The 243,793-nt window shown below is 36.6% G+C and overlaps 1 protein-coding gene across 1 annotated transcript; it reads right to left on the bottom strand.

Annotated features, from left to right (window-relative positions):
- Positions 1-22,313: 22,313 nt before the first annotated feature.
- On the bottom strand, positions 22,314-176,495 carry LOC150096455 (uncharacterized). Its single transcript, XM_090408615.1, has 6 exons — positions 176,369-176,495; positions 147,171-147,365; positions 124,412-124,500; positions 74,164-74,300; positions 53,803-53,909; positions 22,314-22,478 (listed from the first exon to the last, which is right to left on the bottom strand). Exons 1-6 carry the CDS (start codon positions 176,435-176,437, stop codon positions 22,314-22,316), a joined length of 762 nt encoding a protein of 253 aa, XP_090264741.1. The 5' UTR covers positions 176,438-176,495.
- Between the last annotated feature and the right edge of the window lie 67,298 nt (positions 176,496-243,793).

Below are 243,793 nucleotides of genomic sequence, written 5' to 3'. Positions count from 1 at the left end.
ATCAGTAGCGTACAACGTTTACAGCCGCGCATATATACTTAATTATTCCTAGTAAAACTTATCTGAATCAGGAGCTCTTCAAATCGCATCCGTACCGCTTGGCCCACTAGCACCCTCCCTTGCATTATACTTGCATTATACTGACGATTAATAGTTGTAAAGGAATCACACACACAAAAAAACAGTCAATGCTTGTTTTATTACATCTAACTTTTAAATTTTACATAATTTAAAAAAATGATGAGTGTAACTGAGATCTTTAATCTACTGAGTATGACATTATTATAGTATTCCCTGATGTAAGACAGTTCAGACCTTGTTTCAATTCATTTGCAAATTACAATATCACTCTATACTTTAGATATCATAACAGCTGCAAAAGAATAATTAAGTTACTGTAGTTTAATGTCAGTTAACAAGTAATTCATGATGAAATATTTTTGGTTACAGATATCACTTCTTCATTTCAGAATACATTAGAATCACCTATAAAAATTAAAATCCTCTAATATCTCATACGGTGGTAGCAGGGTTTTTCCTCCCAGAAACTCGGGTTTTTCATCCCGCATACAGAAAAATTGGCCCTTCAGAACACATGCAATTTACAGACAAAAAGATACTTGTGGTGGTGATAAGCGGTAGATGGCGCTGATGTAGTTGATTGGTAGTAGAGGCTCGGTAGACGGAGAGTTGTACACTAGGTGTCCTCTTGCGATGAGTCTTCGGACTCCTTGGAGGTGTCATGAATAATAATAATCTTTAAATTCTTCAAATAGTATGTAAACTATTTTTGGCAGAGAATTGCTGCCATGCTTGTGTCCTTAAACATAGCTCATTTTCCGAAAGGTACAAGTTGTATGGCTGGCTATTTTGATTTGTAGGGTTAAAAATCACATTTTCTAGTACAAAGAGGTCAATTATACCAAAATGACTGACCGAGGAACTGGCAGGAAAAAACGGGACTAAAAAGTTCTAGTTGGAAGCCTGAATTAAAAAGGTTCTTCTCTACCTATAATGGTCTTTCTTCAGACAGCCTTGCATTATGGAAATGTTACCAACACAAACAAAACTAGAATAACCAAATGTTTTAAAAATACAAGCTTTATAAACTCAAAGCTGTATATAAGTTGTCCAGAGCAAACAACCATGCCTTACATTAAATCAAACTCATGTAAGGCATACAGTAAATAAGTGGCATTTATTAATGTTATAAAATAGTTAATTTTTTATCGAACTTTGTTTTTATATTTTTCTAATCAAACATGAGAGAAATGTTGAAATGCAAGAATTTCTCGAAATATTTCCACTGTTTTCATCTAAAGGTGAACTGAGATGGCCAGATGACTTGCGAATCAAGAATTACAAAATCAGTATTGCTGGTCACTGATTAGCTAGCAGACCTCCAAATGGTGAAGAAGTTGAATGTTGATGACCATCTCCATGATTCTAAGGAAAGTTTGTTGGCTGACTATCACCGCTTTTGGAAAATGGGTAGAAACTTGGATAGTTTCCATTTTATAGGGTAGATCCCAGTCAAGTAGAAAGGTTGAAAAGTCATTATAGGACAAGTTAATTCTGAAGTACAAGTTTTTAGCAGAACCACAGAGATACTATCAGGAGAAGATACTTATTGGTGTCTTAGATATACTCTGATTTCTTTCTGATGAAAGACTAGGTGAGACATACTATGAGTAGTTTTTTCCTTTTATTTTTTAAGTTGGAGTACTTATCCTTGGTCATTGGTGTAGGAGTTGAAGAAAGATTCCAAAGTGGTACGGTAGTCTTGTCTTTGGGTGATGCTGCAAAAGTAACATCTAGATACAAGACATAGAGAGAGAAATAGATGGAAACAGATGGGCAAAAGCTCTGCTGCACCCAATGCTTTAGTAAGGCACTATAAGTATAGTGCTATAGGAATGGGCCAACTTTATGCATTACACACACACACACACACACACACACTAGGGGGGTCCACCCCGACACCTATGCCCCCCCCCCCCCCCCGATTTCCGGACTGATAGGCCAGTTCTCCTTGAATTCTGATGACTCGAAAGGGAGGGTTCCAACCGCCTGGTGCCCAACCCCCTCAAGTTCTGGACTGGTAGGCCAGTTCTCCTTGAATTCTGATAACTCGAAAGGGGGTTCTCCACCAGGCGCCCAACTCCCTGAGTTCCGGACTGGTAGTAGGCCGGTTCTCCTTGAATTCTGATGACTCGAAATTTGAAAACTCGAAAGGGAGTTTCCGCACCCCAGGCATCTATGCCCCCATATGCTACCACTCAGGGTAGCCCCTGAGTTTCAAAACGTTTCAAATAACTTGACAAGAAACATGACACAAAAACGTTACAAAAAAGGCTTATCATTTTATATTATAGGGTAGATATATATATATATATATATATATATATACATATATATATATATATATACATACATACATACACATACACACACACACACACACCTAGTCTAGCAATAAATACTGTTCCAACTTGAACAACACATACCTTTAATCTATTAGTAAATCATTTACAGCTTTCAGCACATAAACCACATGTATAACACGTATATAGTAGCACTCAATGGTTGACATGCCCCTCTTTTGCCTTCAGGCATGCCTCCTTTGCATGCCTGAAGTCTGTGACGCAACACATTGAGCAGCACGCACAACATCCTATGGAAATACTGCCAATGTTGCTCCAAATCCATCATCAGACTGGCAATGCTAGGGTGTCATTCCTTGCAGGCTACTCTCTCAAACTCCAATCACAAGTTAAAATCCAATGGAATTCAGATTGGGACTTCCAGGTGGCCAATCAGAGGTAATGTGTGGTCAGGCACATTCACCTCCAACTACTGTTGTGTGGTCCTCATCTTATGTGTAAGGGCTGAGTCCTGTTGGAAGGTCCACTGCTTACCATGAAATTAGGTGTTGTTCAGGGGCTATACCACCAGTTCCAGAAAGTGTATCAAGGCACTGATAAGTGCCTTGGCAGTTATAAGTTGTTATCAGTTGGATACCCCCCTGATATTTCATCCCCTCCCCACAAAATCATCAACGATGTGGGGTGATGATCTCTCTGAATCCTGGGTGATATGGCACATGCTGTATGACCATCTGGGACATATACCCGATTGTTTTGGTGGTTAAATGACTGCAATAGTGAAAATCTTATCTATGAAGATATCTCTGTGTCTGTTGTTCGCATATTGTGATAAAATCGAAGACACTGGAAAAGTGCCTTCGATTTTATCACTCTCTGTCGCATAAGTTGTGGTGTTAGGAAGTGTCCAGTAGAACAACAATAGGCTCTCACCCCTAGGTAATCAGTTAATACACATGACATCACTTTCTGCATTCTCACAGAATTACAGTGGAGGCATGCCTTCACAAGCTATTGCTGCAAGATGGTTGACTTGTTATTTGGTGGTCAGATACGTCTTCTGTATAGTTATAATGATTAATAGTCTGACACACAAACATCTTACTGATCCTGAGCGTTTTTAACGTGTTGAAAATAATACATGGCTGCGTTCCAACCTTGTGAAGTGCTATTATAGATCACACAATTCCTAGTTCTCACAATCTTTACCCATTGCATGTTTACCCATATTCTCTCTCTCTACTGATGAACATGCAAATGTGTGGCTCTGCATAGTGTTAATAATGGAACTGGGCTTGTGCAATTCTGTGGGCAGCATGTTGGGGAGGGCACAGAAGTTGTAACAATATTTATGGCAAGACTGTATGGGGAGACTAATATCTTGTTGATGAGGAAACCAATCAACAAGATATTAGTCAACCTACAGTACACTAGTACTATGGATAGTCAAGAAGGAACTGGTTCACATTTAGCTTGAAGAGCTGTAGATTGTATTCCTTTGCAAACTTAAGATGGCAGCAGTGGAGGAATGAACAAAGAGTAGGAGAAATTTGTTCTGTAAGTTTGGATATTCACAGTGAGGGAGTGTTGATTAGCTGCTGCATGCATTCAAACTGATTCGACAAAGTGTGCGTGTGTGAGTAAGTGTGGTGGTGGTGGGGGGGTATTATTGATGCTAATTCTAATGAACATTCAAGTAGAAGTATATGAAGAAATGGAAGCAACATAAACTGAGCACTTATGTGAAAGTAAGTGAAGTGTATCAGTGAAAACAGGTGGAGGTGTCTAGGGAGCTCTTAGTAGTGCCACCCCAGATGTAAGAGCAATCAGAAATTAGACAGAATTGAAACTTGTAGAAATTTAGAAACTCTTTGGAGTTAAAGTAATGCCTTGAGTGAAAAAGAAAACCTAGTTTTTTGGATGAAGAAGGGAAAATATTTGTAATATGTTTGTGCCAAGAGATATTTTAGGTTAGTCTAATCTTAAGAAGATAAATCTCATTATTTCTCATAAATCTCATAGCATCAGTACATTGGGTATGCGAGCTGAGCAGAAAAGATATTCACAATGCATGGAAACTCACAAGGCAGTATCTGGCAAAAGCAATGTAGGATTGCATACCAAGGGTTAAGCGAGTAAATAGAGTGGTAGTGAAATGGATGAACAGCGAAATCAAGCAAGCTATGCTGGAAAAGAAAATGTTCTGGAGGAAGTACAAGACAGTTGGTGGTGATCAGATCCATGAAGAGTATAAAGTGCAGGCTTAGAAAGGTGACGAGCATGGTAAAGAAAGAAAAGGTGTAGTATGAGAGGAGATTGGCTGGTCAGGCCAAGTTTAACTCAAGGGAATTTTTCCACTACATGGCAAGCAAGAGGAAAAATAATTATGGCAAACTAACACTGGTGGATATAGTGTTGCCAAATGAAAATGAATAAAAACAGCTAAATCTTAAAAAAAAAAAAAAAAAAAAGGAGTTAAAAATAAAAATGTGAAGCTAAAATTTTAAAAGTAGTAGCTGATACGTTTAAGTTGGTTACTGTATTCAAATCGAGGATACTTGCATATAAGTGACTAAATGCATCTTCCATGTGGTCTTCTGCGCCTAATTCACTCACATTTTCACTTAGATTTTCAGCTTTATTATATATATGTAGCCATCTTTCCAGTATTACTCAGTGTAGATGCTGGTAAATGATAGTCTGTACAGCACTTGTTGTTACACCTGAGGCCGTACTTGATTGACAAAATAGCTGTCAGCATTGGCAATTCCATCTTGTTTCTTAATTTAGTTTTAATTACATTCACGGAACTAAAAATTCGTTCAATTTCTGCATTAGAATTTGGCAGTATTAATAAATGTATAGCACACTGAGCAATTTCTTTAAATGGATTCATTCCAGATGCATCTTTATATTCTTGTACTTCAGTCCAGAATAGCTCGCTGTTTTCTATATTTGTCCATTTATTTAAGTGGATAGTATTGTACTGGTATTCAGCAGCAGCAACATCTTTTTCTGTTTTCAGCATTATTTCTAAGATGGGATTAGCAGGTTCTTTTATATGACTGAAATGGTTTAGGGTATTGTCAACAGAAAAAGAAGACATCATTCTTAAAATATTCAAGTTTTCAGACAACCTTTGCTTAAGCTGTTTAAAGAGACCAAGAAGAAACTGTTTTGCTCTACTTCTAAGATTTTGCTCATCATTTTGCGTTATTTTTTTTTGTATCATCAAATCTGAAATTTTTCTTTCAAATCTGTAACCAAGATTTGGATTGGGATCCACAGAGTCATCTATCTGACTCTAGAGGGTTGACTGTGGATGATGGTAGCACTAACATATTAGCAATAGAGCGAATCAAACGAGAAAAGTCTTCAAATAATCTCATCTTATCTGCACTGTTAGATTAGAAACTTTTGTTAACTTGCTAAACTTGAACTTGAACAGGATGCAAAAATAAGAGGTACAACAGATTCCTTTCATCTTTGTAAATCTCCCACAAACTTCGATCTTTGTAACATTTCTCAGTCACATTCACGACTTCGAAGCGAGTTTTAATTCCAATCAGTAGCTGAGAATTCTGTCTACTGCAGGTTCAATGGAGAGTAACCTTGTTGCACAATTGGTAACAATTTTCAGAGGTGCATCATTTTCATTGATAGTTTGATAGAGCTCTTTGTATGCTGCTTGTCTTGAAGAAGAATGTGAAAACCACTTTTACATTTCAATAACTTGTGCAGAATCTCTCCCAATAAAATTAGAATTTTCTTGGGAGAGATTCTGCACGTGTGAGACACTGCCAGTTGCAATGAATGGCATACACATCTAATTAAAATTAAGGAGGGAATATATGCCTTCAGTTGTTCATAAATGCCATTATTGACACCAACCATAACACTGCTGTTGTCTGAATGTTTAAACTAAATTTATTATACTCTAACCAAGTGAAAAATAAACTTTCAACATCTTTCTCTAAATCCAGAGTAATTTAATAAAAAAAAGGGTGGCACACCAATTGGCAACTCCCATAGGTAGAGATGACCTGCTAATGCTTCTGCCTGGTATCTCCACTTGGGCCTGGCTCCCACTGAAGAGACCTCAATAAAGGTCGAAACTAGTCTGGGTAGTGGCCCTTCCCTTAATGCATAACAATAGACATATCCGCAAGGAGATGTGTTTTGCATTATAGGAGATACCGAGATAGGAGTGTTGGTAACTTGCTCCACCTTTGCAACGAGTTGCCCTGGTGTTGTACCACCTTACCCCAGTCCTGAAGATACTTTCAGGCGCAAACTTTGTTTGCTCACACTTGGATAAAGGATTAAACTAAATTTATTATACTGCTGTTGTCTGTACCGATTGCAATGAGTTTTTAATGTCCAGTTTCTTGGTCAAGAGCTCTTTTTTCAGTGCAACCACTAGCGTTGCACTTTTCTAGAACCACCATGCTCAGAAATGTATGCATAATTTTGTTGTATTTCCTGCTATAATAAATGATGGCCATTCCTAAAATCTTATTCACTGTGATATCATTCGATTCGTCTATTAGCAAGCTGAAAGATCTTCAAAACGCTCAATTCGAATATTTGTTAGAATTGCAGAGTACTTAGTTCAGTGCATTTTTACCTTAGGCATAATTTGACTGTATGCGATAATATTTTTGCAAAGATCTACTAGATGATCGCGACTGTTGAATGATGAGTGACAACAAAGAAATAATGCTAACCTACTTTGAAATTTTGCGTTCTCAGATTTTTTCACAAGCATATTTGTAATAGGAACAGCCTTATATGGAACTGCAGCAAGATGTTTCTTAGTTTCGCTATGCTTTACAAGCTGACAATATTTAGCAGCTATATCACATCTGCAAAACTTATAGTGGCCTTTTGTAGTATCACCAGGAACTTCATACAACCATTTACTAAACATTCCAATTTGCAACCACTCCCTCCTAAATTTTTGCTTGTAAGCTTTATTTTTCTCTTTGCTCATTTTTGAGGGTATACAACTCTTTACTGCAACGAATTATGATCAGTCTTTGAAAACTTCCCACTCGCTATCATAGCTACCAACCAGAACACTGTGCAAAGACTAACTTGTAGCGGTGCTATCAACTTTAAAACGAAAAAAATCGCAGACTGTTGGGCCACGTGACTGACTGACTGTCATGATGCATTTGAAACGTGTTTGATGCTCGTACCAAACGTACAATACAATTCCTTATCAAATGTGAACACCTGGAAAACTTTTAAAACAATTTCTTTAACAATAAGTTATAAAAACAACTAAAAAGAGCTGAAACTAGTTTTGAAGGAACTAGATTTTGAGCTAGGTGCTAGATTAAACTTTTTGGAGCTAGGGAAGAAAAAAAAGAGCTAGATCTAACTCCAAAAGAGCTAAATTGGCAACACTAGGTGGATAGTCATGGCAGCTGACTAACAGCTGCAAAAGATATAGTGGAATTATTGAACAAGCACTTTATCAGTATATATCATACTGGTATAAATGATCCAGTACAATATATAGAAGAAAAGCAAGTATCAGGAGAATTGGAAGTGAAAGAAACAGATGCATATCAGATGTTGGTTGGTTAGATGTGAATAAGTCTGTGGGAATGAATGACATATCACCATGTATTTGTAAGGAATATGCACCACGGTTGGTTATGCCCTTGACCTGGTTATTTAATGACAGTCTTGCAGTGGGTAGGGTTCCTAAAGAGTGGAAAGAAGGCAAAATAGTACCACTCCACAAGCATGGTTCTAAGACAGAAGACTCCAACTACAGGCCAGTTTGTATAACTTCAGTTGTGGTTAAGGTGTTGGAGAGATTTGTAACGAATAGAATACAGAATTGGGTTGATGGACATAGCATACTTCATGATGGTCAGCATGGAATTGTAAAAGGTAGGTCTTGTTTCAGTAATTTACTTGCATTTTATGGTAAGGTGACGAGTGTGTTAGATAAGGGAGAATCATACACAGTGATATTCTTAGACTTTGCAAAAGCATTTGATAGTTTACCACTGCATCAGAGATTGGCTCTCTAAACGATATCTGCAGATTGTGTATGATGGAGCAGTGTCTCAAAAAAGAAGGGTAACCAGTGGCGTGCCCCAGGGTTCTGTTCTTGGGGGCCCTGTGTTTAACTTGTTTGTGAATGATATATCATGTGGATCTTCAATTATTTGCTGATGATGCAAAGTTGGGAAGAACTGTACATAGTACTGCTGATGCTGAATCCCTTCAGAAAGATTTGAATAAACTTTTAACTTGGACAAAAGAGTGGGGTTGTAGTTTTGATATCAATAAGTGTTGCATTTTGGAGTGCAGAAATATAAGGCTGTGTACTATAATGATGGTGCTGTACTGCAGGAAGTCGATGAGATTAGAGATTTGGGAGTGATGGTTGATAGTAGACCAGTGGCAGCCCGTACATATGCACTGCAACACTGCAGCACTCCAAGGGAAAAAATGAAAAAATTAAATTTTGTTTGCGTTTATAAATAATAACAATGCTTACAACATTATATAAATGCAATACATGTTAAAGGTTACAGCTTATATTTCGACATTGATTGAATAGTTAATAATTGGAATTGTTCTATTAACGCTTCAGATTACAAAACAAATGCACTGTGATCTAACACCAATATTCGTTTGCGCTTGTCATTGCACGTTCATCATTCCCAACTATAACTGTCAAACGGCAGTGTATCTCTAGTATGCTTCCGCGCGTTATTTCTGTGAGATATGAAACATTTATTATTAATGCGTGTGAGTGGTGAGCTATTTTTTGTAAATCTTATTTTATTTGGTTAAAATAACATATAATTATTTATTTATTATAGATACAAGGCTGAATTATGACGAGTGTCACTGTTGAAAATATGAAAAGAATTATATTTTTTCAATTATCGTTATACGAAACAAATGCACTGCGATCTAACACCAATATTTGTTTGCGCTTGTCATTGCACATTATGTCATTCCCAGCTTTAACTGCTCAAACGGCAGTGTATCTTTAGTATGCTTCTGCACGTTATTTCTGTGAGATACGAAATGTTTATTATTGGTGCATGTGAGTAGTGAACTATTTTTTGTAAATCTTATTTTATTTTGTTAAAATAACATATAATTATTTATTACAGATACAAGGCTGAATTATGATGAGTGTCACTGTCGAAAATATGAAAAGAATTATATTTTTTCATTTGTTTCGTGTAACAATAATTGCGATCTAACCCTGATATTCGTTTGCAAATCATTTATATACAGAAGGAATAGGGTGGGTTAGAGAACAAAGTCTTGTGCGATCCCTGCACTGATTGTCCAGTTAGAGGATAGGGAGTATACACCATCACACAAAGTGAGCATTCAGTCAAAAAGCTGGCAGTTCAAGTGCCAAGAAGTCAGGGGGGGGGGACAAATGATAGGCATTTACTTAACAGGCCTTTTTGCCAGATCCAGTAAAAAGCCTTAGAGAAATCAAGGGTAAACACTAGAGATTCCAAATTTTTTAACGGTATCTGTACAGATATGGATGATATAAGTGAGCAGATCACCTGTTGATCAATAGCGACAGAATCCATACTGGTGGTCATTTATTAGACAGTCTTCAGGGTATCTAGCAGGGGGAATGTTGACAATTCTTTCCATTACTTTCGAAAGAAGTGAGGTGAGAGAAATTGGATGGTAGTTGAATGTGAGCTAATTTTCAGACTGCAGAATAGATACCATGCAAAAAAGAGTGTAATAACATTGTAAAGAATGGGAGTTAACTCTTGAGCAGAAACCTTTAGGACAATCAGAGGAATGCCATCAGTGCCAACAGACTATTGGTATCCTTGAGCAGAATTTTTCTATATGATAAATGGTGAAAAAAATTTCCTGTTCTCTCTCTCTGGCAAAATGTCAAATTGGGCATGGAGTGTTCGGAATAGTTGGGAGACATTTACCAAAACAAGAAGTACAAGAATTGGAAAAGTAGAAAGCTCAGAAGATTGGCATTTTCCAGAAGTGATGATGCAACAGACCCATCAGGATGTAATAGTAGTGGGAGCAGTGTTGGGCAGAAGTTACAACCGATAGCTTTGGTCATAACTTCTACCAGAATGAATGCGTATCATTTGGATAGGAAGCAAATTTCCTGCTTTTAGCTCTCTCAAAGTCAGTTTTTGATGTGTTAACAGTTTCCTTGCTACTATTATGTGTTTTGCCATAAACAGTATAGGGTAGATGGAGTTTTGGAAGCAAGCCAGTTATGGTATGCTCGATTCTTTTTCTCTTGTATAGCCCCTAGCACACCTATAATAGAACAAAGATTCAGAAAGAAAGGGACTAGTGCTGCAATCCAAGGAGAATCACAAAGAGTTTTTCTGCTGTGTGGCTAGTAGGAAGAAAAATAATAATAGATGGATTACCTTGCTGAAGGTAACTAGGATGATCAATGCAGATGACACAGTTAAGCTATTAATGATCATTTTATTTGAGTGTTCCATCCTGGTACAGCAGATGAATTTATTTCTAGAAGAATAATGAGTGGTCAAGTCTTAGAAGTGATGAAGAGGATTTATTCCAAATACTGATTACACTAAATGTCAGTAAAGCAGGAGGACTAAGACGGAATTTTACCGTGTGTTTTAAGGAATGTGCATGGAACTGACCACGCCATTGACTTGGCTGTTTAATGAAAGTCTTGCAAGGCCAAGATGCTGGAGAGGGGAAAGATAGTGCCAATGCACAATCTTGGTAAAATTGGTGGTAAAAGAATGAAGATATTAAACTATAGGCCCGTTTGTATTTTTTCTGTAGTTGTTAAGATTTTGGAGAAATTGGTAAGAAGTGATATACAGAACTGAGCAGATGAGGTCAGTATTATTTATGCAGGCCAGCATGGATTGGTTAAAGGGTGTGCTCTGGTTTTAGTAATCAGGTTACATTTTACAATAAAGTAAAAAGAGTAGTGGATAAGGGCAAGGCATATGTTGTCATTTTATTTTTTTTTATTTTTCAAAGGCATTGAACATGACAAGTTGGTATTTAAGTTGCAATGAGTTTGGATAACAGGTTACTGAAACGGATTAGTAACTGGCTTATTGGTAGATATCAGAGTTGTATATGGGGGAGCAGTAACAGGGTGTAAGAAGGTTATAAATGGAGTTCCACAGTATTCAGTACTGGGACCATTACAATTAAAGTGCCTGTTATGGCTCTTCAAGAGGATGAATAAGCTGGAAAGGTGGGAAAATGAACAGGGATAACAGATTAATGCAAATAAATAAGGTTTTGAAATTTGAGATCCATAAATCTCATGTTTTAAACTTCTTGGTGAAGTTATACTGGAAGTAGAGGAAGAAAGGGATCTTGGGATAATTGTGGATAGTGTCTTGAAGTTCTGAGGATATATTGTAGAGGTTGTGAAGACACCTCAGAGAATTGCTGCAATGTTAAGGAGGACACTGACCATGAGATAAAAGTGTGGTCCCATTGTATAAAGCTTTGATCAGATCAAATCTGAGTTTCTGTGCTCAGATATGGTCATCAGGATTTGAAGAGGATGAAGTAACCTTGGAGAGGGTGCAGAAGAATAACAAAAATGATATCAGAACTGTATAGTGTTGATTACAAGGATAAACCAAGGTCATTTAGACTAAAGAATTTGTTGGATAGAAGACAAAAGGTGGGAGGGGATATGATTGAGACATTTAAGCTGTTGAAGGGTTATTATCACATTAACATTGAGGAGATTTTTCATATGGTAGAACGAGGGAGAAGGAACAAGGGGCCCATCTATGGAAGTTAAAAAGGAAAAGCAAGTGAAGGATAATAAGTAATTTTTTTGCATGGAATGCATTTCCTGAGAGGCTGGTGAACATGCAGACTGTGAATGATTTTAAGGAATGGCATGATAGAATTTACGTTCACTAGTGTTGATCTCCCATGTGATGAGTCTTGTGACTCCATGGGGGATCAGGAAAATAATAATAATAAAATGTCAAAGGTGTTATCAAGATGGTGATAGTTACCTAGTATTCTGGTAAACTGTGTATTCTAATGAGCTATTTTTGCTATCTGTGTTAGGTCACTGCTAATGTCAAATATCTTTGCATTGCTACTGACTTAATCAGTAGAACAGATTAAGTGAAATCTCCCAAGGAAAATGACCATGGTCAACACAGCTATCAGAATCTGAAGAGCAAATAGTAAGATAATATAAACTTTTGAGGAGAGACCCATGGATATCAGATTCAACATTATTATCGTTCTACCACATACAAAAGAAGATGGCTGGAAAATCAAAGAGACACAGGGACTGAAGAATATAAGAGCTTACATAGAGAAGTCAGAAGAACCATCAAGAAGGATAAGGAAAAACTCTATACTATATAAACAGAAGAGAGAGAGAGAGAGTTCCAGATGAGGAGGCACAATTATAAAAGGATATTTTATTTAGTTCATAACTTAGAGCATAAGTTTAAGACCAAATTGAATGTCATCAAAGACAGAAATGGAGCATTACTAACAGAAGAGTTGAAAATCAAAAACAGATGGAAAGAATACTGTGAAGAACTGCAGTACAGTGGGTAAAGAAAATGTGGAGCCCTCTCACCAAGAAAATTTTGATTTGGAACCTCCTCCACTTAGGCATGAAGTTGAAAGAGCAGTTAAGCAGCTTAACAACAATAAGGCCCCAGGTGCAATGAAATCTCAGCAGAGGTAATTAAGGGCACAGGGGGATAAGAATGTTTCATAGATTGATTACAAGGATATGGGAGACAGGATCATGGCCTAGAGACTGGAAGAAGTCGGTTTTCATATCACTACATAAGAAAGGTGATATGAAGGTGTGCAAGAACTATAAGAACTATTAGTTTAATATCACATGCAAGCAAAATTTTATTGAAGATCATGCTAAATAGGATTGAGCTGAGTTGAGGCAGAGATGCCCGAGGAACAAGCAGGTTTTAGGAAAGGTAAGGGCATAAGAGATCAGATCCTTTGCCCGAGACAGATCATAGAAAAATATAAAGAATTCAGACTCCCTCTGGTAATGTGTTTCTTAGATTACTCTAAAACCTTTGACGGTGTTGAGCATGTGAAACTGAGGGAAGTAATGAAAAGAATGGGTTTTCCTCAACACACTACCAGGTTGACAGCCAACTTGTACAGAGAGCAAGAAGTCAGTAAAAACAGGTGTTGGATTGATTGATTGGCTTCAAGTTGGAAAAAGATTTAGGCAAGAAAGTTTACTTTTTCTTTACTTGTTTAGTATATATGCAAAGGCCATCATGCATGAAGCATTGGTTAAGCTCAAGACCAGAATTAGATAGGAGGTAGATTGATCAGTAATCTGAGGTATGCTTATGACATAGTACTCCTTTGTAATGACATGGAAGAACTAAGACTAATTCTTGACAAAGTTAAAAAGATCAGTAATAACAGAGGACTTCAATGAAATTCTAGCAAGCCAAAGATTATGGTTCTCAAAGGACATACCAACAGGGAAGCTGTTGAGAAACAAGTTCACCTTAATGGAGAAAGAATTGAGGAAGTCAGCATGTTTGAGTACCTGGTATCCATTATTAATTTGAAGAATTGCTTCAGAAGATGTCAGAAGAAGGTTAGGAATGGCTAAAACAACAATCAGAGACTTGTCTAAAATCTGAAAGGATGGATCTATCTCCATGGGAACAAAGTTGAGGATTTTGAATGCAGCTGTTTTTCCAACAGCGACTTATGGATGTGAGACTTGGAATCTAAAGAAGTCAGATAAGAAATGGATATCTGCTTTTGAGATGTGATGTTACAGAAGGCTGTTGAGGATAACATATACTGAAAGGTGTACAAATTAATGAGTGTTAGAAAAGATCAGTAGAACTTTAAGGCTCCTTAAGGATAGTGACAGAAGAAAGTTAAATTATTTCGGACACATTGAAAGGATGGAAGAGGGACTTCTCAGAACAGTAATAGAAGGTAAAGTTCCTGGAAAAAGAGGAAGGGGTAGACCATCAGTTAGATGGATGGATAGTGTGTGTGTGTGTGGAGTGGCTAATCTTCAGAGAGTTGAGATCTCCAGAAAAGCAAACAACAGGACCACATGGAGAGGCCTTGTGTGACACATCACCGAGCATTGGAGTGACCATATGGCATCTGTGGATGCCCAGTGAACATATAGATAGGCAGTCTCTTTTTTCAACATTATGCATACCAATCCATGCATGAGAGTTTGCAGAACCTACAGAAGATTAATACCAGTTGAGAGAAGTGGTTAACTTTTAAAAAAAAATAAAAGAACTAAATAAAAAAATAATATATATATATATATATAAAAACTCTTATAATGTGCCATTATGCCCAGTTGTAGATGTCATTGATTCACCTAAACATTTAGCTATAGTGCTCTCACAATATATTGGCAACACTCCTTCACACTTAAAAAACTCAGTCCATTTTAAATCAAGTATAAAAACCTCATACTAACACACTGAAATTAGAGTCATTTTTGATGTCTCCTTTCTATTTACCAATGCCCCACTTAAAGACAATTGACACCTTATTCGAACTGAATTTCCTCCCGATATTTCAGCCTATTTACTATGAAGGCTGACTATTTTGTTTGACAAGGAAAAGGAAAATTCTACAAACAAATAGAGGGTGTAAAATCTTTCATGATAAGTAACTTATTTTCGTTTTTCTAGAGAGATTGCACTAAAAGAAATGTCAAATTTTGTCTGTAATAAATTTTGTACTTGTAATAACTTAATCATGAGCCTTTGTTAAAATAATGTGGTGCATGAAGTCATTATGTAATGCTGTTAACTCATGTCCATATATGGCAATTTCAAAAGATGTGCAAAGTATAACGTAATCATGTTCAGATGTCCATACATGACCATATATGGAAGTTTTGAGAGACAGGCACATGGGCACAATGGAAGAAACGACGTTTCGCCTCATGGGCCTTTATGAGGCGAAACATCGAGAAGGACTTTGTCTGAGGTTTCGGAGTCTTCTCTTGATTGGGTTCGCAGCCACATGAGGTTTGTTATTGATAATTGAAAGAGGAGCAGTGCAGGTCTTAGGATTCTCAATTTTCACTTACCTGGGTGTGCCGCCATGTTAATGGTCCTAAAGGGCATAGAATAATCAATGACTCAGACAAAGAAGAAACTTCGCAGGGGATTAAGAATGAGCCAGCAGAAACAAAGAGAACAAAAGGGGGGGGGCACTTATGTGTGGACAAAAGATTCATGTAAAAGACAGTGCTGAACAAGAACTGTAAGTACTTATATGTGATATTTTCGAGCAAGAAAGTACATCAAGTATATTTGTGTATAGGTAGAATAAGATTGTGTAAATAATATCGAAATAACCTCACTCTACATGTGTCTTAATCTCAATTGTGTACAGTAATTATTGTGAGTAAGAAGTGTACTGTACTAGATAATCTAAATTAATATTTATTTAAGCTTACTCTAGGTATGCATTATTTTCAGTTTGTGTATGTATGACTAGCAGGATATTCTAGATTGTGATTTAAATTTAAGGGAAGAAACATAGAACCAAGAAGCCTGAATCAAGAAGAATTGAAATTGACAAAGACTTGTAATGCAACTGTGTATATATATGTTAATATGGATTAGACTGTATAAATATTCCTTTTCGATTTAATTAAATGGTTTGTGAACAACACATTGTTCACAAACAATGTGCTCTCACTACTCTATCAGGCAATGCATTCCACAGTTCACCCAACCTCCATGCAAAGAAACCATTCCTCACCCTCTTGCTCACAGCTTCCTTTCGTAACTTCCAGGGATGACCCCTTGTCATCGCTCCTTCCCGCTATTCCACCAAGCGAAAGAACTCCCCAGTGTCAACCCTGTAGCTACCTCTCAACAGTTTAAAAGTCTCAATCATATCATGAGAGGTGGTTACAGGGGTGACACTGGGGAGTTCTTTCACTTGGTTGAAAGGGAAGGAGTGATGACAAGAGGCCATCCCTGGAAGTTACGAAAGGAAACTGTGAGCAAGAGGGTGAGGAGTGGTTTCTTTGCATGGAGGGTGGATGAGCCGTGGAATGCATTGCCTGATAGAGTGGTGAGGGCAAGAACGGTCAATGAGTTTAAGGAGTGGTATGATAGACTTTGTGTTTCTTAGGGGGAACCTCCCCTCGACGAGTCTTGACAGACTTTATGTTCTTAGGAAGGACCTCACACGATGAGTCTTTTGACTCCATGGAGGTCTGAATAATAATAATAATAATATCACCTCTCCTTCTATCTTCCAAACTCTGCAGTCCACATTCCCTCGGCCGATCCTGATAACTAACATTGTATAGTCCTGAAACCAGCTTTGTTATCTGCTTCTGTATACCCTTTGCACAGTTAATTTATCACCTTCAAATCGTGTGGAGCAAATTTGAGAACAGTAGTTCAAGTATGGTCTGATTGGGGCTTTTATCTCTGCAGGTCAGCATCCGTCTCGGTATTGCAGCACCACCATTGTAATATGTTCCCTGAATTTCGGGTTTCTATCAATCACCACCCCCAGATCTCTTGTCTCTTCTACTTTCTCAAGTACTAACATCGATGTATTCCAAACTTCAAGACTTTACATTTTGTTGCATTAAACTGAAATCCGAATCCACTTGTCCATCTGCCCAGTTTATTCAAATCCTCTTGCAGGCTGCCACATCTGCACCATTTCTAATAACCCTTCCTAGCTTCACATCATCTGCAAACAACTGAATATCCTCCTGCAATCCACTGACAATGTCATGGATATAAAGGTTAAAGAATACAGGTCCCATTACTGAGCCCTGTGGGACCCCCACTTGTAACCTTCTGCCTCCTTGATACTGCCCCCACCATACACAACTCTCTGATACCTATCAGACCGCCAATCTTAAATCCGGTTGACTGACCTGACATATAAACCAATGTGCCGCAACCCAAATATCAGCTTATCATGTGGCACCCTGTCAAATGTCCCTGGAAAAAAAAAAAAATGGTAGTATATGCCTTTCCCTCATCAACTGCTCATCGCTTTATTATAAAAGGCGATCATATTATTAAAGCAAGAGCACCCCTTAACAAATCTGTGTTGACTCTCACAGATAACATTATCCCTATCTGCCCAACGGCGTGTATAGTCCCTCACTAATTTCTCCAAGATCTTAACAACTACTGATGAAACACAAACTGGTCTATAATTTGACACTTCCAGTCTGCTGCTGCCCTTATGCAGTAGCACCATCTTATCTTCCTTCCATTCCTTTGATACCTTTTCCATAGCAAGACTTTCAATGAAAAGCTAGGTCACCGGAGCTGTCAGTTCTTTAGTACATGCTCTCAAAACCCGTGGTGAAATTCTATATTTCATCCAGTCTTGCAGCTTTATTGTCATCCAGAGTACTCGGTATTTGAAAAACATTCTCCTCTTGCACTTCTAAGCCTCAAATCTGCCCTATTCCTCAACTATTAAATCCTACTTCTCCCGGATGAAATATTCGAATAAATTGTTCATTGAACAACTCCACTATGTCCTCTGCATCAGTCATTCTATTCCCATTGTCAGTATTTACTAAAGCTCATTTGACCTCATTGACCGTTCATGGTCTCACCACTCTATCAGGCAGTGCATTCCATGATTCAACTCCCCTCCATGCAAAGAAACCACTCTTCACCCTCTTGCTTTTGCAACTTCCAGGGATAGCCCCTTGTCCTCACCTTTGTCCTCTAAAAATATGTCATCCATACCTCCTAAAAATATATACCGAGATATATCAAACTCTCTGATATAATAAATTTTTAAACTAGTAAAACTTGATATTTAGTCTATAGGCTAGAATATAATTGAAGTTTTATTACCATAATAAGCCTTGCTATTTTCTCCATCTGATAAGAGAACCTAGATAAGATCTGCAGAATATTCTAAATCTTACATACATTTTCCTTTATAACATTTTGAAAATGACAAAAATATTGCCATTCACTACGTAAAGAAATTTTTTTTCCCTTAAAATTCCTACACTATATCCAATTGGAAAAAAAAAAAAAAAGTAAACCAAAGTTTAAAAAATTGTACCTCTGCAAAAAAAAATGTTATCATGCTTCATTACTTTTTTGGGACGGTATGGTGTACGGATATTTGTAACATTCAGTCAATTTTTTTTTTACACGTTTACCTCTTATTCAAATAAGCTTAGTTATTTAATGAAATTTGCATTTTTACTATGCCTATTATTAATGTATTTGCTATAACAATTTTTAGAATTTTAAATTACTTTCACATTTATATACTAACATGTTCATCCCAGGCTGTCTCTCACACAAACTGCACCTCAAGCAGGACTATACTGTATTTTAGTTCTACAATAAAATGTTTACTTTGTTAGGCTTGAGACTATGCAGTATGATGTTCATTCCAGTTGTTTCTAAATATTCCAGTTTTCACTAAATACACCTTACACTGACTGTTTCTGTGCTACCATCAAAAATTTACTTTATATGGTGCTTATAGTTCATGTATTTCTCTATATAGGGTCATTTGCATTCCAGTATTAAACCACCAATACATAGCGGTTATACATATGTTCTGTGGTCCTGAGTGAAGGTCGAGTGCCACATGAGTTGATTTGTTTCTTTCTTTCTCACACATGGTAATTAAATCATTTTACTAGGTTTTATCTGAGTTTTGCAGATATTATGTTCATCTAAGAAGTAATACAAACAAAGAAGAACAACAAAAAAAAGTTTTGAATTGTAAAGTAAAAATGAAAAGGATTACTTACTTTTTACCCTTCAACAGTAAGAAATCAAAAGTAAGTGAGAAAATGAGTGAAGAGTTAACTATAGAAGCTATATCATAGACTGTTTTTGTTCATGACGGTATCAATTTTCAGCAAGGAATGACTGACTAATGACTGGTCAAGTTGCTAGACTGTTGATGAAAAAACTGACTTTTGTGCAAATTATAAATTGATTATAATCAACATAAGAGGCTTGGATGGAGGACTGTTGTTAGGGTTGATTGGATGATGTGTTCGTTATTTGGCCACATGGCTCGGACACACTCCACTCCCTTCCTAACACACTTAAACAACCAACACCCCAGAGTCCAGTTCACCTTAGAAAAAGAGGAAAACAACACTCTCCCCTTCCTAGACACTTTAATCACTCGCCAGCTTAATGGATCTTTGGTTTTCTCTGTTTACAGTAAACCCACTCATACTGGCAGATACATTCACCAGCAATCCCATCACCCCCCCCCACAGCAATATGGGGTTATAAAAACACTATATAACAGGGCAAAATTAATCTGCTCAGATGACAAGGCCCTAACTACTGAACTAACCATCCTCAACACTTTCTTAGTCAATGGCTATAACCCCCAAAAAATACTAAAACCAGTAAATCACAACCCCCCCTCCACAATAAAGATTACACCAAATCTATCACCATCCCCTACATCCAGGGCACCTCTGAGAAAGTAACCAATATCCTCAAAAAATATGACCTTACTTCTTGTTACAGACCATATAAAAAGTTAGCATCCCTTATCCGCTCTACCAAAGACCAACCACTTCCCCTAGACCTACCTGGTGTATACCAGGTCCCTTGCAGCTGCAAATTGTCCTACTTTGACCAAACAGGTAGGACAGCAAATATCAGGATTTCAGAACACAAAGACTACATCCGGTTTCACCAGTACAGCCGCTCTGGGCTGGCAGACCATGCCTTAGATACCCACCATAGAATTCGTTGGAAGAAAACAAAAATAATACACCGCAGCAAGCTTAAATACGAAAGATTATTCAAGGAATCATCAGCAGCTATAAAAAACGTTCCTAACCTCAACAAATTTGGGTGCATGAAACTGCCCCAAATTTGGGAGACTTTCATTATGAGAACTTCAGCCCAACTGCCAAGACAACCAAATGAGCCCGCCAGAGGGCACCATTAGGACTTTAGGAACAATATTAGTTTCTTGCTTTCTTCCTCATTTGCTTTTGTTAGTGCCTGCGTGCACATACCATATCTTTATGTTCCTGAAGATGGCAACGTGACGTTGTCGAAATATAGAAGTTATTCATTAAAGTTGCCTTTAATTAATATACTTCATATGCGTTGTTAATTTCGTAAACTAATTACCAGTTGTTATATATCACAAGAAGAACAAACCATTATAGGATTTAAGGTATCAAAGGACAAGTTGATGCTGGAAACAGCAAAATAAAACTGTTATTAGTTTAGCATAATGAAAACCCAAGGCCCTTCAAAAATATTTCAAAAGTATTAGCACCTGTTAATGGAAATCCAATAAAAAAGCACAGGCGACTCCAGAAAATTTTTCAAGACTGGTTTCTCAATTTTATTATTATGCACAAGTGTACAGGAATAATGAATTATCTATGTAATATCTTAAATATCAATTAAGATACTGCTGTTCATGGATGATATACCTGGTGACTCAAAAATTATCACAAAAACATAAAAACAATACTCTTGCCTACAAATACAACTTCCTTCATAGAATCCATAGATCGTGACATTATACAGACCTTCAATAAATATACCTAAATGGCATTCGGAGAGGCAGTAAGAGTCACTGAAGGAAAGACTGCCAAATCATTGAACCAGTTCTGGGAAGAGCAGGACATTTATCAAGTTGTTAAAATATGGTAGATGGGAAATTACATCAACCATGAGTGCCACCTAGAAGAAAGTCACTCCCCACCCCTATTATTCAAGCACTTTGGAATCTGAAGATCACTGAAGACATAATTAGACCTCTGGAAATAATCATAACATTACAATTAAATTAGGAAAAAAATGACTTTATTGAATTGTTGCAAAATCATACAAAGGAATTAAGCAAACAAAGCATTAATGGAGCTTGAAGACCAAAGAAACAAATACAAGGTTTGAAAAAACAAGAAGTTAAACCACCAGTACAATTTGAGACTAAGATAGCAGAATGCTTTAAAACGATATAAAAAGGACTGGATGGCTTAAAGGGCCAGGATTCAGATATTGAATAGTTTGCAAAAGTGTTTAGAGCATGATGCTATCAGAATGACATAAACTGATTTACAATGAGAAAAAGAGCTATAGTAGTACAGATATTATTGCACAAGCACCTCTAGATACCATCAACATCTGCACAGTCTAAGAACATACTAAATTATTAGTGTGTGTGTGTATATGTGCATAAGGAATATGTAGTACTGTATGCATTAGCTTTCTTATAATTATGTTTTTATATTTATGTACTTGATAAAAAAAAAATTTATTCAGTATCCTATTATTTTGCAACACACATGTCAAAAATGCATCTTATTTAAGGATCATTTTAGTTACATTGGTTTTCAACTTGTATAGAAAAGAATTTGGAATAATTAACCACATAAGTTGAAGATTTACTGTGTATACACACACACCAACACACAAAAGGGTACAAGAACTACAGCACATTAATCACAGGTGAGGATGATTGTTAAGAAGGAACCTGTTAGTATGTTTTTTTGAAAAACTGGAAATCAGTCCTTGAGAGAAATGGTATAAAGAAAATTGCACCAACGAATGGAGATAGATGGAATTAAGGAAGAGGATGAAAAGTTGGATGAACAAATGCCACACAGATGTTGACAGGATTAAGGAAAAGTGGAGTAATTCTAACAATACATAAGATGAATGCTGTGTACTCTTTCTTGCCTTATAAGTACTGGTTAACAGAAAACTTGTCCTATAATGAGAGGAAAATTTTGCATCTGAATACATCCTACTATCCTTCCCTAGCAAACAGGAAAGCCATGGATATTTCATTCATAAGTCTAATAATTCAACTTGTAGAACAGACCTCCATACATTTTATATATCTATATAGATAACCATCATAGCCTATCATATTTTAATAATGAAATTAATTACTCACACTTTTAAATGCAAAACAGGTTGATCTTTTACTGTATGCAGGTTTAGTTTTCTCCTGAACTATTAGGTTTGTGGTGAAGGGAGTATCAGTATATATTTCTTCAGTAGAGGGCGTGATTATTCCATCTCCCTTCTTTGATTTCTGGTTCTGCAACTAAACATCATATGTATTGAATATATAAAAAACAATGTCAACATTAAACTGATTAGTTTATTTCTAAACAAACTATACATTCTAGATAAGAATGTAATCCATTAAACCAGCTAATTCAACATTGGAATCAATGCAAGCTCATTCTAAGACCTGATGCACTGAAATGCACATTAAGTGAGATGATCATGAGAATACATCTTCATTTTCTTTTTATATTAGTCTAGACTTAGTCTGGGCTGATCTGATTTTATTACTAAAAGGTATCTGCCACAAAAATCAGAAGGCAAAGTCAGGTAATATGGTGCTTGTTTGTACCATGAGACTAATGTCAGTAAAATGCAGGTTCTTTTGGCCAGTTTGCCTGTTTTGCAGGATGAAAAAAACCCAAGTTACTAGGAGGAAATACTCTATCACCTCTGCATGAGACCAGCCAATGGTAATATGGTGCTTAAAGTATCTTGGCAAGACTTTCTTAGCTCAGAATGGAATAGCCATTTATGTATTAAGAAAGATTGTTTTAGCCAAATTAATCAGTGCTGTAAAGATAATTTTGAATGTACAGAGAAGATCCGTGTTTCACAGTGTGCTACATCTATCAACTGCATGTTAATTATTATTATATTTTTTTGCTTGATTAGAGAGTAAAATTATATTAGATCAGATTTCACTTTTATTGAAGAGGTATGATGTCTCCAGGGCCTAACTCCCAATGATAAGATTTCAAGGCCAAAACCAGTCTGGGCAGTGACTCATCCCATAATGCATAGAAATATACATGTCCAAAAGGAAGTATGCTGCACATTATGCAATACTGAGATGATCAAAAGTCAATAGTCTGAATATACAAACAGCTTAGTCATTAAGATACCTTCCATGCAAATTTTTGTTTGCTGATGCTTAGGTAAAGGGTTAAAATAACAATATAATTAGTCTAGTACAATTTGCTCTCTAACTCAGAAAAGACTTTCCATAACTATCTCTGTTCTGAAGTAAAAGTATGGTACTACACCATTTTCCTCCTTATATATGAAAAATATGACTTCAGCAATTGATTTATGCAAGAAATCAAAACCAGCCTGAGTAGTACTCCCTCCCATAACTTCTATACATGAAAAAAAAAATCTACACCTTTGGATTTTTCATGGATCAAAACATTATCTGCATACTGCCTTTCATCATGCAATTACCCTCATTACCTGTCGAACAAAGGAAGGATAATTATTATGAATGAATTTAATTCTGGCAGCATAGATTGGAATGAAGAGATAGCATTTAGGAATAAGGAAAACAAATGTCTGGAGTTCTTGGAAGATAACTATCAGAGGCAGCATGTAAAGGAGGGCATGCAAGGATTCAGATAGTCCTTGGATGATCATCAGAGGATGTAATTGTAATTGTGAGTGAGGTTTCACACTTTTTTTCACACTCCAGTTGGTGAGAGTGATTCTGACAAGCTTAGCAGACAGTTTGGAACTATAACATGAAAGGAGGAATTGAGTGGTAAGGAAATAAATGCTGCTTGGGAACAGACAAAGAAATACATAATAATAATCAGCATCAATGTGTGAATGTATTCCGAAGGCCAAAAGGATGAATAAGGTATGTGTCAAATGGATGAATAAGGGAGCTTAAGCATGAAATATGGAAGAAGGTACTTTGGAAACAGTAAGGAAACAGTAACTGATAATTGTAATAATCAGTTACATGAAGAGTATAAAGAACAAGCTAGGAGAATGACTCAGTAAGGAAAACAAAAATGCAGTATGAGTAAAAATTGGCAAATCAGGTGAAGAAAATACCATAGAGAGGGTTTTTTTATTTTTTAGATATGTGGAAAGTAGAAGGAAGAATGATCATGGTAAGATTATGTTAACGGATGAAAATGGTAGAATGGTACATGCTGCAGAAAAAAATTTAAGGTATTCAGTGAACAATTTATAAGGGTGTTTCATCCTCATCAGGGTGGAATCATGAGGAACTTAAGTGTAAAGGACATAGGAGAGGATAGCTTAATTGTGAGTGAGCAGGAGGTATTTGAGGAAATAAATAACCTTGATGTTAATAACGTGAGAGGATTTGATAACATATCACCATGCATCTTAAGGGAATGTTTCAGGGAACTGGCAGTAGCATTAGCATGCCTGTTTAATAAGTCTTACAAAACACAGGTTCCAAGAGAATGGAATGAAGGTAAAATTGTTTCACTGCATAAATGTGGTGATAAGGCTTTGGCTTCAAATTATAGGATGATCTGTATATCTGGTGTTGTGGTAAAGGTATTAGAGAGATTGGTGAGAAGTAAGATACAGAAATGAGTTGATAACAGTAGTATTCTCTGTGGTTATCAGCATGGGTCTGTTAAAGAGAGATTATGATTTACTAACTTATGTACTATTTTGTCCAAGGTGACAAATACCTTGGACAAGAGAGATGCACATACAGTGGTGTACCTGGATTTTGCAAAAGCTTTTGATAGACTACCACATGACAAGCTGTTAAATAAACTAAAACAGATGGGATTGGATAACAGACTTCTGAGTTGGATCAGCGACTGGCTGTCAGATAGGTATCAGAAAGTTGTATATGGGGGTGCAGTATCCTGAAAGAGGAAGTCACTAGTAGCTTACCAGGGGTCAGTTTTGGGACCATTGTTGTTCAATTTCTATATTAATGATATTGGGATGGATTTAACTAGTGATATGCAGGTGTTTGTAGATGATGCAAAATTGGAGAGAACAATGCAGCGTCAAGTGGCTGTTATGGCTTTACTGGAGGACTTGAATAGATTGTATGAATGGGCAGGTAAGTGGAACTATCAGCTGAATGTCGCAAAGCATGGCGTTTTCAGATTTGGTAAGCAACTATGGGATACAAAGTATACACTTAGTGGAGAAACTTGAAAGGAAGTAGAAGAGATGAGAGATCTGGAAGTAATGGTGGACAAAGAACTGAAATTCAGGGACCACATTGCACAAATTGTGAAGACATCATTAATGGCAATGATGCAGAGGACTCTGACACGGAATAAAGAGGTTATGATGACATTGTATAAAGCCTTGATCAAGCTTCATATGGATTATTGCTCACAGATTTGGCTGCTGGGTTTTCATAGTGACAAATATATGTTGGGAAGGGTCCAGAGAAGATTCACAAAGGTGGTCAGTGGTCTTTGGAATGTGGAGTACGAGGACAGATTGTGAGCATATAAATTGCAGAGCCTTGTGAATAGGCAGAAGAGTGGGGATATGATTGAGACATAAGCTAGTCAAGGGTTGTTATCAGGTTGATATGGAAAAGATTTTTCATAGAATAGGAGGGGGGGGGGAGTAGAACAAGAGGCCATCACTGGAAACTGTATAAGCAGGATGTGAGGAGTTGGTTCTTTGCATGTAGTGAATGTATATACATTGAATCAGTTTAAGGTGTGCCTGGATGATCATTGTGTGCAATAGTGTGTACCTCCACGATGACTCCATGGAGGTCAGATGTTAATAATAAATATAATAATAATGTCTTCATCATATAAAAACTATATGTAGTGTAGCATTAGTAGTGTTTCTGTTGCTAGTTGTCATTTCTAAAATAAGTATAGTATTTCTAACCTAATCCTCTCAGCTGTTGAGAAAAAGAAGAAAGAACATTTCCCTAAAATGTCACACTAAAGAGCCTCAACAGCAATACAGAATGAATCAGTAATATCTTGTTTCATTTTCAATTAACTGATTCATTAACAGACACCCTAAACAGAAATAGATATTCCTTTTACAGGCTGATAGAGTATTTATGTAAAATAATTATTTCTTAATTTATAATAATCAGTTTTGCTTTTATTATAAAAAAATATGAACTATTTGATACAGTTTTCTTGGAAACAAAAAAGGGTTTGATTTTTTTTTAATAAAAAAGGTGCATATGTTTTACATAAGTGCTCAACTATTTTTCCTCTGGGGGTGGGGAGATTACCCACTTATCAGGACAGTGGTATTGAAGAGAGAATTGTTTAGCAGTAGAAACAGTAGTAGTAGTGTGAGAGATGAAGAGAGAAAACGGGAAAACAAGAGGAATGGGGAAAACATGGGGAGGCAGGGTGGACAGGAAGACATTGCATAGGGAGAGTGGATGTTGAAAATGGCAGTGAACGTGTGTATGAAGATGGAATATATTGCGATGTGGGTGGGGAAGTTGAGACTAAGTAGATATTATGTGGTAAGTAGTGATAAAGGTGATTGAGCAAGTGTGTACTCATAACTAACAAGTGGCTTAGATAAGACTGGTTATAGACAAAAAATAATTACTGTGTTTGTTTAGAAATGCCAAAAGTATCAAAAATAAGGGAGATGAAATGATTTCACTGCTTGAGTTTATTTGCCTCAAAATTTATATTCAGTAGTATTTCAAATGAACTTGCAGTTGAAAAATGAAACAGATTATTAAAAAAATGGCAACAGACTTAGTTGGTGAAACTAGTTGGTATAACTTAGTTGTTTATTATATACACTTGATCAATATAATCCCAATAAAAGTTTTTCCAGAAACAGATTATTATTATTACTGCTGTTATTTGTAGAGTGCTCATTTCACTAATAAATAATTCAGTTTCTTAACTGTTCTAAATTACATGGTAAAAGTATCTGAGACATGTCCTATGTGGAAATGATTTAAATTTTTTGTTTATTTCGAAGTATTCCAATCACAACCGATCCTCCCTCAATACACACACAATCACCAAGACCACTCACATTAAATGAATTATAAATATCCACTTTCTTATCATTTCATACTTCTCACAGAGTATTTCACATTTCAGTAAACGAAATGTATAATTTCACTATTTAAATTAAGGGGATATTAAATCCCACATTGTTTTAAAACCGAATAAGAAACTCAAAGATTGGAATCAGAGAGTTTCATGTCAAATATAGTAAACTATAAAAATATCGGCGATTACTAGCGTGAGATAATGCAAGTAGTCCTAGTACGTAGTACAATACCGGGCAACTCGCAGCAAAGGTGGTAAAGTTCTGATTGCTACTCTTGGTATTCATAATGTAAAAACACATTTCCTAGGAAATGTGTTTTTACATTATGGAAAATACCAAGAATAGCGATCAGAACTTTACCACCTTTGCTGCGAGTTGCCCGGTATTGTACTATGTACTAGGACTACCTGCATTAGCTCATGCTAGTAATTGCCGATATTTTTATAGTTTACTATATTCGGCATGAAACTCTCTGATTCCAATCTTTGAGTTTCTTATTCGGTTTTAAAACAATGTCGGATTTAATATCCCCTTAATTTAAATAATGTTTATATCGCTGAAATGAAGCCTATTGGCTCTTTATATTTAAGTATAATTTCACTTTATCTGCTGAGACATGAAATAATTATTCTCTTATTTATATCCATACTAATTCATTGTTATTTGATTATTCCAACCACCACTTTCTTTTATTTCTGGGTCCCACTATTCCGTTGTTTAAGGAACAGTGATCAGCTAAAATTATTGTATTTTTAATATATAGATTACCTGTTATTGACCATACTTAAAAATTCTTATCTCTATGTCATGAAAGTTAGATAAGAAGGTTAATGTTATTTTCTGCCCTTAGGAAGGAAGGAAAAAGAAAAGAAAACTAGGACATCCTCTAAGAGATTCAACGATTACTTCTAAGGCCGGAACAGGCAACTCTAAGCCTAAATCCTTGACAAGCCAAGCACGATGATGAAGGAAGGAAGCTGAACAGCATGGAATAATTTTTTTTGCACTTCTGTTTATTGAAATAAATATGGTTTGAGCATTACTTAGTTTTTTCTTGCACTTTTCCAATATATAGAAATATGCATGCCATGTCATTATGTTTACAGTTTTGAATATTCCATAAGAGCATTATTTTTGTACTTCCAAAACCAGTGTTCTAATGGTAAATGGTTTTCTTTCATTTCCATTAAAAAAGAATTATGAAAATAACAGTGAATAACTAATCTTACTTTCAATCACTCTTCCTAAGAAACTGAGAATAATAGAATATTACTATTATTATTATTATTTCGTGACACCTCCAAGGGGTCCAAAGACTCATTGAGGGAGGGCACCTATTCAACAACTCTTTGTCACCACCGCACTTAATCCACCAACATGACTGTCAGGGGGCATGTTTGGGTTAAGACTGCGTTCGAAGAGCTCCGAAAGATAAGTTATTTAGTTTTAAAAAATAGCGTTATTAGTTTAAAAATTCTGTTAGAATTAGAGTATATTGCAGAGTTAATTAGTTTAGCTTAAAAAATTTGTATTAAAGAGTATTAATTTAGTATTTGATAAGATACGGTAGATACGTAGTGTAGCACATGGCACCAATGTAAAGGAGGGCAATGGCATCCAAATTCGTCACTGTTTAAAGAATTTAATCCAAGGGAGTTCGTCCAGTGTAAGGTCTGCGGAATGTATGCTTTGCCAAGAGCGGCTGGAGTTTGGTTTGAGAGCGATAGTGGTGATAAAGTGTGCCGAAAATGTCATGAAAGTGAGGATCTAAGGTGTCTCAGGGGTCGCAGGATTGACGTAGTGGATGAAAGTCAGAATTTGATAGACAATTGGCACCAGATAGCATTGAGAGCGAGTTTAAAAGCGATACAGTTGAAAGTGAGAATAAAGGTATAGAGTGAGAGAATGGTTTGATCGATATAAAAAATGAGGAGTTAGCAGCCATGAGGGAGATAGCTCGGTTGTGCGGAGTGAAAATGTCTAGTGAGTGAATCGGCTAACAATAAGAAGCAAGTGCGAGATAAGAAAAATGAGAACATGATCGGGAAAGAAAAATTAAGGAGCAGGTGTTATACGGTGATTCAGTAGTAAAAGGTATAATAGATGACAGTTTGACAAAATCATGCTTTCCTGGTGCAAAAGTTAATGATGTAAGTGAGGCTATTAGAGCACAAAAGCATAGGGTGAAAGAAATTATTGTAGTGGCCAGAACGAATGATTTAAAAGGTGAAAATTTTGAAATGAGAGAGGACTTGAAAGAATAACTAGGGGTACAAAAGAAAAGAGTGAGAGAGTTAAGATAGTTGCCGTGGCATGACAGACTAGAGTTGAGAAGGAAGTCCATGATTGCGAATGACTGTGCGTAGGTTATGCAGCAGGAGTGGTGTGAAGTTTGATGTGGCAAAAGGACTTATACAGGAGGGATGGTTTGCATCTGAATGGATTTGGTGTTTGGAGATTGGAAAAATTGTTGCTGAATGAAGTGAAAGTGGATGTGTAGAATCAAAAAAACGAGCTTTTTTTTGGTGTGTGTGTGTGTGTGTGTGTGTGAGGGGGGGGGGGAGGAGAAGCTGTTGAGTGGATATACAGACATCCATGAGGCAGTTGAGTGTAAGAATGTGTATAATATGCCTGAGTTAGTACGAAGGATAACAAACCAGAATGGGATAGTTAGTATAAGACGTGAAAATAGCGGTGGAACTAGGGCCTTTTGCACTTTATGTACACTAATGCCAGGAGTATTAGGAACAAGGAGGAGGAATTCTTGGCCTCGGTTGGCTCTTCCTGGCCACAGGTTAAGGTTATTGGCATTAGTGAGACATGGCTAACAAGGGATGATATAATTAGTGGGATAGAATGTGAAGGGTATATATATAGTGTGTTCAGGAAAGACAGAGAGAAAAGAATGGGAGGGGAGTGTTATTGATGATAGCCAATGAACTGCAACCAAAGAGAATAGAAGTTCAACTGCAGGATAGTGAAAATAGCACATTTGAGGCTATCTGGTGTGAGATTGAGACCAGAACAAAATATACAGTTGGGTGCTACTATAGATCATGAGATGGTATGCATAGGAAAATAGACTCAGTGAGTGGAGGAGAGGTAATTATTATGGAGGATTTCAACTATGGGGGATTTCCCATTGATTGGAAGGAGGAGAGGACACATGGGAGGAGGGAAATGGATTTTGTGCAGTTACTAAGGGATAACTATCTGAGACAGCATGTAATAGAATATACTAGGGATTTGAGAGTGCTTGATCTAGTGATTGCATCTGAGAATTTGACTACAACCAATATAACCACGTTGCCAACAAATGGTGAGAGTGATCATAAGGTGACCTGGGAGGTGGAAGTGGCTAAATGTGTGGAATTTTCAATTAACCTCCCAACCGGTGTGGTGTGATATAGTCAGCTCTTCCTAGCTTTTTTCATGGATCAAAACTTCGTCGGCATTCTACCTTTAATTATGCCATTACCTTCCTCCGCCGTTAATCTTGTTACGCTATTCTATAGCCATTAGTGGATTAACTGTTGCTGAGTGACATTTGTGTCCCCCTGTCTCTACGTCTATTGTGTTGCTTAGAATTTCATTTACTGTCCTAAGTTATTTGACCTTTCTTGCCTCTAAAATGATTTATTGTGTCTCTTCCCAAAAATTGAAACGAATTTCACATATGCAAAAAAAATCAATCCTGAAATGATCACTGATCAGCTTTTGCAATGAATCTATTTAGTGATAGTAAATTTTGTGTATTTTATTCTACAAATCAGTGCACCGGAAGAGTTGCACTGATTGTTCTTTCACTTTACATATAATAATTGAATAATTTTTTTTCGAATTTCAGAATTTTCAAATGTTTGCTTTAAAAATATTATATCAAATATTTATATTTTTAAATAATATTTATTGAAATAAATATGTCCTTTTGCTTTTGTTTCTAAAGCAAAAGGACATTTCCAAAGCATTATATGGATCATCACATTTCAGTTTTAGAAACGATTTTTTGTTATTCATAAAGACAAAATAAAAAAAAAATGTTAAAATGCTAAATTGCATTATTCGGTTTCCGATTGTGTCTTTTTTTTGGTATCAAAAATTTATATCCAATGATATTTTAGCAGTGATTCTTCGCCTTGGTCTTTTTATTTATTTATTTGTATTATGCGTATTACGATAATATCTAATGCATATCCTCATAGATATGTTGAAAATATGTGAAAAATATCATATACGGAGTGATTCAAAATTTTTGCTCATTTTGAAGATTTTCTAATGCTTCCGCCCCTCCCCCCCTCCTTATTCTCTCCTGGAACTCAATTGCATAACTACTCTAAATTTCTATAGAGGTTTGAAAGCTTTTCTAGACAGTATTCAAAATCAATTACTTCATTTTACCATTTTGACAAAAGACATCTGGCAATCATATTGTACCATGAAGCTTCTAATTCTGTTCTATTTATTTACAATATAAAACCAGCTGTTCTACTGTCTGCTGAAATCATGTGAAATTTTAGAAATAATATGCTATATTTTCACCATGCAAAATTGTTTATATGCATACCACACAAAAGAAAGTTCAGTAGTATTATTTTTGTTTGTTTTTCTTTAAAAAAATCTAAATATTACTTCTGCTGCTTGAAGCTATTTCTGAAATAATCTACGTTTTATAAATACTTGGTAATATCCTCTTAGCTGGAGGAAAAGTTGAAGGCTTATTACTCTCAGTGCTATTGAGAAGAAAGGGGAGAACACTAAAGTCGCACTAAAGTGCCTCAGGCTGTAGTGCAGAATATGTCAAGAATGTCTTGTTTCCTTTTCGATTACCTATATCCTAACAGAAATACTGACATTTCGTTTACATGCTTATACATTATCTATGCCAAAATAACTGTTTAATTTATAATGACCAGTTTCACTTTTATTATCGAAAAATTAGAAATTAAATCATACAATTATCTTGAAAAAGAGGATTTGAATTATTTTCAAAGAAAAGGTGCATATGCGTTTCATAATCTTCTTTTTTTGGGGGGGGGGGGTATAGACCTAATCAATCTGCGGATATTTCAGATAATTTATTTCATAAATCGTTCACAAGACAGCTGTTACAAATGTAAATCACTTGGGGAACATACCCATTCATTTTAGTGTAATATAGTAGCAAAGGTTCAGTTACTTTAGATATGTAATCTAGAAGAAAATGTTATGTCTGCTGAGATTAGAATCTTACGTGAATAATTTTTCTGACATGATTTCTCGATTCGTTATAATGTAACCAATTTCCAGATTTTTTTCCTCATGCAGACTCCATGTTATATGCAGTGATTTCTTCTTTGTACTACAAGAAAAAAAAATCAGATAACAGAAAAAAATATGTAGTATTTTTTCCACTGGCTGAATTTACAATGCTCTTTCTTCGTGTTTTGAAGAGAGAGTGCAAATGACTTTTTTCTTACTATTTTTGCCATTATAACATCTCATATAATTATAAGAGTGACATTTTCCATTTTTCTCCCACACAAGAAACAAAAATAAGGTAGTAATAATATTGTTGATTATGTCAAACTTCATTGTAGCAGAACTTTTTATTACAAAACTTTGTAATATATATCTCCGAAACAAGAAATTTGGAACCCATATCACATCAATGTTGAGTGCTGGCAAGGTGAAAATGTTCCCGTTATTATTTATATATTTCATTTATTAACTAGGGGGGCTATGCCCCCCTAGTTAATAAATTAATATTTATTAACTAGTTGTATAATTGGTCATTACCAATTCATAATTAATAATGAATTGGTAATGACCAATTATACAAGGAAACCAAGAAAGTGAAAAGTACAAAGAAAGTACAAAGAACAGTAGATCACTATACAACATTAAGAAAAAATTTAGTAATATGATTAAAGAATTTCATGTTATTCTATATAAAGCAAGGTTGCTCAAGCGTGTCCTAATGGAAATCTGTGAAGTATTATTTGATTTCGAAGGTTTTGTACAAAAATAAAAATAATATAAACTAGAACGTCAGCAGCCGGTTTTCTTTTCTTGTTTTAAAAGAATATTTCAAATAATTATCGTGAATTAATTTCTTCGAGAACAAAGAAAAATCTTTTGTCTAGTAAGCGATTAGAAAAAAATTAGAGCAAAAAAATAAAAAATAAATTGGTTCTCCAAGCTTTGTTCACTTAAATATTTTTAAGTGAACAAATTATACAAGATCTTTATTTTGTCCAGACATTAAAATTGTATTGTACAATAAAAAGAGAAAACAAAAATATAAATAATTTCTCTATTTTTAGTCTATCCTATATAACTAAAATCCAGTTGACCAGCATGGTACAAGGAAGTGCGTTTCTTGTTATAGGCAACTGAAAGGCAGCTACGAATGCGAGATAATCCGATTAACCGTTCTCTTCAGCATGAGGGCTTATCACACTTTCTAATGACTATACATAAAAATATAACGGAAAAACTCACGTAGAAAAATTATTTAATGGTATAATTTTCGCCCGTGTGTCACAGGCATCTTCAGTACAATTAGGCACAAAAATTAAACATTAACTGACAATTCCAAAAAGCGCCACCTAAGTAGCTGGTGTAAGATAACTAAAAAGGTCAATAACTTTCCTAAAAAAAAAAAAAAAAAAAAAAAAAAAAAAAAATTAATACAATAAAAAGTTAGGAAAGATTAGCTGATTTGTAAAGTACTATCTCCCATAAAGGGGACAGACGTAAGCCGTCGGATCTGTTTAAGTTAGGAGAATGAAGTAGAGTTTCACATGCTTCTTTATAAAGGCGTTCCATGAGAAACTGACTTTTGTGAAGAACTCTTGTCTTTTTCCAATGAACTCTGTGTCTAGTGAAGATGGCATGTTCTGCAAGTCCAGACTTTTCAGGTTTAAAGTATTCAATATAAGATTGGTGTTCTTCTAGCCGAATGGAGGCAGATCTTCCCGTTTGTCCGAAATAACATAATCCACAAGAGCACGGAATCTGGTAGACACCTGGATGATTGAGATGTGGAAGCTTGTCCTTTGGAGAAGCGAGAAAGGTGGAGATTTTTCTAAAAGGTCGAAAGGCAACAAAAATATTCAGTGGTTTTAAAATTTTTGCTATACGTTCACTGATGCCTTGTATATAAGGGATGGTAATGCGCGTTATTTCCTCTGTGTTTGAAGAGGGAGACATATTAAATCTACTCAAAGTTCTTTTAATGAAGCAATTCTTATAGCCATTAGATAGAAAGGAAGAAGTTATATATCGTATTTCTTTCTGTAAAAGATCGTCTGTAGAACAAAAGGAGTGGGCCCGATGAACCAGTGTTTTAATAGTTCCTGCCTTTTGACTAGGATGGTGATGAGATTCCGCATGGATATAATGGCCTGTATGAGTCTTCTTTCTATAAACTGAGAAATGTAGGTTACCATCTGGTTGGCGAAGAATTAGAAGATCTAAAAAGGCTAACTGCTTATTTGATTCTACTTCTAGGGTAAACTTGATCCTAGGATGAAATGCGTTTAACTTATTGAGAAATTGTTGGAGTTCATCAGAAGAGCCATTCCATACAGCAAAAATGTCATCGACATATCTGAACCAATGAGTAGGTCTGGGAGAAATATTGTCAAAGATACGTTGTTCAAAATGTTCCATAAAGAAATTGGAGATAGCAGGAGAGAGAGGATTACCCATTGCGCATTACCATCCCTTATATACAAGGCATCAGTGAACGTATAGCAAAAATTTTAAAACCACTAAATATTTTTGTTGCCTTTCGACCTTTTAGAAAAATCTCCACCTTTCTCGCTTCTCCAAAGGACAAGCTTCCACATCTCAATCATCCAGGTGTCTACCAGATTCCGTGCTCTTGTGGATTATGTTATTTCGGACAAACGGGAAGATCTGCCTCCATTCGGCTAGAAGAACACCCATCTTATATTGAATACTTTAAACCTGAAAAGTCTGGACTTGCAGAACATGCCATCTTCACTAGACACAGAGTTCATTGGAAAAAGACAAGAGTTCTTCACAAAAGTCAGTTTCTCATGGAACGCCTTTATAAAGAAGCATGTGAAACTCTACTTCATTCTCCTAACTTAAACAGATCCGACGGCTTACGTCTGTCCCCTTTATGGGAGATAGTACTTTACAAATCAGCTAATCTTTCCTAACTTTTTATTGTATTAATTTTTTTTTTTTTTTTTTTTTTTTTTTTTTTTTTTTTTTTAGGAAAGTTATTGACCTTTTTAGTTATCTTACACCAGCTACTTAGGTGGCGCTTTTTGGAATTGTCAGTTAATGTTTAATTTTTGTGCCTAATTGTACTGAAGATGCCTGTGACACACGGGCGAAAATTATACCATTAAATAATTTTTCTACGTGAGTTTTTCCGTTATATTTTTATGTATAGTTATGTCTACTCACGGTTTACCTCTTTTAAAACTTACACTTTCTAATGGGCATGACAGTCAAATTGCACTTCTTATCCAGGTTCTTTAAACAGGTGGGCTGAAACATATCCAGATTTAGTTGGACATCTATAGACGTCCAAGCCGTTTGGAAGGTTAAGTCAGGGTATATGTGGAATTACCAGGTTGGTAAGTATGACAAGCTTAGGAGATTGCTAGGATCAGTGCCATGGCATGTAAAACTTCAAGGGCTGGATGTTGATAGTGCATGGGAAGTGATAAAGGAGTGTTTGAGGGAGGTAATGGCTGACTGCATCCATTACCATACATTACATGAGTCCAGAAAGTATATCAAATGGGAGTTAAATGGATGAATAACACTATTAAGCTTGAGATGCAAAAAAGAAACAATTGTGGAGGGAATTTAAGGAGAAAGGTGACCCAGCAGGCACACAAACAGTACAAAGCACAAGCCAGAAGGGTAACTAGTGTGGTAAAGAAAGCAAAAGCAGATTATGAAAGGAAATTAGCAATGCAAGCTAAAGAGAATCCCAAACAATTCTTTCGATATGCTGCTAGTAAAAGAAAAAAATGTATATGGCAGAATGATTTTAAAGAATGTTGATGGTAGGAAGGTAACTGAATCAGGTGAAATAGAAGAATTACTAAGCAAACACTTTGCAAGAGTATATCATCCAGGCGGTGATAGTGCAGGAATGAGTGAACCAATGGCTTATACGGGAATCGAGGTGAATGAAATGGAGGTGAATAGTATATTACAGAACCTTAATGTGAATACATCTGTGGGATTGGATGGTATACCAGCTCGAGTCTTACATGAAGCAGCAAAGGAATTGTCAGTGCCTTTGACGATATTGTTTAATTTAAGTCTCGGCTCTGGATTAGTCCCAAGGGGGTGGGAAGAGGAAAAAATAGTTCCTTTGCATAAAGGAGGCTCTAAGACTGCTGTTGCAAATTACCGAACAATTAGCATATCAGGAATTGTCATCAAGGTATTGGAGAAATTAGTCAAGAGCAAAATACAGAAATGGATAGATGAAAATGGGATACTGAATGGGGGGGGGGAAGCATGGTTTTGTGAAGGATAGATCATGTCTCAGTAACTTGCTCACGCTTTATAATACAGTGACGGCTGAACTGGATAAAAGTAATGGGCTTATAGTGATATTGCTGGACTTTGCCAAGGCCTTTTATAGGATACCACATGGAATTCTAATCGGTAAACTGCAGCACATGGGAATGGATATAGGGTTGGTGGGATGGATAACAGGGTAGCTGATGGAGAGATATCAGAGAGTAGCTTATTCAGGAGTAGAGTACGAAAGAAGTCCTGTGACTAGTGGAGTGCTGCAGGATTCTGTTCTTGGGCCATTACTTTTTAATTTGTTCATTAATGATATAGGTAAGGATCTGAGAGGAACTGTTCGTTTATTTGCCGATGATGCAAACTTGGGTAGAGCAATGGTTAATACATATAATATCAAAATTTTGCAGGAAGATTTGGATAGATTGACAGACTAGGCTAAGGACAATGAATGTCAGTTTAATGTGACAAAGTGTAAGGTTATGCATTTTGGGGTGAAAAGATTAGCAGCAGTATACCACATTGGTGGAACTGCACTTCAGGAAATTGATGAGGCCAGAGATTTGGGGGTGTTGGTGGACAGGGACCTTCAATATGACATTTTCTAACTCACCAGGGAGTTAAAGTTTAGGGGGGGGCACATAGCAAAAGTAGTTAAATCAGCTCATCAGATCACTTGGTTACTGAAGAATACTTTGATGAGTAGAGACAAGAGAACTATTGTTCCTCTTTATCGAGCCTTGATAAGACCCCATCTTGACTACTGTGCCCATATCTGGGTGTCAGGGTTTCTTTTTGATGGGGAGGAGATAGAGAGGATCCAGAGGCAAGTGACTAAGATGGTAGTTGGTCTATGGGATGAACCTCACGAGAACAGGTTGAAGATCTGTGGGTTACAGAAATTGGTTGATAGGCGGAAAAGGGATGATATGATTGAGATATTCAAATTACTGAGGGGCTTTTACAAGATTAATTCAGCGGAAATCTTTCAGAACAGGTGTGATGGTGGGAGAACGAGGAGCCATTGATCGAAACTGAGCAAGAGTGTAGTTAGCAAGGGTGTTAGAACTAAGCTTTTTACTTGGAGAGGTGAATGAGTGGAATAAGCTGCCAGAGTCTGTTGTGGGTGCTATGCCTGTGAATGAGTTCAAAGCAAAGTATGATAGATACTGTGCGAATGCTGAATGGTTCTTGACATGATGTTTAAGGCCTCCCTCGATGAGTCTAAGACTCCTTGGAGTTGCCCATAACAACAATAATAACAGCTACACTGAACCACCATCATCATCATCTACTGACTACCACTACAAATATTTTTTATCTGTAAATTGCGTCTATTCTGAATGCCGCTTTGTCTGTATGCAGGATGAAAAACCCCGAGTTTCTGGGAGAAAAAGTCCTTCTACCTCCATATGACATTTTCTAACTCACCTTCAACTGAAAAATTCCCCATATAAAGATCCTATCATCATGACGAGAATCAAACTTAGGCCTTTTCCAATTGAAGGCTGCGATGTACCATCATTCTTCCAATTGCACTATGGAGGTGCTTATTATGTAACTATTGTTACTATCACTCTACTGTTATTATAGAATACATTTGACATTATGATTATACAATGTTTTCTGATATAAATTGATATGTGCATAAAAAGAGAGTCCCTTTATCCTACTTTTAGAATTTTTAATTTATAAGAATTATATCCCACAATACAATCATAATAATAATTATAATTCTATTGTGCAGAAATTTGGAATTCACTTTTAATGTATGCACCTATACATAATTTGAATGATAAACTATAGCAAAAGTATCACCACTTTAAAACTGCCGCATAATATCTAAACTAGCAAAAAATATACAGTGACAATTTATTTCATAATTGTTTATTTCTTTGTAGTGAGTAATTCTGGAAAACCAAGAAAATTAAAGTGCAATGAACTGCAGATTACATTATACAGGTTATTCATATTGTGATATGATTAAATACTTTTGTATCCCTAGAAGCAAAATCATCAAAATGCAGACCTTCAAGCAACCTGGAAAGTACTCTTCAAACTATGATTATGAATAAAAATAAATAAATAAACAATCCTCAATTTTGGAACATATGGGACTTTTTTTTATTTTATTTTTTTTTAAATAATTTGTAGGTATTTAGTCTAATATAACTAAGACTCCAGTTACCCAGCATAGAGTAAGAACTGCATTTCTTGCGATAGGCATAGAGACGTAGCAATAAATGCGAGTTAATCTGGTTAAGTGTTCCAGCGTGAAAGAATTATTGCACCTTGTAATGGATATGGGGGTGCTTAAGGGTCAAAGCTGTATAACTGAGAGGAGACCTCCACATAGCCTTTAAAGGAATGCGGAGAACCGACCAGGGCTTCTGACCTAATGTCCAATCCTCACCTTCTCGTGGTGCACCCTGTTGGGTATCTACTTTGATACTGAACGAACGAGGATGGGCTGGCAATTTGGGATTTAGCCGACCAAATTGTATTCTTATTGGTTAAATCAAAATAAAAAATGATGGTACAACATGACAAAATTTCATGCCGGCTGGGGCGTCGCCCGGTTAAACAAGGCCCCCGTTGTTTTTGCCAGGGAACCAGGGCGAACAGCGAAAAGTCAGCTACTGGAACAAATATGAAAACAAACCCCAACTCAACATCACCAGAGTTAAAGATCGGTACTATCAACGTAAGAAGCCTGAATGGCAAAGAAATGGAGCTAGCTGAGGAATTAGATAAGTACCAGATCGACATAATAGGGGTGACTGAAACAAAAAAGACCAAAACTGGTGAGATCTTTCTGAGCAATAAATACAAAATGTTATATTCAGGCAATGAAAATCAAGGAAAAGAAGGAGTAGCCATAGTATTCAACACAAAATACGAGGCTAATCTTCTTGAATGGCAGTCAGTCTCAAGTAGAGTAATGTGGGCAAATATGAGAATGGGGAACTGGACAATGAGACTTATTTGTGCCTATGGTCCCACAGAAGGTTCTACTAAGGTAGAAGTAGAGGAATTTTTTGAGGCTTTAGAAAAAGCAACTGACACAATGAAAAAGGAAAACTTGGTCCTTGTTGGGGATCTAAATAGTAGAGTAGGAAATGATTGTGAGACATACAAAAATATTTTGGGAAAATTTGGAGAAAAGAGCAAAGCTAATAATAATGGCAAATATCTGTTGGATTTCTGCTCAGGACATGGACTGGTTATTACTAACACCATGTTCCAACATAAAAATGTGCACAAATTCACATGGAGAGAAGAGGCTAGGAATAAGAAAAGTCTCATTGACTATGTTATTGTTGATAGTGATGTTTTCTCCCTGGTGCAGGACACCAGAGTGTACAGAGGATTTGAAATTGGAAGTGATCACTATTTAGTCTTGAGCAGGATAAAATTGAATTTCATATTGAAAAGAATAACATGTAAGAAAGTTTTAAAGCGAATAAAAGTTGAGCAGCTCTCAGATGTGAACTGTAGACTAAAATACAGAAATATTATTGAAAAGAAAATGAAAGAGTTTGAGAACAGGAATCAAACCTTGGAGATTCAGTGGCAAACTCTGAAGGAAACATTGATTGATTCTGCCAGAGAGGCATGTGGTGAGGTTGTGTGCAAGGATAAAAAAATCAGAACTCCCTGGTGGACACAGGAAGTTAAAGAGGCAGTGAAGGAAAAGAAGAAAGCATATCAAAAGTTCCTGGCAAATAAGTCAGCTTTTACTCTTACAGAATACAGAGACAAATGTAAGAAAGCTAAACAGTGTGTAAAACTAGCTAAACAAAAGTCATGGGAGGACTTTGGCAAGAATATAGAAAATAAATATCAAGAAGGTGGCAAAATATTCTGGAGGTTGTTGAAGAAGCTTAGGAATGGAGGAAAGTGTGCTGTAAAAGGAATTAGAGATGATAAAGGTGAAATGAAAACAGGAGAAAAAGATATCCTTGAAGTATGGAGTAATTACTTTGAAAAACTGCTAAATGAAACAAGCAGTGATGACAGCACAGTGGTAAAAAAACACTGACCAGGCATGCAGTCAGGAATACATATCCATACTTGAAGTAGAAAAAGCCATCAAAGGCTTGAAATGTGGAAAGGCAGCAGGAGTAGAGATGATATTCGACCAGAAATGCTGAAGTATGGTGGTATAAGAGTCTTACAGTGGCTGCACTGCATAGTTCAGAAAGCCTGGACAGAGGGACGAATTCCCGATGATTGGAGTAAAGCTCTCATAGTACCCATATATAAAAAGGGAAATAAGACTGAATGTGAGAATTACAGAGGTATTTCCCTACTGAGTGTTCCTGGCAAGATCTATGCAAGTATACTTGAGAAACGGTTGAGAAGAATTGTGGAAGAAAAGCTTGGTGAAGAACAACCTGGATTCAGGCCAATAGAGACTGTCAAGATCAGATCTTCACTTTACGACAAATAGTCGAGAAAGCATGGGAATATAACAAAGATCTGTATTTAAGTTTTGTCGATTTGGAAAAGGCATATGACAAGGTGCCAAGAGAGAAGCTATTCAATACGCTGCAGTTATATGGTGTCGATGGGGCATTATATCAAGCAATACTTAGTCTTTATTTCAGTTGTGAGTCAGCAGTTAGAATTGAAGGAAGTTCAGGAAGATGGTTTAATGTTAAATCTGGTGTGAGACAAGGATGTACATTATCCCCTCTGTTATTCATTATCTATATGGATCACATTATGAAGGAATGTGGTATTAAACCTGATATCAAAATTGGAGATGTTAATGTCAGCTCTTTGCTTTATGCGGATGATGTTATACTTCTAAATAAATCCGCTACAAGTCTGCAAGATTCTCTGACTAAATTGAATAGCTGTTGTAATAGATATGATATGAAGGTCAGCAATAAAAAGACAAAGACAATGAAAATAGGCAGAATCATTGAAAATGTCAACTGTGTTGTGAATGGAGAACCTGTGGAACAAGTAAAACATTTCAGCTACTTAGGCACAATTTTTACTGAAGATGGTAAACTAAATATAGAAATAGACAACAGAATCAGCAAAGCTGGTATCGTGGGAAGTCAATTGAATAAATTCATATGGAATAAGAGAGAAATTAGTCGGAACACTAAATTAGCTGTATACAAGACTGTGTTCAAACCAATTTTAACTTATGGATCTGAGAGCTGGGTCAGAAGTAAAACACTTGACCAAAGACTAGAGACCGCAGATATGAGAGTCCTGAGAAAGATTAGAGGCGTGAACAGATGGCATCAATGGCAATATCATATTAAAAATGAGGATATTAGGAAAGAACTTGACATTGTCAGCATCCAGGAATGCATTAGCAGAGCTAATCTCAGATGGTATGGTCACTTAAATAGAATGGGAGAGGGAAGATTAGCAAAACAAGTGTTCTCTGCCAGGTTGGCAGGAAAACGACCCAGAGGAAGACCAAGATATAGGTGGATTGATACGGTACAAAGTGCCTTAGATGATAGAAATATAAGATCTGATAATGTTGGAGTCTTGACAAGTAACAGACTGATTTGGAGGAAAATTGTAGATAGGAAGTTAATAATGATGTAATTTTTTCATGTAGTACTGTCGTATCCTGTACACCCCTTGAGGGTACATGACAGGAATTTGATGATGATGATGATGATGTAATGGATATGAGGGTTGACTTGCACTTCTTATCCATATTCTTTCAACACAGATTGTGCATTATATTCAGGTTTTGCTGGAGGTATATATATATGTACTGGCTGGTGTGTGTGTGTGGGAGGGGGGATACATAGCAATATATACATCCAAAAGGAAGTGTGCTGTGCATTATGGGATAATGAGGCAATTGATGTGAAGTCAACAGCCTCTGTTTGGCTATGCTTGGGTAAAGGATTAAAACAAAAATATGACAAAAATTCTTATCTAGTGTAATCTGTTGTTAATTGCATGAGTTCTCTGTTCATAGAGATAAATCCTGCTACCTCCACATGTGCAACTCATGTTTAGATGAAAAAGACCATATAAACATTTATAACAGAATTTGAACACTCCTTCAAATCAAAGAAAAAATGTCAATCTGACAATTTTCCAGAAAGTTACTTTAAAAAAATGTTATTTTTAATGCAAAATGGAGATTTTTGAATCAGAACCTTTTAACTCTATGTTAAAGTTATTTGATTTATAAAATATGTCAGAACGATAAGTTAGTTTGCTGATACACAATTCAGCCTGAAAAAATAGCACTAATATCATTTCCCATGGGTGAAATAAAATGATAAACTCTATGAAGAGTGAATATAATCACCACATAAAGACATTCACAGACAACTGTGCTGCAGTGAGATTCTAACCCCGTGGCTTATTTATAGTTTGCAAAACACAGACATCTATTTGGCTAACAACTATGGATAGATGACAAAGGACTGGTGTGGAATGGGTGTACAGAAACTGTGACACTGTGCACTGGACAAAGGAAGGTGGAAGAAGATAGTGAAGGAGGCATCGGATACCAATGGGCAGTGAGTCCATGGTTGATGATGATGATAGCGTGATTGAGTATGCAAAAAAGAATGGCAATAGGGCAGCAGAGCAGCACTTTGGTCCTCCACCTACAAAAAAAGTGGTACAAACTTGGAGGAAACAAGAGCAGCAATTAATAGAAGCAAATTCTGAAAAACACAATCTCCACAGATACTGGCAAAATGGCCAGAAACTGAAAAGGAATTAAAAACATAGATAACGGGTCGAAGAAGATTAGGTTGCTGTGTATCTATAAAAATTATTATTGCCAACAGAAAGAAATATCGATTTTACTAGAACTAGAGCGACTTGGCAATCCAGACTGTCTTCTCGATCTACTGGTTACAGCACACATGAACTCAATCACACACATTAGCTCTCTTAAGCGCAAGATGACTAGAAATATTAGACCTGTTGTCCGAATTTGCCAAATTAACATTAAGGGTATATGTAGAGCAAAATGTGAATACCTCTCAAAGATTTCATATGATTACAATGTCGACGTTGTTCTTGTTCAAGAGACTCACTGTAAGGATGAGGATCAGCTCCAACGCAGGGGCCGAATTTCTGGTTACATTATCATTAGAGCCACTTACCATCATGCACATGGCCTTGCCACCTATGTATGTAGTACCCTAGAAGATTCCCACCTCATTAAAAGCAGCACTGTCTGTGGCATGCATCTGATAACTATGATAGGGAACATAACCATTCCAACGCATATAAACTCCCTGCCCTCTTGTGATCTCCACAAGTTCTACCAATGTACAACCACCCTGAAACGAATATAGGTGACTTTAGTAGCCACCACACGCTATGGAAATATGCTTTCAACAATGAATGCAGAGAGACTTCACACATGCACCTAATTTTTGATGTAAAAGATAGAACTTCCTTCAGGTCAGCAGCTTGGAACAGGGAGTACAACCCCAACCTCTGCTTCATCACTCAAGACAACAATAGATGACCGTTACCTACATCGAAAAGAGTTCTCTCCAACTTTCTGCAAAGCCAACACAGACCAATTATGTTAGAGGTAGCTCTACAGGTACCCTTGTCAGATCCATCCAACGTCCCTGCTGGAACTTCCAGAAAGCCGACTGGGATACATTTGCTGCCTGTCTTGACAAATATGTCAGTTGGATCCCTCCAACATGCAATAATTACAAGAGATTCGTGGGAGATGTTTTAGCTGTAGGGAAGACCATACCAAGAGGCTTATGGAAGGAGTATATCCCCAGATGAGACGATGACAGTAATAACCTGTACCAAGAATATGGTGATCCTGACATTGCAGATGAACTCATTCACAGCCTTAAAACCAACTGACAGAAGAAATGGACTGAGACAGTAGAAAGACTCAAATTTTGGCACTCCAGTAGAAAAGCACTGAGCCTTCTAAGAAAACTAAGTAGTGGCACCCTGATTGTCTGGGAACAATCAGCTATTTCTTCTAACTAATATGCATCACATATTGTTAACACATCATATTTGAAAAATAACAGACCATCAGACCCTTTATTATTATTACCCCAAGACCTCATGGAGTCAAAGACTCATCTGGGAGGTCCTTTTATCACACACACACATCTCATCATACAGTGTCTTAAACACACTCAAACTCCTTGCAGACACCACACTCTCAGGTAACGCATTCTAATCATTCACAACTCTGCACGAAAACACCTGCCTCTCACTCCCCCTACTCACACCCTCTTTATATAGTTTCCAGGGATGACCTCTGGTTCTCCCCTAATCTCCCACTATTCTCTGTAGAACTTCTCCACCATTGATCCTATAACAACCCTTACTAATTTGTAGGTCTCTATCATATCTCCCCTCTTCCTCCTGTTCACCAGACTCTGCAAATTACATCTTCTCAATCTTTCCTCATACTCGACATTCCAGAGGTCAGAAACTACCTTAGTCAGTAGCCTTTGAACCCTTTCCAACATCTCTTTCATCGTTCTGAAAACCCAGTGACCAAATCGGGCACAATAGTCCATGTGTGGCCTAATCAAAGCCTTGTACAACGGAACAAGAATCTCGCTACTTCTACACGTCAGTGTCCTCTGCATCATTCCCAGAAGCCTTTGTGTTGTCTTCACAATTTTGGCGATGTGTCCCCTAAATTTTAGATCCTTATCTACTATGACCCCCAGATCTCTTATTTCCTCTACCTCCAACAATATATTCTCACCAAGCATAAATCTGCATCCCATCTTTGTTTTCCAAATTTTAAAACCTTACATTTTGCAACATTGAATTCACATCCCCATTTCCGTACCCAATCACTCAATTTATTCAAGTCTTCTTGTAAGGCCACAACATCTTCACTACTCTTTATGGTTCGTCCCAACTTTGCATCACCTGCAAACAACTGAATATCTCCGTCCAAATCTTCGCCAATATCATTAATATACAAGTTAAACAGTAATGGCCCTAAAACAAACCCCCAGTCACTCGACTAGTGACTTTCCCTTTTCCTGGATATCGCTCCCTCATACACAACTTGCTGATACCTATCAGAGAACCAGTCTCCAATCCAATGCACTAATCTAATATCCAACCCCATCTGCTCTAGTTTGACTGTCAACTTATCATGAGGTACTCTATCAAAAGCCTTTGCGAAATCCAAGTATATTACTGTGTATCCTTCTCATCTGTCCAAGGAAGCAGTCACTTTATTGTAATAAGTAGATTACTAAAACATGAACTCCCTTTAGCAAATTCATGCTGTCCATCAAAGATAATACCTTTGTTGTCAATCCAACACTGGATCCTAGTTCTCACAAGCTTCTCCAACAACTTAACCACAACACCTGACACACAGATAGGCCTATCGTTTGATGCTTGAGTTCGATCACCTCCTTTACGAAGTGGCACAATCTTGCCCTCCTTAGGAACTTGACCAAGTGCAAGACTCATATTAAAAAAAATGTCAAGGCAGGTGTCAACTCCATGGCACATTCCTTCAGAATATGCGGTGATATATAAAGTCCCACAGCCTTATTTACATCTAGTTTACTCCACTCCCCAAACACCTCTTGCTCACTTACAGTCAGTCTCTCCTCCCCATCATCAATTTCTCTCAATCTCTTCATGAAGTCACATTCACAAGATTGAAAGATCTTTATGAATTGCTCATTAAGTATCTCCACCACACATTCTGCAACAGCTGCCTTTATACCATTTTCTCCAATCAATGTCATCCTTCCATGATCATTCTTTCTTTTGATGGATATATAGAAAAAACTCCCTAGGATTCTTTTTGGCTTCAATAGCTAACTGTTGTTCATACTCTCTCTTTAGCTACTCTCACTAACCAAGTCATCACCCTCCTTGCCTGTCTTTGTAAACCTCATGAAATTGGTTATTTCCACTTCTCTTATGCTGCCTCCACAATGCCCTTTTTCTCTATATCACATGCTTAATCTCTTTATTCATCCATCTCCCACTTACCTTATTTAACCTTCTCACCCTTGGAATACATTTAGACATTGCATCTACTAGATAGTAGATGCAATGTCTAAATACCAAGACCTGCAATCCTCATGTACCCTCTGTTACATAATGTCTGAGGTAGTTATCCCTCAAAAACTCAAGCAACTCATTTTCTTTACTTCCAGTTGCTATCTCATTATTCCAGTCTATATTGCCATAATTAAAATCACCCATTAGGATCACCCTTTTCTTATTTGCTTGGCTAATTTGATTATACATTTCATTATCACCACTATCCACATTACCTGGTCTATATCAACATCCAACCAAGTATTTAATTTAATTCACCTCTATCTCACACCATATTGCTCAAAACCACTGGCACTATTACCCTCTTGCATCTCTATTTTGTATGGACATAACTCTTTCTCTATCATCAATAGCACTCCCCTCCCTTTTTACCCCTTCTATCCTCACGAAACACATCATACCTTTCCATCTCTATTCCTGTCAGGATGTCATCCTCTTTCCAACCATGTTTCACTTATTCCGACAATCTTTGGGTGAACAGACGCAATTCGTGCAACCATTTCATTTGCCTTGTTTCTTATACTTCTATTTGCGACCTTTCACTCTTGAAGATATTAACACTGTTTTAATGGATATGAAACCAGGCAAGGCTCCAGGTTTCGATGGAGTTCACCCTGATTTCCTATTGAAGACAAGCCAAAAAGCTAGACAGTGGTCAGCTTGCTTTTTCGGAAGTCTACCAGGACTCGTAGACTTCCGAAAAAGTTTAAGAGTACAAAAATTATCCCCATCTTAAAACCAGGAAAAACCAACAACAAACCAGAAAATTACCAACCAGTTGCCCTGCCTGATATTAGTGCCTGATATAGGCTCCTAGAAAGGCTTATCTTCAATATAATTGCCCCTAAGATAATAGAACAAGTCCCAGTGGAACAGGCTGGATTCAGACATAAACGAAACTGCTTGATCAGGTTCTCTCACTCACCACACATATAGAGACAGGCTACGAGCAATGCCTGAAAACAGCTGTAGCTTTTGTAGATCTTACTGCAGTTTATGATACAGTCTGGAGGCGTGGCACAATCTGCAAGTTGCACTGTGCAGTCCCATGCAGAACAATAGCAAAACTAATTGATAACATGCTAAGCAACCGCCTGTTCCAAGTGTGTACAGACAAGAACAAAAGCAAACAAAGAACACTGAATAATGAATTACCACAAGGGTCAGTTCTGGCTCCCCTCCTTTTTAACTTATACATTGCAGATTTGCCTAATACAGCCTCCAAGAAGTTTTGCTACACTGATGACACTGCTCTAGCCACACCAATTTTACTACAATGGAAGATACACTAACAAATGACCTTCCAGTCCTTGATGAATACTTCAGCAAATGGAGATTATGCCGAAATCCTAGCAAAACAGAAGTTTCATGCTTCCACCTGAACAATAACCAGGATAACAAAGAACTCATGGTCCACTTCAACCACAAACTGCTATGCTAGAACAGATTCCTGAAATATCTGGATGTCACTTGGATAGAACTCTATCTTTTAAACCACATCTCATTAACATAGCATCCAAGCTAAAAACATGAAAGAATATACTGCAAAAACTATGTGGAACAACTTGGGGTGTCTCAGCAACAACGCTTCGCTGCACTGCTCTTGGTCTTGTTTACTCTGCATCTGAATACTGCTCATCCGTATGGCTGAACAGCGCCCATGTGTATTTGATTGATGCTCAGCTTAACACCACCATGCACCTTATTTCTGGAACTGTGAAATCAATTCCAACCTACTTGTTCCCAGTGCTAAGCAACATCCTGCCTCCACACATCCGCAGATCCAACTTTCTTCTACATGGATACCACACAATCATGGAAATCCAAAATCTTCCAATCTACGAAGGCATCCCACCCCTAGAAATAAACAGGCTAAAGTCAAGGCACCCTCCAATCTTAACAGCAGAAAATCTTGCAGAGACAAGTTTCAACATGAAGGAGAAATGGAAAGAGTCCTGGAGTAACACTTCAACACGGGACTTCCATGAATTAGTGGACCCAATTCATCGGGTTTTGACCTACCTCAGAAAACTTGATCTACCCTTAACCGAATCCACACCAATTATGGCAGATGTGCAGACCACCTTTACAAATGGGGCATGATTGCCTCACCGAGGTGCGACTGTGGGTCACCCCGCCAGACAATTAATCATATCACAGTAGCATGTACCCAATGTGCCTGTTGGACTTCATCCATGCTACACCAAGTGCAGTTGATAATCTGCATAATACTAGATAATCAACCTAGACATAGAGTTGTAGCCTATTCTTGAGTGTCACTTTTATGATTGTATTGTGTCTTATTATTGTGCATGTTCATATATATTAAGGATTAATGTGATGTAACTTTTCATGTGTGAGCCATACACTAAATAAATAAATAAATCTATTTTACAGGATCACCATCAAGGTGCTTTAGATTTATGAAGAAAAATTATTTATGTATGCATGCAAAAATGAAAATATCACAAAAAATGCCAGATGAATTCGAAAACAAAAGTATTGAGTTTCACAAATTCATCATAAATGATGAATTTGTGAAAACAAGACAATTTTGAAATTTCACAGCTAGTTAATATGGATGAAGTGCCACTAACTTTTGAGGTTCCCTCAAACAAGACTGTTTGCTCAAAAAGGTAAAAAAAAAAAAAAAAAATTATTGTTAAAACTGTTGGTCATAAAAAAACTCACTATACTATTGTTTTGTTGTGCTCGAACAATATTGTCGGATGGAACAAAATTGCCACCTTTTTTTAATTTAGAACATTACAAGAATTTATGGTATGACTCAAATTTAATAACAGAAAATAATAATGAAAAAATAGCAATGATACAGGAACAGTTTGTGTGATCAAGCTTACTATTGACAGACAGGAAGAACTGCAGACATCTGCCTCAGTGAACATTAATACATCTGGCACTATTACTTTGGCAAATCAGGTCTAGCAGACCATGCTTTAGATACCCCTGCACACAGGATCAATTGGAAAAAAAACCAAAAGTGCTGCACAGAAGCTTTTATAAGTAAGAGAGATTGTTCCTGGAATCAACAGAAGCCTCGAAACATACTCCAAACCTCAACAGTATGGCTGTATAAATTTGCCAAAGATTTGGGAGACAGTCATCTTAAGACCAAATTAATATCTTCTTTCTCTTTCTATTTTTTCATTGTTATTATTATTATTATATAAATATATATGTTTTTTTTATCTCCCTCAATGTAGATGGTGCCTAATTAGGACTTTAGTCTTCGTGTTGTATGTTACAATTGTTCAAATTAGTCCCATTGTTATACTGGATTGTTGTTGTCTTGCATACTGTGACAAATTGGTTTTGTGCTCTGAAGATGCTGGATAGAATACCAGCGAAATATCAGCAATAAGTTAATAAATAGTCATTTTCTTATAAGTCTGTGTTCTCATCTATACTGTTAAAATTAATCAACATGTACAACGAACACATAAGCCTTCCTACACATTTGAAGATCCATATTCTCCAATTTATGCAACAGTCTTCCATGCTGTATTCTGCCAAAAGCCTTAGCAAAATCCAAAATTATCATGGTGTATCCATTCCCCTTGTTTAACTCAGTGATAACATTATTATAGAATGAGAGCAAGTTACTAAATCATGACCTTCCCTTAGTAAACCAATGATGTCTGTTGCATTGGTTTGCTAAGGGAAGGTCATGATTCTGAATGAAGCTCTAACCAACTTTCCAAAATCTTCACCACTACTCTTGAGATAATGATTGATCGATAGTTGGATACATCAGTCTTTGCACAACCCTTGTGAAATGAGATTACCAAGACATTCTTTACACTCCTGTGGAATCTTTCCTGTTCTGAGACTTAAATTAAATAGCCTGTTAAAGGAATAGCCAGTTCAGCTGAACACACTTTTAGCACATGTGCTGATATCCCAACAGCTTCTATTCAGTTTGTGCAAGAGCTCTAGTACTTCCTTCTCATACATGAGTTTCCTCATACGGTGAAGAGGTAGTGGTGAGTTCCATGTTGCATATATCAGGTTGACAGCCTTTAGCAAAAATGGCTGCTCGTTAGTTGAACAATAAAGCCTCCGTAGCTGTCGGCATAGACGAAGCCCTTTGGTCAGAAAGACCTGGGTTCGATTCCCATCCATGATAGAGCGTTTTTTCACCCAGAAACTCTGGTTTTTCATCCCTCAGAATAGGCAAACTGGCCTGTGGACACACACACACAGATTTACAGTCATAAAATACACCCTCACTAGGATGCTCAACCAGTCCTATTGGACGGCCGAGGAACGTGGGGAACCCCCACACGAATAAATAAATAAAAGTTGAACAATCATTTCTGTATCAGTCACCCACATACCATCTGCGATCAGTAGATTTATTCTTTCAAATTTATTCTTTCTTTTACTTGCAGAGCCAATTTCTTTTCATACTCAGACTTAGCTTTCCGTAGAACTTGCGACTCTTCTGGCCTGCTGTTTATAATCATCATAACTGGCATATTCCTTATGCATATACAATATTTCTTACACATCTTTCTCTTATGAATCTCTTGCTTAATTAGATTATACATCCATTTCACTCCTATTCTATTTTTTCTTAGAACACTAGAGACGCACTTTGATATTTCATCATTTAAGTATTTTTCAGACAATTCCCATGCAAAGTCGATACTCTTCCCATTCAACAACTGTTACCATGACACAGAACCCAGGATACTCCTCAGGTGGTCATATCCTGCTTTGTAGTTCAGCATGAAATTTTTTTGAATGGAACATTCATAAATTTAGTCACCCCCATGTGACTACCGAATATAATATATTTTTATTAACAAAAGAAACCAGTAATTATAAAGACAAAAATTGGCCTAGTTTAATTAAATACTGTACATCTGTGTAGAAGTCCAGAACCAGTTTATGTGACTGAGTACATTTTGAAAAGTGAGTCTAGCTCCGTAGAAAGTGGTATCTATGTTCTTGTTTTAGTGAGTTTTTTAATTTGTATTTCTACTTCTGTATAGATGTAGTACAGTATTTAATTAAATTGTGACATTTTTAATTTATCTTTATAATTACTGGTTTCTTTTGTTAATAAAATTATATTGTAAGCAAAGCACAATCAATTTTTTTTTTCATTTTTCCGATACATAGAATATAAGCATAGGACACTTGCTCACCCTAAAAGTGAGCAAATATTCTATGCTTATTTTCACAGCTTACCTTAGATGTATCTTCTATATAATGAAAAGGATTTTAAATAATGTTATTTAAAATATACAACTATTTGGCAAAGACAAGTCCAGAACCAGTTCACATGATTGAGTATATGTGAACTGGTTATGTGAAAAGTGAGTCTGGCTCCATAGCAAGTGGTATCTATGTTCTTGTTGTATTTTATTATTTCATGACATCTCCAAGGAGTCTTAAAGACTCATCGAGGGAGGGCACCTACTCTACAACTCTTTGTCTCCACCACTTAATCCACCAACTTCAACAAAACTGCCACTACCATCATCATCCACACCAACACCATCTACTGCCCACCACCACACCAGTAGTATTTTTTGTCTGCAAATTGCATGTGTTCTGAAAGCTGATTTGTCTTTATGCAGGATGAAAAACCCACTTTTAGAGGAGGAGAAAAAACAAAACCTATGCTATCTCTGTATGAGATCAGCTAACTCATCTTCAACACTTTTTCAACTGAAAAAAAAAAACATATAAAAATTCCTCTTGTCATGACGAGAATCCAAGTTGTCTTGCAACAGCCCAATAAATTCTACTTCATTCTTAAGAGTTTTCACTGCTACCCAATCAATGTTAAGAAACTTTAAGTCACCCATAATGATTGCTCGTTTAGTACCAGAGTAATTTTCAATGCCTTTCATCATCCTCCACTTCATACCAGACTGCCTGAAATTCATTGCTAGATAGGACATTATTACTATTATGATTTTCATGAATTTCTACTGTAACTGAACTGAAATCTGATATTATTAGTAGCACCCCTCGCTCCTCTCCTAACTCTTTTGTCCTTCCTAAAAATACTATACCCTTTACACTGGGTAGTGGCCCTTCCCTTAGTGCATAACAATAGACATATCCGCAAGGAGATGTGTTTTGCATTATAGGAGATACTGAGATAGGAGTGTTGGTAGCTTGCTCCACCTTTGCAATGAGTTGCCCTGATGTTGTACCACCTTAACCCAGTCCTGAAGATACTGTCAGGCACAAATTTTGTTTGCTCACACTTGGATAAAGGATTAAACTAAATTTATTATACCCTAACCAAGTGAAAAATAAACTTTCAACATCTTTCTCTAAATCCAGAGTAAATTATTAAAAAAGTGTGGCATACCAATTGGCAATTCCTATAGATGGAGATGACCTACTAATGCTTCTGCCTGATATCTGCACTTGGGCCTGGCTCCCACTGAAGAGACCTCAATAAAGGTCGAAACTAGTCTGGGTAGTGGCCTTTCCCTTAATGCATAACAATAGACATATCCGCAAGGAGATGTGTTTTGCATTATAGGAGATACTGAGATAGGATTGTTGGTAGCTTGCTCCACCTTTGCAACGAGTTGCCCTGGTGTTGTACCACCTTAACCCAGTCCTGAAGATACTTTCAGGCGCAAACTTTGTTTGCTCACACTTGGATAAAGGATTAAACTAAATTTATTAAACTTTCAACCCTTTACACTCAATTCCAGTTACTACTACATCTGATCAAGAGAGGCAGGTTTAATGATGCCAATAAGCTTGGGATAAAATGTATTCACCAAGAGCAATAAACTAATTCCCTTTGTTCCTGATGCTTGGAGCATCAGGAACAAAGGGAATAGACATGAAAAGTTACCTTCTGCCTCTTTTGTATATGTACAACTATATGTAACAAGACAGCTTTTTTCCATCAGTAGTTATCAGCTTGTTATAATTAGTGGTTTGTAATTCTAATAGCTCTCTCATACAACCAAAAAACAATTAATCTGATGACTTACTGCTGATCCTTTCTTTCGATCATCTTTCACAGATGCACTCATCACTGCTGGCTGTCTTAAATTGTACAAAACATCTCCACAATTTAATGATTCCAAATTAGATACAGCTAAAAGGGAAATAGAATTTTATTAGTTTTGTTAAAATAATTAGTAATTATATGTAAAGTAAATTCTGAATAATTTTATCTTCTACCTTAAAAACAGGAATTCCTAATTTTTTTTTTTTATTTTATTTGCAGAAAACTTCATAACACCCAGAGATGTGGATGATAGGAAAAGAAAGACTAAAAGAAAAAAAAAAAGTTCCTTTTTTCTATGGAAAAAATTGACTTAGCTAAGAATTGAAGCACATTACAAGTACTTAAGTAAGAAAGGCTATTAGAACTTCCATGAAGACTGACTTAGAGATGAACGTTATGGACATGATAATCTAGAAATTCTGGTGATTTGTATAATGCAAATCAAATGAGAGAGAGAGAGAGAGATGCATGGATTGCCAGGACCTGATTTGCTATAATGATGAGAGCTAATGTATTTTATGTATTCTATGAGGCAGATGTTAACAATCTTTCTATCTTCCAAGCAGTTCTTGTTACAATTGTAGGGAGCTTCATACATTCAGATTGTGATAGAGGATGGGATGTCAGATGCTAATTTGATGTGTGGTTTGAAGTTCTTCATAGTTCCAAAAAAGAAGTGGCTAATTATAGATATCAGTATCTCAAGAGTCTAATCATTAAAGGTATCAGTGACATAACAATCAAACAATGAAAAAAAAAAAAAAAAACATAACTACAGTAATAAACTTTAATGAAAAGCTCAGACATTTAATTAAAGTTTATTACTGTTATCCCCCCCCCATCATTTGATCAGTATCTCAGGAGTAACATTAAGGTATTGGAGATGTTAGTCAAACATAGAATTCAGGCATAGGTCGATGGGAATACAATATTCTATGGGGAACAGCACTATTTTGTAAAAGGTAGATCAAAGACAGAAAGCCTTTGCAGAGGCAACCTGTTACCACATGGAACTCTGTTACATAAATTGAATAAAAATGGGAACAGTTATAAAGCCGATGACATGTATAAGAGGATGACTAATTCTGTGGCATACCGCTGCTCACTTAGCTTTTTGGTAGGAGCAGTCATATGCCACATTCACTCTGCACCTGTGTTGGTACAGTTTGCACATTAATGATACTGAGAATGATATGTGAAGGAGGAATATACTGTTTGTTGATGATTAACTGGTACGGGCAACAGTTAATAATGGTGATGTAGAGATCCTGAAGAACAGTTTAAACAGACTCTCAGTTAGGGAAAAGGATAATGGTTGTCACTTCAGGTTAAACGCATTAGAATGAAATTACAACAGGCTACCTATTACATGTGCAGAAGTGGACTGCAAGAAATTCTGGACGCTAGGGATTTTGGGATGATGGACAGGGTTGAAGTTTGGAGGACATTTTACAAAAGTAGGCAAAAGAGGTCAATCATGTAGATATTGAAAACCACATTGATAAGCAGAAATAATAACAATAAAAAAAGCATTATCTTTCATTATAAGGCTTTGTACATCTGGTCTATCGTGCACACATTGAGTCACCTAAGTTTCTTGAGAATGTAGAAATGTTGGAGAAGATTCTGAGGTAAGTGACCAAACTGGTGACTGAGCTATGCAGTGCTCCCTATGAAGATCAGATTGAATATCTGTAGGTTAGAAAGTTTACCTGACAGATAGAAAAAGTGGGATATAATAGAAACATACATTACAAAAAGGTTTCATAAAGCAGATGTTTTCAACACATGACTGGACAGGAAAGATCAGTGTATCACCCAGGGAGACTATTTAAGAATGTGATTAGCAAGAGCATGAGGCCTAGATTTTTTACTTAGAGAGTGGTAAATAAATGGAATAGAATGGATTACCAGAGGTGGTCATGACCTGCTTCTTAGTGAATCAGCTTAAGGAGAGGCACAATAAGTATTGTGTCAATAACACAATCAGGCTTAGGTGCTGGTTTATACTCATAACAAAATTTAATGGAATAAATAAAACTCAGAAATAATTAAACAGGGTTAATCATTCTGGGTTGAACTTCCAAAGATTTGGCAAAGTTTAATTATGTGCATGCAAAAAAACACACGACAATATGTGGAAGAAATTAGACTATTTTAAGCCTAAAGTCTCCTAAGAGGGAACACCCTCTATAGATGCTTTTGGCTGTCCTTAGCTGTTGAATGGGAGAACCTAACAATTAAACTTTGCCAAATCTTTGGAAGTTCAACCCAACCGCATTTATTTAGATTCACATCAGACTGAATTTTTAAATCTGACTCTAAAAAGAATCAAGTTTGAATTCGTTGTGATGAAGTATAGTAGCAGTTTTATTTTATTTTTTTCCCAGCTCATCCTGTGAAAGGTATCCAAGGAACGGTCAGCTAGACCTGACTGTCCATAGTTTTGAGGGTGAATGTATTTCTTCTATTCACCAAGGCACATATTGGCAGATCTCCAGTCTGATCATAATATGGTAAGCCATAAGAACAAGGAACCTTGTAAACACCAGGAAGAGAGAGGGGAAGCAGTATGTCCTTAGGAGAGTGGGAGAAGGGAAGCCAGCTTCAAATGAGGTTTGAAAGCAGTGCAGAGATATTATTTTATTAAAGTTCTCCCTGCCCCATTTATTTATTTATATATATATATATATTGTGATTTAGGTCGGCATCATGGTCGTTTTTCCTCTCATGGAATCCAATTCATTACTTCTTTTGTCCATTGTTGATTTGGTCTTAGAGCAATATGTCCAGCCCATTGCCACTTCCGATGTTTCACTCTTCCTATGACGTCAAAGACTTTGGTTTGGTTTCTCATCCACATATTCCTTTTGTGATTCAGTCTTGTGACCCCAAGGATACTTGTTTCCACATTAAATTGTGTTGTTTTTAATTTTTGAATTTCCTTTGCCTTTAGCATCCATGTTTCACAGCCATATGTCAACATAGGAAGAATTAATTAGTTAAAAACTTTTCTCTTGAGGAATAATGGTAGTTGGATTTTGAATACTGAATGTAGTTTTTCAAATGCTTTCCACCCAAGCATCGTGAGTCTTTTAATTTCGTCCATGATATTTCATTCCATTGATATCTGTTGTTCCTAATTATATGTAATGATCTACTTGTTTAATTTCACTGTTATTGATTTTTATAATTTCTGGCTGGACATAGCTATTGAACATAACTTGAGTCTTCTTTATGTTTATCCTCAGGCCAGCTGCTTTTGCTAGCAATTTGAAGTTCACGGATATAGGTCTGTAGCTCATGTGCAGTTGAAATAAAGATAACTATGTCATCTGCAACACGTAAATGGCTTCTATTTATCTTCAAACCTTTCCCTTCCCAATCAAGAAGTCTGAATATTTCTTCTAGGCATGCTGTGAATAATTTTGGAGATATATATATTAAAAAATAAATATTTAATGACTTAAACCAAGATAAAATATAAAGTTTTAATATAAATGATACAACTAGTTTCAGCCTTTTACAGCCTTCTTCAAGTATCCACTAAAGGTAGAACACAGTAATAAAAATTAAAGTTACAAAAAACTGAGAATTACAGGCAAAAAATGCAATAGATAATTGACACAAAAACGTTGCATTTTTCAAGTTGTTCTATCTAATGCGCTGTTGTTTGTTGCATGCGAGCTTGCAAGTTCTCGTGAACGCCAGTATTGAACAACTGCAGCATGGCTATCAGGCATGTTGTAACTCAAATTGTTGTTCAAATGTTCAGGATTAAGGAGGATTTCCCTGGACTCCACGATTTTCCTTTCAAACTCATCACTGCAGCAAAAAATGTTTTCGGATTTATCCCAGCAAACTGAGTGACTCTGTAGATCATCATGAGGATTGTTTGAGAAAAGAACATGACTGGATAGGGCAGATGCATGTGATCTTTTATAGATGTCTCTCTTATGCTCCTCTATACGAAGTTCAACAGATTTGTTAGTATGTCCAAAATAAGGAATATTACAATTGCACCACAACTTGTAAACACCTTGATATTTCAGGATGTGATGAATAGGCTTCAGATGGCTTATAAGAGAACGGACTTTAGGGAGCGAAAAATGTCCTGATGTTGTTTTTTTAGCCAATTTATTGGAGACTGAACGAATGTAAGGTATTGAGGTAAGGTAAGGTACAATTGCACCACAACTTGTAAACACCTTGATATTTCAGGATGTGATGAATAGGCTTCGGATGGCTTATAAGAGAACGGACTTTAGGGAGTTAAAAATGTCCTGATGTTGTTTTTTTAGCCAATTTATTGGAGACTGAACTAATGTAAGGTATTGAGATGCTACCTTTAAAATCAGTAGTTTCTGTAGTACACTGCCTAGGAGGATCCAGAAGAAATTTCTTCATCGTTTTTTCAGAATATCCATTTTGTTTAAAGATAAGAGAAAGGTGATTAATTTCTTTTTTGAGCTCATCTGGTTCATTTAAAAGAGAGCGTGCTCTGTGTCCTAAGGTAGAAATAGTTCCGAGCTTTTGTGGTCGAAAGTGATGAGATTGACAGTGCAGATATCTGTTGGTATGAGTGGGTTTTCTGTATATAGAGATTTTAAATCTATCAGAGCATCGTGTAAGAAATACATCCAGGAATGGAAGGCAGTTATTTCGTTCTAGTTCGGCAGTGCAAACATTTTCCTAGAAGATTTTGAAATGAAAGCCATATTGTCCTTCTCACTTAAGCCGAAACTTTGGAGATGTTATGTTGACAAAATTTTCATATTATGGAGTCACGGACACACATCTCTCATGGATTTTCTTTATCATATTAACAACCAGCATTCTAATATAAAATTTACTGCCGAACTAGAACGAAATAACTGCCTTCCATTCCTGGATGTATTTCTTACACGATGCTCTGATAGATTTAAAATCTCTATATACAGAAAACCCACTCATACCAACAGATATCTGCACTGTCAATCTCATCACTTTCCACCACAAAAGCTTGGAACCATTTCTACCTTTACATTACACAGAGCATGCTCTCTTTTAAATGAACCAGATGAGCTCAAAAAAGAAATTAATCACCTTTCTCTTATCTTTAAACAAAATGGATGTTCTGAAAAAACGATGAAGAAATTTCTTCTGGATCCTCCTAGGCAGTGTACTACGGAAACTACTGATTTTAAAGGTAGCATCTCAATACCTTACATTAGTTCAGTCTCCAATAAATTGGCTAAAGTCCTTAAAAAATACAACATCAGGACATTTTTCACTACACTCCCTAAAGTCCGTTCTCTTATAAGCCATCTGAAGCCTATTCCATCACATCCTGAAATATCAAGGTGTTTACAAGTTGTGGTGCAATTGTAATATTCCTTATTTTTGACAGACTAACAAATCTGTTGAACTTCATATAGAGGAGCATAAGAGAGACATCTATAAAATATCCCATGCATCTGCCCTATCCAGTCATGTTCTTTTCTCAAACAATCCTCATGATGATCTACAGAGTCACTCAGTTTGCTGGGATAAATCCGAAAACATTTTTCGCTGCAGTGATGAGTTTGAAAGGAAAATCGTGAGTCCAGGGAAATCCTCCTTAATCCTGAACATTTGAACAACAATTTGAGTTACAACATCCCTGATAGCCATGCTGCAGTTGTTCAATACTGGCGTTCACGAGAACTTGCAAGCTCGCATGCAACAAACAGCGCATTAGATAGAACAACTTGAAAAATACAATTTTTTTATGTCAATTATCTATTGCATTTTTTGTCTGTAATTCTCAGTTTTTTTGTAACTTCGATTTTTATTACTGTGTTCTACCTTTAGTGGATACTTGAAGGCTGTAAAAGGCTGAAACTAGTTGTATCATTTTCATTAAAACTTCATATTTTGCCTCGTTTAAGTCATTAAATATTTATTCTATATATATATTTATTCTATATATATATATATATATGTGTGTGTGTGTGTGTGTGTGTGTGTGTGTTAAAGATACCAAGCAATTTTATGAACTTGGTTTTAATCCTTTTTCCCAAGTAAGCAAACAGACAGGTAAGTCAAGTTTGTGCTTGAAGTATTTTCAGGTCTGAGGAAACTCGTGGCAAAGGTGGAGTAAGTCTGATCACTTTCCCTTAGTAGCTCACCTAATGCAAAGCACATCTCCTTGCGGACATTACCTAAAATTCATAAACCCAACCTTTAAATTAGTGAAAAAGCTAGCTAAATCTTTAATTCCACTTACTGGCCAACACTATCTTATACAGTATAAAAAATTCCTTATTTTAAATCTTTAATCCAAAATTTGGCTTTAAACAATAAAGATATCATGGCAAACTTAGATGTCACCTCCTTATTGACAAATATCTTTTTCTGACATCTAAATGTCAGAAAAAGATATTTTTCATCTTTCGGACATCTAAATGAGATATCCAAATATTATGGTATGATAATATAAATGGAAAAATCAAAAACTATGGCCTTTAAAGGACAAGATCCAGCAAGAACTAAAATAGTAATAGATAACAAGATCTTAGAACAGGTGAATTCATTTAACTACCTGGGATGTATGATCACATATGAAAATGAAAAAGATATAAACGTAAAAATTGCTAAATATTTAAAAATAACAGGTGTAATCAACTCTATATTTAAACCAAACCTAGTTCAAAAACAAACCAGGCTAAAAGTATACAATACATTAGCCCTACCGGTCTTAATGTATGGAAGCGAAATCTGGACAATAAAACAAAAAGACGAACAAAGATTAACAACAGCAGAAATGAAGTTTATGAGAAAAACTGCAAAGTATACCCTATTTGATCACAAAAGAAATGAAGATATTATAAATGGATGGAACACGTCCAAAGAATGAAAACAGGAAGACTACAACAAGCCTTAAAGTACAAGCCACTAGGAAAAAGAAAACCAGGACGTCCTCTTAAACGATTCAACGATGACTTCTAAGGCCGGAATAGGCCATGCTAGGCTTAAATCCTTGATACGTATGATGATGATCTTTTTCTGACACTTTAAATTTAATGAAAAATGCACCCCCCCCCAACATTAGTGATCATTTTAATTTTGCTATTCATACTCGTTACTTCTTTTGGAAGAAGGATATCTTATATAAACACATCCATGGACCCGCCTCCCATCTTCTGGCCAATTTCTATATGGAGCATTTTGAAAATCATGCTCTTGATATTGCCATTCTCAAACTTTCTATATGGCTAAGATATGATTATGATGTATTCTCTATTTAGCCAAGTGGCTCAGACACATTACTCTTTCCTCCACCTTAACAGACAACCCAGAATCCAATTCAGTACAGAAAAAACAAAATAATAGCCTGCTTTTTCTAAATACATCTGCCCAGTGGCACCCTTTCTTTCTTACTGTACAGAAAATCCATCTAACAACACATGTAGATAGATAAATTTTCCCATCATTCCCCTCTGAACAATATGGTGTCATAAAATCCCTTGTCACAGAGCCTCCAACCTTTGTTCTAACCCAGGTTTCCTTTACACCTGAACTCTTCTCCATTATTTTCCAGACATCCTGTCCAATGGTTACAATGCCAAAAAGATCAAAAAGTTAGCTGTTCCTCCCATCTCCTCGACATATAGACTGCAGTAACGCTATTACTAAACCCTGTTATCCAGGCCACCTAAGAAAAACTCTGCACTGCTTTCATTTGAAGCTGGCTTCCCTCCTCTGCCCTCCTAAGGATCAACTTCCTTCCCTCTCTCTTCCAGGTTGTTAAGAGGTTCCTTGTTCTTGCAACTTACCATACTATGGTCAGACTGGGAGATTTGACAACATGTCTTGGTGAAATGTATTTCTTGGTGCAACACAAGAAATACATTAACCCTGATTGACCATCATAATATGGTTAGTCAGGTCTAGTTGACCATTCCTTGGATACCTTGCATAGGATCAGTTGGGGGGAAAAAAAAAAAAAAAAAAAAAAACTACTATGCTTCATCACAGCAAATACAAACGTTTTACAGTCAGCAGCCATGTTTTAAACTCATTCAATGTATCTGCATTCACCACAATGACAAGCAAAGCATTCCACTCACCAACCACTCTCCATGCAAAGAACCTGCTCCTCATATTGCTTCCTCTTGTTCTAGCCCCTTCTCCCATTGTACAAAAAATTTCTTCCTCATTAACCTGGTAACAACCCTTTATCAACTTAAATGTTTCAATCATATCACCTCTCTTACTCCTATTTACATTTATATTAAAGGCTTTGCAAGGTGCATTCCCCTGAATCTGCCTTCATATCCCCCATCCCAAAGACAAGTTATGATCCTAGTCTTCTCTGGACCCTTTCCAATATATATCCTCATATCATCATGAAAACCAGGGGACCAAATCTGTGCACAGTACTCCATACGAGGCCCGATCGAGACCTTATACAATGGAACCAGAGCCTCTTTATTTCTACAAGTTAAGGTCCTCTGTATCATTGCCATAATCTGATGTGATGTCTTCACATGTACAATGCGACCTAAACTTCAGATCCTTGTCCACCACCACACCAAGGTCTCAACTTTCTCTAAAGTTTCCCCACCAAATGTATACTTTGCATCCCATTTTTGCCTACCAAATTTCAGACCTTGCAATACTGAAATGACAGCTCAATGCTGTTGCCCACTCATACAATCTATTCAAGTCCTCCTGTAAGGTCACATCTGCTTGATTCCTCATAACTCTCCCTAGATTTGTATTATCTGCAAACAGTTGTATATCACCAATTAAACCTATCCCAATATCATTAATATCCAAATTAAATAACAACTGTCCTAAAACAGACCTTTGCAATTATTCCAATGTTCCGATAGAAGTGAGACACGAGTAATTAGAAATAACAGAATTAGAGATGTGACTGAAATATACAATATTGTAAAGTACTGCAAAGCATGTAAATGGAGATAGGCTAATCATATTAGCAGATTAACAGATGAAAGATACACAAATTAATCCTGAATGGAGACCAAGAAAGTCCACCAAAAAACAAGAGAGAGGGATGATCTATAAATTTAATATGAGATGGTGGACATTAGCTATGGACATAAATGATCAGAAAGCTATGAGGGAGATCTATATCCAGCAGTAAATGGTAAGAGGTTGAAGATTTATATTAATATTTAATATATAACCTTGGTACTATAATATATTTTAAAAGCTATGCTTTTATTATTATTATTTGTGACACCGCCAAGGAGTCCGAAGACTCATCGTGAGAGGACACCAAGCAACTCTCCGTCTCCACCACTACATCGAACCTCTACATCACCGCCATCTACTGCCCACCACCAACACCATACATAACAGCTAGTATTTTTGTCTGTAAATTGTGTGTTCTGAAGAGCCAATTTGTCTGTATAAGGGATGAAAACCAGAGTTTCCGGGGAGGGAAAAATCCTGCAACCTCTGTATGAGATCGGCTAACTCACCTTAAATTGAAAAAAGTCTATATAAAGATTCCTCCCGTCATGACAAGAATCGAACATAGGACTTTTCTAATTGAAGGGCGCAACGTACCATCATTCTTTCAATTGCGCTACAGTACGTTGCACCCTTCGATTAGAAAAGCTTTTCTATCCTCACTTTGTACTACCAATTTAATAGGACTCCATTAGCTAAGCAGAACTATTCTAACCTTAGAGTCCTCAGAATAAATACAGTAAAAGCTATAAACTACTAAGATTATTGCTATTACATAAGGCATAATGTAATACCCTGATGATTCAATGCTGATGATCAAAAATACCAATATCATAATCTTTAACCTTTACTTTTTCTTCAAACTTTTTGGGTTCGAAGCTATACACATATATTCTTAAAAAAATAAATAAATTAAAAAAAATACGCACATATATATATATATATATATATATATATATTTACACAAAAAAAAACCTTAGCCCACCAACAGTACAAATGTACTATAGGTTTGCAAATAATCTTTCATGGGTGGGAGCAACATTAAAAAAATTCACAGATCACAGAAGCTCATATTGCTAAAACATTTAAACAATAGGTAAAATATGTTATTTCCCTCCACTAGCTGAAAAATCAACAAAACCAAATGGCACACATGTCGAGAGGGAGGGAGAGGAACCACCACAAATGATACACAACACATAAAATTAATACAATAACAACCCAAACAAAAACATGACAGAGCAAATAATATCACAGCTACACAAAAAAAGTAACAAAAATTAGCACAGAACATTAGTAAAACTCAGTTATTTAAATTAAGTGGATATTGAATCCAACATTATTTCAAAGCCGAATATAGAAACTATAAAAATTTCAGCTGATCCAAGCACAAGCAAACCTTTCATGACAGAGGCAACACATGGTAAAGGTGGAGTAAGCTTCTGATCACTTTCATTAGTATTTCCCCATAATGTAAAGCACATCTCCTTGCGGCATGTATGATGCTATACATTATTGGGGGGGGGGGGGGGGGGGTAACTACCCAGACCGGTTTCGAACTTTGTTGAGGTCTCATCAGTGGATAGGTAGACCTAGATGTCTATCTATCCATGTCATGAAGGGTTTGCTTGCGCTTGGATTCACCGAAACTTTTATAGTTTCTATAATCAGCACGAAACTCTTGTAGTTTCTCTATTCGGCTTTGAAATAATGTATCCACTTAATTTAAATAATTTTGCACCACTGAAGTGAAGTCTTTTGGCTCTTTATTTCAGTAAACTCAGTTATTTAACTACTTATAGAAAGAAACCGTCACAAAAACCGAACTAAAAAAAAAAAAAAAAAAAATGCAGAACACAAAAATACCCATGCTAATATCACAAATACTGTCTGCAAGAATCACCAATAAACTACCAAACACCTCTGGCCTATACGAGGGTGGGGGGTCTGGAAAGTTCTGATAAACACCTAGAACAAAAATGTTGTTTGCCTATAAAAATCGTTTTTTCAGAAAATATCTCTTTTTTTTTAGGATATATAAGAAGACATAAAATTAATTCATTTTTGTTCTAAGTGTTTATCAGAACTTTCCAGAACCCCTATGTATCTCTCAAAAAATTAACCTGATCTTTTAAAGTTAGTAAAATCAGCATATTACTACTCTGTACATGACAATCCCCATGCCAGTACCAGGAACCACCAACAGACTACCAAACAAATTTCTTTCAGCTCTCTCAAAAGATACGTGACCTTTTAAAGGACAACCACTAACACCACTTTCATGCTGATAATTAACATTTATGTAAATGTTATACATAATGATTCCTAACATAAAAAATGCCTTGGTAAACAAGTAGACATGTACCAGCCTGGTTGGCTGAGTGGTTAGTGTATCCACTCTCCAAGAGGCTGCAGATTCAAATCCCACCATGGGCATGAATGTTTATGATTGTCCTACTACTTTCCCTTGTGTGGAAAGGGCATCTGTGATCCTCACCACTTCGTCCAGGACAGTTTAACTCTCACAATCGATGAGATATCGGAGTGACCATATGGTATCTGCAGATGTCAAATGTGGTAGACAATGACAAACTAATAGCTATATACTAATGCCAGGAGTATCCGGAATAAAGGACAGGAATTGGTGGCGCAGATAGCATCAGCGTGGCCAAAAATTATTGGGATCACCGAGACGTAGTTGACAGAAGAGGATATAATAACAGGAACAGAAGTCGCTGGGTACAGCATTTTCTGGCCAGATAGGAAGGGAAAGCTTGGTGGTGGAGTACTGCTTATGATAAGTGACAACCTATGACCTCTAAGAGTGGAGACTTTGATAGGCAGTGACACTAACGATTTTGAAAGCATACGGTGTGAGGTAGAGGTGGGCAAGACAGGATATTTAATGAGTGTTGCTACAGATCCAGGAGTACAGAGGGTGGGGACTAGGAAATGTTTAGACAGTTGAGTTTGGCAGGTGCAAGAAGAATGATTGTTATGGGAGATTTTAACTACAGTAGTATAAACTGAGGAGAGGAAGATGCATGTAGTAATAAGGGAATGGAATTTCTAGAATTCTTGAGGGACAAATATCTTAGGCAACAAGTAACAGAGGGAACAAGAGGTTCGAGAATTTTGGATTTGGTTATAGCATCAGAAGAGTTGATAATAACTAAGATGACATCTCTCCCACCACTTGAAGAGAGTGACCATATGGTTTTGACTTGGAAAATGAATAGACATGCAGGAGTATCAGAGAGACAGGAATGTATGTGGAATTATAAGGCAGGTGATTATAATAGTCTAAGATGTCAACTTGGGGAAGTTTCATGGAGGGAGGAATTGGAAGGCCAGGATATCATTAGTGCGTGGGAAATTATGAAAGAATATTTTATTAGCAGCAATGGTAAGTTGTATACCACGAGTGAACAAGAGGACACAATTTGGAGTAAAGTGGATGACAAACAATATTAAACAGGAATTGCATGCGAAAAAGAGGCTGTGGAAGAGATATAAGGAGACAGGAGAAGAGAAGATGCACGAAGAGTATAAGACACAAGCCAGAAGAGTGACTAGTATGGTAAGGAAGACGAAACTGGAATATGAGAGGAGATTGGGGGGGAGGGGGGAGTGGATATGCAAACTTCAGTGAGACAGTTGAGTGTAAAAATGTATATAATGTACCCGAGTCAGCACTAAGGACAAAAAATGGGAATGGGACATTTAGAATAACGCATCAAGATAGGGGTGGGACAAAGGGATCACTGCATTTCATGTATACTAATGGCAGGAGTATTAGGAACAAGAAGGAAGAATTTTTGGCCTTTATTGGCTCTTCCTGGCCACAGGTTATTGGCATTAGTGAAACATGGCTGACAGAAGATGATATAGTTAGTGGGATAGAATGTGTAGGTTATAGTGTGTTTAGGAGGGACAGAGAGAATAAAATGGGGGAGGGGTGTTATTGATGATAGCTGATGAACTGCAGCCAAAGAGAATTGAAGATGTATTGCAGGATAGTGAAAGGAGCTCATTTGAGGCTATTTGGTGTGAGATTGAGACTGGCAGAATAAAATATACAGTTGGGTGCTGCTATAGACCAGGTGATGGAATAGATGGTGGAGATAGTATACATAAACAAATTGATGAAATGAGTGGAAGAAGGGTAATTATTATGGGGGATTTCAACTATGGTAACATTGATTGGAAGGAGGAGAGGACACATGTGAGGAAGGAAATGGATTTTATTCAATTATTAAGGGATAACTATCTGAGACAGCATGTAATTGAAAATGCTAAGGGTGTGAGAGTGCTTGACCTGGTAATAGCATCTTACAATTTGACTATAATGAATATGACCATGTTGCCACCTATTGGTGAGAGTGATCATAAGGTCTTGACCTGGGAGGTGGCTAAAGGTGTGGAATTTGTGATTAAGACAGGGTCTATGTGGAATTACCGTGCTGGCAAGTTTGACAAGCTTAGGAAATTGCTTTGATCAGTGCCATGGCATGTACAACTGCAAGGGCTTTACAGGAGGTTATGGCTGATTGTATACCCAGGGTCCGAATAGTAAAAGAAGTAGGGGTTAAATGGATGAATAACACCATTAAGCTTGCGCTGTAAAAAAAGAAACAACTGTGGAGGGAATTTAAAGAAAGGGGTGACCTGCAGGCACACGAACAGTATAAAGCGCAGGCTAGAAGGGTAACGAGTGTGGTAAAAACAGCAAAAGCCGATTATGAAAGGAAACTAGCTATGCAAGCAAAAGAGAATCCCAAACAGTTCTTTCAATATGCTGCAAGCAAGAAAAAAAACTGTACATGGCAAAATGATTTTAAGGAATGACGATTGTAAGGAGGTCAGTGAACCAGTCGATATAGTGGAGTTACTGAGCGTGCACTTTGCAAAACTATATCACCCAGGTGGTGACATTGAAAAAATGAAGGAACCATTAGTTGATACGGGAATTGTGATGAATGAAGTGGAGCTTCATGTGAATACATCTGTGGGATTGGATGGTATACCAGCACGGGTCTTGCGTGAAGCAGCTAAGGAATTATCAGTACCCTTGACCATGTTGTTTAATCTGAGTCTCGGGTCTGGTTTAGTTCCGAAGGCATGGAAAGATGGGAAAATAGTTTCACTGCATAAAGGAGGATCCAAGACTATGGTGGCAAATTACCAACCGATCAGCATATCAGAAGTCATTGTCAAGGTCTTGGAGAAAGTAGTCAAGGGAAAAATACAGGAATGGATTGATGAAAATGGGATACCATACAGGGGACAGCATGGCTATGTGAAGGGTAGATCATGCCTCAGTAACTTGCTCAAGGTTTATAACAAGGTGACGGCAGAACTGGATAAGGGAAATAGGTTTACAGTGATACTGCTGGACCTGGCAAAAGCATTTGATAGGATACCACATGGAATTCTAATCTGTAAACTACAACATATGGGAATGGATGTAGGGTTGGTGAGATGGATAGGTGGGTGGTTGATGGAGAGATATCAAAGAGTAGTTTATTCAGGAGTAGCGTCCAAAAGACGGCCTGTGACTAGCAGTGTGCCACAGGGTTCTGTTCTTGGACCACTGCTGTTTAATCTGTTCATTAACGATATAGGGAAGGATCTAAGTGGAACAGTTCATTTGTTCGCTGATGATGCAAAGTTGGGTAGGGCGATAGTGAATGCAGAAGATGTCAAAATCTTGCAGGACAACTTGGATAGATTGGAGTTCTGGGCTAAGGAGAATGAATGTCAATTTAATGTGACAAAATGTAAGGTTATGCATTTTGGGATGAAAAGATTAGCATCAGTATACCACATTGGTGGAACTGTACTCCAGAAGATTCATGAGGCCAGGGACTTGGTGGATAGGGAGATGAAGTTTACGGGACACATTGCAAAAGTAGCTAAATCAGCTCATCAACTAACTTGGTTGTTGAAAAATACCTTGACGAGCAGAGACAAGCAAGTTATTGTACTCTGTACTGAGCCTTAATAAGACTTCATCTCGACTACTGTGCCCAGATTTGGTCACCTCGGTTCCTTCTTGATGGGGAGGAGGTGGAGAGGATCCAGAGCCGAGTGACTAAGATGATAGCAGGTCTATGGAATAAACCATATAAGAACAGGTTGAAGATTTGTGGGTTGCAGAAACTAGTTGATAGGCGGAAAAGGGGAGATATAATTGAGACATTCAAATTGCTAAAAGGATTCTATAGGATTAATTCAGAGGATATTTTTGAGATAAGGACTGCTGGTGGGAGAACTAGGGGACACCTATGGAAGTGGGGCAAGAGTGTGGTTAGCAGGAGTGTTTGAGCTGGGTTCTTTACTTTTAGAGTAGTAAACGAGTGGAATAAGCTACCAGAGTCTGTTGTGGGTGCTATGACAGTGAGTGAGTTCAAGGCAAGGTATGATAGATACTGTGAGAATGTAGAATAGTTGTGTGGACATGATGTTTAGGGCCTCCCTCGATAAGTCTAAGGACTCCCTGGAGTAGCCCGAAATAATAATAATAATAATTAGCCTTACGATCCAAAGAAAATCCTAGGGAATTTTTTAGATATGTGAATAGTAGGAGGAGAAATGACTGTGGAAGAACGATATTGTGGGATAAAAATGAAAATAGAGTGACTAATGCAGCGGACATAGTAGAATTGTTCAATGAACACTTTATTGGAGTATTTCATCCTGGAGGAGTCAGTTTTAATGCTAGAGGGATAGGGCAGGTTCAAGGTTTAGAGGTACAGCAGGAGAGTGTGTTTCAAATACTGAGTACTCTAGATGTCAGTAAAGCTGTGGGACTGGATGGTATTACACCACGAGTTTTGATAGAATGTGCTAGGGAACTGACAGTGCCTTTGATCTGGCTTTTCAATGAAACTCTGGATGCTGCTGAAAGGTGCCCATGGAATGGAAGGAAGGTAAGATAGTGCCATTGCATAAGGGCGGTAGCAGACAAGAAGTGTCTAATTATAGACCAGTTTTGTGTCATCAGTAGTTATTAAGATCTTGGAGAAAATAGTGAAGGACCATATACAGCATTGAGCAGATGAGGGTAATGTTATCTGTGAGAGTCAGCATGGATTTGTGAAGGGGCGCTCTTATTTTAGCAATATGCTAGCCTTTTATAATAAAGTTACAAGAGCATTAGATGAGGGAAAGGAATATACTGCCATTTTCTTAGACTTAGCGAAAGCATTTTAAAGGGTGCCACATAATAAGCTGATATTTAAGTTGCAGCACATGGGTCTGGATGTCAGATTGGTCAACCGGATTCAGGATTGGTTGTCCGATAGGTATTAGAGAGTTGTGTATGGTGGGGCAGTTTCAACGAAGCAGAGGGTTACAAGTGGGGTCCCACAGGGCTCAGTACTGGGACCTATATTGTTTAAACTTTATATCAATGACATTGTCAGTGGATTGCAAGAGGATATTCAGTTGTTTGCAGATGATGCGAAGCTGGGAAGGATTATTAGTAATAGTGCAGATGCGGCAGCCCTGCGAGTGGATTTGAATAAGCTAGAGAAATGGGCAAATGAATGGGGGTTTCGGTTTAATGCAGCAAAATGTAAGGTCTTGAGGTTTGGGAAACATCGATGGGACACTGCATACTCTATGGAAGGAGTTATACTGGAGGAAGTAGGGGAGACATGAGATCTGGGGTTGATGATTGATAGAAACCTGAAATTTAGGGGACATATTGCAAAGGTGGCGAAGGTAACAGAGGATTGCTGCAATAATGAGAAGGACACTGACCTGCAGGAATAAAACACTTATCATTCCGTTATATAAGACCCTGATCAGACCACATTTGGACTATTGTTCTCAGATTTGGTCCCCAGGATTTGAAGGAGATAAATCAACTGTGGAAAGCGTACAAAGGCAGATAACAAAGATGGTTTCATGACTGTACAATGAGAGTTATGAGGATCGGCTGAGGGAATGTGGACTGCAGAGTTTGGTGGATAGAAGAAGGAGTGGTGATGTGACTGAGACTTTTAAACTGTTGAGAGGTGGTTACAGGGTTGACACTGGGGAGTTCTTTCACTTGGAACACGGGAAGGAGTGATGACAAGAGGCCATCCCTGGAAGTTACGAAAGGAAACTGTGAGCAAGAGGGTGAAGAGTGGTTTCTTTGCATGGAGGGTGGTTGAACTATGGAATGCATTGCCTGATGGAGTGGTGAGAGCGAGAACGGTCAATGAGTTCAAGGAGTGGTATGATAGACTTTGTGTTTCTTGGGGAGGGGGGGACCTCCCCTCGATGAGTCTTGATAGACTGTGTTTCTTAGGAAGGGCCTCCCACGATGAGTCTTTTGACTCCATGGAGGCCTGAATAATAATAATAATAAAAATAACATTTCTTCTGGCAATGCAATAAGTCACATGATGTGTGATGCATGTCATGTACTTTTGTTAGCACTCTTGGTTAATGGAAATAGGTAGCTATCTTATAGTAATACCAATATTTTTTATATGATTCATCTATACTTCTGTAATTAAATTTTAATTAAATTTAAATTAAACGTATTTAATTTTTAATTGTATCTAAATTAAAAAATTTTGCTAAACATCTATAGATTATAATTAAGAGATAGCATTTAGGAATAAGGAAAATGAATTTCTCAAGTTCTTGAGAGATAACTATCACAGCATGGAATGAGGAGTTTAGCAATAAGGAAATAAATGCTGCTTGGCAACTGACAACGAAATATATAACAGCATTAATGTATGAATGCATGTCGAAGACAAAAAGGCTGAATAAGGTAGGTGTGAAATGTATGAATGAGGGCTTAAGCATGCAATTTGGAGGAAGAAGGTACTTTGGAGATGCATAAGATGAATAATGATAATAATCAGTTACATGAAGAGTATAAAGAACAAGCCAGGAGAGTGACTCAGTAAGGAATACAAAAGTGCAGCATGAGCAGAAATTGCCAAATCAAGCAAAGAAAAAAATGCTAGTTTTTTTTTTTTTAGATATGTGAAAAGTAGAAGGGAAAATGATCATGGTAAGATGGTGTTAATGGATAAAAATCGTAGAATAGTAAGTGTTGCAGAAGACACTGTTGAGGTATTCAGTAATCAATTTATCAGGGCATTTTATCTTCATCAGAGTGTAATCATGATGAACCTAAATGTAGAGGACAAAGGAGAGGATGGCTTAACGGTGAGTGAGCAGGAGGTATTTGAGGAAATAAATAAACTTGATGTCAATAAGGCAATAAAATTTGATGAAATATCACTACCCATCTTAAGGGAATGTTCCAGGGAATTGGCAGTAGCATTGGCATGCCTGTTTAATAAGGCTTACAACAGCACAGGTTCCAAGGGAGTAGTAAGAAGATAAAATTGTTCCAGTGCATAAAGGTGATGAGGCTGTGGCTTCAAATTATAGGCCAATCTGTATATCTGGAGTTGTGGTGAAGATACTAGTTCTTTGCATGAAGAGATTGGTGAGAAATAGGATACAGAAATGGGTTGATAACAATAGTATTCTATGTAGTTATTAGTAAACTAATAACTACATAGAATAACATTAATATACATTAATGTTATTAATGTTGTTCTTGTTTTCATTAATGTTTAGGGAACATTAATGTTCCCTAAACTAATCCCTGCATCACACCACTAGTTATTAGCACCTTTAACAATCCCTTTAGCAATGGGATTGTTAAAGGGAGATCGTGTTTTACTAACTTACTTATGTAATATAACAAGGTAACAAATACCTTGGACAGGGAGATGCATACACAGTGGTATACTTGGATTTTGCAAAAGCTTTTCATAGACTGCCACAAGAAAACTGAAACACCCACTGTAAACTGAAACAGATAGGATTGAATAACAGACTTCAGAGTTGTATCAGTGACTGGCTGTCATATAGATATCAGAAAGTGGTTTATGGGGTTGCAGTATCCTGAAAGAGGAAGTTCACTAGTGGTGTGATGCAGGGATTAGTTTAGGGACCATTGTTCTTCAATTTGTATATTAATGATATTGAGATGGGTTCGACTAGTGATATGCAACCGTTTGCAGATTATGCAAAATTAGGGAGAGCAATGCAGAGTCAGCAGATGCTATGGCCATACAGGAGGACTTGAATTGATTGTATGAATAAGCAAGCAAGTGGAACTGTCAGCTGAATGTTACAAAGTGTAGCATTTTGAAATTCGGTAAGCAATGATGGGATGCAAAGTATACATTTTGTAGGGAAAGTAAAGGAGGTCAAGGAGATGAAAGATCTGGGAGTGATTGTGGACAATGACCTGAAATTCGGTGTCCATATTGCACAAGTTATGAAGACATCACATTGGATAATGGAAACGATGTGGAGGACTCCGACATGTAGAAATAAAGAGGTTATGATGCCATTGAATAAGGCCTTGATCACACCTCATATGAATTATTGTGAACAGATTTGGTCACCATGTTTTCATGGTGATGAGGTTATTTAGAAAGGGTCCAAAGAAGATTCACAAAGGCAGTCAGTAGTCTTTGGAAAGTGGAGTATGAGGACAGATTGAGAGAATGTAAACCGCAAAGCCTCATGAATAGGAGTAGGAGAGAGAGAGGAGTATGATTGAGACATATAAGTTAGTCTGGGGTTGTTATTAGGTTGACATGGAAGAGATTTTTCACAGAATGCAAGAGGGGGATAGAACAGGAGACCATCACTGGAAACTGTATAAGCAGGATGTGAGGAAAAGGTTCTTTGCATGGAGATTGGTTGGTAAGTGGAATGCATTGCCTGAGTGTTTTGTGAATGTAGACACACTGAATCAGTTTAAGGCACAATTGGTTGAGCATTGTGTGCAATAGTGTATACTTCCCATGATGAGTCTGACTCCATGGAGGTCAGATGTTCATATTAATAATAATAATGCTGTAACAATTCTCTAAAGAACACATTATCTATTTCTTGGAATGGGTCATCAAGATGGATGTAGCTTAACTTGAGTTGTGTAACAAAATGTTTCAATTCATATTTTAAACTATGTTTAGTTTTTAAATCTTATTACGCATAAAATTTGCATAAAGATTTAGAATCAGTTTCACTCTGAAACACCCTTTAGAGTGAAACATACTACACACAGTACTTTACTGAAAATTAGCAAACAAATATTTTGAAACTAACAAAAAAAAAAAAAAAATTAACAGTACATTATCAGTGTAGAACAAACTGATGTTCCACAATGATTATGTGCTGTTAATTTTCAGTACAAAATCTTTTCTAATTTTCAATCAATTATTGTGTCTAATGTGTTTCACTCTACTATTATGAGTTCCATTAAAACTTTGAAACAATTATTCTAGATAGCGGTAAATTCTGCTATATAACAAACAATAAATTTAGCTCTACTTACCACTCACATGAAGATGACTTCCACCTAGTCTAAAAACTTCAATATGTGGGGAAAGTGGAGTGAATGAAGAATTCAAGAATATGGTGACATTATTAATATCAAGCCCTTGCTTATCCAACAGACTTTGAAGAGCATCTCTACAAAGAATTTAAATTTTGAACTGTAGGTAGTGACATTTAATAACGATAAACAATACATAGCATCGAAGGTGAGAGAGAGAGAGAGAAAGAGGGAGGGAGCTGATTGTTATTAACAGATCTCCATGAAATCAGAATAATCATCATAGGAAAGGAAAAGTGAGCTTACTCAAACAGTAACATCTTTCACATTAAACTTTAATTTCAAGCCATCTCCAGACCAACAACTTCTACCAACTTATTCTACTCACCTATTGCTTTCCATATTAAAAAAAATTGACTCTTCACTCCCATGCTCATTACATTCTTATGCAACTTCAAGGAATATTTACCCTCTTTGTTTGCTTTGTTAATGCTGCACAGGATGTCTGGTCACACATTTTTTTTTTTTTTTTCATGCAACTAAGCTGTAGACTCAAATCTGGCTGAATCATGGATATCTGTGCAAGCCCTCAGGTATAGATGCCTAAAATGACATGGAAAAAAGATTCTTCCCCTGCACCATCCCATATCAATTTCTTCCTTATCATAGCAGTGTCTAAACTTTTTTGAAGTAGTCTGCCAATGTGTTGGTTGAGCTTCAGATCCCATCAATTACCACCATTCACTAACATATCAAAAGCTCCACAAATACAGAACAAATACATTTATTATTATAATTATTTAGGCCTCCAAGGGGTCAAAAGACTTATCGAGGGAGGTTCTTCCCAGGAAACACAAAGTCTACCAAGACTAATCATGGGAGGTCCCTCCTAGGAAACACAAAGTCTATCATACCACTCCTTAAACTCACTGACCGTTCTCACTCTCACCATTCTATAAGCAATGCATTCCACGGTCAAATTGCTTGTTAAATATTTTGACTATATATTCAGTACTTGTTTACCATTATCATCATCTAATATCTTTCCATGATCATTCATTCATATCACACACATATCTGAAACTTCTCAGGATTTTTCTCAACTTGATTTGGCTAATTATGGGGTTTAATGGAATAAATACAACACATAAATAATTAAACAAAACGTTTAATCACTCCTATATTTCATCTCAGTCACTGACATCATCAGGGAAACAATATTAAACTTGCAAAAACACATGCAAATTTATATAAACACTAAGTGGAAAAGATTAGACTGAAAGCCTAAAGTCCTATGAGGATGTCCTCTATGGGCACTGTTGGCTAGCTTTAACTGTGTTGGGTGGGAGACCTATGAATCAGAGTTCCCCAAATCTTGAGAAGTTTAATACAACCATATTTATTACGATCAGGTCGATTTTTTTAATTCTGCTGTTTATTCTAAAAAAAGTCTTTCAAATTTTCATTTTTTTTGTAGTGAAGCATAGTAGTTTCTCCATTTGATTCTGTGAAGAGTATCCAAGGCATGGTCAGCAAGCTCTGACCGACCATACTTATGATAGAGACAAATGTATTTTTTAATGTTCTTCTAGGATGATTAATCAATCTCCCAGTTTGACGACCATAATACGATAAGTTGCAGGAAAAAGGAAACACCAGGAGCTGATAGAGGATTCTTGGGAGAGCAGATGAGGGTAGGCAGCTTTAGATAAGGTTTGAAAACCGTGCAAATTTTTTTTTTTTAGAGTTCTAGCTATTTTTTTCTGAGGTGCCCTGGATATAAGAAACAATTGATAGCATTACTATTATCAAAATGTTGAGAGGAGATAGGAGGAACAATTAATTTGTTGACCTTTTTGGCATTGTAGCCATTGGACAGGAAAGGTTGGCAAATGAAGAAGTGTTCAGCACTTGCAACTTTGACCTTATCTCCCAGTTTGACTTTATTATGGTCAAACTGGGTGATCTGCTAACATCTGCTTGGAAGAACATAAAAAAATACATATGTTGCCATAAGTATGGCCAGTCAGGGCTTGCTGACCATGCCTTCGATACCTTTGCACTAATCTTAATAAATATGGTTTATTTAAACTTCCCAAGATTTGGGAAACTAATTCTTAGGCTTCCCACCCAACACAACTAAGGCTAGCCAACAGTGTCCATAGGGGACCCCCCCTCATAGGACTTTAGGCATTCAGTCTAATCTTCCCAACTTTGTGTTTATGCAAATTTGTGTGTTTTTGCAATTTTAATATTGCTTCCCTGATGATGTCTTAAAAAAGATGAAATATAGAAGTAATTAAATGTGTTGTTTAATTATTTATATGTATTGTATATATTCCAATAAACCCTGTAATAAGTTCAAATGAGCACAGAAGTCGAATTAGTTGATTGATTTGACTAAGTGCTGTACTCTTTCTGTTACTTTACTAACTGTATCATCTTATTAGTTCCTGTTTATACCCATGTCATTGAATATTGTCTCCCATATACAATTGACTGTCATTGTAGCAAACACTACTATAACAAACTGCTGGAAAGTGTTGCGACTTCTAGGATTTAGAGCACTAATCTGATGATTTTCTGTTTCAAATTAATTATTTAATATACTGCTGATTTAATGTACTGGATAAAGGAGAGATTGTACAAAGGCATTGGGACTTTAGATAACAGCTTTGTGGTCTGATAAATATTACCAAATTGCATATAAGGAGAGAGGTATCCCAACAAGGAAATATATCAGCGGTAAGCCATAGGAGACCCCCGTTAAGGGCCACTGTCATTTAAATTATATGTTAATGATATTGGAAGCTTAAAGATTTGCAACTGTTTTGCAGATCATGTAAAGTTTGGGACAGCAATAAAGAACTGATCTGATGTTATGGTTCTCCAGGAGATTTGAAGAGACAGGGGAATACCAATTCATCTTTACAAAGTGTAAGGTCTTGAAATCTGGAAGGCAAGGATAGAACAGTATAGGGTGATTCAGAACTCTTGGGCCAAACTTTAAGGGGCGATAGAACATACCTAAACAAGCACATTTCATCATACAATGCATGGTCCGAACTCAAGCAGTGAAGAGCTAGTAGTTAGCAACTACTGTGTCAGGAAATGAAGAAACATAAGAATGACAGAGGAGATTTGAAACAATTGCAAAAATTACAGAACATAAATTGAAGAATTTTATTGAACAAATTACAGAAACTGCTCAAAAGAGCAACGGCCAACATTAATGCAGGTTTCACACCTTCAACGTAATGATTGGTGTACATTGGCAGCGGCAATAGAAATCCTGGCAATAAGGTCTCATTGGAATCGATGGGGCTATTGTAGATCAGGCTTTTCATATGGCCCCATAGGAAAAAGTTCAGACATGAGAGATTGGGCAATCGTGGCAGCCAAGCGGTGGGTCCACCCCGACCAATTCATCGTCCTGGAAATGTTGCATCCAAGGCGTTCCACACATCCATGCTGAAATGGGGTGGCGCTCGTCATGTTGGAACCACACACATTTGAATGTTTGCTAGAGCAGGGTTCAGTAATTCTGGCAAGACCTCTTGTAAAAATACGAGGTACGTTCTCCCATTCAGTCGTGCTGGCAGAAGGTATGGGCCAATTAAATGGTCACGTAGGAGTCCAGTCCAAACATTTATGGAGAAACACCACTGGTATGAATGTGGACGTGTGGTGTGTGGATTTCTGCTCGCCCACACTTGATAATTGTGGGTATTAAAAATGCCCTCACATGTAAAGGTGCATTCGTCAGTGAATAAGACATGTGTATCAAAGTCCGGCTGCACTGCAGTCTGCTGCAGGAACCACTGTGCAAAATCCATATGAGGTCGGTAATCTGCAGGTGTCAAGGCGTGCACCCTCTGTGCATGGTAGGGGTGTAATCGTTCATCTCGTAGAACTTGCCACACCGTCAATTGGGGCATATGCATGGCATGGGAAATTGTTCGTGTGCTACATTCTGGACCATCTGCAATCCTACGTAGAATTTCCTCTACAACACGTGGAGTTCTCACCCTTCTTGCACGCCCTGTATCCTACATGCCACTGACAAAGGAGCCTATTTCGCACAGATACCAGTGCAATTGCTGAAAGGTATTACGATATCAGACATGCGTCTTGTCGGAAAGAGCTCTCAGTACAGTCTTTGGGCTTCCTTCGCATTCCCATTCGCAGCTCCGTAAATGAAATGCATGTCAGCCTTCTCCTGATTTGTGAAAGAATCCATCCTTTTTGCACTCAACGGTAGAAATAATGACTGCAAAAACCAACGCTTATGTGTTCATTGGAAAGCGCCCTCTAGCGCTTCACAGCTTGAGTTCGGACCATGCATTGTATGAAGAAAAGTACTTGTTTAGGTGTGTTCTATCACCCCTTAAAGTTTGGCCCAAGAGTTCTGAATCACCCTGTATACAGTTGGTAGGAATGTACTGTAGGATATCAAGGAGATAAGGGACAGAAATAGGAAGGTTAGTTTCACTATACAAGATCAGACCACACTTGAACTGTTCTATAAATCTGGTCACCTAGTTTTTTAGATGGCATTGATATTTTGGAAAGAAGCAATGTTGGATATTAGAACATAGTGAGAATGCCATCTACAGAGCCTAGTAGATGGCTAGTAATATAATTGAGACATAAGCAGGTGAAGGATTTGTGCCAGAATAATGAAGATAAGAATTTTTATACAGTAAAAATGGAGTAAGACAGTGACAGACAGATGCCACCCTAGGAAGTTGTGCACAAGGTAGTGTAGAACAGTTTTTATTTTTTTTTTATTTTTGAAAGTGGTTGGCAAGTGGAATTATTACATAAATATAATAAGTGCAGAATCAGTAAACAGCTTTTTAATTACATGGTGAGGAGCACTGTTTGATAGCAAGGACCTTTCATCACGAATCCTGATTCTATGGAGATCTAATAACAGAACTAAAGGCTAATAAAAAATACAAAATTTAAATAACCATTATAGTGTATAAAGACATTTTTAATATCCTCATAACAGGATAATGTCGAGTTATTATATATAAAGTTAGACACCAAATTATTAAGGGATAAAAAATATGATTAACAGAATGTTTACTGTGGAACTGCAGTAAAGATATTTATGAATTTATTTGATTGAGTGGAAATATTGTGGATATTGGAATAGCCAGCATAAAGTATACAATGTTATGCAAATTTGTTTTTAAAATTTTGCTTCTTGCTGCATTTTGTTGTTTGTGCACACAAGACAAAGTGTGTGTGTGTGTGTGTGTGGAGGGGGGGTTGCTTTGGGTTGCTCATAGGTAAAGTATTTTGAGCCAAAAACAATAAATTACACAATAACCACAGTAATTAATTTTAATGAAATGAAAGTATGGATATTTCATACTGAAAATAACAGTACATCATCAGTGCATAGAAACAAGCAAATCAAAGAAATGGGAAATACAAGGTACATACAGCAGTTGATGGTTTACCAATTCAAGACTGTTGCTGCATGCTAGAAATTAATATTAATAAATAATATTAAAATATTGTACATACTGTATTATGAAAAATATATTTATTAATATTAATTTCTAACATGCAGCAATTTTTTAATTGGTAAACCACCGACTGCTGTAAGTACCTTGATTTTCCCGTTTCTTTGATTTGTTTGTTTCAATGCACTGATTATGTACTGTTATTTTCAGTACAAAATATCTGTACTTTCATTTCATTAAAGTTAATAACTGTGGTTATCGGGTAATTTATTGTTTACATCATGCCACAGGTATCTTTCAAGATTATTTTGAACCATGTGAATTTCCCAAAAACAATCCACAGTTGGGAATCTGATAGATATGCCTGTAGAATGCTGAAAAGATTGTTGTTGATAGTATGAATAATGAGAAAGTATAAACTTGGAAGTGACATGCTTGTGAATCGTAACATTTCTCTGAAAAAGTAGATATTGAGGATGAGTGAAATCAGACAAAAGACAGTAAAAGAGTTAGGTTTTTGGTGGCACTAGGCAGAATGGCAAGAAAGAGAATATGCATACCAGAAAACAAGTATGGATATTCTTGGACTTTCTAAACCAAGAATAGAATAAAAAAATTAGTGAAACAAGCAATTGTATTTTACATATTGCTGGAGGAGATCATGGTCAAGGAGGAGTTGGATTTATGGTCCATAATAGATGGAAAAATAACATTCTTGAATTTAAACCAATCTCCTAGAAAATTACAACTCTTAGATTGAAAATCAGTAAGCAGTGTGATTTAAGTATAATACAAATATATGCAACCACCTCCAGTCATTCAGATGAAGAAATTAACAGTTTCCATGAAGATCTCTCCAACATTCTCAGAGATAGTACATGTCTCTGTCAAATTGTAATGGGAAACTTTAATTGTAAAGTAGGCATGAAACTACAGGAAGAAAGTGCTTTAGGTGTGCAAGGAATGAGCCAAAGGAATTAGAGAGGATGAAGGCTTAATGAATTTGCAGAAATTGAAGGACTGTATGCAGAAAATTATTATTTTCTGACCTATATGGAATGACATGACTTACTGTGGGAGGTCAACACAAAGTCCATCACACCACTCCTCAAACTCATTCGCTGCCCCCTCTCAGGCAATGCACTCCATGCTCCCACCACTCTCCATGCAAAAAAACCACCTCTCATCCCCCTAATCACCACCACCCTCCACAACTTCCAGGGATGATCCTTGTAATTGTTCCTTCCCCTCATTCTGCCATATGAAAAATCTTAGTGTCAGCACAATAACAACCCTCAAATAGCTCCAATGTCTTGATCATATCCCCCTTTTGTCTTCAATAAACTAAACTTTGCAGTCTGCATGCCCTCAATCAACACTGTACAGTGCTAATATCATTATTGTTATCCATCTCTGCACCCTCTCCAGAGTTACTTCATCCCCTTCAAATTCTGGTGACCAGTTCTGAGCACAAAAATTCGGATGTGGTCTGATTTTATACAATGGGACCCCCACACTGTTCCAGGATATTGCTCCCCATACACAACTTGCTGATACCTATCAGATAGCCAATCTCCAATCCAATGGACTAATCTAATATCCAATCCTATCAATTTTAGTTTAACTATCAACTTTTCATGTGGCAATCTATCAAAAAGCCTTTGCACAATCTAAGTATACTACTGAGTGTGCATCCATCTCCCTTGTCCAATGCACCTCTCATATAACTGTAATAAGCAAGCAGATTACTAAAACATGACCTTCCTTTATCAAACCCATTGCTGTCCATAAAAAAATACTACTCTTGTCAACCCAATTCCGAATCCTGGTTCTGACTAACCTCTCCAATGCTTTAACCACAACAACAGACACAAAATTAGCCTATAATTTGAAAGTTGAGTTCAGTTGCCTCACTTATGAAGGTATGATCTTGCCTTCCTTACTTCTTTGGAACTTTACCCAGTGTGAGACTCATATTAAACAAGCATGTCAAGGCAGATGTTAATTAACTCCCTGGCACCTTCCCTCAAAACAGATGGCAATGTCATCAAACCCTATAGCATTATTAAGACTGTTTACAATTCTCAATGTACCTCTTATTCATTCACAGGAAGTACCTCCTCCTCCCTTTCCAAAGGATGAATCAATGTCATTCTTCAAGAATGTTTCTTTCTTCTGCTAGCTACATATCGAAAGAACTTCCTAGGAGTTTGCTTCGTTAAGTAACTGCTGCTCATATTGCAATTTTGCTACCTTTACCAACTAAGTTGCCCTCCTTCTCTGTTCTTTGTACCCCTCATGGAACTGATTATTACTACTCATTTTAAGTTACCTCCATAATGCCTTCTTCCTCTATACTGCATGCATAATCTCTTTATTCATCCATTTCATACCTACCTTATTTAATCTTCACCCTTGGAATACATTTAGACATTGTTTCTGCTAAATAGTTCCTGAATAGTGTCTGAGCAGTACTGATCTCCTTTCCACCCAACTACTCATTCCATGCTACAGATGGAAAATATCTCTTGATCTTTTCATAATCACTAGCCTTCTAGTTATACATACGTCTTTTCCTCAAGTAGCTAGCAACGACTCAGGTAATCACTTTATGGTCACTCACCAACCAGAGGGAGATTTGCCACCTCATTTATAATGAAATCCTCTGATGAGATGATCAAATCCGTGATCCTCAATCCTCACATGCCCTTTTACATGCTGCTTGAGATAAGTGTCTTCAAAACCTAGAGAAATTTGTTTTCTTTACTTCTAGATGCTATTTTGTCATCCAATTATATATGGCCATAATTAAAATCATACATAATGATCACCCTTTTCCTATTTGCTTACACATTTCAGGGTAACTACCCTCCACATTATGAGCAACATCCAGTCTATAGCAACATTCAAGTATTTCACATTCTATCTATCTCATATCGCCTCAAAACCACTGCTACTATATTTCCCCCTTGCATGAGCACAACTTTTCTAAGTCTTATTCAGAATTTTACTGTAAATTTTGTAACCCGTATTTAATGACCATATCATCATGTAAAAAGTAAAAAATCATGACAAAGTAGAAGGATATATACTGTTTGATATATTACAAAGAATAAATATACCTAATGTTTTACTACATGCAATATTGAATATATACAAAGATAATGAAATAAAAATAAATGAAAAAATGTCTGAAAAACAATCTATAAACCAAGAAAATTTCCCAAAATAACAAAATAAATATGCTATTATTTGCAAAGGATCAAGTAATAATATCAGATAAGGAAGACAATTTACAAAGAAAATAAATTGACAAGAAATTATATTCTTGTTATCCAAGTGTAAGCGAACAAAGTTTGCACCTGAAGTATTTTCAGGACAGGGCAACTCGTATATAGAAGCAAATGACTTCACATCACTTGCCTTAGTATCCCATAATGCCAAGCACATATCCCTGCAGACATGGATAATGCTATACATTATGGGAAGGGTCACTACCCAGACCAGTTTCAACCTTTATTGAGGTCTTATCAGTGGGAGCAAGACCCAGAGGTGATACTAAGTTTGAAGTAATGCAGAAGTCATATTTTCATATATGAGGCCAAAAAGTGTCACACATTATTATTAAAATTCTCTGGAACACACATATCTTTACAGACATGTATGTCTGTAAGGATATGTGCTTTGCATTATGAGATACTAAGGCAAGTGATGTGAAGTCATTAGCTTCTATACAAGAGTTGCCCTGTCCTGAAAATACTTCAGGCACAAACTTTGTTTGCTTACACTTGGATAAAGGATTAAACGAAGAATATAATTACTTGGCATCTTTAATTTATAGTATAATCAAGTGGAAAAACTTCCAACAATTTATAAAGAGCAATATATAATTTAAACATTATAGTAGAACAGTTTGGAATGAAAATATCCACAGATAAAACTAAAACAATGGCATTTTGTGGAGAAAGTCCAGTTAGAAGTAAAATAGTCAATAAATAAATAATAGAACAAATAAATACTTTCAGTTATCTTGGATGTGAAATATCATATGAAGGAGAAAAAGACAAAATTAAAAACTTCAACATTTTTACAGATTACAGGCCTGATAAATAGAACACTCAATCCAAATATTGTACAAAAAGAAACATGCTTGAAAATATATAATACTTTAGCAGTGTCCACATTATTATATGACAGAGAAATTTGGACAATAAACAAACAAGATTAACAAAGAATAAAAACAAGTGAAATGAGATTCATGAGCAGAACTGCAAAATACACATTATTAGACCAAAAAAAGGAATGAAGATATTTTAAAAGAACTAAAAATAAAATCGGTAGGAAAAAAACTAAACAATTACAAACAAAATTGAATGGAACATGTAAACCGAATGGGTAATATCCGATATACTAAACAAATAATAAAATATAGACCAACTGGAAAGAGAAGGCTGGGTAGACCTCAAAAGAGGATATTAGATGGATAATGAGACTGGAACAGACTAATATGGTCTATATCCATAATTAGTTTATGATGATGAAAGAACTAATTATGAATATCCACATCCAGTGAAAAGGTAGCAGTGTACTCAATGTTGCATACACCAGGTCATTAGCTTTTAGCAAATTATGCACTGATTAGTTGAACAACCTCTTCTGCATCTGTCACTCTAACACCATCTGCATTCAGTACAGTCACCCTTTCATATTCATTCTTTTACTTGCAGCATATCGATAGAATTCTTTGGGGTTATCTTTAACTTGCAGAGTCAGTTTCTTTTCTCAGACTTAGCTTTCTGTACAATAGTTGTAACTCTTCTGGCCTGCTGTTACTTATAATTTTTGTAAAAGACATCCTTCTTATGCACACAGTATTCCTTCCACATAATCCTTTTCTTATGAATCTGTTTGATAAGATTACACTTGACATCTACGTTATTTATTCTTCGAACTCTCAGGACACATTCTGATATTGTATCATTTAAGTAATTTTTAAATGCTTTCATCTAGCAACCAAACTCAGTATACTTCTCGGTTGGTCATAAATTTCTGCTTTGTAGTTCAGCATGTGACCTTTGTTAAATGGAACATTCATAAACTTAGCCACTTCCCAAGAGAGTACCACATGATCACTGGCACCAACCACAGGCAGAATAGTTGTCTTTAACTTAAACACCTTCTGACACTATAATTAAATCTAACACTCTTTGACCTCAAATTCCTTCTGTCACATGCTACTTGAGAAAGTTGTCTTGCAATCTGCTGCCCAATCAATGTTTGGATAAAAGTCTACCATTATGATTACTCTTTTTGCACTCATTGTTTTTATTTGGTGATGCATTTCTTCATCACTAGTAACCAATCTACCCAGTCTGTAACAACACCCCACTAAGTACTTGATCATATTAGATTCCACCTCACACTAGATGGCTTCAAACTCATTGCCACATGAAAAACTGTAATATTACAATCATAGGTCTCAACACTAATTGGATTCAAGTCATCCAATATTATTAGCAACATGTCACCTCCTCTCCTATCCTGTCTATCCTTCCTAAAAATACTGTACCCTTTACACTCGATACCAGTTAGTATGTTTGATTCTGATAGCCAGGTCTCACTAATGCCTATAATCTGAGGCCTCAACATATTGACCAAGGCAATAAACTCTACCCCTTTGTTTCTGATACGTCTAGCATTCATGTACAGCCACAATAAGCTACCAGCATGTTCTTTTGCATACTCTTGTCTGTAGTCTGCGTGACACAGTTGAATAACTTGCAGATCTCTGTTCTTCTCTAGTGCGTTATATATTGCCGGCAAAGGTTGGTCGATTGGTAGAGCCTCTGCTACTATAATGGCTCAGTTAAGTAAGTTTGAGCACGGTTAGTAGTTGGAAGGGACCAATCGTTCGATGCAGTTGGCATACTCTCCCTTAATGAGTCTTTGGACTCCCTGGAGGTGTCAAATAATAATAATAATATGTAGGCATTTTTTGCACACATTTGATGGATCAGATGAACACAAAGTCAAAATCAATCTCTTCTTGTAGTCATTTTCATGATAATGCCCATTCCCCATCATTAACAGAGTTAAATAGCACTGTCACTCTTACACACATATTCTCACCACTCCTCCCATTATAATTTAGTTTCCCAGACTCTCTATGTTAGGTCTCATACCAGTTATTAGTTTTTCAAGACTCCTGATACCAAATGAATTCAAGTGTAAGCTGTCCCTCTTATACAACTCCATCTTTCCTCAAACTCAAACTTTTTTTATATGAATTTTCCCTCCAGATTTATAATTTCCAATTGTGCATTGCTCTATTCAGCACGTTGTGCATGTTTACACATCTGCATATACACATTTGATTAATGATGGCTAGGATATATTCCAAAAAATGACACTTGGGTTTATATTTAGATATTTTATATCTAATGCCATTTCCAAGGATTCCCAAAATTCTTCAAAATGGCTATAATCAACACATTACCTATAGACTACCTGATTGACATGATATTAGAGATAATTATTATTATTATCATCATTATCATCAACAGACCTCCATGGAGTCAAGTGACTCATCGTGGTTGGCCCCACAACCATGTATAGCTAATCATACCTCAACTTAAATGAATTCACTTTCCCTGCACACACACATTCTCAGGCAATGTATTCCAATCACCTTCCACTCTCCATGCAAAATATCTACCCCCCCCCCTTGCTCACACCAACCTTATAAAGCTTCCAGGGATGGTCTCTCATTCTTCCTGTCTCCAGATATTCTATGAAAAATCTAATCCACGCTAATCTGATAGTTACTCCTTACCAACTTATGTTTTGATCATCTCTCCCTCTTCCTTCTATCCACTAGACCAGTGTTTCCCAAACTTCTGGATGTCAGGGCCCCCTATGGAAAAATTAAAATATTTCACGCCCCCTCCCCTCGAAAAAAAATCATAATATAGACATATATTATTATAATAGTTATTGTATTTATATTCAATACAAAACATACACAGCGAATATTGCAAAAATCAAATGCAAATATTACATTTTAGCATTTTGCATTTTACATACATTTGACATGGCACATTATCTCATTTTTATATAGATAGATATATTGTTATTGTACATTTGCAGTACAAGCATATGAAACGTAAAATGATTAGTAATAAACAAAGTAAGAATTAAAAACATAAAAGACGTTTAATAACAATTTAATGTGATGGATGTGTTTCAATACTGCTACACCAATATCAGGCAAAATATTTGTAACTGCAATTCTTAGATTTCTGCTTTGAAATGAAACTTATATGAATAAGCATATATTTACTTACTGACATCCCCCACACAAAGCTATATCTGCTATTCATCAAGTGGCAAAATAAGCAGGAAGCAAAATTTGTGAACCAGCACCAATATGCGATTTTTTTCCATTAAAATATAAAAAATAACAAAACAGAAATAATAAATATTAAAAAAAATTAAATACGTTTCTTTTAAGATAAAAAAGACTACTTAGTCTTAAAAGATTTTAAATTTGTTTTCATTATTTCATGGCCCCCAAAGGGGCCGCAGCCCACAGTTTGGGAAGCGCTGCACTAGACTATGTAATTTACATTCTCTCAATCTGTCCTCATATTCCACATTCCAGAGATCAGAAATCAACTTAGTCAACTGTCTCTGAATCCCCTCTAATGTCTCATCATCCTTTTGAAAACTTTACAACCAAATCTGTGCACAGTAATCCGCATGCAGCTTCATCAAAGTCTTGTACAATGGAATCAAAGCATCCTTACTTCTACATGGCAGTGTTCCCTGCATCATTCCCATAATTTGCTGTGTTATCCTCACAATTTTGACAAAACACCCATTAAATTTCAAGTCCCCATCAACTATAACCTCCAAATCTTTCATCTCCTGCACCTCTTCTAAAATATCTCCACCAATCCTATATTCTGCATCCCATCTTTGGTTACCAAATTTTAAAACCTTACACTTTGTAACATTAAACTGACATCCCCCACACGTTCACCCATTTAGGCAGTCTATTTAGGTTCTCTTGCAAAGCTACATCTGCTCTACTTCTCATAACTCTCTCCAACTTTGCATCATCTGCAAACAATTGTATATCACCGTTTAAGACCTTTCCAATGTCATTTAATATAAAATAAACAAAAATGGCCCTAAAACAGACCACTTTGACTCCTCTGCTGGGATATCACTCCTTGATACACAACCTGCTGTTACCTATCAGACAATACATGTCAGCAAGGAGATGTGCTTTGCATTATGGGAGATACTAAGACAAGGAGGGATGAGAGCTTGGTCCACCTTTACGAGTTGCTTCAGTCCAGTAGATACTTCAGGTGCAATAATAACATTGGATAAAGGATTAAACTAAATTTATTATAGTCTAACCGAGTGGGAAAAAACTTCTAACATTTCAAGTTCCTTAGTACTGAACATGTTTTTGTAATCTTAAGGTTTCTGCCTGTTCTCTGAAGAGAACAAACCACTTCAAAACAGCTGTCAGGCCAGTGAAATCTTATCCAGATGGACTAATAGAAGGTAAATATATAGACACTTGGGCAGCACCAATGTCTTTTAAGTAGTCCACACTAAGACAACTGTTGAATGACAAGGAATGTATTCTCACAAGCTCTCCCTGTCAACTTACGAAACTTTCATAGTTCTACATTTGACTTTGAAATAATGTTGGATTTAATATCCACTTTGCCTATGTAACCAAATAATCCTATGGACTACTTTGGTCACCTTAGTGATATGCACAGCACTTCCAAATCCATAACTTCATTTCCTGGAATGCAGTTCCATCTGTGTGCTTCACAGCTTGTAATCTTTTCATCCCCAAAATGCATAACACGGTGGTTAGCATTCATTGTGAGGAATTTGAGGAGACAAACGCACGTGTTGAAGCGATTACTTATAATTATAAAAATAACACTCATTGTTTTGACCTCTGTATCGAGGGATAGGCTACATGACAGTACATAAAAGTAAGATAAATCTAAATGTTTTGTTAATCTTTACCATTGCCTGACCTTTGGTAAAAAAATAGATAAAATAAATAAAATAATAATAATAAATAATTATACAGAAATATAAATGAACAAAATACAGTTACATGCCGAGTTATGTAAGTAATGTGTTCTGTAAACATTTACGTAACTCGAATTTTACATAAGTCGAATTTGTAAATTACATATATACAATAAAATGTTCGATGACTACTCATACCGCTGTGTCACATTAATTTTTTTGCCATTAATCAGATATTTTCGATTTTTAATATTTTTCATTTTTTGGGGTGATTAAAAAAATTTATCAATTGTATTTGAATAATATACATACTGTAAATATGAACGTATGAAAAATACATATTATAAAAGAATATAAAAACAAACTGAAATATTCACTTTTCAAATAAAAAAAATGTCTTGTGATGGCTAAGTTGGCTGTTCTAATGAATGCTGTATTGCGGGAAGTTTTACCCCTTTCGAAGTTGAACGCTGGGGGTAGTCGAGGTTGTCTGAGTTGTCATCTTGACTTTGTTGTGATTGGCATCTCACAAACATGTCTAAAGTAGATTGTGTGGTCACAAGTTTCTTGTCCTTGTAGATGGCCTCATAGCTAGAAATATCAGAATAGATACAGCGGCTAACATTTTTGAATCGCTCAGTGTTCGGATCCATCAATTTTAATTTTGCTAACACCATGTCTATCAAGTTAAAAACCTCAGCTAGTCCCTTTGTTGTAAATTTCTTTTTGTCTGGCAGTTCAATTGGCTTAGTATTTTCTTCGGAATGCCTCCAACTGAATAAGGTCATCATTAATTAGCTCTTCATTATGACTCAAAAGAAGCTCATTAATGCCACCATTATCCACTTCCAGCTCTAATTGCTGTGCCAGTTGCATACACATCTCCATCGCCTGCTGTAATTGTGTCAACTCAGCACCCGTATCAGTTATTGTTTGCTCTCCTTCCATTAAGTTTACTGATTATCCAGGAGAAGGACATAGCCTTCTCCTGGATAATCAGTAAACTTAATGGTATCTGCTTCTGTGTCAGATCATCGATCCAGTGAGACAACAATTTCTTCATCTCTGGTATCGCGCCCAGCCTCTTCTTGGTCATAATTGTACCCTTCAACGCTGCCGGACCTTTCGTGCTTTCAACAATGCGAACTTTATCCTTCAACATTGTATTAACTGTCGAAACAGATCGATTTATTTCCCGAGCTATTGTTCATAGATTTTTCCCGCCTTCATGCATACGAATTATTTTCAACTTTTCTTCTAAAGTAATTGCAGACCTTTGTGTTTTAGGTTTATTATCAGCACATTCGGTTTTGCATTTGCATTCCATTTAAAGGGTAAAAAACAACGAAACTAGCAGTGATAACAAGTGACTGAGCTAACCGCACGAGGCATCTACTACTGTACTGCAATAAGGCTGTCAAAGACACACCTGCGCAAAGTCGCAAACATGTTCATACGTGCTAGTAGATTTATTACTTAACTGTGAATTTATGTAAGTCTAGTGTTATGTAACTCAGGGTGTAACTGTATAATACATTTTTACACATAAGTATAATAATATACAGATGATAAAAAAATCTAAATAAATGAAAATAGTTTTATAACAGGAATGCATTAAACACATCTCTACAGTCCTCTTATATTAAGATTTTCTTGTGCTGGGGTTCTGCCATCATGCTCTGGCTGTTATATAGGTTGGAGATGGGTCCTCCAGATTCTTGGAATTACTAATCCATCATTCTTGTTTAGATTCTTTGGATGATATTTCAGCATCTCGGAAGCTTCCCTTGAACTTTCTTTCAAACCAGGTTTTGGTGAGGTGTAGGGACATGGTACCTTTCCAGTTGATTCTGTGACATGTTTGATGTGCCTAGTGAAGGAATTTAATGGGGCATTTATGTTCCTCTTTTCTCATTGGGATGGTGCACCTTATTTCCCTTGTGGGGTAGGTTACAGGTGCACAGACAATCTGGATGCCATGTCCAGAGGAACGGCCAATCACAAACCAGAATATAAGGAGTAGACGACCATCAACAGACCACGGCCAAGTTATTAATGCAATCAGCTACAACCTTAACGATGGAAAACTCTTGCTTCTGCAAAAAGGCAGAAACTATGCTATCTCACAAAGTTCGTAAACAAACTAGACTTCATATACCACATTGAGGTCTAAAATCCCTCCCTTCCAATATAGCTGATAAAAGATGGATAGAAAATTTGAAAATACTAAAATTAGCCCTTAAACCTCTAAGAAATAACTAAGATATTGTTATTACCAAGGCGGGCAAAGGTAATGCTACTCTCGTTCTTGATTGAACAACATATCTTGTACCATTTGGTATCCGACCACAACACATACCAATTGTTGTGGTCTACACTACAATCCTACAAACCACATCAAAAAGAAAACAACAGAATTAATGAAGTCAGTGATCATTTGACAGAGGAAACAATTCATAAGCTGTTACTACATTATGCCCGTGCTTCAGGAATTTATGGCCCACTTAAAATACATGAAACACACCACTACAACCAATAATTGAAGAAATCGAAAGCCCCAATTATCACTTAGCCAAGAAACTAGCAGCTACACTCAAGAAGTTGGTAGGTCATTCCTCCCCCTCCTACATAAAAAAAATACGCACTTCCTCAACAAAATTAAAAACATCACACTCAACAATGAAGATTTATTAGTTAGCTTTGATATAACTACCCTTTTCACTAATGTCCCAATCAATGATACTTCTCATATGGAACATATTTCTGCTCAACATCACGGTCCTCTTTGTCCAAGATTTTGTCTTGGTATGTCATGTGGCAAAATAATTTCTACCTGAAAATAGAAGGTACGGCATGAGCTCAACCCCCCCCCCCATAGCTAATTTTTACATGGAAGACTCCAAGCAATGAGCTCTAGATTGAGCAAACCTAAAGTCCAAAGTATGGCTCAGATATGTTGTTGATATTTTTGCCACTTGACCTCACAGCTGCAAAACATTATATACATTCCTAAGTCACCTGAACAACAACAACAAATGCATTCAATTTAGCACTGACATGGAAAACAATAACTCTCCTCCTTTTCTAGACACTTGTCACACGTCTTTCCTCAGGCTCCCTTTCATTCATTTCATTCAATGTCTTATCACAAAGCTACACACACAGACCAATACATACACAAAAATTCATACCACCATCCAACACAAAACTAGGGATCATCACACCCACAAACAGAGCCCTAACAATTTGCTCTGATGACCAGGCACTAATGTGATGAAAAGGCACTAATATGAAATTATTAGCCACATATTTATAAACAAAATGGCTACAACAAAGTTCACAAGATCCTCCACAGTAATACCACTAAAAGCAAAAAAAAAAAAAAAAAAACTTACAAGAATGCCATAGCCATACCATACAAGGGAAATATCAGAAAAAAATAGAACACTACATAAATGCAAGATTAAAGAAACCTTCCGACCTCCTGAAAAATTAAAAAGTATAATCAGCTCATCCGAAGATCCCCTTCCCTATCTTGCCCACACAAGGGTTTACAAAATTCAGTACATCTACAACCTACCCTACGTAGGGGAAAAGGGTGCACCATCCCGATAAGAAAAGAAGAATATAAATGCCACATTAAATTCCTACACTATGGTAAAACAGGCCTGTCAGACCATGCACTTCAAGCATGTCACAGAATCAAATGGAAAGATACCAAGTCCCCACACTGCACCAAAACCTGGTGTGAAAAAAAGGCTCAATGAAGCTGGTGAGATGCTGAAATATCATTTGAATCTAAAAACGAGAATGATGGATTAGTAATGCCAAGAATCTCGAGGACCCTTCTGCAACCTATATAGCATTCAGAACATGATGGCAGAACCCAAACACAAGAAAATCTGAATATAAGAGGACTGTAGACATGTGTTTAGTGTAGTTCTGCTATAAAACTATTTTTATTTATTTAGATTCTTGTAGATTCCATCAAAGACCAGCCACTTCCCTTAGACCTACCTAGAATATACCAGGTCCCTTGCAGTTGCAAACTGTCCTACTAGGCCAAACAGACGGACAGCCAATATCAGGATATCCAAACAAGGACAACACCCAGTTCCAGCAATACAGCCACTCAGGACTTGCTGACTATGCACTGGACACCCACCACAGAATATGCTGGAAGAAGGCCACTTTATTACACTGCAGCAAGGAGAAGTACAAAAGATTATTCACTGAATCAGCCTCAGAACTGAAAAATTTCCCAACCCTCAACAAATTTGGGTGCAAATGAAACTGTCACAAATTTGGGAAGCATGCATTCTAAGAATGTCAGAATGTCAGCCCAGCTGTCTTTCTTCAGCCTCATTTGCTTAGTGTGAGTGTCTGCATGCACATATCACTGTTTTGTGATCCTGAAGATGGCAATGTAACATTGCCAAAATTGAGCAAACATTCCTAAAAAATTAGAAATACAGTTGACCCTTGAACGTAGGTTTGAACTGCATGGTTTCACTTTTTATATGCAGTTTTTTTGAATAAATATATTGGAAATTTTCTTGGAGATTTGCAACAATTTGAAAAAACTCACAGATGAATCGCAGAGCTTAGAAATATCAAAAAAAAAAAAGAAAAGAAGAATAAAAAATTAGGTATGTCATGAATGCATAAAATATATGTAGATACTAGTCTATTTTTATCATTTACTACCATAAAGTATAACACAAATCTATTATAAAAAGTTAAAATTTATGAAAACTTATATGGTCTATATCAAAACTTGTATGGTACATAGTGCCATTTGCAGTCGAGAGAAATGTAAACAAACGTAAAGATGCAGTATTAAATCATAACTGCATAAAATGAACTGTTATTAATTGGTTAAATTAATTAGCATGAAATAAAAATTTTATAACAATTCATTCATTAGTGTATAGGCTAGGCTACCATGAAGCAATCATATTGATTGCACTAGGCTAGCATAAAGCAATCATATTGCTGCTGCTTTGTTAGCAATGCATGAATTGTTATATCCCTGTAAATAAATATGAATTTCTTTTTTAGGTTATCTTTTCATTTTTGCCATCTAGTATTAGCAATAGTATAACATCTACAGTGTTTTGTATCTATTAAGACGATATTAATGTAGGTACTGACAGACATATGATTCATCTTGTAAACAGACGATGCAAACTTATTGTATGGATAGATACAATACTGTAAATGTATGAAGTCCAACACAAGAAAAAAAAAAAAACGAGACTGTGCCTGTATCCCTTTTTATTTAACAAATTGAGAAAATCAACTATGATCTCCTTCAAAATAGTTCCCTTCTGAGTAGACACACAGCTGCCAATGTTCAAAGCAATTCTTCAGATGATTTTCTGAAAGACTGTTGAAGATCTCTGTTGTTTTTGCTGTCACATCTTCCATTGACAAAAAAATGGTTCCTTAGGGTGGGTGCTTGAGCACCCACCCTAAGGAACTAAAAACTGCTTCACAGATAAAGCGTTGTGGGCTGGCACGTTGTCTTGGTGCAAAATCCAACCATTTCTCCATAATTCTGGTTGTTTCCCGTGGAAAGGCTTAGACGTTGGTTATGCATTTTCACTATATTATTTCAGGAAATTACAACGTACTAGGATATACATTAAAATAAATTTTAATATATTTCAAAAATATATTGAAATATATTAAAATTTATTTTAATGTATATCCTAGTATGTTGTAATTTCCTGAAATAATATAGTGAAAATTCTGGTTGTTTCCTTCTCACGTGTTTTTGTCAAGCTGCTGATTTACCATCTGGCTGCTGCGAACCCATTCTACCATTCTAATACCCTGGATATCGAAGAAAATTGAACATGGCCTTGAACTTCGAACTCCTGCATGCTTTCCTTGGTCTTGGAGATGTTGCTGACTTCCACTGCATTGATTGTCGCTTGGTTTTCGGATCATACATCCAAGTTTCATCACAATTACCAAATTCAACAAATCTTGTTCATCCTTAACATGGTGCAAAAGGTCCAAACAGTTCCCTGTGATGTTTGTTTTATTCATCTGACATTTTTGGAACCCTTTTTGCACAAACCTTTTTCATGTTCAATTCTTCCGTTAAAACGCATCGAACACTTTCCTGGTCCAAACGAACTTTCTCAGATACATCTTGAATACCCAAACTTCTGTTTTTTTTCAAAACACATCTCACACTTTTTTAATGTTGTCATCGGTAACTGTTGTGTGTGGGCGGCCTGGGTTATCATCATCTTTCATGCTTTCTCTGCCTTCCGAAAATCGTTTGTGCTATTCAAAAATGCATGCATAAGACATGTACTCTTCACCTTAAGCCTCAGTCAATAACTGAAAAGTTTCCGTCGCAGATTTCTTCAGTTTTACAAGAAACTTGATGTTAACTTGCTGTTCACTCTTGCACTCCATTTTCCGACCAAGGATAAGAAAACATCTATATTTGAACAAGCGTTCAAGCGATGGAGTTCAGCCTTGTCTCATGATGACAGGTTAGAACATGCTCTATAACCATCTCTTTGTCTCTTACCTCCCACTCTGTTTCCAAGCTATAGGGTTAGTCTCATTTTTTTTGTGTTGGACCACGTATTTTCACTTCTTTATGATTTTCTTTAACAACATTTTCTTTTCTCTAAGAGCTTATTTTATTGTAAGAATATAGTATATAATATACACACACACACACACACCATACAAAAGTATGTGTTAATCAACTTGTTAATGTTATCGGTAAGGCTTCTAGTCAACAGCAGGCTATTAGTAGTTAAATTTTTGGGGAATTAAAAGTTATACATGAATTTTCAAACAAAGCGGGGAGTCGGCACCCCCACTTGTTCAAGGGTCAACAGTATATTTATTTAGATGTTTTTCTATCATCTGTATATTATTATACTTATATGTATAAAAATTTATTTTATTTTGTTAATTTATATTTGTGTATAATTTTTTATTTATTATTTTTTTTTTTCACCAGAAGGTAAAAGATCAGCAAAACATTTAGATTTATCTTACTTTTGTATAGTGGCATGTAGTTTGTGCCCTGTGCACATATATGTTTTCCTAATGATGAACTTGATACAAAGGTTGAAATGTCTAGTTTTTTTTCATAATTATAAGTAAAGTAATTACTCCAACACGTGTTTTTGTCTCCATAAATTCCTCTTAATGAATTACATCCATTACCATTTTTGTCCACACTGGTTGGTTGGCTGGACTTGTATATACATTTACATAATTATACATAAAAAATTATACCTGACAGACCATATTTGAATAGTTTTGGAGTTAGATGTTTGTAGAGAGTGTTGTTTAGTGAGAGATTGAAAGTGCAAAATCAGGGAAATTAGAGTTACTGGGGGGGGGGGGGGGGTTGCAGTCAAGTATGAGTCAAGCCACTCCTGTTAAATGGGTGTAAATGCAGAAATGATCATGACCAGGTATGGTTTATGGTTTCCAAGGTTTCAAATCTGAATGAGTTGATAATGACATTACACTATTGTAATTGTGGGACTCCTTGACACTTCCAAGGAGTCCAAAAACTCATCGAAGGAGGGCATCTACTCTACAACTCTCCATCTCCACCACTCACTCAATCCACTAACTATAATGAACTGCAACTACACCAATGCTATCTACCTCCCCCCACCACCACCACCACTTTCACAGAAAATCACAAACATCTATGCCCATGGTGGGATTCGAACCTGCAGCCTTTTGGCTGGAGAGCGAATATGCTAACCACTCTAATCTTTAATATCTTTAATCAATGTGGATGGTAGAAAAGTGACAGAAACAGAACAAATAATTGAGCTACCCAGTGACACTTTGTAAGAGTATCATCATAGTAGACTCTTTCACTTATACTGATATGAAAACTGAGGTAGACAAATTGGATGTGCTTAGCATACTGAAAAATATCAAGAGGATGCTGAACTGAATATATACAAACTCCTCTAATTTCTAATTATGAGCATCAAAAATAAGAGAAACTTTTGGTACAATTCTCAGCTCAAAACATAATATAGTTACAGAGAGAATGTAAAGCATATTTTATTTTCATAGAGGATAGAAGGAATAGGATAGGAGGACAGGTATTACCAATTTAGAATTTGATTTTAAAATCAGAAAGAGATGGTTCATTTGAGGCTATCTTGCAAAATATAGATGCCAACAGGACAAAATTTCTTGTTGGGTGCCGCTATAGACCAGCAGTTTCAGTTAACTATGCAAACATCATACATCAACAGATTAGCAATGAGTGCAAGAAGAGCAATTATTATGAGGACCTAATTGAAAGGCGGAAACATGCATGGTAAGATGGAAATGGAATTTATAAAGTTAATAAGGGATAATTACCTGACACAGCATATGATAGAGGGGGACCAGGAGTTTGAGTGTTGGATCTGGTAACAGCATTAGATGTATCCATAACAAAAGTAGCTGCTCTGCCATTGATATATGACAATAATATGGTGATTATGACAAACTAAGGCAGGCAGGCATCTGGGAAGAGTGCCAGAGTTAAAAGCTACAAAGAAAGACTGTTAGTAAGTGCACTGAGAGTGGTCAGGGATTATTTGAGAGTAGTAATAGTATCAGGTTGCATACTCAGCATTAGCATGATAAACCAAGTGGGTGTTAAATGGGTCAGTAGAAATATAAAGCAGGAGATGTAAAAGAAGAAAATATGGTGGAGAGAATATAAAGGTGATCAGCATGGTGCATGCAAAAAGGATGACAAGTATAGTAGGGAGGGATAAATCAGATTATGAGAGAAAATTAGCTAAAGCAGGCCAAAGTCAATCCAGATGCATTTATTTGCTGTGTAGCAATTAAGAAAAAGAATGATTATGGAAGGATATTTTATTATCATTTTTATTACATGACACCTCCAAGGAGTCCAAAAACTCATTGAGGGAGGGCATCTACTCTATAACTCTCCGTCTCCACCACTCACTCAATCCACCAACTACAATGTACTGCAACTACACGAACGCTATCTACCCTCACCACCACCACCACCTTCACAGAAAATCACAAACATCCATGCCCATGGCAGGATTCGAACCTGCAGCTTTTGGCTAGAGAGCGGATATGCTAACCACTCCAATCTTTAATCAATGTGGATGGTAGGAAAGTGACAGAAACAGAACAAATAGTTGAGCTACCAACTGACACTTAGTAAGAGGTTCATCATAGTGACTATTTCACTTATACTGATATAAGAACTGAGGTAGACAAACTTGATGTGCTCAGCATATTGAAAAATGTATGGGCCTTCCAGACATGATGACTGGATGGCCCATGTATTATGGGAATGTGCAAAAGAGCTAGCAGTGCCTCTGACAAAGTTATTTAATCTAAGTCTGACCTCAGTTGAGATTCCAAGAATATATGACTTCTCTAAGAATTCTTGATATTCAGAGGAGGGCAATCCACTTAATAGATGACCATTCTCTCACTGACTCCCTTCAGTCACTTTATCATAGGTGCTCTGTTTCAACACTACTTTCTTTTATAGATACTTTCATAGACATTGCTCCTGTGAATTGGCTGCTACCATTCCTCCTTTCTTCTAACCATTGAACTACTGCAGCAGCCACAGGTCAACACACATACACTGTCCAACTTCAAAGATGCTGAACTAACTTTTCATCAGCTTTCTTCATTCCATCTACTTTTATTCTTTAGAACAATCTTCCCAATACTGTTTCTGCCACTGAGTATAACCTCCCACTCTTTAAGAAACATATCAACAGGCTACATTTTTCCTTAATCACTTGCCCACCCATGGCATTATAATGTTATAGGTCTTGTGGCTTTTGAGGTAAACATAAAAAGGTTTTATTACAGGTAGCTCCAAGACAGATGTAGAAAATTACAGATTACTTAATATCTCACAAGTGGTGGTGGTTAAATGTAAAATTCAGGAAAAGGTGGATAGGAATATGACACTATAGTGAGCAGCATGGTTTAAAAAAGGTAGATCAATCCAGCCTTAGTAATTTAATCACATTTTATAATAATGTGACAGAGTAGCTGGATAACGGAAATGATGTAATATAATAATGTGACAGAGTAGCTAGATAAAGGAAATGACAACACCACGATATTTTTACACTTTTCAAAGAATTCCACATGGAAAACTATTTAAGATGGAGTAAATGGGAACAGATATGAAGCTGGTGGTATAGATGGGGGGGGGGGCTGACAAACACCAGAGAACAGCATATGGAGAAGTGAAATCTAGGCAAATGAGGGTAACTAGAGTGGCTCAAGGCTCTGTACTAGAACCACTACTCTTATTTGTATATTAATGACCTAGGGAATGATTTAACGGGGACATTCAGTTTTCTCATAAACTGGGAAGTCAATAGTTGAGTTTGGTATAGATATCCCATACAATAATTTAAATAAATTAGTAATATTGTCAAAGGATAATTGTTTTCAGTTTAATGTGGCACAATGTCAGGTAATTCACTTTGGAATGGACAAAAATATTATTTACTGTATTCACAATGATTGTAACAGGTTGCAGGAAATTTGATGAAGCATGGATTTGGGGGTGAAGGTGAACAAATCTTTGCTGAGCATTGCGTTTTTAATTGTGATTCTAAAGCACAAATCACAATGCTATGCTGTAGCCAAACAGCCTTAATTATCACCTAGCCAAGAAACTCAAATCCTATTTGGGATGAACAGATATTAAAGAAGCAATCCTGGAAAAAAAGAAAGCATACCAAAAGTTCTAGCAAATAAGTCAGCAGATGTCCTAAAAGAATACAGAGAAAAATGTAAGAGAGCTAAGCTATGTGTAAGAGTAGTTAAGCAAAGATCATGGGAAGACTTTGGTATGAATATGGAAAATAAACATCAGGAAAGAGGCAAAATGTTCTGGAGGCTAGTGAAAAAGCTAAGAAATGGAGGAAAGAGTACTGTAAAAGGAATCAAAGATGATAAAGATGACATGAAAACTGACAATAACAATATCCTAGATGTCTGGAGTAATTACTTTGAAAGACTGTCAAACAAACCAAGAAGTGACAGAACCATACTAGAAAATTTTCGAGAGAGAGAGATGCAAAGAGGAGTACACATCAATACTTGAAGTAAGTAGAAAAAGCTGTCAAAAACTTGAAATATGGAAATAGCTGGAGTAGATATTTGACCAAAAATGCTTAGGTATGTAGGTATAAAAGTTTTGCAGAGGGCTTGGTCAGAAGTCAAATTTGCGATGATTGGAGCAGAGCTCTCATAGCACCCATCTATAAATAATGTAATAAAGATGAATGTGAGAATTAGAGGAATTTCTGTACTAAGTGTTCCAGGTAAGATTTATGCAAGCATACTTGAAAAGAGGTTGAGAAAGATTGTGGAAGAGAAACTTGGAAAAGAACAAGCTGAGTTCAAGGCAAATAGAGGTTGTCAAGATCAGATTTTCACTTTAAGACAAATAGTTGAGAAATCGTGATAACATGACAAGGAGCTGTACTTAAGTTTTGTAGATCTGGAAAAGGCATACAACAAGGTGGTGACAGGAAAGCATTTCAAAACACTTTGATTATATGGGGTGAATGTAACATTATACAGAGCAATACATAGTCTATATTTAAGTTATCAGTCAGCAGTTAGAAGTGAAGGAAATACAGGAAGTTGGTTTAATGTAAAATCAGGGATAAGACAATGCATCATATTGTCTCCACTCTTATTCATCATTTAAATGGATTACATGAAAGAAAATGGCAGGATTCTCCATGATTCTCTAACTAAATTGAATTTCAACTGTAACAAATTTGGCATGAAAAGCAGCAATAAAAAGACCAAAACTATTAAAATAGGCAAGAGCATAAAAAACTTCAACTGCATTCTGAATGGAGATCCTATAGAACAAGTAAAATATTTCAGCTATTTAGGCAGTTTTTAGTGAAGTTGACAAGTTAAATAGAATGGGTGAGGAAAGATTAGCAAACCAGATGTTTGATGACAAGATGGCAGGAAAGAGACCGAGAGGAAAACCAAGGTCTAAGTGGATTGATTCAGTTAGATGTACTTTAGAAGCACATGAAATGTTAGATATGGCAATATTGGATATTATCAATTAGTGCTATCATAATAATAAGAAGATATTGATGATGATCCTGTATGATAATTTAAATAAATTAGCAGTGTGAAGGATAATGGTTCTCAGTTTAATGTGCCAAAATGTAAGGTAATTCAGTTCGGGATGGATGAAAAGATTACATACTTTATTCACAATGATGGTAATGGATTGCAGGAATTGATGAAGCAATTCCTTTGACGAGGATTGTGTTTTAACACGTTCATTGCCAGTCACGCGATATCACGTGGTGCGAGTTCTCACCTGGCGGCCAATTACGCGTTATCGTGTGGGCGTCACTATCAAGTAAAAAAAAATTTGGCCACCACACGAAATTCCAATTTTCAGCTTGGCAACGAACGTGTTAATGGTGTTTCTAAAGTATAAACACTGGAAATTTCTGGTGTTCCTAAAGTACAAAACACAATATTCTGCTTTAGCTAACAGATGAAAGTATGGACAGCATTAGTTATCACCTAGCCAAGAAACTCAAGGTAGGTCAGTCACCCTGCTATATAAAAAACACAACACTTCATAAACAAAATTAAAAATCATGATCAGCAAAGACGAGTTGTTAATCAGTTTTGATGTTTCTGCACTTTACATGAATGTCTCAATGACAATTCTTCTCTTAGAGAAGAAATTTCTGCCAATATTATGGCTCTCTATCTCTTTACATACTATGTTCTGGTTATGTTGCATGACAAAATAATTTTTATCTGCAAAAAGGTGGCTCACCACTATTTCCACCCCAGTGCTAACTTATATGGAACCTTTTGAGCATCATGCTCTGGATTCCTTTACTCTAAAACCTACAGCTTGGCTCAGATATGTTAACAGGATGTTTTCATTATATGCCCACCAAACTATAAACACCAGGGGCGTATATTCTGGGTGTATGGCACATACCCAGGATATCAATATCACCGGTATTATAATTTTGCATTTATTCTTGTTAAAGACTCCCTTTCCTGGTTTTGCATGATTCCTAAAATTAAACACAATATACTAATGCTTCAGGAAGAGGACACTTTGATGTGTAACCAATGCATCAAATTTGTGTTAATAGTCCGGGTGTGTGGTCAAAAATATGGACATCATCTCTAAGCCCTTTGTAGCATTCCAGTGGCCTTAAACTACTGTTTTTGTTTTCTCAGTTTCATTGGTTTTGTGTGCGAGAAGCGTGAATTGACATGTTTAAGACGCCAATATAGATAAGATTTTAATATATAATTTTCTAAAAATAATTTATAACTTTTTTTTGCCCATATTTACAATGATCTACTGAATGTGCCATTTTCTGCCACAGCTTTGGTAGATGGTATGATTATATTCGAAGGAAGTTGTGTATAAACAAGCAAGTAAAACAAGTTATTTCAGCCTTTCTTTGGTTCAATCTGGAAAAATAATATCCCAAGACATTATTTTTTCTGCTTTCTGTGCAAATTATATGGCTGTATTTAAAAATCATATCAAAATTCAAATTATCCATGTCTCACTCTATATTTGCCAATGATAATCTTCCCACCACTAAGCATAAACCTTTTGTGCTTCTCACATAAATGGTGCACAAGAAGCATAGCTATTGTTCATTTGACCTTAATGCTTTCCATATTTAAAATTATATTAATTGATAAATTAAAGAATTCAAAGTTATCTTCCGATTAATTGCACTGGACCAATTAAGATGAGCGCTGATGCACTATGCACTCTTAAAACTTTTATACATCAATAAATATGCAATCATATGTTCAAACTTACGAATTTTGTTCGTGGCTTATGCAACCCAAATAGGCACACGATGCCACTGATTATCACTTCCTCAGTCACCTGAATAAACAACATGAATGCATACGATTTACCAATGAAATTGAAAACCAAAACTCACTTCCTTTTCTGGATACACTTGGCACAAGTCTTCCCTCAGGCAGTCTACTGCAAGCCTAAAGACTAAATATACTGACCAGTACATACATGCCAACTCTTACCACAGACCCTTCACATAAATTTGCAAATCATTAACATCCTCAAATAACAGAGCTATAACAATTTGCTTTAATGAGCAAGCTCTTAAGAGCTAAAATTATCAGCAGTCAGGGCCGTCCCTAGGAATTTTGCCGCCCCATGCAGAAGCACATTTTGCCACCCCTTCCTCCTTATTTTTTGTATATTTATGCGAATTTTGCCGCCCCATGCAAATGCACATCTTGCACCATCGATAGAGCCGGCCCTGTTAGCAGTACGTTTATAAACAACAGCCATAGCAAAAAAATTAATAAAATTCTTCAGAAAACTACACTTAAACATGAAAATAATATAGGTCACAGTAAAACCATATCTATTCCACATATTAAAGCAATATCAGATAAAATAAATAGAATGCTACACCATTACAACCTTAACCCTCCTAAAGACTGGCATTCTACCTTTTATCAAGTATTTACCCTCCTCTGCTGTTAATCCCTTAATGGCAATTTTAGAGCCATTAGCAGATTAATGTGGTGGAGCAACTTTTGTGTCACTTGAACTTTTGTGTCTTTACATGTACTAGGTAACTTGGAATTTTCTTTACTGTACTTTATTGTGACTCTTTCCAAAAATAAAAATGAGTTTCACATCTGCCAAAATAAATAATCAATCCTGAATTCTGATATGATATTACTACACAGATCAGCCTTTGAAATGAATATATTTTAGTAATAGCAAATTTCCTTCACTTTACTGACAATATAGATTTTTTTTGTGAATTTTCAAATGTTTATTTGCATTTAAAATATTTTGTGAAATATTTACATTTTTAAATAACATTTAATGAAACAAATATGACATTTTGCTTTCTTTCTTTGCAAAATATCTTTATATTTATCATCACATTTCAATTTTAGGAACGAATTTTTTATTTTTATTTTTTTTTTCTTTTTATGAACAACAAATGATTATAAACTGCATTACTCAGTTTCCAATTATCTTTTTTAGCATCAAAAATTTATATCCAATGGTATTTTATCAGTGACTCTTCACCTTTTGCTTAAAACTGCAACAGATGTTTTTTTGTAGGATGCACATTACTATAATATCCAGTGCTTAACCACTGCAGACATGTTGAAAATATAATAGGAAGGATATCCTGTATGGAATTATTCAAAATTTATGCTCATTTTTAAGATTTTTTACTGCAACTCCCCCCCCTCTCCTGGAACTCAGTTACAACTATTTTAAATTACTGGTTTGAAAGCTTTCAGACAGTATTCAAAATCTCTTATTACTGTTTTGACAAAAGAAATAAAGCAATAATATTGTTGTATATTCAAAGCTTCTAATTCTGCACTCTTTCTTTGCATCAGAAATCAGCTGTTCAGCAGTCTGCTGAAATTATTCTAAGATTTAGAAATACTATGCTACATTTTCAATATAAAAAACTGTTTATGCATACCACACAAAAGAAAGTTCAGTTGTGTTATTTTTGTTTCTTTTTTTGTTTAAAAAAAAATAAAAAAATTCTAAATATTACTACTTCTACTGCTGCTGGTTACTATTTCTGAAACATGTCTTAGAAATGCTTGACAATAATCCTCTTAGCTGGAGGAAAAGCTAAAGTCTTAGATTACTCTTACTGCTTTTGAGAAACACAGGAGAGAAAGTTTCCCTGAAGTCACACTAAATTTCCTCAAACAAGAATGTCCTGTTTCATTTTCAGTTGTTCAGACATCCTAACACAGAAAAACTGACATTTCTTTTACAGGCTGATGCAGTATTTATGCCAAAAATGATTTCTTTATTTACAGTGATCAGTTTCACTTTTATTATTGAAAAATTCTAAATTATTGGATACAATTATCTTGAAAAAGGATTTGAATTTTTTAACAGAAAAGACGCATATCTGTTACATATTTATTTTTTTGTTTGGGGAGAGGGGAGGGACCTATTCAATCTACAGGCAGTTGTTACAAACGTAAATCACTTCGGGAACATGCTCATGCAGTTTAGTGTACAATAGTAGCAAAAGTTTAACTACTTCAATAATGTCATGTATCTAAACTAGAAGAAAATGTTGTTATATCTGCTGATGTTAGAACTTTCATATAAATATTTTTACTGGCATAATTTTCTATCAGATATAATGTAATCAATTTACATATTTTTGCACTCTTGTATTGACAAAAGAAATATGTACAGTAATTTCTTCTTTCTACTATAAGAAAAAACCAGATAATAACAGAAGAAAAATATGTAGTAATTTCTTTTTCATTTGGTGAATTTACAATGCTCTTTCATTGCATTTTGAGATGAAAGTGCAAATGATTATTTTCTTACCATTTTTGCCAATAGAAAATCTGCTATAATTATACGAGTGACAATTTACCATTTTTCTCCCACAGGAGAAAAGAAATAAGGCAATAATATTGCTTAATCTGTCAAACTTTATTGTAGAGGATATTTTTATTATCAAACTTTGCTATTTTGTAATAAAAAAAATATCATTTGAGCTACTTTGAAAATTTCTAATCTGTGGCACACACTCCTACGAAAATTTAATAGACAAAGTTTCAGCAAATTGTATTCTTATTTACAAAAAAAACACAATCTTATAATAGGCATATTTGAAAAACAATTGCATTAGGCGAGATTGTGGTACACAGAATGTTTCAAAAATTAAGAAAAAAACATCTCAGAGAATGATTTACCCTACTATTCAAAATTTTTGGAATATAATTAAAGGTATCATATATATATATATATATATTCTAATATTCCTTTCTGCCCAGTAATAAGCTGTAAGCTAATGGAGATTACTGACTCCTCCCCCCCCTCCCCCACTGGGAACCAGTTCAAAAGAACATGCCCAGCAGGCAGCACACTAAAGTGCCTTGTGCAATAACTGAATATTTTACAGGCAGAAATTCCTTGTTTGGTTTCTCCATCTTTCTGACAGATTAGCAGACATTCGAAACATATTATTCTGATATTGCATTTGTAGAATGACAGTGTTTTTAAATATTAATTTCCCCTATTACCCAATATCACATTTGTAATAATCAGGAAATAATATGTATATTTTAATATATATATATATATTATAAGCGCCTCCGTAGTGCAATTGGAAGAACGACGGTACATTGCCCCCTTCGACTGGAATAAGCCTAAGTTCGATTCTCGTCGCGACGGGGGGAATCTTTATCTGCACGATTTCAATCAAAGGTGAGTTAGCTGATCTCATACGGAGGTAGCAGGGATTTTTCTTCAGGAAACTCAGGTTTTTCATCCCCGCATACAGACAAATTGGCCCTTCAGAAGACACGCAATTTACAGACAAAAAATACTAGTTGTGGTGGCCGGTAGATGGCGTTGATGGAGATGATTCGTAGTGGAGGTTTGGTGTAGTGGTTGAGACAGCTGTAGGTGTTCTCCCACGATGAGTCTTTGTACTCCTTGGAGGTGTCAGGAATAATAATAATTTTCTGATTTATAATTTGCTAATTTATCATAATCAAAACCTAGTTTCTGTGTTGAAAAATTAAATATTATGTGGGACAATTACTATAGAAAAATAATGAATTAAATCAGGAATAATAATAATTTTCTGATTTATAATTTGCTAATTTATCATAATCAAAACCTAGTTTCTGTGTTGAAAAATTAAATATTATGTGGGACAATTACTATAGAAAAATAATGAATTAAATCAAAACTGTACCTATGCTTCATAACAGTTTTCGGGTGTGCGTTAGTTGCAGCAGGGGGGGGTAAAACTATCAAAGTTGAAATAAAGTTCAATTCTATTGTGAAAATATTAAATTTCACATTTGATGCATGCACATATACATATTTTGTATCAGAAAATATACACAAAAGTATCGTTTACTTTAAAATTGGACAAAATATATAAACTAGCAGAAAATATATACATATCAACTTAACAACAATAACTGTTTATTTAATTTTATAAAGACCAATTATACAGGGAAAACAACAAGGTGAAAGTGTAAACAACAGTAGATTATATTTTTTTTTGTAAAAAAATTAATGATATGATTAAAGAATTGCATATTATTCTCTATAAAGCAAAGTCAACAAATAATTCACAGATTTCCTGAAGGAAATCTGAATTATTCTTCGAAATACGATTTTGAACAAAGGTAACAATCTAGAACATCGGGAGCTGGTTTATTTTTTAAATAACATTTCAAATAATTATCGTGAATTAATTTCTTAGAAAACAAAGAAAATGTTCTGTCAAGTAAGCAATTAGACAAAAGGTAACAAACCTCTAATATAACTAAGAGTCCAGTTGCCCAGCATAAAACAAGGAACTGCGTTCCTTGTTATAGAGAACTGAGACTCAGCTTCGCAAGATAATCTGGTTGAGCGTTCTCTACAGCGTGAAGGATAATCGCACCTTCTAAAGGACAGAACCGCCAAATTGCACTTCTTATCCATGTTCCTTCAACAGGTGTATTGAATCATATCCAGATTTAGCTGGATGTATATATCCTAGCTGGTTGGAGGGTTAATGCTACTTTTAAACCACTTACAAAATTAAAAACATATTCAACTTCTTTAAGGATATCCCCCACCCCTGTAGCCCACCCCAGGGCATACCAAATCCAGTTCATATCAAATTCAACAATTTTGGAACATTCGTATATCTCTGATCATGCTCAACTCCCTACATTAAATTGGAAAGGAACCTGTTTCTTGCATCATACAAAATCTGGGTATGAACACAAATTTAGGGAGGACTGTGAAATTTTGATCAACCATCCTAATTTAAACAATAATGATAGCGTGAAAATCCAAAGAACATGGATGGTACACATTCCATCCGCAAAAACTTCTGTATGAAGTTTTCAAGCAAACCTCACTTTCGGACTAAGCAATAATTTCAGATCTGGTTTCATGTATTGGCCACCATCAATACTGTTCTTGTTTCAATTTTATTCATTCAATAATATTGAATGACATAATAGCTAGAATGTGTGACAACAGAGGACTGGAATATGTGGATGCTTGGAGTGCATTTGAGGACAGAGAGGAATTGTATGCAAGAGACCACTTACTTTTGAATGAAGAAAAAGTCAGTGCGTCCCAGGGAGGATGGTAGCAGGGGGTGGCTTCTTGTGGGAATGGGTACTTGGAAGATGACATGATGTAACACTGAGCACAGTGGAGTCAAGAGGGGATAATGCTGGGTATAGAAACAACGGCATTTATATGCTATATACTAATGCCAGGAGTATCCGGAATAAGGGAGAGGAATTGGTGGCGCAGATAGCATCAGCCTGGCTAAAAATTATTGGGATCACTGAGACGTGGTTGACAGAAGAGGATATAATAACAGGAATAGAAGTCGCTGGGTACAGCATTTTTCGGCAGGATAGGAAGGGAAAGCGTGGTGGTGGAGTACTGCTTGTGATAAGTGACGACCTATGTCCTCTAAGAGTGGAGACTTTGGAAGGCAGTGACACTAATGATTTTGAAAGCATATGGTGTGAGGTAGAGGTGGGCAAGACAGGATATTTAGTGGGGTGTTGCTACAGATCCTGGAGTACAGAGGGTGGGGACCAGGAAATGTTTAGACAGTTGAGTTTGGCAAGTGAAAGAAGAATGATTGTTTTGGGAGATTTTAACTACAGTAGTATAAACTGGGGAGAGGAAGATGCATGTAGCAATAAGGGAATGGAATTTCTAAAATTCTTGAGGGACAAATATCTTAGGCAACATGTAATAGAGGGAACAAGAGGTTCAAGAATTTTGGATTTGGTTATAGCATCAGAAGAGTTGATAATAACTGAGATGACATCTCTCCTACTAGTTGGAGAGAGAGAGAGAGAGTGACCATATGGTTTTGACTTGGAAACTGAATAGACATGCAGAAGTATCAAAGAGACGGGAACGCATGTGGAATTATAAAGCAGGTGATTATAATAGTCTAAGATGTCAACTTGGGGAAGTTTCATGGAGGGAGGAATTGGAAGGCCGGGATATCATTAGCACGTGGGAAATTATAAAAAAGAATATTTGTTAGCAGCAATGGTAAGTTGTATACCACAAGTGACCAAGAGGACACAATTTGGAGTAAAGTGGATGGCAAACAATATTAAACAGGAATTGCATGCGAAAAAGGGGCTGTGGGAGAGATATAAGGGGACAGGAGAAGAGAAGATGCATGAAGAGTATAAGACACCAAGAAAGTGACTAGTATGGTAAGGAAGACGAAACTGGAATATGAGGGGAGATTAGCCCTAAGATCCAAAGAAAATTCAAGGGAATTTTTTAGATATGTGGCCAGTAGGAGGAGAAATGACTGTGGAAGAATGATATTATGGGATAAAAATGGGAATAGAGTGACTGATGCAGCGGACATAGTAGAAATGTTCAATGAACACTTTATTGGAGTATTTCATCCTGGAGGAGTCAGTTTTAATGCTAGAGAGATAGGGCAGGTTCAAGGTTTAGAGGTACAGGAGGAGAGTGCGTTTCAAATATTGAGTATTCTGGATGTCAGTAAAGCTGTGGGAATGGATGGTATTTCACTACGAGCTTTGAGAGAATGTGCTAGGGAACTGACAGTGCCTTTGACCTGGCTTTTCAATGAAAGTCTGGCTGCTGGACAGGTGCCCATGGAATGGAAGAACGGTAAGATAGTGCAATTGCATAATTGCATAAGTAGCAGACTGGAAGTGTCTAATTATAGACCAGTTTGTGTATCATCAGTAGTTAGTAAGATCTTGGAGAAAGTAGTGAAGGACCGTATACAGCATTGGGCAGATGAGGGTAATGTTATCTGTGAGAGTCAGCATGGATTTGTGAAGGGGCGCTCTTGTTTTAGCAATATGCTAGCCTTTTATGATAAAGTTACAAGAGCATTAGATGAGGGAAAGGCATATACTGCAATTTTCTTAAACTAAGCAAAGGCATTTGACGGGGTGCCACATGATAAGCTGATATTTAAGTTCCAGCACATGGGTCTGGATGTCATATTGGTCAACTGGATTCAGGATTGGCTGTCCGATAGGTATCAGAGAGTTGTGTATGGTGGGGCAGTTTCAAGGAAGCAGAGGGTTACAAGTGGGGGTCCCACAGGGCTCAGTACTGGGACCTATATTGTATAACCTGTATATCAATGACATTGCGAGTGGATTGCAAGGGGATATTCAGTTGTTTGCAGATGATGCGAAGCTGGGAAGGATTATTAGTAATAGTGCAGATGCGGCAGCCATGCAAGATTTGAATAAGCTACATAGATGGGCAAATGAATGGGGGTGTCGGTTTAATGCAGCAAAATGTAAGGTCTTGAGGTTTGGGAAACATCGATGGGATACTGCATACTCTATGGAGGAGTTATACTGAAGGAAGTAGTGGAGACAAGAGATCTGGGGTTGATGATTGATAGAAACCTGAAATTTAGGGGACATATTGTAAAGGTGGTAAAGGTAACACAGTGGATTGCTGCAATAATGAGAAGGACACTGACCTGCAGAGATAAAATAGTTATCATTCCGTTGTATAAGACCCTGATCAGACCACACTATTGTACTCAAATTTGGTCCCCAGGATTTGAAGGGGATAAATTAACTGTGGAAAGGGTACAAAGGCAGATAACAAAGATGGTTTCATGACTGTACAATGATAGTTATGAGGATCGGCTGAGGGAATGTGGACTGCAGAGTTTGGTGGATAGAAGAAGGAGTGGTGATGTGATTGAGACTTGCAAACTATTGAGAGGTGGTTACAGGGTTGACACTGTGGAGTTCTTTCGCTTGGTTGAACAGCGGGAAGGAGTGATGACAAGAGGCCATCCCTGGAAGTTACGAAAGGAAACTGTGAGCAAGAGGGTGAGGAGTGGTTTCTTTGCATGGAGGGTGGTTGAACCATGGAATGCATTGCGTGATGGAGTGGTGAGAGCGAGAACGGTCAATGAGTGGTATGATAGACGCTGTGTTTCTTAGGAGGGGATCTCCCTTCGATGAGTTTTGATTGATTTTGTGTTTCGTAGGAAGGACCTCCCACGATGAGTCTTTTGACTCCATGGAGGTGTGAATAATAATAATAATAATTTATTTGTTAGTAATCTCTAGCCAAACTTACCTCATGGTGCCTGCATATATATACACACACACACACACACACCTGCATCCACCCTAACTGCATTAGTTTTCTTGACTTTACAATTCCATACTCTGGGTGAATTAAGTTTTTTTGAGCACTTTCAAAAGTGATGGAGAAGGTTATCAATAACAGCTCCTTCACTACTTGGAGACTCATCAATTAATTACTGATGACTAATATGAATTCTGCCATTCTCATTCTGCAGCTGATCAGCTTCCCAATCCCACCCACCTTTAGACACAGGCCATTGAAAGATTTGGAGAAACCCATGTTGTTGCCCTCGATATTTCAAAACCATATGATTGTGCCTGGCATAAAGGTCTCATGAACAAGCTATCGTCTTGTGGCCTCCTTCCTGCACACTGTGATTGGATTGCCAGCTTGCCTTGCTGGTCGTTCATCGAGTGTCATGGTGGATGGCTTCCTCTCATCAGACTTCTCTATTAATGCTGGAGTACCCCAGGGTTCTGTACTCACACCCATGCTTTTCCTCTTTTACATCAATGACCTTCTCTGACTTCAAATTCTATTCACAGTTTTGCCAATGACAATGCTCTTCATTTCTCATTCAAGAAACTCTGTAATGCTCAAATGATAGAAGTCTCAAGATCTTCCATAACTAGTGACTTAAACATTGATCTCCTCAACATTCTCAAATGGGCAACTTAGTAAATTTCAATGCCATAAAAACTCAGGCCTGTGTAATTACCTGCAAGAAAGATCCTACTTCATTTCCTCTCACTTTTGATAATATTCCAATTTCCTTTTTAAGTCAACTTTCTCTTCTTGGGCTGACTGTTACAAGCATATAAATACAATAAATAAATAAATACTGTGAGGAGTACTCCTCACAGTCTCTAGAAAGTTTGGTGCTCTTTTCTGTTCAAAACATTACTACTTTTCCTCTCAACTCCTAACACTTTGTCTCTCAGATTCCACCAACCTTGGAACATTTTTACCACATCAGGAGTGGTGGACCCAAAACCTGCCTAAAAATTCTTGATAATTATACAGAAGAGGACAATCTGCTTAATAGGTAACCCTTCAATCGCTTTCCCACAGGCACTCTGTTTTTGCACTGTGCCTTTTCTATAGGTATTTTCATGGGTATTGTTCCTCTGAATTGGCTGCTACCATTACTTCAATTTATTTTAACTATGTAAGAACTAGTGCAGCCACTGGTCAACATCCACACACTATTCAACTCCAAACATAACAAAGAAACTTACTTACTACATTCCATCCACTTCACTTTTTCGGAACATTCTCTACTATAATGTTTTTTTTTTTCCCATATTGAGTGCAGTCTTTAAGAAACATTTCAATAGGCTCCCCCTTTCTCATTAATCACTTATCCACAAATGGTACTGTAGTATTATAGGTCCTGTTACCTTTCATGTGTGGGATCATCATAGTCACACACCTAATTGGCACTCACACTCAAAACACTTCCTATAAATTTGCTCAACAGTTTCACTTTCCCTCCACAAATCATTCACTGAATTCTATGAACACCTCTCACACATAGTGTACCAAATAAGGTCTTGCATATTCAACTCCCCAAACAAATACATCTTAGTCACTGTTGTTGTACTATGCATTGGCACCATATCGACAATATCTACTTTAATAAAATATATATATACAAGTTTTGTTAGAATCTAAACAAACTCAATCTATCACATATTCATAAAAATCAAACTATAACAAATTAAATTAATATTCATTAAAATTTGAAAAACCTTAATTATCTTTCAGTACCACTGCTAAACTAATTTGGTTACATAAGTCCAAAATCGTCAGGTATCCTCATTTGTTATCCAGATGGATATCTAGATATAATAGCATTGAAGAAGCATCTAGCAAGTAGTAGGGCCAAGAAGAGTAAATTAAAAAAAAAAGATAAAAAAATTATTAAGGAGAACGTATAGTGATTCTATGACTGGAAGTGTGCATAGTCAGTCCATGACAATCATGCTTTTCTAGTGAAAATTTTAAAGATATTAAAGAATGAGACAGTAAAGTTTGCAACCCTCTTGCCAAGTTATGATAAGAGAAAACTGAAGAAGGAACATGTTTACAAATGAATCAATCTGCAGGTTATATGGAGTGGCGATGGTTGACAGTAGACTGAAGTTTAGAGGGCATACATATTGCTAGTGTTACAAAGGCTGCACATTGTAGTGCTCCTATGATAAGAAGTACTCTAATGTGTACGAGTAAGGAAGTGGTTGTGCCACTGTATAAGGCACTGGTCAGACCACACTTGGACTATTATGCTCAGATCTGGTCACCTGGTTTTCAGTGTAATGTGGAGACATTGGAGAGGGTCCAGAGACGAGTGACTAAGACAATATGATGACATTAAACTGATGACTATAGAGAAAGAGGTTGAAAATGTGTGAACTGCAGAGTTTGGTGGATAGGAGTAAAGAGGTGATATGATAGAGATATTTAAGTGAGTGAGAGGATTTTATCGGATTAATTATTATTATTATTATTATTATTATTCAGCCATCCATGGAGTCAAAAGGCTCATCGTGGGAGGTACTTCATAGGAAACACAAAGTCTATCATACCACTCCTTGAACTCATTGACCGTTCTTGCTCTCACCACTATATCTTTATAATAGATTATAAAAAAAAGAAGGTGAGAGGGAAAAAAACCAGAAGTCACCCCCCCCTGGAAGTTATGTAAGAGTGTAGTGAAGAGGAGTAGATTTTTTAAATGGAGAAATGTCAGTGAATGGAATGCATTACTAGAATGTGCTGTTAACACTTCCGGCATTAACAACACATTCTGGCAATGCATTCCATTCACTGACAATTCTCCATTTAAAAAATCTTATGATTTTTTATGAGTCTAATGATTTTAAGATTCCAAATGATAACTATGTTGCCAGTTGAATGAACCTCCCACACAGAGAGTCTGCTGACTCCATGGAGGGTGCAATGATAATAATATAGTAGAAACTAGCTGAACCCTTCCACTTTGATGAGGTGAACTTATACTGCCAGCAGTTTATTTCCAGGTATTTAGTCTAGTATTTTGTGCTGGTGCTTTTGTCACAGTGTAGAATTGTGATCATTATAACACTTCTTTATAAACAACATTAGAAGTTTCATCATCCTCGATAAAAATAATTAAATTTTCAGCACTGCTAACATGAGAACCTGTTATATATAACTGCCCATGTCCAAAACATTCACATTCACATAAAAGCAATCAGCATTATTAGGATGTACACACTATAAGCAGGACCTAGAGCATTGCTCTTTTTCATACCAGGATAACCGTCCATGTTGGCACCCTGTCTTCTTCGTTGAAATTTATTTTGATGCCAGGTGTAGTATGTAGGTATTTTGTTATAGGTCAGTGTTTGGACAAAATTACCTTCGATGCATAGCTTATAAATTGATGTTAATGTTGTATCGCTTTGTGACTCAACTATGCTGTGTGCATTACTTTCTGTAAATTATACTCTTTGACCATTTTCGAGATGAACTATGGTTGGATAGCGCTCATGAATTTCACAAGATAAAATATGCCAAACGGCTTCAGAGGTACCGATGTATTGTGCAGTTTGGCACAGATCTATTTCACTACATTTCTTTTGCAAACAAACGTAGCTAGGTCTGAGCCCTTGTTGATATACTTACATCCATATTTGATAGATTTCACAGAACTGCAAATTTTAACATTTATGTGTGCATTAAAGGTTCACGAAAAAACCGGATTACAAGGAATTATATGGCAATTATCATTTTCAAAAGTTCCTTAGATGTTTTTGAGTTTCATTGATAAATGATCTTGGATATCTCTTCATGCATGGTGAGTTCGAATGAACAGTCTGCATGGACCGTGCACCATATGTTTTGTTATGTTATCAAAGAGTTCTTTCTCATATTGAAAAGAAGATATCTCGGGGCCTATAATGGAATCGATTTCATGACTCCTGATTTTATCTTCAACCCACCACCACACTAAAAAAAAACTTTTTGCTTTGTGATGGGATTCATCAATATCATCAGCTTGCTGTGAAAAACTCTTGCAATGATGTTGTGCTTGTCATAAGTCTTATTACCAGGTAGAAAATTTCCCAAAATCTCTGACCAATTACTATTGCACATGAACGTAATGGCAAAGGTCAACACTACCATATGCTCTAACATAGACCATTGCACCCCAAGTCTTTTCATGGAAATAACAGGGGCTTTTATTATTATTATTCAGGCCTCCATGGAGTCAAAAGACTCTTCATGGGAGGACCTTCCTAAGAACATAAAGTCTGTCAAGACTCATCGAGGAGAGGTCCCCCCCCCCTCTAAGAAACACAAAGTCTATCATACCACTCCTTAAATTCATTGACCGTTCTCGCTCTCACCATTTCATCAGGCAATGCATTCCACGGTTCAACCACCCTCCATGCAAAGAAACCATTCCTCACCCTCTTGCTCACAGTTTCCTTTCGTAACTTCCAGGGATGGCCTCTTGTCAACACTCCTTCCTGCTGTTGAACCAAGTGAAAGAACTCCCAAGTGTCAACCCTATAACCACCTGTCAACAGTTTAAAAGTCTCAATCATATCACCTCTCCTTCTTCTATCCATAACCATAACCAAAATTTTACAGTCATGAAACCATCTTTGTCATCCGTCTTTGTATCCTTTCCACAGTTAATTTATTCCCTTCAAATCCTGGGGACCAAATCTGAGAACAATAGTCTAAATGTTGTCTGATCAGAGACTTATACAACGGAATGATAACCCTTTTATCTCTGTGGGTCAGTGTCCTTCTCATAATTGCAGCAATCCTCTGTGTTACCTTCACCACCTTTGCAATAGGTCCCCTAAATTTCAGGTTTCTATCAATCATCAACCCCAGATCTATTGTCTCCCCTACTTCCTCCAGTATAACTCCTCCCATAGAGTATGCAGCATCCCATCGATGTTTCCCAAACCTCAAGACCTTACATTTTGCTGCATTAAACCGACACCCCCCATTCATTTGCCCATCTATCCAGCTTATTCAAATCCTCTTGCAGTGCTACCACATCTGCACTATTATTAATAATCCTTCCCAGCTTCGCATCATCTGCAAACAACTGGATATCCCCTTGCAATCCACTGGCAATGTCATTGATATAAAGGTTAAACGATATAGGTCCTAGTACTGAGGCCTGTGGGACCCCACTTGTAACCCTCTGCCTCCTTGAAACTGCTCCACCATACACAACTCTCTGATACCTATCAGACAGCCAATCCTCAATCCAGTTGACCAATCTGACATCCAGACCCATGTCTCCAACTTAAATATCAGCTTATCATGTGGCACCCTGTCAAATGCCTTCGCTAAGTCTAAGAAAATTGCAGTATATGCCTTTCCCTCATGTAATGTTCTTGTAACTTTATTATAAAAGGCTAGCATATTGCTAAAACAAAAGCGCCCTTTCACAAATCCATGTTGACTCTCACAGATAACATTACCCTCATCTGCTAAGGGGAAGAAAGGGGGGGGGAATCCAATAGCTGTCCCATCTAATTGTTTGTATATTTTTCCTTTCTATGGAAAATAACCTGCCTGTACTGTGAATTTAAATAGCTGAAATATATAAGGAGGAAATTGTGAATTTAGTAAATTAAGGGCTTCAGTTAATGGTACATTCGTGAATAGTGAGGTGATATCAAAAATATCAGATTTAATGGCGAGTTTTGATATCACCTCACTATTCACGAATGTACCATTAACTGAAGCCCTTAATTTACTAATTTCACAATTTCCCCCTTATATATTTCAGTTATTTAAATTCACAGTACAGGCAGGTTATTTTACATAGAAAGGAAATAACAGGGGAAATAAGTAAACCCTTAATTTACAAAATTCACAATTTCCCCCTGATACCTAGTAATAATAAATAAACATAATAACAAAAGAACTTAACATCACAATATATAACAGTAGAATTTAACAATATCCAATCACAAAATAGTGGCCAGATATTGTTAAACTGCAATATGGGCCATGGAGAGAGATTAAAAAAATATGAATCACTGCTAATACTGTAAACGGCTCATAATATGCAGATGTTTTACGGACGATGGTACAGCATGTCAAAAGGAAGCATCCACTGCTGAAGAATGGCTTCTTATTGCACCACGATAATGCAAGACCACATATTGCTGGTGGTGTAGTGGATGTTTTGCAGAAGAACAACAAGATATCCTACCACACCCTCTATAGTCCTGATCTCTCACCGTGAGATTTCTGGCTGTTTCCTCAGCTCAAGAAACCACTAAGAGGCCGCCATTTCGAAAGCAACAAAGCATGTGTAAAAGCTGCGGAGGCAGTTTTGAAAGAACTCTTAAAAAACGAACTTTCACGTGTTTAAGAAGTGGAAGCAACGTTGGGACAAATGCATCGCGTCTCACGGTAGTTACTTCCAAAAATACAATGTAAATGATGATGATTAAAGGTAATCTGTTTTCTGTATAAATATAGTCTTATAACTTATTGAACAGCCTCCGTATATATATATATCAGAGGCGAATATTCTGAGTGTGCTAGGTGTGCAGTGCACACCCACAGAATAGCAATATCAATATTATATTTTTGCATTTATTCCTGTTAAAGATTCCTCTAATTGTTTCCTGGCTTTGCGTGATTCATAAAATTAAATACAATTTATTAATACTTCATGAAGAGGACACTTTTCGATGCATAAACATTGCATCACAATTACATTAATAGCTCCGGTGTGAGATTACATATACTGATTGAGCCCTTTAAACAGACATGTGGATGGAGCACGTCTGTTTTTGATATTAATTAATGATAAAGTGGGCAATAATGACATTGGAAAACAGAGTGCTTTCTTTTAGTGTTACACAGTGATCAGCATTCGTTTTATAAATTATGGATTTTACAACCATGTTATAAATAAGTTATTTATAACACGGTTGTAAAATCCATAATTTATAAAATGAAAACAGAGAGCAATTAATGGTGGTAAAGTGGCAAGCTGGATTTACGGTGAATAAGAATGTGTGACTGATGATAAAATAGCAAAAGTGAATGATTAAAAAAAAAAAAAAAAAAAAAAAAAAAAAAAATGCAAGATTTGAAAGTTGAGTTGGTGAAGATGAGCTGGGTGTAGAATGAAATGAAGACAACTGTAGATATGTAGAAGAGTGAAGAAGATGAAAACGATCTGCATTTGAATGGTTTTGATGCAAGTCATTTGGAGAGAGACTGCTGCTAGAAGGAAGAATAATGAGTACAGAGAATGAATCGGAGCAAGTAAGAAGCAATGCGAAACAGTGAGAGAGTAAGCAGGGAGAAATTGAAGTGGATAGCATGAGTGTAGAGAATGAGAGAACAAGTGCAAAACAAAAGAAACTGGGAACACAGCGTGCAAAACATTGATGCTCCAAGAGGATGTGAATGCTGTGTGCATGTGAAGAATGTTCTGGGATGAGTAAGGAGAAAAAGAAATGGCTTGAGGAAAGTATGGAGAAGTCATATCTAATAAGTGGTATCAGTGAAACTTGTTATAGATCAAGGTAAGCTGTTATGTTGGTATACAATGCCAGAAGTATCAGAAACAAGGGGAATGAAAAGACTGAGTTCGTTCACCCAAAAATTGTCGGACTAAGTGAGACATGGTTGGATGAGGAGGACGTCCTAAGAGGAATAGATATGGAAGGGTATGATGTATTTCGTGAAGATAAAAATGGTAAAAAAGGAGGTGGAGTGCTATTGATGATAGAAAAAGAGTTATGTCCATACAAGGTAGAAATGCAAGGGGAAAATAGATTATTATTATTATGTGACACCTCCAGGGAGTCCAAAGACTCATTCAGGGAGGGCACCTACTCTACAGTTCTCTGTTTCCACCACTAAATCCACCAACTACAATGAACCACAACTACCATCATCATCTACACTGCCACTAGTATTTATCACAGACAATCATAAACATCCATGCCCATGGCAGGATTTGAACCTGCAGCCTTTTGGCTGGAGAGCAGATACGCTAACCACTTGGCCAACCAGGTTGGCGAATAGTGGTAGTCGTTTTGAGGCAATATGGTCTTAGATAGAGGTGAATAGAATGAATACTTTGTTGGATGCTGCCATAGAACTTAGTAATGTGGAGGGCAGTGCCAGAAAATGTATAAGTCAAGCAAATAAGAAAAGGGTGATCATTATGGGGCAATTTTAATTATGACAATATTGACTGGGATGATGAGGTAGCAACTGGAAGTAAAGAAAATTAGTTTTTCAAGTTTTAAGGGACAACTACCTAAGGCAGCATGTCACACAGGGCACACAAGGATTGAGTTTCTTGGATTTCCTCTCATCACAGGATGCCATTATAAATGAGGTGTCAAATTTCCCTTCAGTTGGTCAGCGTGACCACGAAGTGATTACCTTGGGTGGTTGCCAGCCATGTGAGGATTTCTGTGAGGAAAGAATATGTGGAACTACAACACTGGTGATAATGAGAAGCTCGGGATACAGCTTGCAGCTGTAGGTAGCATGAGGTAGCATGAAATGAGTTAGGTGGAAAGATCGGTGCTGCTTGGGTGAGACTGAAGAACCATCTGGTATAAGCAATGACTAAATGTATTATTTCATTTAGACAATTCAGCATGTTAAGTTAGGTGTAAAATGGATGAACGAAGAGATTATACGTTGTTTATTATTTTAACGGTATAATAGAACACAGAAACTAAGTAAATAATTAATTTATTAACTTGATGCTGATATTTCGCTGGTATTATAACCAGCATCTTCAGAGCACAAAAACACTGTTTGTCACAATACGCGAGACTAAAACAACATGGTGTATTTCAACAAAATTGTAGCAGCAACACAAAGACTAGAGTCCTGATTTTGGCGCCCTTTTTTTTATACCGTTAAAATAATAAACAACATGTTCGACGAACACATAAGTCTGTCCATACGTTGAAGAGATTATACATGTAAATACAGAGGAAAAAGGCATTATGGAAGAAACTTAAGATGTGGTAATAATCAATTCCATGAGGAATACGAAGATCAGGCAAGAAGGGTGACTTGGTTGGTAAGAGAGTAGCAAAAGAGTACTATGTGCAGCAGCTACCTAATAAAGCCAAAAAACATCCTAGGCAGTTCTTTTGATATGTAGCCAGCAAAAATAAGAATAATAATGGTAGGATGGCACTGATTAGAGAAAATGTTATAAGGACAACTGCAACAGAGGATATAGTTGAGATATTTAATGAGTAGTTCATAAAGGTCTTTCAACCTTATGAATGTGACATTATTGGGAGTTTGAGAGCTGTGGATGAGGAGGAAGAAAGACTGACTGTGAGTGAGGAAGAGTATATGAGGCATTAAGCAAAGTTAATATTAATAAGGCTGTAAGACTTGATATATCACTGCATATTTTGAACAATGTGCCAGGGAGTTGCCATCTACCTTGACATATATGTTTAATGATTCTCGTAGATAGGCTTATACGTTGGTTATGCATTTCTAAATCACTTAGGGAATTGAACAACGTTTATGATTCCATAAATTCAATATTTATGTAATCAGCCACAGCCCTAAGAAACTCTCCAAACCTCAATAAATTTGGTTGTATGCGACTGCCCCAAATTTGGGAGGTATACATCAGCAGATCTTCAGCCCAACAGCCAAGAACACCTACTTAGCCCGCTAGAGGGCACCATCAGGACTTCAAGGAGAACAATAGCTTCATATCTTCATTCTCAGTTACTGTGTTGTAGTGCCTGCGTGCACATGCCTTTTTGTAAGTTCCTTTTGAAAATGGGAACGTGACGTTGCCGAAATATCAGAAATATTTATTAAAGTATAATTTAATTTATATTCGAATCTATGTTGTTCAATTACCTAAGTGATTTAGAAATGTTTAATATGAGTCTTACATTGGGGCAAGCTCCACAGGAGTGGAAGGAATGCAAAATTGTACTGCTTCATAAAAGAGGTGACAGAATTCAAGAATTAAATTATAGGACAATCTGTGTGTCAGGTGTTGATTAAAGTGTTTGAAAGACTGGTGAGAATCAGGATCCAGAATTGGTTTGAAAACAATAGTATTATCTTTGAATGCACAGATTTTTTAGAGGGAAGTCATGTTTTAGTAATCTGTTTACTTACTGCAATACAGGTGACAGTAGCATTGGACTTAGGAGATGGACACAGAGTAGTATACTTAGACTTAAAGCTTTTGATAAATTATTGCATGATACGTTGATAGTCAAACTAGAATGGTAGGGTTGGATATTAGACTAAAGCATTGGATTGGAGATTAGCTGTCTGATGGGTATCTGCAAGTTGTGTATGGGGGAGCAATATCCCAGAAGGGGGAAGTCACTAGTGGTGTGCCTCAGGGTCTGTTTTATGGTCATTACTGTTTAACCTGTATGTTAATGATACTGGGGAAGATGTGAACAGGGATATATACAGCTGTTTGCAGATGATGCAAAGTTGGAACAAACTATGATGAGTAAAACATATGTTCTAGCCTTACAAAAAGACCTGAATAGACTCAGCAAATGGGCATAGGAGTGGAGATACCAGTTCAATGTTGCAAAATGCAAGGTTTTAAAATTTGGAAAACAAAGATGGGATGATTAATTCACTCTTGGTAGGGATATATTGTTGGAGGTGGAGGAAATAAGAGATCTTGGGGTGATGGTGGATAAAGATCTGAAATTAAGAGGACATATTGTCAAAACTGTGAGGACAACTCAACAAATTCTGGCAATGATGCAGAGGACACTTACTTGTAGAAGTAAGGAGATTCTGATTAGGCCACATATGGACTACTGTGCACAGATTTGGTCACCTGGTTTTCAAAAGTATGAAGAGATGTTGGAGAGGGTCCAGAGGTAACTGATCAAAATAGTTTCTGATCTCTGGAATGTTTAATATGAAGAAAGGTTGAAACAATGCAATTTGCAGATTCTAGTAGATATATGGAAGAGAGGTAATATGATAGTTATGTACAAGTTAGTAAGCAGTTGTTAGATGATTAATATTGACGAGGTTTTACATAAAATGGTGGGAGATTAGGGGAGAACAAGAAGTCATCCATAGAAACTGTATAAGGACGATGTGAGCAAGAAGCAGGTGTTTTTGCATTGAGAGTTGTGAATGATTATTATTACCACCCCAAGACCTCATGGAGTCAAAGACTCATCTGGGAGAATGCATTGCCTGAGAGTGTAACATCTGCAGAGAATCTGAATGTGTTTAAGGCACGGTATGATTAGCTGTGTGTATGACAAAAGGGACCTCATAGATGAGTCTGACCCCATGGGATTTTAGAATAATAATAACAATTACTAAAGTTGAAGCAAATGGGAATGAATATGAGGCTAGTAGCATGGATGAGGGAAGGATGACAGACATACACCAGAGAGTAGTATAAGGTGGAATAGAATCTTGGAGAATGAAAGTGACTAGTGGAGTAGATCAGGATTCTGTACTACAGCCACTACTCTTTAATTTGTATATTAATGATATAGGGAATGATTTAAGGGAGGATATTCAGTTGTTTGTTGATGATGCAAACCTGTGGATAGCAATCGTTAATGAAGGTGATGTAGATATCTTGCAGGATGATTTAAATAAATTAACATTGTGTGCAAAGGATAATGATTGTGAATTTAATATTGCAAAATGTAAGGGGTTATGCATTTCAGGTTGAAAAGGTTAAATGGTGTAACATATTGATGGTACACCATATACAACAATTTCCTACAATCCAGTAATATCAGATTGCAGGAAATTGATGAGGCTAGGGACTTGGGGATAATGGTGGACAGAGAGTTGGAGTTCAGAGGTCATATTGCAAAGGTTGGTAAAACAGCTTAAAGGATTAAGCTGTTTTACAGCTAATGTTGAAGAACAAGCTAACAAGCAAAAATATTGGAAATTATTATTTCCTTTAAGCTATGATTTGGCTGCATCTTGGCTACTGTGCACTGCTTTCATCACCTGGGTTTCCTGGGGACTAGGAGGTGGTAGAGAAGATTCAGAGATGAGTGACTAAGCTGGTGACAGATCTGCAGAATGCATCCTGCGAGGATAGGCCTGAAGATATGCATGTTACAAAGTTTAGTTGATAGAAAGAAAAGAGAGGGCATGATAGAAACTTTTAAGATAGTAAAGAGGTTTTATAAAATCGATGCAAAGGAAAATTTTCAATATATGAGAAATAGAGAACTAGAGGTTATCTATGGAAGCTGTGTAAGAGTGTGATTAGCAAGGGGGGGGGGGGTGTAGACTTGATTTTTTGCATGGAGAGTAGTGCATGAGTGAAATGGATTACCAGAATTAGTTGCGAGGTCCCCGACAGTGAATGAGTTTAAGGAAAGGTATGATAGGTTTGGTGTGTGTGTGTATAATACTTTGAGTCTCCCACGATGAGTCTCCAGACCCCTTGGAGGTACCATATAATATGTTCACTGTTCCAACTTATCATTTCACAATTTGCCCATATCACTACCTGAAAGTTAGCTACCATTCTAAAAGTTTATCTTCATTTGTAGTGTTTAATATCATAGCTTTTCCTTAATAATTATTATTCACCTGTTTTTAGTCATCTTTGTCTTGATAACAATTAAGTCAACATAGTATTTTTGTAATAATTCTGCTTGTTCTACTCTTTTTTTTCATTCATACTGTTGACAGTGCTACTCTTCAATTCTTCTGAATTTGAGGTTGCTCAATAGCTAAGGTTCCACTATTTATCCTAGCTGTGTGATGATAACAGCAGTGTGCCTTTGATGGTACAATATAAGGTAATAACATGCCAGCTGGCATGACATTTCCTTATGTTGTACAATCATGTTTGCTATGGTTACACAATACAGAATACATTTGACAAAGTTCCAAACTCTCAAACAGTCCCCATTTGTTCTTAATGACAGTTAAATCCAAGTTTTCCCATTTCATTTGTTTGATTTTATTCCACTATAATTACTCTCTCCTTGTAAGCAATTTGTTTCATCAATTAAAATTTTGTCTTCTTACCAAAGAATATTTCCAAATTTTTTCCAGTAGTTTCAAAAAATTAACAATAATCCAATTATAATAAAGACCAATTATGTGTATAACATTGTTTTAAGTGATTTTAGTAATATGCAATATTCAACTTTCTCATTACCCTTTTCCCCTTATACCTAGGTTCTCTCCTAAACATCCCTGTAATTAAAATGATACAACATTAATAAACTAGTTATCTTAATAAAATGTACATTCTATTATTTTCATGCATCACCATCTGTTCTCAAACACGCACGCATACACACACTTTGGTTACAGCATGGATGAAAAGAAGAATAATTTATTTATAATACAAAACTAAGTAAAAAGAAAATTTCTTAAAATTAAACGAGTTAAAAGAAATTATCTATACTAGCAGAGAGCTACAAGAATACTAAAGGAATCTTACTTTAACTGAACTCCGTGTGATGCAGGTAAGATTTCATAAACAGGTTTATCTAACATGTCAAATGTGATACTGAAAAACTCCCGACTTATCTATAATAAGCAAAATGTTTTACAGTGAAAAAATATGAAACAAAAATAAAAATTACAGAATGAAAAATAAAATTAAATCAAATCAAATGTTGTAATTCGATGATGATAATTCAAAACAGTTAAACCATGTATAATCCTGATTTTCATTTTCTTCTCCATGTCCTTGAAATGTTGACACACATATCTCTCCCAACCTGCTTGTCTCTCCTATGCAACGTAACCCACAGGCAAATACGATCTTCTAAATACCAGGTTTTGGAAGACCAAGGAGATCAGAAATTTCATAGAGAGAGTAAAAGACAACTTTGGTACCCTGTTGATGCAACAACTCTGAAATTTTGTCTGTGACTAACTGAACATATGGCTATTCTGAAAACATGTCATGTTCATTTGGTTGTCTGGAGGCCTGAAGTGGAATTTTTGTTGACCAATATTCTGCTATAGCCATTCTTTGGTAGAATGGAATCACAGTAATCAAGCACTCATTAGGACTCCAAAACTTTGCACTTTACCACTTAGGAAACTTGGCATTTACAAGATCACCTGTGTCTGTAGGTTGTGTTATGTAGGAGAGATATGTATGCCTGAACATTTTAAGGACATGAAAAAAAAAATAATAATCAGGATTGGCACAACATACTACAGAAACCAGACATGAAGTACTGTGGTAGCAAAATGAAATTATCTATATAGATTAATTTCTACTCAACAGAATTTGAAGAGCCAGCAGAATGATAAAACATCCACAACAGCACTACAAAAATAAGGCATGATATTACAAAGAGCATGATCTTCAGTCATATATAACATCTAGCAATGTGGAAGCTAGTGGCATGTATAATGCCACCAACCATCAGGTGTCTACATAGCATATGCCACTGACAGTCTCTTTTTCAAATATTTACATTGTGATTATTACCTGTTATAGTTTAATTGTTTTTCATTATTATCAAGAGACACCTCCTGGGAGTCAGAGACTCATCGATGGAGGCCACATACTACACACACCAGCTATCATACTTATTCTTAAATTCATTCACACTGCTTGCACTCACAACATCCAATAGCAATCCATTCCAATCACGCACCACCCTCTGAGAGAAAAATCTAGCCCTCACCATATTCTTGGCGGCATTCATTCTCAGCTTCCAACGATGCCCTCTTGTGATTTCCCCACCGTCCATAAATTGAAATCCTGTATGACCCTTTCAGAAGTTTGCAAGTCTCAATCATATCACCCCTCTTTCTCCTGTTTGCCAGTGTTTGCAGTCTACAAATTCTCAAACTATCTTCATAATCAGTATTCCATATTCCTGATATCATTTTTAATATCAGGATTATGGAATATATCAGTATATATCAGAATATACCCTCCAATATATCAGAATCACAATGGAAACCAGGAGACCAGACCTGTACACAATAGTCCAAGTGAGATCTTATCAAGGCCTTATTATTATTATTCAGGCCTCCATGGAGTCAAAAGACTCATCGTGGGAGGTCCTTCCTAAGAACAAAGTCTGTCAAGACTCATCGAGGGAAGGTCCCCCCTAAGAAACACAAAGTCTATCATCATCATTTAATCGTTTAAGAGGACGTCCTGGTTTTCTTTTTCCTAATGGCTTGTACTTTAAGGCTTGTTTTGGTAATCTTTCTGTTTTCATTCTTTGAACGTGTTCCATCCATTTATGTTTATTTTTTTAAATTTTTTCTATTACTGGTTCTTGGTTTAATTCTTTCATAATATCTTCGTTTCTTTTGTGATCAAATAGGGTAAACTTCGCAGTTTTTCTCATAAACTTCATTTCTGCTGTTGTTAATCTTTGTTTGTCTTTTTGTTTTATTGTCTAGATTTCGCTTCCATACATTAAGACCGGTAAGGCTAACGTATTGTATACTTTTAGCCTGGTTTGTTTTTGAACTAGGTTTGGTTTAAATATAGAGTTAATTACACCTGTTATTTTTAAATATTTTGCAATTTTTACGTTTATATCTTTTTCATTTTCATATGTGATCATACATCCCAGGTAGTTAAATGAATTCACCTGTTCTAAGATCTTGTTATCTATTACTATTTTAGTTCTTGCTGGATCTTGTCCTTTAAAGGCCATAGTTTTTGATTTTTCTGTTGATATTATCATACTATAATCTTTGGATATCTCATTTAGATTTAAAATAGCTTTCTGTAAGTTATCTTCAGAATTTGTAATTATTATTTGGTCGTCTGCAAAGAGAAGAGTGTTTAAGTTAACTGTAGGTGAAAGTTTAATTCCTTGGTGTAAATTTTTACTCCATTTTATTATTATTTCATTTAAGTAGATGTTAAAAAGAGTTGCTGAGATGGGACATCCCAGTCGGACCCCTTGGTTCATCTCTATTTTGGTTTATCAAAGTCTATCATACCACTCATTAAACTCATTGACCATTCTCGCTCCCACCACTCCATCAGGCAATGCATTCCACAGTTCAACCACCCTCCATACAAAGAAACCACTCCTTACCCTCTTGCTCAGAGTTTCCTTTCGTAACTTCCAGGGATGGCCACTTGTCATCACTCCTTCCTGCTGTTCAACCAAGCGAAAGAACTCCCCAGTGTCAGCCCTGTAACCACCTCTCAACAGTTTAAAAGTCTCAATCATATCACCTCTCCTTCTATCCACCAAACTCTGCAGTCCGCATTCCTTCAGCCGATCCTCATAACTATGCTTGTACAGTGCTGAAACCATCTTTGTCATCTGTCTTTGTATCCTTTCCACAGTTAATTTATCACCTTCTAATCCTGGGGACCAAATCTGAGAACAATATTCCAAGTGTGGTCTGATCAGAGACTTATACAACGGAATGATAACCCTCTTATCTCTGCAGGTCAGTGTCCTTCTCATAATTGCAGCAATTCTCTGTGTTACTTTCACCAGCTTTGCAATATATCCCCTAAACTTCAGGTTTCTATCAATCATCAACCCCAGATCTCTTGTCCCCCCCCCCCCCCTACTTCCTCTAGTATAACTCCTCCCATAGAGTATGCAGCATCCCATCAATGTTTCCCAAACCTCAAGACCTTACATTTTGCTGCATTAAACTAATGCCCCATTCATTTGCCCATCTATCTAGCTTATTTAAATCCTCTTGCAGGGCTACCACATCTGCACTATTACTAATAATCCTTCCCAGCTTCGCATCATCCGCGAACAACTGAATATCCACTTGCAATCCACTGGCAATGTCATTGATATAAAGGTTAAACAATATAGGTCCTAGTACTGAGCCCTGTGGGCCCCTACTTGTAACCCTCTGCCTCCTTGAAAATGCTACACCATACACAACTCTCTGATACCTATCAGACAGCCAATCCCGAATCCAGTTGACCAATCTGACATCCAGACCCATGTGCTGCAACTTAAATATCAGCTTATCATGTGGCACCCTGTCAAATGCCTTCGCTAAGTCTAAGAAAATTGCGGTATGTGCCTTTCCCTCATCTAATGTTCTTGTAACTTTATTATAAAAGGCTAGCATATTGCTAAAACAAGAGCACCCTTTCACAAAATCCATGTTGATTCTCACAGATAACATTACCCTCATCTGCCCAATGCTGTATACGGTCCCTCACTGCTTTCTCCAAGATCTTAACTACTGATGACACACAGACTGGCCTATAATTAGACACTTCCAGTCTGTTACCACCCTTATGCAATGGCACTATCTTACCTTCCTTCCATTCCATGGGCACCTTTGCCGAATCCAGACTTTCATTGAAAAGCAAGGTTAAAGGCACTGTCAGTTCCCTAGCACATTCTCTCAAAACTCGTGGTGAAATACCATCCAGTCCCACAGCTTTACTGACATCCAGAGTACTCAGTATCTGAAACACACACTCCTCCTGTACCTCTAAACCTCGAACCAGCCCTATCCCTCTAGCATTAAAACTGACTCCTCTATAAAGAGGCATAATAACATCCGTATCGTTACATGTGAACATTTGTTTCAGCATTGCAATTATCTTTTGAGTTGTATTTGCAAACTTTGTCACATGACTCCTGAAATTAAACTTCCTATCTATTAACACCTCAAGATCCCTAGCCTCATCAGTTTCTTATAGCCTAATCCCAGCATATAATATGATACTGGATATCTAATCACACCAAAGTGAATGACTACATTTATTAACACTGAACTGACATCCATTTTCCGATGCCCATAATTTCAGCCTATTGAAGTCATTCTGCAAGTGTCCACGCGGGTAGCGTAGTGGCTTTGCGTCTCGCAACCATATGCCTGGGGAAGGAGTGTCCCAGGTTCGATTCCCATCGAAGACGTGAGGAACTTGGGGATCTTCCTCAGGCATAGCCAAGTTAGCCGGTCTTGGGTGCAGGCAGTAGGGTTTTTTCCGCCAGTTTATCTGGTGTTTTTCATCCCGCAAACAGGCAAACCGGCCCCATGAACATACCTCTCTACAGTCCAGAATATATCCTCCCAGCGGAAGACTAGGCGACAGGTCGGTTGGGAGTGGTACTAACAAGTAGTCACATCTAAGTAACACGCAGACCCTGCATAGGAAGCGGGAATAATGCGCAGTGAAAGAAAAGAAGAAAGAAGTCATTCTGCAAGTACTTCACATCAGCAGCATTCCTGATTATACTACCTATCTTGCATCATCAGCAAATAACTATGTCCCTTGTCAAATCCTTCCCAGTATCATTAATGTACAGATTGAATAACAGTGGACCAAGCACTGATCTTTGTGGTACACCACTTATTACCTTAAATCATGCAAACATAAGTTTGCATGATTTAAGTATACCACTTTTTGATATCTGTTATCAAACAGATATCAAAAAGTTAACAGTTATCAAAAGTTATTAAAAGTTAACAGATATCAAAAGTTATTAAAAGTTAACAGATATCAAAACTTCGTATAAACACGTATACCACTTTTTGATATCTGTTAGTCAGCCATCCTCTTATCCATGCTAATATTGTATAACCCAAACCCACTTTCTCCAATTTATGCAACAGTCTAACATGCTGTATTCAGTCAAAAGCCTTAGTAAAATCCAAAAGTATCATGGTGTATCCATTCCCCTTGTCTAGTTCAATGGTAACATTGTTATAGAATGTGAGCAAGATGCTAAAACATGACCTTCTCTTAGTAAACCCATGTTGTTCATTGCAAAGTAGAGATTCACTATCAACCCATTCCTGAATGTGAGCCCTAACTAATTTTTCCAAAATCTTCACCACCACTCCTGAGATACTAATTGGTCAACAGTTGGATATCGGTCTTTGCACCACCCTTGTGCAAAGGAATTACCATACATTCCTTCCATTCCTGCAGAATCTTCCCTGTCCTAAGACTCATAATAAACAGGCTGGTCAAAGGAATGGGTAGTTCAGCTGAACACTCTTTTAGCACACTTGAGATACTCCATAAGTCCCCATTGCTGAATTCTTATTCAATTTTTGCAACAGCTCTAATACCTCGGCCTCACACACCTGCGTTTGTTCATCTAGTGAAGAGGTAACAGTGAGCTCAATGTTGCGTACACCAGGTTGATAGCTTTTAACAAAATGGACACTCATTAACTGAACAACCTCTTCTGTATCTATAATCCTCACACCATCTGGATTTAGAAGAGTTATCCTTTCATATTCATTCTCTCTTTTGGGTTGTTTTTAGCATGCAGAGCCAGTTTCTTTTCATAATCAGACTTTGCTTTCCATACAACAGTTGCGACTATTCTAGCCTGCTGCTTGTAACGTTCATCCTTATGCAAATGGTATTTCTTCCACTTCGTCCTTTTCTTACAAATCTCTTGCTTCATAAGATTACACATCCATTTGACTCCTACTCTATTTATGAAGCAAGAGATTTGTTCTTGTGGGACACATTCTGATATTGCATCATTTAAGTATCGTTTAAATGCTTCCAATGTACTGTCGGTATTCTTTCCATCCAGCAACCGATTCCATTCCAGTGAACTCAGTATACTCCTGAGTTGGTCATAATTTCCTGCTTTGTAGTTCAGCATGTAACCTTTCCTGAATGGAACATTCATAAATTTAGTCACTTCCCAAGTGAAACACCACATGATCACTGTCATCAACCAGAGGCAAAATAGTTACGTCTTTAACTGAATCGCCCTCTGACACTATAATGAAATCTAACACTCTTTGCCCTCAAGTTCCTTCTGTCACATGCTGCTTGAGGAAGTTGTCCTGCAACAGCTCAATAAATGCATTTTCATTCTTTTCATGAGATTCTACTGCTACCAATCAATATTTGGATAATTAAAGTCTCCCATTATGATTACTCTTTTCGTGCTCATCTTTTGTATTTGGTGATGCCTTTCTTCATCACTATCAACCGATCCACCAGGTCTGTAACAACACCCCACTATGTAATTGATCTTGTTAGATTCCACCTCATACCAGATGGCTTCAAACTCAGTGCCACATGAAATATTGTTAGTTATATTACTACAATCATAGGTCTTAACTAACTGGATTCAAGTCATCCGATATCATTAGCAGCACACCCCTTCCTCTCCTGTCTTCTCTATCCTTCCTACAAATACTGTACCCATGACACTCTATACCAGTCAGTAGATCTAATTCAACAGCCAGGTCTCAATAATACCTACAATCTGAGGTCGCAACATATTGACTAAGGCAACAAACTATTCCTTTGTTTCTGATACTCCTAGCATTCGTGTACAGGCATAATAATCTACCTGTTTGTTCTTTTGTATTGTCTTTTCTGTAGTCTGCCTGACACAGTTGGACAACTTCTAGATCTCTATTCTCTAATGCCTTACACATGTAGACATCTTTGCACACATTTGATGTGTCCAAACTGGACGAACACAAACCAGAAATCGTTCTCTCCTCGTCAACATTACCGTGACAAAGCCCATTCGTGTCATTAACACAGTTATATAACATTGTCCCCCTTAAACTCACATTCACACCATTCCTCCCTTTATTTTCCCTGACTTTCTGTTTTAGGTCTCATGCCAGTTATTAGTTTTTCCAGAAGACTCCTGATACCAAACGCATTTCAGGTTATACAAATCCAATCTTCCCTCATTATCTTCTGATGATGTGAAACAATTATTTCACAAAACTAGATGAGTGCCTGAATGAACATTTTTTATTATCAAGTTGTTGTATGTGGTTTAATACTGGCATTACGGTTTCACTATTATTATTACAAGAGATATCCAGGAAGTCAAGAACGTATATTACTCAGACCACAATTAATAGCTTCTATTGAATTAATTCACTGTCTGGACTCTCCCTCCAGAGGCAAGCCATTACAATCATGCACTTCACTGAGAGAAAAATCTAGTTCTCACCCCCCTTCTTGACTACATTCATGTTAGACTTCCATGGATGTCCTCCCATCCTCCATAAAATGAAAAGTTTCATCTACTGGTATCTTGTGTGTGTGACTCCTTTAGAACTTTATAGGTCTCTATCATATCATCCCTCTTTCTCTTATTTGCTAGCATTTGCAGTTCACAAATTTGCCATCTCTCTGTCTCCCCTCATAACCTACATTCCACACTCCCAATATCATTTTTAACATTCTCCTTTGCATCTGCTCCACTGTATGTGCATCACCTCAGGCACTAGATCTGCACATGATAGTCCAGCTGAGGTCATATCAAAGCACTGTGAAAAGGCAAAATGATTTCATTTTTCTTACATGGCAGTATTTGTTTCAGCATTACATTATTATTATATGGTATCTCCATGGAGTCCGAAGATTGACCGTGGGAGACCCAAACTAATGTTACATGGCCCTGGTCACTATAACTATTATACACACAAAACCTATCATACCTCTCCCAACTCATTTACTGTCATGGAACTCACACCTAATTCTGACCATCCACTCTACTCATTCATTACTTTCCACACAAAAAAATCTAGTCTGCACACTCTTATACAACTTCCACGGATGACCATTCTCCATTTCTCATATACTGAAAAATTTTCTTTGCATCAATTTTATAAAACCCTTTTAATATCTTAAAAGTTTCTATCATGTCCCATCTTTTCTACCTATTAACTAAACTCTGTAACTCACACACCTTCAAGACTATACTATTCTGGTAGGAAGCATTCCACAGACCTCTCACCAGCTTGGTCACTTAAACGTGTGGACAGACTTATGTGTTCGTCGAACATGTTATTTATTATTTTAACGGTATAATAGAACACAGAAACTAAGTAAATAATTAATTTATTAACTAGATGCTGATATTTCGCTGGTATTATAACCAGCATCTTCAGAGCACAAAAACACTATTTGTCACAATACGCGAGACTAAAACAACATGGTGTACTTCAACAAAACTGTAGCAGCAACAAAAAGACTAGAGTCCTGATTTTGGCGCCCTCTATCTGAAAAAAAAAAAAAAAAAAAAAAAAAAAAAAAAAAAAAAAAAAAAAAAACGCTATCATATATTACTAGAGTCCTAGAAAAGTGCTAGTTTTTTCTTAATATGACTGTCTCCCAGATCTTCGGCAAGTTAATACAGCCATATTTGTTGAGATTTGGAGTGTGTTTTAGGGCTTCTGTCGCCTCTAAGAACAATCTCTCTGATTTATAATATCCCACATAAGGAATTCATTGCTATAAAAGAGCTACACAACAACAGCCAGATTACCATAACAAAAGCAGACAAAGGAAATGCAACCGTGGTGATGGACACAACTGAATATGAAAACAAAATGCACACACTATTACAAGATCAGTCAACATACAAAATTATAGATCGCAATCCCACCAACACACAAAAGAATAAGGCACGAAAATTATTAAAAAAAGTCACTTCCTGGCCCAAAGACACAGTTAACAAACTCAAACCCTTCCATGTTAAAACACCTAGGATCTATGGATCACCAAAAATTCACAAACCTGGCACACCCCTACGCCCAATTGTGGACAGTATAAATAGTCCCACATACAAACTAGCTAGACATTTAGCGAAGCTACTAGCCACTCTCACTAACAATTCTCCCTCCTTTATCAAAAATTCAGCACACCTAAAAAGCATCTTACAACACCTCACCCTAAAAAGCTCAGACTTAATAGTAAGCTTTGACATCACTTCACTATTCACAAATGTACCACTAATAGAAACCCTCAATCTACTGAAGTCACACTTCCCCCCTGATATATTTGAACTATTCAAATTCACAATACATGCAGGATATTTCACATGGAAAGGGAAAATATACAAACAAATTGATGGGACAGCCGTGGGCTCCCCCCTTTCTCCCCCCCTAGCCAACTTTTACATAGAACACCTGGAAAAACAAGCAATCAATACAGCCACTCTCAAACCAACACTTTGGCTACGCTATGTTGATGATGTGCTTGCTATTTGGTCACATGGCCCTGAGACATTGACAACATTCTTAGCACATTTAAATAGCCAACATCCAAAAATCCACTTTACTATGGAACTGGAAGCCAACAACTGTCTGCCCTTCCTGGATACACTCATCACACGTCTCCCAGATGGTTCCTTATCATTTTCAGTTTTCAGAAAACCCACACATACAGGCAGATACTTACACAAACAATCACACCATCATCCTTCTCAACAATATGGCATATTAAAAACGTTAACCCATAGAGCGAGAGCAATCTGTTCAAATGACAAGGCTCTTACTGCTGAACTGACTCACTTATGCCACACCTTCTTGGCCAACGGCTACAATCCACAAAAAATAAACAAAATACTAAACACTCCTAAGAAACCCCTCCCACCATCCACCACAGAGAACTACAACAAAACAGTCATCATCCCTTACATTAAAGGCACATCCGAAAAGATCTCAAGAATTCTCAATAAACATAAACTACGCACTACATTCAGACCATGTAGCAAATTAGCCACCCTCATCCGCTCACCCAAGGACAGCATTCCTCCTTTATCACATCCAGGAGTCTACCAAGTACCCTGCTCATGCAATCAAGCCTACTACGGTCAAACAGGAAGAACTGTGAATATCCGCATCAGCGAACATAAACGATACGTCCAGAAATATCATTATGGGAAGTCGGGCCTAGCAGACCATGCTCTGGATACCCCTGCACACAGGATCAACTGGAAGGACACAAAAATACTACACAGAAACCCATATAAATCAGAGAGATTGTTCTTAGAGGCGACAGAAGCCCTAAAACACACTCCAAATCTCAACAAATATGGCTGTATTAACTTGCCGAAGATCTGGGAGACAGTCATATTAAGAAAAAACTAGCACTTTTCTAGGACTCTAGTAATATATGATAGCATTTTTTTTTTTTTTTTTTTTTTCCCAGATAGAGGGCGCCAAAATCAGGACTCTAGTCTTTTTGTTGCTGCTACAGTTTTGTTGAAGTACACCATGTTGTTTTAGTCTCGCGTATTGTGACAAACAGTGTTTTTGTGCTCTGAAGATGCTGGTTATAATACCAGCGAAATATCAGCATCTAGTTAATAAATTAATTATTTACTTAGTTTCTGTGTTCTATTATACCGTTAAAATAATAAACAACAAGCTTGGTCACTTGTCTCTGAATCTTCTTTATCCACCTCCTCGTTCCCAAGAAACCCAGGTGATCAAATCTGTGCGCTACCAACTGAGTTGCATTTATTTTGTTGTTACATGGTCCTGAACTTCACCTACCTATCTACTAAATCTCCATCATTCCTGGCCTGGTCACTTTCCAAAAACAGATCAATTTTTTGGTCACTGCCAACATTGAATATCTCATTACACCAAAGTGCATTTAACATCTCCTAACATTGAACTAACAGCCATTTTCACATGTCCACAGTTCCAGCTTATTCAAAGCATTCTCCAAGTGACACATGTCAGTTCATTACCCTGCCTACCTTTGCATCATCGGCAAATAGATGTATGTCTCCTGTTAAACCCTTTCTCAATGAAGCTGAATAACAATGGACCAAAGACTGATCTATGGAGTATACCACTAGTCACCTTCAATTGTGCAGACTGACATCCCCCTTCATATACCACTTTTTGATAAGTCAGTCAGCTATCCTCCTATCCAAGCTTATAGTTTATAATCCAATCTCATATCATTCAACTCATGCAACAGCCTTGCATGTTGAAGCCTGTCAAAAAGCTTTAGAAACCTCCAAAAGTGTCATATATCCATTTCATTTGTGTAACTCAACAGCTACATTAAAAATGGCAGGAAGTTATTCAAACATGACCATCCCTTACTAAACCCCATTTCAGTATGCGATCTATTACTAACTTTTCTAAAATCTTCACTACTACCAAAGAGACAGATAGGTGTATAGTCAGACATCAGTCATTACACCACTCTTCTGCAATGGGATTAACATACGTGTTAAAGATACCAAGCTATTTTAAACCTGGTTTTACTCCATTTCCCAAGCAAGCAAACAGACAAAAAAGTCAAGTTTGCACAAGTGAGTGCAAACTTGACTTGTTTGTTTGCTTACTTGGGAAATGGAGTAAAACCAGGTTTAAAATAGCTTGGTATATTTAACATTTATTATATCCAAGGTAAAATACTTTCTACATTTATATCTCCTCCTGAGATTTTTATTTAATAAGGTTACCTTATGGTAACTTGTTCTGGTAAAATACTTAAGCTCTGTATTACTAAAATCTTGGTATTTCTAGCCTGTCTCCCACTGATGAGACCTCAATAAAGGTCGAAACTGTTCTGGGTAGCGGCCCCTTGCCTTTAGTACAAAGCATCATACATCTCCTCCAGGAGATGTGCTTTGCATTAAGGGTAAATATTAAGATTAGTGATCAGAGCTTATACTACTTTTACCATGAGTTTTCATGGTCTTGCACTATGTGCAGAGTCAGCTAAACTTGCAACACTTGCAGGTGCAAACTTGACTTGTTTGTCTGTTTGCCTACACAAGTTTGCGCCTGCAAGTGTTGCAAGTCTAGCTGACTCTGCACATAGTGCAAGACCATGGAAACTCATGGTAAAAGTAGTATAAGCTCTGATCACTAATCTTAATATTTACCCTTAATGCAAAGCACATCTCCTGGAGGAGATGTATGATGCTTTATACTAAAGGCAAGGGGCCGCTACCCAGACCAGTTTCGACCTTTATTGAGGTCTCATCAGTGGGAGACAGGCTAGAAATACCAAGATTTTAGTAATACAGAGCTTAAGTATTTTACCAGAACAAGTTACCATAAGGTGTTTTAACTTTATTAAATAAAAATCTCAGGAGGAGATATAAATGTAGAAAGTATTTTACCTTGGGTATAATAAATGTCAAATATACCAAGCTATTTTAAACCTGGTTTTACTCTATTTCCCAAGTAAGCAAACAAACAAGTCAAGTTTGCACTCACTTGCGCAAACTTGACTTTTTTGTCTGTTTGCTTACTTGGGAAATGGAGTAAAACCAGGTTTAAAATAGCTTGGTATCTTTAACATTTATTATACCCAAGGTAAAATACTTTCTACACGGGATTAACATACATTTGTTTCCCTCTAGGGGAATCTCCCCTGTGCTGAGACTCAAATTATACTGCCTGGAAAGGAACAGCTATTTCAGTTGAACATTCTTTTATCATCTGCACTGATATCTTATTAATCCTTATTGCTGAATTCATATTCAGTATATACAACAGCTCTAGCATTTCCTCTGGTTGTTATATAGAAAGCTAAGTGGAAGTATGAAAAGAAACTAGTTCTGAAATCTAAAGACTTCCCAAAAGAATTCTATCATTAACTTTCAAGTAAAATTTAGGAGTGGTTTCTTTGCATGGAGGGTGGTGTTGAACCATGGAATGCATTGCCTGATGGAGTGGCGAGAGCGAGAATGGTCAATGAGTTCAAGGAATGGTATGATAGACTCTGTTTCTTGGGGGGGGGACCTCTCCTTGACGAGTCTTGATAGACTTTGTGTTTTTCAGGAAGGATCTCCCACGATGAGTCTTTTGACTCCATGGAGGCCTGAATAATAATAATAAAAGAAATAATGAATATGAAAGAATAATTCTTGTCTATACGAGTGACTGATGCAAAAGAGATTGTTTAACTAATAGGTGCCCATTTTGCTAAAATCTATCAACTTAATGACAGAATTCTTTTGGGAAGTCTTTATATTTCAGAACCAGTTTCTTTTCATACTTCCACTTAGCTTTCTATATAACAGTTGTAACTCTTCTGGCCAGCTCCTTATGATTTTCATAAGTGATATCCTTGTATGCATGGCATTCCTTCCATATCTAGGGACACGATATTGCATCACTAATGTATTTTCTTCAATACCTCCCATGCACTGTCAATACGCATTCCAACTAGTAACTGATATCATGGAATCAAACCTAATATTCTAATCAATTGAAAATTATCATCTTTGAAGTTCAGCATGTAATCTTATCTAAATGGAATATCCATATACTTGGTGGAAGTATATAAAATCAGAAGCAAAGAGGAAACTTATGTATATTTCTATACATAAGAAAAAATGTTTCACAATTGAAGAACATGCGGTAATAACAAGGATATTTATTTAGTTGTGAAATTTAGCATCGTCTTAATAAACATCAAAAAATAAATAGATAACAAAGTTGTCCAAACACTAAAAAACCATTACAAGAAAAATAAATAATTCACACTAGCAAATGCAAGCTCAAGTGTGCATTAGCAGTGAAGATTTTAGAGAAGTTGGTAAGAATTAGCATACAGAAATGAGTAGACAAACAAGCTATACTCTGCAAGGAGCAGCATGGATTTAGTAAAATCACATGTTATAACAATGTTATGGCCAAACTGGATAAAAGGAATGGATATGTTATGATAATGTTCAATTTTACTAAGGCATTTGATAGGATATCACACAAAAGGCTGTTGCATAAACTAGAGAATTTGGGATTGGAATATAAACTCTTGACTTGGATCAGTGGATGGTTGACAGACAGATATCAAAAACTGGTATACAGTGGGTGAGAATCTGCCAGATATAAGGTGACCAGTTGTGTACCTCAGGGTTCAGTCCTTGGACCATTGCTGTTCAATCTATACATTAACCCTCCTACTGGCCGAGGTAGATGAAATAGACAGACCACCACAGTATTTTTCATGGATCAAAACTTCATCGGCTTTCTATCTTTTATCAAGTATTCACCTTCTTCAGCCGTTAATTATTCCCTTAGCGGCGATTTTAGAGCCATTAGCAGATTAACTGTGGTGGAGGACTTTTGTGTCACTTGCCTTTCCATGTGCTGTGTTACTTGGAATTTCTTTTACTGTACTAGGATATTTGATCATTTTTTTTTGTTTTTTTTTTGTGCATAATTTATATATTGTATTGTTTACTGTTTTTTTTTTTTTTGTGCATAATTTATTTATTGTATTATTTATTGTCTCTCTTTCCAAAAATAAAAACGAGTTTCAGATCTGCTAAAATAAATAATCAATCCTGAAATTACCACAGAATGAGCCTTAGCAATGAATATATTTTAGTAATAGCAAATTTCTTTCCCTTTACTAATATAGATTTTTTTTGCGAATTTTCAAATGTTTGTTTGCATTTGAAATATTTTGTCAAATATTTAGTGGAATAAATATGAGATTTTTCTTTCTTTCTTTGCAAAATACCTTTATATGGATCGTCACATTTCAATTTTTGGAACAATTTTTTTTTTTTTTTTTTTTTTTTTATGAACAACAAATGATTATAAACTGCATTACTCTGTTTCCGATTCTGTCTTTTTTAGTATTAAAAATTTATATCAAATGGTATTTTATCAGACTCTTCGCCATCTTCTTTTGCTTAAAACTGTAACAGATTTTTTTTTTTTTTTTTTGTAGGATGCACATTACTATAATATCCAGTGCTTAACCACTGTAGATATGTTGAAAATATAATAGGAAAGATATCCTGTATGAAATGATTCAAAATTTATGCTCATTTTAAGATTTTTTTTACTGCAACTCCCCCCCCTCCTCTCCTGGAACTCAGTTACATAGCTACTTTAAATTTCTACTGATCTGAAAGCTTTCAGACATTATTCAAAATATCTTATTTCAGTTTACCATTTGGGCAAAAGAAATAAAGCAATAATACTGTTGTATATTCGAAGCTTCTAATTCTACGCTCTTTCTTTGCATCTGAAATCAGCTGTTAAGCAGTCTGCTGAATTATTCTAAGATTTAGAAATACTATGCTATATGCTATATTTTCAATATGTAAAACTGTTTATGCATACTACAAGAAAGAAGTTCAACTGTGCTATTTTTGTTTCTATTTCTTTCTTTTTTTTTTTTAAATCTAAATATTACTATTTCTTCTGCTGCTGGTTGCTATTTCTGAAATACATCTTAGAAATGCTCGACAATAATCCTGTTAGCTGAAGGAAAAGCTAGTCTTAGAATTCTTACTGCTTTGAGGAACACAAAAGAGAAAGTTTCCAAGAAGTAACACTAAATTGCCTTAAGCAAGAATGTCTTGTTTCATTTTCAGTTTCATCCTAACACAGAAAAACTGACATTTCTTTTACAGGGTGATGCAGTATTTATGTCAAAATTGATTTCTTTATTTATAGTGATCAGTTTCACTTTTATTATCGAAAAATTCTAAATTATTTGATACAATTATCTTGAAAAAAACATTTGAATTTTTTAACAGAAAAGCGCATATCTGTTAATAATCATTTATTTTTTGGTTTGTGGGGAGGGACCTATTCAATCTGCAGGCAGTTGTTACAAACATACTCATGCGGTTTAGTGTAAGATAGTAGCAAAAGTTTAACTACTTCAATAAGGTCACGTATCTAAACTAGAAGAAAATGTCGTTATATCTGATGATGTTAGAACTCTTAGATAAATATTTTTCCTGGCATGAATTCTCTATCAGCTATAATGTAATCAATTTACATATTTTTGCACTCTTGTATTGACAAAAGAAATATATGCAGTAATTTCTTCTTTCTACAACAAGAAAGAAACAGATAATATCAAGAAAAATATGTAGCATTTTCTTTTTCACTGGGTGAATTTAATGTTCTTTCTTTTTGTTTTGAAATGAAAGTGCAAATGATTATTTTCTTACCAGTTTTGCCTATAGAGAATCTGCAATAATTATACGAGTGAGATTTTACCGTTTTTCTCCCACAGGAGAGAAGAAATATGGCAATAATATTGTTCAATCTGTCGAACTTTATTGTAGCGGAAATTTTTATGATCAAACTTTGCTGTTTTGTAGTAGCTAAGTTTGATATTATTTGTGCTACTTTGAAAATTTCTAATCTGTGACAAACACACACTGCTATGAAAATTTAATAGACAAAGTTTTGTCAAACTGTATTCTTATTTACAATCAAAAAAATCTCATAATAGGCATATTTGAAAAACAGTTGCATTAGGAGAGATTGTAGAATACAGAATGTTTCAAAAATTAAGAAATGAAACATCTCAGAGAATGATTTACCCTAGTATTCAGAATTGTTTGGAATATAATTAAGATATTATATATATACTAGGGGGCTCCGCCCCATGATGCCTGCTGTCCGACATCATAGAATCCTAGCTCATCCTTTCTCCGACCACCGGTCAAGAATCCTCGAGATGAAATCCTGAACAAAAAGCCTCACAATATGCTGTGCATTGCCTTGCATTCTATGTTCTAGCGCCCTCTTTTTGTTGTATCTTTTTTTTTTTTTTTTTTTTTTTTTTTTTTTTTTTTTTTTTACACACGACACTTAGTTTTAATGCCCTTAAAACGATCCCTACTCTCCCTATTGCTGTTAGGTGCTGTCTTCGAGGAAAGCACGCTTATGTTATTTTCCGCATATGCTGTAGCCTCCGGCGTTACGACCAATACGTGCGTTTCAGACATGACCTTTGCACTGTTACTCGTGACCTTACGTTATTTGAGATAGCTTAATAGGACACAATTTTTAACCTAATATTTCTTTTACATAGAATCATTAATTTGTACACAAAATTCTTTACATAGTATTACAACTCTACTAAAAGGGGGTAATTCTAATTCTATTTACAGTTAGTACTTTATTTCTTCTGCTCGAATACAAGTTTTTTTTTTTTTTCTCTCAGCTGATTTTTCTGACTTGTTAAATCCTGAATGAATTGTTTCCTTTTAAAGGTTCTTCATTCAGGATGTAACAGTTGAAGGAATTGAATTTTTTTTTTCTCTCCAGAGGTCAGGCTAGGATAAATGATTAACAAACATTTAGATTCATTTTACTTTTGTATAGTGCAGCAGCATGTAGCTTGTACAGATGTATGTTTTCCTGATGATGACCTCAATACAGAGGTCGAAACGTTCATTGTTACTTGCTTAATGTTAAGTTATTATTCTAACAGGTGTGTTGTGTCTCCATAAATTCTTCACTATGAGTGCTGTAAAATAAGAATTATAAAATAAGCAGTTCATAATTCATGCACTACTTAAGAAACTAACGTTTTCTCGAGTAGCACAAGCTAAGGTAACTCTGATACCAAGGACAGCTTCTTACAAGCTCTCTATCTCCTGAATTCGAACCTTTCCTAGTTTCTATATTCATACAAGGCATGTTCAAAAATGAAACGAACTCATTAAATAGTATGCCAACTGGCACAGAGGGTGAGCTCCAGCTACTGAGTGCATCTAGCTGCAGGTTTTGACAACAAACTGCCATTTGCCCTGTTCTGCTATGATCATTAGTCGTCGAGTTACATCTGCTGAAGTGAGCACATGCGCAAGTTGTTTGTAGGATTAGTGACAATGAAAGAGATTGAAGAACGTGTGTGGGTGTGTGAAATTTGGCTGCAAACTTGGTAAAAATTTTACAGAGACATTTCAAATGCTTAACCAAGCATATGGGAAGGACTATATGAGCCGAACACAGTGCTATGAGTAGTTTCAGAGTTTTAAAAAGGGCAGAATGCCAGTCAGTGAAGATCCCAGGCATGGACAACCTTCACATAAAACAGACAGCAACCATGTTGAGAGAGTTGATGCTATAATTCGTGGAAATCGTCGTTTAACTGTCCGAGAAGTTACTAATGAAGTGGGCATCAGCATAGGATCTTGCCATCAAATTTTGACTGAACAACTTGAGATGCATTGCAAAATTCGTGGCGCATTTGTTGACTGAAGATCAGAAAGAGACCATGTTGAAATCAGTATAAAAATAGTAATGAAAACTTTCTTAAGAACATCATAACAGGATGAGACGTGGGTTTATGGCAATGATGTTGAAGCCAAGATGCAATCATCTCAGTAGTTGGGGAAAGGGTCTCCTTGACCAAAAAAAGCACGGATAAGTCGGTCAAAGTGATGCTGGTTGTGTTTTTTGATTGGAAAAGGAATTGTTCATTACAATTTGTACCACATGGTCAGATGGTAAACAAAGAGTTGTACCAGGAAGTTTTAGCACGTTTCAGGGATGCTGTGCACAAGAAAAGGCCTGAATTGTGGGAAAACCAGACTTGGATATTGCATCACAACAATGTGAGGCCTCAGGAGTCACATCTCATCCACAGTAATGTGGCAAAACATTAGACATCCATTGAGTCCTATCCACCCTATTCTCGGGATTTAGCCCCAGCAGACCTTCCTGTTTGCCAAACTTAAAATCACTTTGAAAGAAAGTCGTTTCCAAACCAAAGAAGAGATTCAGGAAAATGCAATAAGAGAACTGCATGCCATCACAGAAAGTGCATTCCAACAATGGAAGAAACATTGGGAATGGTGTATTGTCAGTTGAGGGGACTACTTTGAAGGGGACAGTGCTTAAAATGTAAAATGAGCAATAAAGTCTTCATAACAAAAGTTTGGTCTTTTTTTGAACACGCCTTGTATGTGTATTCTACTACTAAATATGAATGTTCTTTATTACCACGTTTTGTTTATTTTGTTTTGTCAAAATGAAGACATCTGAGTTCTTGTTTGATAAAAATGGAAAATAAAATTTTGCTTTTTCTAAATATAATAACTGTCAAATTTTAAGTAGAGAGCTGAGATGCTTCAATTTGAGATGTGACATATTGTATTAGAAGATATTACAGATCCATCCATATTTTATAGCCTAATGCAGACTTAAAACTTTTGAAAATTTACCAGAGTTTGTACTAACGTAACCTTCTTATAGCCATTTAGTAAATTTTCGAAAGTAAGAAAATTTTTCTACATTTATTACTTTTGCTTGTTTCTAAATTCTGCTATAAAATGCAGATGAATATGTAATATTGTCTATTATATCTGAATTAAATAAATACAAGCTAATCAGCTCTGTAGTTTAAAATTTTATTATACACCCACCAAAGATCACTTATGAATTTAACTTTCTGATACAGTTTAAGTTACAGCATTGTTTGAGCTTTTGGTTTCACTTCTGCTTGTAATTTTTTTTTTAAGACAGTCAATTTGAAGCCTGGTGTTTCACCCTAGTGAAACTTACTCAATGCATTAATAAAAGGTGAATATAAGTATTGTGGGTAGAGTTTGTGTTGTCTAAGTAGTGCAGTCAAAGCAACTCTAATTCTTATCTTGTTCTCAAACTCACTGGTAAATTTTTGAAACTTCATTTCTTTTCTACATTTGGCTATAAAATATAGATGGATCAATAATATCATCCACAGAAATATCATCTGTATTGCGAGGATAGTTCCATAAGTTACATGCATGACTAACTTTTAGAGGTGATAGAAAGAAAAACAACTGTCACACTTTTCAACATACTCTCCCTTACTTCAACACACTTTTCACATCTTTGAATTAACATTTCTATGCCCGTGAAAAAATAGTCTGTACTTTGGTGAAAAACTTTATCACAGCACGGTATTCAATTTTTAACATTACAGCCACTTAGCATTCCATGTGTTAGTCAAATGAGTGCCTCCAACTGAATGATGCAGGTAGAGAGTTGAAACTGAAACACTAACCTCCCCGTAGATGGTGCTATCTGTCACACATGGCGTTTTAAAATTGGTGCAAATGTTGCGAGTCAGGTTGGAAACCTTTGAAATTTACTATTGCTCTACTTTGCATTATCAGCAAATAACTGAACAGTTCTTCTTAGATCCTTTCCTGTATCGTTAATGCACAAATTAAACAGTAGCAGTCCTAGAACTGAACCCAGCAGCACAGCACTAGTCACAGTCCTTCTTTTGGGCTCTATTCCTGAATAAACTACTCGCTGATATTTCTCCATCAACCATTCTCCTATCCATTCCCATGTGCTGCAGTTTACTGATTAGAATTCCATGTGGTATCCTGTCAAAGGCCTTTGAAAACTCCAGCAGTATAGTATCATTGTGAATCCATTATCTTTATCCAACTCAGCTGTTATTGTATTATAAAACATGAGCAAGTTACTAAGGCATGACCTACCTTTCACAAAACCATTCTGTCCTGAATTACAGTATCCCATTTCCATCTACCCATTCCTGTATTTTGCTCATGACCAACTTCTCCAATAATTTCACAACTCTTGATATGCTGATAAGTCAGTAATTTGCAGCCTCCTTTATGCAATAAAACTATTTTCTCCTCAGGACTAACCCAGAACTGAGACTTAGATTAAACAATATGGTCAAGGGCACTGACAATTCCCTCACTGCTTCACATAAAGATCGAGCTGCTATACCATCCAATTCCACAGCTGTATTCACATTAAGATTCTGTAATATGCTATGCACCTCCATTTCATTTACCTCTGTTCCCCTATAAGCCTTTGGCTCTCGTGTTCCTGCAATATCACCACTTAGATGATATACTCTTGCAAAGCGTTCATTTAGTAATTCTATTTCGACTGATTCAGTTACCTTCCTATCTTTTATACTTTTTAATATCCAATTTTTTCTGCAGTATCTGACAAATAGCATTATCTATTTTATTCCACAATTTACCTTTCTGAGCCTCCATAGCAGTATAGATGAAGCCCTTTGGTCGGAAAGACCTGGAGTCGATTCCCATCCATGATGGGAGTAACCTTTATCTGGTCTCTTTCGACTAAAGGTGAGTTAGCCAGTCTCATATGGAGGTAGAGGGTTTTTCTGCCCCAGAAAAACCTCAGAACAGGCTGAGGAATGAAAAACCCAACTGGCCCTGTGAACACATAGATCTATAGACATAGGACACTCCTGGAATAAGGACTGATCGACCAATTCCGTGCGGATTTTCAGTTTCAAATGCCTGCATGGTGAAGTGTAGATCCATGCATGAGTGTAAATCAGGAAGGACGGATTTACCTTTCTAGAAGAACTTTGAATAAATTCCTCACTACTAATGCCAAACATTTTATGACCAGCCACTAAGCATTACTAATTTCTTTTCTTCCAAGCATGGCATTTTAAAAAATTGACTTCTAAAAACTGTCATACTTTCTACCTTATAATTTCATGTATATATATATATCCCTTTCTACCCAATACCTCCATATGCCTGCTCATCTTTCAACTAAGGACTACACAATCAGTCTCCTGTGATGGAGACAAAATTGACATTTCCTTTACAATCACATTGTCCAATGTTATTATTATTATGCAATAACTCCAGGGAGTCTAAAGACTTATCGAGGGAGGTCTCCTCCTCTGCAACTCCGTCTCCACCACTCAATCCACCTACTACAACGAACCAAAACTACACCAATGCCATCTACCATCCACCACCACCATCACTAGTATTTTCAAAGACAATCACAAACATCCATACCAACAGCGGGATTCGAACCAGCAGCCTCTTGACTGGAAAGTGGATACACCAACCACTAGGCCAACTAGGCCAGGTGGTTTTAGCATATCCAGTTATCAAATTCAGAGTTCTTGAACCCCTTGTTTCCTCAACTACCCACAGCCTGAGATATTTCTCTCTCTTAAATTCCAGAAATCCAGTCTTTACAACAATTAGCTGTTTCTTCCTTACCATTTATACTGCCAGAATTAAAGTCTTTCATAAAGGTTATCCTTCTTTAAGCAAATTTACTTACATGTTATTCTACACCAGGTCTATAGCACAGTCCATACCATAATATACCTTAATAATGACATAACAGACCTTCAACATCATTTCACTTCTAGGTCTCTACCCATATGGGACTTGCATTGCATATTTCCTCCCTGTTTATCTTTCACATCTTTCTTGAACATCATGCTCCAATTTCTTTTCCTGTTATTATTCCAATCTTAGTCAGCCATGTTTAACTAATAATTTTTTGATTAACTAAGATCATATATTCATTTTCCATATATCTTAATACTTCTAATATTTATATATCAAAATATTCTGTCATTCCGAAGTGCTTGCTTTGTGTAGCCAGAATCACTGCTGCCCTCAGTTCAAACCAAACCCTACATACTTTCCAAAATTCCCCAACACACATATAATTGAAACCATCCCTGAAATCTACCCCACCAACAACTTTTCTTTCCCTGGTTTATATCTATCCTACTGAATAATAGTAGCCTCCCAAAAACACATTTCTACACTCATTAAAATGCAACCCATCCTCTGTATACAAGTCACTTCTCCCATCAAATGCATCTCAAACACTCAAAAAAGTGTCCCACTCCAGTGCCCCTTTTCTCTTCTACTAAACTATTCCTACCGTTTCTCTCAATTTCATGCCACACAATTTGTGTTGTCTTTAATTTCTCTAATAACTAAGAAATCTTAATGCCTTAATACCTTTCCAAGAGTTTCAGTACGATGAGATATATCCTTTTGGCAAGATGGTGACAGGCATGGCAACCTCTGTTCATTACAAGTTTCAACTTTTAACATACCATCTATCCCATGCTGATGTTGATTTAACTGTTCTTCCACACTGCATACTTTGTTTTCTATGCAGTCTATCTGAGTCAAACTTTTGCTACGATGGGACTAAAAAAGAAAAAAGCATGTTATTCAATAATAAAAACATGTTAAAACTTACTAGTTGCAACTGCATAATAATATAAAGCATTCTGTTTTTTTTTTAATGAAACACTTAAAAATAAGGATATACATAAATTATACAAAACCCTTGCTCTTTTCATGGGGGGGTTTGAATTGGTTTTGAACCAAAATGAAATGTCCCTCATGGAATGATTCAAAAGACCCCCCCCAACCACAATCACTGGAATTAATAATCTCAGACAGAAGTTCTTTCATTATTGTGATTTTTTTTTTCTTTCATCTATTCAGATTGAAACAATTTACTTGTTCCTTTTAAGATATATTTCCAAATAGGATCAAAACTTTTCTCTCTATAAAATAATGCACATTTTGAAAAAACAAAAAAAAACAAACGTGTTTTTCAGAATGAGCATTATTTCAATCTGGATAAATCAAAAAATAATTCACAACATAGAAAGAATTTCTATCTGGTGGGATTATTAATTCATGTGATTAGAAAAAAAAAAAGACTCTCTGAATCATTCCAGGAGGGACATTTTATTTTGGTTCAAGAACAAATTAACCCCCCCCCCATAATAAGGGTAAGGGGTTCACTTTTTTTTTTTTTTTACTATTATATTTGATAAATTAATCTTTAATAGTCAATGAATTATTATTATTACGGGAAGCTCAAGGATTCCTTAGACTTATCGAGGGAGGCCCAACATCATGTCAAGAACAACTATTCAACATTCACACAGTATCTATCATACTTCTCCTCTAACTCATTTACAGTCATGGCACCCCCCACAACAGATTCTGGCAGCTTATTCCACTCTCCAAGTGGTAAATGAGTGGAATAAGTCCCTAGTCCACTCTCCAAGGACTAGGGGCCATCCAAGTTTCCATGGATGGCCCCTAGTCCTCCCACTACCAGTCCTATTCTCAAAAATATCTTCTGAATTAATCTTATAGAAACCGTTCAGTAATTTGAATGTCTCAATGATATCACAATTTTTCCACCTATCAACCAATTTCTGCAGCCTACAAATCTTCAACCTGTTCTCATACGGTTCATTCCATAGTCCTGCTATTATCTTGGTCACTCGTCTCTGGATCCTCTCCACCTCCTCCCCCATCGAGAAGAAACCCTAGTGCCCATATCTAGGCACAGTAGTCTAGATGAGGTCTTATCAAGGCATCTATACAGAGGAACAATAACCTGTTTGTCTCTGCTCGTTAAAGTGTTTTTCAGCAACCCAGTGATTTGATGAGCAGATTTTGCCACTTTTGCAATGTGTCCCCTAAACTTCAACTCCCTATCCACCAACACTCCCAAATCCCTGGCCTCATCAATCTCCTGGAGTACAGTTCCACCAATGTGATATACTGCTGCTAATCTTTTCACCCCAAAATGCAAAACCTAACATTTTTCCACATTAAATTGACATCCAATCTCCTTAGCCCAGTTCTCCAAACTATCCAAATCATCCAGCAAAATTTTGACATACTGAGCATTCACTATTGCTCTACCTAACTTTGCATCATCAGCAAACAAGTGAACACTTCCTCTCAGATCCTTACCTATATCATTGATGAACAAATTGAAAAGCAGTGGTCCAAGAACAGAGCCCTGTGGCACACCACTAGTCACAAGCCATCTTTTAGACTCCACTCCTGAATAAACCACTCTCTGGTATCTCTCTATCAACCACCCTCCTATTCATGTCACCAACCCTATATCCATCCCCTGCTCCAGTTTACTGATTAGGGTTCCATGTGGTATCCTGTCAAAGGCCTTGGCAAGGTCCAGTAGAATCACTGTAAACCCATTACCCTTATCCAGTTCAGCTGTCACTCTGTTATAAAACGTGAGCAAGTTACTGAGGCATGATCTACCCTTCACAAAACCATGTTGTCCCCCATACAATATCCCATTTTCATCTATCCAATCCTGTATTCTTTTGTTGACTAATTTCTCTAGGACCTTGAAAATGATTCCTGATATGCTAATCGGTCGGTAATTTACAACAGCAGTCTTGGAACCACCTTTATGCAGTGGAACTATTTTCCCCTCTTTCCACCCCCTCGGGACTAACCCAGACCTGAGACTCAAATTAAACAAAATGGTCAAGGGTACTGACAATTCTTTAGCCGCTTCTCATACGACACGAGCTGGTATACCATCCAATTCCATAGATGTATTGACATTGAGGTTTTGCAATAGACTACTCACCTCCACTTCATTCACCACAATTCCCGTATAATCTACTGGTTCATTCGTTTCTGCAATGTCACTACCTGGATGATATATTCTTGAGTTACTGAGTGCTCACTCAGTAACTCAACTATATCAACTGATTCAGTTCCCTCCCTACCATCGGCATTCTTTAAAATCATTTTGCCATATACATTTTTCCTTTTACTTGCAATATATCGAAAAAACTGTTTAGGATTCTCTTTAGCCTGCATGGCCAATGTTCTTTCGTAATCCTTTTTTGCTTTTCTTACCACACTCGTTACCCTTGTGGCCTGTGCTTTATACCTTTCATGTGCCTGCCGGTCACCTTTCTCCTTAAATTCCCTCCATAGTTGTTTATTTTTTGCAGCTCAAGCTTAATGGTGTTATTCATCCATTTAACCTCTACTTGATTTATTATTCGGACTCTAGGTATACAGTTAGCCACTGCTTCATGCAAACACTTCTTAACTGCCTCCCATGCACTATCAACTTCTAGTTATTGCAGTTGTACATGCCATGGCACTGAACCAATCAAACTCCTGTGATATTAGTGGGGTTATGCTACAAGAAACTGATGAGGCTACGGATCTTGGCATAATGGTGGATAGGAATTTAAATTTCAAAGGTCACATAGCAAAAGTTGCATATACATCTCAGTGGATATAATATAATAAATTTAGTTTAATCCTTTATCCAAGTGTAGGCAACACAAAGTTTGCACCTGAAAATATCTTCAGGACTGAGGTAAGGTGGTGCAACACCAGGAAACTCCAAGCAAAGGTGGACCAAGCGCTCATCACTCCTTGTCTCAGTATATTCCATAATGCAAAACACATCTCCTTGCAGACATGTATACTGCTATGCATTAAGGGTAGAGCCACTACCCAGACCGGTTTCGACCTTTATTAAGGTCTCGTCAGTGGGAGGTAGACCCAAACGTGGAGATACTAAGGCAGAAGCAATAGGAGAGGTGATATTTACCTATACAAGTTGCCAACAGGTGTACCACCTTATTACTGAATTACTCTGGATTTAGAGAAAGGTGTTGGAAGTTTATTTTGCACTTGGTTAGACTATAATATAATAAATTTAGTTTAATCCTTTATCCAAGTGTAGGCAACACAAGCGCAAACTTTGTGTTGCCTACACTTGGATAAAGGATTAAACTAAATTTATTATATTATAGTTTAACCAAGTGCAAAATAAACTTCCAACATCTCAGTGGATAATTGTGATGTTAAAGCGAACCTTGACATTTATGGATAGGAGGGCTTGATAGGATCACAACTGGGTTATTGTGCACAGATTTGGTCTCCTGGATTCCACGTGAATAAAGAAGCTGTGGAATGGTTGCAAAGAAGAGTTACACAGATTATATCTGGATTATGGGATTTAGATTATGAGGATTACAGACTGGTTAACAGGAGAAAGAGGGGGGTGATATGATAGAGGCCTATAAACTTTTGAATGGGTATTATAGGATAGTGTCTCATGAAATTTTTCGTTATATTGAAGGTGGAGAGAGAGCAGCGAGGACATCCATGGAAGTTAAGTTTGTTCATAGTCAATAAAGGGGTAAGAGCTAATTTTTCTTTCACAGAGCGGTGAGTAAGTGGAATAGTTTGCCTTTAGGGGTAGTGAGTGCATCTAGTATGAATGAATTTAAGGGAAGGTATAATAGCTGGTTTTGGTGATTTATAGCCTCCCTTGATGAGTCCTTGACTCCTTAGTGGTCTTAGGTAATAATAATAATAAAAATAATAATTAGTGAGATTTGGCTAAAAGCAGATGATGTAGTTACAGGGATTGAATGTTGAAGGGTTTAATATTTTCAGGAAAGATAGAGAAGATAAGATGGGTGAGGAGCACTGCTAATGACAGCAGATGAATTGCAGTCAAAAAGAATAGGAGACAGGTGGGACAGTGGCCGTTCATTTGAAATAGTCTGGTGTGAGATTAAGACCATTAAAACAAAATATACAGTCGGTTATTGCGATAGGCCAGGAAGTTCCACAGATGATCTGGAAGCCATGCATTGCTAAATTAGTACAATGAGTACAGGTGGAGTGATTATTATGGGAGACTTGAACTATGGAGATATAGACTGGAAGGAACAAATATTACATGGCAGGAAAGAAATAGAATTTATACACCTGCTAAGAGATTATTACTTAAGGCAGCATGTGATGGAGGGGAGTAGGAGATTTTTGGACGTGGTCATAGGATCAGAAGAGCTATCCATAACCAAGGTGACCTCATTGCCTCCAGTTGGTGAAAGTGACCATGCCATCTCGATTTGGCAGATTATAAAACATGAGGAATATTTTATCAAGAAAAGGTATGTTGAATTACAAGCAGGCGATTATGACATGCTTAGGAAGAAGCTTAAATCTCTTCCACGGCAAAAAAACACTGCAAAGTAAGGATGTTAGTAGTGCATGGGATATAGTTAAGGGTCATCTAGATGAATCAGTATTAAATTATATACCTTGGGTAAGGAGGGTTAATCAGGTAGGAATCAGATGGATGAGTAATATCATTAAGCATGAGCTGCAGAAGAAGAAAATTCAGTGGAGGGTATATAAAGAGAAAGGTGACCAGCAAACTCATGAACAGTACAAGGTCCAGGCAAGAAAGTCAACAATCATTGCAAAGAAGGTAAAATCAGATTATGAGGAGAATCTAGCCAAGCAAGCCAAAGGAAATCCCAAAGAGTTCTTTCATTATGCAGCAAGTAAGAGGAAGAATAACTATCGAATATTAACCTTAATGTGTAATGATGGTCGCAAAGAGACAGAAGGAATTTGCCTCTCTGAGTTGCCACTTTGCAAGGGTATATCATCCTAGTGAGGTTACTGCTTTAACTTATGTGACAGACACTAATGTGGGAACCAGTGACTTACATTCAGGGTGTGCGGTGCTCATCCACAGAATAGCACTATCACCAACATTATTCCCACTAAAGACTTTCCTAATTGTTTCTAGACTTTGCTGAATTCCTAAAAGTAAACACATTAATAGCACAAGTGTGCATTCAAAATACATACACCTTTGAGCCCTTAGAAAAGATGTATAGATGACAAATTCTGAGCATTCTAGTAGTTTTAAACCGCTCAGACGGTGAGGCAGGGCGAACTCTGAGACATTAGCACCTAGTGGCTGTGATTGGTTATTGCATCAACCAATCTAACTGAACATTGCCATTTGTCGTGAGTTGCTGTTTTTGTTTTCTGAGTTTCATCTGTTTTGTGTGCATGAAGTGCGAACAGACGTGGTAGGCAAGTTTTTATATATAATATACACAAGTTTTTAATATATAATTTTTTGATAAATTTATAAATTTTTTTGTCCATATTTAAAATGGGAAACAGAATTGTAGTCGAAGGAGGTAAGCCTCATTCTCCTCTTTCAAATTTTACACCTTTGATTAATTCAATTATACCAACCAAATCTAGCATTCTTCTTCATTGCTGTATTCTAATATACAGTACCTTAAAACAAACACTGTTATTATTATTATTCAGGCCTCCATGGAGTCAAAAGACTCATCATGGGAGGTCCTTCCTAAGAAACACAAAGTCTATCAAGACTCGTCGAGGGGAGGTACCCCCCCCCAAGAAACACAAAGTCTATCATACCACTCCTTGACCGTTCTCGCTCTCACCACTCCATCAGGCAATGCATTCCATGGTTCAGCCACCCTCCATGCAAAGAAACCACTCCTCACCCTCTAGCTCACAGTTTCCTTTCATAACTTCCAGAGACAGCCTCTTGTCATCACTCCTTCCCGCTGTTCAACCAAGCGAAAAAACTCCCCAGTGTCAACCCTGTAACCACCTCTCAACAGTTTAAAAGTCTCAATCATATCACCTCTCCTCCTTCTATCCACCAAACTCTGCAGTCCACATTCCCTCAGCCGATCCTCATAACTATCACTGTATAGTCCTGAAACCATCTTTGTTATCAGATTTTGTACCCTTTCCGGTTAATTTATCCCCTTCAAATCCTGGGAACCAAATCTGAGAATAATAGTCCAAGTGTGGTCTGATCAGGGTCTTATATAATGGAATAATAACTGTTTTTATCTCTGCAGGTCAGTGTCCTTCTCATTATTGCAGAAATCCTCTGTGTTACCTTCACCACCTTTGCAATATGTCCCCTAAATTTCAGGTTTCTATCAATCATCAATCCCAGATCTCTTGTATCCCCTACTGTTCTCTCACACTCTGCTCAAGATTTGGTTACAATTACAGGTAACCCTCGTATAACGCAGATGTTACGTTTCACAGAAATGCCGCATTATATAAATCACGTTATGCGAGATTCAGATCAAACAGAAAAAGTAGGGTATGTTCCAAAATCATTTTTTTTAATTATATAAACAAGAATGACATATGCAACAAAAAATATTTTTATTTAGTTCAGCTAATTCATATGAGTTAAGAAAACATAAACTATGAAACAAAATACATAGTACAAACTTATAAAAATACAAATTGTACGTAAACTACATTGCCCATGATGCATAAATGTTTTAGGCAAAATAAAAGTGCATATTTTAATCGTCATCACTGCCTTCAAAACGAACATTTTGTAGATGTTCTTTATTTACGAGTGGCCGGACATCGTCATCACTTGAAATCTCTTGGAGATCATTTATATAATTCTCCTTGCATACTTCGGCTGGTTTAGTTATCAAGAAGTCAATAATAAGACCTTGCTTACTACCATGCTGCAATTTTTTTTATTAAGTTCATAATATGGAGCAAAACAAATATCCAATTGTCTCGTGAATTTTCCGGAGTGTTCCATTGAGGGATTATTATCCGTAAAATAACTTCCTAACTTTCTTGCCAAGTCCAATCCTTCTGCTGATGTCTTTAAACTGAATTCTTTAACAGATTCATCACAATCAGAATCTTCAGCAGAACTTTCCCTGGCCGTTTGGTTTGATGTCATCTATGAATTGTACTAGTTCCTCCTCATTTAAATCTGTTTCCCCATCAATTAATTCACTAATTTCATTTTCAACCATATCGCAAAAGTCCTCTATGTGGCCATTACTATTAAAATAAAATTTTTACATAAAAAAGCATTACATATTGTATGTAACTCACCAGAAAAGAAAATGCTCAGCTTGAGATTAACACACTTATGTTGTTTAATGCACTTTCCTGGCAGAAAACGAAGACAATTATCAACAATAAACACTTTATACGATAAACAATTTACGTACATGCGTGCTAAAGGGTATTTTCACTAATATAAATTGGCTACTTATAACTACATGTGCGATATGGACAGACACAAATTTAACGAAGATAAAATTTGATTTTTAATTTGCGGGGTGAAAAATAAATGAAAGGATACAGAGCTACTACAATTTGTAGACCGCGTTATATAAGTACCGCACTGTACGAGGGTTACCTGTAATTGATAAATTAAAGTATTCAAAACTTATTTTTCACGGTATTAACAACACCACAAACACTTTTATCAACAAAGATGTTTTATTAACGCTTATATTTCGCTGATTTTCAACTCAGCATCATCAGAGCACAACACACTTGTAAACGCGACAGTGAGTGAGTGAAACAATATAATTGCAAAAGATAAAAGATCTAAAGTCCTATTTTTGGCGCCCTCTAACAGGGGAAAAAAAAAAAAAAGCAGCAGTTATCCAGGAGTTTTTCTTAGGATAACCGTCTCCCAAATTTTTGGCAAATTAATGCAACCATATTTGTTAAGGTTGGGAGAATTCTTCAGAGGCATTGTGACTCAAAAAATAATCTTTCAGATCTATAACGACTCCTAAATAGCACATTCGTTTTCCTCCATCTAATCCTGTATAAAGGAGTGTCCAAAGCATGGTCTGCCAGTCCCGACTTGCCATAGTAATAGTAGCGAATGTATCTTTCATGTTCTTCCAGGCAGATGTTCACTGATCTTCCTGTTTGTCCATAATAGGCCAAGTCACAGTCACAAGGAACTTCATACACTCCTGAGTGTGCTAAAGGGTGAAGTTTATCCTTAGGCGAGCGGATCAGAGTTGCCAGCTTGACATGTGGTTTGAAAGTGGTGCGAAGGCCATGTTTCAACAATACTTTGGCTATCTTTTCCGATGTACCTCTGATATAGGGAATAGAAATAGTCATGTTGTATTCTTGTGTATTAGGGGAGGGCAGAGTAATGGGCCTATGTAGTATTTTATCTATTTTGTAGGGATTGTAGCCGTTGGCTAAGAACGTATGGCGCAGGTATCGGAGTTCAGTGGTCAGAGCTGTATCGTTAGAACAAATGGCTCTGTGTGTAAGTGTTTTTAAAATGCCGTACTGTTGGACTGGATGATGATGTGATTGTTTATGTAGGTATCTTCCTGTGTGTGTAGGCTTTCTGTAAATAGAAAAAGATAATGATCCATCTGAAAGGTGGGTGACTAACGTGTCAAGAAAAGGTAAACAGTTATTTGATTCTTTTTCTACTGTAAAATGGATTTTGGGGTGTTGGCTGTTTAGGTAGGTGACAAAAGCATCCAAAGTGTCTTGTCCATGGGGCCAGATGGCAAACACATCATCTACATAATGTAACCACACTTGTGGCTTGTATGTAGCTGTGGTAAGTACTTTGTTTTCAAAGTGTTCCATGTAAAAATTTGCTAATGGGGGAGAGGGGGGGACCCATAGCAGTACCATTAATCTGTTTGTAGAATTCCCCCCCCCCATGTAAAGTAACCTGCATTCATGGTAAATTGAAATAATTAAAAAATATCTGGGGGAAATTTAGACTTGATTAAATCAAGAGTGTCTATAAGTGGTACATTGGTAAATAAGGAGGTGGCATCGAAAATAACCATTATGTCTGAATCTTTTAGGATTAGATTTTTAACCAGTGTTTTGAAATGGATTGAATTTTTTACAAAAGTAGAGGAGTTGCCAGTAAAGGGGGGGGGGACAAGCGACTTGGTTAAATGCTGGGCCAGTTTATATGTGGGACTATCTATGCTATCAACTATGGGGCGTAGGGGAATATTAGTTTTGTGGAATTTTGGTAATCCACAAAACTAATTTTATTTTCCTGATGATTTCTTTGGGCCATGATGTCGCTTTTTTCAGTAATTTTCAGACTTTTTTCTTTTGAGACATCGTAGGGTCTCGATGTATAATTTGATATGTGGAAATGTCACATATGAGATATTGCATTTTTCTGTTATACTTTTCTTTATTTATGATAACTGTTGCATTTCCTTTATCGGCTTTTGTAATAATAATATTTTTATTATTATATAACTTTTTTTAGAGCAGTTATTTGCTTACGTGGCATATTGCTTTTCGGAGGCTTAGCCTTGTTTATAATACTTGCTATATCTAGTCGCACGTTATTGGCCATTGCTGGTGGAAGATCGTGGATACCCCGTTCTACTTTCATCATAATTTCTAGTTTAGGACTTTAGATCTTTTGTCTTTTGCAATTATATTGTTTCACTCACTCACTGTCGCGTTTACAAGTGTGTTGTGCTCTGATGATGCTGAGTTGAAAATCAGCGAAATATAAGCGTTAATAAAACATCTTTGTTGATAAAAGTGTTTGTGGTGTTGTTAATACCGTGAAAAATAAGTCATGAATAACCATCAACACATAAGCTTATCTGTTAGATTAAAGTATTCAAAGTTATCCTACAGTTAATTGCATTAGACCAATTAAGATGAGCACTGATGTGCTATACACTCTTAAAACTTTCATACATTGATAAAAATGCAATCATATGGTCAAACTGATGTGAATTTTGTAGTAAGGATTGCATAAGCCACGACAGCACACCCAACCAAAATGGGCATGCAATGCCACTTGTGGGAACAGAGATGGATGAATTGGAGGTTCTTAGGATATTGCAGAATCTCAATGTAAATACAGCTGTGTGATTAAATGGGATATTAGCTGGGGTTTTACGAGAATGTGTAAGGGAACTGGAAATGCCTTTGACTAGGCTCTTTAATTTAAGTCTCAGTTCTTATAGATTTCCAAGGGATATACATAAATACAATACATAAAAAAAAAATAAGGGAAGTTCTAAGACTTCAGTAGCAAATTATAAGACAATCAATATCTCAGACATGGAGGTAAAAGTACTATAAAAATTGATAAAAAAGAGAATTTAAGAATGGATAGATAAAAATATGATACTGTATGAGAGTCAACATGTCTTTGTGAAGGCTCAGTCATGCCTTAGTAATTTACTAACTTTTTTATATTAGAGTAACAGCTGAGTTCGATAAAGGAAATGGGTACACAATCATTTTGCTGGATGTTGCAAAGACATTTGACAGAATATCACATGGAACTCTTATGGAAATTAGAACAACTGGGGATGGATAATGCACTGGTTAAGTGGATAGAAGGGTGGCTACTACACAGATATCAAAGTATAGTATATGGAGGGGCAGGATTGAGGCAAAAAGAGGTGATTAGTGGTGTGCTGCAAGGTTCAGTGCTGGGGCCATTGCTGTTTCATTTGTACATAAATGATATAGGAAATAACCTGAAAGGAAATATTCAGTTGTTTGCTGATGATGCAAAATTAGGTAGAGTTATAGTTAATCAAGGCAATGTTTAGAGCTTGCAGGATGATTTAAATAGGCTGCCAGCATGGACAAAATATAATGGATGTCAATTTAATGTGGAGAAATGTAAAGTTATGCATTTTGGGATAAATAGATTACAGGCTGTGTATCACATTGATGGCACTGTACTCCAGGAAATAGATGAAGCTAGAGATTTAGGGGTGGTAGTAGTGAGAGAGTTAATGTTTAGAGGACATATTGCTAAGGTTGCTAAAGTAGTCCATAAGATTACTTGGCTATTGATGAACATATTAACAAGTAGAGATAAGGTAGTTGTTATTCCTCTTTATAAGGCCTTGATATGCCCACATTTGGATTACTGTGCTCAAGTCTGGTCTCCTGGGTTTCTTGGGGATGTTGAAGCATTGGAGAAGATTCAGAGCCAAGTGACCAAATGGTGAGTCTGTGGAATGTTTCCTATGAAGATAGGTTGAGGATGTGTGGATTGCAGAAGCTGGTTGACAGGAGAAAAAGTGGGGACATGATATAAGCATTTAAGTTACTTACAGGGTTTTATAGGACTGATGTAGGAGAAATGTTTCAGCACTTGGCTAGAGGGAAGAAGACAAAGGGTAAGTTGAATAAAGGTGTGGTTATTAGGAGTGTGAGGAGTAGGTTTTTTGCTTGGAGAGTTGTGAATGATTGGAATGGGTTGCCAGTCAGTTGTGAGTGCTTTGTCTGTTAATGGGTTCAAGGAGAAGTATGATAGATTGTGTGGATAATTCGGGCTCAATGGATGTGTTTTTACAATAATAAGAATGTGTTTTGTGAAGAGAGAAACAGTAAAAAGGGAAGGGCAGTGCTATTGATGATGGAGAAAGAGTAATGTCCATACAAGGTAGAAATGCAAGAGGGAAATAGGGGCAATGGTTTTGAGGGAGCAGAGTATGAAATAGAGATGAACAGAATGAAATACTTAGTTGGATGTTGCTATAGACCTGGTAATGTGGATGGTAGTTACCATGAAATGTATAGGGGGGGGGGGTGGTAGACATGAAATGTATAATCAAATTAGCAAGCAAATAAGAAAAGGGTGATCATTATGGGAGATTTTAATTATGGCAATATAGATTGGGATGATGAGATAGCAACTGGAAATGAAGAAAATTAGTTTCTCAAGTTTTTGACGGACAACTACCTCATGCAGTAAGTAACAGAGGGCACATGAAGACTGTATGTCTTGGATTTGATCATCTCATCAGAGAATGTTATAAATGAGGTGTCAAATATCACTCTCCAGTTGGTGAGAGTGACCAGGAGGTGATTACCTGAGTGCTTGACAGCAGTGTGTAGCACTCTTTGAGGAAAAGGTATATGCGGAACTACCACTGCCCCTTGAACAACGCAGGGGTTAGGAGCGCCAATCTCTCCACTTGCAGTCAAAAATCCACATATAACTTTTGACTCTCAAAAAACTTAACTACTAATAGCCTACTGTTTACCAGAAGCCTTACTGATATCATAAACATTTGATGAACACATATTCTGTATGTTATATGCATTATATACTGTATTCTTAGAATAAAAGAAGCTAGAGAAAAGAAAAGGTTATTAAGAAAAATCATAAGGAAGATAAAATACATTTACAGTACTCTACTGCATTCATCTATACTGTAAGTTTACTTCGTCTGTCTGTCAGTATATACATCAATATTGACTTATACACTATCTGTTCAAAAGTATTTGGATGCCCCTCTGTAATTCATAAACTGACGTCTAGATGTCACTATGACCTCACTTACCAGTAAATGGAGGCATGGAGCTGTGTTGTTCAGTGATAAGAGGTACCAGCAGAATGTGCATCAAGGGAGTTCGCTGACTTTGAACATGAACTAGTTATTGATTGCCGCATCAATAAGAAATCTGTCAGACACATTTCAACCCTCCTCAAGTTGCCCAAGTCAACAGCTGGTGAAGTGGAAACGTGAAGGCACAACCACAACAAAACCATGGTCGGGTTGGCCGAATTTCATGACAGACAGGGACCGCCGAGCGTTGAAGAAGGTGGTTCGTGGAAATCGCCAGAAATCCAATGAAACAATCACCCAAGAGTTCCGCAGTGCTACAAACTGTTCAGCGAGAACTATGACTGTGCATTGAGAGTTAAGAGGAATAGGGTTCCATGGTCGAGCAGCTGCTCATAAACCAAACATTTCTCTTGTGAATGCTAAGTGCTGCCTGCAGTGGTGTAAAGAGCGATGCCACTGGACAGTGGACAACTAGAAATGGGTGATTTGGAGTCATGAATCACACTTTACCATGTGGCAGTCTGATGGGAGTCTGGGTGTGGCAAATGCGTGGAGAACAATTACTGCAAGTGTGTGTGTGGTGCCAACAGTGAAATTTAGAGGTGGTAGTGTTACGGTTTTGGGGTGTTTTACATGGAATGAATTGGCCCTCCCATAACACCACATGGAAATCTAAATGCAGAACTGGTACAAGGACATTTTGACCAAATGCGTACTGTTTATGGTAGAAGATCAATTCGGTGATGACTACTGTTTGTATTAGCATGACAATGCTACCTGCCATAAATCAAGGTCTGTGTGAGGAATGGTTTGTGGACAATAACATTCCAGGAATGGACTGGCTGGTCTAGAGCCCTGACCTGAATCCCATAGAACACCTTTGGATTGAATCAGAATGCCGACATTGCTCCAGACCCCAACGACCCACATCACGAACTGCTCTGACTACAGCTCTTCAGGAAGAATGGGCTGCAATTCCTCCACAGATGTTCCAACACCTGGTAGTAAGTCTTCCTGGCAGAGTTACAGCTGTCATAGAAGCAAAGGGTGGACCCACACCGTATTAATGTCCACTACTGGAAAGCGTGTCACAGAGAAAGTCTGACTACAGTTTCTAGTAGGTGTCTGGATACTTTTGATCTGATAGTGTATGATACAAAACATTGCAGAAGTCATACATATAACACTAGACATCAAAATGAGGAGATAATATGAAAAAAAAAATTCATATTTATATATAGGCATAATGATATCAATGCATGAGCATCGATAATGAAGCAGCAGCAATACGATAGCTTTATGATAGCCTAGCCTATACACTAATGAACAAGTTGTTAAAAAAAACTTTATTTTATGCTAATTAAATTTAACTAATTAATAAGTTAATTTTATGCAGATATGATTTAATACTGCATCTTTACATTTGTTTACATTTCTCTCAACAGTGAATGGCACCATATACAGACTAAGTGTTTGTGCATGTACGTTTTGATCAATTTTAACTTTTTATATGGTAGTAAATAAGCCTTCATAGCTCAGTCAGTATAGAGAAAAGCCCTTTGGTCGGAAAAATTTGAGTTGAATTCCCGTCAGCGATAAGGAACCTTTATTAAAAAAAAAAAAAAAAGAGAGTGTCTATATTCTTAGGTTCTTAAGATATTGCAGAATCTCAACATAAATATGGCAGTGGAATTGGATATCAGCTCACATTTTATGAGAATGTGCAGGGAAGCTGGCAACACCTCTGATTAAGCTCTTTAATTTAAGACTCGGCTCTGGTAGAGTTCCAAGGGAGTGGAAAGAGAGCAAAAGAATTCCCTTGAATAGGGAGGTTTTAAGACTGCAGTAGCAAATTATAGACCAATTAGTATCTCAGGTGTGGTTGTAAAAGTACTAAAAAATTGGTCAAAATGAGAATTCAAGAACGGGTACATAAGAACATGATATGCTATGAGGGGTAACATGGCGTTGTGAAGAATCAATCATACCTTAGTAATTTACTAATTTTTTATAATAGAGTGAGAGCCAAGTTGGATGAAGGAAATAGCTACACAATGATACTGCTGATTTTTACAAAGGCATTTGACTGAATGCCACATGGAAATCTGTTGTGCAAATCAGAACAACGGGGATGGATATGACACTGGTTATGAGGATAAGGGTGGCTGATCGACAGATATAAAAAGTGATATATGAAGTAGCAAAATCCAGGAGTAAGGAGGTGACTAGTAATGTGATGGAAGGTTCTGTGCTGTTAGGATCACTACTGTTTCGTTTTTATATAAATGATATCGGAAACAATCCGAAAGGAAATCTTGAGTTACTTGCCAATGATGCAAAATTATTAACATCTGACCTCCATGGAGTCAGACTCATCGTGGGAGATACACACTATCACGTAAAGCTCATCCAGCCATGCCTTAAACTGATTCAACGTGTCTACATTCGCAAAACACTCAGGAAATGCATTCCACTCTCCATGTAAAGAACCTTCCCCTTATTCCTCTGCTCACACCCTCTTTATACAGCTTCCAGGCATATCCCCCCTGGCTCTACTATCCCTCCCATTCTACGAAAAATTTCTTCGACATCAACCCGGTAGCAATCCTTTGCCAACTTATAAGTCTCAATCATATCCCTCCTCCTATTCACAAGGCTTTGCAATTTACATTCTCTCAATCTGTCCTCATACCCCACATTCGATAGAGAAATAGCAAATCAAGTGATGCGAGAGAACTTGCAGGATGACTTAAACAGGCTGTCAGTATAGGAAAAGATAATGGGTATCAGTTTAATGTGGAGATTTAATCAAAATGCATAACTTTATATTAAGTTATGCATTTTGGGATAAATTGATTGCAAGCTGTGTACCACAATGATGGAACAGTACTCCAGGAAATAGATGATGCTAGGAATTTGGGAATGGTAGTAGATGGTGGTAGTAAGAGAGCTGAAGTTTAGAGGACATATTGTTAAGGTTGCCAATATAGCTCTTAAGTTTATTTGGCTATTGAGGAACACACTAACAAGTAGAGATAAGGTAGTTATTATTCCTCTTTATAAGACTTGGATATATCTACATCTGGATTACTGTGCTCAGGTCTGGTCTCTTTGGGATGAGGAAGTGATGGAGAGGATTCAAAAATGAGTGCCACGATGGTGAATGGTCTGTGGAATGCACCCTATAAGGATAGATTGAAGCTATGTGGATTGCAAAGTATGTTGATAGGTGAAAAAAGGAGATATGATAGAAATATTTATGCTACTTAAAGAATTTTATAGGATTGATGCAGGGGAAAATGTTTCAGCACTTGGCTAAAGGAGGAAGTAGAACAAGAGGTCATCTCTCTTGAGTAGAAGTGTGGTTAATAAGGATGTGAGGCCTGGATTTTTCTCATGGATGAATTTTCTCATGAATGAATGGAATAATTTGCCAGAATCAGTTGTGAGAACATTGTCTGCAAATGAGTTCAAGGAGAGGTATAATAGATTGCATGGATAGTTTGAGTAGCCTGCAACAAGTCCTCAGATAATACTAATATAAAATGCAACAAATGTTTGTACAAATTGGCCCAAGATATGGAATTGCTCTTCCAAATTTCGTACATTTGTTATGCATATGTAACAAGAATTTTTCTGTATCAGCTTGCCGAATACTAAAGTAAAACCAAATATATGGTGCATCTCTAATCACTAACTCCATTTTATTCCTGAACCCTTTTTATTACCAAGACCATAGATGCATAATCTTGGTAAGAGTCATATCTATCCAATGTGACCATGTCACTACAAAATGCAGCAAATCTAGACTAGAAATATCAGCATTTGCTGAAATTTACACAAACTGAATAACAATTTGAAAACAGAAACTAATGCCACATCAATTGGATGCTTAAAAAGTGTTCAGCTGGCTATTCCTTTGACCAAACTTTATACTTTCAGTCTCAGAAGAGGGAAAGATTACCATACATTCTATCCACAGGAGTGGAAAGAAAGTATGGTAATCTCATTGCACAAGGGTGGAACAAAGACTAATGTATCCAACTATCATCCTATGAGTATCTCTGCATTGGTGATGAAGAAAATTTGGTTAGAGCTTGCATACGGAAATGGTCTGAAAAAGTCTATACTTTGCCCATGTACAGCATGAGTTAATAAAAAAAAATTCATGTTTGAGCAACTTGTTTCACATTCTATAATAATGTTACCATTGAGTTAAGACAATAGGAATGGATATACTAATGGATATATATATATATATATATATATATATATATATGATTCTTTTGGATTTTGCTAAGGCTTTTGACAGGGAAGACTACTGCATAAATTGGAGAATATGGATTGAATTATAAATTATTAGTCTAGATGAAAGGATAGCTGACTGAAATATCAAAAGTGGTATATGGGGATGCAAGTCTACAAGATTTAAAGTAACCAGTGGTGTACCACAAGGATCAACTGTTATTCAATTTCTACATTAATGACATTGGGAAGGATTTGACAGGAGACAGCAGCTATTTGCTGATGATTGAAAGATAAGCAGAATAATCAGTAATACAACTAATATGCAATATTTGCAGGATGATTTCAATAGGCTGGACTTGTGGGCATGTGAAAATGGCTGTTAGCTCAATGACAGTAAATAAAAGTCATGCACTTTGGTGTGATTAGATATCCAAGGTCATTATATTGGCAGGATTATGATAGAAACAATTGATCAGGCTAGGGACCTTGGAGTTTCAGTACAAGTCTAAGTTGAAGGGTCATACAGCAAATACTGCAAAAACAACTCACAGGATAATTGCAATGCTGAAATGAATCTTGATGTGTAAAGATAAGAAGTAATTTTTCCCTGTTTACAAAACCTCACTGTTGTATGCAGGTATGGGGTGATTCTGATAGTGTAGGGATGCAAAGGAGTGATTTAGAAATTATATCAGGATTACGGAACACAGAGTATGAAGACTGATTGAGAATTTGTGGTCTGCAGGCACTAGCAAACAGGAGAAAGAGGGATGATGTGATTGAGACACACACACTTCTAGAAGAGTTCATACAGGATATTAATACATGCAATTTTTCATTTTATGGAGGGTGCATCCTTGAAAGCTGAGAATGAATGCCAACAAGAAAGGTAAGAGCGTGATTTTCCTCTCAAAGTGGCATATGATTAGAATAGACTGCTAATGGATCTGGTAGATGCAGTAGTGTGAATGAGTTCAAGAAAAGAGAGGGCACTCGTGAGTGAAGCGTGGCGGATGTGCGTAAAAAGAGCTCTGGATTGAGATAAGTATTCTTGGAATAATTAAGTATATACGAGTATCTGTTCGAGTAAGAGCTGCTGTAAAAGTTGTGCTCTGGCAATATTATTAGTGTGGGGGATTTTCATTTGCCTAAACTTAATTACAAATTCGTTATTATTAGACCTTAGAGCAGTACTACTGGCAGAAAACATGGCGGCGGCTTTGTCATTCCATGATTTTAATTTAGACTTCAGTCGTTTTGTTAAGTATGAGGTATGCTATATCTATTCTTTCGATTACATAAATGATTTGTGGATGTTTAGGGCGGATGGAAGGAGGGTGCGTGTGACCTGAACGAGGAATGCAAACATGAAATTGATGATAGGAAGTGTTAGTAGCGAAAATGTCATAGGGAAAATGAGTGCACATAGGAAAAAGAAGGATGGTGTGAAAGAGAGGCGAAAGAATGTTAAAAAATCAGTAAAAAAGAAAATGAGTGATATAAAAACCATAATGGATGTTAAAAAGGAAGAAAGTGAGGCGAGAGTGGCAGAAGGAAACGAAATTGAGAGAACAAATGAAACTGGAAACGCCATAATGCAGGAACCGAAAGAATGAATGATAGCGAAAGTTGGATGCATGTTGGACCGAAAATATGGAAGCACAGAAGGATGAATGAGAGTGAAAGTGAGAAGAGGGGGTCGAGAGTTAGAAAATTAGAAAGATTGAATGATAGAGAGAATGTAACATGAGATTCGGAAGTTGAATTGGATTGGATGAGGAAAGAGATGAAATTGATGCGGAATGATATTTAGAAAATTCGGGTAAAAAATATTAAAACAGATCATGATGGCACGAAAGAGTTAACAGGATGCATAAGGTATGTTTTCCAGGCGGTAAAATGAGTAGAGTGATTGAGGCATTGGATATGAAGAGCGAGCAAGCAAAGGAGTGATTGGTTTGATTGGCACGAATGATTTGACAGAGGACAAAGAGAGTGTCAGAATGGATATCAGGAAACTGCTTGAAAGGATAAAAGAGAATAGTGGGTGGTATCAGTGGAACTAGCTGTGACAGGAAGGGTGGTCAGCGTGTTGCCTAGGTATGACTGTGGTGAGATGAGGCGGAGAGCAAGGATTATGAATGATATGCTGGCTGAAATGTGTGAGGAGATGGAAGTACAGTTTGTTAATGTGTGGAATGAGTTTGAAGGAAGAAGTGAACTGTATGAGAGCGATGGACTGCATTTGAGTAGTTATTGTGTGAGTCGCTTGGAGAGACTGCTGCTGGAAGGTAGAGTGAGAGAGAATGAATCAGATCAAGCGGGAAGTGATGTGGAAGAGCAGGAGAGTAAGACAGGAGAGATTGAAGAGGTGGTTATGAATGAGGAAGTGAGTGGTATGAGTATTGAAAATGAGAGAAATGGGCATGCAAGAGGAGCAGGGAAACGGGGAGGCTCAGGGTGAACAGGGATACACAGCGTGAGAAAGGTGACAGCATGTATAGAGGAAAGGAATAACCTAGGATCAAGAGGAAACAGTTGGAATTGAAAAGGGTTTTAAAATGAATAAGCAGAAAGGGAAATAGCCCCAGTCGAGCATGGAGAAATTACATCGAGTGGGTGGAATCAGTGGCACTAGCTGTAGATCCAGAAACGATCTGTTCTGTTTGTATACAAATGCTAGAAGTATAAGAAACAAGGCAGATGAAATGGTTACATTAATTGCATCTGTTCACCCAAACATTGTCGGAATAAGTGAGACATGGTTGGAAGAGGACAACATCTTGACAGGAATAGAGATGGAAGGGTATGATGTGTTTCGTGAGGATAGAAGAGGTAAAAAGGGAGGGGAGTGCTATTGATGATAAAGAAAGAGTTATGTCCATACAAAGTAAAGATGCAAGAGGGAAATAGTGCCAGTGGTTTTGAGGCAGTATGGTGTGAGATAGAGGTCAATGGAATAAAATACTTGGTTGGATGTTGTTATAGACCAGGTAATGTGGATGGCGGTGATAACGAAATATATAATCAAATTAGCCAAACAAATAAGAAAAGGGGTGATCATTATGGGCAATGTTAATTATGGCAATATAGACTGGAATGATGAGATAGCAACTGGTAGTAAAGAAAATGAGTTTGAGTTTTTGAGGGATAACTACCTCAGACAGTATGTAACAGAGGGCACGCGAGGATTGAGGGTCTTGGATTTGGTCATCTCATCAGAGCATGTAATTATAAATGAGGTGTCAAATCATCCACCAATTGGTGAGAGTGATCATGAGGTGATTACCTGGGTGGTTGTCAGCAGTGTGAGGACCTCTGTGAGAAAAGGGTATATGTGGAACTACAAGGGAAGTAATTATGAAGAGCTCAGAAGACAGCTTGCGTGTGTAACAAGGAATGAGGAGTTAGCTGGAAAAGAGATCAATGCAGCTTGAGGGATTTTCAAAAACTATCTAGTAGATGCAATGTCTAAATGAGTGTGTTTAAGACACTGTATGATGAGCTGTGTGTGTGATAAAATGACCTCCCAGATGAGTCTTTGATTCCATGAGGTCTTGGGGTAATAATAATAATAAAAAAAGGAATGACAGCTGGTGTATTTTTTTTTTAAAGTTTTTTTCACTTGGGTATACTATAAGCTACAGATGCCAAAGCATTATATCCTTGGTTTAAGTTGATGAGTCTCTGGACACCTCCAGAAAGTCCAGAGACTCATCAAGGGAACGTGTGCCAACAGCATCGAATGAGTGATCCTTCCAACCACTAACTGCACTCAAACTTGCTTAACTTTTTGAGTGAGCCATTAGTAGCAAAGGCTCTACAAATCAACCAACCTTTGTTGGCTTGCACGTGATGCCATTTTATGACTGGACTACATGTATATAGAGGCTAATGCCTTCACATAAATTGCCTTAGTATCCCATAATGCAAAGCACATATCCTTACGGACATGTATTGCATTAAGGAACAGACCACTACCCAGATCGGGTTCAACTTTTATTGAGGTCTCATCAGTGGGAGCCAGACCTAGAAGTGATAACAAGGTTGAAATAATGCAGAAGTCATATGTCATATACAACTAGTCAAAAGGTGTCACACCTTATAACTAAAATACTCTGGATTACAGATAGATGTTGAAAGTTTTTTCACTTGGTTATACTATAAATTACAGATGCCAAGAAATTATATTTTTGGTTTCATCCTTTATCCAAGTATAAACAAACAAGGTTTGTGAGTGAAGTCACTTCATGACTGGACTACTTAAAAAACTACTATTGTATAAAGAGGCTAATGACTTTACATCAATTGCCTTAATATCCCATAATGCAATGCACATATCCTTAGATATGCATAATGCTATGCATTAAGGGAAGGGCCACTATCCAGACCAGTTTTGAACTTTACTGAGGTCTCATCAGCAGGATCCAGACCAAGAAGTTAACAAATTTGAAACAGTAATGCAGAAATCATGTGCACTGCATTATGGGATACTAAAGGAATTTTAATGTGAAAGATTTAGCTCTAGCATGATTTGCTCAATTTTTCTTATAGAAAAATTTGTCAATGAATACCTAATTGAAACTCGCAAAGAGAAGGCTCTATATACCTTGGCATCAAGGAGGTAAGTCTCTCTCTAGATATCATAGCAATGCTGGACAGGCTATCTATACAACTTCCATGCTTCATTTTCTCAACTGGATTACTGTTTCTGGTGTTCAAATCCAAACATCTGTACTGGCTGCATCACTTAAAACAATTCTTATTAGGTACAGACAACTTCATTCCCCATTTGACTTTAAATTCTTATCAAAATTTTCCTACCTTTGGCTATGAGTAACAAGAATATGGTTTATACAGAACAATATTCTTCTGCATATTACTGTGTATTTACACAATTTTTGCTAACCTTGTAAAGATGGCAAGTAAATATAACTAACCTTGATGATTATTTCTGAAATTCAGTTTACAAAAAAAATAATAAGTATTATTATTACTATTCATGACACCTCCAAGGAGTCCAAAGACTCATTGCGGGAGGACACCTACTGTACAACTCTCCATCTCCACCACTACCAAACCTCTACTACCAATCAACTACATCAGCGCTATCCACTGCCCACCATTTTTCTGCATATTACTGTGTATTTACACAATTTTTGCTAACTTTGTAAAGATGGCAAGTAAATATAACTAACCTTGATGATTATTTCTGAAATTCAGTTTACAAAAAAAATAATAAGTATTATTATTATTATTCGTGACACCTCCAAGGAGTCCAAAGACTCATCACGGGAGGACATCTACTGTACAACTCTCCATCTCCACCACTACCAAACCACTACTACCAATCAACTACATCAGCGCTATCCACAAGTATTTTCTGTCTGTAAATTGCATGTGTTCTGAAGGGCTGATTTGTCTGTATGCGGGATGAAAAATCTGAGTTTCTGGGAGAAAAAACCCTGCTATATAATAATAATAATAATAAATAACTAATTCAGTATCACTGTATAATGCTTTGATGAGGCTGCATATGGAATCACCTGGTGTTGAAAAGGATGAGGAGAGATTGGAAAGGGTCCAGAGATAAATCTCTAAGGTGGTTTATGGTCTCTGGAATGTCAAACATGAAAACAAACTGAAGGAGTGTAATTTGCAACCTAGTGGATAGGAAGAGGTTGGGGGGGGGGGATTATGAATAAGATATACAGTGTGGATGAGGTTTTTTCATAAAATGGGAGGAAAGATTTGGAGAACAACATGCTGCATTTCCTAAAAGTTATAATAAAGATGGTGTGAGTGGGATGAGTAGGTTTCTTGCTTGGTGAGTGGTAAGTTATTAGAATACATTACCTGAGAATGGCAAGTATTTGGAATACAAAGCTGAGAGTGTGGCTAATGAAGAGGAAGTGAATGCACTTTAGGAATGCATGAAATGTATGACAAGCTATATAAGTAATAGTGGAACCTTCCACAATGAGTCTTTAGACTGTCGAGATCCGACAACAATAATATTATATTAAAAATATTGTAACTGGTACTAATTCCAAGAAAAATGTCACCCCTCTGTTTCAATTCCTTCCTGTTTCAGACAAAAATGGGTTTGCATATTTTTAGCTTGTTCCAATGACTTATCAATCCTGCTAGCTCAAAAAACAAGAGAAATCTTATATTTCTGAATTATTCTTAAGTGCTCATGCTTACAGTATTATTAATAATTACTGCAAAGTAATTATTAAACACAGTTGTGCCAGCCATATGTGCGACGCACACAGGCACCAAAGAGGAGGAAATACTTTTAAAAAAACTTTTTTTAAAGTGATTTTTTTATTGGAGGGGGAGGGATCACTAACTAAAGTTTTGCACACAGATGCCGGACACTACTGGCATGCTACTGGGTATAGGGGTACCAACTAAAGTTTTGCACACAGGTGCCAGACACTACTGGCGCACCCCTGTTATTGAAGTATATATACCATTACATATTGTGATATATTAAAGAAAAGTATATATGCTGTATAGCAAAGCTAATAATAATGGCAAATATCTGTTGGATTGCTGCTTAGAACATGGACTGTTTATTCCTAACATGATGTTCCAACATAAAAATGTTGCACAAATTCACATGGAGAGAAGAGGCAAGGAATAAGAAAAGTCTCATTGGCTATGTCATTGTTGATAAGGATGTTTTCTCACAGGTGCAGGACACTAGAGTGTACAGAAGATTTGAAATTGGAAGTGATCACCATTTAGTCCTGAGCAGGATAAAACTGAATTTCATATGGAAAAGAAGAACATGCGAGAAAGTTTTAAAGCGAATAAAAGTTGAGCAGCTCACAGATGTGAACTGTAGACTAAAATACATAAACAGTATTCAAGAAAAAATGAAAGAGTTTGAGAACAGAAACCAAACCATGAAGATTCAGTGGCAAATCCCGAAGAAAACATTGATTGATTCAGCCAGAGAGGCATGTGGAGAGGTTGTCTGCAAGGATAGAAAAATACCATTATGGTCCATAGCAGACACAGGAAGTTAAAGAGGCAGTGAAGGAAAAGAAGAAAGCATATCAAAAGTTCCTAGTAAATAAGTCAGCTTGTGCTCTTAGAGAATACAGAGACAAATGTAAGAAAGCTAAACACTGTGTAAAACTAGCTAAACAAGTCACGGGAAGACTTGGTAAAAACACAGAAAATAAATATCAAGAATGTGGCAAGCTATTCTGGAGGCTGTTGAAAAAGCTCCAGAATAAAGGTGACATGAAAACTGGAGAAAAAGATATCCTTGATGTATGGAGTAATTATTATTATTTGACACATCCAAGGAGTCCAAAGACTCATCGAGGGAGGGCATCTACTGTACAACTCTGTCTCCGCCATTCAATCCACCAACTACAATGAACCGCAAATACCATTATCATCTACACCAACGCCATCAGCTGCCCACTATCACCACTAGTATTTTCACAGACACTCACAAACATCTAGGAATGTGTTGGTAGAGTTAATCTCAGGTGGTATGGTAACTTAAACAGAATGGGAAAGGAAAGATTAGCAAAACAAGTGTTCCCTACTAGGCTGACAGGACCCAGAGGAAGACCAAGCTATAGGTAGATTGATAAAGTAAAAAGTGCCTTAGAAAACAGAAATATAAGATAATCTGATAATGTTGGAGTCTTGACAGGTAATAACAGATTGATTTGGAGGAAAATTGTAGAGAGGAAGTTAGTAATGATATAAGTATTTCATGTAGTACTATCATATCCTGTACACCCCACTGAGGATAGATGTCAGGAATTTGATGATGTATACCTACCAAATAAGTGAAATTTCAGAATCGATCAAGGGTAATCAACTATTCCTGTACTTAAATTATGTTAATAAACATCTCCATGAAGTCTAACAGGAGGCATCAACTAACCATTATTCACGTAATAATATAACTTATCTTTGAATATTCACCAACACAAACTCTTGCCATCCATTTCTCTCATTCACCACTCTCCAAGCAAAAAACTAATCCTCATGCTGAGTACAACCATACTCTTACACACTTTCTAGGAAAATATTTCCTGTGCATTAATTAATCCTATACAATTTTTTTAATAACTTACATTTCTATCATACCCTCTCATTCCCATTTATAAACAAGACTATGACGCATAAATATTCAATTATTTTCAGAGGAATATTTCACAGATATATCACTATTATCTTTGTCATCCACTGGCCACATCTCCATCACTTTCTCATCACAGAACCAAGATAAGTAGATGTCATCTAGATGTGGCCATTTCAAGCTTTATAATAATTTCCCTGCTTGTCAATGTGATATATCCAGATAAAGTGATGAGCTACTTCCTTAAAATGGTCTACACTTCAAACCCATCCCTGCAATCACCACCAAATGACTGAATTTCCTGCAATTCTCAATGTGCAGAACTAAGTGATATAATCTTTTCTTCCTAAACTGGTAACCATTATCATATGCCCATATAGCAAGTCTAATTCATTCTACAAGATCATTATCTTTTTGATTAACAATTGCTCTATTCTGTTTTACATAAGCAAATAAATGTATATTTCTCTTAAATGAATTCGTAAATTAATTATAATTAATTTACAAATTAAATAGCAGCAACCCACATTCTGATCCTATGGCACATTGCTACTGACCAGCCTTCTTCTGGATTCAACTTCTTCATATACTACTTCTTTATGTCTATCCATTAGCCATCCATCCCAATTTGACCAGCTTATGTAACAGAGTTATAAGATATCTTATCAAATACCTTAGCAAGGGAAACAGTATCACTGTGTAGCCATTCTCTTTATCCAACTAAACTCTCATAGTATAGCAATATATACCTTTGAAGGAAGTGTGCTGTGCATTATGCAATATTTAGACAACTGATATTATTATTCAGGCCTCCATGGAGTCAAAAGACTCATCACGGGAGGTCCTTCCTAGGATAAACTTTGTTTTTTCCTTAAGGAAAAACAAAGTTTATCCTTAAGGAAATATTGGGACCTCCTCATCATGGGAGGTCCCTCTTGGGAAACACAAAGTCCATCATATCACTCCTTGACCGTTCTCACTGTCACCACTATCAGGCAATGCATTCCTTGGTTCAACCACCCTCCATGCAAAGAAACCACTCCTCCCCCCCACCTCTTGCTCACAGTTTCCTTTCATAACTTCCAGGGATGGCCTCTTGTCATCACTCCTTCCTGCTGTTCAACCAAGCGAAAGAACTCCCCAGTGTCAACCCTGTAACCACCTCTCAACAGCATAAAAGTCTCAATCATATCACCCCTCCTTTTTCCAACCACCAAACTCTGCAGTTCACATTCCCTCAGCCGATCCTCATAACTAACATTGTGCAGTTCTGAACCCATCTTTGTTATCTGTCTTTGTACCCTTTCCACAGTTAATTTATCCCCTTCAAATCCTGGAGACCAAATCTGAGAACAATAATCTTAAGTGTGGTCTGATCAGAGACTTATACAACAGAATGATAACTCTTTTATCTCTGCAAGTCAGTGTCCTTCTCATTATTGCAGCAATCCTCTGTATTACCTTCAACACCTTTGCAATATGTCCCCTAAATTTCAGGTTTCTATCAATCATCAACCCCAGATCTCTTGTCTCCCCTACTTCCTCAAGTATAACTCCTCCCATAGAGTATGCAGCGTATATGAAACAAGAGCCACTGTATGCAAGTATCCCAAGGTGTGAAGATACTTCATACAAACTCAAGGATTAGAATTCTTTTTGAGTGCAATCAAGTCTGTTTATTACAAAAGTAGTAATTACTAAGACATGCACTAATTTCATAAAACTGTGAAGCAGTCCCTGCTCCATGGAGCATCACATTCCCATCCAACTGTTTCTGCCCTTTGACTGACTTCTCCAATACCTTACTTTCCACTCGAGATACGGATTAGTCTATAACTTGCTACCTGTCATGGAGCCTAATTTATGTATTAAAGCTATTTTGCACTCTTGCTGCTTTCATCCTCTGCATAGAGTGGATGAATATTAATAAGCAGTTGGCATTCTCTTTAGGCAATATTACTACTTGAGTGAGAAAGAGGTGGAAGCAGAGATGAACAAAAGTTATGCCCAACAGCTTTTGCAATGGATCAGAAGGGATGAATGCCAATGACAGACATGGTTAGTTTTCTACATTTAAATGAGAGTTTTTGAATCTGCTGGTATGAACAGGTTTTCTGCATACTCTAAAAGAAGAAAGGGTTACCATGTAGAAGACATATTATTAAGCTGTCTAGAAAGGCTGGACAATTGTTTATTTATTTTTTCAATAGTGAAACAGATTCTTGGATGTTGACCATTGTGAAAGAGAAATGTATCTGGGCCATGAAGACAAATCAAAAATATATTAATACATCTTCTGACAGAAAGCTTAAGTGGGACTATGTCAAGGACGTCCTTTTCAAGGCTCTAAAGAAAAATTGGTGGTAGTATGAATGCATTGCAGTACTCTACATAATTTGTTTTTCCAAGAGAAGTAATCTGCATGAATAGTAGATTAATGGAGATTTTTTTTTTTTATTAAAGTATTAAGGTATCATTTCAAGGGTATATTGGTGAAGAGGAGTGAGAAGTCATAACTGACCATAACATTAAAATTTCCAACATGAGATTTAAAATCGAATCAGTGAAAACATCTTCAGTGCTTGCTCATTGAATATTCCAACTCAAGATGCTATTTTCCCTCCAAACAGGCTGAAGATCAGTATTTATTACCCTTTAGTGACTCAAAAGGTACAGTTTCATCTCTAACTATGATGTTTCTACTCCCATTCACTCAGTGCCATACACTACCCTTTGAATGTTGACTAGATCATCAGTGAATCGACACATTCATACTAAGTGCTGAATTTAATAACTGTACTTTTTTTTTTAAGCCACTAATGGATTGAGAGAATCAATAATGGATGGATAACAATGGGCAGACTACAAAAAATATGGAAGAATAAAAGATTAAGCAAAGAACTGAAATTAAAGATATGTAAAATAATGATAATTCCCACGGTACTCTATGGCTCAGAATGCTGGATCTTAAGAAAAAAGAAATGGATAAACTCAATGCTTTTGAAATGAAATGCCTAAGAAACATCAATAAAACAAACTGGACAGAAAGAAAAACAAACGAAAAAGTCATAGAAGAACTTAACTTTAAAGAACCAATAATTACAGCATAAAAAGGGGCCAAATAAGCTGTTTGTATACGTTTTAAGAATGAACCAAGAAAGACTACTAAACATATTATTAAATGGCAGAATTGAAGGACAGTCCAGCAGAAGAAGACCAAGAAAGAAATGGATTGATAACATTTAAGAAAACACCCACTTAAACTCAATAATAAACTTCATAAAAAGACAGTAAACAGAAAAAAATGGCAAAAAATTCGTCGTTGAGGAACTCAACCCACCATGAGCGGAAGAGAAGTGACTGTTTTTTTTAAGTATAATTGCCGATTGTGTATGACAATATGATAGTACTGTGGAGAAAACGCTAATCGTTACTATATGAAAGGTTTTGACTTATGTAATTTCTTCCGATTTAAAGCAGAATGAGTTATGCTGCCTAGTAGCAGGAAATCTAGACCTTGCCCTTTGTGCGAGTGTGTATGTGTGTGTGAATTTTTTTTTCTGAAAATTACAACACTATACTTTTTATTGAAAATAAACTATAGGTTTGTTCGTTTGTTAGCATGTTTGTTTTTTGTTACTGTACCCATGATTACAAAACGCGATCGTTTTAGAAACCGTCTGCTCACAGATACCGTGACTTTTAACTTACGTTTGACGAAGTAATCGGAATTCCAATATTTATATGTTCATTTTACGAACTGCGTGCGCGATGAACCACACCAGGAGTGAAACTACCTGAAAAAGGGAAGAATTTCAACGATCTGTATATGTCAAATCAGGTGCGAATAATACTTATGGGTGGATATTAGTCAAATAACTTTATCGGTTACCAGCTGTTGAATCAGATATAAGAACCATACTGTCGGATATATATCGTGATTAAATATAAATGCAGTATATTCACACGGCTCATTTTATTCAAATAATAATAAAAGTTTCAATCATTCAAAAATAGCTTAAGTTCCAACTTACAGATGTTAAGCCGACATCTAAAAACGCTGGTTTCCGAGTCTTTATATGTGAATGTACCCTCTTTAACATCTTGAGATGGACTTTAAACAAAATCAAAAGTAGCACAGTTAAGACACATTATCAACACTATTACTAAATGTTATCCCAGGCTATCGTAGTTCCACCTACACATGCATTTCCGGCAGTAGACGGAAGGTCACAGCATCATCTATTTCAGTTTCAATGTAAATCAGAAATTTATTTTTGAAAACACTACATTATCATCCAGTTCGTTCATAAATTCCTTTTCCTTATTTCCTAGATCTACACGCCAAACAACACGAATTACAGCTGGAGTAAACTCTTACGCACTTTTCTTCCGAAAAATAAAAATACATGACGTCTTAAGAAAACAGCCAATTACAGAGAGAACACTATACTAAAATTATTATTATTATTAATATTATTATTAACCATAGACCTCCATGGAGCCAGCAGACTTATCGTGGGTAGATAATATTTATTATAATACGGGAATAAAACGGCGTTAGATATTTTTGTTGTTATTATTATTATTATTATTCCTGACCTCCATGGTGTCATAAGACTCATTGTGTAATAAGTTATATGATTCATAAATATTCATTATTATTTTGTATCAAGTAACTAAACGATGTATGATTTTAAAATAATAAATTCGTCATTTAAATTATTGAATAGTAGAGCCAGTGTAACCAGGCATAAATGATGAAGGTAGCAAAAGAAAAGAGTGAGAGAGTTAGAATGATTAGTCTTTTGCCACGGTATGACAGTGAAATGTTTAAAAGGAGGGCTATAATTGCAAATGACTTTATGCGTGAGTTATGTATGACGAGTGGTGTGGAATTTGTGGATGTGTGGAGTGAGTTTGATGGGCGAAAGGATCTATATAAGATGGATGGCTTGCATTTGAATGGTTACGGTGTAAGAAGACTTGAGAAAGTGTTGCTGAATGTAGTGGATGTGCAAATTCAGGGAAACTAGATTCGTTAAGGGGGGGGGGGAGTAGAGATACAGTCCTTATGGAGGCAGTTGAATGTAAGAATGAATATAATATACCAGAGCAAATAAGGACAACAAATCTCAGTGGGACAGTTAATATAAGGCATCAAGGTAGGGTTGGGGCTAATGGGGGTCTTAAATTCATGTACACTAATACTAGGAGTATTAGGAACAAGAAGGAAGAGTTTTTGGCCATGGTTGGCACTTCCAGACCACAGGTTATAGGTATTAGTGAAACATGGCTGACTGTAGATAATATAACTAGTGGGATTGAATGTGATGGGTATAGTGTGTTCAGGAATGACAGAGAGAATAAAATGGGGGGAGGAGTATTGTTGATGATAGCTGATGAGCTCCAGCCAAGGAGAATAGAAGTTGAATTGCAGGATAGAGAAAAGAGCACATTTGAGGCCATTTGGTGTGAGATTGTGGCTAGCAGAACTAAATATACAATTGGGTGCTGCTATAGACCAGGTGATGGAAAAGATGGTGGTGACAGTATGCACAAGCAAATAGAAGAAATGGGTGGAAGGAGGGTGATTATTATGGGAGATTTCAACTATGGTCGCATTGATTGGAGTGAGGAGAGGACACACGGGAGGAAGGAACTGGATTTTATGCGGTTATTAAGGGATAACTATCTGCGACAGCATGTAATGGAAAATACTAGGGGTCAGAGAGTGCTTGACCTAGTAATTACATCTGAGGATTTGGCTGTAACAAATATGACCACATTGCCACCAAACGGTGAGAGTGATCATAGGGTCTTAACTTGGGAGGTGGCTAAAGGTGTAGAATTTTCAATTAAGACAGGGTACATGTGGAATTATCGGGCTGGAAAGTATGACAAGCTTAGGAGTTTGATTGGTTCAGTGCCATGGCATGTACAACTGCAAGGACTAGAAGTTGATAGTGCATGGGAGGTAGTTAAGAAGTGCTTGCATGAAGCAATGGCTGACTGTATATCTAGAGTCCGAATAATAAATCAAGTAGGGGTTAAATGGATGAATAACACCATTAAGCTTGAGTTGCAAAAAAAGAAACAACTATGGAGGGAATTTAAGGAGAAGGGTGACCGGCAGGCACATGAACGGTATAAAGCACAGGCCAGAAGGGTGACGAGTGTGGTAAGAAAAGCAAAAAAGGATTACGAAAGAACATTGGCCATGCAGGCTAAAGAGAATCCTAAACAGTTTTTTAGATATGTAGCAAGTAAAAGGAAAAATGTACATGGCAGATTGACTTTAAAGAATGCCGATGGTAGGGAGGTAACTGAATCGGTTGAGATAGTTGAGTTACTGAGTGAGCACTTTGCAAAAGTATATCATCCAGGTGGTGACAATGCAGAAACGAATAAACCAGTAGATTATACGGGAATTGTGGTTAATGAAGTGGAGGTGAGTAGTCTATTGCATAACCTCAATGTCAATACATCTGTGGGATTGGATGGTATACCAGCTCGTGTTGTACGAGAAGCAGCTAAAGAATTGTCAGCAACCTTGACCATTTTGTTTAATTTGAGTCTCGGGTCTGGGTTAGTCCCGAGCAGGTGGAAAGAGGGGAAAATAGTTCCACTGCATAAAGGTGGTTCCAAGACTGCTGTAGTAAATTACCGACCGATTAGCATATCAGGAATCATTGTCAAGGTCTTAGAGAAAATAGTCAAGAGGAAAATACAAGATTGGATAGAAGAAAATGGGATACTGTATCGGGGACAGCATGGTTTTGTGAAGGGTAGGTCATGCCTCAGTAACTTGCTCACGTATTATAACACAGTGACGGCTGAAATGGATAAGGGTAATGGGTTTACGGTGATTCTACTGGACCTTGCCAAGGCCTTTGACAGGATTCCACATGGAATTCTAATCAGTAAATTGCAGCATATAAGAATGGACATAGGGTTGGTGAGATGGATAGGAGGGTGGTTGACGAAGAGATATCAGAGAGTGGTTTACTCGGGAGTAGAGTCCACAAGACGGCCTGTGACTAGTGGTGTGCTACAAGGATCTGTTCTTGGACCACTGCTGTTTAATTTGTTCATAAATGATATAGGAAATGATCTGAGAGGAACAGTTCATTTGTTTGCGGATGATGCAAAGTTGGGTAGGGCAATAGTGAATGCAGATGACATCAAAATTTTGCAGGATGATTTGGATAGATTGGAGGTCTGGGCTAAGGAGAATGGATGTCAGTTTAATGTGGCAAAATGTAAGGTTATGCATTTTGGGGTGAAAAGATTGGCGGCAGTTTACTGCATTGGTGGAACCGTGCTCCAGGAAATTGATGAGGCACGAGATTTAGGAGTGTTGGTAGATAAGGAATTGAAATTTAGGGGACACATTGCAAAAGTGACCAAAACAGCTCATCAAATCACTTGGTTGCTGAAGAATACGATGACAAGCAGGTTATTGTTCCTCTGTATCGAGCCTTGATAAGACCCCATCTAGACTACTGTGCTCAGATTTGGTCACCTAGGTTTCTTCTTGATGGGGAGGAGGTGGAGAGGATCCAGAGGCGAGTGACCAAGATGATAGCAGGTCTGTGGAATTAACCGTATGAGAACAGGTTGAGGATTTGTGGGTTGCAAAAATTGGTTGATAGGCAGAGGAGGGGAGATATGATTGAGACATTCAAATTACTGAAGGGTTTCTATAAAATTAATTCAGAAGATATTTTTGAGAACAGGGCTGGTTGTGGGAGGACTAGGGGACATCCATGGAAACTGGGCAAAAGTGTGGTTAGTAAAGGTGTTAGAGCTGGGTTCTTTACTTTTAGAGTAGTGAATGAGTGGAATGCGCTCCCTGAGTCTGTGGTGGATGCTGTGACAGTGAATGAGTTTAAGGCAAGGTATGATAGATACTGTATGAATGTCAAATAGTTGTGATGAATATGATTTGGGGCCTCCCTCGATGAGTCCAATGACTCCCTGGAGTTGCCCGTAATAATAGTAATAGTAATAATAATAGTAATAAAGGCATGTGCATATGTAGTGCTAGACCGCATGAAGAAATACCAGTCTAAAGTTCGATTGTAATCGGCGGCAAGGGCAATTATTTCCAAGCTTTTCTCGACTATTTCCTGAGTTATTCGATCTAGCAAGAAAAAAACAGATGTCTTCCCGGAAACTCGGATTTTTTATCCCATAAACTCAAGAAAAACGACCATAGAGCCCACACTATTTCAGACCATAACATATGAAGTTAGAACTAGAGGCCACAAAATGGCTCAGGTGTCTACCATGCCCTCTTCACTGGATGCCATTCAACATCACTGATAGTTCGGAACCAGCTATCTCTGATTGGCTATGGGTGTAGCATTGATTAATTTCCCCTTAGACTCCAAAAGGGATAGGGCTTAAAGGACTTCGCCTATCCCCACTGAGGAATAAAAGGCATTACCAGATTTTTTAATTAAATATTATGGACAATTTAATTATGGTTTTGATTAATGGCCAGACGACTTTTCTACTAAGAGACCATCCAGAAATGTCCAGAATATCCCAATGACTCATGTTCTCAACTAATCAACTAACACCTTTTATTCCCTAATAGGGAGTAGGCAAGGCCTTTATATCCTATCTAGCTTTTGGAGACTGAGTGGGAAGTTCAATCTCCACCAGTAGCAATCAGAGATAGCTGGCCCATATCTATCACTAATTATAGCAGCCACCGATGAAGAGGCTGGCAAACAAGTGCTGTCATCTCTTGGTACCTAACCCTGTCACTGTCTGAAACAATGTGGGTACTACAGTCGATTTTCTTGAGTTTACGGGATGAAAAACCCGAGTTTCCAGGAGGAAAAACCTGCTTGCCCGTGCCAGAGATCGACTAACTCGGGAACCGGTCGAAGATAGGCTTAGAAAAAGTTCCTCCAGTCGGAAACTAGACTAGAACCTAGGTCTAACTTCAAGCGGTCAAGCGCAGAGGATGCCAGTGCCACTCCCACCGAGCTACACAGGCCTCATGACTCGTGTTTGAAATTTTAAATATTTTCATGAATTGACTCTCAGCTAATGTTTAAATCATAATGAAGGAAGAAAAGTTTATAATACATGATTATATTATTCAACACTTTACCAATATTTTAGCCTCATTTCTTCATTAGCATAAAAATAATAATAAAAATAAAACCAGAATGCTTTTTATTTGAAAAGAATGAAACTCTTAATCTCCAAGTAACTTTATGATTTTTATTTATTTATTTATTTATTTTTGTTTTTATAGAAGGTAGTGGTGGCGTTTGCACATGAAAGCGCTTAACCACACGAAGGAAGACTTCCTTTCGAATCTAGTCGGCGACTAGAGGAAATTTTTCTAAGCCTTTTTTCGACCGGTTCTCGAGTTAGTCGATCACTGGCACGGGCAAGATGATTTTTCTCCCGGAAACTCGGGTTTTTCGTCCCGTAAACTCAAACCAACCGTAGAACTACATTATTTCAGATATTAAATATATTGAGTTAGGGTTTGGGACCACGAGATGGCGGCACTTGTTGAGCCATCTCTCTCTTCTGTGTGCAACTTAATTAGAGATAGCCTTCGGCCAAATCTCTGATTGGGTAGCAGTGGAGATTAAACTGCCCATTCAGTCTCCAAAAGTTAGATAGTGTTAAATGGCCTCGCCTACTGCCTATACGGGCATAAAAAGGCATTAGCTGATATTTTTAGCTAGCTAGTGGCTGAAATTCAAACTTAGTCATTGCTGGTAGTTCATTTCATGAAGTGAGACAATAGCAGAAAACTGCTCCTATATAGTATTCCTAAACAATAATGGGTATATTACTTTCTGAAAGATATTTAGTGGATTTTTCTGAGTTGCAGAGAAAAACTCTAGTTTCCTGGTAAAAAACTACTTGCTCCACAACTTTAAAAATGACAAACAGCCCATGTGCTAATTAATGTAACAGATATCTGTACAGATTCTCTTCGAAGACGAATAAACTTACAGAAGGAAAAAAATTCCTACGTAGTAATCATACTTCTGTAGGTATGGCATATAATGCAATATACTGAAACCGACGCTGAAAGAAATAATACATAAGCACCAGATCTATGCTATTACAGAAACATTGGACGAAAACTTATGCCTCTTAAAGCATCTAATGAGCATAGCTAATAATAACAATGAATCCGTTGGTCTTGTAATATAATACTAGACCAAGAAAAATCTTTCTCACGCATTTAATATTCTTACCTATTTAACTTCTTGAAAGCCTTTGGCCTCAGGCATCATTCTAGCCATTAAGATGTTATATGCAAATACAGTACTCACTTTGCATGAGGATAACCAACAGTCTCCCTATATCTATGACATACAGCAAAGGAAATATACAAAGCTGTACTCTTTCTCGTCACACCGTTATACAATGCCATAGAACCATTTCTGAGACGAATAGACATGAATCTCTCTAATGTCTCTTCTAGTCTCTCTCACCAAGCTATAATAATAATAATAATTATTATTATTATTTTTATTTCGGGCAACTCCAAGGTGTCGACAGGTTCATCGAGGGAGGCCCTAACATCATGTCAAGAACAACTATTCGACATTCACACAGTATCTATCATACCTTGCTTTGAACTCCTTCACGGTCATTGCACCCACAACAGGTCTGGCAGCTTATTCCACTGATTTACCACTCTCCAAGTAAAAATCCTAGCTCTAACACCCTTGCTAACCACATTCTTGCCCAGATATGGCCCCTAGTCCTCCCACCACCAGTCCTATTCTCAAATATATCCTCTGGATTAATCTTATAGAAACGCTTCAGTAATTTGAATGTCTTAATCATACCTCCCCTCCTCCGCCTATCAACTAATTTCTGCAACCCACAAATCTCCAATCTGTTCTCATAAGGTTCATTCCACAGACGTGCCACCATCTTGGTCACCCCTCTCTGGATCCTCTCCACCTCCTCCTCATCAAGAAGAAACCCTGGCGCCCATATCTGGGCACAGTAGTCCAGATGGGGTTATCAGGGGTCGATATACAGGTACAATAACTTTTTGTCTCTGCTTGTTAAAGTATTTTTCAGTAACCAAGTGATTTGATGAGCTGATTTAGCCACTTTTGCAATGTGCCTCTTAAACTTCAACTCTCAATCCACCAACACTCCCAATTCCCTGGCCTCTTCAATCTCCTGGAGTACAGTTCCGCCAATGTGATATACTGCTGCTAATCTTTTCACTTTGACATTCATTTTCCCTAGTCCAGTCCACTAAACTATTCAAATCATCCTGCAAAATTTTGACATCCTGTGCACTCACAATTTCTCTACCAACTTTGCATTATCAGCAAATAAGTGAACACTTCCTCTCAGATCCTTTCCTATATCGTTAATGAAAAAATTGAAAATTAGTGGTCCAAGAACAGAACCTGGCAGCACACCACTAGTCACAAGCTGTCTTTTGGACTCCACTCCTGAATGAACCACTCTGGTATCTCTCCATCAACCATACTCCTATCCATCTCAACAACCCTATACCCATCCCCAACTGCTCCAGTTTACTGATTAGAGTTCCATGTGGTATCCTGTCAAAGGCTTTGGCAAGGTCCAGTAGAATCACTGTAAACTCATTACCCCTATCCAGTTCAGCCGTCACTGTGTTAGAAAACGTATGGATGTTACTGAGGATGTTATTTTTTTATGGATGTTATTTTTTTAAATAACGAAACCTGTGGTGCGATCATAATTAAAAGAAACACACGTATTAACCACAGTGAAAATTATTTAATTGTAAATATTTCATCCTAAGTATCGTAGGACATCATCAATAGAGTAGTTTTAAACAATAATAGGAATAATATACCTAGTTATGGTGCATGATTACAATAGAATCTCATTAAACGTGCATCTACAGAAGTAGCAAAAAAAAAATTATTTAACACAATTTTGTATGACAATTTCCCATACTTTAGGAATAGTAAGAAAGTCGTTGCGGTTTAAGTTTGGTCTATGTAGTAGGGCTTCAGAACTTTCTTTGTATAACGTTCATGTTTATATAAAGATCTATGTAAAAGTTTAGACTTTTCCCAATGGATCCTATGGTTTGGATTTTCAATTCAGTGTTGAGAGAGGCCAGATTTCTGCGGTTTAAAAAGACGAATGTGGTCTTGATGTTCCGAGATGCGTTTCTGAACAGACCTACCTGTCTGTCCAAAGTAAGATAATTTGCACGAGCATGGAATCTCAAAAACGCCAGGCAACATCAAAGGTGAGTGTTTGTCCTTAGGAGAAGGTAACGAGTTGTAAATTTGGTTGATAGGTTTGTAAGTAATGGCAAAATTGTATTTCTTCATAATTTTAGAAAGAAGTTCTGAGATGCCTTTAACGTAAGGTATGGAAATCCTATTGACTTCTTCCTGTCTGGTTTGATGAGTGGAGAAATGACTGATGATTTTTTTTAGTTGTTTTAGTATTATATCCATTTAGGATGGCTGTATTTTTGATTACTTCTAATTCCTGGTTTAAAGATTCTTCAGAGAAGCAGAATTTGTATGCTCTAGAAACTAGTGATTTAATAATTCCAGATTTCTGACATGGATGATGAGCAGAAGAATTGTAAATGTAGCGACCTGAGAATGTAGGCTTGCGAAAGACAGACGTGGCAATGGAACCGTCTTCTTTTCTTTGGATGTGTAAATCTAAAAAGGAGATACAACAGAAAAATGGATAGTCAATTTATTTAACCATCCACTCACAAAAGATGAATTAAATGTCATTATTATTATTATTATTATTATTATTATTATTATTTTAACGGTGTCTCCATGGAGTCAAAAGACTCGCCACGGGAGACCCGACATTGACACACTAACCATTATTTACACAATACCTGTCATATCTCTTCTTAAATTCATTCACAGGTGAAGCATTCACAACCACATCTGGCAAAGCATTCCACCCATTCACAACCCTCCAAGTAAAAAATCTAGTCCTAACACCCTTGTTAACCACACTCTTACACAATCTCCAGGGATGGCCCCTCGTTCTCTCACATCCTGCACTGGTCTTAAGAATATCATCAGTATCAATCCTGTAAAATCCCTTTAACAATTTAAAAACCTCTATCATATCTCCTCTCCTACGTCTATCAGCTAGTTTTTGGAGCCCACAGATCATCAATCTATCCTCATAGGGAACATCCCAGAGACCTGCAATAATCTTTGTAACCCGCCTCTGAATCCTTTCCACCACTTCCACATCACCAAGAAATCCTGGCGACCAGTGCATAATATCTCTGCATAATAGTCCAAATGCGGCCTTATTAATGCCTTATAGAGTGGAACAAAAACTTCCCTATCCCTGCTTGTTAGTGTGTTCCTCAACAACCATGTAATTTGATGTGATGTTTTGGCAATCTTTGCAATATGCCCTTTAAACTTAAGTTCTCTGTCCACAATAACTCCCAAGTCTCTTGTCCCATCAACTTCCTGCACTTCAGTTCCGTTAATATAGTAAACATCATGCGATGTCATCCTCCCGAAGTGCATCACCTTACACTTAGCCACGTTGAACTGACAGCCATTTACCTCAGTCCATACCGTCAGCCTATTTAAGTCATCCTCTAAAATATCCACATCATTTGAATTGATTATAGCTATTCCCAATTTCGCATCATCAGCAAACAAGTGGATATTTCCATTCAAGGTATTTCCAATATAGTTGATGTACAAATTAAACAATAGAGGACCAAGAACTGAGCCCTGAGGTACACCACCAGTCACTTGCCTTTTCCTGGACTCAGTTCCTCCATAAACCACTCTTTGAGATATGTCCACCAGCCATCCTTTATTCCAAATCACAATCTTCGGATCCAACCCATTTGCTCTAATTTATGTAACAGAGTTCCATGTGGAACCCAGTCAAAAACCTTTGCAAAGTCAAGCAGTATCACTGAGTAAGGATTTCCTTTATCCAACTCCACTGTTACTTTATTATAAAAAGTAAGCAAATTACTTAGGCAAGACCTACCCTTCACAAAACCATGTTGCCCCTTATAAAGTATCATATTGCTGTCCACCCAGTCCTGAATTCTAATTTTAACCAATTTCTCCAAAATCTTAACCACCACTCCAGATATATTGATTGGTCTATAATTTGCAACCTCAGTCTTAGAGCCTCCCTTGTGCAATGGAACTATTTTCCCCTCTTTCCACTCTATTGGCACTTTACCAGACTTGAGGCTTAAATTAATCATTCTGGTTAGAGGAGTTGCTAATTCTCTTACACATTCTCGTAACACATGGGCCGATATGCCATCTTACCCAATGGCAGTGTTAGCATTAAGGTTCTTTAATATATTAAACACCTCAATTTCATCTATCTCTATACTCTCATCAGTCAATGGCACATCTGACACTGCACTATCACCACGAAGATGGTACACTTTTGCGAAATAATCACTAAGCAACTCAACTATTTGATTAGCTTCAGTAATTTCCCTACCACCAACACATTTTAAAGTAATCTTTCCATGGATATTCTTCCTTTTACTAGCCACATAGTGAAAGAACTCTTTAGGGTTTCTTTTAGATTCATCAGCTAGCTTCATCTCATAATTAGCTTTGGCTTTCCTTATCATACAGGTTACTCTCTTTGACTGTACCTTATATTGCTCATTGGAATGCTCATCACCTTTTTCTTTATATGACCTCCACAACCTTTTCTTTATCTGCAACTCCTGTTTAATTGTATTATTCATCCATTTTACTCCTACTTCATTTCTCCTTCTGACTCTGGGAATACAGTCTAATACAGCTTTCTTCAAATGTTCCTTGTGAATCTCCTAAGCACCATCAACATCTCTCCCCTTGAATTTCTCATGCCATAGTACAGTTGAAAGCTGACTTCTCGGCTTGCCATAATCACCATCCTTGTAATTCCACATATTCCCATTCTTAATAGAATATTCAGCACGTCTTTGAATCTCCCAGGTTAAGACCACATGATCGCTTTGCCCAAGTGGAGACATTGTAACTAAATTACTTATTGATATGTTCTCCGATGTTATGACCAGATCTAACACTCTAGAATCTCTTGTCTCTTCCATCACATGCTGTCTCAGGTAATTATCTCTTAACAACTGTATAAACTCCATTTCCTTTGTTCCTTGTGACCATTCCTTTCCCCAGTCTATGTCCCCAAAGTTAAAATCCCCTATAATAATTATTTGACCTTCACTCATCGTGCTAATTTGCCAATACATGCTATATACATTCTCCCTTATTCCCCTTGGATTATAGCAACAACCAATTACATATTTCACCTTGTTAATCTCTATCTCACACCAAACAGCCTCTAATGAACTGCCCTCTACATACCTATCACAGTGAGGCACTTCTATCTTTTTTGGCTTTAATGTTTCGTCTATCATTAATAAAACCCCTCCCCCATTCTGTTATCTATGTCCTGCCTGAAAATACTGTACCCCTTACATTCAATCCCAACAACTATATCATTCTTGGTTAACCAAGTTTCACTAATTCCTGTAATTTTTGGCCATGTTGTAATAAGTAATAACAAAAATTCTTCGCACTTATTCCTAATACTTCGAGCATTAGTATACATAAACTGCAATACTCCCTTCCTCCCATAATATCTATGTGTGCGAATTACCCCACTCTGTATACTGTTAACATTCTGCGAACAATTAATCCCAATTTCACAACGATTAATGACCTTAGTACTATTTACAGCTGACTCTATCACCTGCGTCCCAAGCAAATTCCATTTCCCTGTTTATGACCCTTTACTCTGTCCTTTATCAGTAAATGTTCTAAATGCCAAGCTCCTAATCCATTTAAGCGCAAACCATCTTGCGTAAAATACTCCTTCCTTTTATCAAACTCATCCCAGACATTCATAAAATGAATATTCAGTTTCATTTCTTTGCAAAACCTTTTACACAATCTTGACAGCATTCCATTTACTATAATTGCTGTTCTGTTCATTTCATCACAATCAAATCGTGGTAGCACACTCATGATCTTTCCACTCTCACTCTTTGCATTCATTGCTATCATTAAATCCTTCAAATCCCTTCTTACAGAAAATCTTTTGCTACGTAGATCATTCGTCCCTATAACTGCAATAATCTCACTCACTCTATCTTTCTGCAATTTCACAGTCCCAGTTATATCCTTAATCTTTGACCCTGGATAACACGCGTTAATTACTCTACCATCCTTCACACCCTTAATTATAGAATTCCTATACAACACAACATCTTTTTTGCTTCTTCTTAACTTGACATCGTTTACTCCCAGTGATGTTTGCTTTTGTTCCTGAATGTTCTAGCAAGAGGCCATAAGTTTGCGATTTCACCAAAGTGTTTTCCCATATTTAGACTTCATAAATAATATAGAAAGAAACGTAAAACATCTCTCCAGTATTGAAGCCAACAGACTTCGATTTGAAGTAACTAAAGTGATCTACAATGCCAAACCTTCAGAATTAAATATCCCACCATCAGAATTGAAAGCTATTATTTCCTTAAAATGTAACAAAAATATAATCATTACTAGATCTGATAAAGGAAATACCACTGTGGTTCTTGATACCAATTCATATGACCGAAAAATGAATTTATTTCTTTGAGATCGTAATACTTACGTCAAATTGGATTATGATCCTACGAAACGTCCTCAGAAAATTAAATAAGCTACGTAATGAAACCTCCTCTTTAGATGAAGAAACAATCAAAAAACTTAAGACATACCATGCAAGACCTCCTAGAATTTATGGCTTACCTAAGCTACACAAAACTGATGTTTCACTTAGACCCGTCATAGACTGTATCAGCTCTCCAACGTACAAGTTATCAAGATTCTTATCTAACCTTCTCTGCCCTCACATAGGCCACTCAGTCTCTTCAATCAAAAATTCTACTGAGTTTCACACAAAAAATAAAGACATTCAATTATCAAAAACTGACTTGTTAATCAGCTTCGACATTGTCTCCCTCTTCACAAACATTCCCCATAAAGACACAATAGAATTACTAACTCAAAAATTTCCGTCTGATATAGTTGAATTGTTCAAGTTTGTTATTTCATCAGGTTACTTCGCCTGGAAAGGTCAAATTTACATGCAAGAAGAAGTAACAGCAATGGGATCTCCTATATCACCAAACTTGTTTCTAGAACACCTTGAGGAAAAAATATTCACTTTTGAACACAAACCAAAAATTTAGTTAAGATATGTCGACGACATATTTGTAGTCTTGGATCATCCCGAACATGAATTACAACTGTTTCTAGATAAAATTAACCTTCTTCATCATCGCATCAACTTTACGTTAGAAAACGAATCTCCACAGGGTATCTCCTTTTAAATCTACACATCCAAAGAAAAGAAGACGGTTCCATCCCCACATCTGTCTTTCGGAAGCTTACATTCTCAGGGCGCTACATTCACAATTCTTCTGCTCATCATCCATCTCAGAAATCTGGCATTATTAAGTCACTAGTTTCCAGAGCATACAAATTCTGCTCCTCTGAAGAATCTTTAAACCAGGAATTAGAAGTAATCAAAAATACTGCCATCCTAAATGGATATAAGCCTAAAACAACTCAAAAAATCAGTCATTTCTCCACACATCAAACTAGACAGGAAGAAGTCCATAGGATTTCCATACCTAACGTTAAAGGCATCTCAGAACGTCTTTCTAAAATTATGAAGAAATACAATTTTGCCATTACTTACAAATCTATCAACCAAATTTACAACTCGTTACCTTCTCCTAAGGACAAATTCTCACCTTCGATGTTGCCTGGCGTTTATGAGATTCCATGCTCGTGCAAATTATCTTACTTTGGACAGACAGGTAGGTCTGTTCAGAAACGTATCTCGGAACATCAAGACCACATTCGTCTTTTTAAACCACAGAAATCTGGCCTCTCTCAACATGGAATTGAAAATCCAAACCATAGGATCCATTGGGAAAGTCTAAACTTTTACATAGATCTTTATATAAACATGAACGTTTATTCAAAGAAAGTTCTGAAGCCCTACTTCACAGACCAAACTTAAACCGCAACGACGTTCTTACTATTCCTAAAGTATGGGATATTGTCATACAAAATTGTGTTAAATAATTTTTTTTTGCTACTTCTGTAGCACGTTATGCACGTTTAATGAGATTCTATTGTAATCATGCACCCTAAATAGGTATATTGTTCCTATTATTGTTTAAAACTACTGTACCGATGATGTCCTACGATACTTAGGATGAAATATTTACAATTAAATAATTTTCACTGTGGTTAATACGTGTTTCTTTTAATTAATTAATTTTAATTCTGCCATATACATTTTTTTCTTTTACTTGCAACATATCGAAAAAACTGCTTAGGATTATCTTTAACCAATGTTCTTTCGTAATCCTTGTTTGCTTTTCTTACCACGCTCGTTACCGTTCTGGCCTGGGCTTTATACTGTTCTTGTGCCTGCCGGTCACCTTTCTCCTTAAATTCAGTCCATAGTTGTTTCTTTTTTTCAGCTCAAGCTTAATAGTGTAATTCATCCATTTAACTGCTACTTGATTTATTATTCGGACTCTAGGTATACAGTCAACCATTGCTTCATGCAAACACTTTTTAACCGCCTCCCATGCACTGTCAACTTCTAGCCCTTGTAGTTGTACATGCCATGGCACTGTACTAATCAACTCCTAAGCTTGTCATACTTACCAACCCGATAATTCCACATGTACCCTGTCTTATTTGTAAATTCCACACCTCCCAAGTCAAACCCCATCATCACTCTCACCAATTGGTATCAACCTGGTCATATTCGTTACAGCCAAATTCTCAGATGCATAATCCTGGCAGCATAAGCTGATAATGCTACTGCTATAGCCTGAAAAAGGGTAGGATTTCTCTAACATAACAACAATGCCAAGCAGCCTCAGGAGTCCAAGTAAATGCACATAAAACCTAACAGGACTATGGGGTAGAAATGAATCAACCAAACTGATGCTTCCTATGTTTGGCTACTGGTTTGTAGGGGGAAACAAATACTGGGTAGTGCACTTTGGAAACACACTCTTACATGAATGGGAACTGGGATGCACTACTTGAACGTTACAGCAAGTACCAGGAAAGCAGGCAGTAGTACAAGCCTCTGCTTCCATAAATGGGTCGATTGATTGATTGACTGATTTGCAGTTTCATGGCGCAAGGATAGCGAAGATCATATTGCTCCAGGACACGAGTTAAAGCAGTATTCTGGGTCCTGACAGGTAAATAGCTGTATTGTTATAAGGTGTAAATAGTAAAAAATATAAAATATATGTTCAAAGTTATAAGAAAATAAATGAGTAAATAAAATGTATATATATGGTTTAGTATCTACAATGCGGTATCTACACATACACAAATTTATAATCAAACATCTGAATAAATTAATGTTTTCCAAAAAATTTAAAACCTCATACAATTTGTTCAAGCCTGATGACATCTATCTAAATGTATAGGACTTGGCCAAAAAAGCAAAAATGACACTTGTCATGAAGTGCTTGAGCTCCACCAAAATAATGACTAAAGACGGGTGTTGCATTTCTCAAAAATAGGTGGGTCATCAGCCCTTTTTAAATTAGGATATGTGCGAATAACCGTGCTCTAAGCAGAGCCTAGCAAGAATAACTTCCTCTCTTCTCTTCCTACATTTACTAAACTTCTGGTGCTTAATTTCAGGCTTAATCTCATTGAGTTTGCTCGTCTGTGCTTCCCACCATTAGTATTGCCCTTAGGCAATTAACTTTGAGTTCATAACCTGTGTGTAGTCAGCATATGGGACGGTCCAGCAGCACGTCAAGAAAGTATGATCTCATCTAGCAGCTTTAGCTATAAGGTAATTTCCCTCAATTCCAATGTGGCTGGGAACCCAACACAACCAAACATCGAAATTAAAGGTCATTATTTTATACACTATCTGATCAAAAGTGCCCGGACACCTACTCGAAACTGTAATCAGACTTTCCCTGTGATATGCTTTCCAGTAGTGGACATTCATATGGGGTGGGTCCAACCTTTGCTTCTATGACAGCTCTAACTCTACCGGGGAGACTTTCTACCAGGTGTCGGAACGTCTCTGGAGGAATGGCAACCCATTCTACCTGAAGAGCTGTAGCTAGAACAGTTCATGATATGGGTCATTGGGATCTGGAGCCATTTCGGCTTTCTATTCCATCCCAAAGTTGTTTTATGGGATTCAGGTTAGGGCTCTTGGCCGGCCAGTCAATTTCTGGAACGTTATTGCATGCAGACCATTCCCTCACCGACTTTGCTTTATGGCAGGTAGCATTGTCATGCTGATACAGACAATAGTGATCACCGAATTTATCTTCTACAGGAGATAGTACACAATGGGTCAAAATGTCCTTGTATACCCTTCTGCATTTAGATTCCCTTGTAGTGTTATAAGAGGGTCATTCCATTTCATGAAAAACACTCCCACACTGTAAATCCACCTCCTTCAAATTTCACTATTGGCACTACACATGCTTGCAGGAATCTTCTTCAGTCATTCGCCACACTCAGAACCGCTCATTGGACTGCCACATGATAAGGCGTGATTCATGACTCCAAATCACTCGCTTCCAGTTGTCGACTGTCCAGTAGCATCGCTGTTTACACCACAGCAGGCAGCACTTATCGTACGAGAAATGTTTGGGTTATGAGCAGCTGCTCGACCATGGAACTCTATTCCTCTTAACTCGCAACGTGCAGTCATGGGTCTGCTTGGACAGTTTGTATCATTGCAGAACTCCTGGGTGATTGTTTCCCTCGATGTCTGGCGATTTCCACGAACGAACTTCAACACTCGACGTTGAAGTTCGTCATTAAACGCGGCCTGCCCGACCATGGTTTTGTTGTGGTTGTGCCTTCATGTTTCCACTTCACAATCACATCACCAACTGCAGACTTGGGCAATTTGAGGAGGGTTGAAATGTCTCTGACAGATTTCTTACTGATGTGGCAACCAATAACTAGTCCACGTTCGAGGTCACTGAGCTCCCTTGACATTCTGCTCGCACTTCTTATCACTGAACAACACATATCTCCGTTCCTCCTTTTATACCAGCAAGTAAAGAGGTTGCAGTGACATCTAGACGTCAGTTTACAAATTACAGAGGTGGGGAGTGTTTGGATACTTTTGATCAGATAGTGTGCACGAGTTGGAACACGTTGCCAAGCTCTGGATGTTGATTATACCCCAGGAAGAAGATAGCCTGTAAAGAACTCAAAGTCTATATAATTTAACACTTTTGGTATGAGTTTTGTTTGATATGCATAGGTGCAATCTGAAAGGGAATGCAACTTTGCTGTATAATTACTACAATCGGGTGAGATCCGTTTGGAGATTGTAATGTTAGGAAACACAGCAGCACAGTTAACAGAGATCTCTGATCTTTAACCATCAGCATACATTGGCAAGAAATCAGAGTGGACTGCTCTGTGTTCACTGCAGGTAAAGAGATGACAATGTCGAGACTTTTGTAGTTGGCAAAGTGAGAGATTGCAGGTTGGGGACAAGCCTGACATGGAGGAATTCTATTTTGTTTGGCACAAGTAATATTGTCAACACTCATTCTAATAGCATCCATAGTGTCTTCAAAGTGCAAACAAAAAGGACGTATACCAGTCTGAAGTGTGTGATATAGGACCTCTTTACATTGATAAAAGAGACTAGTCAATGTAGGTTGATCTGGAAGGGACTTTAATTTTAGGACACAATTAAGATAAATGTTTTCATTTAAGTAATAGACGGGATTCATTTGATTCAACATAAAGCTTTGAATGGGTGATGTGAGAAAAGCACCGGTAGCTAATCTAATACCCTGATGATGGATCGGGTCCAACCACCAATGTGTGCTCTTCCTTGCAGAAGTGCAGATCTGGGACCCATAATCAAGATTTGAATGTACAAGAGCACAATAAATGCAGAGCAAGGAACAACTATCAGCACCCCATTCTGCAGATCAGAGGCGGGAAAACTGTTTATTCATTGTGGTCACAACTTAAAGTGTGCCAAATGAAAGTAATGTTGGCTATATTATGCAAATGTTTTAGAAAAATAATAAGAAATAACTGAAACGTGTTAGTTTAATGGAAATAACTGAAACGTGTTAGTTTAATGGAAATAACTGAAACGTGTTAGTTTAATGGAAATAACTGAAACGTGTTAGTTTAATCGAAATAACTGCATTTCAACTTACCTTCGATGGGGAAATTGATGGGCTTTTCATCAACGAGTCTCATGAAATTTAGGTATAGGAGTGACCATAGTCGTCAAAATGACTCACAAATGGATAACTAAGAACAGTACTGAGAGGGAATATTCTTTGTTTGAAAATTCTAGGGTTTTTCATCAATGAGTCATGAAATTTGGCTTAATATCTATCCTCAATAAGCATATTAGCAATGCCTCTAAATTTATGTCAGTCAGTGGAGATCTGTATCTAGACTTCAGGAAATCTAGCATAGAAAATTTTGACTCGCATACCTCTATAGATTTATTATTATTATTATTATTATTATTACGTAACACCTCCAGGGAGTCCAAAGACTCATTGAGCGAGGGCACCTACCCTATAATTCTTCATCTCCATCAACCACAACTACCTTCATCATCATCTATACCAACGCCCTCTATCGCTGACCACCACTAGTATGTTCACAGACAATTACAAACATCCATGCCCACGTAGGGATTCTAACCCCCCAGCCTTTTGGCTGTAGAGCGGATACGATAGCCACTAGGAACCAGACTGGCAAACATGGAAAATAATTTTGAAACGGCTATCTTTAGATTTAGAAGACTCCAATTTGTCAGAATAGTGAGACACATCTCTGATAAAACATTTCGTTTACCTTTTATTCTCCACTTTGCAGGGAAAGCATTCTTCTTCAAATCCATGCTTATCCAAAGAGAAAAAATTGTAAGTCAAATCGAAATGTATCATGCAAAAAATCAAATATCAATTTCAAAATTTTCAAATTCGTGATTCAAATTTTTGATCTAGATTTTTGATCGCGTTTACATAGAGATCATCTTTAGCATGAGAGAAATTATAGTCATTATTTTCTAGAAACCTATTCAACTTTGAAAAATGTATCAAATCATTCTTTTGAAATTGTGCTAGCTCTCTCATTCATCGACAATTTGTTAAGTGTTTTAAAGAAAAATGGTGACTGCACTTTTGATGATCTTAATGATTTTACAAATGTAAAATGGTTAAGCAGAGGAAAACTCTAGGAACGATTTATTCCTTATTTCCTCTAATAAAAGAGTATCTTGTTCAATAAAGGTAAGATTGAAAATTCCCCTGAAATCGAAACTTTTTTACAGCAGTGTGATTTGCACTTTCTGTGCGACATGGTGGCTCACATGAATCGCAATACCAAGCTTCAGGAACGGGTAAACGAGCAATCGCAGTCTATTCATAAATTTCAATTAAAGAAGAATTTTATTAGGCGATTTAAACATTTTAAGGTGCAAGAAGAAGAAGAAGAAGGTTTTTTTCCTTTTTCCTTCATGTCGAAAATGCTCCTATTTGTATTCAAATGGAGTTTATTGATTTCCGAAATGATTCCATTCTAAAAGAGAATATAAAAATTTAGGTCAAACATATCCGCAAATAAAAAGTTTTCAGCGAATATTCTAAGTTATTTTGGAAGCTCTCTTTAATGCGAACAATTATTCTTATGTATGAAAGGTGACAAAACGCCCACAAATCAAGCCTAACCGACGCCAATCTTTCTGCCATAATGAAGGTGGTATGCGCTCAATCGTTGAGTGAAATTTCGGCAAGCTGGCTAACAATAAACATTGTCAAGTGTCGGGAAAAATAAAATAATACAATTAAATTACTTAAAATTACTATAATTATATTATGCAAGTATATATACTTTAACCTCAAAATATTATCATCTTTTTCCAAAATATAGACCCCCCCCCCCCCAAAAAAAAGTATTTTATTTCAACACAAACAATTCAAACTAATAGGAGACTGTAAATTTTTGTGATGGTTATTAATGAGATTTTATACTTTTTTAGACTGGATAAATATTTAATTTGTTCAAGTAAAATTTAATTTCGGTTTAATTTCGTCTAAATGCTATATATTGTAAATATTAATATAATAAAATATTCTCTATATTTTTTGAGTTGTCGTAATCATTACACTACTATTTTATGTCTTGTAATGACTTATATTAAATGAAAGTTTCATTATTAATTTCCAATTTATTTATACTCATTCTTCACTCCCCTTCGATTTTAATTAGTGCAGTTTTTTAGTCGAAAAAAATTTTGCGGGCCACTTGAGATATACTTTTATGGCAAATGGCTCATGATTCAATTGAATTTGACACACCTGCTTTATATTCTGCAATTTTTTTTTCCGACTGCTCCAGCCAGACTGCGCTTCCGCGAGTAAGGGATTGGAATGCGGATTAACAATAATGCAGGGACTCGTCACCATAACCGGAGTTTTCTCTTTATCTCATTGAAGCAGTAGGTTAGTCGTGACAACTTACTACTAGCACACAGGCTGTTTTTTTTTTTTTTTTTTTGGAGATAGTGCATTGACAAGTATCAGATCAGCGTGTTGTTTACTAGTCATTTATTATAACTGAGAAATGCATGTTCAGAACAAACATCAAATAGATTAAGCTACACTTTCCTAGCTTTTCTAAATCTTGATTCTAAGCTTTTAAACGACATAATCCTTGCAGTAATGTAAATCGATGAACGCTCCAGACAGTTTGAGGCTAACCTTCTGACATATTCTGCACTACTAAAATAATGGCTCATTACACACTCTCTCTCTCTCACAGCTAATTGCCACAAGAGTACTAACTTATCCCGGTTACTTGCAGATCTTCCTTCACAAACAGTTTTCATACTCAATGAAAGTTCTGTTAGGATGTCCCTTCTTCTGTCTTGATTATAACGTTGCTCCTATTCTCCAGGAAGTCGTGGCAATGAACTTCTTCCTTTATGGTAGTTCGATGCGGACTACGAGTGATGTTCCCTTTCTCCTTTTACTTGGTAGTTGACGACTGGTAGCCTTCAATCGGGATTATTCCTGAGCAGTTGTTAGTCTAGTGGCTTTACGCTTCGCAACTATATGCCTAGGAAAGGCGTGTCCTAGGTTCGAGGAGCTTAAGGATCCTTAAGCTCCTCGAATCTTTCTCAGACATTCAACTTAGCCGGTCTTGGGCGTGGACAGCATAGTTTTTCTCCTCAGTTTATCTGCGGTTTTCCTCCCGAAAGCAGGCAAACTGGTCCCGTGAGCACACACGGATTGCAGCCAAAAATACTGCCATTAGCGGATGCAGTAAGGAGTGATGACCCGACTGCAATAACTAGTCGTAAGCCTCCTCATTGGGGAGGGGGGGGAAATCAACCCGTCCTAGGATGGATGGATGAGTACGATAGGATATATGTGGGACAATATCAGCGAGGCCTGTCTTTTGGCTCCTGGCCACAGATCCCCGGTGGTAACAGGGAAGGGTATGCGCTGAGAAACTGGGAACTCCCTTCTTACTAACGGGGTCGCTTATATATATATATTTTTTTCTTTGTCTTTCACTATCGCATTTTATGCACTCACTCTTAGGAGTGTGGACCTCACTTTCCCGCTCTTTTACCGAAGCCTTTGTTCTTCTGTCTAACCTTCGCAAGTCTCTGAGACTTTTTCGTTCAGGACTTTCTTTTTGTTCTTCATTAATCCAGGCAGGCAACCTTTTTTTTGACTCATTATTTAACAAAGAACGATTATTTTCTTTTTTGCTGAGCATAATTGTTTTGCAAGCAATATCAAACCATACATATCATTAACTATTATTACATATACACTTGATATCAATTTTATATCACATCTTATGTATATTCCTGACTTAAAACACTGGTAAAACTGAGCATGATAATTTATAGAATTACAGATCGTGCAAGATTTCACAATATCCATGGCACCCTGCAGGAATGCTTGAAAGTGGCTTAAAAGTTTTCATATTTCATCTCGATAAGGACATTCTTAACCTTATTTTAACAATCCTTGTTTCTGAATCTGCGATACGTTCACGACCTATTTTTGGGTGAGTGGAATTACCATAAAGAATTTAGTGAAATCAATGTACAAGTTTCATTTCTGAAACTGGAATATTCTCTCATATTATACCATTCTTTTCCATAGCAAACTCTTATCTTAACCGTTATATTTTCCTAATAATGCTTTAACTAAAATAAATGGATTGAAAACTTCAGTCTAATGTGCAACTACCATAAGAGTGCCACAGTTACCGAAATAAAAGAGGTAACGAGAAAGAATTTGATTTCATTTCTTGCAAGTCGATATTTAAAAATTCTTTTCAGATTATTAATCCTTCTTATATTGTCATAAAACGTTTTTCACCGAATTTGGTTAAATGCTACATCGATTTTTAGTTCTAAAAAAGATAAAATGTTAAATTCTCTTAACATTAAAAGGGTAGTTTTAGATTTATTACTGAAATGAGGTCTAACTAATAGATATGTGATCAGATAACATCATATTTCTTATCGTCCTGAAAGGGACACTGAACTTGTACTTCTGTTCCTTTCAGTTTAGTAATTACTGCTTAAACAGGGAATGCTTTACAATAAACTGGTTTATTTGAATATTAAGGCATATAACTAATTATACAGGTCCACTTACAATTAGAAAATAAGCCCGTATTCCAAGTAATACTATTAATTTAATACTGATAATTTAAGGTAACCCTTCATGGCAAAGGTATATCTGAAACATCTGACTATTATTATTTTCTGAATGCTGTGGTGAATATATTATTATTAGTAGTATTTTTAAGAGACCCCCAGGGAGTCAGAGACTCATCGAGGGAGGCCCCCCACACCAGCTATCATACTTATTCTTGAATTCATTCACACCGCTTGCACTCACAACATCCAAAGGCAATCCATTCCGATCCCACACCACCCTCTGAGAAAAAAAGTCTAGCCTTTATCCCCTTCTTGGTGGTATTCATTCTCAGCTTCCAAGGATGCCCTCTCGTCCTTTCCACACCCTCCATAAATTGAAAAATTCCATCAGGTGATATCCTGTGTGACCCTTTCAGAAGTTTGTAAGTCTCAATCATATCACCCCTCTTTCTGCTGTTTTCCAGTGTCTGCAGTCTACAAATTCTCAAACTGTCTTCATAATCAGTATTCCACAATCCTGATATCATTTTCAATACTCGACGTTGTACTTTCTCCAGTATATCAGAATCACAACAGAAACAAGGAGACCAGACATGGGCACAAGAGTCCAAGTGAGGTCTTATCAAGACCTTGTAAAGAGGCAGAATAACATCCATATCTTTATGTGTGAACGGTCGTTTCAGCATTGCAATTACTTTTGAGTTGTATTTGCTAATCTTTGCTACATCATCCCTGAACTTCAGTTTCCTATCTATTAACACTTCAAAATAAATGACTTTATATTTACTGACATTGAACCGACATCCATTTTCACATGCCCACAATTCCAGCCTATTGAAATCATTCTGCAAAGACTGCATATCAGAAGCATTTCTGATTACCCTACCTATTTTTGCATCATCAGAAAATAGCTGTATGTCACATGGCAAATCCTTCCCAATATTATTAATGTACAAAGTGAATCACAGTGGACCAAGCACTGATCCTCCACTGGTTACCTTAAATCTTGCAGACTCACATCCCTCGTATACCACTTTTTGGTACATGTCAGTCAGCCATCCTCTTAACCATGCTAATATTCAATAACCCAAACCCATTATCTCAAATTTATTGATCAGTCTGCCATGGTGTATTCTGTCAAAAGCCTTAGCAAAATCCAAAAGTATCATGGTATATCAATTCCCCTTGTCTAGTTCAATGATAACATTGTTACAGAATGTGAGCAGGTTGCTAAAACATGACGTTCACTTAGTAAACCCATGTTGCTCTTTGCAAAGTAGCGATTCACTGTCAACCCATTTCTGAATGCGAGCCATAACCAATTTTTCCAAAATCTTCACCAACCCTCCTGAGATACTAATTGGTCGATAGTTGGTTACATCGGTCTTTGCACTATCCTTGTGCAATGGAATTACCATACATTCTTTCCATCCTTGCAGAATATTCCCTGTTCTGAGACTCATATTAAACAGCCTGGTCAAAAGAATGTCCAGTTCAGCTGAACACTCTTTTAGCACACGCGCAAATATCCGATCAGTCCCTATTGTGTATTTTGAATTCTTATTCAATTTATGCAACAGCTCTAATACCTCGTCCTCATACACCTGAGTTTCTTCATCTAGTGAAGAGGTAACAGTGAGCTCTATGTTGAGTTCACCAGGTTGATAGCTTTTAACGAAATGGGCACTGATTAACTGAACAACCTCTTCTGCATCAGTAACCCTCACGCTATCTGGATTTAGAAGAGTTATTCTTCCATATAAATTCTCTCTTTTACTTGCAGCATATCGATAGAATTCTTCTGGGTTGTCTTTAGCAAGCAGAGCCAGTTTCGTTTCATACATACTTTGTTTTTCGTACAACAGTTGTGACTATTCTAGCCTGCTGCTTATAATTTTCGTGATGGACATCATCTTTATGCATATGGTATTCCATCGACATCGTCCTTTTAGTACGAATCTCTTGCTTAATAAGATTAAGCATCTATTTGACTCCTACTCTATTTATTCTTCGAACTCTCAGGATACATTCTAATATCGCATCACTTAATTATTGTTTTAAATGCTTCCCATGCTGTCGATATTCTTTCCATGCAGCAACCGATCCCATTCTACTGAACTGAGTATATTCCTCAGTTGTTCATAATTTTCTGCTTTATAGTTCAGCATGTAACCTTTTCTGAATGGAACATTCATAAATTTAGTGACTTCCCAAGTGAGTTCCGCATGATCACTGTCACCAACTGGAGGAAGAACAGTTACATCTTTAAAATCGCCCTCTGACACTATAATCAAATCTAACACTCTTTGCCCTCGAGTTCCTTCTGTCACATGCTGCTTGAGGAAGTTGTCCCGCAACAGCTCAATAAATGCATTTTCATTCTTCTCATGAGATTCTACTACTACCAATCAATATTTGGATAATTACAGTCTTCCATTATGAATACTCTTTTCGTGCTCCTCTTTTGTATTTGGTGATGCCTTTCTTCCTCATTAGCAACCGATCCACCAGGTCTGTAACAACACCCCACTATGTAATTGATCTGGTTAGATTCCAGCTCACACCAGATGGCTTCAAACTCAGTGCCACATGAAATACTGTTAGTATTAGTCGTAGGTCTCAAATCTAACTGGATTCAAATCATACGATATCATTAGCAGCACGCCCTCTCATCTGCTATCCTTTCTATCCTTCCTAAAAGCACTGTATCCATTACAGCCTATACGAGTCAGTAGGTCTGATTCTGATAGCCAGGTCTCACTAATACCTACAATTTGTGGTCGGAACATATTGACTAAGGCAACAAACTCTATCCCTTTGTTTCTGATACTCCTATTTCTGATGTATATTTGATCCAGTTGTAATATTTAGGAAATTGTTGTCTAATCGCTAAAGAATTAATTTCGTTACATGACATACACCAATTAAATATGCACTCCATGTCATAAATGTTACCAGAAATGAGTGAATGTGATGTTGTAAGTGCGTCGATCTATACGAAACTATCAAATAAAAATATTAAATTGAAGCTACATAATTGTTTGTATTAACGAAAGTCAGTCATTTCATTATGTGTCCTTTAGAATGAAGAACTTTCTTTTTACATTTCGACTGGCATCCTCTAAATGCAGCCATTTTTATGGCTGCATTTAGTGGATGCCAGGGATCCTCAGAATTTTTGTAATTTCTAAGGGTTTTAAAATACTGGTTTTCTTTCTGGGGTGTCTCTTTTTTATTTTTTCTCCATATTTTCAGAAAAAAAATTTTTGTTCAAGATGCTGGTGATCTTCTTTAGATAATCGGAGTGATATATCCTCTATTTTCTCTGTACAGGCCAATTTTTTTTTATTTGTTTCATTTATATATCTGTTGAATTGTGAATGCCACAAATCTCCTTCATTGAACTGTTTCCTCTATCAAGAAGGAAAAAAAAGAAAAAGAAAAGACAGGTGGCTAGAGTGATCGTTTTATCAATGTGTATTCCATTAGTATAATCTTAGTCGAAACTAATTGTTGGCTTGGTGTTCTGATCCTTCTTCATATTTTCCTTCTATTGTTGGAAATGACGAGGACGTTTGGCTTGGTTAGATTTATGGCCGAAGCAACTCAGGCTATGAGGCCTGTGTATTATGTATGTTAACTGCATGTTTGCTAATGGCAGGAATACGTGATCTGATGTACGAAAAACCAGACTCTCTGGAGAATAACACTCCTTCCTCTGTATGAGACCGGCTAACTCACCTTCAGTTGAAAAGCCCTGATAAAGGTTCTTTGTGTCCTACACGATTCGAACCAGGTTTTTCCAACCAAAGGTCATCGAAACTGTCTGAGCTAGTCAAGGAAGACTCGTGTGTACTGTATTTTTCTTAACGATTCTCTATTGAGAAATCAAAGCTTACTTCATAAACTTTCACACGTTTCTTGTTAAAATAATGACTATGATGAAGAAAATGATAACATTAAAATGATAATGTATTCGTAAAGCCACATGTGCTTTTCGAATACTCCTATTGTCGAAGACCAGTGAAAAGAGGATTCATCGAAGAACAAATAAACTTTCAATTGTTCTTATACTGGTTTGAATGACCATGAAAATATGTACCGACAACATCCTCCGATCATACCATATGGATTTTACTCGTTTATCTTCAACTTGTTATCCCTGGTGCTTCAGACCATGGAAGCTTTAAATGCTATGGGAAGAAAACCAAATCCATTCCTTTATATATATCTAAAAATGCTATCAATATACAAGTTTCAAATGTTTCATTTACAGTGTAATATTTTTCAAAAGATAGAGAGTGTAACATATTTTAAATTACTTTAACTAAATTCATTAAATTACTTTCTTTGGGCTATCTTTCGAAACAAACTAATGATAAAGGTAAGTTGAAAGCAGTGCATTTTCTCGTGTAGGAATCTTTTAATAATTCTATAAAATGTAACATTTCGGCAAGGAAATGTTTTAGGAATGTACAATAATAAGATATCAGTTCGCTATTTCAATATCAGAATGAAGGCAATCATGCTGAATGCACACAAGTACTTCCATTAAATGCATGATTAGTGTTTAATTGTATGCACTTGCAGGAGTTATTCTACATTAGGTTTTGATCAGCCATGAGATTATTTTGGGAAACAGGGCCAACTTCCATTGAGTAATTTTGGAATTGGTTGAAAAAAACAACATAAAACAAACCTTTCTCGCTCAGAAAACGTTTATGTAGTCTTCTATGTTGTACAAGACAAGTGGCGGCTTGTGGCTTGAAATCGAGAGGGTGCTGCAACTTTCGAAATATACACACACACACACACATTGTAAGTACAGTGTATACATGTTTGGATAAAATATCAAAATTATGGTAAAATATTTTAAAAAATTTAAACATGAAACAATATTGTTTATAATCAATAAAATTATACAGTTTGGTATAATTTTATTATTATAATATACCAATTATAATTTTATAATTGGTATATTATTAAAAATAAAATATATTCTTCTTGTTTTGTTTCATGAAAAAATATTGTTTATCAGTAAAATTATACCGTTTAGTATAATTCAAAATTACTTAAAAATAAAATCCATTATCATAACCCCAATAATGTTCTAAAATAAATAAAAAAAACTGTAACAAATGTTATGTCTTTAATTGTAATGTCCAAACATTTAAAGAGACGAAGTAAACACGTAAGCACTACGAACACTCTACTACTGGCGCAAACTGCATATAAACACCAGTGGAACTGCGCGACGAACAGTGCCGCATTACGCTAATAGCTCTCATTTCACTAGTGTGCATAGCAAATACTAGCAATATGACACTGTTGGTAAATACAGTGCTGCTAGCGACCTTCGCCCTCCTAAGTGCTACAAGATGGATTTTTTATCATTTTTTATACAAAATAAGAGAATTGTATAGGATTGTTGATAAAATTAAATATTACAAGCAAATATAAATAAATTAATAAATATATTTATATATCGAGAAAAATTGGGTGTGCTGCAGTTCCGTAGTTTCTATGCACGAGCTTCCCCTATACAAGACCCATAAAATCGACAATCTTTACATAATAAATAATGTTCACATGCTCTTTTTTGTTCTTTTCATGGACTACTTCGGTTGCCATCTGTGTCCAAAATGAATTTTTTTTCTATATTGGCAGAAATTATAATTACAAGCCTGACTGTGGGAGTCAGTCATCACTTTCTTGAGAGTTTCCAGCTCAGCCTTTACGGGTTTCGTTTACGTTTTCTAACTTCGTTACTTCATTTCCAATGTTTGAATATTTGTGTGTACAGTTCACATCTGAAAGTTGTTTCAAGTTGATTTTTTCCATACTTTAGTATAAAATTTTCTTCTCAGTAAAACTACTCAGATTATCCCAAACACATACGTTAGTCACTTTCTGTTTCTTACTCGTTTATACTCTTGTTTCACTGCCAATAAGACTCGGTCCGTTTCAATAATAACATCATTGATAAGACTGTTTGTTTTCCACAAGATGTTTACGACAAATTTTATCAACCAGTCTAAGCTACCTAACTGGGATATTAATGTTGCAGATAAAGGAGGCGACTACCGACTGATTATTCTAAGAGTGATCCTCTTCCAGCTTTCTTATTGTTCATTCCGTAATCCGATATCAACTGAATGCAGAATAAATAGAGATGTCCTAAAATTAGAGACTTATCTGTCCATATTATGTACTCTATTTTGCTGAAAAACCTTAATACTTACAGATTAAACACCTTAATCTGTAAGTAATCACTATCTAAATGATTTTAGAATCATTTAAGTAGTGAATACATTTAGATCTTCACTGCTACCTCTTCACTGGATGAAGAAACTCAAATGTGTGAAGAAGTGGTATTAGAAATGTTGCACAAGCTGAATAACAATTCAGCAATAGAGACAGTTGGGATATCTGCATGTGTGCTAAAAGAGTGTTCAGCTGAAGTGGATATTCCTTTGACCAGGCTGTTTAATATGAGTCTCAGAACAGGGAAGTTTCCCCAGGAGTGAAAATAATGTATGGTAATCCTATTGCTCAAGGGTATTGCAAAGACCGATATCGACCAATCAGTATGTCAGGAGTAGTGGTGATGAAGATTTCTGAAAATTGTTCAGGCCTCGCATTTAGAAATGGGATGCCAGTAAATCTCTACTTTTCAATGAGCAACATATGTTTACTAAGGAAAGGTCATGTTTTAGCAACTTTCTCACATTCTATAATAATGTTATCATTGAACTAGACAAGAGGAATTGATCTAACATGACACTTTTGCATTTTGCTAAGGCTTTTGACAGAGTACAGCATGGATGACTGTTGCATAAATTGAAGAATATGAGTTTGGATTATAAAATATTAGCGTGGATAAGAGGGCGGCTAACTGCCAGACATGAAGAAGTGGTTTACGGGGGGTGTGGTCCCCAAGATTTAAGGTAACTAGTGGTGTACCACGAGGAAAAAGGATTGGTCCACTGTTATTCAATCTGTATGTTAATGATATTGGGAAGGATGATTTGACTGGCTATATAGAGCTATTTGCTAATGATGCAAAGATGGATAGGGTAATTTGGAATGTTACTGATATGTTACTTGCAGAATGATTTGAACATGCTGGAATTGTGGGAATGGGAAAATTAATGTCAGTTCAATGTCATTAAATGTGAAATCAGCACTTTGTTCTGATTTGATACCCAATATCGTATTATATTGGTGGGATTATGCTAGAAGAAATTAAAGAGGCTATGGATCTTGGAATGTTAGTAGATAGGGAGTTGAAGTTCAGGGTCCATGTAGCAAAGATTACAAATACAACTCAAAAGATAATAGCAATGCTGAAACGAACTTTAACATGTAAAGATAAGGATGTCATTTTGCTTCTTTACAAAGCCTTGAGAAGACCTCACTTGGACATGTGCGCAGGTCTGGTTTCGTACTTTCCATTCTGATACAGTGGAGAGAATGCAAAGGAGAATGTTGAAATGATATCAGGTTTGTGAAACACTGATTATGAAGATTGTGATTTGTAGACTGCAGACGACACCAACAAACAGGAGAAAGAGGGGACGACATGATTGAGACGTACAAATGTATGGAAGGTCATATAGGATTTCAGTTGATGGAATTTTTTATTTTATGGGTGGGAAAAGGACAACCTTGGAAGCTGAGAATGAATGCCGCTAAAAAGGGGTGAGGGCTAGAATGTTTTCTCATAGGGTGGTGCGTGATTGGAATGGATTGCAATTGGATGTTTTGAGTGCAAGCAGTGTGAATGAATTCAAGAATAAGTATGATAGCTGGTGTGTGTGTGGTATATGGCCTCCATCAATGAATTTTTGACTCCCTGGAGGTCTCTCTTAACAGTAATAATAATAAGATCTGATCACTTATTTTTAGTACTCCATTAAGCATATCTCTGATATATGACCAGACAAGAGCTTATATGCTGGTTAGAAAGAATTGAAGGTAAACCCTCATGGGTAAGATGCATCGTGTCAGGTAATGAGTTCCATGTTTGTCATCATCATCATCATCATACATATCACGTTTACTGTCACGCTACTTCGGCATAGTCTGTTCCCCTACACCAAGCAATTTCACTTCTTCAAGGTGAAATTGCTCGGTAATCTCGTTGCCGGCGGTAAGCGTCATACGAGTATACTCGTAGTTAGCTTGTATAGAGCATATACGTTCTATGAGAATACACAGTTTTGATGCTAGCCCCACAAGCCAAGCATTTTCACTTCTTCAAGGTCACTACAGTAATCTCGTTGCCGGCGGTAAGCGTCATACGAGTATACTCGTAGTTGGCTTGTGTAGCTGGTTTACCAACTATGAGTATACTCGTAGTTGGCAGCGAACGTGATATCAAGGATTTAGGCCTAGCATGACCTGTTTCGGCCTTAGAATTCATCGTTGAATCGCTTAAGAGGACGTCCTGGTTTTCGTTTTCCTAATGGCTTATTTGTAGCCGGCAATAACTGGAGGAATATGATGCTTCCAAGTCAGTGCAACTGCGTTCAAGTGAAATAATCTCTAGAAGGGAAATGACGGAGTTTAAAAGAGGCTTTGTGATAGCAAGACATGTTGCAGGCTTTTCTGCTCGGCAAACAGTTGACAAATTCGTACATCCAAAAACTATTTGTCGAATCATTTATGCTAATACTAACAAATATGTAGAGGCTGTTTCCACAAAAACAGTACCATTCGGCGTGGGGGGGGGAATAGACCATATGCATATTTAAAAATACAAATAATTTCTGTGCAATCGACAAGTAAATAAAGATAGTTATATTGTGGAACATTTGTGATGAGGAAGAAAAAGTCTATAATAAATATTTTCTTCAATTACGTCTGCATAATCAATTGCTTCCGATAACTGTCTATGCAGACATGGTCATTTTGACTGTTTTAGGATGAAAATCCAGGAGTTTCCATAAGGAAAAACCTTTCACCTTTGTATAAGACCGATTAATTTACCTTCAAGTGAAGCCTTCATTAAAATTTCGTAAACATGGAAGAAGTTTTAGCCGCGCTCTGTAGAAGGTTATCATGGTGTCTTGGTTATGCAAGCATGAAAATTGAGTTGGGGGGAACAATGAGAAGCTGATAAGAAACTGTGATTGATCTTAAGCACTAGTTCTGAGTTACATCAAAGAGTAGTACCACGTGCATTTTAATGACGTAAAATCCGCTTGCTTCGTTGGGACTGAAAATCCCGAAGAAAATATATCAGCACAGATTCCATATATAAGAATAGATCTTTTGCTAAAGAAGATTTTAGGGCATGATTTTGAAATCCAAACATTCAAGGGGCAAACAAAATGTACAAAGAGGTTTCCTTATGAGAAAAAAAAAGTGTTAACATACTTGTGGAACAAGATTTAATTTATTCCAATACGTGACCACTTTGTTCGTATTAATCTGGATATTTTATTAAAAAAATAAATAAATAAAAATAAATAAAATAAAATAATAATAATAAATAACTACGAAAGGCAATGTTTGCAATGTAATGCCACCAAGACAATTGTACCGAAATTACAGCCATATTTAGCCACCTAAAATCTTGAGGTTTTTTGGAGGGGAAGGAATTAAGGATGTATTAGTGGACATTGATGATAATTTTTTAGGATCAGAATTCACCAAATCCGTAAACATTAATCATCGTTACTGCAAAGCTTTTGAAGAATTTACAAGAGTTATTAAAAAATCGGCCACTGAGAGAAACGTTTGCACACAGTGAAAGAGCAAAAGGCTAAATTAATGCCAAGGAAACCGAAAGAGGAGAATTTTGGAAATCAATATTCGGAGTAACCAATTTTTCCATACTTTATAATTAGTTTAGTAATTTTGTCATGAAAAACTAGTGATTAGGATTAAAGACAAGGTAGATCATAATTGCAGAAAAAGTTAACAAAAAGGTAAGGTGTTCTCTGAACAACAATTTTATAAAGCAGCACAGAGCAGCCCTTTCAGGGAACATTCTGGCATAGTGGCTGAATGTCACAATGAAAAATTTCACTCAGTCCAGAGCCAGAAAGCTGTGGTATGGACAGTACCAGCTCTAGGGATCCTGGCACACCGATGCAAATTAAAGTTGAGCTCCCTTTTTTTTTTTGCATATATGTTTATATAAAATTGTACACTTTTAAAAATACATATAACAACACAGAAAAAATCGCAAAACATACAAAAATGCACACAGACTAGAATTACAGATATACAAGTTATCGATTACTAGAGATGAGACTATGAGCTATTTAACTAGAGGCATACAAGCCAGAAAAACTGCACAATGATAAGAATAATTTAATTTTTAATGGAAAACGCAATGTATGAGAAAAATTAAATGAATTAAAAGTTTACGTTTCTTGATTTTATCGAAGCATTCATCCAAAATCATTTGTTTCTAGTTGCTCGCAGATATCACCTTCTGTTGCGATCGTTGAAAGTCCAATCAGTGAAATACAAGATCTTATGTTTTAATTACTTTCAGTCTTAAAAATGATTTTCCGCTACTTACTGCTGACACTGGAAGTGTCAAAAATATTCGAAGCGAAACTGTTAAATTAATTATTATTAGACACCTCCAAGGGAATAAAAGGCGTTAGTTGATTTTTTTTTTATATTAGACACCACCAAGGAGTTCAAGAACTCATCTAGGGAGGGCTCCATAGCTCTGTCTCTCAGTCCACCAACTACGGCGAAACACACCTACCATCATCTATACAACGTCACCTACTGGCCACTATCACCACTAGTATTTTCACAGACAATCACAAACATCCATGCCCACGGCGAGCTTCGAACCCAGTCCAGCTTTTGGCTGGACAGCAAGTACACTAACCACTCTGCCAACCAGGCCTTAATAAAGACGCCATCTAAATCATTCGCGAATATATACGAGTATATATATATTGCAATATTTTCAGTGGGTCTAATATGTAACTATCCTGTATGATGTCCTTTAGAATTTATATTTCATTATATAATTCGGTAGCACAAATATCCTTTTCTTCACCATCGGTCAGCAGAACTTGTAAATCATCACCATGTTTTCCTAAAGTGTCCTCATCCATATTAAAAGTTTCCCTGAAACTGGAAAAAAACTAAAATATGTTAAAAGTTACTTACCTTTCAGCCAAAGAATTAATAACAGTGTCCCAAACTTGAAGAAAAAAAATCTAATTTTAAAGTTAGATTGTAGATCAACTGGCGCTTCATCGGAACATTCATAACAGAAGAATCTTTTCTTACGCCTGCTTTACATACCGCTTTTGAACTCAGGAGAAATTTCAAAATCTAATGCTCTTTTGCCGATTCAAGTACAGTATAACATTAAAATTTCCATCCTATCTAAATTCTTCAGTAATTAGTGATAGACCTGGGCTAGCCACCTCTGATTGGCTACCGGTTGAGACTAAACTGCCCACTCAGTCTCAACAAAGCTAAATAGGGTTTAAAGGCCTTGCCCACTCCCTACAAGGAAATAAAGGCGTTAGCTTGTTATTATTATTATTATTAACAGAACTTCACAGAGGGCGCTGTGTAGGCAGACAGATGCACGTACGCTGTATCGCTGCTCCTGGCTTTATAGGTTTAACGTGTTAATTAACTCATGTTTCTAACTTGAAAGTGCTACTATTTAATTCTATTAGTCACGCTGAAGACAAGGACGTTCAAATTACCAAAATCAGATAAGTAAGATTCAAATTATCAGTGTTGGAAGTTCATAGAGTGTACTGCAGTCACCAGCCAATGAAGAACAAAGGACGTCGCCATTTTAAAAGTCGCACTATAGTCGCTAATGGGAAGAAGGGCGAAAGGTCACCGAGACAGCGAAGTTCAAGCAAAATGAGCTGTAACAAATGCAATAAGCCATTAAGCGATGAAGGGGACGGGCCACAGTGTTCCGGATGTAACAAAAAAACAACACTTCCACTGTTCAGGGATCACAGAAAGCACGTGGAAAGCAAAAGGAGCTGTGAAACGGACCGAATAGCGATGTCAACAGTGCCGTGAGAAAACGAAGAACAAAGACCAGACAAGTAAAGAAAAGTAACGACGCACTTCAAGGTAAGCCGCTTCCGGATCCTAAAATTATAGATAACTTTGATTCATTTAAACTCATGGTGAAAGACTTATTAAATACACACATGGAACAAATTAACAAAAAATTCGAGGAGTATGAACATAATGTACTGTTCAATAACGAGACCTCTGAAGAAATGTTAGGAACCGTGCTAGAAATAAAGACGAAATTAACGGTAGCGATAGAAACGCAAGAAACACTCCAACGCGAAAATCAAGAATTGCGGAAAGTAAACACACTCAAGTATCAAATGGAACACATGCTACAAAAATAAAGAAAAAAAAGAACTTCAAATTGAGGGAATAACGAAAGAAAATACAGAAGACTTAATCAACTGATCTGCAGCAAAATTGGAATTAAAATCGCAACCACAGATATCACCTATATCAACCGGGGCCCACACTAAAATAAAGAGACCGCCACCAATCATCGTTCGTTTTACCAACAGAAATCTGAGAGACTCCATTCTTACAGCAAGCAAGAAAACAAGGCCGACAACAACGATCCTAACTGATAAGAAACTCCCAACACCAATCTATATAACGGAACACTGGACTCCATACTTTAAAAATCTTCTATAACAAGCAAGGAAGACAAAAACAGAGAAAAAGTACAAGTTCCTGTGGACAAAGTATTCCCAGATATTTTTGGGAAAGAATGAAAACACTAGAGTATACATAATTACAAGTGAATCCGACTTACACAGCCTACTAATATAAAACACTAACTCTTTACATCCTTAAGAATAAGATTAGAACTCATTCAAAAACTATATAATGGAGATCTCAAACATAAGCAAACATATGTGGGTTATGTATGACGAGTGGTGTGGAATTTGTGGATGTGTGGAGTGAGTTTGATGGGCGAAAGGATCTATATAAGATGGATGGCTTGCATTTGAATGGTTATGGTGTAAGAAGACTTGAGAAAGTGTTGCTGAATGTAGTGGATGTGCAAATTCAGGGAAACTAGATTTGTTAGGGGGGGGGAGTAGAGATACAGTCCTTATGGAGGCAGTTGAATGTAAGAATGAATATAATATGCCAGAGCAAATAAGGACAACAAATCTGAGTGGGATAGTTAATATAAGGCATCAAGGTAGGATTCGGGCTAATGGGGGTCTTAAATTCATGTACACTAATACTAGGAGTATTAGGAACAAGAAGGAATTGTTTTTGGCCATGGTTGGCATTTCCAGACCACAGGTTATAGGTATTAGTGAAACATGGCTGACTGTAGATGATATAACTAGTGGGATTGAATGTGATGGGTATAGTGTGTTCAGGAATGACAGTGAGAATAAAATGGGGGGAGGAGTATTGTTGATGATAGCTGATGAACTCCAGCCAAGGAGAATAGAAGTTGAATTGCAGGATAGAGAAAAGAGCACATTTGAGGCCATTTGGTGTGAGATTGTGGCTAGCAGAACTAAATATACAATTGGGTGCTGCTATAGACCAGGAGATGGAAAAGATGGTGGTGACAGTATGCACAAGCAAATAGAAGAAATGGGTGGAAGGAGGGTGATTATTATGGGAGATTTCAACTATGGTCGCATTGATTGGAGTGAGGAGAGTCCACACGGGAGGAAGGAACTGGATTTTATGCGGTTATTAAGGGATAACTATCTGTGACAGCATGTAATTGAAAATACTAGGTGTCAGAGAGTGCTTGACCTAGTAATTACATCTGAGGATTTGGCTGTAACAAATATGACCACATTGCCACCAAACGGTGAGAGTGATCATAGGGTCTTAACTTGGGAGGTGGCTAAAGGTGTAGAATTTTCAATTAAGACAGGGAACATGTGGAATTATCGGGCTGGAAAGTATGACAAGCTTAGGAGTTTGATTGGTTCAGTGCCATGGCATGTACAACTGCAAGCACTAGAAGTTGATAGTGCATGGGAGGTAGTTAAGAAGTGCTTGCATGAAGCAATGGCTGACTGTATACCTAGAGTCCGAATAATAAATCAAGTAAGGGTTAAATGGATGAATAATACCATTAAACTTGAGTTGCAAAAAAAGAAACAACTATGGAGGGAATTTAAGGAGAAGGGTGACCGGCAGGCACATGAACGGTATAAAGCGCAGGCCAGAAGGGTGACGAGTGTGGTAAGAAAAGCAAAAAAGGATTACGAAAGAACATTGGCCATGCAGGCTAAAGAGAATCCTAAACAGTTTTTTAGATATGTAGCAAGTAAAAGGAAAAATGTATATGGCAGATTGATTTTAAAGAATGCCGATGGTAGGTAGGTAACTGAATCAGTTGAGATAGTTGAGTTACTGAGTGAGCACTTTGCAAAAGTATATCATCCAGGTGGTGACATCGCAGAAACGAATAAACCAGTAGATTATACGGGAATTGTGGTTAATGAAGTGGAGGTGAGTAGTCTATTGCATAACCTCAATGTCAATACATCTGTGGGATTGGATGGTATACCAGCTCGTGTTGTACGAGAAGCAGCTAAAGAATTGTCAGTACCCTTGGCCATTTTGTTTAATTTGAGTCTCGGGTCTGGGTTAGTCCCGAGCGGGTGGAAAGAGGGGAAAATAGTTCCACTGCATAAAGGTGGTTCGAAGACTGCTGTTGTAAATTACCGACCGATTAGCATATCAGGAATCATTGTCAAGGTCTTAGAGAAAATAGTCCAGAGGAAAATATAAGATTGGATAGAAGAAAATGGGATACTGTATCGGGGACAGCATGGTTTTGTGAAGGGTAGGTCATGCCTCAGTAACTTGCTCACGTATTATAACACAGTGACGGCTGAACTGGATAAGGGTAATGGGTTTACGGTGATTCTACTGGACCTTGCCAAGGCCTTTGACAGGATTCCACATGGAATTCTAATCAGTAAATTGCAGCATATGGGAATGGACATAGGGTTGGTGAGATGGATAGGAAGGTGGTTGACGGAGAGATATCAGAGAGTGGTTTACTCGGGAGTAGAGTCCACAAGACGGCCTGTGGCTAGTGGTGTGCCACAAGGATCTGTTCTTGGACCACTGCTGTTTAATTTGTTCATAAATGATATAGGAAATGATCTGAGAGGAACAGTTCATTTGTTTGCAGATGATGCGAAGTTGGGTAGGGCAATAGTGAATGCAGATGACGTCAAAAGTTTGCAGGATGATTTGGATAGATTGGAGGTCTGGGCTAAGGAGAATGGATGTCAGTTTAATGTGGCAAAATGTAAGGTTATGCATTTTGGGGTGAAAAGATTGGCGGCAGTTTACTGCATTGGTGGAACCGTGCTCCAGGAAATTGATGAGGCACGAGATTTAGGAGTGTTGGTAGATAAGGAATTGAAATTTAGGGGACACATTGCAAAAGTGACCAAAACAGCTCATCAAATCACTTGGTTGCTGAAGAATACGTTGAAAAGCAGAGACTAGCAGGTTATTGTTCCTCTGTATCGAGCCTTGATAAGACCCCATCTAGACTACTGTGCTCAGATTTGGTCACCTAGGTTTCTTCTTGATGGGGAGGAGGTGGAGAGGATCCAGAGGCGAGTGACCAAGATGATAGCAGGTCTGTGGAATGAACCGTATGAGAACAGGTTGAGGATTTGTGGGTTGCAAAAATTGGTTGATAGGCGGAGGAGGGGAGATATGATTGAGACATTCAAATTACTGAAGGGTTTCTATAAAATTAATTCAGAAGATATTTTTGAGAACAGGGCTGGTTGTGGGAGGACTAGGGGACATCCATGGAAACTGGGCAAAAGTGTGGTTAGTAAAGGTGTTAGAGCTGAGTTCTTTACTTTTAGAGTAGTGAATGAGTGGAATGCGCTCCCTGAATCTATGGTGGATGCTGTGACAGTGAATGAGTTTAAGGCGAGGTATGATAGATACTGTATGAATGTCAAATAGTTGTGATGAATATGATTTGGGGCCTCCCTCGATGAGTCTAATGACTCCCTGGAGTTGCCCGTAATAATAGTAATAATATCCAGTCAGACAACATAAACTTCAAGGTCTTTGACTTTTTGAAGTAATGGTCAGACAACATTTCCACCAACACCAACTTCACAATCGTACACACAAACATAAGAAGTATAAAAAAACACTGGCTTACATTGATAACACAGCTCAATTATACCATGATAAACATAGATGCGCTAATACTGACCGAAGTTGCCATAAACGACACAAAATTTATGCATACAACATAAATAATTACCAAACCTACAACTTATGCAGACCAAACAAAACAGGAGGTGGCATTTATCAAAAGAAAAATACAATGTGACAGAAATACAGACTCACTTCGAACATGCGGAAACACTAATTTTGGAACTAACAAACAGCCACGATAGTATTAAGTACACAATAAACACAATATACAGACCCCCAGATAATAATCCACTCAGTTTTCTTCACGAGTTAGAAACATGGCTAAGCGGCATCGAACCGCGTACAACACACAGGCTAATCCTAATAGGAGATATTAACATAAATACTCTTGACCACGCTTCTTCAACCACTAACACATACGTTGATATACTAAGTCAGTACAACATAAACCCTACCATTAACTCCCCAACAAGAGAAGAAATACTCAATAACTCACTAACAGAATCATGCATTGATCATATCAACATACGGGCTTCCATCCATAGATATACATCATCAGTAATTAACGTAAAAATTGCCGATCACTACTATGTCTCAACTTCGTTTTATTACGTTTCCTACCCCCCCCCCTCCCACCACCACAAAAGTCGACAAAAATCGATCATACTGAAGAGCATTGTCGATAACCAAGTAAAAAATACAGACTGGAATTCCCTACATAAAACAAACGATCCTGTAACATTATGCGAGAATTTTCAACTAATGTTCACTGAAATATACAAAAAAGCAACAAAACCTACACAAACGAGGCAACAAACAGGCAACAATCCATGGATAAATGATGATACTAAATACTATTACTGAAAAAGAAAATCTATGGAAAAAACTTAAGTCACCCTGTAGCACACATTTACAAACCTTATACAAAAACACAAGAAATAAACTAACAACAAAAATTCGTAGGGGAAAAAGACGCTACTACTCCCAAAAATTCATAGAATATAATGACAACATTAAGCAAACATAGGCTACACTCAACGAATTAGTAACCCGAAAAAAGAAAACTTCAGCACAAGATTTTATTGAAAAAAGCTTCGGTCAGGACACAAACCAAGAGGAACTAGCAGACGCATTCAACCATGCTTTCACAAACAACATCACACAACTCAAAAAAGGCAAACTACCAATGATGAACAAAAAACTACCGACACAAAGTCAACAACAAACGATGTATTTTCCACCCATAACAAAACAAGAACTTAAAGAAGCACTCCTAAAACTAAAACCAAAGACCACTCCAGGAATAGACAAAATAAGACTCACAGACCTTATAACACACTTTGAACAAATAAATCTAATACTTTTGAAACTCATGAACATAATATTCGACACAGGCAATATTCCACAACAACTAAAAACTGCAGTAATTACGCTAATATACAAACACGGCAAAAGAAACGATACTCAGAACTACAGACCAATAGCTATACTACCAGTCATCTCAAAAATTCTAGAAAAAATAACACACACCAGACTACAGAACTATTTACAGAAGTACAACATTATCTCACAAAACCAACATGGCTTTCAGAAAACAAAAAGCACCATTACTTTATTAGAAGACATCGCCGACACAATAAACAAAGCTCTCGACAAAAACAAGTATGCTGTCCTTATACTGCTGGACCTAACCAAAGCATTTGACACACTTGAACATGACATACTACTCACCAAACTATACACATTAGGTATAAGAGGAACACTGCATACATGGTTCAAGAACTACCTCTCAAACAGAACACAAGTAACAAAAATAGGTACATGTAACAGTCGGAGTATACAAGTAAAACACGGTGTACCTCAAGGTGCCATATTATCACCCACTCTATTCAACATATACATTAACGATGTTCATAACATATCCATAAGAAGTCAAATATTTCAATACACAGACGACACGGCACTACTAGCAATCCACACAGACATAAATGCAGCTCTCTGTAAAGCACAACAAGACCTAAACAAAATCACAACATACTTCCACCAAAACGCAATTCTAATCAACGGCACCAAAACACAGATGTTGATATTACACAACCCAAGAATCATACGCCCTGCATCACTAACGATATATTGTCACACATACTGCTGCATTAACAACAAAAATACCTGCCAATGTTCCGAAATCAAACTTTTAACACACGCAAAATACCTCGGTCTCTATATAGATTCCCACCTTAAATGGACAAAACATATAGAATACCTACACACCAAACTCAGGATCATCGCAGCAAAACTCTTCCAAGTTAAAGACATTATTCCACACAACATAAAAACTCCTATATCACAGTATCTGCGAATCCCTACTCAGATACGGAATAACAGTCTATGCAAACACAAACAGCCACCTAACAAAATTAGAAACACTATACAGGAAAATCGTATCAACAGTGATCTGGACACCTTACACGCAACAACCAATATCCGACAAGTACATGGCGATACACAGAATTCTGAGCATTAAAAACCTGAAACACTAAATGACATTAACAAGGAATTACTTCTGCATCCCCACACCCTTCAACAACACATACGGTTCTTTTGCGAGATCACATCAGATACCCACGCAACTCAACAACCTACCAAGAAAGTTACAACACGTAGATAACTACAGAACATTAAAAAACGAACTCTGGAAAATATACCAACAAAGTTAAGAAACCATTAACACTAATATACACATCACAAATCACTAGCATCCAATTCATACATTCCGTACATAAACAGTAGCAACAAAACAAATAGTGAAGGCTAAATCCCACTCTCTTCATAAAACCTAACCCAAGCTTCGAAGTAGGTGGGATTAACTTGCCTCACTCATCTACAAGCAATCCTTATAAGCAAATGCAGAAATTTGTATGAATAATCACTCTTTCTCAAACTTAAAAAAAAATCTGCATATTGTACTGAATCTTTTTAATGTACAGAAAATATGTCTCATGTGTATATACGTAAATACTATGTATGATAAATCTTCTCAGTGCGAAAAAAAATACTATTATTATAATTATTATTAACATTATTATATGAGTCATTCATTATACAGAAAATTCTGTACAATCTTCATTGTTAATATTCGAAGAACATGTGTTGTAAATACATAATATAGAGGCAAAAATTGAAATTTTTAACTGAAATCCAATGTAGAAAATTAATCATATATGCAGCACTTAGTGCTGAATTTTGTGAACATTATAAGTTAGAATGTCACTCAAGATGATCATTGTATATGTGTAAATATTTTAGAAATCAATAAAATTATATATTATAAATTTTAAAAAAAATATTGAATTATATATTATTATTAATATTGTTATTATATATAATATTATTATATTATATATTAAATATAATATAATAATATATAATTATATATTATTATATAATTAATAATTAAATATAAAAATATATAATTAAATATAATATAAAAAAGTAAAAAATTATACAAAAAATTCTGTATAATCTTCATTGTGTAGCTCAGTGGATGTGGCGTTTGCACACCACGGCGCTTGACCGCACGAAGGAAGACTTTGTTTCGAGTCTAGTCGGCGACTAGAGGAAATTTTTCTAAGTTTTTTTCGACCGGTTCCCGAGTTAGTCGATCTCTGGCACGGGCAAGCGGGTTTTCCCTCCTGGAAGCTCGCGTTTTTCGTCCTGTAAACTCAAGAAAATCGACCGTAGAACCCACATTATTTCAGACATTAAATATATTGTGTTAGGGTTAGAGACCACGAGATGGCGGCACATTTGAGTCGTCTCTCTTCACTGTGTACCGCTTAATTAGTGATAGCCTTGGGCCATCTATCTCTGATTGGTACCAGTGGAGATTGAACTGCCCACTCAGTCTCCAAAAGTTAGATAGGGCTAAATGGCCTCGCCTACTCCCGTATACGGGAATAAAAAGGCGTTAGCTGATAGCTGCTCTTCATTGTTAATATTAGATGAACATGTGTTGTAAATACATAATATAAAGGCAAAAAAGTATTATTAAAAATTTTAATTGAAATCCAATGTAGGAATTGCAGCACTTAGTGCTGAACTCTGTAAAATTATAAGATGCAATGTCACACAAGATGTTTATTGTATGTATAAATATTTTAGCAATCAATAGAAAAAATTATTATTATATTATTATTAAGAGAACAATACCTAGATCTCTTATCGGCATATAACATAACCCCATCCATACAGTCGTATACACGAGAAGAGATAGTCGGAAATACAACAACCTCATCCTGCATTGATTAGGTTGTTGTATTCCATCATATAAATATAAGGGGCCCTCCAAATAGCCACACAGCAGCCGTCATAACATGCAAACTGGCAGACCATTATTTTACAGCATTACAGTTGCACACTGAACCAGAACCAATAAAACTCACTGAGACTATAATACAAAAAACAGTATTATAGCATTCCAAACGAAACAATAGTAAACGATGAAATCAGAAAAACAGACTGGATGCAGATAGCACCTTTAGATTCTGCTGAAGCTGTATATAATAATCTTAAACTTGCATTTAACAAAATATATAACAAATCATTAACAAAAATAAAAATACGCCCCCAAAAGAAACAAAATCCATGGATAAGAGAAAACATATTAACAGACATACAAAGAAAAGATGCCCTATTGAAAGATGCCCTTAAGTCGTTTTCTTTTGCATTCAACATTAAAAGCTGAATGCAAAAGAAAACGTAATCTCCTAACAACACAGATTAGAACGGCAAAAAGAAACTATTAAAGCAACAAATTAACAACAGCTCAGAATGACATAAAAAAAACCTGGCACCTGATTCATGAAATGCTGGACAATATACACAGAACCAGTACCTCATAAACAATAAAACACAGCTTTGCCTGCGACCTAGAATCCCTCAAACAGTTGGCAAACAACTTTAATCAGCACTTCGTGAACTCTGTCCAAAAATTACAAGAAACAACCTTTCCTCACACAAACGAACATTCTCCACTAGGTCCATGAGCAACCCAGTCGATGTGGTTCCCCACAGTAACAAAAGAAGAACCATCAATGGCAATTCAACAAATTAACCCTAACAAAGGACCGGGGATAGATGGAATCAGACCAAAAGACATCAAGAAACACTCAAACAACTTACTTTTAGTTATACAAAAACTGTTAAATAAAATCTTCGAAACGGACACATACCTGAAACACATCGTGGCTTTCAAAAAAAATAAAGGAACAGCAACACTTCTGGAAGATTTTACAGACCTAATAAACGCTGCATTGGATAAAAACAGCACAACATTAGTGGTATTCATTGACCTAACAAAAGCATTTGACACACTAACACACAAAACCTCGTTAACGAAACTAACACATATCGGAATTGGAGGTCGTCTACGCCAGTGGTTTAAAGCATACATAAAAAACAGGAAGCACATCACAGGTATCGGATCAATGTACAGCAAAGAGGTACATGTAACCTGTGGAGTACCGCAAGGAGCTGTCGTATCTCCCATTCTATTTAACATATATATATATACACACACACACACACACACACACACGACATAAGCCACCTTCCCCCTAAAAAGTAAAATCTTCCAGGACGCAGACGACACGGCCATAATATCCATTCACAGCAATGCAAATATCGCTTACACAAATATGCAACACGACATCAATCAAATTGGCTAACTGGTTAACCGAAAACGGCATATATATAAACCCTGGAAAAACAAAGCTAATGATATTCGAAAACCCCTCTAAACCCTGTCCATAGAAACTAAATATCTCACTATCCGACATTCATCCTCCTATACACAAAGCTCAGAACCTAAAACCACAACCATCACACTGGTGAAAAGAACACGCTATCTCGGACTTCACTTCGATGCTGATCAAAGTTGGAATAGTCATACAAACTACCTACATACCAAGCTTAGGATAATAGCAAGCAAACTATTCAGATTAAAAGAGATTGCCCCAACCAACATAAAAATACTAATCTATAAAGCATTATCTGGAAACATTTTAAGATATGCAATCATGTCATACGCATTCTGCGCAGACTACAGACTTAACAGGTTACAATGGTTGCAAGATAAAATGATAAAACTGATATTCTGGGAACAACCTACACATATGCAGGAAGCATGGATAAAACACGAAATATTTAAGGTGAAACACTTATACCACTACACAGTCATGTTAAAACATTACTACAGCCCAACCTATAGAGTAACCAGAACAACATATCAAATAACAAGACCACAGTCAACAAACTACATAAGATATAAGTACAATAAACACTACGGCAGAGTCACCCGAAACTTCTACGTACCTGACACGATAAACATACTGTCGTTTGACGACAGAAACTTAGGAACATACAGAGAGCTGAAACAGGCGCTATATAAATATTATAGCGAGAACGAAAATTAGAGCAATTCCTGCTTCTCTCCCCCCCCCACACGCACGCATGCGCGCACACACACAACCTATCACAAACCCCCCTCTCAAAACCATCACTACACAAACACGCCATGTCTAAATCCAACCCTACTTGCAAAAAAAAAAGTTAGACTGTAATAGCAGTTGAAGTCTTCCAAGCATGTACCAACAAACATAAAACCAACACCTGGCTTGCGACCAGTATAGAAACATAACCATGAAACAACCGCCATCTATCATCTATTATCTTTCTCACTCTGCTAAGCTTCGAGGAAGAAATCAGAAATGCCTCCTAAAGAAAGAATATAACACATTATACAGAAAAAAAATTATTATTATTGAAATATATTATTAACTTGCAAGTATCTGTTATTCACAATTGTCATGTATTATATTAAGCGTAAAAAAATTATTATTGTTATTATTATTATTGTATGCATGTATGTAATTTATCTGAGATATAATAAAATGTAAAAATAATTATATGTAATGTAAATGTATATGGATATATACAGAATGTACTTGTATACAAAAAAAATGTATTATTATTTAAAAAAAATGTCAGCAGTACGTGTAAATACCTGTATGCAGATTAATGGGCAAGTACGTATTGTAAATATTATATGTGAATAATAATAAAGTTTTTATTATTATTAAAAAAAGAAAAAATATATAATAATATTATTATTATTATTATTATTATTATTATTATTATTATTATTATTATTAGTCATATTCACATAATTGATACACAGTCAAAATAAGATATCATTTAAACAACAATTCGACTGGTGATACCAAAGATATCAAACAATTCAGATTCTACCCAAGAATCTAAGAATAGTCCGTCAGGTAGCGTCGTAAAATATGGACTGTTCCAAGTAATGCTGTTTTTTGTAAGTCATATGGGGTCGCTTCGTTGATGCTTAATTGCTGTAAATAGTTGGATAGTTTCTTTGAAATTCACCAAGTGCACCGATAACTATTAAGACGACTTTGATGTGTTTAAGCCACAGCCGACTAACTTCCATTGCCAGATCTCGATATTTAGTAATTTTCCCCAGTTTCTTTGTTGTTAATGTTGGTATCATTGTGTAGATCGATATCAATAACTCAAACCTGTCGATGCTCGATAATTGTGATGACAGGTCTATTGTGTTCCAAATGCCGATCTGTTTGTATTCTAAAGTCCCAGAGAATTTTTGCTGTTTCGTTTTCCAATACAGTCTCTATTTTATGCTGCCTTATCAGAAGTAGGAAAGCCATATTTTTTTGCATACATGCCAATGAATTATTTTGGCCACTTGATCATGGCGGTATTTATAGTCAGTTTGAGCTATCTTGCTGCAGGCACTGATCAGATGTTCTATAGTCTCATCTTTCTGATCGCATAATCTGCATTTGCTGTATTATTGATGTTCAAAATTTTTGCTTTCATTGTATTAGTTTGTAATGCCTGTTCTTAAGCTTCTGGAATATATCCTTCTGTTTCTTTTTAAAACATCCATATTGTAAACATTGCCAAGTCTTGTTAATCACGTCCATTTTGTCCCAGTGTCTCGAAGAAATTGGTCATGCAAGGGTTTATTTTTCTAGTGCACATATTGGTTATTTTGCTGATCCTTTTTCTAATGGGATTGGTGTCCTGTTGCTATTAGAAGGCCCTCTTGTGTAATTGCTTGAAGCATTGTTCAGGGCTATTGTCGATGTAACTTTTTAAACTAATTTCTTCTTCTTCCAGAGTCTGTCTCACTTGCAGCAGATCCCGTCCACTTATTCTCCTTGGTAGGTACAACCGGCCAACATCACTTCGTCGATGTAATGCATGATTCATACTCATTAATTTTCTAGTTTTGCTGTTTAATTTGTCCAGGTTTTCTTTTGTCCAACCAATTATGTCAGCTGTGTATCAAATCACTGGTATACCCAAGAATTCATTGCTCTAATTGTGTTTAATCCATTTAGTTTTGTTTTCAGAATATTTCTGACTCTTTTGTGTATTCTGCAGCCTGTTGTTTTACTTTTGAGTGAAGAATTTCACTGGCTTTTAATATTCCTAGATATTTACAGTGTTCGTCAGCTGAAATTGCTTTTATATATTTCTCTTGATCAAAATAAAAATTGTTAGCGTCATTAATTTTTCTCATTTAATAGTTAAAATTGGCATTTATCTAAACAAAATTCCATTTTGATGTCCTGACTGAAAATACGTACTTTTTCAGTAAAGAGTCTATTTGCTGGACCGATTTTTCATATAACGTTACGTCATTCATATACAACAGATGGGAAATTTTAATATTATATTTAGGAATTTCATATCCAAGTTTTGTTTTCTTCAAATGCATAGACCAAGGAATCAAAAAAAATGTTGAAGAGCAATGATGACAACAAATCACTTTGGAAAATTAATGCTAATATCTCTGAATCATTTATTATTGATTATTAAAGTTGTTTTCCATGATTTCATAGCCAGAAACGAACATATGTTTTTGCTAGTTCCAAATATTTGTAGTGATTTTAGGATCCAGGAGTGCGGGAGGGAATCGAATGCTTGCTTTCTTATCCTTGCCATGCTTAAGTTAGCTTTGCATCTTTTTTTGAATTTCTGAGAATCATTTTATTAATATGGATCTTCCTCTAAATTAGAGGTCGGCAAAGTGATCGATATCTACCCCTGGGGGTCGATGTGGCTATCTAAGGAATTGATAAATGTCTAGGAGTCAATAAACACCTGAAACGATTTTAAGTAGCACCTAGTAAACATGCAATGGCAACTGACTACTATTCATCCTTCTCATTGACCATTCCAAGTAAATCAATCATATCTAAGAAAATTTTTAATGTTCTTTATAAATTTCTTTATAAAGAAATTAGCTTAGGTTAAATTTTGAATCTACTTACCTCAGTGAGACTTAAATGCACATTCACTGTGTGTTTAGCAATCAACAGTTCGATGATTTTTTTACAAACAATGCGTAAAGTCTGTTCCACAAAAAATGCCCAAATGTCGCTTTGTAATAGAGGTTAAGTTGGATAAACGTGCATGCCTCACGTTCTAAGAAACGAATGCGCTGTGCATGTAAAAAAGAAAGTCGGCAAGGTAAGGCGCCCCCTGTTAGATGATGCACCAGACGAGTGCCTGGCAAGTTTAATGTTTTTGCCTGTGCTGTACAACACATAGCGAAACACAACTTGAAGTTTATTGCTAAATGTTATTGAAAATCGCAGCATTTATTGCAATATATTTAGTGAACATCTGCATTTAATAAACGCTAATATTAAAGCATGTTTTTATTTTATTTTTTTTTCTCACTTCAGTGCTCATTAAAGAATGCGCCCTGATACGACACATTAGCTGCTTACTGCGTTAACCCAGCTCAGGTATTAACCCTTGAACCTAGAAAAAATAAAGGAATTGACAAAAATGGGATCCTTATTCGGAGTTCGGATCTTCTACACAATACCAATAACGTTATGCTTACTCATACAATCTGCTGACTTCTTAATAATTAAAAAATAAGAAAAAAATAATTGGTCAGTACAAGTGCGTTTGCATTCTACAGCGCTTGACCGCACAACGAAAGGCGTTCGAATCTAGTCGGCAACTAGAGGAACGTTTTCTAAGCCTTTTCTCGACCAGAGTTAGTAGATCTATGGCACAAGCTAGTGGGTTTTTCGTCCCATAAACTCGAGAAAATCGGCAGTTTAACTCACACTATTTTCAGACATTGAATGTATTGTGTTAGGGTTAGGGAGCACCAGATGGCGACACTTACTAGCCGCCTTCTTCACTGCGTGAGTAATTAATTAGTGATTGCTTTGGGCTAGCTATCTGTGATTGGCTACCAGTGGAGATTGAACTGCCCACTCAGTATCCAAAAGATAGATAGGGCTTTAAAACGGCCTCGCCTACTCCCTATATACGGGAACAAAAAAGGCGTGAGCTGATTTTTTTTTATTGTTTATTATCCCTAAAATAAAAGTGTGTGGATAGTGAATAATATATCGTGTCTTTGCGCAGTGGAGGTGTCACATGATAATTTGCCTGCGTATCTGCATAATGAAGAAATAATAACAATATCTAATCGTTTCTGTAGGAGAAAACCTATTCATCCTGACGCTATATACTTCTTCTTCCCCCTCCCACAGTTCAACAATGACACCCTAACCGTCAAAATACTAAATATTTAAGTATTACTCATTCTAATTTTAACCCCCCCCTCCAACACACACACATTTAGGCTATTTTTTTCCTATACAGCAATCCCTCGATTAATGCGCCCCTAATTAGTTCCTTTTCAATTAGTGCGTCGTTTTTTTTTTATACCCAAATTCGATTAGTGCGCTATCTTAAAAATAAATGTCTCAGATTTAAAAAAATTTCGATCTATACATTTTTTATGGCTAACTCTTTTAAAAAATCACTCACCTAGATGAAATAATTTACTTACTGATTTGAAACATTTTACAAACTTATTTTTTAATGGCATACTACACTATTTCCATGTACACTGTGTTCCAAATTTACCGCCAAATTTAAGTTGTCTGCTTTACATAGCATTTTGCTGATCCTATCTCGTGTAATTGCTTTCCTTACTTTTTTATTTTAAATTATTTTCCTAACCTTTGATCATGAGTAAAAGAATTAGTGAGTAAAAAATAGAAGTGTGAAAATGATTCGAAAAGTAATCAGATTGGAAGAAAAACTTGAAATAATAAAGAAAAACGAACAAGGTGTGTCGAGAGCAAAGATAGGACAAGAACACAAAAATGGGTGAATCAACTGCTGAATACAAGGAGAAAGGTAAGGCTGCTTCAAGTGCATGCATTATGCATGCACTCGAAATCGAAGTATTATAATGATTGAATTAGAGATACTTCTTTTTACATCGATCGAAGATTGTAACCAAAAACGAATCCTAGTGAACACCGACCTTATTAAATCAAAAGCATTGTCTCCTTATAACCTGGAAAGACAGCGCTATCAATGATGGAAAAGAAGAATTCCATGCTAGTGCTGGGGGATTTGGGCGTTTCAAAAAGAGAAATAGCCTACATTATGTTCTAATCAGAGGCGAAGCTGCAAGTGATATATAAAGAGATATCCAGAGATTTTGAAGAAAATTGTGTAAGAATGGGACTATTGTGATCAACAAATATTTAATGTCGATTAAACTGGCCTTTGTTTGGAAGTGAATGCCTTCCAAGACTTTTCTGGCCAAATCAGAGAAATCTCAGCCTGGTTATAAAGTCGCAAAGTCGAATGAAATTACTTCTAGCAATATGCGAGCTGTTTGGTAGCATTCTTCCACATTGTGCAAATGAATTTAGAGGCTTTTCAAATGAATCTAAGTCAATTAAATCTCATTCTGAGAAGTTGAGTGATTCCGACCTGCTAAATGTAGATGCACAGCGGGAAGATCCCAAAGAATATGAAGAAAATTTAATCACTGACAAGCCCAAAGAGGTTTCACAGAAACAATTTGAAAATAGTCTTCATACAATCGAAGTTTTCAAGCAGCAATGCTTAGAGGCTGACCATGATGAAGAGAGAAGGAGTAAAATTTACAGCAGAGTAGAAGAGGCAATAGGGCCATACCGTAGGTTGTACGAAAAAAAAAGAAACAAAATGAACGCCAAACTACGTTAGCTCAATTCTTTCTTAAGAAGTAGAATAATAAAATTTATATTCTGAATATGTTTTATTGTCTTTCAGCTTCATGATTTTCCTTTAACTAGGCTCTGATACATACCCTAATTCTTTTATAAAAAATTAAGGTTCAAAAAAGAAATCTGAGGAACGAATTATACCTTTTCCCATAGGTTATATTTGATTAGTGCGTTTACGATTAATGCATCTGTTTTAAAGAAAGCATTAGGCGCATCAATCGAGGGATTGCTGTATTACTATTTCGCTTACCTAATATTTGTCATCTTAAAAGCCAATCGACTGCTTGTAAACAAAAAAACTTAAGAGAAGGGAATTCCCTAAAATAAAATTTCCTCGCTAACCGTAACAAACGAACCGAATATTACTTATGACTTTCTTCATTGCCTTCTTATTATCCCTCCATTCCCATTAGGTTTGGGCTCAACTGGGTGAAGCTCAGACGGATGTTATCTTATGATTATCATAAACTAATTTATGAACCTCGCTTATAATTATGTGACACATCTAAAGATCACGTAGTTATAATAGCAAGTCATTCCTGACCTTGATTGCATTTTATTCGATCTCCTCTGGAAATTTGAAATATGGTTTCCAAGTTTTTTTTTATTTTTAGACAGGAGTTAATTTTTTTAAATGTCTCAGGAATGTAAATGTAGTGGTAGGAAATTCTTTAATTTTTTTCTTCTTTCATAGTTCGCCGCTCTGCCATTTCGATAAGTTCTTCAATGGCAGGACGTTTTTCTTTTCTAGTTAACTTCAACAACTCATTTGATTTTTCAATAAATAGGTATTGCCAACCTATTTATTGAATTGTTGAATTTATTGCTATCTCAACCGCAATCGTTATTACCTATTCCAAAGAAGAATAAAAACTTTCACTCTCTTTATTTGAAATATAAACATATTGCTATTGTATTTTGTCTGTGACCAGCAGTTTTCATGACATAAATAATGGAAAATTGGTATCAGTCATAAAAGCGAAGAAATTTGCGGAAATTTACAAGATGCAATGTTCAATATTCTTACTGCAACCTTTTTTGGTGTGAACATTAAATTATTTTAAAGACAATCAGAAATAACATGGATACCAAAGCCATAATCCAAGATCGGTCTAACCAGAGTCTTGTACAAACTCACCATAATTTCTTTCCCGAATGCACTTACATTTCTCCAAATTCACTGTTAAATCCCAATTCCTTGTCAAAATTCCAGTCTTTTTATTCATTTCTGTGTGAGAGTGTGTGTGTGTAGTTCACTCGGGGATATCATTTGATTGAATACTACTTTAGAAATGACCACGTTATCATATTAGAATTATGATTACGAAAACCAAGAGATTTGGCAGATATAGGGCTACCCCTCTATTACAAAGGAATTGCCACAGGGCCGAGCCAATACCAGAGTGTCAGGGTATCTGAGATCAACCTCTCGTAAAACGTTAAGAAATTTATTTTTTTCGCTGCGCCACTTAGATTGAATAATAATATCAATCAAGAGGCAATCTCTAGGTAGTATTTAAGTGATACCTTGACCTTTGCAGACGTGGCAAAAGCTCTTCCTTCTAATTTCCCGCCTAGGTTCGTGTTAGTTTTTATAAGCGGTGCATCGGATTCCCAATTCACAGATAGACTTAACTGTATTCAAAAGCAAGGTTTATTAGGTACTGTAATTATATACATACACTATATGCAAACTTAAATCTTAATCTAAGAAAGTTCCTGACAGTCGGGTTAACACTAATACATTCTGATATCACAAGGATACTCGGACTGACTATTGTTAATTTTTTTAGTATAAATCTTATCAACATTAAAACACCTAAATTATGCATAACATTCTCAATAATTCTTTTCTAATTCAGTTTCAATCAAACCACTCAAAATAGCATCTATATCTTTAACAATCTTGTCACTAATAGCAATTCTTTACTCCCTGAACTTTACCATAACCTCTTTAAACATATAACATAATTCGATCACAGTAGGAGACAATAAATATACGATAATGTTCTCAGGATCACTACAGTTCAGTTCTATATAATATTATTAATGTTCCTTCCTTAGATTCACAGTGCCCTTTCATTCACAGTTAACAAATACTATAAAGTCTACTTATCTATCTTGAACTGCATCACATTAAGAGGTCCTCAGGAATCTGTCTCTTTAATCGAAATATCCATCGGTTGCTATCTGGCTTTCTGTGGGCGGCCGGGCATACTATTTCCGCGTAGATACCACCTTCTAGTTCCGGCGATGCCTCTATCAAAACCCTCCAGGAGGCGCTGCCACCCTTCGTCCACTCACGACACCACGAGTTCAGGAACACCAGGAGATTCAGGAACAAAAAAGCCTCGTGTGTGTGTGTGTGTGGGGGGGGGTAACGACCCTTATATTTTGCCTTGGTTCCTTGGTTCTTGGAGCGGAGAGCGATTCTCGCACTCCGCTCCATTTAGCGCTTCCATGTAGGTCGACGTTACAGCGTCCAGCTTTCTCTGCTACGTTTTTCGTGCGCTGTCGGCCCGCGAATGCCCGGGGAAACCGCTCCCCTCATGTTACTGCTTCCTGACATTTGGACTCACATTCCCTTACAATTTGTGCAAATCATTCTATAACTTCCAGTACTTATTGCTCTAACAAAAGGTTAAATGTTTACACTTCCACTATTATTTATACTAACTAGTGAGTGATCCCTTGTTGAAATATTACATAAATAACTATTTGTTTTCTTTTAGTTTGAAATATTCGATTTATCTACAAAGTAGTATTTTGATACCTAGAGACAAGCATGTTGTAATGCTTCTTATTGTGTTTTCGCTCTGTTATACAATGATAAGATGAAATATCTCATGTTTCCAACATATGAGGGTATAACAGCACCACTCGATGAACGATATTTATATTTATTCTCAAAATTCAAAACCTTTTCATGCATATTCCAAAAATGCCGCATGGAAGAAGAATGAAAATAAAAGAGAATAAAAACTCATTGCATGAAAAGCGCATTTTATTCGTACTTCACTACTATTAACTCCGTAAAATAAATATATGAAGAAATCGTTCATCGCTCAACCAAGAGGATCAGGCTTTTGGGAATGAAGTGAGCCTCCCCCCTCTTTTTAGATATCATCGATCATCATCATCAGTTGCAACAGTCTTGGGACTGGTAGCTCAGCAGCAATTTCCTCCAATCTGCTCCATCATCGGCTTTCTTCTTCATCTTCTAGTAACTCATCAAACCCGTGCTGTCTTTGACTTGGTCAAGAAAGCTTTTCCTTGGTCTGCATCTTCTTCTTTTCCCCTCTATTTTGCCTTCAGTTAATCTTTTCACAAGTTCATCATGTCGAAGTATATGTCCAAATCACCTATCCCTTCTAATTTTGATCGATTGTATTAGAGTTCTTGTTTCATTTATCTCTCAGGACTTGCTCATTTGATTTTTTCCTGTCCATTTTATTTAGTTCATACGGCGCCAGCACCCCATTACGAAAGCCTCCAATCTTCTTACGTCTTCAGTGCCTAGAATCCAGGTTTCACTTCCATACAGTGCGATGCTCCATATTAATGTTTTTTATTAACTATTTTTTCAATTTTAGGTTGAGGTTTCCCGTTAAAATGCTTTTCACCTTAGAGAATTGGAAATTTTTGCATTGCTTATTCTTGATCTTATGTCTTCTCTTGTTCTGCCATCTTCTGTTATTAGGATTACTAAGTATTTAAAGCTTTTTACTTGTTTTATTTGTTTCCTGCTGATGTCTATATGCTCTATATTAATAGGGGTTTGCTCATAACAAGGATTTTAATGTTATCTGTGTGGAGTTTCGTTTTATATTTTTCTAGGTAATTATTTTCGTAATTCTAGCATTGTGTTTAACGCTCTTCTGTTTTCTGCTAGAAGGATTATGTCATCAGCAAATCTCATACAGATGAGTTGCTCACCATTTATCTTTATGCCATTATTTATTTCATCTTTAGTTTCCTGAATGGCATTTTCAATATATAAATTAAATAAAAGTGGTGAAAGCATAAATCCTTGTCTTATTCCACTTCTTGTATTTATCATTTTCTCCTTATTATTGATTTTAATCAGTCCATTTTGATTTTTATAAATCTGTTAAATTATTTTCTTATACCTCAAGTCTAGGCAGATATTAGTTAGACAATTATGAGTACTTGCTGATTTTCTTTATCAAACACTTTTTCTATGAGTAATTTTCTATTTTTGTCCTTGATGGCATTGTTTTTGCTGTCCTGATTAAATATGAAAGTCAGTTTGTTAATTTCTTTATAGTATCTCTCTATGTTTTCTTTTTTAAATAATTCATCTATGTTATTACATTGTTCTCCAGGTATTCGTTTTTGGCTTGTCTACATTTTCTTGCAATTTGATTTTTAAGATATTTGTATTTGGCCACATCTTCTTCTTCAACAGCATTTTTATATTTTCTTCTTTCATCCATAAGGCCAGTATTTCATCTGTTATCCAATATTTTCTTATTTTTCTTTTTTTATGTTTTTCAATAATTGATTTGATGAATTTCTAATAGACTATTTAACATATTACATTGGTTTTCAATATTGTTTTGACTATGTTTTTTGGAATGTTGTGATCAGTTGCCTCTTGGTATCTTCTCTTAACTTATTTACTCTTTAACTTTACAAGGTTCCATTTTATTGGTTTGTCTCTGGATTTGTTTCCTCTGTTTCAATTCTGTTTTCATTAAGACAAGTTTATGGTCACTACTGATGTCGACAATTTTTTATTTAGTTTCTGTATCTTTTCTTGACGAACATATAACTTATTTGATATCTATTTGAATCCCCCAGGCACTTTCCGGGTGTATCTTCTTCTGTTTGGAACTAGAAATAGTGTATTTGCTACAACTGACTGTTTTTGTGTACAGACATCTATTAATTGCTTTAATCTTTCATTCCTACTCCAAGACCAAATCTTACTGAAATATTATCATTGCTCTCTTCTCCCACCATAATGTTCCAATCGCCGATTTTATTGCATTTTCTATGGATTTAAAGCTCTTCGAAATTACTTCTACAGGGTGTTCGGGATAAATTTGACAGTTTCGTAAGGAAAAAGAAAATCTTCTTTGTATTTATTAAATTTAATGAATTGACAAAAAACATTACAGGCAGAGTTAATTACAATACTATCAACAAGATTTACTCAAAATAACCACCATTAGCATCGATCACAGCTTCAATTCTGCTTCGGAACCTCGAACAAGCTGATGCTACAGTCTCCCTGGGAAGGGCCGCAAAAACTGTTTTAATTTTATCCATTAACTGGGCTTTTGTATTACTGGAAGTGCGATTGGTGTCTTTTTCAACTGCGCCCCATACAAAATAATCCATGGGGTTAAGGTCTGGGGAGTTTGGAGGCCAAACATTTGGACTGGTGAAGTCTTAGAAATTTTCAGACAATCATTTTTGACTTTTCCCAGAGGTGTGGCAAGGGGCCGAATCCTGCTGCCATACATACGGCCTACCATTGGCTACCCTTGTTATCCAGGGCTTGACTACAGTTAGCAACTCCACGAACAAAGCCCGAATTCCAATGCCAGGGTTCTTCAACACCTGTTCCTGCAGATTTGCGAGGAATTCTGCTGTACGAACGCAATCAGATCGTCTGCTAGGGATCTTTCTTCTTGCTACATCCTCGTAGTCACCATTGCAAGTTTCTAGTTCATGCCTGATTGTTTTTACTGTATTCAGGGAGCATTGGGCAGCAGTCGTAATATCCTTATTTTGATGGCGGGTACGAATCATCATGATACAAGTTATTCTCTTCCATGATTCAGGTGGGTTCCAGCTATCCATCCTTTCTGACATCTTGTATATGAATGAAGAAGGGTCCAAACTTTTAAATGAAGAGAAGTGTGTGTTAATACATGTAACTTACGGAAAAATATAATTAATTATAAATATGTCAAATTTATCCCGAACACCTTGTATTTGTTCATAAATTTCTTCTATTTCTTCATCACTATGTTGTGATATTGGCATGTGGACCATTATAATATCGAGGTTTATTGGTTCATTTTGAATACTTATAGCCATGATTCTATCACTGTGGTTAATTATTGTAGTGATTAAATTTACAACATTTTTCTGAAGCATTACTGCAACGCCTGACTCTCCCTTCTTTTGTCCTGAATATATTATTCAAAATTCTCCACTCCAGAAATCATCCTGTCCCTCCTATCTCGTCTCACTAATGTCCAGAATGTCTATTTTGCATGTAGACTTCATTTCTAACTTGCATTGCTGCTTTTACTTGGAAATATAATGTGGTGGTTTCCTTTTGCCTTCCACATCACAGGATTATAGCATGTATGCTACAGGAAGTTAATACAAGTAGCACTGCTGTCTACTAGGAATTGGGGTTTAGTCGAAAGAGGAGGAAAGACCCCTAGCCCCCGAATACTCTAATAGCTTCAGGGAGAATGGAAGACCTCCTCCTTGTGTTACTAAGCAAATAAGGAGACAGATAGAAAGTTGCTTTGAAATAGGTCACACTTAGCTCTCGAACCCATGGTTAACCATGCCCATGCCTGCATGTCGCAAGCCCCATGGGGAATCTCTTCTATTGCATCAATCTTGACTGGTATATCAGCAGCATTTCCTACCATTCTACTCTTCTGTTTGTTTTCCTCTTTATTTACTAGTATGTTTTTAGCCCAGTGCTTTGTTTTATTTGATCAAAGTATCTTTTCCTTGGTCTTCCTCTTTCTCTTTTTCCTTTGATTTTGCCTTCCATTATTCTTCTCATCAGATTTTCATGTCGCAATATGTCCAATTAATCTGTCTCTTATTTTTATTAATGTCTTTATCAGTGTTTTACGTTCATTTACTTCCTTAAGCACTTCTTTATTAGATCTCTTGTCTGTCCATTTTATCTTTTGCATTCGGCTCTAACACCACATTTCAAATTCCTCCACTTTTCTAATATCTCCTCTTCCCATTGTCCATATTTTGCTGCCATAAAGTGCTATGCTCCATACATAAGATTTGGTGAATGATGGAATCATGGGGAATCCATTAGATACAATACTGGTAAATTCATTTAATTCGATGGAAGGGAGTTTCTGTCTTGGTTTCGCAGTTCATATAGGTAGAAGAGATTCGCTTTTCTATAATCGTATATGAATTTCTTTTTCAATTGTAGAAAGTATTGTACACACATAACATTTTGTCATCCAGCACAAGACTTGCCTTTCTTAGAAAACCTAGCATAACACGGTCCTGGAGTTTCGAACATTTTCTTACTCACAATAGCACCTTCTTCAGGGTTCAATATCAAACTGTAGGTTGTGACAATGCAGTTTTGTCATGGCAGTGGTGGCAATGCAGTTTGCCTCAGTTAATCCAGTATAGTACAAGTGCAAAATATTCCTTTTGTGCTGCCTTATTTTCTTTCTGCCATAAACATGGCAATCCAGGATGAAGACAGCCTTCCCCTCCCCCCCAAAAAAAACTGAATAAATCACTAACATGAATTAAGTTTTTAAATACAATTTTTAAATATATTTCCTATTAGTCTATTTGCAGTAGCACTGCAACTGTGAAATAATCTTATTAGAATCCTACAAATAACATTAAATCAAATCTACCCCACTCACATTTTTTGCTACACCAGAAACACCACTTAAAAGAAAATGTGAAACATTTTTCCGTTAATACAATTTCTATGGGTAATTCTTAGACATTGAAGCACACTCGTGTGTGAAAAATTCTTTCACATAAGATTTTTCACTACTTTAAAAGCACGGCGAACACTCATTTTGCGTTATCGCTTTGTTTCTCCCTGACTGAAAGGAGAATAGTAGCTTATTCTTGCTTCTGGCTTGTCCTTTGACTGTTCCTTGCTACTGGTTGTCTTACAAGTAGTGGATCGCATTTTTTCCAATAAAGCACTGTTTTCAACTCTTCTCAACCCTTTTGGTGTTTTCAATTCACTTTTCTGTTTCTGAGAGAAAAGGCATCAAGCCGAAGCATATTCCAGTTTTGCTTTCAACTTGACGGCGCTTAATTCTTTTCATTTCTTTCTGATTTGGGCCTATAAATCTTCTTTATCTGTCTACAATAAAAACAACTTAACTCATTCGGAACACTACTGCAGCAATATATATATATATATATATATATACAGTAGTGTATATATATATATGCAGCAATACTGTATATTGCTGCAGTAGTGTTCCGAATATATATATATATATATATATATATATATATAAATATATATATATATTTCCTATATATATAAATAAATAAATATATATATATATATATATTGTTGAAATTAGGATTTACTCGGGATGGATAGATTTATAAAAATAAATTTAACTGACTAGAACCCGAGAAAGTATAACAAAAACCTTTAATACATCACAACTAGTTTCATCGGTGCTCCGACTTCTTCAGGTGAGAAATAAAAATATAAGATATAAAATAACATGGTAAAAAATGAACTTTACAGCTTAATAAAAAGCAGAATAATAACAGTCATATTTGAATAGGTGACCGCGTGCTACCGTTGGCATGAGTAGAATGTGTGTGACAGCTAATTTTTGAGCGCCAGTACTGGATTACTGCACTATGGGAATCGGGTAAATTGTAGCAAAGATTATTGTTTAAATGTGAAGGTTCCAGAACTATTTCTTTTGATTCGATGATTCTTCTTTCGAATTCATCCTTGCAAATATATAAATTAGTAGTGTGTTCCCAATCAACTTGATGTGGCTGTTCTTCAAGGTTAGAGTTTGCCGAGAAAAGGACATGACTGGAAAGGGTGCTCGCTCGTGCTCTACTGTAGGAGATGTCACGTCTATGTTCCTCAAGACGAAGTGAAACAGATTTGTCTGTCTGGCCAAAATAAGGTCAACCACAGTTGCACAAAACTTTATAAACACCAGGAAAATGCAGATGGTTGTGTTTTGGTTTTGGTCGACTCAGAAAAGAACGAAGTTTTGGCAGCATAGTACAGTCGGTCTTTATGTTGAATTTTTTCAGAATCTTAGCTAGTTTTGGAGTAAGAGTGCTGATAAAAGGTAACTGTATATGAGTGATAGGGTTGGAGTCATCTTCTTGTCGAGGATGTTGGCGTGGTTTCAAAGATTTAGTGATGTTACGAGACGAATATCCATTATTTAAGAAGGTGTTTTTCAGGAAGTTAAGCTCTGTTTGAACTTCCTAGACATACAAGACTATCTCTCCGCTCTCTCCATCCCCTCATTCCTTGGTTGTACGGCTTGCCTAAGGTCCATAAGGTTGACACCCCTTTAAGACCTATTGTGGAAGGGATTGACTCACCTACGTACAATCTGTCTAAATATCTTGCAGCTTCTTTAAAACATTTAGTTGGCAATTCTTCTTCCTTCATCAAAAACTCTGAAGATTTCATCTCAAAAATAAAAAAATTGAATCTTTTATACTCGGACAGAATGGTGAGTTTTGACATCGTATCTCTGTTTACGAATGTTCCTACAGATGAAGTTCTGAGTCTTCTTAAGGACAAGGTTTCTAAAAATGTGTTCTTTCTTCTAACTCACTGCATCAATTCCGGCTATTTCTGCTACAAAGAGAAAATATACAAACAAACTTGCGGTTTAGCTATGGGCAGCCCTCTATCTCCAGTCTTAGCTAACTTTTTTCTAGAAGATTTTGAAGAGAAAGCTATTTCCTCAGCTACTTTGAAACCTAAACTGTGGTTACGTTACATTGATGACGTCTTCCTTATTTGGGGACATAGTTTAGAGGAACTGCAAAACTTCCTAAACCATTCAGATAACCAACATCAAAACATTAAATTCACATCTGAACTAGAGATTAATGGCGTTCTCCCCTTCTTGGATCTAAAGATCAGTAGATTTCCTGACTGTCTTAAATTTTAAATTTTTCGAAAAACCACCCACACTGATAGATATTTACATGGTTCTTCTCATCACTTCCCACCTCAGAAACTGGGCATCATCTCCACCCTCGCTCATCGAGCAAGATGTCTCATTTCCACAGAAGAAGACATTCAAACAGAGCTTAACATCCTGAAAAACACCTTCTTAAATAATGGATATTCGTCTCGTAACATCACTAAATGTTTGAGACCACGCCAACATCCTCGACAAGAAGATGACTCCAACCCTATCACTCATATACAGGTACCTTTTATCAGCACTCTTACCCCAAAACTAGCTAAGATTCTGAAAAAATTCAACATAAAGACCGACTATACTACGCTGCCAAAACTTCGTTCTTTTCTGAGTCGACCAAAACCAAAACACAACCATCTGCATTTTCCTGGTGTTTATAAAGTTTTGTGCAACTGTGGTCGACCTTATTTTGGCCAGACAGACAAATCTGTTTCACTTCTTCTTGAGGAACATAGACATGGCATCTCTTACAGTAGAGCACGAGCGAGCGCCCTTTCCAGTCATGTCCTTTTCTCGGCAAACTCTAACCTTGAAGAACAGCCACATCAAGTTGATTGGGAACGCACTACTAATTTATATATTTGCAAGGATGAATTCGAAAGAAGAATCATCGAATCAAAAGAAATAGTTCTGTAACCTTCACATTTAAACAATAATCTTTGCTACAATTTACCCGATTCCCATAGTGCAGTAATCCAGTACTAGCGCTCAAAAATTAGCTGTCACACACATTCTACTCATGCCAACGGTAGCACGCGGTCACCTATTGAAATATGACTGTTATTATTCTGCTTTTTATTAAGCTGTAAAGTTCATTTTTTACCATGTTATTTTATATCTTATATTTTTATTTCTCACCTGAAGAAGTCGGAGCACCGATGAAACTAGTTGTGATGTATTAAAGGTTTTTGTTATACTTTCTCGGGTTCTAGTCAGTTAAATTTATTTTTATAAATATATATATATATATATATATATATGTTAAAGATACCAAGCTATTTTAAACCTGGTTTTACACCATTTCCCAAGTAAGCAAACAGACAAGTAAGTCAAGTTTTTGCCTGCAAGTATTGCAAGTCTAGATGATCCCACACGCAGTGCAAGACCAAGGCTACTCATGGTAAAAGGTGGATAAGCTCGATCACTGTTCATAACTATTCTTAATATTTACCCTTAATACAAAGCACATCTCCTAGAGGAGTTGTATGATACTTTGTATTAAAGGAAATGGCCACTACCCAGACCGGTTTCGACCTTTAATGAGGTCTCATCAGTGGGAGCCAGGCTAGAAATACCAAGATTTTAGTAATACAAAGCTTATAAGTATTTTACCAGAACAAGTTACCATAAGGTGTTTTAACCTTATTAAATAAAAATCTCAGGAAGAGAGATAGATGTAGAAAGTATTTTACCTTGGGTATAATAAATGTTAAAGATACCAAGCTATTTTAAACCTGGTTTTACTCCATTTCCCAAGTAATTGGTCTTGCACTATGTGCAGGATCACCTAGACTTGCAATACTTGCAGGTGCAAACTTTACTTACTTGTCTGTTTGCTTACTTGGGAAATGGAGTAAAACCAGGTTTAAAATAGCTTGGTATCTTTAACATTTATTATACCCAAGGTAAAATACTTTCTATATATATATATATATATATATATATATATATATATATTTAAAAAAAAATCAGCTAACACCTTTTTATTCCCGTATACGGGAGTAGGAGAGGTCATTGAGCCCTATCTAACCTTTGGAGACTGAGTGGGCAGTTCAATCTCCACTGGTACCAATCAGAGATAGATGGCCCAAGGCTATCAATAATTAAGTGGTCAGTGAAGAGAGACGACTCAAATGTGTCGCCATCTCGTGGTCCCTAACCCTAACACAATATATTTAATGTCTGAAATAATGTGGGTTCTACGGTCGATTTTCTTGAGTTTACAGGACGAAAAACCCGAGTTTCCGGGAGAAAAAACCCGCTTGCCCATGCCAGAGATCGACTAACTCGAGAACCGGTCGAAAAAAGGCTTAGAAAAATTTCCTCTAGTCGCTGACTAGAGGAAATTCTAGGAAATAATCAGTATCTTCAGTGTCTTCTTTATTGTTATTTATTTTATTGAGTGTTTTGTTACATTTCCTGCATTTGATTATTAGGATTACATGTAGATGAGTGAATGAGTGAGGCGTGTTAATCCCATTTACTTCGAAGTTTGGGTTAGCTGTTATGAAGAGAGTGGGATTTAGCCTTCATTATTTATGTTGTTGTTACTGTTTATTCACATGGGCTCTAGGCATTGGATGCTGGTGATTTGTGATGTGTATATTAGTGTTAATGGTATATTAACTTTGTTGGTATATTTTCCAGAGTTCGATTTTTTAATGTTCTGTAGTTATCTACGTGTTTTAACTTTCTTGGTAGGTTGTTGAGTTGCTTTGGTATCTGATATGATCTCAGAGAAGAACTGTATGAATTGTTGAAGGGTGTTGGGATGTAAGGGTTGTTGTGGGTCGTGTTATGCGATATGTGTCTCTGTTGTTTCGATATGTGATGTTGAAGTAATTCCTTGGTAATGTCATGTAGTGTTTCAGGTTTTTAATGCTCAGGATTCTGTGTGTCGCCATGTGCTGGTCGGATATTGGTTGTTGCGTGTAAGGTGTCCAAATGACTGTTGACACGATTTTCCTGTGTAATGTTTCTATGTTTGTTAGCTGGTTGTTTGCATAGACTGAGTAAGGACTTGCAGAAACAGTGATATAGGGTTTTTTTCATGTTGGATGGAATAATGTGTTTTACTTGGGAGAGTTTTGCTGCAATGACCCGTAGTTTGGTATGTAGGTATTCTATATGTTTTATCCATTTAAGGTGGCAATCTATATAGAGACCGAAATATTTTGCATGTTTTTGATTTCGGGTCATTGGCAGGTATTTTTGTTGTTAATGCAGCGGTATGTGTGACAGTGTATCGATAATGGTGTGGGGCGTATGATTCTTGGGTTGTGTATTATCAACATCTGTGTTTTGGTGCCGTTGATTAGAATTGCGTTTTAGTGGAAGTATGTTGTGATTTCATTTAGGTCTTGTTGTGCTTGCAGAGAGCCGTGTTGATGTCTGTGTGGATTGCTGGTAGTGCAGTGTCATCTGCCTACTGAAATATTTGACTTCTTATCTTTTTCTTATACACCTCCCCAAGATTTAAACTTGGGGCAGGGGGGGCCGAGTTGAGTAGACGATTTGAGAATACAAATCTGAATGACCAACTGAGATGATCGCTAATTCATAAGTAGTATAGAAATAAAAGACACAACGCAACATAAATAAAAAAAATTATTTTAATTAGGAAAAAATTTTTGGAAAATTTTCTAGTGTATTTTCCTTTTTCTTATGAAGGGGACCTGGGCACCTTGGCCACCTCCCTGGATACGCCATTGACATTATCTAGATGATATATCATTCTCAGAACTATTATCTACAAATAATTTAACAGACTCCTTTAATCTTGAACATTTAGTCAATATTTAAACAATACAAGAACCATAGAAGTCGAGAAGTCGAGAAGATGGTATCAATTTTTCAAATACTTTTTTTCAAATAACTTTTCAAATACTCTGGAGACAGCTTCAGATACAAATTACTAAAATTCATGAATAAGATCCTAAATGGCTAATTACTCATAAATCATGGCAAAACGCTATGATCGTTCCCATTTTCAAAAAACGAAATATGAATGAATGTCAGAACTATTGCGCATTGGCATTTTAAATACCGAATATAATAATAAATAATAAGCAGTACTGACTCTAGGCGTTCTGGTGCCCCGAAGTAATTTTAAGTTGAGCGACCCTTACTTTTTTAAATGCACAAGGATACAAAATTAAAACACATTTTTATGTAAAATTGTGAAGGAAAAAAGCGACATATATTAACCTAAGAAATGGCCAGAACGTCTCTATGTTACCGCTAAACTGCGAAAACTGTTAATGTGCATATTACCTAGCTAATCTGCAGATTAACTGATTTGCTCCGTTAACGTGCGGAATCAAGAGTTTTCCGCATTTTACCTAGGTAATGTGCACATTAACGGCTTCCATATCGTTAAAGTTCAAAAGTTTGTTTCTCTCATTTCCTTTCCCTACTCCTTCCCCCCTCTCCCTCCAATTTTAGTTTGGTTTTTTAATAAGTAAACATAATTTTATCATATGTTTTTTTCTTAATTGTATTAATATTTTAGACCGTTTGATTCCTTGTATTATATTGATTGATGATTGATTCTATCAACTAATTTGTTGATTGTTTGATTGTATTAACTTGATTCTTTAGATATCAAAAAATAAATAAATAACATTTTCTTAATTTAAACATACAGAAACGTTGCTGTTGTTCCAGCAAAGATCTTATTTTCACTTTAACTAGTGCCTAGTAGGTAATGTGCAGATTACTTAGGTAATTTGCAGATTACCTAGGTAATTTGAGAAATGAAACAATTTTCCGCACATTAACGGATCACCGTAGTTAATCTGCACAATACCTAGATAATCTGCAGAATAACTGATTTCTGCACTTTAGCGGTAACATATATACTTCCAGCAAAATCTAGATGCATGCTATCTGTTGAAAGAACATATTGAAAGAAGTAGAATTTAGCCATCATGTCCATTTGAAGGTGCGATAATCCTTCACACTGAAGCAGTGGTGTAGCTAGAGCTTTTGCCACCTGGGGAAGTCCCTGATTTGCTGCCCCTCTCAATACACACCAAAAATTCTACAAAAAGTCAAAACGACGTATAGGGAAATAAATTAAAACACTCTGTTTATTTTTGAAGTAAAAATTTAATTTCAAAATTCTAAACTGTTAATTTTCTTATTTTCTGTTAGCGAAATCGTCGATCACACTGGTGTAGTCTATTTCATAGTAATATAGGTAATTCTTAATCAATTTTATTTAGAAAAACTCGTCTCACAACTACAACACTTACAGCAATTGTGCAGAAAAATCGCAGTAGTATTACAACATTTGGAAATGAGTTCTTAAAAGTTCAAAAAGGTTCAAAGCACCACCTTGGGCGGACCACCCACTCTGCCTCCCCCTAGCAATGCCTCTGCACTGAAGAGAACACTTAACCAGATTATCTCCAGTTCACAGCTGCTTCTCGGCTGCCTATAACAAGAAATGCAGTTCTTTATTCCATGCTGGGTAACTGGCCTTTTAGTTATATTGTATAGACTCAAAATATAGAAATTATTTACTTTTGTTTATAAGAATATAATAAAGAATATAAAATAGAGAGAGACAGAATATAAAAATAGAATATAAATAAAAATATGAGAATATTTTTACTTTTGTTTTCTCCTTTTATTGTAAAATGTTTAATGCCAGGACAAAATAAGAGATCCTTGCACTTAAATATTGCATTACCTTGGAGAACCAATGTCATTTTTATTTTTTTATGCTAATTTTGTGTAATCTCTCAGTCGACGATACATTTTATTTGTTCTCGAAGAACTTAATTCAAGATATTTATATGCAATATTTTTTGGGAAAAAAAAAGTGCTTTCGAAATTCCAGATTATGCTATTTTTATTTTTGTCCAAAATCAAATTTCGTAGAACACTTCACAGATTGCCTGAAGGATTCGCTTTGCTTTATACATAAGAACATGAAAACCTTTAATCACATGAAATGTACCGTGAAAAGTACGAAATACAAAATTAGAAGAACGTAGATATTTATAATTCAGTTACTTTGAGCGGACGTGCCAGAGGGAGGGGAGGGGGTTAGAATACTTAAAACAAACAAAATTTTAAGCAATTCCGTATAGGAATTATGTTGCTTCCACCCAAGAAAGGTTATTTGACAATGGTAAAGAAACAGTACTGTTATTATTCAAATGGCACTCTACAAATAACAATAATAAAAATTTGTTTCGTTTTACAAGTACGAGTTCAACTGAGATACTACTGAATATAATTTTGCGATATTTTAAAATTAACCTTAAAATAAGAATGTAATGCAATTTAACGTCTTGTTCATAGAAGCAGAAAGAGTTGTTCTCAAACCGCAGCAATATATCTAATATCTAAGCATAATAACGTGACATGCATATTTCCATGTATTGCAGTAGTGCAAGGTAAAATAAAAAGTGATGCTCAAACCTTATTTATTGCAATAAATTTTGCTTGATAGCAATTTTCCCCTCAGAATATTTGATAACAATTGTTTAACAGAAGTACGGAAATTAGCAGGAATAATTTCAACAATATTGTCTGTAGCACATCTTCCAAATCGAATATATATATACAATCGCGTATACGGGGTGGTTCAAAATTTCACGTACACACTTTGAGGGAAGGTAGAGAACATCTAAATCAACCATATTCAAATAGTAAAGTATGACTGGAAACGCCACCGGAAAAC

Source organism: Typopeltis vanoorti, chromosome 18 (assembly GCF_054136105.1).
Source record: "Typopeltis vanoorti isolate ZY-2024b chromosome 18, IOZ_Tvanoo_1.0, whole genome shotgun sequence".
In the NCBI taxonomy this organism is placed as follows: Eukaryota; Metazoa; Arthropoda; class Arachnida; order Uropygi; family Thelyphonidae; genus Typopeltis; species Typopeltis vanoorti.
The sequence above is the reverse complement of the archived record's forward strand: the minus strand, read 5'-3'. Positions and strand labels throughout refer to the sequence as shown.

What these genes read in the sequence shown, in the direction of transcription:
- LOC150096455 (XM_090408615.1), bottom strand. Translation starts at nt 176,437, where the DNA reads ATGTTAAAGAGGGTACATTCACATATAAAGACTCGGAAACCAGCGTTT. An exon ending in AAGTCATCTTCATGTGAGTG is followed by an intron (nt 53,910 to 74,163) that starts GTAAGTAGAGCT and finishes TTTCCCTTTTAG; the next exon opens with CTGTATCTAATTTGGAATCA. An exon ending in ATCGAAAGAAAGGATCAGCA is followed by an intron (nt 22,479 to 53,802) that starts GTAAGTCATCAG and finishes TATGATGTTTAG; the next exon opens with TTGCAGAACCAGAAATCAAA.